This window comes from Vanellus vanellus (assembly GCF_965231255.1).
Source record: "Vanellus vanellus genome assembly, chromosome: 4".
Classification (NCBI taxonomy): domain Eukaryota; kingdom Metazoa; phylum Chordata; class Aves; order Charadriiformes; family Charadriidae; genus Vanellus; species Vanellus vanellus.
In genome coordinates this window covers 68,383,501-68,671,858 of record NC_138909.1, presented here as the reverse complement: position 1 = coordinate 68,671,858, position 288,358 = coordinate 68,383,501, and the positions used below count along the sequence as shown (strand labels likewise).

The window sequence follows — 288,358 nt, the reverse complement described above, 5'->3', positions numbered from 1 at the left end:
AATGCCTATTTTCATCTTCACCTTTCCTCTTTGTTATCACCTCAGCTGGCACAGAAACAGCCTTGGCAGTGATGCAAAGTTTTGTTTCTGACTTTTGAAGCCAGTCTAATGTCCTCAGTCTTACAAGATAACACCCTCAGTCTCTTATATATCTGTACTTCCTGAGAAGTTTGCGCATTTGAATATGAGGGAGTCAAGAGCCTGAGAATGCATGGGATGTTACCGAGTCAGGAGCCTCTTTCACAATATTTCCAGTCTAACCTGAAATGGATGGTACGAGAAATTGCAGAGAAAAGCCTACTCCTAAGGAATTTCTAGGGAGAATTTGCAAACAGTGGAGTTTAATTTGTAGAAGACTGGAAAAGGCATTTTTTTTTGTGCATGCTCTACACTGGAACCCATTTAGATATCCTTGTTATCATTTCAAGACATAACGCTACTGTTCCTTTTGACCTCCTTGTATGTCTCCAGTTCAAAAAAACCACGTACTTCTTGTAGTTGGTATTAGATATTTTTCCATACTGTTCTTGTTCTTCTTGTCCCTTCTGGCAGCGAGCAGAGCTTTGCACTGGCCTGAGAAGGAGTTGTGACTGCTCCTGACCGAGCAGCCCTGGCCTCACACGACCTGGAATGCCATGGGTCTTTGGCGGGATTAGTACCAACACTCCTGCAACTGATTTAGTATCAGCTGAGCAGGTTTTTCTTAAACAGTCCTGGTATTCCGGAAATCTTCACACTCAGCCTTTATCTCACAAAAAATTGCCAAACAAAGAGTGGCCTCTGTACTGCCTGAAGTCAAGCCTGAAGGAATTTAGTACCTGCACCTGTGAGTCACTTCTGACCTTCTTGTGGTGGGATAATGTTGATATCTGGTACCATTTATTCACCCCTCTTGTGAAGTTGCATTTTATAAATATCTGGACTAATTCCCGCTTGTCTATTGGGATGAGCTTCTGTGAGAAGAAAGAAGAATAGTTAGAAAAAAAAAAAAGGAATTAATTGCAATTATTTATGGAAAGAGAGCTGACATTTGGTCCTGCACATAGTAAGATGTATACCTGTTTTTCAAGCACTGACGAACAATGGCTCTAGAGATGAGCACCGGCCTCAGGAAAATTCTGTTTTCCTTTGTCTTATAAACACCATTGACTATAACGTTGTACCTGAGGTGAAGCTTTTAAGGAAGGCACCGATGGCAAAATAGTTAAAATAGCGCACTGTAAGCCTGGGGATGACTGTCAATTCAATGTGGAGTCTTCATAAGAAACAGCATCGACATTATTGTCAACCCATATTTATCAACGGCTGGGCTGGTGTATTGCATCAGCTGGGATTTCTTCACTGTATCAGGTGCAGTATGCTGGGAATCATGACGGGACTGGATGCTATGGTTAAGTCTGGATGGGTTTTTTTAACTGACTAACGGAAACGGCATATTTTCTTGCGGGTGTTCAAATTCCCAGCAGCAAAGGGGAGCTGAGAAGATGCATGCTGTTTTGATGTCTCAACGGCTGTAGCACTATGAAAAGTTCCCTCTTTGTCAAAGACAGGGAGTCGCAGTGCTTCCATGATGACTTACCTAACAGTGAAAAGGCTGAGAATATGTAAGGAATGGGTCGAGAAAGGAAAAGCAAGATTGCCCCACTAAAATACTGTCCTCAATAAAGACATCCTTGTGGCTCTACATAGTCAGGTTTCTACATACATTGGGTTTGAATCTTTTCTATTGAAATGTGTCAAATGCAAAATTATTTTAATGGGAGAAAAAAAAATGTATCCTATTCTATGGATGTTTATTGGTCTGCATAAAGAAAAACCCGAGGGCAGAGTTGATATAAAATGGTGGAAGTCAGTGGTGACGAATCTATTTTCCTGTTCAGTGTTTTTAAGAAGTATTTATAAGAACAGATGGTGGGCAGCAGCAGAACATGTTCAGTTTTATCAAGACATTTGGCTAACAAGCACAGACTGAATTGCATTTCTTTCCTTCTTGACTTAATAATTTTAATTAGAGGCAAAAGGTGTGGTAGTCTCATTGTCTGGAGGCGTATGTGCAATATTGTCTTGGTTGGGCAGGACTAGGTGGGAGAGAATATCGCTGCCTCTAATGAAGGGCGGTGCATATCTGTGCAATCTTGATTTTTTTTTTTTTTTTTATTGTCTGGTAATGTAAAAAAATGCAAATTCCAAATCTGCAATTGCACAACATACATAGAGATACACTGAGGCTATGCTTTCAGTTAGTCAGAGAACAAAAGCATGACTCCAAAATAGCAGAAGTAATACTACGCCACTGGAGAAGAAAGGCTTTTTAACAAATAGTGGGACATACATTTATTATCTTGAGGGGGAATTTTCAAAGCTACCTATGCAACTTGGCGGTCTCTGGAACTCCTTCACTATTTAAATGCTTTTGAAAATCTCACTTATTAACCAGCCATTTTGAACTTCATATACTCTCTCCCTAAGGATATCGAGGTGTTCTGGAAATGGTAATTAAGGATCATATGCTCTAACCAGGTCTAATGGTACTCTCTTCGTTTACCCTACTGATCTCTGGTCACATTCTAGCTTTTTCACGGAGCTGCTTGTGCAGGTGATGATGTGCCTTTTGTCCTTTACCAGCTCACCTAGCCTCGACCCAGAGCTGCTTCTCCTGCCCTTGCATGCCGCAGTGGGAGGTGGGGAGCGTACCAGTATTGGGCTGGTCCCAGAAGGAAGCGTTGAAATGAGATTCGTACCCTGAGCAGCCCTGGCACGACGTTCTTACTGTGTGTTCCTTCTCTCGTGTACGGGTTATGAAAATATTCAAAATGCCTTCATCTCACAAACATGCATTTGTTAAGGGCTGAGTGCTTCCAAGATTTTCTGCGAGAAGCTAACCTGTCTCACACTTTGTCATCACAGTCCTCGTGAAGGTGGCTGTCTGATAGACCCACCACAAAGAAAGGTCATAGTAATTATGTACAGTACTTTCTAACTACAGATCTGCCACTGACTTCAGGGTTTTGTTTCACATGACTGTGGGAAGTTAGGGAAGTAATCATCCCCCTGTACTCGGCACTGGTGAGGCCTCACCTCGAGTACTGTGTTCAGTTTTGGGCCCCTCACTACAAGAAGGACATTGAGGTGTTGGAGCGTGTCCAGAGAAGGGCTACAAAGCTGGTGAAGGGTCTGGAGGACAAACCTTATGAGGAACGACTGAGGGATCTGGGGTTGTTTAGCCTGGAGAAGAGGAGGCTGAGGGGAGACCTTATCACCCTCTACAACTACCTGAAAGGAGGTTTTAGAGAGATGGGAGCTGACCTCTTCTCCCTGATGCCAAGTGATAGGACAAGAGGAAATGGGTTCAAGTTATGTCAGGGCAGGTTTATATTGGATATTAGGAAGCATTTTTTCACTGAAAGGGTTATTAAACATTCGAATAGGCTGCCCAGAGAGGTGGTGGATTCACCATCCCTGGAGGTCTTTAAGAAAAGGGTAGATGAGGTGCTTAGGGACATGGTTTAGAAGTGGTGGTGTTTTTATCAGGGTAGGTTAACGGTTGGACTTGATGATCTTAAAGGTCCCTTCCAACCTCACTAATTCTATGATTCTATGACTGTAGAACTTTAAACCAATAGAAGAATTGAATGTTTTCCCTTACTGACTGAAGTTCGCTTCTTGGGAACTGTTTTAAGGACCGTTATCAGCCTCCTGACTGTAAAAAGGCAACAAATCTCTATCAGTCATTACTTTACAGCCTTTTAGTCACTACTGTTTTGAAGAAAGCTCGATTGACCATGTAAATCTACTGGTATTACGCCTCTTTATGACTAGAAACTTACTTTTGCATCCCTTGTGAGTATGAATGGCTGAGATTTACAAAAAGTGTCAGGCTGCACAGCGCTGTGTTTTGCCACTGCCTGCCAGGGACAGGTGGTCATCAGGGAGGTGCAGGCAGGAAGGTCCATGCTGCCCAGACTCAGCATCTCAGGGCAGGAGCTTGCTTCCCACGCACTGTTTGAGTGGGAGAACTGAGGTTTTGTGCCCTCCCGCAGCCACCAACCTCACACAAGTTGCATCAACCGCTGAGCAGGATTAATGTTTTAGTCCTTATGTTCTGCCAGGTAAATCATATATGGCCTGTGTGGCGTACGGCAATACATGCGTGCCCAATAAAGCATGGTGCTTTGTTACATAATATATAGTTTCAAACTTTAAGTACATAGTTAAGTGTTGGCAAGGGGGACTTATAAAAAGCCTGCTTACCAGATACGTCAGAGTAGCGAAAAAAAAATAAAAATCCAATTTCCATTGCTTTTCCCTTCCATCGCAGTCCTTTACAAGTATTAGATACATGACTGAACCTTGGAAATGCTGGAGGAAGAGGCAGCCACCTTTTGTTGGGGAGACAGAGCTTTGGGAAGTGCAAGTCTTTGATGGCCTGCAGTAAACCAAGGGCAGCAAATAAATCAAGGCCAGCCTCTGAAAAAGATCTGTGCACCATATTCCTAATATTAAGCTGTCTGCATTTACCAAACCATCACAGTACTGGGTTGTTTACCTATGCTGGTTACCTGAGTTGTTAGAAGACCAATGATAACAGAAAGCAACCTGAAGACCGTTCTGGGTCTAATTATTAACAAATAAGAAGGACAGCTCTTTTGAATTATGTGTCTATTGGTTTTATTTGATTGGAAGGACAAGTCAATCTGCTAAAACAATTTATATTTCAATAAAATAACATTTTTTCGTGTTTTAAAAAGTTTAGAGTGCCTACAAGGCAATGGTTTTGGATGAGATGCTGTTTTACAGACAGCATAGTGTATGTTCCATGGTTCTTCTATTTGTACCTGCTTGTAAAACACTGTAATACATAAAATAGTAATTGTAGATATTAATATAGATATCTGAAATCTAGATAAGCAAACCCACATTCAAGTACAATGCATAGCACTTAACTGAGGAAGTGCCGGTGATGTTTTCTGGCCTGTGTTAAGCAAGAGGGCTGAGTAAAAGTTGCTCTTGATGTAAAGACCCCTGGATTCATGATTCCTGACAAGGGCAATTTTTTTTTCTTTTTTTTGCACAATATATTTTATACACATGTTTTGAAGGCCTACTTCTGTAAGCAGATAACTTCAGGTTGCTCCTATAAGCAGGCTGATGCATGTATGGAGGTTTGTAGATCTGATCTGAAACAGCACAGCTGGTGTTCCTTCACTGCCTTGAGAAGAGCTACTTTGGTTTACGTGCGGTGAGATGCTGGCTCTGAGCATCCAGCGTGCTTCACGCTATTGGTCTGAGATGAAAATGTAGATTTTGCTGGCTTACAAAGGTAGGAAGGGTGTATCTCCTATAGGGTGTGTCTGATCAGTTATGTTTCATAGATGTTGTGAACTGTTTTTGAAAAGAGAGATAAATGGTTTACCAGTAACAAACCTGTCTCACCCCATCTAATCACCTGGAGTAAAAGCTGTTGAAAACAAATTTGCTCGTTCCTGTGTGGCAAAGTATCAACATCAAACCTTAACCTTTCCTGAGACTACAGCAGTCTTGTAATCACTTGTTCTTCTTTCTTCTCTTACTGATTGTGGCCAAATATCGGTAAATAAATATCTTCCTGTCCATAAGCTGATCTATGGGTAAATGCGTCAGATTTTGCACGGCCTTCTTCCCTGCCCTTCTGCCCTTAAAATGAGTAATATGCCACTCTGCAAATAGATCCACTGACTTCATACCACCGTTAGGGATGTGTCAGGTCAGCACTTTATGCCTAGCTAGTTCACATGCTGCTATACAAAAGGCAGGGCATTACCTGTAAGTTTATTTTATCTAAGCTGGAATTAACACAGATCAGCTGACTTTGCTTTAGGCAATACAAAAGTAATGCAAGAATGCGAATAAAAAAGCAAAGCACCAAGGTTTTCCCCATTTGTTTACAGAGATGTAGGGATGACCTAGAATGTTTAGTACAGTGGATATTCACACTTTGGGGGGATGTAAATTCTGGACTTTGGCCTTTCTGCTGTTGCCTGGGGCTGACTGGTCACACTGGTGATGGACTCATCACAGCACTGTCAGAGTGGCTGCCTAAAGCGGGCTGGGGAGCACGTTCTGCGAGCTGCTAGCTGTGCCCTGGCTACTGCTTGGAGGGTTTCACAGCAGACTACTCCTTCCACTGCTGCTAAGGAAAAAACAAAGGCTCTCAAGTACCTTTTCTCGATCCACCCGCCTGCATTGGTACTGGGATCTTGAAGTTGCTCTGAGGGAGTCCAGAGCTCCAGCTGTACAAGATACGCTTCCAGAGAGCTTCCCAGCTCAGCCCTGAGAGCAACGACTTGAAACTGAGCTGCTTGTCTCCTTTCCACCCTGTTCATTCCTTCCATACGGGCTGAAAAGAGGGCAAAGTCAGCAGAGGATAGTGCCGAGTAAGCAGTTTTGGAGGTAAAGAATTCCTGTCTGACTGCATGTTGACAAGTATTAGATAAAGTAGTTGTCTGACTTGACAATGAACCCTACATAATGCAGAGAAGGAGGACTTCTGGCATGGGGAATGCTGTTCACTCACCTGACATCATCTTGGAAAGGGTTCAGGAGTGGGATAACAATAAGGCATTATTCCTTTAGGGAAAAGAAAAAGGAAAATGGTGAATGCTGCAAGAAGCCATCAGGGTAGAAACCTAACAAGAGCTATCTGAACACAGTGGCTGGGGATAGTGAAGTGTTTTATTTTTCCTTTTACTGCAGCTGACAGAATTACAGGGAAGAGTAGGGCTGATGTATGGGTGCAGCCAATGAGCTGTGCCTCTCTGAAGAACTGGGCTAGTACCTTCAGGCTTTGAGAGACTGTCTTGCTCACGTTCTCTTTCCCTCTCACTCACCCAGTACTGACTGTCAGAAATTCCTATTCACTGTTCAGCCTCTCTGGCTTCTTTTTTTTTTTTTCTTGTACAATTACTGGAGTTACTTCTAGTGAGCTGTAACTACTAAGTTGGGGCGTAAGTTGTTAATTGTACATGTGGTAGAGATGCTGAACAGGGATAAACTGGAAGAAAATTTCAGTTCCAGTAAGTTCCACGTACCTAATCTGTGTATGTCCATGCAACACATAATGCATGTGCGGCTTCTGCAGCACTGCAGAAATATTTTGTTCTCCTCATATTATGTTTGAGGTGCAGCTTTGCTTCTGGCATCATCTCATGATATTGTGACTTGGAAAAAGAGTGTGCATAGGGCAGGGCGGTTCATTGCGAGCTTAGAGAGGAGAACGCTACAAAATGGGATTAAACTGGCTCTGAAGGATGAACAGTGGAAACCTGGCAGTTAATTTTTGGTGACTGGCATAGCACACCCCTCCACAGAACCTATGCATGCATGTTACCAAAGTGACTCGATAGGCGAAAGCCTAGGTCATACACAAAGCACAGAGCAGACTTTCCACATACAATTCCATTAACTGATTTCATGGTTGATTTGTCAGAGGGAAGTCTATTTACTAAAACGACCTAGGTAAATATGATTGATTGCCCTTGTTGGCATTTGCAATTTCATTTTTTGATGTTGTTGTTTCAGATATCAGAAAGGATAGAAGGAATATAGGAAGGAAGTGACACTTCGACTAAGATTTATGTCTGACGTACAGCAAATAGAATATTTAAGAACCACATTTGGGACTTAAGAGACTAAGGAAACAGTTGTTATATAAAAAAATCCTTCTGTGTTGTAAATTCCTATGTGCCAACTGTTATTTAGCATCCTTATTGTTATGTAATATATGAAAGGCAAGGTGAAGTCATATAAGCAGTGTTTCCCGATTTTTTTACACTCAACTATGTAATGTATGTATGCATTCCACACACCCAAAATATTCATTAAATTATATTAAGTAAACTATATTTTGGGAGGGAGACTTTAACTTGAGTAAAGCATAATAGCCATTAAGTTCATTTGCTGTAATTTAGAAAATACTTCTTTCATAAAACTCTGTTGCTAGTAGCCAAAAAAGAAGTGTAAATTACATTATGACAAGTTGGTTACAAAAGCACTAAACAGTCTATATTCCACCCCCCACCACCCCCCAAGAGGAAAAAGTGCAGGGCTTCTATAGTAAAATAACAGGAACAAATAGCCAAGTTTTGAAACATATCTTATAGGCTGAAAATCTCAAGCTTTATTCATTGAAAAGAAGATAGCCTGCGCTAATCATCAGCCTATGTTAATTTTCTGTCTGCATAACTATCCCCCCTTTCAGTGGTTCTCTGCTCATGTTCCAACCAGGCAGCCATGTCTAAATGAAGGAAATAAAGGACATGGACGATATGGTCTACAAGGTAAAACTGGTATCTTGAATAACATCAGGAATGATTTTGAAGCGTTGGGATTCTGTAGAGCATGTACAAAACACAGTCCACGTGAGACGCTTTTAGAAAAGTTACTAAACAACTCCTGAGCTGAAAACTGTGGTGACGCTGGGAGCGTGGGATCTCTGACTCTTATTAGAAGTCATTGAATGTTACATCCATCTTTAAGCAAGGCAAGAAGGAGGACCTGGGAGGAGGAACTGTAGACAAGTGAGACTCACCTCAGTCCCTGGAAAGATCATGGAGCATGTCCTCTTGGAAATCATTTCCAATCACATAAGGATGGAAAGGGCAAATCCTCCTTGACAAACCTGACTGCAGTCTGTGTTGAAATGACTGCTGTACTGATGAGAGGAGTGTGCTGGACAGAGTATACATTGACTTTAGTGAGGACTTTGACATGTCAGAAACAGGTGAGAAAACCAAACTCTTCTCAGAGGTGGTAGATAATATAAAATGCTGTTATAGCCACAAACTGGAGGCTCAGGTTGGACATTACAAAAGACATTTTCCCTAGGAGTGTAGTGCAGCACTGGAAGAGGTTGCCTGGGAAGGCTGTGGAGTCTCAGACCTTGGATGTTTCCAGGACTCGACCAAAGTCACAGCTGACCGGATCAACCACCGCTGGCAGCAGTCCCGCTTCCAAAGAGAGGTTGGACTCAATGACCTTCACAAGCTTCTTCTGACCAATGTTTCTGGTTTGCCAGTGACCTTCAAGCAGAGCTTCAGCAAAGCGAGTGGTGAGCTACTCCGAGCAGGATACCTTTACACCTTCATGTGACATAGTGCAGCCACACATGTCACGACTCTTGCTCAGACTTAGGCCCTGCTAATGCAATTGTGTCATGCCTGGCTTGAGTTCAGCACCACATTGCGTGGGTGTAAGAACTGTCGAAGATCCTGGCGTTGGACTGCAACGGGAATCCACATGCCAGGTAAGCCAGGAAAGGAGCTTAAGGCTCCCTCTTCCCCCTGACAAGTTATTATCTGCAGTGTCGAAGAGTAAGTGGGCTTTGTCAAGTCATTTCCACCATCAAGTCAGTGCCTTCTCCCGTTGTGTGCAAAAAAGGACAAGGCTGGGTGGAGTGTTGATCCTTGCCCGGTTCCTTCCACCCCCTTCCCTGGCCACAGTGCCTGCACCAGCACGCAGTGTGCCGCACATGCCGCTGCATACAGCCCTCCGTGGCCAAGAGGGAGCCAGGATGTCAAATGAAACTCGGTGTCCAGATGTGCTTTGTGGGTTGTTTTGGACATCATCATTCCCCTTTGCTGGGGAAAAGCTGTGAAGCGACAGTGCAGCAAACAGGAAATGATTCACCAGTTTTCGGCACACATCTCAGGCAATATTGGTGCTACAACAAATACACCGTTCAATTTTGCCCTAGAAAGTGCTTATGAAATTAACAATAAAGTAACACCATGTTGTGTTTTTACCTTTGAAGACATACAAATGTCTATTTTAGATTGCCCAGATATTGCCTGCATTGAGTTGTTTACTGCAACACAGTGTCTTATTCTTCACTGACTAACTTTCCTTACAGAGCCTGCCAAGCACAAATTAGGTCAACCTAAGCGGCAGTACGAAATGTAATTAGCCAAAAACTTTCTTAATTAGTGCTGTTATTCAGGGTGGGGAGAGCTTAGCTCACAGTGAATGAGCGGGGCAGGGCACGCTGGTAGAGAGAGACTCTTCCTAAAGAAAGGTGGATCTAATGCTGGATACCTGCCCAATATCTTTGGAAATTTTGATTGCCGTGTTTTATGGCCACAGCGAGGACTGTAATTTGTGCCTGTAGGGTGCTCTGCGTTGCACTAACAGATTGCAATAAAACAACAAGCAGCAAACTAATCATTCTTATGGACAACACCTTCTTGCAACTAGAATCACTGATTCTAGGTCTTCAGGCACTCTGTGTCAGAGTCACAAAAATGTTGGTAAGAAATTGTCTCCCTCCTGCCAGGGGCACCAACGGTGCCTTGCTGCCTCTGCGCACAGCTGACCAGGGACCGGCATCTTTCACACTGTGACCGTATCTCTGGGGTCCAGTTCAGGATCCCACTTGGCAGGGGATACAAAAAATAGATCAGTACGGCTTCCAGCAGGCAAATACCCATAATGCCGTATTTGATATTATTGGCATCCTAACTGTCAGACAAGCCTGGGACTAAAGGGGCAAGGATAAGTTAGTTTGATACCTCTGAAGATGATAGTCAATTCACGAGAAACTTGAGCTAGTTCTACCCAAGCCATATTTGGATGAAGAGAGTTTTCCACTTCTTGTCATCAGACAACTTTCACATTTTCTCACCTTCTCCCCTTCAGTCAGTATAAAACACTGACCACTTTTGCTTAAATACAAGAAGAAATACTAGCCCAGCTTTTAATTTCTGCTCCTCTGCTCAGTTTTTATTACCCTTATAAACCGTCTCCCAGCTGGAGTGAATAAATTAATTCGGATTCTTACATTTACAAATGTTGGCATGTCTTGATGCAGGACAAGTTACTGATTAATAATTCTGATTAATATCTAATGCGTTGATGAGAATCTTCTGGAGTAAGGGGCTAAATATAGTATTAGTGGCCATAGACTGTAATAAAAGCATACAAGGGCCAATATGGAAAAATATGCATGGAAACAAGCTACAAAACTCCAAAAAGCAACGATTTTTGCACTGGCTGTGCATGAACCTTCTCGTGTCTGAAGGCTGTCTAGCTACCTTCATGCAGTATTGCACTCAAGCTAATAAAATCAGGAGAGAGGTATGATGACAGGGTAATGTATGCAAATTAACATTCCCACCAGGTGAAATCATTACAGGGCAAAGCAGAACCCGGATCTGCACATAAGTCCTTCACTGAGTTTTAAGATATGGTCTAAGTGTGGTATAAACTTTGTGCTGATCAGCCACACAGAGGTTTTTGCATACTGTTATCAGCATGAGAATTGCATTTTAGCAGGAAAATTGACGTCACTTTCAGGACAAATAGCACCCATTTAAGTGCCCTGTACTAAAACCTCATCATCTGGACAGTACAGCAAGTCTCAGGGTTTGCCTTGGTTCTTACCTAGGTCTGATTTACTGAGAAAAAGTGTTATAATATCCTAGGAATTGGACTGCATTCATGATCTTATTCATTCAAAAGCTGAAGAGTTGACTTTTAATACATGGCGTGCAAGAGCAAAGAAAATCTGATTATAAAATGGTTACATCAATGAAGCAGTAAAAATGTTATTCAAGCTCATTACCTAGATGATAACGTATTTAGACTTATTTTAGTTTTGTATAAGGCCTGCAGCCATGGCCACCAGAAGCTTGTCACGAACCGTAAAAGTGTGTGCACGTTTTTAAAGTAGCATCATTTGAATTTATCACTGGTTTATGTGCATCCGGTTAGCAAGAACGAATACGTGCAACTTAGAATTAAATATCTAAGTGCATATTTAAATGGGCAGATTAAAAAGGCCTGATCTTCAGATGCTGTAACAACACATCTCTGAAACAACTGATGCGGAACGGGCCCCTCCATATCTTTCCCAGGTCCCTGTTAAGGTGGGAAAAGGTTGTCTCATGGACTGTCATCATTCATTCATATCTGGAAAAGGAGTGGGATCCTACTGTGTGGTCTGAGTTGAAGCATCATTGTGCCCTGGTAATGAGTTCAGTTCTGTCAATAGAAACCGAAAGGCTTTCAGTGACCTGAACAGTGATTAAACACAGACATTAGAAAGAAATAGTGAAATTGTATTCTGAGAATTTACAAAGAAAAATACACTTAAAGACCTAGTTAAGAGATGCTCAGGAAAAAGCCAATGTTAATAACTAACTTTCAGTGACCTTATTAAAACGCACTTTTCTGGAAACCTGTAAAAAATGTTGATTACTTCTGCAAGATCTAATGGGCATTTTTTTTCAAGTTAATGAAAAATATTTTAAGGAAAGCACTACATAGTTGGGCAAAAGTATGCTGTTTTGTGAGTACTTGCATTAAAAATGCATCCTTACTTCTGATTTTAACATATTTTCATTTTATTGTTTAGACATAAATGCCTCAAAATACACCTAAATTAATATTTCTTCTGTAGTTTTATTTCTGACTTTATTAAGTTAGGTAGATGTGGTACTTAGAGACATGGTTCAGTGGTAAACTTGGCAGTATTAGGTTAATGCTTGGATTTGATGATCTTAAGGGTCTTTTCCAACTGTAATGATTCTATGAGTCTATGATTCTACAGCTGCATTTACAGAAATGCTTAAATGTCCACTGAACAGACCTGTCATTGAACTCCAAGCGCACAAGTGAATGTTTCACAGAACCAAACCCATTTCTACTTTGATCATTGGCTGTGATGCAGTTTTGTGCTCATAGTATATACATTTTCCCCTCTATGTGGATCTACCTATCATTTACATCAAGTCTCTGATAATGCTGCTAAAACAAAGTATATCATACACTTAGAAACAAAGATCTTTAGTGCTTATGTTGACAGCCTTTCTATATGAGTGCAAAAATCAATCCTTCCTCAAACTGAGGATTAGCCAGCCACACAATAATGATCAGTTTTGTAATATGTGAGATGTGTGTCAAATCTAATAACCAAAGTCTGCCTAAATAAAAGAACGTGTTCAAAAAGATTAGTGGATTATTGCAGGCTCACACAGTCTGATGCCACTTTTTATGCTTCTTGGATGGCTTTTAGCACGTCTCAGCTGCTGCCAGTCAACACATGCGCTCTTTAAGCGCGGAAAATAATGCAGGAATTTAGGAGAGCAGGGCTGAAGATTTGAATGAGATGGCTATTCCGTGAGCTGGTGACATAAAAGGCTTTTCTTTTTCATCAGAAGGATTTTCTACAAAGGCCGGAAGAGATCCTGCGCTTCAGTTAATACATACCCAGTTAATACATATCGTCCTCGTACAGCTATCGACCATAGCAGGCTTAACCAGCAGATGATGATTTACCCTCACAGTTTCTTGCCAGTTGCTGTACACGTGGCTCTTCAGACCTGCATGAACAGCCACTGCCGGAGGGATGCAGCTGCTCACCAGGGCCAGCAGCTCACAGCAGCACAGATAATGCTGGTCAGGGTGCACACCCTCAGCCAGGAAAAAAAACGGGTTTGATGTGTGAGGCTGACAAACGCACGGGCCAAATGGTCACAAAATTGATCAAATTTTGCTATTTTGTACTGAAACCCAGTGGAATTATAATGCTCCTGCCTTATGATGTGTGGACTTTGCTATTTCCGCTGCATCTTCCATAGCCTGGTTTTATCTACCCGGAAAAGTGAATCAATAGGCGTCTAAATGATGGAGAGTATCTGCTTGGTGTGATAGCATCACCCACAGCACACTCGGATGCTGAGATAACGATGGTTTTGGAAACAGGCTTTAAAGTTTTGAGCTAAAACGGTACAGTCTGTCCTTGATGATTCATCTGCCTAACTAATTTTGGGAATTCTGTGTGGGAATGTTGTGACTATTCAAAAATTATCGTCATTAAACTTGAATTCTTCTTTGAAACAGGTTTCTGAGAACTAGCGCTCAACACTTTGCAGGAGCTAATGCTTCCTGAGCCGTGAAGCACTTAGCTTTCTCATTGCCAATGCACACACCCCTTTACCTACAACTTTGACTTAATGGGAAGTCTGCCCTCCGTAAACTTCTCATGAAGCATCCAAAACAGTTTCTCAGCTATAATTTTCCCTCTCACTCTGGAATTGCAAGTCAAACACCCTAAAATGCTAATGCTTTCAAAGCCTCTTGGGCTGTTTCAAGAAAAATTCAGGGGTGTTTATCATAAACTACAATACTCGACACTTCTGTTAATCCTGCGAGCCAGTTTCTCAGTTCAAGGGACAGCTCTGTCAGACCACATCTGGTGTCACACACTACTGTTTTACTGGTCATAAACAACATATTGTCTGATTAAGTGCTAAGGCAATTGTTTCTTAGCAGAAGTGACTGCACAGCTGTTGCCAAGAAGGTTGAAACTTGTCCGTGACATTGCAGTGAGTTCCCACTATTCATAGTGCTTCTGTGAAACTGCACCGGGTGGATATCCAACTTGTAAAAATTTCGGTGTATGAGACAAACCCCTGCCATCTCGTGTACGTTATCACTCACAGACAAAATGTGCCCGAAACAGGTACAATCCCACAGAGCCAGATTGGGATCTGTTTTCCTAGTCACCTTTTGCACTCTTTCCATATTCTATGTACTATTGTTGGTACTATTGTAGGTATCTGACATGCAGGGATGTCGTTATTAAAATCTGTTAAAACTTCAGGGTCTCAATGTGTTGCAGAGGACCTGCTCAATGCTTCCAAAAGGCCTTTGCTGCTAATCTAAATCTCAAAACACTACTGTTGCAACTTCAGTTCCAGCTACTGTCTTGCAAACCACTATCGCATCAGGTGATGGTGGGACTATTTTGCCTTCTTTCTGCTCATGAGCCATTTGTCAAACATTAAATCTATTTAAATATTGCTTAAAATTTATTTTAAATATTGCTTTCCACACTGTAATTTATTAAGATCGGATGCGAAATATGGCCACTTCTGCCAGCGCAAAAATGGACAGGTTGTAAGACGGTCTACTCTGATACTATCAAGTTCATGTGAATGACTGAGTGATTGTCAGATTTCATGCTTTCTATAAGCTGCTTTGAAAATTTGACTTCTGAAAATGACTTCTTTGGTTGCCACCATATTTTGGAATCTTGACTTCAATGCTAACTTTTTAAATTTTTCCATCTGTCTCTCATAGATGACTGCAGCTGTGGGCACATTTCTTTCCTTGCGACTACTGCTGTGGGACACTTGAGTCTTCAACAGGTACTGTTGCACAATCTTTCAGTTGTGCGGTGAATGTACAGAATACATTTCTGACACACCCATGCAGCAAAACCTCCACAAACATGCAGCCAAGTTTACATGGTTTAAAACAATGGAGCACTCACAGTCATTCTGCTTTCCATCTCCCTGCTCCAAAATCCTTTAAGAGGAAACAGAACCATTAGTTTTTAACACCAGATACCCTAATCATACTGGCCAGCTAATTACTGATTAGATAGGAAACAGGGCCCTGTTAGACCCATCAAGGTGATCACCTGTTGTCACCTCCCAGACAAATGCTGCTCAGCATAAGTGGGTGCTCTGTTATCAATCACCATCTTTAGTTCTCAGATTCTTTGTAAACCAGTTGCTTTGAGCACTGAGGAGGACAAGAAATCATTAACTATGATGAAATGTTGGCCTTTCCTGTTTTGAAATGGCTGAGGGAAATGCATGAGGAAGGGCAGTACTTGGCTTCTGGGGATGATGAGGCTCCTCTCTTCCAGCAAGCATCTTCAGGCACAGTTGAAGGGGCCACCACCTCCCCCAGACTGCAAGTGTAGTCTCACGATCCCTGTTGAAGGAGCAGCCCCGGGTTTTGGGGAGCCAGCTGTGCACCAGGCAGCACATACTCTTCTCACAGTCACAGAGGAAATTTCGCTGCAGCTGGAAGGACAAATAGAGCAAAAGACAGTCAGTCACCTACTCCTGGCACGGCATCCCATGAGCTCAGTGCTCAGTTCCTGCCGGATTTCCATGGATGTCAGGAAGCAGGCTCCCTGCTGCAGCAAGCGACGGCCAAGCTGGCTGCTCAGTGAGGGGCTGCTGCAGCCCCGTCCCTGCAGGTGCAGTAAGATGTGTTTATGCCTGAGGAGACAGGATCACAGAAGAGGTGGGGACCAGGGGCAAACACGGTACCATTCCAAAGTGCAAGCTGGTCTGTAATTCCAAATAGAAAACACTCACTCCCCAACCGAAAGCTATGAACTTTGCACTTTTTTTTACCTTTTTTTTTTTTTTTTGTGAAATACCTACAATTTTCTGTAGACACTTTTCTATTAAAAGTTTGATTTGTTGAAATACAGTTTTCCATCAGAAGTAATAAATGATGGATACTTCCTTACCAGTCTTTGTTAAAACTGCATAAACCCAAATAAAACATTCCTCGTGGCATTGCAAGGTTAATGCAATAAATTATAAAGGTCATATTTATAAAAGGATGTTCTATACTGCATAGTCTTAGTGTTGGAAAATAGCCCAAGCCAACTCCTGCTACAGTAATCTTTCCTTACCTTTTGTGCTCCCTGACTTCTGCAGTATACTGTCAATAAATAGCCATGTTCCCTCATGTACTGTGCCCAGTGGCACCATACCTGTTGGAAAAGTAACTGCTGTACAAGTCATGCTCTTTGAATTCTATTGATACTGTAGGAAAGACACTATTGAATTCCTTTAGCAGGCAAAACTCTACCTGAACTGACCGATTTTTTTCCTGGCCGTGATCCACATAATCAAGCCATTAATTAGTAGACTCCCAGTGAAGGGAGAGTCAGAACCTAGTTCGCTCAGAAGGCTCCTACAAAGCATAAAGTCAGATTAAAGCAGTATCTTGTGAAAAGTCTTTGACTCTTTCCCTCTCGAACTACAAATCATACTAATTGCAGGAGGGGCAGAGCAAAGAAGTAAAATAATAGCTGTTACCCTAATTACGTGGAGTCTCTATTTGGTGTTGGGATGAAGCTTTAGGTGTGCTTACTATCTGTTTGATTTCATTAATGAGACTTCATAAATTATAAGCTAATAAAGAATGCAGATGGGAATGATTTCAGGCTAAGTATGAGAATTTTATTGCTGGCTATCAAAGGCCTTCTCCTAAAATGCTAATTTTTTAGACATAGTCCTTTGATCACTACAGATAGCGGATGTTAATCAAATAAGACTCTGACATAGTTCTTGCTATTCTAAATGGGAAGTGAAAAGTAGTCTGCCAAATTTTAATTGTTCGTTTGGGCTATACTGTTATCACTTCGCAAATCTCAAAACCTGGTATTAGAGAATATCCTTCTTAAGAAGAATATTACATTGCTGGAGACGTGCCTGAATATCACTGGCCTGAGAGCACGCGCGTTTCTCACTTCTGAGAGCTGAATTAATACTCCCACTGAGAAGTGCAGCAAGTTGCGGTGCTGGATGTATTGTGGGCTTGCAGGAGGCAAGACTGGACACAGTATTTCTAAGTTAGCTGGAAGGTGGGATGACGTGATCTGGCAGGCTCCTCCGACAAGCCCATGGCAGGGCTGCAGCATGGTTCCTCCAGCTTTCACAGTGCTGTCTATGTTGCAGAAGCGAGGTCTTCACAACAACCCATCCCACTAAGCTGTGGCCCCTATGGGCCTTGCGAATGCCTCATTTTGGCACTCAAATCCGGTAGCCATCCAAATTAAGGTTTGCCTGAAAAAAACCCAAATGGTTGGGAGGGAAAGGAAACACCTTTGTTGCCTTCTGCCTAACAATCTTCTGATGGGGGAGCCATTACTTAACACCAAAGTATTAAGAAGCCTTTTTGATTAGGTACTAGGGAAAGAAAAATACCCCGGAGGAAAAACATCACAAGAGAGAAAAATACCACTTTCCCCCCCCCCCCCCTTTTCTTAGAGCCAGGTAATGCATGTTTACTTTGCTCAGGTGTTTATTCTGCTATAACATAAAGTCTCCACTAAAGCTGAAACCATTGTGAGGTAATGTTTGTAGAATGCTTTTTATCATAGACTTTCAGGTATGAATCAAGATACTCTGAGGGAGAAAATGCTCATTCATTTTATAAATCTTTGGGTTTTTTAAGCAACTTTCTGTATAAAGTTCTGATAAAAGACATTTCTGACCATTTTTATGTGCATCTCCTCTCCCTTTTAAACCTCAGTTATAAGTTTCTAACCTCCTTTAGATGGTTTAAGGAGTAAAATCTTTGCAAATACATAAACATGTACAGTTTTGACTCTACATCCATAAATCATCCATAAGTCAGTGTGAAGTTCCTTAAGAAAGGGGCCAAGAGCCACTTCAATGTCTCTGGAGGAGAGGTCCTCTCTGTAAGCAGGTCTGGATGGGGGTGAAGGGCAGACACATGGTGCTTCACCCCTTTAGGTGCTGAGAGTGGCTTTCCCACCCTCCTGGCACCCAAGCATGTATCTGCCTCATGAGTCAGGAATTGCTGTCCCCAGGCAAGTTCTCGCTGCGGGCAGTGGCAGAGAGCAGTGGGGTGGGAGCAGTGCCTTGCCGAGGCAACCGTGCCTGAGCCCAAATGGGGAAGGCAGGGAAATTCCAGAGGGTAAAAGTTATGCTGAGAAGATGTGGGTACACCACAGGGGATCTGTGGAAAAGACTTGGGCATGGCACTCCCAGAGGTTATTATTACTATTATTACTTCAAGGGCAAAGAGCAAAGGCTCTCCTGTGCCTCTCCTGTCACCCCACTGGTAAAGAGCTGCCATAAGCCAAATTAATCTTTAACGAATAATACTTCCTCCTGTTTTTCCTGGGAACTCCATGTCACAGTGATGGCAGTGGCTGGGTCTCCCCTGAAAATGTGCAAAGAGGGAGGCATAAGTCTTTCTTCATGAAGACTAAAGATTGCCAAAATAGCCTTCTGACACAGTGCCTGGCGTGCAATGTGCTAAGAGGAAATGCTCCACTGTCCTGGCGTCCTCCCCTGTGTTTGCAAGAGTTCAGATCTTGCCAGATAAGCACAGGAGGAACTGGTATTTAAATATTTTGTTTCAAAATGGAAGTGTAAAGCCTTTGTAAAGCTTTTAGGTACAAGGCAAAAACTACAGGGGTATCATCAGAAGTGGGCTGTAAATATTTTTCTGTGCAAAGCAGATGGCATGAAGCTCGCCTCCTCAGGGCTCCCCTGAGGTGCTGCTTCTCTGGACACATCGTGGCAGGATTCTTCTCAGACAGAGACTTTTCAGGGTACAACCTGGAGAGGAGATTTTCATTTCTTCAAACACACTGGAAAATTTTATAGTCGGAGTAGGGAGGCTGCTTAAAATAAGATTGGGAAAATCCTGCTTTTGTGTGCAAATTTTGTTCTGCCATACACACATATGCACACACATATCTCCAACCGTGGAACAGCTCATTACTCCAATGAACCAGGACGGCATGTGGACCATGGTCTATCATAATTCTTACATCATATTAAGCATTAACTACACTGGCAGCAATGGAAGTGAACATAGTTCCTCGAAACGCGGACTGCTTGGCACCCATACTGTCCTTGAAGCGTCTTTCGTCAGCAGACACGGGATGGTGGGGCTGATGCATACAGCAGAGAGGGATACCTTTACTGCATTTGGACACGTGCCCTAGAAAGCACCCATGCACCATCAGGGAAGTACCAGTGCTGGCCCTTAGGGCACACTGGAAAGAAAGTGGTCGGGTAGAGGAGAATCCAGGTTTAAGTCAATGCAAATGTGTGCAGTGGTGATCTGATGAGAATACAGCTGAAGATGAGATTACATGGTTTTGCCCTTGGCCAGGTAGATGTCTGTGTGGTCAGATGATGATATTATAGTTCTATGAAGGCCATGCACAAATATTTATGTTAATAAAGATGTAATCTGAATTAGAATGGGAAAACATGTAATAGGAAATCAGATGATAGTTTTCAAGTAAATCTTATCCTGATTTCATGCGCTGCACCTTTCGCTTGCTGCACTGTATTTTATTTAGGCAGTGTTTAAGAGCTCCCGCGATAGACCAGGCATCTCTTTTGCACAAAGACAGACTAACAAGATTCCCTGCCTGGGCTCTGGGTCATTTTTTCTCCTGCTTATTTTCTACTGCAGTCTCCAGGAAGTATACACATGCAGAAAACACTACTTGGTCTGTAACAGTGATAGCATTGCTGAGAGGTAGGATGAAAATTCATGAAAATTTAGGTCTGAGATAATGCTGGGATGTATATGGTCACTATCTACAATGAACTTACAGGTTTGAAGGCAAGAATTATCAGGGTTTATTCCAATTGCACTGCTGGCATGTTAATTAGATTGCATAAATGATGGTAAGCCTAATGCATAGTAGCAGCAAGCACGTAACCTGTGGTAGAAAGTAAAAGATCATAGAATCATAGAATGGTTTAGGTTGGAAAGGACCTTGAATATCATTGAGTTCCAACCCCCGTGCTATAGGCAGGGACACTCACCATAGGCAGAGTGTGATAAAAGCCATTTTTCCGTGATACTGTTTGTGGATAATATCCCACACCCATGACTAGTGCTGAGCAGAAAAAAAAAACATAAATATACATTAAGTTTCTTGATTAATGTACATGCCTTTCTTTTCCTTGTAGATCAAGTTTAAACTGGGTACAATTAGGCTATCTGTGTGAAACTACTTGTAAGTACCATGTGTATATGGCCATCTGAAGGAAGTAAAATACTAAACTTGCTTTTCTTGTGTATTTGTGACAGCAAAACTACTCTAGGCTTAATTACTGATAAAGAACAGTATCATAGGATTGATTTCTTCTAGTCACAGCCATCTCAAAATTAAAATAACAAATTATGAAAAATATCAAAATGATCTCTGCCAAGTAATTTCCACTAAGAATATTTTTGAGAAGATTTACCTTTTGCAATAGCTCTTTTGTGAATGGAGAACAGATTTTTGGGTTACAGTGCTTATAAAATGGGCAAAATTTTGATTTAATTGTTCATTTAGAAATGGTCTTGGAAGCAATTTTCAACCAGCTGTATTTCTCTGGATTATTCCCTCAGTGCTGTTCATGACATACGGTGTTACTAAATGTCACAAATCATCCTGAGACATCACGTATGATACAGTGCAGATTATTTATTTTGCCAAGTCCAGGTTTTTCTTTCTTAGCTTTAGAGTTTGGAAACAATCCCAAAGGTAATAGGGAAGTTTGTGAACCTTCTCTTAAATATGCCTCTTGGCTGGCTCCCTTTCCTGTTTTCTTGGCCTCTCCGGGGACACGTAATCAGTGCAACTCATGTAGTCCTTGTGCAGTTGTGTACAGGCCTCCTCAACTTCTTACATTTCAGCCAAAAAAAAAGAATTGTAAAAGGCTGTATTGAAAACCAGGCTTTTTCTTCACTTCTCAGAGCCTAGCTACTTTACACTGCTGGGTAATGAAGCCACAGGTGACTGCCTCCAACTCTCCCATATCTGCAAAGCGAGGTGCTATAAATCAAATGCAGTAGCTTGCCTTGTTTTGCTGCTAACCGGGTCAACCTCCCCAAAAAAACAAAATTCCAGAAAGCGAATAACCATAACAAGAGGTTACTGCACATAACGTGTCTCTATCATTACACAAAGAACGTCATAATATCCAATTATAAAAAAACCTGGACTGGTTATGCAGGGATTCCGCAACTGCAGGTAAGATAACTTGAGGTATCTCAGTTTGTCTGCACTTGGATGCTCCTTTTAGCTAGTTGCATTTTCTTATGACTTCAGTGCAAAAGGGTTTGTTTTCTGTAGGTCCCTTCATTTACTAAACCAAACTCAGGCCAAAAGGCATCAATGAAGGCCAGAACAAAATTTGGATTAATTTATTTGTTTATAGTCAAGAGGGAGAATGAATGCTGAGTTCCAGCAATAGCTGATTACATGAATTTGAATCTAGCAAAATGAATGCTTGTCTGCCAATTTAAAAATTCGCCTCCCTTAAACCTTATAGGCCTAAAACTTGTTGTCATTAATCTTATTTTATGTATTAACAAATATTATAAAAGAAGAACCTTCATTCTTTCTGTTTCTGGAGGTGTTTGGATTTCAAGGCTCCACCTCAGTGGCTTTTACACCTGAAATATGACCTGTATGTCAGATGATGTCCTCCCGCAGATCCTGCCTTTTGCACCCCTCAACCCCACCAATATCATGCAATAGCAATATTGGAAAGAATTAGATGTGCTTTGAATGAAGCAGAAATCCTCTTAAAAAGTAGTATATGGTCACGTAGCGAAAGCGTTATCCTAGGGGGGATGCTAAAGGGGCTGATTTAAAGACATTTAGGCCTTTTGGTAACTTGTTAGGGATCTCCTAAGCAAAGTTTTGGAGCTTTGATCTTCCCGCCTTGATGGCCTTTTACCATTGTTTAGTCCCATTTTATTAATGTGATAGCAAACCTCACTGAAGACAAGCAAAGCCCACACACACTGTCTGTCATAAAGCAAAAGTACCGGTGTAAGTATTTATTTATTCCTATCTGTGGCCAGATATCACAAGTGCTGTTGTCGCATCCCTCCTGACATCCCAGACTCCTCAGTGCCGGAGTCCTGTCGGCGCTGTCACTGCGAATGCGATGCTCACCATTCTGGATGTGCAGAAATATTACAGACTAACACAAATAATATAAAATGAAAGCCTTGGTACATTTCTGCCAGAAGAGCATCCTTCTGGTGGCATCCTGAGCTGAGAGATGCTGTGATACATGTGACAGTTACTGAGAGGTAGTACAAATAGGGATTTTCTATAGTCCCTGCAGAAGAAGGGTTCTGTATTCCTTTGGAGCTTATTTTGTGCTGTCAAGTGACTCCATAAGGGAAGAAATAATCTCCCTGGAGCTGTGTTGCCAAACCACATTCAGCTCTGACAACAGAGAATGCCAATGAGGAGGGAAAGTCTCAGGTGGTGGGGTGCAGGGGAACACAGAGAGGGGGCTCGGAAGGATGTCCTACACAACCCAGAGAGATGCAGCAGGTCCAGGTAAAACGTTAGCTTTGCCTTGGGAGGGATGTGTTGTCATCCAGGGAAAAGGCCATCAGGCATGAAGTCAGGAGGCCTGGATTACATAGCCTCTGCATTGCTGTCAAGCGCTGCCACTGTCTGAGGATCATAGGATCATCTAGGTTGGAAGGCACCTTTAAGATAAAGTCCAACCATTAACCTAACAGTCCAAAACTACCACTAAGCTATGTCCCTAAGCACCATGTCTACCTGTCTTTTAAATACCTCCAAGGATGGTGACCACACCACTGGGCAGCCTGTTCCAATGCTTTATAACTCTTTTGGTGAAGAAATTGTTCCTACTATCCAACCTAAATCTTCCCTGGCGCAACTGGAGACCATTTCCTCTTGTCCTATGGCTTGTTACTTGGGAGAAGAGACAGACCCCCACCTCGCTACAACCTCCTTTCAGGTAGCTGTAGAGAGCAATAAGGTCTCCCCTCAGCCTCCTTTTCTCCAGGCTAAACAACCCCAGTTCCCTCAGCCACTCCTCATAAGACTTGTGCTCCAGACCCCTCACCAGCTTTGTTGCCCTTCTCTGGACATGCTCCAACACCTCAATGTCTTTCTTGTAGTGAGAGGCCCAAAACTGATCATAGTACTTGAGGTGGGGACTCACCAGTGCTGAGTACAGGGGGATGATCACCTCCTTAGTCCTGCTGGCCACACTATTCTTGATACAAGCCAGGATAATAATGGCCTTCTTGGCCACCTGGGCACACTGCTGGCTCATATTCAGCCGGCTGTCCACCAACAGCCCCAGGTCCTTTTCCACTGGGCAGTTTTCCAGCCACTCTTCCCCAAGCCTGTAGCGCTGCATAGGTTCTTGTGACCCAAGTGCAGGACCTGTCTTATTGTATGTGCCTTTGGGTCACATCTCTGTGTTTCTGCTTCCCATCCCAAAGTCTGACAATCTGATCTGTCTCTTAGGGGCCTCTTTATGCACTGACAGCACTTGCGCAGAGCAGTCCTGACCCCCACCCCCACTTCAACAGCAAATAAGTATAATTAATGTTCTTCTGGAAATTTGAATTCACCTGTGGTAAATGTGGACAAAGGATTTGCAATGCCAAGCTTTTGCTCTGTTTGACCAATTTCTGTTCAGGAATGGAAGTACTTGCCAAACTAATAAAGACTGAAAGCCAAACAAAAAAATATTCATTTTCTAGATTTCTTGCTCACGGTGGAATTCACTGCAATCAGGAGACGCAAGCACAAGATATAATATGTATTATTTTTTTTTTAAGATTTGGAAGCTTTTAAATGATTTATAAGTCTTTTGCTGACTCTGTGTGGTAAGGAAATCTTCAGCCATCCAGGAATTCCTTTGAAGGCCTTAAGCAGTTAGTAAGTGAGTGAACTGGTGAGTTTGTTACACTCAAAATACTATTCATGGGCAAAGTGGAAGCACACCTTATATATAAGCAAAGAAAAAAATTTGGTAGTATAATGAAAAATTTAGCAGTCTAATTCTAGAACCGTTATTAGTCTAGATCTAATTATTACAGAAATAGAAAGAATAATAAAGCTTTTAGAAAAAGTCTCAATGGTAGCAATAATACAATTAAAATTGTAATGTACGCAGTTCTTGGTATCTCTCCCTGTTTTCAGGGTAACGATCACCCTTCCACTGCTCCTTTGGGTCCTGAAGTCAGCAGCTTTGGGCTGCTGGAGATGATAACCATAAGTAACTAGCCTCTGAAGTCCCTCTTTGTGAGGAAGATTGCATTGATGTGGCTGGTTTCTTCTTCCTCCCTCTCGGATCCACTTGGGGCCATTTTATGTTTTCTAACATACTTATGCACCTTTTTTTTCATCCTTGGTCTACACCGCCACATTACGTCAGAATTTAATATGTATGATGACCTCTACGTATGTGAGATACTGTTTTCTTTGTTCGTTTTGTTTGCCTTAAATCCAGTTTAGCGCAGCTCCGGATCTGCATTTATTTAACTGACCACAGGTAAGTTGCTTATAGCCATAGGGTCTCCAGTGCCGGGCCTGTAGCCTGTCCCTTGTTGTCCTGTACCTCTCCTCTGTGCTGCACCCTGTTTCTCAGGGCCTCTGCTATTGTACCAGATCCATATTTCCCTCCATCATTGTATCAGAGTTGTAAACATCTCGTTCTGCATAGAATAACTGCTTATTACTGCCACCTACAAAAAACTGAGTTTATACCATGTAATGATAAACAGAAATAAAACAAATTAGCTGTAGACACCTGGCCAGTTAGAAAAATTGCTGTTACAGCCAAACTAGGTAAAACAAAGCTGCAGGCAGGTGAAGAAGAGAGCGACCCTGACAAGGGTCAGTCCCAAGGTCATGCAAACTCAGAACAAGGCTGAGAAACTGTCCCTAGCAATGGCACGGCCACGTTACATACCTACATGGTTACCAAAGCCCTAAAGCTTTTTCCTCGAAGGCAGTAAGGCTATCTATCTCACTGCAGCAGGTAGTGATCCTTATTCAACAGTTTAGGTCAGAAGGGACCTCTGGACATCATCTGGTCCAATCCTCTGCTTAAAGCAGGGCCAGCTTCAGTGGCCTTCAAAAGACAACAAGGGCTCTGCTCTTCAGGGCTGTTCTTAACAGTGGCTTTTCTTACTGAGAAAAATCCAAGGCGTGGTGCTGCTGTGGTTTAACCCCAGCTGGCAACTGAGCACCACACAGCTGCTCACTCACTCCCCCCTCACCCTGGTGGGATGAGGCAGAGAATCAGAAGGGTAAAAGTGAGAAAAGTCACAGGTTGAGATAAAACAGTTTGATCAACATCATCATCATCATCATCAAAAAACTGTAAGGAAAAGGGGAGGGGGAACAAAGAGAGAGAAAAATCAAACCCAAGAAAGACATTTCATGCACATGAAAATAATTGCTCACCATCAACTGACCGATGCCCAGCCAGTCCCTGAGCAGTGCCTCCCACCCCCAGCCAACCTCCCCCCTGGTTTTATTGCTGAGCACAACATCACATAGTATGGAATATCCCTGTGGTCAGTTGTGGTCATCTGTCCCGGCTGTGTCCCCTCCCAACTTCTTATGCGTCCCCAGCCTACTCACTGGTGGGGTGGTGTGAGGAGCAGAAAAGGCCTTGACTCCGTGTAAGCGCTGCTCAGCAATAACTAAAACATCCCTGTATTATCAGCACTGGTTCCAGCACAAATCCAAAACATACCCTCATACCAGCTACTATGAAGAAAATTAACTCTACCCCAGACAAAACCAGCACAGGTGCCATACTGTAAAGGAAGCTAGAATTAATGGGTTTATTTTCTAAATGAAATAAAATAAACCCCTCAAACATGCCAAAGCTAGCTATGGGAATAGCACTCAAAAATGCATTCTCCTGAATAGTCATGATTTTAAAATAATTGACTTCAGCTCCGTTAATCAACTTTCTCTAAGCACCTTCATTGAGCACGGCTCTCCTGTAGTCTGAGTACTGCCAGAATCAGATATTATTGGTACCATATTATTTTAATTGAGCGAGATGGCGAAATAAGAGCCCGGGCAAGACATTGCTGGCATATCTTTCTAATTCAACCTCATCCAGCAAGGCTGCCGATCAATTAGGAGGCCATTTCACTGATGACTCACAGTGTAATTCTCCATGCTACACATATTCCCGCCGCAGAGCAGTTCCTTGCTGACACTGGGGGTACTGGTATCCCCAGAGGCTGGACCATGTCTGGCTGGGTGAAGCGTGAAGCCCAGCAGCCTGGGGGAGACCAGGGGGAGATGAGCGAGGAAGAGGATGGGATAGCAAGCCTTTGGTCCCTGGGGGCCCTGGGTGAGCTGGGAAAAAAACCTGACAGTGCAAGGTCCTGCACATCCAGGATCATAGAAAGCAGCTATATTTATGTGATTATCTTTGAAGTATGTGTTTTAAAGGAATTTACTCAATGTGTCAATCTACTTAGATGAAAAAAAATGGCAGGGGTGGTTGTGTTTTATTTAAACACTCTCCTTGTTGCATTTCACCAAGATTTATATCCTTAAATAAGTCAAAGAGGGGTTATTTGAGGGAACCAGCCAGTGGCTGATGGCAGAGCTGAACAAGAGCAGAGGCCTCCTGCAACCCTGCATGTCGAGCTGCCACTAGGTCACTGTGACCTTCTTGCTGTCCCAAGGAGAGTACTCTGTATTTCAAAAATGAAAATGAGTTCAGTATGGCAAAAGTAAGATAAAGTACAAAGGCTGTAAGTTGTAGTGGAGCAAATACAGGCTAGAAATTAACTTCCAAGCAGTAATGTCAATTAATCATGGAAGGGCTTTGCACGCTGTGAGCTCTCCATCTCTCATTTCTAAATAAAATTCTCTCCTAAAAAATATGTAGCCATTTGGAAAAGAAGTCATTCAGGCAAGTGCTGTGACCCATCTTGTTTAGAATGTAAATGAAAACTTTCCTGATATACCATCTAGAAATTGATCTATACATTTCGAAACACTGTAGTGGCAAAGTGACAGAGAGTATTTGATCTTAATTTAGTAATTAATTTGATCTTTTATTGACTTGTGGCAAATTTTCTTATAATATATTCCCATAATTGAAATTACCATATTCTGGATTACTATTTGCAATATTCCAGGAAGTGAAATGACTCCATGTCTTGTTCCTTTTTTTTTTTTAAGTAAAATATCAGTTCTACCCACTTCTTGTCTCTGATGACCTTAAATTTTCCTATTTCAGACTTTCTATAAGAAAACCAGTAACAAATAAATATGTCAGCTAACAGTGCTATCAATCTCAGCCTAAATCAAATAAGTGTGTAGATAAAGTCCTGACTGATTTGTGGTAATGCAGAAATTTATCATAACCCCAAATGAAACCCAGTCTTTCTTCTTAATGTAACTCTTTGTTGTCATATCCTTAAATGACCTGCAGGTAAATAATGATATGTTTGCCTGTATAAACAAGATCATGGTAGGTAAGATATTAGCAGTAGACATTTATTTCTCAGCTTTGGTCCTTGTGGAGGCATGCACTGCCTTTAAGAATTTGAGATTTTTATTGAAAATAATGTTGGTATTCTGATATTTGTCCCCAAAGCCCTATCACTCTGACACATGTTTTTTGAAGCAAATAGCTGCACTGGTGTACCTTGCAAAATTCTTTTTCTCACTTTTGACTGGATCGGAACACAAGTAAGTGAGTAATGTTACTTGTGACCATACCAATGGATCGTACGGATATGGGTCGAACAAGTGTGGACTGAATTGAAGGGAAGGAAGAGTTTGTGATGAGGTTTGAACTAGGAAGACCATGAGTTACCTTGACTGGGTTGAAACCAAGAGAGAAAGGGATCGATTTGTGGGTGTTGGTGGAGGGGAATTGTCAGGGTGTAGAAAGATTCAATTGGGCAACGTTAGCTCAATGGATAAGAGCTATGAGCCTCCTCCCTTCCAGCCTTAGCTCCAGATTTGTAAATACTGCTTTGTTCCATCCCCATCATTCTACACATATTCCTGAGAGCCTTTCCTTTATCATTTGAAGTGGTGATATATCACACATTTGACTTGCAAAGGAATCAGCCCCTTCTTTATGCCTGCCTTGCAGGGCTCCTCCAAGAACAAGCTCGGCCATATCTACTGGTGCTCTGTCTGAGGAAAACCTTTCCCAGTCCCTCCCTTCTGGGTATCGATAGGGCAGCAAATTAAAAACACAAAGCCTCTGGCATAGGGGTGGTTGTTTCAGATACAGCAGAAACTGAAGATACCTCCTCCTGTATTACTTTGATGTTAATCAGATATCAAGACATTGGCAGGTTCTTCAGTGCTCTGTCTAAATCAATGATGTCATTTCTACAGGTAGGCTCAAAGCCCTTGGCCACCTGGCCCTGTTTGTTTCTGCAGCCCTTATGAGCTCTGTTATTGCTATTCTGATTGAAATTCAAGGTCTTCAGAAATTCAGTTGATGTTAGAGCCAAACTCAGAACTCTGGAGGTCTCCGTTCCTGGGCATCTCACGGGGCTCAGGAACATGCATACCTCCTGTGCTTGAGCTGGCATGCCTAAACACTGCAGGCAGCAGCTGGCTGATCAGGTACATTTTCTGAAGGGTCAGTTTGTCTTCGGCTACAGCCATAACAATCTCTGTAAGAGATTACACACTAGTCCCAAAGCCCCTTGAATCCACTCTCCATGCCAGCTCATGTATGCACATGAAGAGCTTCTCACTTCATGTGCTGGCCAATGCCACATAACTTTTATCAGGCATATAATTTTATAAATTAACATTTAGCAGTGGATTCGTCATCTCTGTTACCATGACCGGAGACACTAAGGTGAAGAAAATCGCTTCTAATTCATATCTGTTCCGAGACCCAGCTTGTTCTTCAGTGACTCCTTCTGTGCAGCTTTTTTTCATATGTGCTGGCACTTAATTTTATACTATGCTCCCTTGTAGCTAAAATGGAAATGGATTTTCCATTTTCTTTACAGTCTTTTCTTCAGAAGAAACAGTAATTTACTTACAGGCAGCTTTACTGTAACTAGTTGCACAATTCAACTCTCTGATGATATAATAGTTTGCAAATAATCACACACCGTAAACCATACATTCCCCAGAAAACCATGATAGCGGCTCTGTAGGGATGAGGCAAGCAATTCAGACTTGTTGGATGAAAGAAACCCAAACAAGACAGTAATTTGTAACCTGTGCATCATTTAAATTCAATAGTAAACAAATACATGGCTTGCCTCCTTGTCCACATCTGGGCACATAGTGCCATTTAGGAGGTCCCAGGGTGCATGAGACACCCACATATAATCATAGAATCATAGAATGGTTAGAGTTGGAAGGGACCTTGAAGATCATGGAGTTCCAACCCCCTTGGCATGGGCAAGGATACCTCCCACTAGACCAGGTTGCTCAAAGCCCCATCCAACCTGGCCTTGAACACCTCCAGGGACGGGGCAACCACAACTTCTCTGGGCAACCTGTTCCAGTGCATCAGCATCCTCAGAGTGAAAAATTTCTTCCTGATATCTAATCTAAATCTATCCTCTTGACATGCAGCTCACAGATATGACACATGGGAAATCTGTCATGACATATGAATATATGAGAAATCTATAGCTGGGGAAGAGGTGGGTACCCAATAGCATTCTGAGGCAGTACTGGACAACTGTATAGAAACAGCTGAAGTGAGACCTCTATGTGTATACCAACACACGTTTCCAAGATTTTTTTCTAGTTGACATGTGTCAGCTCATGGCTTGCATCCCAATGGTCATTATTATATAAAGCAATTTGCATAAACATTTAAGTCAGGATCAGAATTTCAAAATAAACATTGCTGTTTAGCTGAAGAATTGTTTGTTTGGTTTTTAGTTTGTCTTTTCTTTATCCATCATGGCATCATTAAACTCTTTTTCTTTGCTCATAGGAAACCCGGAAGGTAGGGGGAGAGGTGCTGGCGTTCCTCTCTCAGTGCACAGTCACATGAATTCCCAGTGTGTTCATTGCTCAGAAATGGCAGGCATGGCAGAGGCTTACACACGAGACCAAGATGGAAATAAATGGAAAACTTAACATAGCTATAAATAGGCAGAGCTATTATTTAAGCTTCCACATATAGGAATTAGTTGCCTTAAGGAGGATCTTCGGTATGAAAATTCTCTAAAGAGGATAACTGGAGAGGCCTCAAATAATCTTATTTATGTTTGCCAGTTAACAAAAGCCAGTAGTTTTCTGTTTAAAGGGTATTGGAAAGGACCTGAAAAAAAGAACCATAACATCCTTTTGAGGTCTGATAAACACAAGAAGCTAAGTCAGTTGAGATTATCAAAGATAATAAGGGCAAACCCATCTCTACAGGGAGAGAATGTTTTTCACAGTAGTAGCTACTGAATCTAACAATAAGATACAGTGACGCAAGACTGAAGCTAGAAACATTGTTATTGGAAAAGAGGTACAAAATTTTAATTGTGACGTTGATTAACAACTGGAGGACCTCAGTGAGGGTTGTGATGGATTGTCCACTACCTGAAGTCTTTATATCAAGACTGAATGTCTCTCTGAGACCATTTTGTTATTTTCTCTCGAGACAACTGGACATCATACAGAAATCAATGGGAGAAATTCTGTGGTCTGTATTTTGCAGAAGGTATGAACACAGTCCTTTTTGACCCTAAAAACTATGAAAAAAAATTAGGCATTTTCCTGCTCTATAATAAGAAGCCATTCCATGACAGGTCAGAGGGTATGAAAGATGAAACATGATTAACTTTAACCAAGAAGAAACATGTCACTTTACTTACTTACAAAAGGAAATATCAGACAGTCTTGCCATTGCTGTCAGTCTGTCGCTGGATGATAGAAGATCAAGGGTTGTGTTTATACAGCATCTAGCACAAAAAGAGGCTAACTTCTAAAAAGGTAGGTGCTCTGATAGAAAACTAATAGTCTGAATTAATGAAAACATGCTCCTTGCGATTACTACTGAAGTACAGCTACAGAGGAGATTCCTGAGGCCTTCAGTCTCCAAATCGGCACAAAAGGGCAAGCGGGGTCAAGTTTCTCAAAGCTATGGAGACACTTCACGAGAACACTGACTGCTAGCTTATAACATCAAATTCTATATATTTGATATATACTGATACTTTCAGTCTCTTTGCTATTTTGAAGACCACGGGCAAGCTTAGCTGTTGGTTTCTGCAGAAACAGAATTTGACTCTTCAAATGTGTAGAAATAGGAACCTGAGCTTGATCCTGTTTTCTTTGCCACTCACCTAAGATCAGGACTGTGACTTCAGATTCAGTAGAAATGTTTCCTGGATAAAACAAGTAAAAATCTGGTCCCGTGCTTTAAGTTCAATTCTGAAACAAACATAACAGCAATAAAAGCTGTACCATTTTCTAGGAGATGACAAAGATTAAGAAAACAACCCCCTCCAAAACAAACACTATAACTACAATGGCAGAAAGAGGCACGTGAATAAAGCAAACTGGATCCACCAAATGAAAACGTGATGACGCTGTAACACTACCTTCTTTTACCAAGCTCACCCGGTCTGACGTTCAAATAAATCAGGCAGGGGTGTGCTTGAGAGGGATTTGTTCGCTGAAGGCATCTGACCCCGGGTCAGAAACTGAATGATAAACCGCATGGCTCCAGGCACTCGCCTCGGGACTGAGCAGCAACCTGCACGGATATGCCCTGCTGAAACGCATCCAGATGATCTGGTTCATCAGGTCAAAACGATCCCGGCTTCCCACCCCACCCTGCATCCCACCTGGCTTCTCCGTAAGTGAGGCTTACTGTTCCTCCCCGCCGGTCGGCCCTCTGACAGCCACACGCTCCATTTCACACAAGGCAGCAAAGTAAACACAAACGTGGCGTTTTCAGAAAATCTGCTCTCTAAGTCAACACGAAAATCCCCGCTGACGTCAGCAGACGCAGGCTTAGGTCGGTGCTGAGCGCTTTTAAGACTCATTCACCCACCCTTGTAGGTGGTGAAGCGGGACACCCCGGCACGTACGCAGCCATCAGGTGCTGACACCAGTGTGGAGACAGCAACACAGAGATCAGTGTCAGGCCTCGGGTTTAGCAAGTCTCAGTTCAAACATGAAGCTGAGGAACAAACCAGTCAGGGATCTGCAGAGCTTGCTACTGGGGGAAGGCGACCTCCTGCAAGGTCCTAACAGCCTGGCCACACTGCCTCCCATGGGAGGAGACTCCTCCTGGGAGATGCCTGAGGGAGAAATGCCTCAGCAGCAGCTCAGGACCTGAACACTTAGACAAATAAGGTTGAAGATTCATCTGTCTTGCTTCACATCAGGGAAGTCCATTTTTACCAATAATTCAAATCCATTTTGATATATTTCCTGCCTAAACATAAAAAGTGAGCAGAGCCTTTTTACTGCATGGCATCCCCTTTCATTTTCTCTGCAGCGGGCCAATCCCCCTCCTTTACATAAAAATATTGAGAGGACAGCTGGATCCAGCAGTGACTTTCCATGTGCTTTCTCACAGTGCACAGATAAAAAGCCAAGTATTATCTCTTCACCAGAGCTACCTCGGGCAGTTCAGGATGGAAGTACTCGTTGGGACAAAGACATACACCAGCTCCACCCTGCATTTGTCCCAGGGCAGGCCAGGCTCTCCTGTCTCTCCTCCCCTCACCTTTCTCATGCCCTGGAGAAGCTTCTCCAGTTGCCTCCTCTGCTCCCACACCTCACCTGAATCCTTGCCCTTTTCCCTTGACATTATGCCAGATCCCCCACCCAGCTGTGATCCAGCTGCAGACACCCCAGGCTGGAAGCGTCTCTGCAAGGCAAGCTTAGCTTGAGCTGAATGCTGTAGCAATATCTCACATGAAATCTAATCTTCACATGCGATGCTCCCATGCAGTCACCTCTATATAGGTAGTCCCATGTGTCCAAGAAATGCCTGCCCAGGTGTTTGTGCAAAGAGTTGCCCTTACCCGTGCCGAGACTTGGCTCAGGGAGGCGAATGTGGTGGCTCCCCCAGTAAGACTTTCTCATGCAAGTTCCGATTGTGACCAGGTGTGAAACCAGGTTCTGAGAGGAGCACTTAATGGAACAAAACCCTATGCACTTAAACCTTTCAGGCTTCACAATAAGAGTAGTCACATAAGCTACTGGCATAGATCAGCTCTGGTGATGGTCCCTGGAAATGCCTATGTGTCCAGTTTGTCAGTGGAAAAAACTCAAAGCAATTTGGCATGAAATTTCCCCAAGAGTAAAGAGCAAAAATAAGGAGACTGAGGAGGTGTATTAGCGAATGGATGGGATGTAAGGAAGTTAGCACAATTATATGACACTGGAACATGAGAAGGAATTCTTTTACACAACATTGCAAAAAAATTTCAACAAGGTATATGATCTGTGCCAACTAACATTGCCCCAGAAGCTGTCATTACAGCAGCTGGTACTGGCTGCCTGGCAAGGAGCTCTGTGAGATGTTCCGTTTCTCTAATAATTAAGAGCTTGCTCCTGCCAGCTGCTGAGCTTTCCCATCTTCTGTCCCCTTCAGCTGAAGACAAGGAAAGTCATATCTGCATGACAAGAAGCTTTGGCAGGATGAGAGGCTTTGAAGGCCAAAATGTTCCTCATAGATCATGTTAAACATTTACAGGTTAAAAAAAAATTATCCAGAACCAAAAGACTTTGAAAAATCGGCAGCTCTGTGTGCTAATACTTAAATCTCCTCATTTTCTTGCCTCTCTTCTGATCTGGGTTTTGAAAACATGCTGGATTGTGGAAAGCCATTCCAGCCACGCATAATGAAAACACAGCCTGTGGAAAGGATAAATCCTGGCCGAGCTGTTAAATACAGGGCATTCCGCCTCTACTGCTGCCACAAATTAACTTTTTGGCATAAATCAGACAAGAGAAAAATTGTCACCCCCAAGCGGAAGGAGGTATCTTGATTAAATGCCTGGAGGAGAAAGCTTGTTCCTATATTACGCATGTTCTGGTCAAGAGTATTTCTGGAGAATCTGACACAATCAATGGATTCCTAATTTTGAAATTATCATGTCAAACTCAGAATACAGAAATAGTAATAGGATGGTAAGAACGTGTTAGGGCCATCTACTGTCCAGAGCATCCTGTGGCACTCAAATTGACACATACATTTTATAAACCTTGAGAACGCATTTTATCTGTGGACAGTTGGGACATTTAGAAATTTGTTAATAGCCCAGAACTTTTTTATGCTGCAATTGAGAAAGCAGCTTTTTCGCAGTCATTCAAAGCAGAGACTACTGTGAGATAAGCAGGTTTTCGAACACTCTCTTGCTACTTCTTCCGTTTATTGACTGAGGAATACCATTCACAGGGATATGGTGAACATCAGTCAAAATCCTGGAAGACCTAGATTTCACAGATGATATCTGAATTGTTGACCAGAGGTGACGGCACATGACTGCGAAGACTGACAACGGGAGGAAACTGAAACAAGCACTCTTACAAGGCAGGAAGCTGATAAAGGCAGTGAAGATATAAAGGATACTGAATAATGCGGCAAAACACGCAGGCTGCAAAAGCAGAGCCATTCAGGCTGGAAAATTTGTGAGTTGGTCCTATGATATAAAAGGAGATAAATGTACTGGGACTGGAGGAGAAACGGTAGCTTTTAATGTTTCAAAGTGTTATGGAAATTAAGATTAACGGAGAAACAAATTCTGAACACAAATGTAAAGAGAATTTTACTGAACAGGTCAGAGACACTGGGCACCACAAAGGAACTGATGAGACTATTTCTAAACATTGCCATCTCTCCATGTTTTAATGGATGGTTGGATGGATAACAAATGAGAGCACAGTATAGTACAAGAGAGAGGCATCAAAGCTACTATTAAAGAAAGTGGAAATGGATTAGCCACTGTCTGAGGAAATCAGATATCAGAGCTATCAGACAAGCCCTGGAGTGGAGCCTACAGGGAACAGAGAAAAAAGGAAGACCATAAAGGTCTGGGCTGAAGAAGATACATCTGGCTTGGAAAGACATCAAACAGCACTCTTAAGACAAAATGAGTTAAGGATCATCTCAGAAGCCCTAAGTGTCTCCTAGATAAGTAATATTAGCAGGATACTTGCTCCGGTATGTCTTTACAGAGATAAGTCTCTGTGAATTACACTGGAAAATGGAAATCTGTTAAATAGGATGTTTACATGCGTTCTCGCAAGGGTGATGCTTAACTGTGCATTAAGGATACGCTGGCTACTTAACCATTATCTGGTTGTAATATATGCTATTAAAAAAAAAGAGCACTTTTATTTTTTGCTCTGTACTACTACTACTCTGCTGATGGCTGCTGATGTCACACTTTGTTTCACACCAACCAAACCAGTTCTTTTTCTCAGCCACTCATTTTCCCTTCACCTTAGCCACTGGCTTCCCCCACTGCCTGCACATCAATTTTATTGTGACAAAGCACCAGGGACCACAAGGTTGACTTGAAGTTACATGGAGGAGAGGAACAGACCCGAGATGGGAACAGACGCAACAAGCTAGATCTTCACATGCTTTATGAAAAGGCTGTGGAAAATAGAAGTCACTGTCCTTTATGGAGGGACCAAGCTTCCCTCCTAGCAACCTACAGCAGATATTGCTCTCAGAGGAGAAGCCAGAGAAATATTTTGTATTCCACTTTTTTGCGCAAAGTTAGCTAGTAATGGTGGGGTGAGCTAACCAAACCATCGAAAGAAACTGTATAGACCACACACATAGCTTTCATGTCAAGAACCTTGCAGAGTGATTGCACCATGCCTAGTGCTTATGAGTCTGGGAATAAATTATCCATCTAACCAAAACACGGTCTTTTATCGTGCAGACTACTGGAACTAGACAGATTTGGAATTATTAACCTTTAGAAACTAATTTTCAGAGACAGGCAGCAGCCAACAAATGGGGAACATGTGAGCCAAAGAGATGATTGCAATGTACAAAATAAATAATGCACGTACTGAATTATTAATTAATTAATGGTGTCATAAACAAACTTTTACTGCTTACTTTTTCAAAAAGTGTAAACTCATCTGAGTAAAAGTAACAGTTAACTCAAGCTAAACTGAAGTGAAAATTATTCTGGATATTCACAGAATCACAGAATCTTGAGAGTTGGAAGGGACCTCTAGAGATCATCTAGTCCAACTCCCCTGCCAAAGCAGGATTGCCCAGAGCACATTACTCAGGACTGCATCCAGGCGGGGCTTGAAAATCTCCAGAGAAGGGGACTCCACAACCTCCCTGGGCAGCCTGTGCCAGTGCTCCGTCACCCTCACCGTAAAGAAGTTTTTCCGTGTATTTGAATGGAACTTCCTGTGTTCTAAAGCAAATATTGAAAGCAAAGAAGTAAAAAAATCTTAAAGAACATATTAGCTAAACTTCCCCACCTTTGGGTTCACCTGAGACTCGAACTGCCAAAACACCAATGAAAAATACGGTATCTCCAGAATAACGATGTATCAAAATACTTCACAAAGTTCTTAACATACATGGGTAAGAACACAAATTCCTCGATGTCGTCTCCAAATACAGCTCCTAGTTATCCTCATATTCACTCATCTTTAATTGCCAGTGACTTCACTCATGACTTATTGACAGTTGCTGCCTCAAGAAGCTTTGCCAGCAAATTAGTTGCAACAGAGTTGCAGTGACACAAATATTTGTTCATGCAAACTTTTTTACCTTTAAACACACCATTATTAAAACATGTTTCCATAAGATGTACAATTATCTTACCTCAGAGTTGCATGCAGATAGTTGGGCTGTCTATCTTCTTCTGTTCCAAGTTCAAGGTCTCAGTGATTCCCAACCCAGTCTCAAAGAGAAGTATCCTTCAGCTCAATTTTTGGGATCACAGTTTTTGGCTGAAAATGCTTCAGGGAACTCTCTGTTATAGAAACTCACACAGTAAGGCAGGTGTAGCATTAAAAGCCCTGAAGCGAAGTAAACCCAACCATTCCTTGACCCTGCTAAAAGCAAGCTTGACACATGGAGACGAGCTGTTCTTCCCGTTTCCTTGGCTGCTTCCTAACATATTTTCTGAGGAATAGTGTCTGGTGGAAAATAGTTCCCTCATCCCACAAAACTGCAAAATTTCAGTCTTTCCTATCCTGAGTTGGAAGGAGCCCAAGACCTTTGATGGACTTTGCAAAAACCAGGAGATGCCCCACCAGACTAAGAGCCTGGTGGGACACATCCAGCACTGATTGCCCTTCTCCCTGGGCTAGCAAGCCAGCCATTTGTTCAACCTACCCTAAGGTGAGGGGAACCATTAATAAAAAAAACCCAAAGAGACAATTATTTATGTAAAATGAACAATTTTCTATAACCTGCACAGCAGCTTTCACAGAAACCACTGAAAAACGTTATCACTCCCTAACAGAGAAAACATTCGGGAGGGAAAACAGTGAGTGTTGTTCCTTTGGCCTGGAGCTGGCAGGGGGTGTATCCAGACTTGGGCTCTTTCCACATCCCAGAGGAGGGCTCTAATCACCCCACTACTGGCTGCTTGCGGGAAAGGGACTAACGGAAGGTTATGATCAAATAGCCTGTTTTGTCCTTACCAGCACTCCTCTTTTTTTCTTTCTCTGTCTTAAAAGAAAAAAGAAGAAAAAGAAAGGGAAAATAAAAAAAAAAGGGGGGGGGGGAAGAAGATTTGTTTAATACGCACACATCCTAGTGAAAAATTCTCGAGCCTGATCAGAGCAGGCAATATCTGATGAAAAGCATTTGGTTGCAAAATTCGTGACCAGCTCTAGTCAAAAACTGCTATTCGGAGGTAGCTCTAACCACCGCAGCTCTCGCCGGGCTCCTCCGTGTTTGCTTTTCCATATCCCCAGGTAAATTTGCACAAGGGTTCAAGGTCTTCTGCCGCTGTGTGCGTGCCCTTTGCCAGCCTTGTTTCTATGACATATTCAGGAAGCCTCACAGTGACCTTTACAGTCTGATTTCAGTACCTGCCGCTGCCGGGGGCGAGCCGCAGCCTCCCCCCCCCCCCCCCCATCAAAGGCTGCCTCCCTCCCCACTCACCCTCACCCTGGCCGTAGGAGAGGACGCGGGAAGGCGCCGCCGTTGGGAGCGGGATGGGGGCTGTTGCCAAGTGACTGCCTATTTCATGAAGCAATGCAGCGCTGCTGGGGCTGCCTGACCCGCCGGGACAATTTCTGACGCGCAGCTCCCCGGGGCGGATGTGATTTCTTGGCTTTGCCCCCAGCACACCCTTCCTGCCAATTTTTCCGCCTTTGCATTCTGCTGGTGTTCCCAATGGCAAAGGCGCTGATCCCACAAATACCAGCCACACCTGCCGGTGGGTCGCAGAGGCCCGATTCACAGCGCAAACATCCCGAAACTTCAGCCTTCCCTACCGCACCTTCTGCAGCTGGCTTGGGGGTGTCCTGCGTGGTGCTCTCTCCCAGGAGGATAAGAATTGAGCCTTTTCTGCTTCAGCCCCCTGTTCCCTTTGCCCCTCTGCCCGTGGCACCTTGCACAAGCCAGTGTTTCTAGAAAAAAAAACCCTCTGGAACAGTAATTCTAAAGGCTGTGTTGGTCACTGCTCTAAATGTAAAGGGGACAGCAGAGGAAAAAAAAAAAGACATTCTACTTAATTCACAGATTCTTGACAACAAAAAGCTTTGTAGAGCTTGCAACTGAAATATTAGAGAAAGGTCATCAGCAAATAAGATTGACCTGGATGAACAGGAAGCTCTGCAGAGAAAAAAAAAAAAAAAAAGAAAATTAGAGTGCAGTGAAATCAGACAACTAGAGTGGGGTGAAATCCACAGCGGGATCAGGTGGTTGGCAATGGCTAAATTAAGAAGACATAGCTGAAGGAACACAATATTTTAGGCTTGATTTTCATCAGTAGGTACAAACAAGTATGCATGGAGAGTAATCCAAACTCATTGTGCACCAGCTGCTGTGAGGGAGCGCAGTAAGGACAGCTCAGGCGCTGGTACAAGTTGTACACAGCCCTAAGACACGGTCTGTCCGTGAGCCCCTTCTGCAAGCATTTTTTCACATGCCAAAGGCAATGCAATTGCATGTGTTCTTGCTTTTCTCTCTCTTTTCTCTTATTTTTCTGTTTGTTCTTTCTTTTATTTAACTTCCCAGCATGTAACTTAAAAAAAGGACGACATCACTTAGTGTAATGTAATTAGACTAAAAGAGGGAAACTGAATTTACTAGGAGGAAATCCTGCTTTTGCTTTAATGTTTCCTGCCTTTTCTGGATATTAGGTTCAAAAAGATCAGAGAGAGAGTACCTGTTCCATCATCAGCATATTTTTCCTTAAAATCTCTGGAGATCAAATTTACGCATTTATTTTCCTAATCAGCATCGGTATTTACTCATAGCCTTACTGACTGCTATGTAATGACATCAAAAAGTCAACTCTCAGCACATCACATACACGGTTTAGTTGCTTCCAGATGTTCTGCCGGAGGTTTGCCCCAACTGCCTATACCAGTTCCAGTAGCGCTGTCCTGCTTCATTAGCCCACCTTCTACCTGTACAGGCTTCCTTCCCTCAGTCCTGCTCAAGTTTGACAGCACACAGATGCTACAAGTGAGGTATTCAGCTCATCTTCACCTCTTTTACCTACTGCATAGGGGTCACCTTGCTGAGGAGGCTCCAAGCAAGGATGCGCTGGGGACGGGAACTGAGGGAGCAGTTTTTCAGCATCTTTTGTAGATAAGGGTTGCACTGGGGTGCAGCTTGCAGCTGGCCAGCTGTGCTGCCCCAGTGACCTGTGGAGGCTTGGGATTTATCTATCTCACACACCAACGATGGGAGCTCAAGCAGACATCCCCATGCTTGTTTACGTATGGATAGCAATGCAGAGCAGGAGCACAGAGCGCTGCTCCAGCTGCAAAATCCTCCAGAAACAGGCAGTTAGCCTGTGGGAAGCAAAACCACAAGGTTATGTTAGGCCATGGTTCCTTTTCCAGTCCCATGAACAGACCAAAAAATTTTGTTCATGTCATCCTCTCCCTGGACTCTGCATGGTCCCTTGTACAGAAGCAGCACAGGATCTTGCCGTGTTTGTTCTCAGCAGAGCAAGCTCAGCTCTAGTTGTTTGCGTTTTCCAGAGGAGCTTTCTGTTCCACCTTACTATGAGCTTTGCTCTGCACAGAAAGTTATGGACAGGATCAATCCTGTCGCCCATTCACAGAATCATAGAATGGTTTAGGTTGGAAGGGACCTTAAAGATCACTCAGTTCCAACCCCCCTGCCATGGGCAGGGACACCTCCCACCAGACCAGGTTGCTCAAAGCCCCATCCAACCTGGCCTTGAACACTTCCAGGGATGGGGCATCCACAGCTTCTCTAGGCAGCCAGTGCCTCATCACCCTCACAGTGAAAAATTTCTTCCTGATATCTAATCTAAATCTACCCTCTTCCAGTTTGAAGCCATTACCCCTCATCTTATAGCTACATGTCCTTGGAAAAAGTTCCTCCAGATTTCTTATAAGGCCCCCTTCAGATACTGGAAAGTTACTATAAGGTCTCCCTGGAGTCTTCTCCAGGCTAAACAACCCCAACTCTCAGCCTGTGTGTGCTGTGCTTGAAGGTGGTGTCCCTCCAGGACGCACAGGCAGTGAGACAGGAGAATAATCTAGAAGACTGGACGGTTTAAATCAATTTAAGTGTGTCTTGATGGTGCCCAGCAATGCCCCCATGTCCATACTTTTCCCAAGGCCCCCCTTCTGGTGTTAACAGCACTACTTTCCTCCGGGTCTGCCACCCCTGCGCACACCAAAGGCGAAGCGAGGGAATTTTGCCAGGCGCTGCTCGGTGAAGCAGGGCTCCCACCGCCCCTCATCTTGGTCCTGCCCTTCTCACACATCCCCAACTGGGCCAGTGGCCCCTGCACCAGGCGAGGGCTGTTGGCTGCCCAGGGGTGCCCTGCCCTGCCTCTCTCCTCTCGCTGGTGCTGCATGTAACTATCTCGTTGCACGGGGAAAAAGCTTTAACTTCTGGGTCCTTAGGATGGTTTAGTTTTTTTTGTAGATATACATCAATTTGGACAAAGGAAGTTAATCACCTTTTTGCTGAAAGTAAGCGACAACTGCAGTGCAGATCTAGCAGCAATATAGATTGGGGATCATTTAATTTTAGGGCTCACTCTTGGAAGAACAGCTAAATATTCCAGGTTTTGAGAGGTTAAGATGCATGCTTAATCATGCTCTATTTACAGCATAGAGTTTAGATATCTAATACGTAGCCAAAACCGAAAAGTACTTTTTAAAGACTTTGGCTGCATGCAGATTGCTGCTTATTCATACGTCCCAGCACCACCCACCCACCCCCCAGCCCGGGAACAACTTTCAGTGCTTTCTGCTGCTACAGTTCAGCTTCTCTCGCCTGGCTCAGCGCCACCGCGCTCTGCACTTTGACAAGGAGTCTATACCCAGGAAAGGCAGCACTCTTTAGGGGTTAGAGAGGCTGAGGGGAGGCTAAGGGCTCTCCAGAGGCTGTGCCCCTTGTGCCTCTGCTTTTGCAGAGCAGGATGAGCCCAAACAGGAACATTTAAATTCGTTGTGTTTCCACTCTTGTGCTTATAAAGAGAAAGAAAATGGGATGCCCTCTCTAAAGCACTTGAAAACCTGCAGATTAAAAGCTTTGTAGAAGAGCAGAGAAATTGAATAATGCTTTCTAAGTAGCTGTTTTCTAACAGAGAGCTGTAAAATTGCCGGGGTTTTAATTTGGTTGCTCTGTCAACGGTCAGGCTGGCAGCCGCTCGCATTGGGCAACGTTGGGTGGGCCTCACGAGTTACTGGGCTGTCACTGAGTATGAACAGAAATTGGTTTTGTGTGTTGAAGATGGGTTGCCCAGAGATTTTCCTGATGGTTTGTTCTGCAAAGAGTGTCCGAGAGGCCGCTCTCTTTCTGTGCTCAGATGATCTGCAACGGGAAGAAACTACTTCTCTGCATAGCTCATGATGGTCGCAAAGGTCATAATAATATAATATGAATCTTAAATTATCTTGTTAAGTATCAGAGCAGCTGTTTGTGACAGAGGACTGTGTTAGAATAAAACTATGTGCTGCAGCCTCCAAGTCTTAGTGTGGCAACAGAAGACTGGATAACCAGGATGAGTTCATCCTTCTTCTCAGGCACAGCTGGTCTTTAACCTTCAGTCCCACGCTTGCTTCTTTCTGAATCACAGAATGGTCAGGGTTGGAAGGGACCTCTGGAGATCATCTAGTCCAACTCCCCCGCCAGAGCAGGGTCACCTACAGCAGTTGCACAGGAGGGCGTCCAGGCAGGTTCTGAATTTCTCCAGAGTGGGAGACTCCACAACCTCTTTGAAACCATACTCCAGTGGAAACCAGTGGCAGTTTTGGCTGAGACAGCACCGTTTAGCATCTTTACAGTTAACAACACCTTTGTCTTTTTTAACTAAGGTCTTTCTCGCTGGCGTGCTCGCTGGTCAGCTGGGGACTGAAATAGATACAGCCATGAGAAGGTGTCTTTGGTGGGCAGGTCAGCAAAAGCATTCAGGGTAACCAGTGCAGTACCCAGGGGGTAAAAGCAAATGTGTCTAACCTTCATTCAGTTCTGACTTTGCAGCTTCCTGTCTGGACAGCTGAATACAATCTGAGCCCAAAAGGCCATCAGGTGCGTTAGCACTGATCAAAACTATTACCTCTCATTAAAACTATGGCCTCTCGCTGTCAATTTTACCTCTCTAGGCAAGGCAGGGGCACAGCAAGTGGCAATGGGCAAGTGCCCGCAGAAGGGCCTGCAAAGATTTCCCTGAACGGGAGATTCGTCTCATGTCCCTTGAGAGTGGGATACACCTCTGTTTCTCTGATTTAAAGCAAAAATGATAGTTATGCACATTTCCATCAGGCTGTAGCGTGCAAGGATTACAGAATAGGGAATACTAACCCAAACTCGAAGCAGAAGCATGACATTTTCCTCTTTCAAACCAAAATGTGCCTTTCCATAACTGTATCTACAGCCATAACCATCTCTGTAGCCAAGGCCTGAATAATCCTTTAACAACAATAAATGGAGTCGCGTTACAGAACTATCAAAACCAGGAATCATTACTTTAAATCAAACCTCTATTGAATTATTCTTGGTGGCATCTTTCTTACTCTCTTGTGCAAAGTGAAAGGTGAAAAGTCTTTTTTTAAACTTTGCTTTATTACTAAAAATAAAACTAGCACAGATGAACTTTAGAGTATATGTAATTAAGTCTCATGTGATCAGAGGATCCAGTGTTGGCAGGGACTCTCTTACTTGATGTAAGCTCAGTGATGATGTTCTCAGCCAGTGCTAGTGGGGAGCAAGTTAGTTTGCAAATAGCACAATTCTGCTTTTAATTTGCAACATCACATCTAAGAAAAAAAAAAATCAACAAAAACCAGCTGAGCTAATTTTAGGTTAGTATTTGTAATACTGCAGTTTAGATTTGTCAGCACACTAAGGTAAAATTTAATGTAAAAGAGTCCACTGAAGTTCATGATAAATCCTAGTACAGAAGCTGGAAACCTTGGGTCAAGATCTAAGGGGGAAACCGTATTTAGCCTTAACGCTACGTGCTATTTAAAGACTTATTAAAATATTTTCCAGAGCTGAACTCGTCTGAGATCTTGCCTAGGAGCAAGCCTGCAGCTGTTTGCATGTAGCCCATACAGGAACTGTATTTCTCCTTGTGGGGCATGGTGGCGTTTTTCCATTTCATAGTGGTCATGTTTGCTGAATGCAAACAAAGTAAATTATGTTTCTGTGATAAAGGCCACCCTTTGGTGTCAGCTGCAGCCCACGTTCACTGTGAACAGTAAGGGACTTGTCCCCCGATCTGATTTTTACCCACAGGGGACTAATATTACTAGAAGCTCCATGGCAGTGGTACATGGCATGCTCTCCTGTACCATCGCCCAGCACCACCAGCGCTGCAGGGAGCCGGCAGAGACCTGCGAGTATGGGTGTGACAGAGCCTCCACAGCATGTAGGTTGCGGTTCATATTTATCTGACCATGCCCGCCTGGCCGTGCCAAGCCCCAGGAGGCGGGTGAAGAGAAGCACAGCTGCTGTTTTACCCCAAGGATTACGCCCATGGAGCTAGTGAGGCTTCCTCGTACCATGGCAGCAATGGTCTTTTGCTTCTGTCTCCAGTGCCATAAAAGGAGGAGAAGAGTCGTCTTCTACTTCCCAGCAAAACTGTGCCTAGAAACAACTGAAGGATTTTTGAGACACTCAGCGACAACGATGGGTATCAGATAAGAGCATAAAGCAGAGACCGTTCTGCTTGTGTTTTGCATTCTCTGACAATTAATTCATTGAGTTTAGACATTTTCAAAGTTGTTTCATGAACTAAGACTTCCATGAACTAAGATTTCCATGATCCTAATACATACAGTACATACAAAGTTTTCATCAAAACTTTTTCAAACCGAAAATGATTTTCCAATAAACAGAAAAATTTTTCTTCCCCAAATTATCCAAAGATCAGTTCTTGGGCAAATCTCATGGCTTCCACTTCCTTTTGGAGTTGTTGGCAGAGAAGCTCCTTTCAACACCAATCATCTGAAACAACATTACCATCTAGTGGAGAATTTGATTCACCGCTAACGTGAATTCCTTAATGCAGAAAAACACACTTTGTGACTCTTGCACAAACGCAGAATTAGGAAGTCAATTAAATATTCATTTTGAAAATCAATGTCTGAAGTTAGCTGCCTGCTTTAATTGAAGAGTAAGAATGTCTTTGAGTCGTACTGTAGATCAGCAATACTAAACTTGCAGTAAATGCAGGAAATCAATACAAGAATCTCCAGATAAGTTTTAATTCCCTAACATTTTCAGAAGGAAAAGTTGTTTGACAAAAATCTCTCTCTGAAAAGGAGATAACAAAAACGCAATTACTCTCTATATGCAAATTATGTAAAAATATTAGAGCCTGAATTTAATTGATGCAAATCAAACCCAAACCGTCCTCTTTCAGGTTGGTGTAAATAGAAATCTTGAGGCTGACTCAGCCACCTGGCTGCTTCTGGAAACCTCATGAGGCCCCACCAGCTGTCTTTCACACGCTCATCCCCTTGCGTGCGGGAGGGTGGATGTCTCCGGCGCCGAACGCTCCGCAGCACTTTCGTGTGTGCAGGACAGATGCCGAGGACGAGTCGGCTGGCGGCGGCAGGACAGGGCCACTGGTTACAGGGCTTTCGCTTCCTGAGCCGCCACCATGCCCTTTCTACGGTTTCTCCCTGGCGCTGGGTTTGTCTGTCAGGTGTCTCTAACATGTCCCACCGCTCGCTCCCCCTGCACAACAGCCAGCATTCCTGTGGGGCCTCCACGGGGAAGCACAGCGATGGGAGTGCACGGGATGCATAGCAACCCTCTTAAAGCCGGCTGGTCTCATCTATGTCACCCTTGTCCTTCCGTGCTTTTTTACCCCCCTGATTGCCACATTTCCTTCAGCATTGTAGCTGAAACCGGTTCGCAGTTCTGTACTTGGCCAGCTCACCAAACCCCTGTGGCCTAAAAACCTCTGATTTAGGCAAAAGTTAACTGTTAGGAAAACACACCGTCCTCTGGGGACACTAACTTTATACAGCAGTCAAATGCCAAAGTAGAAAGTTTGATAGAGAAATCAAGGTCAATGAACGCTTTTAAACCCACCCGTGATCAGGGCCACATTTTCACCCGCAGAAGGTGTCTGCTGAAGGGCAACACACACACACACGTGTGAAAAGCCATACCGAGATCTCGGTTCAGCTCCTCTACTCTCCTGGTTTTTCTGTACAACACCCGGTACCATTTAGCAAAAACTCCGTCTCGTGGAAGCTGATGTCCGGAGGAGACAGAAGCATTCTGCGCGGCGCAGCACCCAGCAGCTTGCGCAATGCCAAACAACAGCGTTACAGCACCTCCTTCGCTTAGGGTCACAATCACTGCTTTGCTTTGGAGATTATAGGCTTAGGTTTTAAACTCCAAGGGTAATAAACACATTAAAAAAATAATCCAGCAACGACAAAGGAACCCCTTCCCCGGAGGCAGTTTATCTGAGGCAGGAATAATAAGGGTACCATCCTCTTCCTGTTGGAATCGATGATTCAATTCCCCCCTGGGGATAGATTTGGGTCCTTTAATATCAGGCAGTAAAAGAAATGCAAAACGAAACAACAACAACAGAAAAGTAGTTTAAATCTCTGCCAAAAGTTTTGTGGGTTTTCTTTTTAAAATCTAACTTCTTCCCTTCCTGATAAGATGCAGCAGGGTAATACTTCCCAAGGATGGTGTTTCTTCCCTTACATAGACAGAACCTGCTAGATCTGAGAGACACAAAGTCCTTAAAACTTGTAGTTAAGAAGATAGTTACCACCTGCCCAGTGTAAGCCTATATTATAATCAGCCCGATTTTCGTGATGGGTCTGACAGCTGTTGAATTTTTAAACCTCCTCCAGGAGCAGCAGTAGCTACATAGCCAGGCTAATTGCCTGAAGCTTTGCAATCCTTTTGCAAAAGATGGTTGGGGAGAGCAGGAAAAAGGTCTCTCTTTCACTACAGTCAGAAAATAGGACAAATGGCCAAATTAATTAGGGCAAGGGAATGAGCTTGGCCATTTTTCGCGGAATATGCAGCACATCTTTTCACAATTCCATTTCACCTCCACTGCAACTCGTAACTGCTTTTTTTGCCTCCAAATTAGGCCGGTTTGGTAGCCAGCGAGAACCTTACCATACGCTGAATATCCAGGGGCTTGGCCAATTAACACAGTTGGCAACTTTTGGGTTGCTTACATTTAAAAAATTGCTCCTACCTTTAAAAAGTTCAATTAACAATCCAGTTGAAGCCCGGTGCCTTGCCCACCCATGTAGCAGTGGGGTCTGGAAAGAGGGGAAGCTGGGTGGTCGTGATGTATGTACTTCCAGACTGGCAACTTCAGGGAATTTTGCAGACTTCCACAGGGGGACGAGAAATGCAGTTATAGTTGTTTTTCCCCGCAGATGATCTTTTAGAAGATACAAGCTTAGGAAGGCTTCTGAGTGGTCTTGAGCATTACAGTCCTAAGTAAATCAAATGTTTTAATGCAGTGAAAAGTTACACAATTGGGAATAAATAATCTGTGCCACAGCTACAGAATAAACATCTGGATGATGGAACACAGCCATGACTGAAAAGGCCTTAGGAGCCACGGTCATTGCCAGCAAATTTAACATGAGTTCCCAGGGTGCGCTGAGACAAGATTTAACATCATCTACAAACATGGAAACAAAGGACTAACCAGGGGTATGCAGAAGACCACCAATGGAGCGTCACATACAGTTTCTGTGCCTGTCCTCCAACAGTCATGAAAAATGGAAGTTGGTAGAGAAGCCCGCAACATAAATGGTCAAGGGCTGGAAAAATGCTTCACAGTGGTTGCACGCTCATACCTTAGTCAGGAGGAAGCCTTGAAGCTCACCTGATAATACTCAAAGTATGTCTCCATGGAATGGTGTAGCCTGACGTGAGTGAGCTCCTTCTGTATTCCAAGCTTGCTGGTCACAGGCTAATTCCAAACTGGGAATCACATAACTGCCACCAGGACCACACTGAGCCCAAACTAATAAACTTGGCTAAGAAGCAGAGCAATAAGGTGTGGGTTCTACCCCATTTGGTAGGTTCAGTATATCACAGACAGCTTTTTTCAAATCTACCTCTGAAGAAGTGTGGAGATGTGCCTCGAGAAACTAGGCAAGGATCAGCAACTGAAGGGAGGAACTGGATTTGAAACCATGCATCGGGAATGGGACACGGTTTAACATACATCCTTCGGTCACTGATTGAAAAAGCAAGATCCTGACATGCTTAAAAGCTTTCAGACTGCCCTTGGTACAGGTGAGAGGGCTGGCAGTACCAACACACTGGGTGGAAACCATACTTGTTAACAAAGATAATGTGGGAGAAAACATAAAATCTTTTAAGAACTCTTTATTCCAATGGCTGATCTGCCTGACCAAAAAAAGATGTTTGTTGGCTCTATAGAGTTTTCAGCCCTTCATTCTTGTTTGACCTTCTCACTTTGATCAAACTGTAGTGGCAAGTGGAAGAGTCATCACCTCTTGATGCCTTCAAGATCATACCCTGCTGGTTTTCCAGAAGATACGCTTCAGCAAAATGCACAAGATTGGAGCCGGTACAGAACAAGTGCTTTAGTCCCTCAGTGACGTTAAGTTTTTTCTCTTGACTGTTTGGCTCATCGCAACATAGTGATTAAGTGACAGACAACAGAGCGTGCAGATGTTTTGCCATGTGGCTGTGTTACATGTCTGTCCCATCTTTATGTTGCAAGATAGAGTAGCTGGTGGGGGAGAATACAGAAGGGGCTTTCAAGGGAACGTATACTATAACCTTTTCTCTGAGATCACACTGCAGTGACTAAAAACTCCTGAAATTTGCAGGCCACAGCAGTGAGACATTGCATGTTGTTTGCTGGGACCTCTCTAGAGGTCATACACAGGTTTTGGGTAAATCCCTGCTGTCAGCTCTTTGCTTCTGAAACTCTCATTTCCTCCTCTCACATACACTCATGTTCCTTTAATCACAGAACTTCCTACTTCTTTTTTAAGCAAAAGCTGACAATGGAATTTTTTATCCTTTGTTGAGGCATGAAGCTTTAAAAAAAGGGGAAACAAGAATTTACTGTACTTGGGGCACTCACCCAGCAAACAATGAATAGTGCAGATCCACTCAAAAGTCCAAATATATATTTCTTAATTTGTCCAAAATTTTAAGCAATTGTTGCCTTACTCTGAGCCAATTTAGTAATGTCTTGTAAACATCTCCCCAGTTAAAATAGTGCTCCTTTCTGGAACTGAGATGCTTGGAACAAATTATGAGAGAATCTGAAATGTTGCTTTTTTTAAAAAAAAAAAACAGCTAATAATTTTGGATGCCTAAAGATGTTCTGAGGATAGAACATGATGTTTACGCACGCTTGATTCAGGCTAACACAGACTTATTTTTCCTACCCCATACAGAGTTTGGCAGCTCCCAGCGTATGGATAATGGTTTGCTATAGCACCTTTCAATGCTAGCCTCATACCCCAACTAGCATACACTAACATTAAAGTCAGTAGGTATATAAAACTCCACCACACAATTCCATTAAATCCTGCAGGAGCCAAGTGAGCCACCTCCAGTTTCTGCAGATATAATTCCTGTACAGGTAGGGTAAAACACCTGCATGTGTTGTGTCTCACCATCCTTTTTCCTGTCTTCCTGCAAAGTCAGTGCGTTAAAGCAATCTTTCTACTCTGTCGATGTAGTTTAGTAGCTTAATGCCAAACAATGAAGTTAAGGTCGCAAATTTGACAGTCAAACAGTAAAATCCAAATTTTTGTGAAGAAATACCTTTTTCTTGTTGTTAGAGGTAAGGTAGGTGTCAAGTATCACCAAGAAAAGTTTCAAGCAGGAGCCTTACAATAATAGACCAGCAGTGTGGACTGTCTTCATTTCAGGTCCAGCAAGGTTACATATTGTAAAAGCGTCCATGGCTGGAAGTTGCTACTTGGACTGTTATTTGATTGTTATTTCTAGGTACTATCGAAACTGAAGCTTGTTCTCAGCACCATGAAGACATCAGTGTATCCCAGAGATATGCCAGAGGCTGCTGGAAGATATTTTTGAAGTAAAAAGCCTTCCTTTATTTTCCATTCTAGCAGGAAGCAACCTTTCCTGACCAGATGACTAGGTTATGTGATCAGGTCTTATTTGACTTTCTCCACTGTTTGAAAAGAACAGCGCATTTTCTTCATCAGAGAAACCTTGCTTGCACCGAGGCCTGCCTTTAGGAACTCCATCAGGAACTGCGAAAACCCCTGAAGGTTTCCTGAGGCTTATCCAGATTATTTTGCTATACTCAGATTTGTACTGCCTCTCAGTTCAATGGGTATTTGCACTCACAGCTCTTTACAATATGGCAGACATCCTACTGCAGGTCTTGAAAATGTCATGGCTTTGTCATGGCTGGCCCTACATATTCTCGTCTTGACTGTTTTTTAATAAGCATCTGAGTTTTATCTTCTGTCAAAATGAGCATAGTGTTTATTAACAACTTTCTTGGGAAGTTTACTGCATAGAATGCACTCCAAAGGCTCTATAATTATTCCTTACTTACATGCTATTAATTATATTGCTACTTTGCCAATTGCAAGGTTCACTGCTCTGCTGTATCCGCCTGTTACCTCAGTCTCTAACCACTGAAACCACTATTTGAGATTCCTTACCAAAAAATACTAGACACAATTGTTGTAGCAGACCATTAAATACTAAACAGCAACCACATATCAGGTTTTGTTTAGTTTGTTTTGGGATATCCAAATAATGAGCTGGGGAGACATACATGTACCACTAATCCCATCAAGAATTTACGGTTTCATGAGCTCAAAGTCCCAAGCAGTGGTCGACTCTTCAAGCTACTCAGCTTAGCTTAACTAATACACGAAAGAAACACGCTCTTTGAGTCAACTGTTGCCTTGGCAATTCCTAATCTTTGACACTGCGAGACATTTTGCTATCTACAGAGCCAACATGCTAAGCATCAGCTGTTGGAATCATGGAAAAAGAATCCTTATAGGAGTGTTATAAGTATTCATCCCCTAATGTAAGTTCATCCTATAACATCTTATGAAAAAAATCTGAAACAACAGAACTTTGAAACTTCTTAAATGCTAGTTAAACAATCAACCCCCCCCCCCCCCCCACTTTCAAGAGAAGTAGGGTGAATCAAGTTGCAGCAGGAAGACTTTTTCCTGAGGACCATCTTGATTAGACTGACTTGCAAAGAACTAGTGAGAAATGGAAACTCGCTGTCTCATTAGTAACAGAAGAACAGACAGATACAAAAGTTAATTATCATATTCTGCTTTTAGCTGGAAAATGAAAAAATGTATTTGTATCTCCTTTGTAGACAAGCGGTCTAGCGTGAAATGTTAACAAAAGGAAAGGTATTACAGCAGAGTGCTACACAGTGACAGAAAGAAGTAGGCATCCAGTTGAGCCTTGAACCAATATGACTGTTGTCAGAACACCTTCGTTGGTCACTTTACTCCTAATGAAAAGCAGAATCCTGCTTCCACCTCTTTCTGTAGCAGCAATTTCTACTTGTGAAATACAACACTTTAGAAACGTCAGGAAAATTTCCTAAAATTCTCTTTGGGGTTCTGATACGTTGCATGAGAAAAGTTGGGGATGGGGAGCTGGTACCAGCTTCTCCAGAAACCGTTTTAATCATCTCTGTTGTCTCTGTGAGAGGAGTTTCATCATCTTTTAGCATCTATAGCCCCAAAGCTCTTCTAACACCATGTAAATATACGATACAATTAGACGGAAGAAAAAATCCATTTATACAAAGGAGTAAGTAGAGTCTTCTACATAATGAAGTACTTACTGATTTGCTTTGGGTTACGCTGAAAAGGCCTACTTTGAGGGACTGGATTCTTGCAGCCTCAGGTTTGTTTAGATGAAAGCAATGCTTTCTGGCAGCTGCAGGAGCAAACGAGTACCCAGTGAGCCACCCTAATTTAGGTTATGTAAAACTTAGTGGGTGTAAGCCACACATGTGCCTTCCGAAGGCAGGGCCTGGGTTGCACTCCCGACGGGTAGCTTGGCTGCCAGCCGCCTTCTCCCTCCCACGGACCTGCTCTAGTAAAGCTCTGTTAAAGAAAAATTACTGCACATCACAGGGCGTGACACGGCACAACTACTGTGCAATGATCTAAGGTGCCTCAAGCAATCATGGCATTCATCCAGCTGTAGTCAAAATGTGTTCGTTTTAGGCGTTTTTTTGGTGTCATCAACACAGTATGCAAATACGGTGCACTGTCTGAAGTGGAAAAGAACGCGATCACAGTATTTCGAAACACATGGGAGAGCGGTAAGGGCCCTTTTACACAGCACAACCGTTGTGTCGGAGGTCCCTAAGCAAGCTCTAAGAGAACTGGCTTGCTTGCTGAGTGAAGAGCAGTGGCATGCAGAGACACCTGAACAAGCTCTGACCAGCCCAGCACGGGAATCAGAAGCAATGTAGACGTGTAACTTGAGCTGTGCCATGGGGCTGCGTGTTGGGGAGCAGCAAGGGCAGGCGATGCTCTGAAGGGAAACGCGAGCCAGGAGCTGAGGGTGACAGGCAGGCAGGCAAGGGGAACAACTTACTGACAAGGGGCCCGTCCCACAATAGCCAAAAAGGACAAGCAAGGCAGGTCAAGAGTCCAGGTCACCAGACGAGGCCGTGGTGGTGGGGCAGGTCTGAGGTCAAGCCAGAAAGCCACGTCCGTAGGTCAGGATCAACAAGGGTACACGGCCAGGCGCAAGTGTGGCTGCAACACAGCTCAGGCAGGAACCAAGCACGAGGGCCTCAGCTTAAATGCAGTTCCTAAGAGATGGTGGCAGGGTGGGAAGCACCTAGCTTCTTCCAGCTTTTTGTTGAACAGCTGCAAGGCTAGCCAGCATTGTGGCCAGAGGTGCCTCAAAGCTAGATGCATTACCTAAGTTGCATTCTCTAATTAAGCTGCCTAAACCCCCAGGAGAGAGGGGAATGCACCCAGGACACCGACATTATCCTGGCTGACTTGGCTAGAAGTGGTGGTGTGCTCTGCCATGTTGACATACCAAGGCTGATTCATTATGGTGGAATTGCAGCAGCTATTGTGGTGGACTTGAAGTAAAAAAAACTGGATTCAGCTCTTGGCTCCACTGAATGGTGGAGGAAGGTCCCAAAGGAGAAAAAGCATTAGCTACATTGTCCTCTTTGCTCTGTGTAGATTACTGTCCTTCATTCTGAGTCCTACTAGCTGCAGTTTCATGACTTTGTCCTAAGTAATGGCAACTTTTATCAAAGATTACTATGTTTGAAAAAAATCCCAAGAATACTGGTCGACTGGTGATGCTATACTATAATCCTTGCTACACAGGATTGCTGGCAGTGCACCTACTCCAGTGTATCAAGCCAGAGCTGGAGGGTGCTAGGTACCTGCAGAGGAGGAACTTGGTAAGGAGACAATGTGTTTTAGTAGGACTGAGAGACTTACTGTTGGGAGGGAGGTACAGCTGTCAGGAAAGGACACGGTTCCAGTGACTGCGCTTGCGATTTTACATTGCTTTGGCAGAGCACTGCATGACTACTAAGTACACGTTACAGACCTTCTGGAACAATCTTTCAGACAACCAGCAAGACAGTTTGACCAGGACTTAGAAGATCTAGTGCCAGCAACCGGGGAGAAACTGAAATATTTGCTGCAAGTAATTGAATTTCTTTGTGACTCAATTCTCAGCCTAAATAAGGGAAGACCAGTAATATGCGTCTTTATGAAAGTGCTTTGACCTTCCCACATGATATGCATGGTATCATCATTCTCAGATTCTGTATTAGGTAATGATGTCTGGAAATAGACAACAGGGCAAAATATAAAAGTACATCAAACAACCAGAAGCACAGGGAGTCACAAGTACCCACCACAAACTACCACTTGCACTGGTTGGAAAAAACAAACCAGAACCAGGAGTCTGCAACGTACCACAGCAGGTCCTCCAGCTACACAGTGCTGTTCACTGCTATGATTTCAGAGGAGCCACCTTTTTGTTGTCGCACATGCCAGCCTTAGTTCTTCCCACATTTCAGGCTAACCTGTCTCTGGACTACTGCATCAACGTCATTCACTAGCACATTCAGGCTGCATATTTTGCTGCCTAAGGCATGCACCTTTGGAAGCCTATGCCTAAGTTGCACATACAAGTGAACTCTGTCCTTCCTTCCTTCTTCACTGTTTTTTCTTTTCTTCAAAAACCAAGCATCGCTCCTGGAGATTTTTATCTGTAGAAGTGGGATGGAAAAAATGTTGATTATTTCAACTTGGATTTTCCAGGAGTGGGTCATTCGGGATTCCTGCTGACGGTCAGTGTATGGATTTGCAGGGTTTGTTTTGTTTTTTTTGTTTTGTTTTTTTTTTTTTTTTTTAGAACATTCTCTGAATCAGATATTACTGTTCATACGGAAGACAGTATGTGATAACAATTTCTGGTACTCAGACAACAGGAGATCTAATTTTACGCATTCTTAAGGATGCTCAGCTACAGAGTGTAGTTGGAGAAGGATGCAAGTATCTGGGACTAGCTCTGGGCTCTATTAGTTCTTTCTCCTACTTCTGAAGGGAAAAGCTCCAAGCTTTTCCAAAGTTGGGAACTGGGTAAGTGCAGTTACCTTCCCCCACACTCTTCCACTTTTGCCCCTTGAACTGGAGATGCCTGGTGACAAAAACCAGCACAGGATGGGGAACGACATACAGAAGCAACATACCATGTATCTGCTTCAGTGTAAGCAGCAGAAAGACTTAAATCAAGTATTCCATTCATGTTCAGACCCTGGACCAGTGGATGGCATGTTCTCTCACTTTGCCAGATACTTACATATTAAACAAAATCATACTAATTTGCATATGTACAAATAGAAAATGCATTTGTACCCACAGAAAATTCAACTCCTTGGTACAATGAAACAGTTACATCTATGTAGTCACAAAAGCAAAAAGTTACTTGTTATCTATTTACCACATTTGTGCATTCTGAGAACAGTGACTTTAGTTCTCATTTAAGTGCACTTCTGGAATTACACAAATTCTCAGTAAAAGGCTTTGGACTAGAAGCAGTCCTCCACTTACGCTGGCAGAGAAGCAAAACATCACAATAAGGAATGCATCCTTGGAGTCATGTGCAACATACTTCACCTTAGTCAACGTATGCAGATGCAGGTCCCAAGATGACAACTGGTTCCTTCTCAGACTGTTCCAAACATGCTGACTAAGAGTTTTCATTAATAACCACTGTAGATGGTACTGTACTTTCAGGCAAAGTCTCATCTTACACAGTTCTGAACTGTCACCCCATCAACTATGTTTTTGTTTTTAAATGTCAAAAAATGTACATAGATGTAGGCATAGATTATTATTATTTTTATTGCTCTTGTTAAAAAGTCAGTGGATGAATTATGGCACTATGCTGTAAAAATGCAATATTACTGAGTGCTCTAACAGTATGAGGTCCATTACGACAATATTTTAAACATGAAGCGTAAGCTTCAATATGGATTTCCAAATTAATAAAAAACAAGCCTAAGAGGTAAATGGATTAATAATAACTGATTTATCTGGAATTTCAATACTAAGTGAGTACAGAGTGGATTTGCAAGAATCAGACATATTTCAGACACGACAGAGTTAAACAAAGCTTCTAGAAATTGAAGAGTAAATTCTCTTTTTCTTTTTGACCTACATAGAGGTATTTGCTCTGCACAGTAGATGAAGGTTACAGCTCTCCTGTTAAACTACAGCCACAATGCGTCAGGGGGATTTGCATGAGAAAAGGAAAAAGCAAAACAAAACCTCTTCTACATTGCCAAAAAAGAAAAAACTGTGTGCTTTGAAGTTTTAAAAATAAAAACATCAACTTAAGAAAAAAAAATAAAAAACACATCTCCTGGGTGAATCTCCACCATAACAAAACAGCAATGCCTGTTAACTCTGTTCTTGGGGGACTGAACAAAACTATGGCACTATTGCTAATTCTGAAGCAAACCCAAACAGTTGGATACCCATGGATATTATTGCACTTGTAGCAGTGATGCTTTAAGTGGCCTGAAAACTATTTTCAGTGTATTAAGGAAAGTGAGATTTTTTATTTTTTTTTTTTACTTGTGCAATCTTACTCAAAAGAATCATTGCAAAAAGAATGGTGTCCTAATTTAAACTGCCATACGTTTATAAAACAGTTTAAGCACATCTGGCACAACACGAAGCTGTTCAAATGCCTCCACTGCCCCAGAAAAAGTTTTAAAGAATAACATTTCCCAGAGGATGGGTGGGCACGGAGTACCAAATAAGGGGAAAAACATGACAGTGGGCGTTAGTTTCCCAGCAAAAGGATGTCTTACATCACACAACAGATCAGAAATAAATAAGATGAAAGTTGAAGAGTCTGAATATAAAACCTTGGATGATGCTGCAAGTCACAGGCTTCACCAAAGCAATGTCAGTGTACTTTGTTAAGTATAATGTAGTTACTATATACAGTATGTTTATCAGATAATGCCAACTAACAATACACAAAATTAATGATTGTTAAACAAAAGATGTACTAAAACAACGTACTTATAAAAACAGATGGCAACGCCCCAATTGTGCATAGTTACATACAATGAAGTCCAGCTCCCTGGAGTTCAATGGATTGACACCTTCAAGCATGAGGAAGCAGTTTTCTGAAGCGTAAACAACATAATTAACAGAACCCAGTCAAGCTGTAGGGGAATTACACTGTCAAAAATATCTCGAGTCCAATCACAAAGCTCTCTGTAAATGTTAGCCACGCATTGCTGCAATGGGCAGTCATCCATTGAAAGGTTTTACACTGCCATATTTCTTCAAAGGACCTTCTAAAGGATGAGCTATTTAACATGGTGGTGGTCTACACACAAACAAAATATGTGATGAACACAAGCACTTAGGTTAAGAAGCACTTATGGAAGAATCCATGACATCTTTACAGTGTACTGGGTAGGACTGCACGCACTATTAAGTTTCTCCTGCTTAGTATTATGTGGCATCTTACTGTTCATAGTATTTCTACATACTAAGAAGAAAGAGCCTTCTCCCCGAGAAACCAGCTTCTCTGATACGGGAAGCCACCATGCCTGTGTCTTGCTTTGCTGCAGTAAGGCATGTACAATGAAGGTGACAATGTCAAATCCCCATGGATCATGACAAAAAGACCCAGTTCTTCCCTTTGTTTCTTGCTCAGCTTCTCTACTCCATTACAACTGTCAACATCAGTCAGCATCCATGTGTTGCTGTCTAGTAAGTAGAGGTTTCCCATCTGTATCACCAATCTTTTTCTGCATCTCTTCCACTGCTTTCAGCAAAGCTGCTCGCTCCTGCTCAAGAGTGAGAATGGACTGCTTCAATTTACCTTCATTGGTCAATAAAAGCTCTACTGTGGCTTCAAGGTTTTGGATCTTTCCATTAGCCACCTTTCAAAGTGAGAAGCAGGGAGGAGGGGAAGGAAAAAAAAAAAAAAGGAAATTCATTAACAACTGAAACCACTTTAAACTATTTTTGAGATACATTAAAGCATATAAAATACTTTCCAAATAATGAAAAATTGCAAAGGTAAATACAAGCATGAACATTATTAGGTCTGTTTACTTTAGACTACAACTATGGTTTTGCCTATAACAAGAAACTTCCCTCTCTCAAGTTGATTGCTTTGACTAGTTCAAAATTAAACTATTAATAAATTAAACAATTAATGCAAGGTAATGAAATTAGAAAGCTACTAAATCTGCAGGGTATATGCCAAAGAACTATAGGTTAAGATAAGCCTCTATGGGTCAGTTTGGAGTCAGTTGGCCAGCCACATTTGTTGAATTCGACATGCTCTGCAAAGCAAAGGCAACCCAGCCTGTTAGCTGCATCCTTGTTTCATCTTGACGTTGAGTCCAACAAGTGCCAGATTTGGAGGCAAAGGGGTTGGAGGGGATTTAGTGCAATGTGCAAACGGACAACACATCTTGAAAAATTCCAGAAATTCTCCTTTGAAAGGCTGCATATATGGGCATTCTACTTCATGGCAAAACGAAGTATTAGATCATTCAAATCCATCACACGAAGTCTGTAGCTGAGGTACTTTGACAAAAGCAGAGATCTGTTTGGAAGTTTCAGCACTGGATAACATTTGGAGACAAGAGCACTGGATGATCTTGTCTTTCAGGGAAGTATTTGCCTTTCTGATCAGCTCACTGCCCTTCATGTAATTACGGTGGGTTAAAATGTTCAGCCTTTGGGGGCAAAATTATTGACAAACTATGACCCACACTGATGATGCATTTTCCTCCCATCAACAATGGGCCACCTTTCACCATAGGAAATGAAGGCTGATGAAGGCGTCCTCCAATACGAAGGGATTGCTCCAACAATACAGGCAGTTAAGTTCCCCACTAAGATTTTAGGTGCTGACTTGCCAGCACTCAGGTGGAGATGAACTTTGTAAACAACAGCTTAGGGCTGCAAAGTCTTTAGGGGGAGGAAGAGGTGGAAGATCTCCTGATGCAGGTATCCATAGGACACCACATCTTAAAACTCATCCCAGAAATCCCTCTCCCCCACACTACATTCAACAATTTCCTTGCCCATGTGCCTGAAGCTTTATGAAAATATCTTGCAGAGGAGTATCTCTTCTTCTGAATTCTCTAACCTTAAACAGGTTCAGATCTCATAGGATCAGAATTTACAGCTTAAGCAAATTTTTGTTAGGAGAGGCAATCTAAATCTGCACAGTTGGTTAGCTTTAGTCATGATACAGGACCAATGGCTGAGGAACCTGAAGTCCTTCCTTCACCTATTATCTTACAAAGCCTACGTCTTTAATAATAATCAAGAGGCTTGAAATGACTGCTTCTTACCCTTGAAGTCCCTTTCTCCGTCAAAACAAATGCACAGTCAGAAGTTTTATAACAAATGTCATGTTATAAAGCAGCCATAAGCTGACTTCTTGAACAGCTAAGCAAAGAATAACCCCTACAGAGACAGCTGTACTCCTTCGGAAAAACTTGCAGACTGAACAGGCACTGAGCATACCTTAGAAATTATTATTTCACATATAGTCTAAACAACCTGGATAACAGTTTAAAAAAAATTCTTGTAAGAAAGAGTATGCCTTTACAGACAATGTATCCCATATCTGATGTCTCTCTAAATTGCGACGCTGGCATTAGCTTTCCCATTCATGATAGACTAGTATCCCTGCTGTAATAAAGCACTGACTGAAAACGTAAATATGAAGTTGAGAAACAACTTTTTGTATTTTTAGTCATCTTCTACAGCTATGATTTTAATTACAAGAGAAGAGACAATGCGATGAATCAGCTTATCAGTAATTGCAAGCATATGCTCTTATCCACCCCCCCCTCAGAATTTCTTCTGCATTTAAACTTTAAAGGCCAAACTAAATAAAATTGCAAGTGGCTACGCTTTGAAGTCACTAGACCAAATGCCAGTCTCTCCTGTATCTTAGTGTAGGATGGTCTCTTCTGAAAAGGTGGACAAATTAGAATGTTAATTAAATATGAAATATAAAATGTACCTGCAGTTCTTCGAGGAGATCAAAGTTTTGTTTGCGCAAGCTACTGTTTGCCTTTTCTAATTTATCCAGTCTCTGATTGTCATTTAAAGATGAATCTATAAGCTCATCCTGAAGCACATGGTATTCAACTTCATAAGCTTGCAACTGCTTGGCAATATCCATTTCAAACACCTGTTGTATATAAAAATATTATTAGGTGCTGTGCAGATCAAAAACATATTCATGCAATGCTTTAAAATCTATCAGATCTAGACTTAGATATATAATCACCGCATACAAAAAAAATCACTTAATTTTTGGCATTCACATTTCCTGCTCTGGAAATGGCAAGATTGAAGCAGTAGAGTGCAATAAATTGGTATTGGATCTACTTAAAAACTTTGCTGCTGCTTTGCTACCTGACTTCAGCAAAATCACAATAAAGTTTTCAAAAAGTGTAGACTTTGTAGGGTATTCCCCTTTTTAGATATCAAATTTAATGCATCTCAGTTTGGCACAAACCCTCCTAGACATACTCAGAATTAGATGTCGCTTTAGAAAAGTGTGGTCCGAGCCCATGTGCCACATGTACACGTGTAAGGCTAAGTAGAATGAAAGCTTTAAATGAAAAACAGTAAACATTGCTAGGTTTATTTAGGATTCTACTGTATTCCTAGAGACTGAAAGAAAATGAAAATTTATCCTTACACTAACACACTTTAATGGCAACATTATGTAATGTCAAAGCAGATTTCTATTATTGTTAACTATGAATCATCAAAATGAGTGCTCAGGCTTATACGTGAATATTAAGAAAACCTTTTATTTTAAAAGCAGATAAATTGAGGTGCACAGTGTGACCCAAAAGAAAAAAAAAAAAAAAACCAAACCAAAACCAAAACGCTATTGTATTTTCCTTTTTCTAGGTTTTGGCAAACATCTGCCTTCAAATTATTCAGGAAATATGACTCTAATGTCCCTGACCTAGTTATCTTCTCTGAAAGCAGTAAAGGTGGTAAAATAAAAGGATGAGTGTGCCAATGACAGAACATAGTAGAAACAAAAGTTGATTTTAAAATGCATTTCGAAAATTGCCCAAGAATAGAAGCTCAAGAGTTATTGTACCTTATTCAAATACCAAATCCTATCTTAAATACCTGTTGAAATAACAGTAATTATTTCCTATTTTATTTATCTGCTTTGTCTACAAAGTTTTAACTGTTGGTTATAGTTAAAGAAAACATCAGTTTTGAAAATGTTTTTGACACCTGTTAGATACGCTATAAAAAATCCTCTCACAGTTGCACAGCAGCAGAAACACGCATACTGAGCATCTAACTACAGAAGGCTGAAGTACAATTTTAATTTGAGTTTGGTTACACTCATGGAACTGTCATTTTCTGTGGACGTGAGCATCTCTGGAGAACACACACTGTTGATATTTCAATAAAACAAACGCTGCAGTTCATCGGGGTGGAATGTTAGTCCCTCTCATGACCTCTGCCACTTCTAGTCTCTGCGTTCCTGAGAAGGGAGGGAAATCCCTGCCGTCATACCCAGAGTACCAAATCTGAAAGGGGGGAAACACGAGGCAAATCAAAACCTTGACTTGAGAACTCGCTAACTGAAGGCACGTTAGGGCATGTAAACCGAAGGCCACGCTGCAGCAGGCGTGAGGAGGATGGGGATTAGCCCAGGAGCTGTGTGTGGACAGCAGGGCCGGTCAAACAGCTGCTCCCTTCAAAGGCAGCCCTAATCAAAGCTGAGGAACTGCTCTCCCTTCCACTCACTTCTACCTGCCCACTTTAGGTTTAGAGCTCCCTAACCAGAGTATCTGCCTCTCCTTCTGCTCAAAGCCAATGGTTTTCTGCAGGTCGCCTGGCAGGTAACGTACAATCCCCCTTTGCCCCCTAGAAATCGCCTGCTTTCCTTCCCCTCGCACAGGCTTTCTCACTCTCCCCTCCTTCCTTTGGTACTAAGCACCAGAAGCAATTTTTCTGGTCCTGATTCGAGCCCGCGTCCCCTGGGAGCTTTGCTGTCCGGGATAGGAAGGAAGCCCCTCGCAAGCATTCTGCAGTGTGCCGCGCCACTGCCTGCGTTCTTTACTAAGCCACAGGCTCTGCAGGTCTCCCGCAGCCGTCGGCGAGTGGCAGGCATTTGTGGTACAGCCCCCATGTTCTGGGCCACAAAAGGCCTTCAGAAAAAACAGCCTAAAACCCGTCGTCTCTTTGCCGGCTGCAAATTAGATGTCAAGTGTAACAGTTAAGGTTTCTAAACAGGCAAGCCTTAACCGAAATAATTTGTGATGTTTTCAAATTCCAAAGTTATCATCTGGAGCCTTCTGCTAGCTCAGCAACGTGGCATCATTTTCCTTATCTGCCATTTAAAAAATGTCTATCAAGGACTCCCAGTTTTTGCTGTCTAGAGGCACTGCTCACTGCAAGAGACTGCTCTGCCCCATGTACTCCTGGCAGAAATACAAAGGCACTGTTGTAACATACTGAACCGTCACCATAAAAGCCAGGATAGAAAAAGTCAACACAAGGAAGCTTCTAATTTCATTAAGTAAGGTCAACATTCGTGAGGCTCTTGTAAGTCAAATTTTGCTTCTGAAATGAGACTTGGAGAGCAAGATTCTTTGGAGACAGGAAAACTCAGAAGGCTTTTAGCCCACCTTGCTGCTTTTTTGTGGAATGCACTGTATATAGGCTGTAACATTGCTGCCAGTAACCGAGTGTTGCACACTTCAGAAAAAAAGTAAACTGATTTTCATGAAAGACTTCATGAAGTGACCACAACCAACATATAGATGTATGAATACAGAGGTACTATACAAGTCATATGCTTCCAAAAGTTTTCAACATCTTCAGAAGTACAATAACAATTCTCAGCCTGAAGTAAAACCATTGTGGATTTTCTGTCAAGACCTTGTTAAAAAGAGCATTCCTTTGCATGCTACTCATGTTCAAATTATTTCATACCTGACTAATGGTCTTTTCCATCTGTACCAAACCCAAATTGGGGAGAGTGCTTTTAATAAAATCAACAATAGTTTCTAGGTTCTCATGCTGCAGAATCAAGGGCTTGTGGCTTCCCAAAAGGCTTAAAGCCACTTTAAATATAGCCTCTGAGCCTTGAAGGAAGAGCATGTCTGTGAAAACAAAGAAAAAACAGAGTACATCAAGCAAGCACATCTTTTGACGAGAATATTAAAACAGTAAAATGTCCAAGGACAACAACTTCACGTAGGAGCAATCTGGAGGCTAGATATACTTTGCCAGACGTGCTTTTGTTACGTGGTTATTTTATTATTAATTTGTTTAGTGAGTTTTCATCCAAAAATTCAAATTCAAATTTAAGCTAAGTACACAATAAAACAGGTAGTCAAGCTTGTCAGTGTTGTCACTTTTTTGTGCATGTAATGGTTTTGTAGGCCTTTTTCTTTTGAGATGTTCATGAGTATCTGAATAGAATTCTAATCCCAATGCCATTTAAAAATCCTAATCCTACAGACAAAAACTACACCTGCAGACACAACCAAAGAACTGACATTCTGTTCTTTTTTCATCTGGTGAAGAAAGCTACAAAATCCCAGTTAATACAACATTGAGCACGAGACTAAATGCACACTTTCCAGCAGTCTCAAGTTTCATGTGCATGTGCTTATTTTTAGTGTGTGTCTCAAGCACTTATGTTAATATTCTAATAAGTACATTAATAAGTACCTTGACATTTTAGTAATACAGCTTAAGCGTTAATATTGCAGGTGGCCCTGCAATGACAGCACCTGGCATACGTTCAAGCACACCGAAACCACAGTATATAGTGACCTTTCAATGCAACTTCCTTTCTTTTCTTTTCCTTTACAAATTGCCTATGTCTTTATAGACGAAAGAAATAAAAAAACTGCAATGAAGGCGTCAGACAAGAAACCCATCTTCACAAACCCATCTGTCCACAGTATAAACAGCATTGCTCTGCATTTGACTTTCCTGCTACTATAACTCAGAATCTGCTCCTGGTTTAGTTGAGGGACTCACTACAGGCAAAAGCATCTAACACATGAAAGAATACTAATGGAGGTGGAAAAGGAAAAGAAGATACGGTGGTTTTATTCCACATTTCCTAAATATATTTTTATTTTTAAAGGGCTTCTCTCGTGTTCTTTCCCTTCTTTGTATTCAAGGCTGTGAATGAAGTCACAATCACTTACAAAGCAGCACAATGACACCAAATAAATAGTATGTCTTAATGACAAAAAAAAAGAAAAAAGAAAGAAGAATAAAGAGAGAAAGAAAAGAAATCCACCACACAGTAAGGGAAACAACTACTAGCAAAACCACAGGTATCTCTGATGTAGTAAAGAACACATGAAAACGCTGGCTAACTGCCTTTCTTAGTAAAAGCAACCTCTCTTTCGAAATTTGTATCAGAATGAAATTCCCCCTTGTGCTCTTGCCCATAATGTTGAAGCCATAACTCATTTCGCTTCTTTCTCTCTCTGAGAAAGAAAAGCACAAGTAATAACTAACCATAAACCCTGCACTTTGCTGCCATTTGTCCTAAAAGTGGTGTGCAGTTTTTCCACTGATTCAATGTGACGTCTAAAGGCAGGAATGATTGAAAAGTGGTAACAGAGAAGGCATCTGCCTCAGTTCTCTATTGAAACTGAAAACTATGGGAAAATGCTTTATAGGGAAAGCATTTATTAGGACAGGGAATGCTGAAGAACAGCTAGGAAACACAAAGTGAAAAAAACAGAGCTGAAAATAATGCATATTTATGATTCAGCACCTGCCCCATAAAGACACGTAGATTAACTCAAGGTGACCTATAAGTTGTTCACAAACGTCTGTATGAGCTGAGCTGGTAATATACGCTAAAATCCCTCTCGTTTAAAACAGCAAGTACTTAACAAAGACCTGTTTGTTATCCACTCCCCACACTTCCCGTTACGTGGGCTGCCAGCCAACGACGGTACAGCGAAGGTACCCAAATTAATGTCAGCATGACTGGCAGCATACGGGATTAACAAAAAAAAATACATAATCAAGTTTTATCTACAATCTTGAAACAAAATAAACACTATTCTACCAAGTCTTCTCCATTAATAAGTAAACAGGGGTATTAAAGAACACATCTTTGTTAACGCTGTACTTTTATTAGATCCTGCTCAGGAGAAGTGTTGAAAGTTTAGACAGATAATTATAAAGTTAAAAGGAGCTTTGCTATTTGACTCATAAATCAGTCTTTGGGTTAACCTCTTTCTAGCCCACTTCTTTCACATATTGCTTGTAAGAAGCTTGCAAAAAGTACGCTCTATGGAAATCTAAAGGAAATGGTCCATAACAATGACATTATTAACTAGCAGAGGGGCTTCAAACATCAAGGGTTCAGAGATACCATGTTAGAACACAGCAGTGCGATCTTACACTAGTAACCTATCGATGAGTTACTTCAACATTAAAAGGCAACGTTCTTTCATGCCAAGGGTTCTGATAAGTGAGACATGAAAACGTACATAGAATCTGCAGAAGTGTGTGAACACATGGGTCAGAACTGGTTGGATCCTAACCTGCCATGCTAATGACAGCCGCTCGCAAAGTGACAGTTCTGGCCTTTTTTAGGTTTATAGTTGTGTTTCAGAGTCTTTCGCATGGGGGAAGATGAGATTTTACTTTCTAATGTAAAGGAATGTCCAACATTCTCGGCTTACATAGTTCCAGTAAGTACTGTTTTAAGGAAATCACGAAATACTCTGAAACATTAAAAACTGCAAGTGTTGGTCACGCTGGACTTTCTCTCTAAAAAACATCAGAGATTTTTAAGAGGCGACAGTTTCAGTCACACACGCTTTTCTGTTCTTGACCTAAAATCAGTCATATCAAGATCATGTATTTATGCCTTCTATTCTAATGTAAAATCTTTGCTTTCTAAAGCCCTACAATCCTCCAATGACAGATAAAATACTAATCTGTGTATTAAGGCAGAAATCCAAATATATAGGATACACTTTTATATTCTCTCTGCAGTTCAATTCAAAGACTCTTCTTATGTACAATACTATGAATGATTAAGAATAATTGAAAGATGAACTGATTATACACTCAGTATATGACACTCGCATACAGCAATTCATTTAACTCCTACATACTATTACTGTCAGCTAGATACTTGCCGATGTACGTTAGCCTACTTTGAACTGTTCCAGGAAAATAAAAAAAATAAATGTTGTTTTCCCTGGAGTTAAGATGCTAATCACAGGACATGTAGTTCTACTTAGCTATACACTGTCCTTTTCACCACACTTTCTTCTAGCACTACTTTTGGCATGTCTTTAAACAGAAACAGGACAGGATTTTTGCTGGTTCTTCTTGGAATCTACAGTCATTATTTGCTATTGTGGTAGATAAGACCATAATTTTTTAGGTTAGGAAAGTGTCGATATTAATACCCTAATAAATAATTGCTTCATTACATCTCTTAAGTGAGACTGACTAAGGAAAATGAAAATAGATTATCATTAGAAGATAGGAATAGGGGGGAAAGCTCCAATCTGCCCTGATCATCATGGACAACCCAGTACCACATAGTGAAATTGAAAAATAAACAACTGAAAAGAAAATAAAGCATCTTCTCAAACACCAAACAATTAATCTATGAAATATACATCAGTAAGATAGCGTCAATATAAATTCTTAATTGGAATTTAATTTTAAAAGAGAACTTTACTTCTGTAGATTCTAAAAACTGGTAACAGAAATTACTTCAGAGCCTAAATTCCATATGCTTCCAAACATTTTTGGAAAGTGCGATTATGAGTCAGGCTAAAATTGTAAGGATCAGAAAGACTAGTTTAAAGGCCCTATGTTTCTGCAGGGTAAATCCATGATTAATATGTAAAGGCCGTCTCTGTGTGTTTTAAAAACATAATCCTCAAAATAATTTTTGCTGACACTGTTGGAGGCAATGGTAATGGAGTAAATGGATAAATTTCTCAGATGATGCCTTTGCTACATCTCTCTCCAGCTTGAAACTAATTGTTGGTGTTGAAGTGCCACTGTCATAACACCATGCCTTCATGGCATCAAATTTTACATCCTCTCTACAAGCTGTTACAGGGTGGGAAAAGGTAACAATGAGGAGGAAAAGACAGGACTGTTTGGGACTGTCATATGCTTTCCTCCTCTCTCTTTCCATTTGACTGTAAATACTACATGCTCCATAAGTTGACCCCTGTTGCTGTTCTTCTGTTCATCAATAGTAAAACATTGCTCCTGAGTGTCTGAAACAAGTTGCATAATAAGGCTGTTCCTAATAACAGGATTCCAAATATAAAACCTCAAAAAGAACAGACAGAAGTTTTATGAAGAATTACCAAACACTCTGGCTACAAATCCGAGGGGAAACTGTGAGGCAAACATGGTGAGAAACCAGGGAGCAGCATAGAGGCTGGGGCCAATCTCATGTTCCTCTAGGTGGTTATAGAGATCTCGATGGTAGTCATGAAGAAGTCGAGACAGTTGATACATCTGGATCTGCATGGAACAAGAACAAAGAGACTAAAGATAAACATGTTTTGACACTCATAGTAGCGAAGTCCATGGTTCACACTTTTATTAGTAACAGTGAAAGATAATTGTTAATTGATTTTTGGATGAAATTGTGTGAAGAAATGAAATACTCAGAGGCCACCCAAAAGACAGGCGACCAGGACAAGTCACCTGCGAGCCTACGACAAGCCCATTTGCAGGGTCATTTGAACTTTATGCAACACGTAACAGAATCCTTCCTATTTATGGTTTTCATAGTTTCCCCCATTTTTGAGAACTGAATTTAAGTTCAAGTCCAGATTTTGACAACGCTATCTACATTGCATTATTATGCTTTACCATTAGCATCCTTTTATTAGAAAAATTTAAATCATACCTGTAAAATTGTCATGTCAGGACGATATTGTTTTCTCAGGCCCACGTCAAACATAAGAAACTTCAGCATTTTAAAAGCATCTTCTTCACTCATATGAAGTAGTAAAACTCCTGCTACAAAGCTAAGGCCCTGGCAATAGCCTACTTCCTGGTCCAGAAGCGAATAGGCCTTCAAAATATTGTAGAGTGACAGCTGCCCTGCTCCCAACTGTGCTGAGAAGTATGGATGCGTTGGAAATGTGCGCCCTGTGAAAACAGCTGAAATTAGCAACTTAAACTAAAAATAAAAAAAAACACAAAACAAACAACCACACCACCAACCCTTGCATCTTATAAAATTAAACAGTCTTTCTAAAAGGTAGATTCTTTTGGAAAGTAGATTCTGAGTCAACTCACAGAAAGACCATAAGAAAGTTAACAATAAGTCTTATACTCTACTACTGTTTTGTTACAGTAGTTGCAAAATTAATTTAGAAATTGTCAGGGGGTGGGGACAATCTGTTGTTTGGAACAGGTGAGTAACTGGTTCTTAAGCCTGGCACTTGATCAGTTTGTTAAAGGGCTTATAAGGGCTGGTTGCCTATAATAGCGGGAGACTCAATTCAGTGGCTCGACGAGTCACCCAGTCCTCTTTTCTTGATCAAAAAGTGTGAGCTTTTATCCAACTATTAGGATCCAGGCACAGACCTAGAACATCCAAGCTCTCTGGGCTGGGGCCCTTCCCCTTCTCTTTTCTTCTTGTCTTTTTTTTTTCCCAGTAAAGTGTCTCTTGTCACCTCCCTCCTTGCCTTGGCCCCTCCCAGTTTGATGGGTCCTTCCTCCTTTCCTGCAGCACGAAGCTCACTCTTCCGTGACTTGATCCAGCTCACTAACCTGGCAGAAAAATCTCCTTTTACATGGGGTTAGTTGTTCTGCCCTGTTGCTCAGCTGCGTCAGCTCCAGGAGGCGCCCCGTGAGCACCAGCACAAGCGAAACGTGCATGGGGAGCAGGAGTCAGTCAGTTGTTGGAGCAAAACTTTCTCTTGGTAGCAATGGGCTTTGGATTTATTCCCCACACCTCTTCAAATCCCAGCCTAAGGTAAACTATACTAATTGCAGAGCTGTACGAGCACAACTAAGCCATTTCCAACACTTCAGTTCCAGAACAAGATGATGACTTCCACCCCAGACTGGCTTATCTGTAAACTTTTACAGAGTTGGGACCTATGTGTCCTTAAACCAAACCAATCCAACTAGGTAACTTACACAGTCAGTTTGACCCACAATATTTACTCAGGGAGTAAAAACCCAATTTGTCTGTTTTTCTGTAGCCCTTACAATATCAAGAATTGTGTAGCTATGTATGTGCTATGATATATGCTATAGATGTATTTACTACATGAGAGCGCAGCTAACAGAGGCACCCAACAGACACAGCACTTTGTGCAGCAGTTTCTGGGCTTTGCTTCTCTGAGCTCTTGAGCATCTGGATATTATGTCCGGGACTGCCACGGGACCCCTGGGAACCCAAAGGTACTACTGCTGGCAGGTATGGCTGAGGCTGTGGTAAGGGTAGCCCTGGCAGCTTCTAACCAACCCCTGTCAGCTGCCCTTGATGACAAGGTGCATGTACCCTTTGTTCTAGCTGATCCCTGATTAGAGAGGGTCATTAACGACCTGGAAGATGAGCGCACCCTCAGTAAGTCTGCAGATGATACAAAGCTGGCAGGAGTGGCAGATACATCAGAGGGTCATGCTGCTGTTTTGAGGGACCTCAAAAGGCTGGAGAAATGGGCTGACAGGAACCTCATGAAGTTCAACAAAGGGAAGTGGAAAAATCCTGCACCTGGGAAGGAACAACCCATGCACCAGTACGTTCTGGGGGCCACCCAGCTGGAAAGCAGCTTGCCACAAAAGGACCTGGGAGTCCTGGTGTGACCAAGTTGAATGTGAGCCAGCAACGTGCCCTTGCAGCAGAGGCGGCTAATGGTATCCTGGGCTGCATTAGGCAGAGCATTGCCAGCAAGTTGAGGGAGGTGATCCTTCCCCTCTACTCAGCACTGGTGAGGCCACACTTGGAGTGCTGTGTCCAGTTCTGGGCTCCCCAGTACAAGAGAGATACGGACATACTGCAGAGTCCAGCAAAGGGCCATGAAGATGATGAAGGGACTGGAGCATTTCTCCTATGAAGAAAGGCTTAGAGGCCTGGAACTGTTCAGCCTGGAGAAGAAAAGGCTCAGAGGGATCTAATCAATGTGCACAAATAGCCAGTGGGAGGGAATGAAGAGGAGGGAGAAAGGCTCTTCTCAGTAGTGCCTACTGACAGGACAAGAGGCAATGGGCACAAATTGAAATACAGGAAATTCCACCTAACATAAGAAAATTTTTTTTTTTATTGTAAGGGTGGGCAGACACTGGCAGAGGCTGCCCAGAGAGGTTGCGGAGCCTCCATCTATGGACACATTCAAAATCTGAGCGAACATAGTCCTGGGCAACCTGCTTTATGTGACCCTGTTTCGAGCAGAGGGGTTGGACTAGGTGATCTAAGAGCTCCCCTTCCAACCTCAACCACTCTGTGATTCTGTGAACAAAGACATGAAAGGCTTCACTTCCACAAAATTTTTTTCTAAAACTTTTCCAAAAGGCAACATTTCTAGGAAAAAAACCTTCTACCTATCAGATTTCCTCTGTGAAACACCTCAACGGAGGAGAAATTTGAATACTTTTTTTGTTCTAGTATTAAGTGGAGTTTGCTTTTCAGTTGCCCACTTGTTAAATACCACCCCACCCTTTAGCTTCTGGAATGCCACTGTGCTGCCAGATAATATCGGAGCTCTTGTTTCAAGAAGAAAAAGCCCGGGGCAGAGTCCTTCAGCCATCCGGTAGCTAGCCTGTCACATGGGACACTGGCATTCAGTTCCTGAGCAGGTGTCCCCTGGCCAGGCTGTCACAGAGTTGAACGTTACAGAAGAAATATTTCTAGCTTCCAAATGAGAAGGAGCTTGTGTTCCTTTGCAAAGGAATCCTCTGCCTGAATGACAAGTTATTACAGCACAGTCTAAAGGTAGACCCGCACTGCCTCCTCACTCACATAGCAAGGCGTCTTTCATGTAAGTCATGAAGAAAAGTTACGAGTTGAACAAGAATAAAAATGCAGAGAAGTTCTAAAAAACAACAAATGGAGGAGGAGCAGAACTGCTAAACTCAAGCTGATTTGTTTGAGTGCCCTAGTAATTATTTAACTAAGAATTTGAGCTTTTACTTAGGAGAAAACAACTCTTAGCCCTGCTGAAAAGAGACTCTAAATGAACTGTGATACCTCAAGAGCACCAAAATGAGAAAGTAAGGACCTACTACTTTATTTTTGAAATGTAATAAAACAAAACATAATTTTCTAATGTGTTCAGAAAGCACTCAGTGATGAGTACAGTGGTTTCCTACACCGCCAGCATCCGGAAGTCAGTTTACCCTACACCTTATTGAGACAAGAACTCATTTACTGAACACGACTGGTGTTCACAACCTGAGATCCCCCATGACTGCAGTGGTTGTGCAGGTGGGGCTACAAAAGGAAATACACAGAAAGGCCTTCAGGGAATTGTGGCTTTGTTCTTGTACCTGTATTAAATAGCACTGTGATATGTAAACTGGGCCAGAAAAGTGGCTGCTGTACTTTACCTCTGTGCCTAGATGCACACTGCTGTCCTCATTCTCAGGAAGCACTATTTACACTGAAGATGCATTGATTCAAGTGTGAGCAACACTACTATGGCTGTGGCTCATCCGGTGTTAGCAAGACCTCTAGCTTAATTTGGGAAAGCTTTTTAAATATTATAATAACATGTTGCAAGAATATAGGTTTTTCTCTCACGGGAGATGTGCATGCTTTCAGAAGGATTCTTAAAGATTTAAGAGAAAACACTTCTGATAGCCTGAAGGAACACAAGTCAGAACATGCAAATTCCTCCCAGCTGCCTATCCAGTTATGCTGTCTCTTACCGTGCAACGCTACTCTATTTCAATGTGAATCACTAGGAAACAAGGAAGTCTTCAGCTTCCTAGTTTCATCTTACTGAAATAACAGGGCCCAATCCTTCCCTCAGCTAATGGGCTAGCAAATAGCTCCCTGGCAAAAACAACGCTTTGCATGAAAACCACCATGAAGTTACCGATTTGCCAACACACGCAGTTATTTGTTTCTACAAGCAGAGCACACGGCTAAGATGAGAAAGTATTCATGTGCAGAACCAGGCAGAAAATATGACCAGCAAGCCCCAGTCTGCTGAATGAGCCAACCAAACCCAGACTGACTGGTGCTCCCTACTGTCCAGGAGCTGTCTCACCCCTCTCTCCTCTGCTGAAGGTCTTCAATTCACTAACCCAGCACAAAACTATTCACCCCTTACTGAGGCACTTCGGTGTGACAGAATCCCAACGTTCATTGCCAGGGGTATCAACAGCAGGTATGCTGACTTGACAGTAGGTACTTGCTAGCAAAGACCTTAACAAAACCATCTGGGAGCGGCAGCAATCAAAGGCAGTAACAATGTTTAATACTGATCCACATTTTACAGAGCATACTGACTTTTGATCTTGTTAAACGTCCTTGGGTTTGTCACCATCTTAGTCTAGCAGCGGCAAAAGTCAATCAATGCAAGACAATCTCACACAAGCAAACTAAAAGTGATAAAGGAAGAGGATCAGGAAAATTAAAAGGAAGGGTTAAGAACGGCACAGTTGTTTTGAGCTACATGAAGACTGCTCTTTTACAATTATCTGGAGCAATCTCTTCTGCTCCTACCCTAAAATGATCATTTCATGCCATTTAGATTTCCTTTCTCTTGTCTCCCTCTAATACTAGAAAAACTTTTGCACTCTGAATAATAAACGTGAAGGAAAATGGAAAACTCTACCCAAGAAGACCAAAAGCCTGCCTGAAGCTCACCCACCAGTCACTTCAAATTTAAGAGCCTTGGTTCCCAACCTCTCTCTACTGAACACAAATAACGTATGTGCCGCCACAGACCAAGTCACTATCTCTAAATCAGGAGCCAGCTATTGCTTAAATTTAGGCAGTGAATTAGATGTGAATAACCTGTCTTACAAAGAGCCTTTTTTAATTATTAAAAAGAGCTTCTTTCATAATTGTTTTAATACAAGTAAAAATACCAACTGCTAGCAACTACCCATTTAAAAACAAAACAAAACAAAAAACAAACAAAAAAGCAAAAAGCAAAACTTCATTATTTCAAGCAATAGTGTTTAACAGAGACAGCAAACACTGGACAACATGAATGAATAGCACATGTTATTCAACAGTCTGCACTTAAATATTGACTTCCTTTCTTGACCATTTGTTTTCCACGGGCCTGTGGAATTTACTGTCAATATCTGAAATACAGATCCATTATAATTACATCTAGCAATCGCTTATTGCCACATGTTGCAATGGACCTCTGTGCTTGAAATTCAGATTTTGCATTTTCTTATGGTGTCAAGTAATAGTTTTCACTTATACCAGATTAAAAGCGGTTCTTACAACAACCTATTATTAAATGGTGAGAGGCTTTTTGTGTGTTACCTTCTTTTATTTAATTCTCTTCCAGAGATCAAAGCCCCTTTATTTCAATTTCAGACTACTACTGTACTTACCTAGGTCAATAAGTATTGCATGTTGCTGGGAAGTCAGTTGTTTTAGAAGCTCTTTATAAGGTGTGTCCTTTGGTTGTTGTTTACTTGGAAATTGATGTTTAAGATGGTATTGCTCTGCTAGAAACTTCCAGATCTCCCCACGGTGGTGACGTGGTACTCCTGAGAGAAGTCAGTCGTTAAAACAGTAATTTGTACTCATACTGAAGGTTCAGCTATAGTTGAGCTAACAGGATTGAGGAACTGAAGATCCATATCTGCTAGATATGCAAGCAGATCCCTATCTGCTAGATCCATATCTGCTATCTCCAGTAGACCATAGAAGCAGATCAAACTACAGTGCTTACACTTCCTCAACCAATAAAAAACATCAGCATCTTAACAGGAGAGATTTAAGGTAGAAACCGGGTGAGCTGACTAAGCCTAAGGTTCCCGCTTACATCCAGTCTGAGAAGTACTAGAAAAGGCAGCAAAAATTGCAATACTTGTCTCTGAAAAGTGATGTGATTTTTTTCCCATTTTTCCATGTAAAGTACACAATAAAGCACTGCAATAGAACTATTTAACATTTTTCACTGACATAGCACTGACACTGTTGTTAGGAGTAAGTTTTAGGAAGGTAGGGTGCACACATACCAGAAGTATAAACAAGATGTGATCTAAACAAGATGTGATCTAGAGACTACAACAGCAGGCAAGTAATCAGAAAGCAAGTATTGTATTTCTAGTTTTGCTATTGGTTTGCTGAATGACTGTTAGATGAAAAATGCTTTAAAGCTTGAATTTCTTTCTCTATAGAAAGGGAGGACGCTACTTAACTATTTCACATAGGTAACGGTAGCCTTCGTTTGTACCTATATGCAAAGCTCTGAAAGTAACAGAAAGGGTTATTGTTACATGCATACGTTATTTGGCACAAGACTGGCACTATTAAATTATCTACACAAGAAATCAATATGCTAGTCTTTGGGAACCAGATATTACAGTTTGAAGTAACTTACGGCTTAAAGTTTTTTGGACTGCTTTTTTTTTTTTTTTGTATATATGTAACATGGATGGCAACAAAAATAGGAGAAATCAAAATTAACTCAAGCCTACAATTTATGTGGAAAGATAACAAGACGTATTAGAGCAATTTCACTGACTTTTCTCATATTAGCACAAAAGGATATGAATTTATTTCTGCAATACTTACTTTTACTACACTATCATAATCCAGAGACAATTGCTTGAAAATGAAACGCTAGTGGAAATGTCTAATATTTGAATCCATATCACAAATGTGTTTAAAGAACGTTTCTGTAAATTACTTTAGGGAACTTAAACACAGTTATCTCAAAAGTCTCCAAGACGAAAAAGTGAGGGAAAGTGCTGTTTCAGACACTGAATGAGCCAGGTTCTCCTCTTCAGATACACATCCAAAATCCCATGAGCTTCAGCGAGGTTGAATGTGTCACATAGGGTAGAACTGGCTTAAAAATGCACATTTACAGCTGCAAAATCACAAATTAATTAAAATTCCCTTTAAGGAAGTAGTCCGATATTAAGTTTATCTCTGTATCCTGCATTGTACATATAAAATAAGGCATTTAGTTTACTACTTCCTGAATGAAAGATGTACTATATTTAAATAGCTACTACAGTGTACGTTATAGGTCAACACTATATACTTGTTACCCTAATTTAAGCCCCATGCTTTTTGCAACCTGCATTTCTTACCTGTTTGCCTTGCTTACTCAAGCTCATTTTAATGGTTTTGGTCTAAGCTAGAACTTAACTAAAGTCCATGTAAATGCATTTTTTCATAGGAAATTTGACATCTCTTCACTCTAAGAACTCTGATGCAACTGGGCTCTACAGAGCAGAGCATAATAGCATCAAGAGCTAGGGATGATTTCCCTCTCTACTGACTACGTGTATGTGCTTCTTATTAGCAACCCACTAAGCAGGGCTTTATTTATTTACTTACTTATTTTGCATCACTGCAAGTTTTTAAGCTTTATTTTGAAGTCTAACACAGGCCAGCATCACGGGATTATCAACAGAAACCAACTTTTTCTCATGCTCAGGTATTGACTGGATAGAGCCCTTTACCTACACGAATGGAAGGAAACCTGTTATAGTGGTCTTTCCTTACTCTGCAGAGATTTGTGCTTGGGTAATTTAATGTTAGAAATCTAGACTTACCTAGTCATCTTAAATGGACAATTTGGTTTAACTTGCTTGAATAATCACATACAGACAGGTACGATATTTAAAATATTAAACTTCTGCTAGTGGTGAATTCTTTACACGTTGGAAAGCTTTGTACAGAACTATAAAAAGCTCCCTGGGGTAGCCATCTTCACCATTGGCTACATACAGCACCCAGCCCAGCATAAGGCCTTTGGGTCCAACCATGGCACTGAGTAACACTCAGTTTCTTAGAACAATTAAAAAACATCCTTAGGCCACATTCCTTTTGATGCAGGGGAGGGAGGGGCCAGGTCGCTCAGCCCTGCAGTTGGGAGGAAGACTGTAAATGGTGTTTGCAGGTACAATGCATTCTGAGTTCACTCAGAAAAAAGGCACTTCTACAGAGATATCCATGTATACTGTTTATATACACACATACTACCCAGGCTGGAACTGAGAATTTCCAGATAATAGTGCTGACAGTTTCTTCCATTATTTATGCAGTCATTTCTTTGGCATTATCCAGGCTTTTAATTTATAAAACCAGATTGCAACAATTGTAATACACTGAGGTACTGTACGACTCCTGTAGGGACAAATATTATTCAAAAATGAATATCAAGTACTATAATTCCAGTAATACAATTGCAGCTACCGCTGAAAGGGACTGTTACTTGCATACGCATAGCCATGAAGGTACCGAACATTGTTACTTGTTTAGTCAGCAACCTGAGGAACAGCTCTAGTGGGAATCTGGTTGTAAGGAGTGGTTAACAGGTCACCCCGTTCCTTTTCTAATACAATTTACATGCATTTCAACAACTCAAAATAACAAACTGTGCTTACCTTGCCCAACAGCAGAGTGTATTTTTTCCACATCAAATTTAATCTTTGACCTTCCAGGTGTACTCAACATTTTTTCCCAAATCAAAGTTACATCTTTTAAGCATGGTGTGATTTCTTCATAGTCAAGTTTCAGACGTCTGTTCTGCAAATTGTTTTCTGAAGCTAGGAAGTGATATCATGAATGCACCAGTTAATGTTGCTTAATATTTGTAAAATGGATTAATTTAACTTAAAACTTCATTCTACAATCCACCTAAATTAAGCCCAATTCATTCTGAAACTTTACATCTATATTCCTGCGATTGTGGTGTTTTGGTTGTTATTTTGGTGGGGGTTTGGGGGGTTTGTTTGTTTGTTTCTTGTTTTGTTTGTTTTTTTTTTTTTTTTGTGAGATATTTTATGCAATATTAAATGTGCTTGGCCTGTTAAATGAAGGTCCTTACAGCTAGTCAACTCTTAAATCTGAAGAAACATGAGAGGTAATGACTAATGAAATAACCACAAGATTTTCCTAATAGGATTTTTCAATTTCCCAGCTCTTAAAAAAAAAATTAGTGCAGAAGACCTACACCAAATAAAAATACAAACCCAGTATTTCTTACAGCATACAGCTCCATAACAGTAATGACAAAATAAAAGAATTACTTGAAAGGTGATCATTCACACATCCATTTTTATAGGCCACATAAAAAAAAATTCAGGTATAGAAACTTTCAAAACCTTCAACACAAATAGGACCATAAACACTATATATGTGTAAGGCTCTCTTAAATTCTCCACTGAAGAAATCAGAACAAAGGTCAATGCATAACTCAGTCTTAAATAAGACATTTAGATCATCAGACCTCCTGGGGCAAAGATGCATTGTAGTATTGGTGATTTTCTCAGATTACAATTTATAAGAATATTGTGCTCTTTCATAATCTTTCTATAAGGGATTAAAAAAAAAAATTAATCAATAGCTGGAAGAGGATCAAAGAACCATGGCAAAAAACGAAAATTAATTCTGAAGCTGAGCATTAATTCCAAACTTAAATGGAGCGAGAATTTCAAAGGGACTCCTGGCAAAGCTTTTATGGTTCGTTTCTGCAGGAGATTTTTAGTGCTAGAAAGTACCTGTAAAAAGTGTTTATTAATGGCACTCATATAAACTAAATAATAAAGCATCTTTTGGGACAGTGGGTGAATTCATGGAGGTCACGAGACTGAAAAATCAGAAGAGATCTTTCAGCTCAGGTGGAGAAAAAGGGTGCAGCACAGATGAGATAGAAAGATACCAGACATCTATTCTTAAAAGGCACAAAACGCTCAAAGAAAATGCTGTAAGGAAACTGAGACAAAGCTACAATGAGAAGACTAAGGAGTGTAATAGACTGCGGTAAATTTACTGAGAATTTAACAAAATGGGTATTTCAGTTTTTTAACTGGGCTGTAATGTGGCTGAGGACTCAACATACCCAGTTCCAGGACAAGAGTCCAGGGATATTGGGAGGTGTCCCTGCCTCTGGCAGGGGGATTGGAACTTGATGATCTTCAAGGTCCTTTCCATCCTAAACCATTCTATGATTCTATGATATGGCCAGCAGTTTTCTACTCGCAAAAATGAGCACAGCACTGCGTTCAAGTGGAGTAAATGACTGAAAAGGTTCTATAGTCTTAAACAAAAATTTAAAAATACTGCTCCTCAATAACACCCACTGAACAAGTCACAAATGACATGATTTGGAACCACGTTTATGAAATAGTGTATCATGAAGTCACCATTATTTTTAATTATATTCACAGTATTTCATCATAGTGATGATGCATTTCCGTAATGCTAACAAGATACTCTCAATTTGAGGACATCCTGCCATACATCATAAGCCTACTGCTCCTTTTGATGATTTCACAGTATGAACACACCAAAATCACACTACTACGGGCTACAGACTTGAGACAATCTATGTTAAAAGGACATTATCTTTTGTTAGTTTAACTCTCCATTGTTTGTATGTTCAACTTGTTTATATAAATCTACTAAACAGTTGAAAATCACCTGAAATTTACATGGCCCATGATGATACTAAAATAGCCAATATAACTAAGCTCATGTTGTTCTGAGATCTGTATCTGCAAAAAAGGTTTTTTTAGAATATCAAATTCTGAGAATTGCAAAGGATTAGCTTGTCCTGTACTCCCACTGGCTAAAACAAGATTCTAGATTTTAAAAATGGAAAAAGAGAAGAACTGTTTATATTTGAGGAGTGTCCACCTTCCCTCCCTATCCTGTAGTTGCTTTCACATGTAAATGCTTCCATTCAGTGAGGTTATTCATATGACTTATGATGTTACCTAAGTGTTTTCAAGATCTGGACCTCATAGTATTTCATTTTGACATTTTCTAGTTTAGTTTTTGATTTTCCTCTTCAAAGTAGCGTATTTCATTTTAAGACATGACTTTGGCTGCATGTGTACTGACGCATGTTTTACCCATCCTGATGCAGACAGCTGTAGCTTAATTTGACTCTGCAGGTTTGATTTTATTCCTAGTTTCTTGTTGCTTTTGATTTTTTCCCCTGTAGCTTATATTCCGTGTTTAACCACAGACTCATGTAAATACAAGCACTGACTGTTTGATTGTAGCTGTGCATCCACACTGAAAGTGATTCTGTGTATCTAAACTCTTTGTCAACTTCTTCAAATTTCCTTCAGGTCAAATACAACATATTTCTATATTAGAAGATTAAAAAACCTTAAAACACAGGTGGCATTGTATGAAGATAACTTAAAAATGGCATTTAAATTTCAGCTTATATGAAAACAAACTCAGTGAAATCTTTCAACGTTGCGCCTTTTGCAAACAAGTGTTTTCTGGTGCTTGGTAACTCTTCAGTCTTTAGACTTTTCTGCTTTATTCAGTCTTCTTGTGCCACGCGCACAAATGTGACAGCGGGAGTGACGTACATGGACTGAGGAGAGAATATGCCTTTATCGGCAAGCTTATTTAGATACTGACACTACCCCATTCCCAACATCACACTTAAGCATTATCAGTAAAGATGCAACATACTGTACATTTAATTTTAATATTTTGTTCAGTATTAAACAGTAGTACTCTGAGAGTTATTACTGCCTGGAAAATATTTCTTTTTACTTCCCAGAGACAAAAGCATCAGAACACGTGGCATTACATTACAAAGCTGTGCTCACTGCAGCGTAGTCGTCTGTTTTTTCGAGTCCTGTCTCACCGTGTGAGCTCTTCATGCAGCAGCTACCTAGGACAACTTCCTTACCCCCCGGTGCACTGCACAGCCCGGGTCTTCAGTCATGCCAACACCCATCTCATTCATTCACTAACTAGCTTCAGACATGCTCATCTTAGTGAATTTGTGACAGTTTTGCAATTGTTTCTGTTGGGTAGAAAAAATTGGAGCATCTGACTAAGCTTGTTAAAATTTATTTTTATTGCTATTGATGTCCTGCAGTTACCAAAAACTTGACTGCAGGATGTAGATTCAGCTAGCTTGAATACAAGAGAATTAAAACAAACTCAGGTGTATAAATATACAAAATAGAGGAAATGTATTTCTAAATGCTAGGTCCCATAAAAATTCCAAGTTACAGAACGACTTGATAGAAGCTCCTTTATGAAAGCACTGCTCTAAGCTGAAGGGATTTTACAAATCACTGCTCTCGGTACCTCTTTCTCCAGATGGTCTCGGCCCCTTAGCCAAGGGCATTGTACATTTGGTATCCATTGCCACATTTTATTTTACTGGATTAGCAAGTACATTTGCTGGGAACATGCCTATCACCTGTGGGGTTCTTAGGAAATTCCGGTATCGGGTGTTCTTCAGATATCAGGGTTGAAAAAGAACAGCCACGCTAATAGGCGCAAATAGCCTAGAAGTGGGCTAAGTGTTCTGGGAGGCCATATCCAATGTCCAAGAGAGGTGTTTTCTCCTTCCAGACAGGAGTCTTAACCCAAGTTTAAAGAAGGATTTCCTGTTTGGTACAGTGACCTTTTCAGACAGCTGGGCCTTTTCTCTACACAATTGTTCTTCCTGGAAGACAATCCTTCCTCGAACTTACACAGAGGCAAAGAAGAATTGCCATTTTCGTGCCAGTACCTCACCCCTTGAGAATCCAGGTGCCTACTCCCTTCCTAAACATGTAAAATCAGCCAGATAAACATTTCTGTCCGCATCATTCATACCTTCAAAGGGGCAGCTCTTAAGGGCAATCACTTGTAATTTTGCATGCAGCTGCTACAATAAAATGTATATTCTTAATCAGTTGCATTTTACATGTAAAAATTGCCACCACAACAGATTTGTTGCAGTTACGCATTCAGCCGCAGAAAAATTTTGGTTAAGAACAACTGCAAACTGCAGTTTCTCAAGCTCCTTCTCATCACCCTTCTGACTGATCTAAGTCATTACCACTCCATACAAATCTTGTGTGCACACAGGCAGGCACCCACAGAAGTCCACAACCAGCTCCTTAAGAACTTCAATTCAACTTCAAGACTGGCTAAACAGAACGTTGCAATGACCAATAATTAGACAATGACCTACAGATGCGAATGTAGAAAAGAATCCATTTCATGATAGTGATTGTATTGAATTCCTTGTCAGAGCTTCTAGACACCAGATGAAAAAACCCCAGCCATGGTAAAACTAAAACAGTACCAATTAAGATTAAGTAAACAAATAATATAATGAAGTGATTAAAAAAAAAAAAGTAAATTGTAACCTACACTAATGAGAACTGAGGGAGATGCTGCTAAGCTGATTTACCTGTATGTTCCTAAAATGTTTTGTTAAGGCTTTGTCCAATCCACTGCCAAGGCCACAGAGCAAACCTAAAAGTGAACTTGTATTGCAGTAGGGTGTAATCAAGAACTTCACCAACCTTGTAACTTCTGGTTTTCTTTCTCCATTCTGAGGAGGAGTATCTGCTGAATAATGGCTTTCTTCCACAACTCGCGAAGCTCACGAGGTGTCCGCTTCCTTTCTTCTTTCACTGGCCCAAAGGGGCCATCTTCACACACTGGTTCCAATGGGGATCTTGGTGGAAGTTCTCCCAATTCGGAGTAATCTTTAAAAGAGAGAAGCTGTTGTGAACTACTTAGATTTCATGAACAGGTGAATGAAGGGACACGTTTTCAAAGATTGCATATATATACATACATACCTATACCTATACACACACACACACACCCCTATGGAGGGGGCAGCAATACCAAGTAAGGTTTCCCAAATGACAGGTTCAAGCAGATTTATAAGCTGCTTCTGAATAGAAATTATATGGACCAAAGCCTGGAACTTTTTTTTTTTCTATAAGCTGATAAAAACATTGTATCATACACCAGTTTGACAAACGGCAAAATACCACCTACAGCTGAACCCTGGCATGATTCAAATAGCAGATCAAATCAAATATAGCACCCACATAATTTAAAGAATAATCACTAAACTGTGTTTGACAAAGAAAATACACACCCTTAGCTGCACAAACACACCACCACCTAAGGCCATACAATGGGATGATTACCAGTTCTTAAAGTAAACGTGCAGAAAGGGAGACGGGCAGCTGAGATGTTTGCTCTCACTTTTAACCATGTCACAACCTTCTGCACTTTTTCTTTTGGCTTCAGCTGGTCTACCACAAAACGTACCTTTTTGTCAAGCATGCAAGGTAATTCTAAGATGACTGAAAACATTACAAAAGAAGTGAACATTAAATAAATCCCAGGCATATTGAAAAATCTTTTTAGAGAAAGGGTAAACAATATTGTTTTTAATCAAGTTCTCAAATAAGAAGCATAAGTTCTTATACTTTGTTTTCTTAACATCTGCTGCAGTATTGCCGAATTTTGTTTTATACAGCTTCTCTAAAGGCTCAATAGTCTTTGATATAATCTGTATCTAAGAAGAAAAATTACTCAATTCAAATTCACCACCTTTAAAATGAGTGGTCAAAACCACCCACCTCTTCCCACCAAATCCCATATGGAAAGCCATTGCAACAGAATTTGTCCTTCAGCCCTACAGAATAGCTGTGAAAGATGTCCCCGAGGTCAAGCCAACCAGTTACGCATGCAAGAAAATGCTTTAAAAATGAGTGCAAAGAAACCATTCCCCGGACTCCCCAGCCGAGGACAAGTACCTCTATGCATGCTATTTCAAACACCTCCTGGAGAACTGCTGAACCAATTATTCAGCACTGTAGCTCAGTGGTCCATTTCTTTATCATTGGCTAGCATAGTGATAAAGATTTTGAATTAAACACACACACAAATTACCTCCTCTTTACAAACTAACAAAACCGGAATGTTTTCACCCCTTCAGAATCTGCTCAGAAAGTTACCATATATTGACTCACACGATTCACATGCAGCTATACTTTTCTCGTTTGTTGAACGGCACTGGTACAACTAAGCTCAGATGACTAAGTAAGAATGGAAACGTTCACAGCTGTTGGCTTCTGCTTTTCTAAGTTTTGCCACTGTCAATCTTTTCCTTTTAAAGAGTCAGAGACAAATAAGGTGGGTCCAAACCCACCTGTTGCCTTATACAACATTTATTTGTTTGTTACCACAGTTAAATACAAGGGTTAAAATATACGTATAAAAATAAATGCAACATTTTCAGCTAGCAGCACAAATTAAACCTTTATAAACTCGCACTCTGGAGATAAGCGTGGATGCCCACACTTTGGGTATCTACAGCATTTCAGAGAACACTGAACTTCATGGGAATATGAATTAAGCAAAGAACAAATATTTGACATTTTAATGGCAATCACCATTTGTTGCAAAGAGAAGTAGGAAACAGTGACAGAAGCATTCAAAAATACAGCTGGTTATGAAAAATACCAATACAACAAAAAAATCATATTATAACCCTTAAAAGAAACTGGGAAAGATTTGTTTAATTTTTTTCTTTACGGGTAAACAGAAAGACTTCTGTGGGCTAAGATCTGCAAGAGGTCTATAAAAGAGGTTTAGGTAAATATTATTCAATATATTCATCAATGATTTAGATGAGGGAATTGAGTGTACTATCAGCAAGTTTGCTGATGACACTAAGCTAGGAGGAGTGGCTGACACGCCAGAGGGCTGTGCTGCCATCCAGAGAGACTTGGACAGGCTGGAGATTTGGGCAGGGAATAACTTAATGAAATACAACAAGGGAAAGTGTAGGGTCCTACATCTGGGCAGAAACAACCCCAGGTTCCAGTATAGGATTGGGAGCTGCCTGTTAGAGAGCAGTGTAGAGGAAAGGGACCTGGGGGTCCTGGTGGACAGCAGGATGACCATGAGCCAGCACTGTGCCCTTGTGGCCAAGAAGGCCAATGGCATCCTGGGCTGTATTAGAAGGGGGGTGGTTAGCAGATCGAGAGAGGTCCTCCTTCCCCTCTACTCTGCCCTGGTGAGACCGCATCTGGAATATTGTGTCCAGTTCTGGGCCCCTCAGTTCAAGAGGGACAGAGAGCTGCTGGAGAGAGTCCAGCGTAGGGCAACTAAGATGATTAAGGGAGTGGAGCATCTCCCTTATGAGGAAAGACTGAGGGAGCTGGGTCTCTTTAGTTTGGAGAAGAGGAGACTGAGGGGTGATCTTATTAGCATTTATAAATATATAAAGGGGGAATGTCATGAGGATGGAGCCAGGCTCTTCTCAGTAGCGACCAATGATAGGACAAGGGGTAATGGATTCAAGCTGGAACACAAGAGGTTCCACTTAAATCTGAGAAGAAACTTCTTTTCAGTGAGGGTGACAGAGCACTGGCACAGGCTGCCCAGGGAGGTTGTGGAGTCTCCTTCTCTGGAGACATTCAAAACTCGCCTGGACGCCTTCCTGTGCAACCTCATCTAGGTGTTCCTGCTCCGACAGGGGGATTGGACTAGATGATCTTTTGAGGTCCCTTCCAATCCCTAGCATACTGTGATACTGTAAATGTCATCAGGGAGACAAGGAAGACACACTTGATAATCCTCAACTTGTGTTGACAATTAAAGGAAAATTATTTTGATTTGATTGTTGTTTTTGATGTATGCACTATACTGTCAACAACGTTCTGTACATGTAGTAGCTTTCATGCCCATATTTCTCAGTGCATATTAAAGAACATTATAAGATAAATGCTCTTAAGGATAATGCTAGTAGAAGTGCCTTGATTTGCTTGAATAAAATCATATACTAAAAAAAATAAAAATACCACCTTGAAGGAAAGTTTTTAATTTTCTCTAAGGCTGCATTGCGTGCACAAACTAACATTGCCATAAGAAAGAGGAATTATGAAAATGGTCACCAAACATTAATGCAAAAAGTAAAAGTGATCCAGATAGGTACACCCTTATCCACAGTACACTGTCTGTAGTCTATTCACTTCTTATTACATTCTTATAGCATTCAATATAGAATGCACGTAACAAATCTCTTCTCACCCCACACATCCTTTCAGTAGCTTATGGATCTCCTTTAGAGTCAGATATGCATTCTGGTTTTATGCATGTACATACACATGTATGTGTTAGAAAATATCAGACTATCTACAGAGACTGTTTATGGTTACCCACTTGCAAAAAATAAAAAAATGAAAGGCTGCCAAAGCACATGCAAGGAAATGGATTAAATACATTGTATTCCTAAAGCAAGAATGAACATATCCAAGACCTAAAATTGTTGTTTTTAACATGCGCATTCTACTTTCTCAGTGCAAATTTTGTGGATTGGTCTTCAAGTACCAACTTAAGAAAATATCACCTCCTAATTTATTGGAGGTGTTACTCACTTCTTGTCCTCCAGTGATCAAACTTACTGTGGCAACACTTGAACCACCGCAAAGCATTAATTACTCAAGTCCATGGTCCTGTTCCCATCTAGGCTGAAATTTTCTTGTCTATTACTGACTAACTGATAAGATCCATATTCACTAAAATAAATTTAACTTACAGCGATTCGGGCTATAAAAGAAATCAGAAAGGTTACAAAATTCTATAGGCTGAACAATTATGATTATCAACCCTACCTCTACTTCTTCTGTGGAAGAGTCCTAGGCTTGATTTTGCCTCTCAGATGGCAGCTCCTTTTCTATCCTTTCTTTCTTCTTATCACTTGTGGACATTTAACAGAAAGTCTAAAGTCTCTTCTGATAAAATGCCGCACATTCACAACCTGCTTTCCTTCCCATCTCTCTGCTGGCATGTAGCAGGATGTATAGAAACCAAAATGAACCTGTTTAACTGCTCATGTGGCTTGTCTAAAGTTTACAGAGTTGCATCAGCTGTTTGGCTGGTAAAGGAGGCGGGGGAGGTGGAATGTGCAGGTAATTCCTCAAAGCAAAGTAAAAAACCAGACATTTGGTAAGTCAGCACTAACCCATGTCCATGAATATACAACAAGGTGATGGACAGACGTGCCATCCAGCTTCCAGATCCAGAACAGACAAGAGTAAAAAGACTTAAAGAGAAACAGCGTATTTCATTATTATGCACAAACGATCTGGAGGATAGCAGGGAAAGCAAAGATAAATAACAGAGCAATTCAACTGAACATAACTGGGAGCTCACGTTCCACTGAATCAAACTGGCATGTGCTAAAAGCCAAGTAATGCGCAGCCTTCAAAACCTTTATGAGATTAGGAAGTGCACTTACACAGGATCTGAACACTTCAGCATACACTGAAAGACTACTTCCCTGTTCATCTGCCAACGTCGACAGTTTTTGTTTACTCGTATTCCACATTTGACCTGTACTCTTTTCAAATATACTGCTCCCTTCCCTGCAGCTTCCATATAAAATTCTACTTCCAAACACGGTACTTCTGCAAGCCTACCATACTTCTACTCTTTAAGGTTCAGGATTGGGCAAGTTGACTCCATAATTATTATTATATTTTATCAACACACGCGTTACATTCCATTTGAAGTTCATACTTGGACTACCCTTCAGAATTTACTCTTCTACACAATGCACTTCTACAAGTCTGTGGGTCCAAACTAAGTATTCCTTGACAAACAGTGTACTTCGCTTGGAAAGCCACCAGTTGTGCTTGTGAGAACTCGGCAAGGTAATGAAACTGCTGATGAAATTGCTCTTGAAGCAGATGGATATGTACTAGTGCATCCATACCTACCTCGAAAGCACTGCTCTGATGCTCACACGATTTACACTACCCAAGAAAGGACAAGGCCAACAGTAACAACGGACTGAGATGGAATTTGTACAGCAGATCCATTCACTTACACTCAACTTTGGCTTCATGTGACAGTGCACTTCAATCCTTCAATCCTAAGATGCAGAGTATCCTTATACTCCAAAAAGATCAGTGTCAGACAAGACTCCCAGGGGCAAAGTTGAAGCACAAAACAAAGTACAAAAGATTATGAAGAAAGTATCACAGTATATTGATACCAGGGACCACACTAAAGAAAGTTTGTAAAAGAAAAGCTGGTGAATGACTACAGCAGTAATTAAAACAGACGATATTTGACTGGTAGTGATATAAACAGGAAGTTTCATTAGCTCCAGAAGAAGCTACAATGAATATGGAGCATTTGCTGGGATCTGTGGGAGGACATTGAAGTATTCCAACAGTGAGTTATTAAAATATTGCCTTAAACCTTATTTTTTAGGAAATTTCTTTTGTAATTGACTAGAAAAAAATTACCTCATCAATAGTTTCTTATTCAATCAATCTCACTATTAAACAAGGCTTTCCATAAACAAGAGGAAAAAAAGGAAACTCACTAAGAGAAACCACACACACAAAGTAAAAAACATTAGAAGTGACAAACCCACCTAAAAGCCTGAATTTTAAAAACATTCTTTCAGAAGCACTTAGTCTAACCACCTCAAACACCAAAACCAAGATAACAAGATTCATCTTTGACTAGAAACTGCAACAACTCTTGTAGAAAAGAAGGGCTTGTTTTATTTTTATAGGAAACTAATAGGGAGGAGGCTCAAATATAAAGCATCACCGCCTAATCCTCGCTACGGAGTTGTTCACACACGGCTCTCTTCACAGTCATGTAAGATTAAATTGCCCAAAAGAAAGGACTTTCACAACATCCTTAGTTCTCTTCAGATCTTCCATTCAGGTAGTGCAACACCTTCCTTCATACATGGTAAAAAATTACAGAGGAACTGCAAAGTTCTATAACCAAGGATATAATATTCCTACTATTTTACACAGATGTCTGCAATATTTGACTTCATAACCAAATGTGGTAATGTGACCAGGACCCTTCTGTTACCAGAAAGCTTCGGATATGGAATCACAAGCAGCAACAAGTTCTTCTTGTCTGACATACAACTTAAGGCAATGGCTGAATGAGGAATTCTTGAGAACTTGTGTATTTCAATACAGTTGATAAAATTCGGCTCCGAGAGATGCTTTAGAGTTCGCTTTTTCTTTTAAAGCCAAGAACTTCCTAAAAAGTAATCACTACCGCCACATTCACTCCATTTACTAATATTATCAAGCCCTGAGAAGCAAATGCCCTGATATTTCAATGGACACAGAAGCCATCACACATTATATGTGGTACCTACTGCTTATAGCCACGCTCCTATGCTGCCAGTCAAGATTCTGAGCATATATTTGCTTTGAGAGGGACAGAACTGAGTAATCAGTTCTAACCAACTGGCTTTATTACAGCATTTACAATGCTACTAATGAGTTAATTAATAATCACTTTGTCGCTAAAAAAGAACCACTAAAAAAGTACTAGGGGACGTATTACAAATAATTTACACCACAAACATTTTAATTATAGAATGCTAAAGCAAGAGCTTACAGTACTTGCAACACTACTACAAAATTATTTTTTAAATATTTTTGCTTAAATAATGGGAGAGATATAACCCTCACCACAAAGCAGACAGGCAGGCACTAACTACAACTGGTTTTAAGAATAACAGGTCTTCAAATCCAGACTATTCTTCTGCACTTAGGATTTAATAGTTTGCTACCTCTGTCTGCCAGAGACTGAAACGCAATTAATTTTAATAAATTAATCAAGTTGGGTTTTTTTTTTGCTATACAGAGATACTTGTACTTTCTAAAAGAATCTTTTTCTGCAAGTTAAGTTGTAAAATACTATGTAGTTGTTCTGGCTGAAGTTCCTTTTTTCATCCGAATCTATTTTCTAAGTATTACTAAGCAATACCGAGCATCTCATTCCTCCGAATTGCAATTTCTTTCACTATTCAACATGTAACTCCATCCCACTGCCCACCTTAAAACAAATCATCCATTCCCCAACTGAAAACTGACACAGCTGTTATAAAAATCTTGCTGTCTACTGCCAATACACCTTCTGCAGCAAGAAAGCTCACGACAAGTACCATCACTTTCCCACCGTTTACTTCAGAAACCTATTCACACCCCCTTTAAATCTAGCACTTGACTTTACTCTGCTGGGAGTTTCTGACAATCTGCAAAACAGCTCTTCCACTATGACCAATTCTGAATAGTCAATATGTGAAAATCGTAGTGAAAATAGTGAACAGAGATTTGCAGATGCTGAATAAACGTACGCAAACATCCTGCCGCACTGCAGTGCAAGGTGAAGTTTCACGATGGCTCTGCACTGATCTAAGCTTCCAGACACATGTCCCTGCCTGCCTCCCTGTGCCTGCTCTTGTGCGGGTCTAACACCGTAAGTGGGACTAGAAAACTGATCCAACTGAAAATCAGTCACCTTTTTTTGAGTGACTCCATTCTTCGGCTGGTTCAAAATGATCACCAAGTTGCTCCCTTCACCTTTTTACCAGTGAAGACAGAGAACTAGGAGGTTCTAAACCATTTGCATGGCCACAGAATGTGGCTCTTGTTAGAGAGACTCTACAAAAGTATGACGATGTGGCTGCAACTAGGGTGGGCAGGTATAAAGCTAAACATCAAAGAACTGAAGAAACATTTTTATTACTTTGAATGTTTAAGACAGTGAGTGGAAGAGCCAGAGTGAATTTTGTGTTCTCATATATAGAAAACAGGCCAAAAAAAGTTTACAAAAAGAGATTAATGAAAGCCTTCTTTCAAAAGAAATACAGTATTGTAATGGATCCAAGTGCGATCCATTCTGTAAGTAACCTGTGCTCCTCTTTTTCCATCTCTCCACTTTGCAGGATACAACACTCATTCCACCCCCACAAATAAATAAAAAAGACAAATATCAGAGGACAAGACACTGAGTGTATCTCAAGATGACGGTGTGAAAAATGCTGCCCCAAGTGCTCCACATCACCCACAGCAGCACAAATGCTCCTTGAGAAGTGACAAACAGCAGGAGATGAGGTTGGACGTTTGAACTGTAGCTTGCTACAATAGAACTAGCATAATTCAGCCCTGCAACTTCCAGCTACCAGCTGGAAAGCAATAAAAATCTCTACAGATTATTTCACCCATGCAGAAAGTCTTTTCTAGATCCCCAAACTGGAGACCAGCCTCATCTTCAGGCTCGCCAGAACTCACTGGGCTGTCCTGCCAGGCAGCAAACTGCATAATGCTCCTCTGATGTGCTTCATCGTAGTTACATACAGAAGTAGGGGAAAAGGGGAAAGTAGCAGCACCCACAAGCAGGAGGTAGCTGGAGGAGGGCCTGCACATGGGACATTGCTCCCATACCAACCAAAAGCAATGGTGTCCTGTACCCGAGGCTTTCTGCTGTCTCAAGAGCTTGCACCTTGCCTGAGCGTGGCTGGATTGAGTCTAGTCGTCAGGCAAGGCAGGAATCTTAACTGGCAAGAAAAAAAAATAGCTTTCTAGTGTATCTATTTGCAATATTATTATTATTTTTTAACTCTATTGATTTAGGACTGTTTTTCATTTTACTCCTGAACTAGTAGGAAAGGAACATTGTCCTTCGCATATAAGGCAAATGGTGTTTGCAAAACAAACAGCGTGCTCTCAGCCTGGTAACACATGATGCAACCACCAAAGCACAGCCAGCAATCACTTCTCTCCAGCTGTGCTACACAAAATGAAGGTTTAGCTCAAACTACTTATAAGCACCTCCTAAAGTAAAGGATACCGAAGTGCAAGAGAGTGGGACTCAAAGTGCTGTGCGCTTCATGTGGGAACTCAGGACACTAGACATCTCTCAAGGTCAGAACCTTATAAAATTATGCTTGAAATTTCTGCAAAAGCTACGTACCAGTTGTCTGTGGGGATTTTTGTTGTTTTTTCTTCGTTTGTTTGTTTGTTTTTTTTAAACTTTTAGTAAATATACCTTCATATCCTGATATGTTAACCACACAGAGTGGCAATGAACATGATGCATCTTGAGACTCAGCTCACCACTTGCCTATATAAATGGAATCACAAGTGTCAGGATCTTGATCTTTCTGAGTGTATAAAGCTTAAGGTTGTCTCTGTTTCTTGTGACATCTTACACATGCATATTTACTGATGACCACCCAAAGAAGTTACAGCCACAGAGCAGTTTCATTTTGCTGACAGTGCCTGCCCACACGTGGTTAAAGCAAAGCATAGTTCAGGCATACTGGTGGATTTTATGGTTAATATGAAGTTTAGTAAAGCAGCCTATGCTAAGCTTGAAAAACTTTATCATCTCTGACTCACAGAGATCTGGGTCCCTTGGTTGGCTGACTTACTAGCTTTTAAGAAAATCCCTAGCCTTTTTTCTTACTGCTGTCTGGCAGAGTACTCTGGAGTGGTGTGTGGGCTGTTGCACCTGAATGGAGAAATTGGTCAGTGGAGTCACAACCTATAAAGGGAAACTCATGAATTCACACGTTCCCTTGTTTCCCTCTCTTCGTGCTTACTTCTGCAGGACACAACAAAACACGTTATCTTTAAAACCTTCTTTGCCCTCTGGCCAATTTGGCTGAAATTGATCTTTTGGTGATACATCAGCTGTTCGCATGAATTGTGTTTCCAAAGGAAATCAGTCTGAAAAGAGTGAGAAAGCCTTTAAAACAACAACAACAAAAAACCCAAACAAAAAACAAGGAAGTACAGGTAACTTATCAAATCAATAAACCCCACTGCATGTGCTGCTTCTCCTTGAGAGGAGATGAGAAAAAGAGGAACAAGATGATGAACGATAGCTAGTCACATTCACTTTGAAACTACAGAGGTTCCCAAGATAACTGTGGTGGTGAGTCCAATGTAAGATCATGTACAGCAGCTCTCTTAAAGGCTACAGGTACTGCATCACGAGCGGGTATCCTTTATTGCCAGAAATTATCCAGGAGATGCATGAAAATCCAAATGGAAAAATCCAATACTTGTTATAAATAATAATAAAAAAACAAAACCTAACTCAGCATTTTCTCCCTCTGTTCATAAATTGAATATGTGCGTTGGAACAAAAACAGAAAAAGAAAACAAGAGTGAAGAAAAAGGCCAGATATTTTAAAATGCTCCTGCTATTAATAGCTCTTCCTGTTTTCCATTTTGGCCACACTTGTTTCTCCAACTATTCTGCTTATCCAGCTGTAGGTTGTTAAGATTGTATCTTGCTGCTATTATGTCTCAGAGGAAATGCTTGGATAGGCAATTTAGGGGTTGCTTTTCCCTATTTAATATGGGAAGGTTTTGTGGCTTTCCAAACCAAGACCGACTATTTGTAGTCAGAAAAAAGATGCATCAAACCTGCAAAAAGAGTAGCTTCGCAAAACAGCTGAGATTGAACAGCTTCTTCATATGCCTTGAAGTATAGGACAGTATTTCACGTGTATGTTTACACAACGTGCTCTTGAGATCACTTTGGTTCTAAGTACACTAAACTTGAGAGGCATCTATACCCATATACAGTTTACCCCATGGTCAGTCAAATTACATTGCAAGCAATGCATTAATGACAGAAACACTTTTGTTACCTGTGGTGTCCAGTTAATCCAGGTCTGTCTTCGAGATGCAAGAAAAATGTCTCGGTGACATCAGGATGGTTACTTTTTACTACATTTACTATAACTTCTGTTCGCTTATACTTTTTCTTATTTCTTATACAATGGCCTTAGAGATCAGTCAGAAGGTACAGCTTGCAGAGCTCAAGCTGTGAAATTCAAAGTTTAGTGAGCCAGAGACCATTATCTACAGACACAAGCTTCTCTGAGGCATTCTTGGCCTCAGCATGCGCTGCACTATCTGCCTCACATAAAATGAAATGCATGAAGTGAGGCAACCGCATGCTCACGTGCAGTGATTTTTTTCTAGTCTGTGATCTTTAGCTCTACAGAATTTCAGGAAATAAATATGAGAACAGCGGATAACTATGTCTCAAGTGGCAAAGAATCACAGACTGGAGCAGCATACATGAGGTCAATTCAGTCTGGTATGAAGTACACACTACAGAACTCAACTGAGGTCATAAAAGAAATATCATTACTTCCATAGGCCTGGATTTTTCTAGTCCATAGTTCTATACCCCAGCATGGAAAGATGAAATAGAAGTATCACCTTTTCTTCAGAGCAGTTACTTGGTGATACATTTTTTTCCCAGAACTCATTAAAATTGTACACATGAAAATAAATTTTTCTGTGGTTTGTTAATGTGACACAGTCGGAACCATGTTACATACAGAGCTGAAAAATAAAAACTCAACAGCTAATGAACTTGGCATGACCAAAAAGTAGGTGGGAAACTGCAAAGACAGTACAAACACAGCACTGGGTAAATATGCCCACTCAGTAGACAGACTACATCAACTAACAACATTAATGGGAGCAAATAAACATAGACTTTACCATCATATCGGCTGGGAGAATCACACGCTTTCTGAGGAGTCGCCACTCGCAGGAATATCTGTTGCCTCCACGAATGCCGTCGAGTCCTTACAGGGCTGTCCGCACCGATGGCCTGTTGGCTGTGTTTGGAGTCATAGTCGCTAAAATTGCGGAACACAGAATGGCTTGTGAGTGGGCTGCCTGAATCCGCTAGTAACAGCGACACAGTCTTCAGTGGAAACAGTAACACAGACCATCAGCTAAGGACTGCAGCGTGCTCGGCACATGCTGGGTCAAGCTCTTAGTGAAGCTTGCTTTGTGGCAGCAGGCTTATACAGGGCTGCAAACATCACTTAGGCTCACCAAAAGGGGCTGGCAGCTCTGTGCAATCTGCTTTCTCCAGTTTTTATTGAATTTCAGCTTTCTTTGCAGCCAGTGTATTAAACACAACATATTAAAGACACGCCCACTATAACGTATCTTTATCATTCTTCTGTTTAAATGCCATCCACAAAATGTAGCAATTATTCATAGGAGACACAAAGAACTGCCGATGCCTTTTATAAACACGCATCAAGGAGTTTTATAAACACCAATTAAACTTCCAACCTTCTGTGAACTGGGTATGTAATATATTCCTTCCCAGCACAGCTTTGGAGCAAAACTTTTAACCTTTGTGTTTGCAAGTCACCATCTGAAATAAGCAACAAACTTGGGAACAGTGTCCAGGAACCTTGGATGTTACTCCTTTGATGTAATTCACCAACTACATACAGATGTTTTTATTCAGAATATTAAATGAAATAGTGAACAGCAATGCTGTTTTCCTATTAGAAATCCCACTAATAACTTTCACCCGTTACATCTTTAAACTATTCATTGCTTTATTCCAGCCATTCCAGCTAAATGGTCGCGGAAGTCTTTGTTGAAGCTGAAAGGGATAAGCGAACTTCAAATAGCTCTGGGAGCAACTGGGAGGAGCACTTTACAGGCAATCCTCTCCTTCCAATTTGAGGACACAGACATTGCTTAGGATGAACCACGTATATTCCCTTAACTGAAAATTGCTCATACAGTCCTTTGGCAGGAATAATCACAGAAGTGCATAGATGGAAGTTGCATGACCATTAAACATCAAAACAGCTGAGTTCTGCAGTCTTAATGGGAGAGGAGCCTGGGACAGCTCCATCCTTTCGACAGCAATCACATGCAGAATACATGCAAGTGAACTGTTGCACAAATCAGGGTTTGTGCAAGTGCAAGAAGCATTTGAATTATTTCAGACAAAGCAACCTTTGAAATTACAGTTTTACCACCAGGCTTTAAGAGAGAACCCTACCTTGTTGTGCTCCTAAAGTCAGAGGTGTTATTTTCATCTACAGGAGCCAGAAATTTTAAGAAATTTGGCACAGAAGAGGAAGAATGAAGCTTTTTCCTTAAGGCAGTACGGTAGGAGATGCTGAGAGTGCAGTTGGGAAAAGTATAGTTTAGAACAAAGAAGCATAAATCCACAGAATAAAAATAATACATACTGCTAAGTTTCAAGCAAAAAGCAGCTAAATCCTGAAGGCCTGAATATCAAGGAAACCAAAGTCAAAACTGAAACTGCTAACAAAATGCTACTTGAAATACATATTTGCTTGGGCAAACTAAAATGTTCCAATATAAATAAATGTACTTCCAGTAAAGTTATTATTCTTTGCTATATCCCAAGATTGTTAGTGCATGTTTCAAGTAAATTCCTTTAACCTAATAAGAACTGATGCCAACTTTATCATTGCACATTTACTTAAATACTAGTTTCAATGATTTACTAAGATTGTGGGAAAAAGTTAGGAAAAGCTGACACTGATCGTCATTGTGCTGGCAAATGAAAAATAAGACTTTGACAAAATACGTTTTGTAAAGCATTAACAGAGTTATATTTAGACAAGCTTGGAACTTTTAAATTAAAAGCTGAGCCTTCTGACCGATCACTTAGGATTGTGGCTCTATTTACGCAACAGACAGGAGCACCAATCAAATTTCATCAGTGGTCTTCTAGCCAACGTAATTCTGCTCCTTCTTTTAAAATAACAAACCCCCAACATACTCAGAAGAAGGTTAATAGAAGGAAGTGAGAGCAACTCAGATAATGAGAAGTTTCTGCAGAGCTCGGAGGGTTGTGATCAGTAGCACAGAGTCCAGTTGGAGGCCTGTAACTAGTGGTGTCTCCCTGGGGTCAGTACGGGGTCCAGTATGGTTCAACGTATTCATCAATGACCTCGACGAGGGGACAGTGTACCCTCAGCATGTTTGCTGATGACACAAAACTGGGAGGAGTGGCTGACACACCAGAAGGCTGTGCTGCCATACAGTGAGACCTGGACCTGCTACAGTGTTGGGAGGAGAGGAACCTAACGAAGTTCAAACAAGGGCAAGTGTAGGGTCCTGCACCTGGGGAGGAATAACCCCATGCACCAGTACAGGTTAGGGCTTGACCTGCTGGAAAGCAGCCCTGCAGAGAGCGACCTGGAAGTCCTGGTGGACAACAAGTTGACCATGAGCCAGCAATGTGCCCTTGTGGCTAAGAAGGCCAATGGTATCCTGGGGTGCATTAAAAACTGCGTGGCCAGCAAATCGAGGGAGGTTATCCTCCCCCTCTACTCCGCCCTGGTGAGGCCACACACGTATGGAGTACCAGGTCCAGTTCTTGGCTCCCCAGTTCAAGAAAGACAGGGAACTACTGGGGAAAGTCCAACAGAAGGCTATGAAGATGATCAAGGGAATGGAGCACCTGTCTTGTGAGGAAAGGCTGAGAAACCTGTGTCTGTTTAGCCTGGAGAAGGGAAGACTGAGAGGGGATCTCGTCAATGCTTATAAATATCTAAAGGGCAGGTGTCAAGAGGATGGGGCCAGACTCTTCAGTGGAGCCCAGCGACAGGACAAGGGGCAACGGGCACAAACCAGAACACAGGAAATTCCACCCCAACATGAGGAAAAACTTTACTTTGAGGGTGCCAGAGCACTGGAACAGGCTGCCCAGAGAGGTTGTGGAATCTCCTTCTCTGGAGATATTCAAAACCGGGCTGGAGGCATTCCTGTCCAACCTGCTCTAGGTGAAGCTGCTTTGGCAGGGGGGTTGGACTAGATGATCTCTGAAGGTCCCTTTCAACCCCTACCATTCTGTGAATGAAAACAGAAAATTACTTGACTGGTAATACTAGAAGATCTTTTATCAGAAGAGTACACAAAGACACCTCAGTAGGAGAATTTACTCCCGAAAAACTAAGTTTAAGAAAGAACTGCTTCTGATAAACCATAATGCGTTTAGCGCTGTCTCCTGAAGATGTGAATGGGAGGGGGGATACTCTGGGATAATCACTAGTATGAAATGAAGCTGTTCTTTAGTAGCTGGTTGGTACTGAGCATGAAGAAGATAAGGCTGTAGAACGGTGTGCCCTGCAAACAGGTTTCACTTACAATCAGATTGTAAATCTGTCACAATTACACGGTAATTTCCCTTACAGAATACAATCAACTCAGGCAGTTTGACTTTATAGATTTAAACTCATTAACCCATTTGATATCCCTATCAATTTCTGTTTTCAGTCTTGTTGCTTAGAAATTCAATATGGTATACCCTTAAACAACAGGGAAATGGAAGGAGAAATTGCTACTGTGCATGCAGAATCATTATCAAATCTACTTGGAAAAATCTACTTTTGAGAACTTAACCTTCAGGATTCAAGTAAGTTTTATTAAAGTGAAGAGCGAGGAGGACATTGTAGACTCACATTTCCTCCCCTGAGCTATACCATACTTCTGAGGTGAAGCTAAATTAAGAGATGCTAGCTAGTACTCAGCAAATACAACAGAAGGAACTCCAGGGAGGCTGTGGAGTCCCCTTCTCTGGAGATTTTCAAGCCCCGCCTGGATGCAGTCCTAAGTAATGTCCTCTAGTCAATCCTGCTTTAGCAGGGGAGTTGGCCTAGGTGATCTCTAGGGGTCCCTTCCAACTCTGAAAATCTCATGATCCCATGAACTGATGAAACAAGGTTCTTAGTTGTGTATTTTCTCAGGATGAGAGGAAGCAGCACCTTGGGGAAATATGAAACCTTCACCCAAGAGAATAAATAGCAGCAATAAAAATTGCTTGCCAACGGCCAGTGACTGTTGACAGCGCTTCCAAGGATATATGGTCTCATTAGCCTTTTGGGCTAAAATAAGCAGTTTTAGCTCAAGGGGTTGAGAAGGGGTTTCACAGTTAAGATTTTTAGGGAGCTACTTGTTTCAGGTTCTCAGGGAAATGATGGGTTAATGTCCTTTTCTCAATGTTCTCTATATGTAATTTTGTTCTATGAAAGGAGGTACAGAAAAGTATCATTTGATATTGCTCAAAGTAACCAAGAGAAATACATGAGCTGGTGGGTCGGGGGTTTTTGTTTGTTTGTTTTTGAGGGTTTTGAGGGGAGTTGAGGGATGTGGGTTTCCTTTTTGATTGTGGTTTTTGGTTGGTTGTCTTTTTTTTTTTAATCAGCTCTCCACAGTCCTGCTATTTCTTGCCCCATTTAGTTAACTTAGTCAATTTGCCTTTAATGTCAGGCACAAAAGAATATTAATATGTTTCTGTGTTACCATGAACAAAGCAGAAAAGAACTGAATGATTCATGAGGGACAGAATGAGCTGGATCACAGGTTCTTGGCAACTTACCCCTCATAATTTGAGCAGTGCTCCTGTCTGCTGCATAACAAGTTGCTTTGGAGCAACTGGCTCTAAAGAAAGTCATGTGTACATGTGTCTGAAAGAATCTTATTTATTAAATTAAAAAAATTATGTAAGTAGCAGGTCTACATTCAGTAGCACAGCAGTTAAAGACTTCCATCTCCCATAAAAATCTACCATCTTTGATCTATATTAAATTATTTTAATTATTTGCACTATAGAGCTTCATATTTATGACACAGTAAAACAAACCCTACCCCAAACTATGTACAGGTGCTAGCTCACCTCTTTTGTGCAAAATGCCCACTTTGTTCTCCACTTGAATTATGCCTTAGATATTTAAAAAAGTTGGGCGAAGATGCCGAGGGATTAAGACGAGCTAGAGTAGGAGAACGCACAAGTTGACCAGAAGAACTTTTAGATTCGCCGACAGATGTGTTCAAACCGTATAGTGGGATTGGATTCCAACCAGAGCGATGGAGTTGAGGTAGCACAAAGAACAAAACACAGTAAGAGAGGAAAGGGGGGAGGAGGGGAAGTGAAATCCCTCTCTAATCTTTGAAAGGGACTTGGCACACACAAATGAGCTATTTCCTATTTTTTTCCACAGTTAATGCAGTAACTAAGAGGCTGAACATTTTAACCCAATCAGCAAAGTCCCAAATACACACTTACAGGCTTTAGCAAGGCATTTCAGCATATGACTAAATTTTAAGTCCCAAAAAACTGTCACTGACGCACCCCTTTCTTCTCCCTCATATCTGCTTTCCCTTGGTTTCTACGTTCAAGTTAGGCATATGATCAAAAGTTCTAATGGATGAGAAGTGAAATGCTACATGAAGAACCGAATTTATTTACATTTTGGAAGCAATTTATGAATTGAGGTAAACTGTTCAAAAACACTCATAAAATGTACAAGACTTGTTAAAAGTCTGTCACTCCAGTGATTTTTGAGAACTTTAGGTATACTTTTCTTCTAAGTTTTCAATTTCCCTTGGCTCTATACATTTGTTGTGAAAGGGAAGCAACAGGCATTTCTTTATGGTTTGAGTTATGAGAGGGAGCAGGCACACTCAGGTCTTACTAAAAATTACATGATCAAACCCAAATAGAAATAACCAAGGAAATGAAAATTATACTTAATTTCTAGCTGCCTTCCTATAGTAAGAGAAGAACTCATTGAACAAGCAGCTACAAGAATCAGGGCAACTCTCACCAAGATAACAGACCAACAACACAAGTCCTAAACTGCACTACAAAAATTCCAGTACTTTAGAATTAAAAAGGTTCAAAGAAGGGACAAAAAGGCAAGCCAGGTTATGTTTCCTTTCAAATACTATAATTCTCTTTTTTTCACTGTCATCACCTATTTCAGGCATGTTCGTTTACTGCCCTGCCTCCTGCAGGGAAAAGTGAGCTGGAACACATACAGATTTCCTACTGTCTAACTTGTATAAACGAGCAGTTTTGGCAGCAAAACAGAAGCCTACAGACAGAAATGTTTCCATAGTAATTGGGAAAAGCCAGATAGAGGGAGGGAAGAAAACTGCCATAAAGTTAAGAGGAGACTTTAGTGATGTGGAGGCAGGCTTTTGACGGAGGATAGCTTGAAGAATATTAGCATGAAGTCAAGCAGTAGCTTGTTTTTGTGAGTAAAATCTACATAGGCTCATCGAAAAGCTAGACAGGAGCCTCCCCTCGATCAACAATTAGGCAATTTATGTCAGTCCTGTGTGTTATTTTCAAGTCACACATGAATTCACCTACTATTAAGGTTTTCAGCATCACAAATGCTACTGGATTCTTCTCTATAAATATATAAGAAGTAGCATTTATTTACACTGCTCACAAATCAAAAGAACAAAAATTGCAAACTATAATCTAATCCCTTAGGAGCACTCCTGTGTTATGCTTACACTTAGTTCTGTGGAACTACACATCTCATATTTTCTCTCCCCTGTGGAGCACACAGGGCTAAAAGTGTTTTTAAACAGAATACCTACAAACCTCCAAAGAGCGACACACTGCTAGGATACAGTTCTTATCCATTAAGAGGACATACTGGGTACACAGTTATCATCCCCAAATATGCCCTCAACAAAAGAAATCATAGCCCGCTTTTAATAAGTCTTACTTTCTTTTGTGAGGAGTCTCTGTGCTCACTGAGTGATACCTCATAAGTTTCCTCTGGGGAACAGATGGCGATGTTTCAACAGGTACCAGAGATTCCTGGCTTTCCGTTGGCAAATGACTCAGCGTGTTTGCTCGCCTCCGAAAGCTTTGCTGAGGTAATGTAACAGACTGCTCAATGGGAGAATCATCTGCATCGCTGGAGAGATCACCCACTGATCCACGGGTCTTGACAGCGTTTTCTGTAGGAAGTGTAGGAAGTCTGTCTTTCTCCTTTTCACACAATGGTGGTTCCTAGCAGTGCAAAGAATAAGGTTATTAATATGTGGGTTTAAAATCAATCTTTGAGGTTGCAGTCCCATGTCATTATTCACATCCCATTGAGACCTGCTTCAAACTTGCACATTTTTATCATGATGGCTCACAAAAAGAATCTTTGATGTTTTATGTCTTTGTTATTAATCATTTAGGTCAACAAATCACAGTCTCCATTTTAAAGAGAAAAAGTAATTTTGAGAGCAATTGTATTTTACAGCATGTTGAGTACAGCTCCGTAGGAATGGGGTCAGAACAGAACAGATGGGTCAGGTCTGGGTAACAGTGACAGCAATGAAAAGGGTAGCATTGCAGACTACTGTATAGTTAGCATCCCATCTAACGATATAATATTCCTCTTGTAGGACTTTAGTCCTACGACTAGATGCCTGTTTCAGTCCAAAACCATGCATTTTTCATCATTCTCCACCTCATGTGTTTCTTGCAGAGTCAGCCATACTTTCACAAACAGAAGCAGAAAGGGCAGACTCTTGACTACCTGAAGTCAGGAGTCTGTAGGTGATGAGGCACTGCAGCAGAATCAATAGCTGTATCCAAGACTGCAGAGTGCTAGGCTGCCTCTAAGGAAGAAGGCTCACTTCTATGCTCTTTGTTTATATTGTTTTATTCAGACTAAAAGCTTTCTAACCATGCGAAGGGGGAAATTACTCCACTTCTTGTTTTAGTTTTATGTTTCTTATGAATGCAATCCTGCACTCACATCATGTAGTTTCAGGGCTGAAACCAGCCAGATTAGGACCAGCAGTAATTATTGCATTTGTTCAGCTGCACGTTGTTGCAAGATTCGATGATGTTATGTAATATTTTATTCATATATATAGACTCACATGATAAAATACATACAGACAAAATATATAGTTATATACAGTACATGGTATTTCTAATTCAAATGGAGCCCCAGTTGCGCTGCTCTTTTTTATAGTATGGGGAACAGAACAAAAGGCCTGAAAGCAACTTGAAACTTCTGGAGAACAGAAACATAGATTTACTATGAGTCCCATCTTGTCAAAAAATATGGAAATCTCCAGGGAAAGTCTACAGATAACAGCATCTTATGTGTCACCATTGTATTGACATGTGAATCCTATTTCCTTGCCTGAATCTCTGTTACCAGAGTAAACTGGGAAACTACTTTGTTCAAGTTGTCCCTCAGAGGACTCACACACATTCTAACATATTACATGTGTGAGAAATTATTTGGGTAATCACCCTGCAAATTCTAAAAAATGTAAATATTGCTTCAAGCTGGGAAAAAAAAAAAAAAAAGAAAAATGAAAGGCAGTGTCTGATCCAAGAGGCTGCCTGCAATGAACGCAGCCTCAACACCCCCAGAGGGACTCAACACACAAATAAAGACACACCCTATGGAGTAGCAGCAGGACAGGCAGGTAGGAAGCAAAGGACATGCTTACCCTCCTACTCCATGATACTGTTTTTATCACACTGTTTGGCTGTTCTGAGGTTTATTTGTTTTCACACAAGCAGTTAGCTTGTCTACCCCCAAAAAATAATCAAAACAAAATACAAGATGTTAGAACAGAACAATTATAAGAGCAGTTGGTAACCGCATTTCACATCTGACTAGTTGTTTCAGGGAATATTATCTGAAGTTTCTAAGTATGTGCATTCACCCATTCACCCCAGGCTTTACTTACTTTATTTGTGCTGCTTAAGGTACTGGATGTGGAGCTGTCCAAATCCACAGCACCAGAACTGTCCAGCGGACCTCGGGCTTTACTGCCCTGGAGAGATAAAGCACACCAGCAGTGAAGATTATAATACATAGAATCACAGATTGGAAGGAACCTTGAAGATCACCGAGTTCCAACCCCCCTGCCATGGGCAGGGACACCTCCCACCAGACCAGGTTGCTCAAAGCCCCATCCAGACTGGCCTTGAACACCTCCAGGGATGGGGCCTCCACAACTTCCCTGGGCAACCTGTGCCAGTGCCTCACCACCCTCAGAGTGAAAAATTTCTTCCTAATGCCTAATCTAAATCTACCTTCTTCCAGTTTGAAGCCATTCCCCCTCATCCTATCGCTACCTGCCCTAGTAAAAAGTCCTTCCCCAGCTCTCCTGTAGGCCCCCTTTAGGTACTGGAAGGCCGCAATAAGGTCTACATATGGGGCATATCCAAAAGAGATTTGTGTAGCATGGTCAGAAACTGTAATTTTCAAAGACAGTATCAAATTCAATTTCCTGAAATGCCTAAGAATAGCCTTTGCCCCTGCGAGAAACATAGGCTTCATTCAGGACGGTCACTGACATTTTAAAGGATCCTGTGGAATTAAGGAATTCTCATGGGCAATGGTGTGCTTTCCATGATATGTACATAACCACATATTGCATATATGTACTATAACTATTATTAAAGTACCTTCTGTATTCCAAACAGGACATTTTCACACTAGGTACTTCTTATCAAGATACAAAGAAATGAAAAGGCCGTCTATTACAAAGGACTTAAAACTATATAAATTTAACACATAGCAAATTGTAATTTCTGGTATTATCATTTCAATGCCTAAAAATCAGAAAGCATAAATATTTTTGTATAATCTTTTCAACAATATTTTTTGTATAATTTGACTAATGTTTTTACGTAATCAAGAAAAATATCAAAAAACCTATTGATGGATTCTTATGTGCTAACATAACTACGGAACTTGTATCTTCCTAACCTTAAATGGTATCTTTTATGTTCTGAAGTTAAAGATTACATTCTCTTTGATCTGTTATCCCAGGTAAAATATAAAATGTTATCATTATTCACAGTAGTGACTATTCTCTCCTTGAAGCTCAGACAAATGTTTTGCCTCAGATCTGTTCAAAATCAAGAATTTCCATCAAAACAGCCATGACAATGAATATGCAACCAATATACAGCTGTGCTTAGGTGAAGACAGCTTATGCTAGTCAGGGCAAACTGCCAAAAATTAGAACAGTAACCACTATAGTTAGTGTAACAACATTAACTTTATGTTTCACATCCCGAACACAGCCACAGCAGGATTTTATGAGGCTGAACTTCAGAAATCCTGGCTGGGAAGTAATGAGGGGACATATTCAACTAAAAGTCCTCTCTACATGCATAATTATGACAGGGAGAACGTGTTTTTGCCATCGTTTGTTTCATGGGAACAGGTTGGATAGGATGTCTGAAATGAGCTTTGAAAGCCTAGTTTTGTCGCTACAAGTTGCATGTCTATGAGCTAATAAACTGTACTAGATCTTGCTTCAATGTAGCTGTTTGCTGATGAGAAATGAGAATGCTCAAGTTTTGTTCCTTAATATTTGTTGTTTGGCATTCTGTCACAACTCTTTTTTTTTTTTTTAATGGAGAAGGTATGATTTTTTTAAATCCTTTGTCAAGCATAAGTCTTTCCAAGTCTCCTATTATTTTTGTCAGGCTTTTTCTGTGAGTTGCAAAACAAAGAATATTTGAATGAGAAGGCATTCCGCAGGTTTAAGTAATGCTTAAACTTGACATCTGATTTGTTTTCTTAACTGCTGCTGTACACTTTCAGAAGATATTTTTCAGTCATCTGTTCATGATAAACGTTTTCCCAACATGCCTTCTTGGGGATCACTATCACATAGGACTCCAAGTTTTTCCCACTGACACTTTACAAAGAATTTCACCTGATGTGGTATTGCATAAACGCCTTCATATTCTTAGTGTCCTCTGAAGTTCTTTACGCTCCTCTAGTATTTAGAAGTTCAGATGCCCCATTATTCCCCAGTTCTGTGTCACTAATAAATACTACCTCATTAGGAATGCTCAGTCAGTTCCCTAAAGGTTTCCTTCTACATAAAGACAAGTGAACAATCCATTACTTTTTAAATTTTCTAAATCCAAAAGAGAAATAAAACAATGGTCGCTTTTCATAAGTTCTAATGCCCAACTTCATATTAACTTTCTGAAATGCATATATACGCTACTTCTTATCTAGCAATTAGTTCACTTCTTCCAGGACTTGGTATTCTCTTTACCAAAGCCCTGCTTTGTTTTGTCTCCTCCTAACATAGGCACTCAAATATTTTTGTCACTGTGCCTTTAATAACCACTTGGCTACAACCTGGAAGGATAACAAATATGACTTTTCTATCATTTAAATAAATACAACAATGAAATTCTGTTCAGAGGCAATAAACATGAAGATACTCACACGTGATAAAATACTTTCAAATGATTCCGTCAGAGATCTTTTTGCTTTGTTCTTTAACATATCTAATCTGAATCTCGGAGCACTGCTGGGCACCTCATTTACAGCATTCTCAGCGGGTGGGTGGGAAGCCTGCAAGTGTTTAAAAACATAAATGTGAAATACTCAACAGCCTAGAGCAGAATCTCAGTGAACAGTCAGTCTGAAAACTTCTGTAACCTGAATCAATACTTTCTTCTGGTGTCGTTGGCTTTTCATGTCTTTTTCTCCACTGATACTTATATTGAAGTTTAACAAACTATTCTAACGTAAGACCAGGAAATCTCTTAAAGGGAATGTGTTGAGTTTAGTAGCAAGCTTCAGAAGGATTGCCATTTTGATAGGGATTTGTGTCTGCGTGGGCAATTTTTCTTTAATGCCAAAGTACAACTATAAATTCTAAATGTTTAAGTGTAAAAGATTAGAGATTTCTCATGGATTTACTCTTCCTCAGCCAAGAAATTAATCAAAATTGATGAAGCTCGTAATTAACAAGAACTCTCAAGTGTCTTCATTCTATTAAAATGGGGCTTTCTAAGGGCCAGGAAGATGTATAGCAATCTGACTCCTCTATGTATTTCACCAGTAGAAACACTTCCACTGTAAAGCTAAAGGTCTGTTGAGAGTTTTGCTTTTTAAATAAATATTTCAGTCCATTTTTAGTCCTTGTGAAGACAAATACAAATATGACAAATACAAAAATGACACTACAATGCAAATATTACCATCCAAACCTAACACCTGCAGTAGAAACCAGAGCACAGTTTTCAGCGTTATTTTTGGAGGTTCATCTTGAGGCTGCCAGGCACTATAGCCCTCTCTACCTGGCCCTAATTTCAGAGATCTGAAAGCTTCATCTATGTAACTATTAGTACACGGGCAGCTGAATAGCACATCATCACCATCATCAAATAGTCCTGTCTAGATATAATTTTGAAGCATCCTATTTCCAGTACGACAAAGTTACAGGCTTCTGTATTTTCTTTTTACCTTCACTCATCCTATCCTCAAAGGAGAAATCAGATTCTGCCTGTTACTATGTTCTTATGGAAAGACACTTATTTTGAAGGTCATTTTTGTTAAATGAGATCCGTGTACTAGTATCACATTTAACTTTCTTCCTCCCCCAATTTGAATATTAAAAAAAAAAAAAAGTGATGAAAAACACAAAAGGGAATACCTATGCAGAACCGAAGGGAACATGGACATCAGGATGGCATGGGTTAATGATTGTTGAGACAAATAATGCTGCCAGAGTACATGTTCAAAGGTATCTGCTATTACACAGCTCTGGAGATAGATTAGCATAACATTTTGTATTTACTCTGATAAGACAAATGATGGACCGAGGGCAAGTCAACTCTGTTTTTAGAGCACTGGCATCTTTGCAAGTGTCAGATTAACCAATTTTGGTTCCAGGAACTGAGCAAATAGACTGTAGCAGGCCTGAGGAATTTTCAAATCACACCGAAGATGTATTAAGATATTATCTTGCTTCGTATATCCCTATTTCCAAGCCATTCAGGACTGACAACTACCTGATAATCAGCTGGCATTAGACCAAATAAAAATATTTCAGGTATGATGATAGAGGACCCCAGGCAAAGTTTCCTCCTGTCATGCATAACTACAATGCTTTTTTCTTAAAAACATATTTCTGGTGAAATGCTCAAGACAAGAAATCAGAGAACAAAATATGCAAAGTTTTCTTCCTGCTTCCTCAGGGAGGTCAATAATTAGCCAGTAAGCCATAAAAGGAGAAGAGATTAAACAAAGCAAACAAATAGTATATGAAGACTCCCTGCTATTTCCCTGATTTCCTCAGGGGGCTAAGTACTCTCCATATACATTCATTTGCTAGTTTATATCACAAATGGCCAACAGCAGTCGTCACAATGGAATTACCAGCCAGCAGTGGTGAGACAGCCAAGGCTTTTGAAAGGGTCAAATAATTAGAACTGAAAGTTTCCAGAGAATGGGTACTGATTCTCTTTTAAATACAAACCTCCTCGAGGTGTCTCCAGTTAGTCAGTCACAAACCAAGGCACCCGAAGTCATTAATCCCTTTTGAAAAAAAATCGTAACTGTGCTGTATAAATAGCCAGTTAAACAGCACCGATGCAACCTGATACAGAGGGAAAGGGAGCTCAGCTCTCTGGGAATGGATGGCAGTCCCTGCTGCTGTTTCTGCAGCAATCCTCCTCAGCTACTCCTCCTTGAGGCCACTTCAAATAGTGCTTTGCACACGATAAATAACTTCCAGCTCTCGAGTAAATGTAATGGCCTTTATCAAGGATCAAATCCAATGTGTTGTCAGGACACTGACTCACACAGACAGACAGCGGATGGCAAATGCCACAGATTGGCTGAGAGCAATTACAAATTCATTATATATTCTCTCACATACATTGAATTTTCATTGTAGTGAGAAGAAAGAAACAACCAAATTCGTGGTCTACCTTGTTTGCATCTCTGTCTCCCAGGCCCGAAATCAGACTGTACCGGGTACCTCAAAACCTGAGATATGCTTGTCTTGGCACACAAGAATAGCCTACGAGTCATAAGCACAACCAGTGTTCACCACTGCCTATAGTTTGAAGTTCCAAAATGCCAGTGATGGAAATTTGCCTTTCGAAATATCTAAAATTGGAATGGAAGATTTCTTCCTGGATCTTCCTTACATAAAACTAAAGCTGGATTATTACTTACCTGTTTTGCATCTCCAACATGAACATGGTCCTTCTGTTTTTCTTCATACATGTTTCTCAAAACAGAGATAACCAACTCATTCTCTTTTTGATCATTTCTTGGCCTTAATTTCTTTAATTGAAAACACCACAGTCATTATACATTTGTATAACAGTTAGCAAATATTTACATTTTGTCACTGTCAATACAACGTTAGTGTAAGACCAAGTTTAACTTGGTTAATGCTACCACTCCAGTCCACCAGAGGACACCAGTGTCCCAGGCAAAGCAGCAACACAGCCAGAGACGCTTGTCCTCAGTACATATCAGAACGAAAGATAAAGGACAACTGTAGAGGTATCAAATTGCCACAACCAAATAAAGACTTTAAAAAGTATTTTTGCCAATTTGCTTTTGATGTAAAGAAAACAAAAACACTGAGTTTGTAGCACACATGAAGTACTGTCTTGCAGTTATGATGTGCAACCCATCTCCTAGAAATCCCGCTCATCGAACACATCATTTTTGGCAAAAGACGTAGGTATTTTAAAAATTAGTGCACAAAGTGAACATATTTGTCTCTGCTGCATTCTATTTAGATCTGAATTACTGCAAGAGAAAACGTTTTTAAAACAATTTATTATAGCATTGAATCCCAGAAACCTAACTTTTGAAAAGCATATGCTGTTTTAAGCTTATTGATGCAGAAGATACAGTATGAATTAGCTAAAGCCAGGGTAGCACATCCAATTAATAAAAACATCCTTAGAAAGACGGTTATCTAAAAATGCAAATCATGGTTACAACACATGGAGCTGTACAAATGTGACAACTAAAATTTCAGGTAGTCCAACTCAAAAAATCAGCTGAACAAGATAGGCAGGAGATACGTACTTTACCCTTGGTTTTCCCAAGTTGAAAGTTTGCAGACTCTCACCAGAAGCAATTAACAGTTTCCTGTGACTACTGGAAGCTTTGGACTGTTAAATGTGTGCAGAATACTAAAAGGCAATATTGCCAGCTAGCTGCTGTACACTAAGAAACGACTTAGCTCCTGGAATCGCTCCCACAGAGTAACTTCCAAATTTGGTACTGAATGATAAACTGCCACATGGAAACACACAAAGAGACTGAAATGACTCAATAGAGGAAGGAAACACTATTTAAAAAAAAAAAAAATCTGAAATTTCCTAATCTTCAATAGAGTGCCAAGCCCAATGACATTTCCTACAATATTCACCATCTGTCTTAAATTGAGCTATGCTTTCCTCTGAGCTAAAATGGATTTCATTCAGAAGACAGAAAGTTAAACTTTTATAGTTAGTTTGACAAGTATTAAGATCTAGGATAAATTTTAGGCAGGAAATTTTCTGATCTGGGAATGTTACAGTAATTTTTTTGGTCAAAGTAACAGTTGAATGTTCTCACAGTACAAGTTACTGCCTCGACCCACAAAAAAAATGTGCAGTTTTACTCAGTGAGAAGTCAAAATTTTCATGGAAAACAAGTAGTAATAGGGGAATAAAAATGGGTAAAATAAGCCATTTTCATCAAAAGACAAGCTTTTCACAGCTCTGGAAAAATAATGATATTGAAATTAAAACACAAGGTGATTAACAGTCTACTAAATAAAGACAATGAATAATAAAAAATCCCCACAACTTTTGGTGCTTCACACTGATGTTAGCAAAAAACATCAACTGCTTTAAAATCTTGTAGGAAACAAAGAGCTTACCTTAACCTCTTCAAAAACAGAGGCCTGCTCCTGGTTATTTAGTGTTGTTAGATGCTTTTGTAGTTCTATTTTAGTCTTAGAAGGGTGTAACCCTACCAAGAAGAACAAAAAAGAACACATCAGAGGATCAAATTTGTCAGAATTAATCAATCACATAAATATGCACACAATGTAAGCCAAAGCTCGTCAGTTATTTGAGCTGACCCATTGCGTTGATTTCATAACAGGGCATTAGAAAGAACTCTAGGTTAATTTAAAGCCACTACTGAACTCATGTCTTTAAAATGAGGGACATGAACTCTGCAACGAGGAGATTTACTGAGCACAGACCAGGATTATACTCTTAGCTGAAGATTCCATTATCACACAAGATAAAACGAACCCACAATCTACTGCATGTTAGCAGACTGCTATGTCGGTGTTTTATGCAGTACTGCTTGGATTTTGCTTGCGGTATAAATATGATTTCCATTGCTTTTCTCCAATTTTTATGCCTTGGCCTCTTCTGAAAAAGAGTATATTTATTGCCTGTTAGTGAAGTTCTTGTTTTGCCTCTTGCTGAAAACATTTACTGACAGTCTAAAGCAGACGACCCTCTCATTCAGATTATGTATTCAGATTATTTTTTTCTTTTCTCATCCTGGATTAAATTCTTTTCCTCTATTTTCTACGGAAAAACAGCAAAACCATGAACAGTATTTTGTATTTCAGTTTCTGATCATGGCATTTCTCCTTCAGAAGCAAACAACACGATTAACCAGATGGCACAATAGAGGCATTAAGAAATCATTTGCCTTTAAGAAATTTCTCAAAAATCATAGCTAGCTGAAGAGCAAAATAGAGTGAAAAGTAGTTTTGGAAGTTCTCCAGTTTCATCAGATTAATACTAGATAGGTTTTAGTCCAACAAGCTACTGTCACGTGATCTGACAAGCTGCTGTTGCCCTTTATTCACCCCAGACATTGCTTAAATGAACAAAACCTAACTGTGAAATTTGCTGAAATGCAAAACGTTTTTTTTGGTCTTGAACTTGTTTTCTGGGAAACGGCTACAATTCCAACTGCTGCATTTTCATGAAGGAGCACAGACCAACACCACAAACATGCATATTAAAAGCTCACTGTTTGGTTCGTGTTTGGTGGTAGCACAATGCCAGTATCTAAGTGGATTCAATTGGACAGCAGGTCATAGCTATCGCAGCATATATTCTTGAGAAGTTCCTTATCGACAGTCCTCTGCATTTATACAGCTAATAGAGCCAAGCTAGCGGCAATTCAGTAATATTTAGACTCTTAATTAGTTTTCAAAAATTCAACTAAAATACAAGAAAGGAGCTTTGCTTTTGTTAGAAAATTCTTATTACAGAAAACTTTACATTGCAGTCCTTTAAATAAAAAGACTGACTTTCAACCCTCCACCCTAAATCCCAAGCTCTTTCTAAGTATTCATTTCCTTAGGAGTTTCACATGCTAGATTGTCCCCCAGTAAAATTGTTAGAAAAAAAATATTCAACCAGAAAGTTCTTTAAACCTCACCTTCTATCTTTTCACAGAGTTTATGCAAGCTTTGCATAGGACATCCTTCACAGAGCTGGGGCTGTGCCTTGGAAGTTTGCTGCACAGCAGCTACGGTGAAAGCCTGTTTCAATGTCATCATGATTTCATCAACCTGAAAAGAACAGAGTGCAAAAGAACAGAATTTCACTCTTCCACTGAGCTTCTGTTTTTCTTAACACAAACACAATAGGCTTTTAGAATGATACTGCCACTTGTTTAGGAATGTGCTTATGATTAAAAAGAAAAGCTGTTCCCATGCCATTCCTGCGCACAAGCAAAACAAGACTCATCATGAGGTCATATCTCTTCCAGGCCACCCAATTTTATTACTGCAGTCTATCAAAAGACACCACCTCTATCTAGAAACCTTTTCTTGTGTGGGATAAGAAAAGCTTGCTGCAGTTGTGACACACTGACCTAGAGCACAGTAGCGTAGCCCTGATTTTCTTAACAGGTACACTGTGAAAAAACCCTCTTCCAAAAAAGAGGCATACAGTCTAATTTAGTTCATGCAGTGAAAGGAAGTAGTATTGGATTTTAAAGGCGATTGTAACTTCTGCTTTCAAAACAAATTAAAAGTTCCTTTGCAGACTGCTACGTTAGCTACATTTTTGAAATAATTGTATTTTTGAGTGACATGCAGCAAAATACAGAGCAATAGAAAACTTTCAGGGCCTAATATTCTATTAGGCTCTTTTTTTCTTTTACTTACCAGCGCTTCATCTGTGCACTGAAACACGTAGCAAACAAAGTGGAAGCCTCCATTTTCTGAAGACTCTCTGCAGATGAACCCAAAGTGATCCACATGTCTAATTCCCTAGCACAAAAACAACAGTAATGAAGCAGTCATATTTACTTTCAATGCTTTGTACCTGTACTTTTTCCAGCAACAAAAGCAGGAAAGGCCCAACGGCATCACACATAGGTCACGTATCTCTAGTCTACTGCATTAGTCATCCAGCCATTAAAAATCTATTCTGTTGTAGAACATATTACTTCATGAATCTTTTAAATTTCACTTAAGTCAGAGGTTGTTTGTTGGGGTTTTGAACTGCTTTTTTTTTAATGACCAAATTATAATAGATCCATTGGAAAACACAGGGATGAAGAAATACTATTCAAGATATATTTTACTCAATATCGGAAATAGCAGGGGGGAAAAAGCTTGCTCTGTTTTCTCTTTTGCTTAAGCAGTCAACAATTGCTTTACATTTGTAAGAGCACATCAAAGCAATACTGAAAAAAGGATAAACAATTTTTTTTCCCATCTAAAGAGAAGCTTTGCTAGTTTAAAAATGAAAATGGTTAAATATCTTACTTAAAGATCACTCATGGAAGTATTTATTTCTCCTAAAAGGCATGCAAATTCAGGCACAATCTACTTGCAGAAGCAGATAAACAGTACTTCCTGGTAAAATGCTAAGAAGGATTTTTAATTGCTGGGAATTTTTTTCTTTTATGAAAAGACTTTCAGATGAGTAGAATTAGATGATCCCAGAGCACGTCTCCTCTGTGCATCATTCTTTGTTAAAAAAAAAAAACAAAAACAAAACAGCAAAACCAAACATATGATGATGAATTACATGCACAGTGGTAGAGCCTGTTTGTAAAAATTCAATTACACAATGAAGAAAACATTTTTTAAAAAAAGCATTTAAAAACATAAAAAGTGAATAGTTCTGTAAACCAGAATGGCCCGGTGTCCCAACAAAGAACATGCTATTAGCATCGGATATCCTTAAGCAATTCGAACAACGTTGTCTTATCATTTGAAATAAACCTTCAGAGCATGCCAGCTGAATGAAGGAAAATACTTTAAGGTATATGGAGATACCTGGGTTGTTGAGGTGTGACAATTACACACAGATAACAAAGGCTTTATTACACAAACATCAGGCACTAATACGTCATGAGAACAAAACGATCAGAAGGACATTCAGATGACGTAAAGCCTGCAGCTTCTCCAACTCCAGCTCCATTAGTTGTCCAGTCTAAGCATGTAAGGAGGCAGCTATGTGATAAAGCAAGGCTGATGCAACCCACAGACTCTCTCCCTCCATCATCCACATCAGAGACATGTACAGAACGTGCTAAGCCCCTCTCTGTAAACCCCCAGCCCATGCTTCTTCTGAAAGCCCATTTCTTCTCCTGAAAACCCAACTGCTATGGTGGAGAGAGCCCAGCTGGGCTCCTGCCCGCGAAACTGCAAGGTACAGGGAGCTGGCAAACCCTCTTAGCTGTTTCAGGTTAGCTAATTCAGATACTGCCCCAGGACCACATACTTCTTTCTGCCATGACTGACTGGGCATCCTGAAAACTACGTACTGATTCTGATCTCCCTTATAATTTAACTCTAGCGCTTTCAAGAAAAGATTATTAAAGTTCTTGTGTGATCAAGATGAGTCCATAACATTGTTCTGTCAAGTCTTCTGAAAGGTGCATACTTAGGGGAAAGCTCTCTGTACCCCAATACCAACATTTGCCCAATTGATATAACATTCGCCCAGCAACACATTCCTCAGACAGGAGGGGAGAATTCAATGAGAATCTCACTTCTACTGAGACCTGACCTCCAGGGCAAGTCACAAAGTCTACCTAACTAGCTCCTGCCTAAGGAGATGGCCTAAGGGAATACGGGGATAAAAATTTTTCTGTGATGTGGGAGTTCCCTTCAAAGCTCTTAATCTGACAGCATGCAAACTACTTACTGTTTACTCTAAAATTTTCAGAATAGGTACCTGTATGTTTAGTGATGAAAGCTATCCTCATCAAATTAAAACCCAAAGTAATTAATGACAAAAAGAATCCCCCAAAGCTGTAAGCAAATAACAGCAAATCATATTCCCTATATTTAAAAATGGGTAAATAAACCTACTGCAAAAAAATTTAAAAAAAGTTTTGCCCGACATCATTAAGACCAGAGCCTGCGATGCACTGAGTAGACCTGTGTTATGCAAGTATGCCAAGTGAAAAATAGTTCCTAGTGCAAGAAAGAGAGGCAAAATTCACATGCTGCTATACTAGGTCTTATTGCCACCCACTTATTCCCCACAGCACAAACAAGCATTGCACTGGTTTAATTCAAGGTGAATTTTTAGTTAAACTAGCAGGAACATCCATTTCTCAATAAATGTAAGTTTATTTATATAATTACAGTTCAGGTTAATTTCTCAGAGGTTTAAGTTAAAATGATACATAACAGGTTTTAAAGGAATTAAGTGCTCTCTAAGGACTCTACCCTAGTTTAATGAATTAAATTCAATTTCCCCATTCACTGAAACTGAATCAAATCTGGTACACAGACAAACTAAATACAAATAATGCCCTGCAGGACAAAATCGCTAGGGAAAGACAAATCTCTGCATGATGACACTGGTTAGTTAATAAAAGCAACCGGTCTATGTAATGTCTTGATGAACAGTTGTTTCAGCCTGCAGATAGATATTTGGGCAACTCTCAAAGGAGAGTCCTCTGCTCCCGTACGCAGGACCCGCGGGCAGTTAGTGCAGCTGCTTACACAGCAGTGCTGTAATTGCCTGAGCAGTCCCATGTCCTTGACGTGACGGTGACTACTGTGCCCTCAGACCGCTGAGCCACTGTGGTAGCTGAGTGTGACTCACACGCCCACGTAACCTGCGTGACACCATTACTGCATCTTCACGTGTGTAAACTGCATCTCTTTCAAAACATCAACACTTGAAATAAGTCATTACATAAATTGCACCCTCACATAAGCCATGCAAAATCAAAGTCAGAGCCACAAACAAGAGAAGGGAAGCAAACTCTGTGGCATAAGGTAAGGAACGGGGATTAATAGCGAAAGAGGAGGCTTGGAAACACGCTTGCCCTCAGAGCATCACATGCACTACCTCTGCGTGGCAGAGGGTTGTCTTCTCTTACACACATGAAACTTACACTCTTGAAAAAAATGTATTTTTGAAGTATTTTTCAGATAACTCTTACATATTGTTTTTCTTCTTTCACTATCACTTCTTGAAAAACATGGCTCAGAGAATCCCAGATTTGCACAACTGTGAATCACGCCCGCTGAAATCTCAAACCAGAGCTGACCAGGGTGTTCAAAGAAATTCTTTACTCTGAGGGTGGTGAGACTCTGGGCAACCTGTTCCAGAGAAGCTGTGGATGCCCCATCCCTGGGAATGTTCAAGGCCAGGCTGGATGGGGCTTTGAGCAGCCTGGTCTAGTGGGAGGTGTCCTTGCCCGTGGCAGGGGGGGTGGAACTCGGTGATCTTCAAGATCCCTTCCAACTCTAACCATTTTATGACTCTAGCTCATATTATTCATCCACCACAGACAGAAGTGAGTCTTTATCTCAGAAATTACAATGCAAAGCATGAGAAAAGAATGACTGTTTTACAAAATTACTGATTAACCAGCAACTTGTCAATAGCAATTACTGAAACTGCTGGGGTGAGTATCCATTTGAAATGCTAGGAGAGGAGTACATGAGCATTCACAAGTGGAGAATGTTTAAACAACAAAAAAAAGGAGAGACAGAATACACCGAAGTCTTACCTGAGAACAAAAGGATATTTCTTTAAAGCTTTTTTCAATAGCTACTTTTTTTGTGTCAGGACTGATAAGGTAAACTTCAGACTGGCCAATCTAAAAAGAGCAAAATAAATAGCAAGATGATAACAAGTAACATTACACTTTCTTTTGTCTCGTTATAGAAATGTTTCCTGAACATAAATCTCACTATTTTTTTTCTATCTGTATTTTTAGACCAATTAGTGTATTATTACCAGAGAAAGAGAGAATACTGGAACAACATTGATTTGGCATTCAGAGCTCTGCACATTACTGCACTGAGATTTAGTTTCAAATATGAGACAAGAGACTGAGAATAACATTTAATTAGATGAGAGTAATATCATACCACGAGTAACTTACTTTGCACTGAGAAAATATACTTACACTCCCTTTTCTTATTTTCTGCAGGCTTGGCACATACCACATTCCCAAAAGCTACTTAATTAAATTGTCCTAAAATTTAAATCCAAGAGCGTGTCTCTTCCTGTATTCCACCTAATTATTTTTTAGGGATTTATTTAAGACACACATAGCATTTCATTTAAAGACCTAAACTCAAACTATAAAAATGAGTTTAGTGGAGTGTATTTTCTAACTTAATTTAATCTGTAGGCCTTTTGTACAGCTGTGATCCAAAAGCTAACGCTAACTTTTGATGGGCAAAGGGCATTTTTAAGGTGAAACTATTGTTTTCAATTTTTCAGCTTCTGGCGACATCTTTGCAACACTTCAACAACTATAATTTAAATTCCTCATAGTTTCTAGCACACCAGAAAGTCTACTAAGGACAAGTCTCATATCAGATTTTAGGGAAGATGGGTGGAATCTGAAGCCATTCACGAGCATGACATAGACAAACCTGCTGAAGCTTAAACCACTACCAAATCCCACAAGACCCACATAAAAACATCATCAGCACCAATATATCTGTAATTTCTTAAGGGGGAAATCCTGCACGTGAATGGACTGAGACGTGCCACCTCTGCATGTCTAAAAATGGTCCTGTGCATTCACCTTCCACCTCTTCTTTCACTTCAACCAGTCACAATGATTTTCCCCAACTCCCTGCTGGTTTCCTTGTATTGTCCCCGGGGCTGACCTCACACATGTTCATGAGGCTATTCCTTCCAACACCTACTCAGCAGCCTCCTCCTGCTCTCTGCTGCCTTCCCCTCCCTGCAGGGAGGGCTCCTTCTTAGCTCAGCCCCACGTACCCCTTTCTCACTTGGTCCCAGGGCAGCAGGGATCATTTGAAGCCAACTGAGCAAGGACAAAAAAACCCCAACAACACACCCCTCTCCTCCCCACAAAATACAGCCAGGAGAAAAGCTTAAAAATAAAACCCCCCAAATACTAAGAAATTGGCTAGGAAAGCAGTTCTTCTGGAAGAGATACCAAAAGCAGGACTGTCTGAACCAGGTCCGGAGAGTCAGCAGATAATTCACCTGAACATTTTTCACACCTTATACACCAACCAACCTCTGCTGCAGCGCTGCAGAAAATCCAAGCAAGGACTTTTAACTGGGAAAATACAAACAGATTTTCTCCTCTGGATATAAAGTTTCTTTTAAGCGTTTCATATGTAGCCACACACAAACCAATGAGCGAAGGTGAAGGCTTTGCTGCACGCACACCATGACTCGTACCTGCTGCACACAGGGGGCGGCTAATCAACAAACTCAGCTCTGCCACCAGCTCGTGGATACTGGAGGCACAAACCACAGTTACTTCAATTCCTTATATTCAGCCGAATTTAGACTGGCTGAATGGCAAAAGAATACAACTAAACAACACTAAACAATATTTTCCCAGGCAAAAAGCAACCCAAGACAGAAAGCCAGATCAGCAGAGCCCCACAATTTGGAAATGAGCTTGTCAGCAGATGACTGACATTCTATTCAGGCTGACAGTGCACGTGTCTTTGAGAACTGTTGCATCTATTTAATATAAATTAAAAATGCACTCACTGCAGTAAGAGCATCTGGACCTAAGCAGTCCATCTATAATCTCCCTGTCTCTAAAGTATGTCATGAATTAATAATGAAGTCGGGTTCTGTTCAAAAACTTGGCATTATCATAAAGTGCATCTATATTTGCTGTGTGAAATAAGTGCTCGGGGAAGCAGGTAAACATGGAATTATTTTTCCTGGAGCACAAAAGTTCTCTCGACCTTCTTCCACTTCTCTCCCTGATGCCAGCCTGCCAGAACTCAACAGAAGTTTTAAATCAGGTATAGCTAACTACACCTCTTTCTGTGTGTTACTTTTTACAGACTTAACGCTTTGGCAATCCTTCTTAAAGCAGCCCTTCTCTTTCCCCCCTCCAAAAAACCTGCTGCAACTGCACCCACTCCACTCTGTTACTGTCCTTAAAAACTCCCAGCCCCAACAGCAGCTCAAGGTCATCCAAGATGACCTTATGACAGCCAGCCATTGCAATACCAGCTCCAGCTTTGCATTATGTTCATAAAATACAAGATACATAAAATATGTTCTATAACTTATCCATCATGAGGATTGTAAGAGGAGCAAGTAACACATTCCTTACTTGTTTCTCAGGTCTTGAAAGATACTTTTGCTGCTTACCTATCAAGGCTAGGACATTGCTAGCCACAAAAAAGCAGGACAAGAGTACAGGCAGGCGTGGAGTGGCCTAGGAAGTTAATACACTACTCTGTCATTACAGCGACATGTTGGCTGCAGGCATACCTTCATGAATTACACTGCTTATCATGGGACATAAAGTCTACTCGCCCCCAGTCATGGTTCTGTCCTTCTGCTCAAGTTACAGGTAACCCATTCACCTGGAAATTTATTTCTGCTGTTCTTGCTAGTGTAATTGTACGTACCATTTTGCAATTGTATAACTACCTACTAACTTGCTGCAGCTTTCTAAAAGCTGTCTTTAGAAGCCCAGTGTTTCAGGTAGTGCTGTTTTAAACTATTTATTATAAACCTATTTTGACTACATAAAACAATTTACACTCTAGAGAAACAGGCAAGTTTAAATTAAGCTCTGGTAATTGCAATTAAGTTATTAAAGAAGTTAACTGTGATCTTTCAGAACATCTGCTTTGGTGTTTGTCAGTCCAAACTCCAAGATGTGAAAACGCCACCAAGGGCTGCAAATCTTGCTTTACCGTAAACAACATCGTCCGGTTTTCTGCAATGTCTGTTGGTTGCACAACACTGTGTCCATAGATAAGTTGACTTTTTAGGTTCAGTGAAATTGCATCTTCTTCAAAAGACCTGACAAAGCTGTTACTCCTCTGGCTCCCCTCTTGCAAATCCTTCTTAAAAGCAAAGGAACGAAGCCCAGGCTGAGAAAAAGATTTCCTAATTGGCCTTTTCTCCTCCTCTTCACCAACCAAGGGCTGGAAGACAGACCGAAACTTGTTGCTGAAAGAGAAGCCTCCGAAGTTATTGGCAGTTTCATGTTGTTGGGACGATGAGTGGAAATCTGCTTTTTTTATACAACTTGCACGATTAAATTTCTCAATGCATTCATCTATGAGTGCCGGAGGTGCGTTTTTATGCGCTACTGTCACCCGTCCACAGAACAGCACCTCAAATTTTTTGGCAAAAGGGTCTTCAACATCTGAGAGATTATTCTGAAACTCTTCTTGACGAGCAATTTTTCCAGCTTGTCGAATAGAGCTTATAATCTCAGGCACCTACAGGAGGGGAAAAAAAAAATACACGACATTAGCATCTAGTGCTTTATGACAAACAAGTTGCAACTCTAAGAGGTGCTCCCTGCTGTTATTTTTCTGGAACGGCTAGTTTGGTTTTGTTCTGTGAAAGCCCAGTTGAAATGATCTTGTATTTGTCCAACAGACACATTATAAAAGTTAAACACTGACTAGATGAATTGCTCATTTGTCCCCCTGCCAGTTCACCATCAGCACTTTGTCAAAAGAGCTTCGTCTCTCGTAATGCTGTGTGTTTTCAGTAAAACTTTTGCACCTGAAGAAGCCAGTATAACATGACAAGTTCAAATTCAAAATGAAAGATAAAAATACTTCAGAAAGCATAAGAGAAGCCACAGACTAATTAATTGGGAAAGTTATTTAATCTCTGTTATTTTTCACTCTCTTCTCTTACTCAAGCATTCATGTCATGTAGATTACGAGTCTCTTGCAAATTTGCTTTCAGCTTCATAACAGCATTATCACATTGTTATGGCAGTTTGGTGTTTAAAGTGGGGGTTTTTAACTGTAAGTAGCTGTGTTTTTTAAAGAAATCTATTCATTATTTTAGATGTTCATTTTTATTCTACTATCCTACTTGACACTCTCAAATAATCTTACTTCCACATACAGTATCACTTGCAGGGCATCTCTATAACAAAGCAGTCTGCTATAGCCCACAGATGTTGTAATTATAAGTAAAACCCAAACTGCCATCTGATATATTTTAAGCAACAGTAAACAGTGACAGTTGCTGATATGGTTACAAGGTAGGAACATGCATAAGTTATATGGTAAACTGCTGCCAGGCCAATGCTGGGTTACATGCCCCTGCTTTGACTGGCCTAGAAGATTAAGGTGCTTCTGCAGCATGTGCTGCTGCCCTAACAACAAATGCAGGGCCACCATCTATGATTACTACAACAGATAATTCTGCCAACTTTTTAATTCCCCCAAATTACTTTCAGAAAAATCCATGCTAAGCATGCCAGTTTCCTGACAAAATAAATTTCCTTCGTCAAACATCGACTGAAGCTTGCTTACAAGTATTTGGTTGCGGATAGTACAAAAGGAAGTCTGGGAGCAGCAGACGAACAGCAGCCCAGAAGAACCATCTCCCGTATGAGAAAAGGCATCCCTAAACCTAAAGAATGCTTCGGAGACACGACCTCTGTCTTTTCCAGACATTTGTATGGTTATCTAACGCCTGATGCAATAACATATGTAAACCAACACAAGAAACAGCAAAAGACTTAAGAGAAAAAAAAAGGTTGACCAGTGAAAACTGAATTTCACTATTCTGAGTGCTCAGTAGGACTCTTCTTTTAGACAAGAAAACACAGATATATAGATATGGATAGACAGACAGATACACACATGCACATAGCTAGTGGATTTAGGACAATAAGTAACAGATTACAAAATAAATAAATAAGACAACTCAGGAAGCATTACCTCACCCTTGAGCATAAGGCATGAGTCATCAGCTAATCACCAGCACAGACCATGGGGAGAGGTAAGAAAAGCAGGGTCATGACTTCAGAACTCTGTTCTCGGCTATGTCACAAACCAGCCAGAAAGCCCTGGGCTCGTGCAGCGTCGTGCCTAACTTTTTAATCATACACAAGGAGAATGTAATTGTATAATGAATTTTTATTACCTCAAATGATACATATTTGGTCCACAGTGAGCTCAAGGTTCACCTCGGTTTCATTTACTTAACGGTCCTTCAAAGAACCAATCTTTAGTCACATAACATATCAGGATGACAGTGAAATATAAAACTTTGTTCTACCTATATTTCAAACTGCAAATGCTTTAGCGTTTTCTAATAAACACATTTCACTCTTGTGGGAGTGTCCGCACTCACCAGCAATAAGCAATTTTACTCCTGAGTTGCCCAGAATATACGCAGAGATCTGCGATCCCATCTCTGCTTTTGCCAAGACTGCAGAGGGGACAGCGAAGGAATAAGGTGTTTTCTGGAAAACGCTCATGTCGTCAGGGCCAGGAACATCAGCCCTCACCCAGGCAGAGTGTCACCATCTCCGGCAGGGTTAAGGTCCCCCAGCACCACCCATGCCAACAACTATAAGGAGAGTTTCCAGTAGCGCAGGTGCTGCAAGGGATACAGCTCAGTTAAAGCCCAGACACAGCATTCGGGATCCATCACAGATGCACAGTTATTGAATTGGATTTCTTCAATGTTTTTTGTTATCAAACACCTTAGAAATTGACAAAATTGCTATTCAGCAGTGGCTAGACTTTACATACGGGACAGTAGTTAGAGAAAGACACGACATCTCACAGAACGACTTTGCAATAGGTAATAACTTCATGTTTGAGGAGACCTAGCGGGCCTGTCGATGAGAACCAAGGGGAGTATTTATTTATTTATTTTCACACATGCTAAGGCTTGAATTATGTCATTTATAAGTAATAGCTGGCTTCCCTGCCACGCTTACTGAAAAACACTGACTCTTCTGTTTCTGCTTATTAACCTAAAAAAAATTCACAGCCTGTTAATATCATTTTATTAATTCTGATTAGGCACTTGATGCAGTATTGCTCTACCAGAAGCAGCAAATCACCACCTCAGTCTCCTGTGACCCTTATGTATGTTAAACATTAATATCTTTTCATGAGGAAAGACAAGATGCCATGACGAATGCAGAAAAAAAAATAAAACAAAATACATCTTTCCCTGGAACTGTTCTTGGTCTGATCAAGATCTGTGCTCTTTTCATCTACCTGTACCCTTCCAGGCCTTTTACGCAAGTATCTGGAAACAAGGAATCCTCACGCTCCTGCGTGTTCTTTGACCCTGGCTACCTCAGCAAACAGAAACCTGGATGATGAGTCGATGAAGATAAAGTAAACATAGTTAAAAAAAAAAAAGACAGAAAGAAAAATAAAATTTATGAAATGTAAATAAATATATAAATATATTATAATTATTTCAAATTACTAAAATAAACAATGTAGGCTCTATCCTGGCAAATGTTTATTAACCACAGCTGGATTTTTTTTTCCAGTTAAGCAGCATGCCACTGGGCAAACAGCAACCACATTTCTTGCAAACCTTCAGCAATTAATTAAGGTGTAAACTGAATCAGGTTTTATGGCTCCTCAATTTGTATCAAAAAGCAGCAAGGATCGAGTTGCTGCTGAATTAAGTTAATGTTGCTTGGAGTTTTTTTTAAAGGTTGTGGGGTTCTTTCTGAACATAGGAAAAAGTCTTTTTTATCGTAAGAGCGGCCACATGCTGGCACAGGTTGCCCAGAGAGGTTGCCGAGTCTCCATCCTTGTAGACATACAAGCTCTCACTGGACGTGGCCCTGAGCAATCTGCTTTAAGTGACCCTGCTTTGAGCAGGGGCCTGAACTAGGTGACCTGCAGAGGTCCCATCCTATCTCAGCTTGGTGACTTAGATACCAACATCTCCTATACAGACCTATAGGTAATCGTGTCTACTAATCTGAACGTCCTAAGAGAGCGGGGGAGGACTGTTGCACACATGCATGATTTCTTCCTGCCACATAATTTGTCTTTTCTAGCATACTTCTATTCTTAAGTGTTTTCTGACTTGTTTCTCAGTATAAATACATAATTAGTGGATAAAGATTATTTCTGTAATCAGAAAAACAACTGCAGATGACCTAAAATTATTTCCCTAAAACCGCAAAACTAAGTCTAGAACAACAGTGTAAGCAACCATGAAACTTTACTAAACGCAGAACTCTACCTTCTCATCACTCACTGGGCCAAACGGACCGGTGAACAGAAGACACAACTGAAATGTATTAGGAAAAGGTTTTGCATTTAGAGTGTCTGAATTAGATACATCTTCTTTTTCTGTATCTATAACCATTAAAACTAACACTGGACTGTTGTGATTTTTTTTTTTTTTTTAAAGTATACCATGTTATTTCTGCTATGATGAGAATGTTTACTTTGCGGAGACAAAGCAGGGAATTGAAATGCTGAGTATTCTTGTGAATTGACTGTTGGGTAATCACGCAAAACACAAACCAACACCTAGAACTTCCTAACGTAAGTTAGTCCGCTACCAGACAAACAGCTACAACTTCTACACCACGCACAAAATGAGAAGGCAATTAATTTTTAAACACGCACAGGTTTGCTGCACCTGAGGAAATGCAGTTGCATTTTTTCCCCACGCAACAAGAAGTCATCCTGTCTTACTGCATGCTTATATGTAAACTTATGTCAATGTCTGTAGCCTGGCAGCGGATTTGAGAAAGACTGAGAAACTACTTTAATGAAAAAAGCCCAGTAACAGCTGAATGCAACAGCTGCCTTTTGGTAAACAAGACCAGACTAAAAAAATTTCCCCGTTTCTTTAAAACATAGTAGGTAGGAAAGCAAAGCGTGCCACAGAAGAGGAACTGTTGACATATCAACTGGCCAGGACTGGGGAGGGAATGATTTAAGATTTTAGACGCTATGCAGTGTTTATACTTGTTTATACTTACAGTACAAACCTACCAGTTTATACCTACCAGTCCTTTCATAAGGTTTCAGGTCAATGAAAGCTTAACTATTTTAAGAGAATAGGTGGATTTGTTTCCTGTAAGACAGACTTGTGTTGTCAGGAGCTGGTTGTATACAATAGACTCCATAAATTCTTGGAGACTGAAAACCCTAAGATCTTGAGTTGAACCTCAGAAGGTCTCATACCACCCTGTCTGGAATAGAGCCTTAAAAATCCTTCACAAAGTTCTTGAAACAAGTACATGTTTTGACTGAGTTTTGCCTGCCTACTCAGGTATGAGAGGACATCTGAATTGTTTTTAAGTGGTTTTACTTGCCTTTTTTTCTGACCATAGCAGGCTCAATAAAATGCGTCAAGAAGTCTAATATACTGTTTGCTGTTAATACCTTTCCTTCTCTATTTTATTACAGAGTGCTGCCACACAAAAAATAGGGTCTACAGCTGTATATCTTGGGAGAAGCCATCTAGTTGTATCAGGACAGACAGTGATATTTTTGTCACCCATAAGGCATTTATAATCATGGAATACTTTGTCAAAGTAGTAGAAAAGAAGAAAGGAAAACCATTTTTGAGACACACACAACATATATAAAAGATGATACAGCAAAGTACTTATTTTCATTTTTAAATGGCTGCATTGAATCTTTGATTTTGGTAGTTTGATATGTACTAAAAAGCAGTTGGTTTTGGCACAGTTCTAGAAAAAAAGCTGTGCAATAATAAAATAAAGAACAACGCTTCCTGTCCTTATCACTCCCTAAACCCACACTAGTGGTCAACTAACTTTTTTGAACAATTTTCTCCACTCAATGGATTCAAAGTTTGGTATTTTTAGATGTAAAGCATTTCAATTTATAGATTTTGATGGGATTGTTTTGTTGTTGTTTTTATTTTTTTTTGAAATCGAGATACTGCACGATTTTTCCTTTCAGAATCACAGAATAATTTAATTTGGAAGCAACATCTGACAGTGCAGGCCCCCACATAAAGCAAGGCAAACTTTCAAGTTAGATCCAACTTCAAACGTATGAGATGCTGGGGGTCACATCCAGCTGAGTTCCAAGTAATCCCAACCCCGGGGACCACACCACCTCCTCTTCCCAGGAAACCTACAACTGCCAGAAAGAAAATGACAAGATACAATCAGCTGAGACTTCTTTTGTGAGAAGTCTTGCCCAATAGTTTAACCAAAGAACAAACCAGAAACTTCTAGCGCAAAACCACAGTCTTTAGTCTCTCACTGAAATAAAAAAAAAGAAGTTTTAGAAGTGATTTCCTTATTGCTTGGCATTAGTAGAAATTCAAGGCAGAAGAAAGTAACAAACTTTTAAATTTAATTTTGATTTCAGTTAAAGGCCTTTTATATTCAGGTCTTATCTCAAGTGTCCTCACAGGTTTTTTTCTGCTATTATCTTGCTTGGAGACTGCTCTATAGCCTCCTACACCTCGCTGACTTTTTCCAGTCATAAACCAATTCTCATTTTCCAAATTTTCACTCCTTGACTCCTAATCAACGGTCCTTTGGAGTACTTTCGTTATTTCTTCTTTTGCTATTTTTTTTACTTTTATTCTTCCCACAAAGCCACTTCCAAAACAAGATTCAATTCAGAAAGAGAGGCAGAAAGTTCATAGTTCTTCCAGCCCCTGGATGATGACAATATTTTGCAAGCTCCTGTCAGTTTGCTCTGTTTTTCTATGCATAATGATTGCACCACGGGTAGAGCCAAAGTGAGATTCTTACCACCAGCACCCTAAGTACTTGAGACTGGTGGATCCATGGAGAGAAAGTTCACTTTACTCCATGACTTCATGCCTCGATGCATATGATCCAAAACTTTGCTGCTCATAAAAGAACTATGAACTGTGCCACTCTCAGCAGCTTCACCATCCGCACATGTTGGTGTAGCTCATTTCTCTCTCTAGTACCTAAAACGCACTAGGCGTCTCATCTAACTGGGGAAATGGTGGGTATCTTTTGAGAAAGGAGAACAAGTCAGAGCACAACCAGAGGGCTGGGAGGGGTAGGTGGGCTAGCAGCCAGGGGGCTAACCACACCGCAGGTGTGCTGCTCAGGAAGGATGGTGAAACCAGACCTGCAAAAGCAAGACAGAGATGTCATTACAACCATGAGAAGGGAGAGCTCAATTGCTGAATAATGTCACCACAAACCTATGAAAGGAAAAGCGATCGTATGCATGTCTACTTGTGGGCACGGTTTGCTTAGTTAGGTTTGAATGGGTGTTATACAGAGAATGGGGTCAGTGATGGTGATGGGGCTCAGACTCAAATTTTGCAGGGGTGTATGCAAGAAGCTGATGAACAAGAGTGCGCTGAAAAATCAAAGGATATTCTGTGCAGGGCAGAAGAGAGTCATCTGTTAAAATCCAGTTCTTTTTGACTTGGAGAATGGTGTGTGAGTGACCAGTGCCCTCTGAGACGACTCTGACACAGTAAGCACCGAGAGCAGAGCTCCATGTAGTCAACACACAATCTTCCAGTTTACACGTTATCAAATGCCATAAAGGTGACTAGACTTCCCATGTACATTGAGTGCCGCCTCCAGAAGACTGCCAAGTAATGCAGACTGATGCCACGAGTACTGTATGCCACTTCCACAGTATCACATTCCTTTTAATATTACAGACAAATCTCAGCTCGAGAACCTTCCTCATGACTCCTCAGCTAGATGGAAAAGGTTACACTTTTTGCAAAGTTATGTGAGTTGCAGAGCACTCCATGCAATTTAGAGAGGCACAAAAAGGTTCTTTCCAAAAAAACAATATTTGCAGAATCTGTTTATAGATTATTGTAAACAAACTCAGAAATAGAACGTAATTGTACTTGGTGTTCTAGTGAAGTTGGACTGCCCTATTTTGTGGTGGTGCTTCCTCCCCAAAAGAGATGCATCACGCTGCTGATACACTTTAAGGTTTTCTTTCACATGCCCTCAAGACATACCTTACTTGAAGCCTAAAATACAACAAAACCTGGCTACTCTCCATAAATAAACGGCTGCGTCCCAGATTGTTGCTTACTTTTGGACCCCTCCCCAAGAAAATGCATGAACCAAAACCAAACTGCAGCTGATGGAAGGCCTCCACCACAGGCTTTTAGTGCAGCTCTAAATGCAGTGGCACCTGACTGGCTCTGAAGGGGGTATTCCTACAAAATCTACTTTGGGGAAGCCTATTAGTGTACTCTGCTTTATACTTGGAGCACTTATCATACGGTGTTCATTAATTCATTTTTCCCCAGCCCCCTTCTGTCCCAGCAATACAAACTATTTCTTTTCATCTTGTACTGCTTCATCAGCTCCTCCACTCAGTACCATAAACTTTTATGCCATAAACGTGAAATAAAGCAAGTCAACAGGTATTTCAAAAGCACATTAACATCTTCATAGTGTTATCTTCTCCATCCTTTGTTTCAAAGTTTTCTTTTCACACTATTTCACAAATGAAAACAGCACTTCAAGACATAACAGTGGTTCCTGGTCATACTTGCCAGATTCCTGGCAACATTTTACCAGGCGACTATCGAACAAGGAGGCAATACCTGTTGTAAAGTAATAGCTAGAAACAACTCTGTTCATTCATTATCAACAGAGATTAAATCTTTTTTTTTGGGAGGGAGGGGGGGGGGGGGGAGTGGCGCAAGGGGAGGAGGGTGGTATTGCAAGCAGCTCCCTTCACATGGTTGAGACAGGCCTGGGGCCGAGTTGGAGGCTAGGGGTGGGAAAGAGGAGGAATCCTATTCTTAGATAGTTATAAATGGAAAGAGACAGCAACAGTATTTGAAAGCTTTCGGTACAAGGTTTTTTCTCTGGTTTTGGTGTTTTGTTTTGTGTTTTTTTTTGGGGGGGGGGGGGGAGTTTGTTGCTTTGTTGTTGCTTTTTTTCTTTTAAACTGAAAGGCAATAAAGGCATTTAAAATAGGAAATTAGTTACTAAGAACATTTGGGAAAAAAAAGGGTATTCATGAAATTAAATTCCAGTTGTACAATAGGTGACAGGCTCTCTCCCAATCTCCTTTGCTCTCAAGCTTCTGTGACAGTTATCAAAATTGGTGCAACCGGCAAAATAGCAGCTAGCTAGACAGAAGTAAAGCCTCAAATTTTTCTGTCCTTTTTAGCAATATCCAACTGCAACCAAGAAGGGAGGAAAGCTCCAGTTGAAATGTGCGTCCCCATTACAACTGAAATTGTTTCTGATACAACCTTCTTAGACAGCTGATCCAAACGTGTCAAAATCCCCCTTCCTCCTAAATGTAAAGTTTTCATAGAGGGGAAATCATCCTATGATTGACATGATGTATAAGTTAGCTCTACCTGCCATAGCATAAAACACAATCTCTCTTACTCTGACAACACTATAAGTCTTCCTGAAGCAAGGGACAACCCCACGGTCCTTCTCCCTAGAAATGCTTCTTGGGGGGATGGACAGATAGATGACATCTTTCATGGGAAGAATCTTACTCAAACATTAAGCTTATAAAGGCCCCAAGGGAACCGGAGTGCAGAGGCTGATCAGCTTTTTCCAGCATTCTGCCTGACTGGTATAAAATACCGATGAACCAATTCACTTGTGGATGAGTACCTATTTGCTGCTTTGTCATGTAGTAGAGGATTTCAGCTGCCTCACATCAACTGACAGAAGACCAGGATGGCAAAGTAATGGTTAAACATCCCATTAAAACTACCCTGACTTCCACTTAAGAAAAGCAGTTAGAATTTAGTTCACCAGTTTCACTCCCTTTTGGATGTAAAACAAATGGTTACTCATGTCTAAGGGCTTTTAGGATTCTGGTGGGTTTTTTGTAAGATATGCCTTCTAGTGATGGCTTCTCATCAGAAGGTCTAATGGGACTATTCAAACTTGTCAATTAACTACATGCTTCTATGGAATTCACACCTATGGTTGATACTAGTTGTTTATATTCAATTTTTTTTTTCCTAAAATACATTGTTAACCACCCAAAATAACAATGTATTCATTTATGAAAATTAACTTCCTTCGAACACAAGGTGTTTGCCCACCTTCGATTCCTACATCAATGGTCTTCCTAGGATTATCTACACATTTTATAGTACTGACAAAGGTTAATTTAAATTTTAATAAATTCATAGTTCAATGCTAGTGATTTTTACCAGGCATTCATTAGGAATGATGTACAGTGCATTTGATCCAATGGAAGAGAAGGAAGAACAATACAAAGAATACAAAACTTAAATAGCCCATAGCTTCTAGCAAGACTCTTATTACATAAGAAGCATCTAGACAAATTGTTAACAACCTACAGAATTAGACTGTATTTTGAAACAAACGATTCACAGAAAGCTTATTGACCTCCCATGATTCACGAAAGACTATTTACACTAGAATATTTATCATGTAATTTGAATGAAAAACAGTCAGCTGTTTGTGAAGAAGTTTAGCTACAACGTGATAGGTCATGTTTTAACTCTCTTGAAATAGTTGTTTTCAAGGACAGTCCAAAACACACTGCTTTCCTAAGGATATTTTGCATTTACTGGAAGCTATCAACGCGATGTTATTGGGAGCAAAGGGAAGATCAAGCTGTTTACTCAAGGTCCCCTCCACTAAGATAGAGACAGATGACATTAAGAAAGTCTACCAATTTTTCCTCTAGTCAAGGATCATTCTCCTAAAAACTCAGTCCTTCCAATCCCTGCTGATGATAGACAAATCAGACCCTGCTTCCCTCCTGCTAAAATATAAAGCTGTCTTAAAATTTTACAGTAGGTGAAAAGTTCAACTTCTCTGTATTCCATTCTTCCTCTCAGATCCAGATTTGACAAAAATCTGGCACGGAAAAAAAAAAAAAAAAAGAGTTGGAAAAAGATGCTTCTGTATAGTGGTCATTCCATAAATCTTTACATCGGGTGCCTCTGAAAGTCACTGTAAGAGATCCGGTACATCTGCATTAAGTACATAAGTGTGCTAGAAAAACGAAGAGAGAAAGGAAAAACAGATGGGATACTAGATATCTGAAAAAAAGTTATTTAACAATGTATTCAGAGGAAGATGATCAGTGTGGAAAATGTGCTGTTCACTTACAGACTGCCTGCAAGACAGCGTTTCACTGCAAACGCCATCATGGATGGCAGGAATGCATCAGCTGCAGAGCAGGGTTATAGACTAACTATGCTACTTCTGGCAGTCCTGCAATACCTTCCTATGCAGCACTACTTCACTTTTTTGTGCTTTTAATCATCTTCATCAGATTTCATTTCTTCATTTAAATGTTGGCACCTTCATTGACGGTTCTCTCGTCACTTTAACTGCTACAGGGCAGCCAGCACGCTCCTTGGGTTAACAGTCAATAGTGAATTTGCATGTCCCAACACAAAACCCAGGATGTCACTGTCCTTTTTAGATAAAGCTGCACATTCAGCCCTAACTGGAGAAGAGTTGTGAAAACATAGACAAAAGTTGCCATCAAGACAAATGGAGCTATGGGATCACTCCTAAAAGCCATCCCAGAGCCAAGCCAAGGTGCCACCCCAGCAATACCCAAGAATGAGAAGCCAGAAGAGAAGTTTTAGCAGTGCCTCCAGATTATGAAATTGCCACGATAGTTCTCCCTGCTGACAGAAATTCTCATGTTTATGCCCCGTCCCAAATTCACTACAGACCTACAATGGCAGATCTCTTGATCTGCAGCCTGCACCAACAACTTTATTTTGGTCATCTCAGTTCAGCACTATTACCTGGCCTATGCAGGTGCTGCTAATTGATCTCAGAAGCAGCGCTTATCTAGGAAAACCCTAGTAACTAAAGAGTAAGGACTGAAATTCACCCTTCTCTTCCCTTCCCATTAGCCATACTACAGTATTATCAACAATTCTCTAAAGCTGCAGTCAGATCATTTGCCTGTATCATCTGGTTTATTTAAATAAATGCCAGAATAACACCAACCAGTATCCCAGTCCTACATGATGCCTGACAGGAGTTTGGAATTACTAAGGATGCAACTGATGAATAACAAGAGAGGAAATTCAGGGAACTTCATTAATTTGAGTCTCTATCTCAAAATTCTCCTTATTCCTATGTAAGAAAACAATGCAGGGGGGGAAAAAAATATCACATAATGGAAAAGACAGTGACAGATTGAAAATGGAAGATACTTTCAAGATTCTCAAGATATTTGCTAAAATAGTAATGACACTCTTCCATCACTACAGTCAGAGCAAGCCAGCTGTACTGAGGGGAAACAAAAAATTAGAAATCACCAAACAGACCATGCCTCAGTGCATTCCCAAACAAAGTGTCTGCATGATAGTGCAATATATGGAGAACTGGAACCAATAAAAAAGATACCAGTAAGAGTGTATACAAAGACTTTCAATAACACATGTTGGCCCACAAAATCAAATTTGATCCACACTGTACTTTATTCAGCCACAAATTATAACAATACACACACAAAAATTCAGAATCTGTTCTCTTTTTAGGGTTATGAAATTGCTATTTTAAGCCTACTCAGTCTCTTCCAACAGAAAATTTTCCATCATTCCTTTTTGTTCTTCCACTCTTCCCACAAGTTAAGGCTGGGTTTCTTCAGAAAATGGTAAATCAGAGAATTGCCAAAAACTGAAATGCAGCTAAGCTGGACAGTTCACACTGTCACACCCCTTTCAGAGTGACTGAATTCTGACCTTCACAATATTTCCGAAGTATTCTATATTTAAACACTTACCTACTGAGGAAACCCGAAAGGGAGTGGTAAGTATTCAACATTTCTAAAACACAGAAGTCAGAGACTTTTGGGATCTCCACAAGAAGGTAGAGGGGGATACAAAGATGATGCTCTATCACACAGACTAACAGACTAGCTGAAGGAAAGCAGTAAGAAGGGAAGGAAAAAAAGATTTCAAGGAAAGGCTCCTTTTAATGCCAACTTCTTCCCCCCCAAAATTATGTCAGCACTAAGGACTGCCAGTATGTCAGCCACACCTAATATATAAGCAGACTGGGCCTTTTTGTGTTGTTTTTTAAACATACATGAAAGCATTATTGAATCTTTAGAAATACCAGAGAAAAAATGCTGCCTGAATTGTAACAACCAACAATAAATAATTTTTATATGATTCTGCACTTTATAAACAAAACTTAGCATGAGCTCCATGAACTGCGTTTGCATGTAAAATAACATTTTTCTTAAGTCTATAAAAGTCAGCCTCTGACAACTGTATGTCAAATGGAAATGTCAATTGCTTCCACAGAATACTAAATCCTACAGGTTATATTCCAGCTGGACTTACCCAAAATCTGAAATTCCAGCACGTATTTTTGGTTCAGATTCTGGGTAACTACCATGAGAGTTTTAAAGACGGGCCTCTTGTACATAATCGTCTAAAACTCCAAAGCACTTCTACAAATCTGCTTTTCCCTGGCTTGCATTTGAGGAGATTGGAAGCTATAAAAAGGTCCAAAGAAACAAAACCAGCATGAAATATTTTGTGTTAACCATCCAAATTTCCATGACAACGGCTTCAGTGAGCTCACCTCATTGGTACTACAGCAGCAGACCAACGGTCCAGTAAATGCAGAGAGGCAACTGTTAAGATCTAATAAAAGTAAGATATTTGGTTACAGAGCTCCTTGAAATAAACACACCAAACCCCCAAAATGTTTGACTGAAAAAGAAAGGGGCTGTTTCGTTTAGCTCAGATTTGCCATTTTCAGTAGCTGGGAGTGCGCCTGTGTAACTATGCACAAGTAGCCTCTTCTCCTCCAACCTGCAGTTTCACGGGATATCTGTACCTGAAAATCCTGTTTGGTTACTGCATATCAAAGGTTCCCCCTGGAAAAAACATGTGTTTTTGATTACAGTGATGATGCTGTAAAGACACAAAGAGAAGTATTCAAATGTCCAAAGCCAGCAACTTTTCTGTTGGGAAGAAGCATCCAGATATTTCAGCCAAGATGAATTTTTGGGTTGTTTTTTAAATGCGACCATCAACATGTGTGCTTACATGCACGCTGCCCTGAGAATGAAAGGCAATACATATTTTCACTCTGTCTTCAAAGTGCTTCAGTTAGTGACAGAGAGAAGTGTAGCTCACGGAAACTCTGGACAACCTCTTCAGGCCTGAAATGGTCACAAAGCAGTAGCCAAAATGTCAACATCCCAATAAAACAAAAATTCTCTGATCGTCCCCCATTCCTTGTATTAGGACCGGCTAATGGAAAGTCACACATATGCTGTTTGTCCAGCAAACAACTGGATGCTCAAGTATTATATAAGTGCGACTACTTCACTATTTTAATTTGGACCAAGAATCTGTTTGAGAGTGGATTATTCCAATCCACTTGTGCAACAGACTGCATCGGGGAGCTGTCTCAAAGCGCGTGAACCGATGTCCGTTTAAATAGAACTAAACCTTCTTTTTGTGACGTGTTTCACTGCAAACAGGCATTCGGTTCCCAGCACCAAATTAGGGCTGGTCCAAAGCAAAACCCACCTCCCTGAACCAGGTACGCAACCTGTCCTCAGCACCAGCAGCTTCCCTTGAACAATCTGTTGCTTCCTGCTACTTACTAATGTAGACCCAACCTACAGGTGATTTCATCCAGGCTAATAACCGCAGCTTTCAGACACCTGGCCAGCTTTCCTTTCGGGAACTTGCAGACACAAGAGAAAAAAGGTAGCAGAAGCCCAGTTGTTAAGCTCTAGTCCACCTTGACGGGGTAAAGGTGCTCTTGCTTCTCAGTAAGCAAACCGTGCCTTTCAGAATGATTTTACTTTAAATCGTTCCTATTAAAAAATTGCATTTATGCATTAATTCATTTCAGGATTTGTTATTGTAACTGATTTAAAATGTAAGAATAACTGAAAACAATTCGGATACAACTCAGTACAAGTAACTTGGTGACAAAACCAATACACAGTGGTTAATGTCATTCCCTGCCTCAGCTTCTGTTTTCCAAGTTTCAGGTGCTCTTCCCAGCTCTACTGCCTCACCTCCCCATACAAATTAGTAAGCAAGCTCCTATTTGGGCAAGTTTTTTTGACATATTTTGTCTAGCTTTACTGATATGTAAAATACTAATAAAACCGAGACTGAGATTTTTTTTTCCTCAGTCATTGCCATCCATGAGTATTTCCGCTTGAACAGTTAAGCTATAAAGGCTTCTAATTTAAAAAAAAAAAAATATAGCCAAGCTGTAATTCAATTGACAGTGTTTCTACTGAACATTTACTTGCTAAGTCAACAGTCAACCTCTGTACACCATACACAACCTCAGCTCCTTCAACTTTAAGAAGTCTTTTAAATCATTTTATTTTTAAATCTTAAGTATTAGTTGGCACCATAAAAATGTTCCAACATCCCCTTAAAGCAGAGGTTTCTCAGAAATGCTGCAGCTTCTATATTGAGGATGATGGGAAATTACAAATCGGAATTGTCTTGCAGCTCTCTGAGCTGATCTCTGAAGAAAGAGGTGCTTTGCCGACTCTTCCCTTAAGGATATTTCTACCTGGGGAATCCAGAGCCAAACTGCTGCTTTTGTGTTCTCAGAAACACCTCCAGTGCACATAAAAGACTGTTTCATTATAGTAGCCTTTCAAAAAAGCAGACTGTGCTGTGAAATAGTATTTTAGATCATCAAATGTAAAGCAAACAAAGTTAAACTGCAGTGCCCTATAGGTATATATGGCAAAACCCCAAACAAACACTTAGTTGTACCGTCCATATCTGATAAAACCTGGAGTTTTCCCCTGCAAGATTTACTAATATTTTTGCTATTGGTTTGGCCCAAAACGCATTAACCACATGAAGACAGCTAATAGCCCCAATTTCCAGAGAGCTTTTCAGCAAAGGAAAGCAAACAGGTTTTGACTGGAGCCTCAAAGTTCTGTTTTGAATTGCAGAGGGGAGGACATGTACAGAACAGCAAGCTCAGCTACCTCGTCGGGCTTGGCCTGTTGTTAAATCTGAAGGTCGACACCGAACCAGAAAGTAGATACTCATAAGAAATTAATTCAGAAAGGCATAAATGATTCAAAAGAAAAACCTTAGTAAGCTGCAATCTACACGGCCAGGAATTTCACTATGGAAAGCCCTGCTCCTTACTAAGCACCTGTAATGCACCTTACAAATGCAGAGGACACTGCCCTACTGCATCTGCCCAACCACATAAAAGCCGCGGGAGCCAGGCTGTGTTCTGGCCCTCTCCCATCGAAACGGGGATGTCTCAGCAGAGCGGGTGTGCAGAAAAGGAAATGGAAGGGCGAAGGATAAAAGCAAACAGCTCCAAAAGGAACATAAGTGCTGAGTAACAGAGGAGTTTCACCACAGGACTGCCTTCATTTCAAATGCTGAGCGCATATTCCTCGGTCATCGCCCAGACCCCCGCAGGGGAAGGTGGGGAGTGACTGGCATACAGAAAACAGCCCGCTTCAACCGCTCGGCAGCTTGTGATACTCCGCATTTATCTCAAAGCTGTCAATTGGTAATGAGGTTTTTTTTCCCTGAACAAAAATTAACCTGGAGAAACACACCGAGCAGCAACGTAGTGCTCTCTGATAGGGGTGTTGTGCGAACTTGGGTACCGAAACCCAGCTCTGGCAGAAATTGGAACCTTCTCTTTGCTGCGTTGCCGGCATCCGGCTGGAGAGACAAGCGAGGGTCTGTCCCTCCAGCCCTGCCCGCAGCCTCTGTGGCTTCAAGGAGATTTGTCTACAAGCAAAACCGCCGCATTTGAGCCTTCACTCCCCAATGATGCCCAATTCTTCCCTGACACTAGTTCTTTATTAACTCCCTGATTCTTGATACAGTATCCCAGTATTCAAATTAATTTACATAAAGGGTTATTGGGAGTAAATGCACTAGCACAAACAAGGGTTGTACACCATAGGATACCACCATAGTTTATTCACCTCCCTAAGTAATCTACCATCTTAGAAGTAAGATGGGCTTAGAAGTAAGGCAGGCTTAATAAACTTCAAGGTTTATTGAGCTTTAGACGGCGTTAAAATGCCTGGTTATGAGAGTTCCTTGAGAGACCAAATCCCGATTCATTTGGCCAAAATGCAAGTTATTCACTGAGGGATTAAAGATGCCCAAAGGACTTTGCTGGAAGCTGTGAGGAATAAAGGAAAGAGGCAAATCAGTACAGCTAGAACAAAACATCCTCATAAATGAGTGAGATACACCCTAAAACAGACAAGGAAAAAAGCCAAGATCGCCCTTTCAGAACACTCTTAAAAAGGGAAAAAAAAAAAAAAAAAAAAAAAAGAGGGGGGGATTTCTCGGGCTTCCTGATTTTCAGTCTCTCATTCCTTATCATTCTCTTCCAGAAGGCAAATTAATTTCATTTGTAGCTTCTGACCTAAACTAAGTAGATAGTTACTCCAATGCATTCTGCCCCAGATGGCTACTAGGCACTCTATTATTTAGACCATAGTGGAAATAACGGCAAAGCATCAGCAAGATCAATTCTAACACAGCATATTAAGTTATATTAGGATTCCAAGAAAAATAAGTGGCATTTCCAACATTATTAAAATTACTACTTCAGTAATGTTTCATGGGCCAAACCAAGTAACCAAGCTTTGCTGCACTGAACAGCACAGAAACTTTGTTTTTTGATGCCTTGAGAGCTTCCCAAACTGAAGAAAGCTCGTGGGCAATTCTGACTCCGCGGTCCCTGAAAAAAAACAACCAACGAACCAACCTAGTTCTTTCTCTGCTTTTGGCAATTTCAGAGCACCTATTGTGATTGTACCCTAAAACCTGATCTTCAGAGCAGAAGAAATCCAGATGATCAGCTTCTCAGTCCAAGATTAGCCAAGCCAGCCAGGGACAGCTACATGTAAACCCACCTGTTTCTGCCAGTGCTGGTGGCCCATTCTCGGAGGTTCCTCGGGCTGCCGTGAGAAACCCTGCTGCTCCCCTCAGGAGGGAACTGAGAGCATCCCCTTCCAACCTGCTGTCCTGCAGGTTGGGGGCAGCTGACTAGGGTTGATTGGTCCATAACAGCAAAATCATTATAGAAGAACTCCTTATTTAAATAATGTAACCTTGCTTTGCATTTTACCTTAGTTATTTTCTTTACCTGTTCCTTGTTGGTTTACAATCCTTTAGACAAAATAAGCTAAACATAGCTTTCATATTATATATAGTACTCTTTTTTTTTGTAACTAGAAAGACACACTATATATAAATTGCTTAACTAGATGAGAATCTGAGGACACATTTACTCAAATTCTCTATTTATACAATTTATTACACTAAGAACTGTTTCTTACTTTCTATTTCTTCAGCAATCAATTCTTTAATTCTGGTTTCTGTCAACTGAACAGAAACTTGCATCATTAAACGTTGCTGTAGACAGCTAACACTAAATTTTTTTTTACTTAAACTAAAGTTGTATGAAATATGATGGAAGTAGAAATAAAATTACTCTTAACTATCACTGTACTGTTACTGGTGTGCAAGTACACCATAAATCAGTAAAAATCTGCATTTCTATCTATTTTTTTTTTACTTACAGACTGAGAGCTTTGATGTTTTTTGACGCCAAATGATTTCTTCACATTTAGTAACGGCTGTTGCAGTGAAATAAACTGAATATAGATTAAAATATCTCTGGGTACCTACAGAAGTGACTGCACTGTCTACTCAGATGTCATGGTTTGGGCACAACAGTGCAAAGTTACTTTATGCTTTTAACAAACTATGTTTTAAGGAGCTTAGTCAAAAGTTTCCCTGAAGTCTGTTGTCTGACTTTGTATAAAACCATGCAGGAAAAACAGGTACACCTATTCTTTTTTATTTAAATAATGTTAGGAGACTAAAAGAAGTCAGTACTTAAGAATTCATTATCCACCAAGTCATCATTCAAGTGGTTTAGCCAGCATCCATACGGGCAACGTGGGCAACCCCAACCCACATAAGACTCAAGCAGGGCTTTATCCTCCAGCCCAGAATGGGCCCCAGGACCCGGCCTGGCAGCACCGCAAAACTCAGCCCCAAGGAGCCTGTGTGTAGGTAGGAGACAAGCTGGGTAAAACAGCACGTAAAAATCTGTAATGAAGACATATTAAGAAGCAAAGTTTATACAAACACTAGGGACTGATTTTATAGCATATGGGAGTAAATTACTTCACTTGTAAGTATCCGCAGGCCTGGGGACTTACACGGTGACACTAAGCAGTCATGTTACTGGATGAGGGGGTTATTAATTTTTAAGTAATAGATGCAGAAGGACAGCTTTGTTTCGAGGGGGGGCAGTTCCCCCCATACACACCCTACAGTCCTTCCTTGTTCTGAAACAGACCACCATCTTATAAAAACTGCATTAGCATTGAAAGCCTACAGCAGTAGTTCCTACATTTTTACTGTTGAGATTTTGGCAGGCAGGAAAGCTTTCTCTGTTAACAAGCCTCATTTTATATTTCTAAATACACTGCTTTGCTTTCCCTCCCAAATTAGTGCTGATGATTAACGGCCGTTAAAAGAATAAAACTAAACACTTGCAAGGAATCAGCATTGCAATAATTAGTTCTGAAAGCAGAGTTGGAAGTGTGTTTCTGCAAAAGCTTCTGTTACTCTCTCTAGAAATGTGGCCAAGTCTGCGTGCTACAAGTTCTGCCTTGTACCTCCTCCAAGACTAACTCCTCTCTGACTAGCTGCTTTGTCCAGCCGACAAGTGAGCAACGAGGGGGGGAAAGGGGCAACCCCTCAGTGGCATCCTGAAGTATTTACTCAACAGTACAACTCATTTTTTACAGCAGCCACCTGTACAGAAGATTGGCACGTATGTGGGAGATCGCATGGAAATCAGCTGGTATCATTTCCCTGGATAACATAGTAAATCAGGCCTTACAACACTCTCGACATAGCCACAGTGGTGACAGGAGAGGAACTACTTTAAACAAGAGCCCCACCTGGTAGCAATTTAAACAGAGAAAAAAAAAAAGGCAAGGTGGGAAGAGCAAAGGATAAATTTCTGTTTTTCAGGGCATGGCTAAAATTAAGCAGGCTCATTTTAAGACATAACAGAGCAAATCCTTCTATCTGAGAATCTGAACAAAGGTAACACAGTCACACATCAAGCACTTCCCTCTTACCATCTTCCCAGGGCAAGTATTTCACCTGTTATATATTAGGGAGAGGGATTCATAACAGTGATTGGCATTTACACCTGGCAGAACAGAAGGGAATGCTAGGCTTTTTGTGGTCTGCCTAGTAGACCAGACTGCCTGTTAGCTTACTTTCAAAATACAGTCGTCTTTTTTTTTTTTCCACAGCTAATTCCTCCAAGGAACCCCTCCCTGATTCTTGCTTGTCATACAGCTCTGCTTCAGCCACTTGTCCTCTCCTGCACTTTCTACTGTGCCTCATGATAGAATATCATATACAGGTCATTTTAAATTTAGAATAACTGTTAGTTTGGGGAAAAATATTTTTTTCTTTTGAAACATCAGCTCAAAACTATATTCCAGGTTTCTTTAAGCATCACTACTGCTTTGCATCCACATGTAGGTTTACAGGTACAGTGCGAGATCCTATTGAAGCCCTAGACACACAGACGCAGAAGCCAGCAGGACACACACGTTGTCATACTCAAGCATGTAAGCCCCCCATTAAATGCTAGCTTATTGCTCTTCATCAATTCAGAGCATGGCAAAAAACAGGAAAAAAGTCCAAAGGAAACAGTGGGAGTGCTGTTACACATTCTCCAGAGCACCCAAGCGTTAGACCCGAGCAGGCAGTAAGACCACCTCTTCTGTGCAGTTCCAGTTCCAGCTCTCCCCTTCCACAGCTCCGCACCGAGGAGGTTTTTAACCCCCCCAAGCCCTGAGTTATATCAGTTTTCCTTCACCGTTCGCTTTGAGTGCTTCTCCTTTTCCCCCGGCTGAACAACACAGCGCAGCTCTGCTCCCTTCCCAGAGACGGTCCACTCGCCTTGCAATTAATTACACGCGGACATCTGCAAACTCTTAGGCTGGACTTTTATTTCCCGAGAGCGGAGGACGGCGGGCGCGGCACCGCCTACCTTAGCCACCCAGCTGAACAATGGGGACATCCTACGAGCTTCGGCGGCGATCCCCGGCTCCGGCCGCTCCTCTCCGCCTCTCCCCGCCGCCTCATGCGCCGGGAGGGCAGCGCAGCGCTGCCCAGCCCGCCCGCCCGGTCTCCCAAAGTCTCCCCGCAGTCGTCTCCGGGCGCCGGGAACCAGCCGGCGGGACCCTGAGCTGACCGTGCCGGGGAGGCTCACCCGCGGCGGCTGCGGGGCGGGAAAGGAAAGGAAAGGAAGGGCCGGGGTGGGGGCCGGGGCCGGGGCCGCGTCCCGCCTACGCCGCGCTCCGCCTCCGCCCAGCGCCCCGCTCCGGGCCGCGGCCGCCCGGCCCCGGGAAGGCGGGAAGGGAATGGGCTGGCCCTCCGGCAGCTCGGCCGAAAACGCAGACGGCCGCCTGCTACCTCATCGCCTTGCCCTTTTGCGTAGATCAGCGCAAAAGACGGGATTCGCAACTATTTTAGGGGGAAAAAAAAAAAAAAAAAAAACCAAAACCAAAACCCAAACAAACAAAAAACCCAAACCAAACAATCCCACGAGGTCCATGTAACTTTCTGGGAATATGCTGGTGTTTACCGGATCTAGCAAAAAATCATCTGTTTGAAACCACTGGCAAATGTTACACTTCCAGGTAGGCTCACTGTTCATGTCAGCTAACAGCTTTTGACAGCACACACTAGCAGCTCTACTTCCAGAAATTAGCTGTTGAAGAAGAGAATTTAAAAAACAGTATGGCAGAATTCACTAGTATCATAGAATGGATAGAGTTGGAAGGGACCTTAAAGATCATCAAGTTCCACCCCCCCTGCCACGGGCAGGGACACCTCCCACCAGACCAGGTTGCTGAAAGCCCCATCCAGCCTGGCCTTGAACACCTCCAGGGATGGGGCTTCCACAACTTCTCTGGGCAACCTGTTCCAGTGCCTCACAACCCTCACAGTAAAGAATTTCTTCCTAATATCTAATCTAAATCCACCCTCTTCCAGTTTAAAACCGCTACCCCTCATCCTATCGCTTCACTCCCTGATAAAGAGTCCCTCTCCAGCTTTCCTGTTTCCTTAGTCTCCCCAGAGCTTTCTCCACACTGAACAACCCCAACTCTCTCAGCCTGTCTTCATGCACGTTTCTGGCAGGTCAAGGAATGTTACCTGCTACCCAGACAGGAAAGGTGTTCATTCCTGTTGTTGCTCCAGCTGGATTGCCTGTGAACACACTCCCCTACTCAGTGCCTGTAGGGCTGCCTGAAAACAACTCATTTTCCTCAGTTTGAAGGAAGGGCACAGAATAATGGGGGGTGGGGTGGGGGAGTGGGGGGTGGAGGCTTGGATTTCACAGGAAATAATCCATTGGGCCCAAAACAAAAAGCCCCTTATTTTCCATCATCTCATAAAAACAAAGTAAAGAACTGGATTTGCCAAATCGTTACAGGAAAGCATAGGGATCTGTCCTGCACTTCTCCCCAGTAAAATTCAACTGCTCAAAGTTAGATGTCGAAGTGCCAAATTCAGCTCTTTGCTTTGCCCAAAGACACTCTCACTGAGGCAGTCATCCCACTGGAAGAGTGTCCTGCATGTGCTTGCACTTGCATGCTCAGGGCTGAAGGAATAATTTCCAAGTTTAGAGCCAACGCTGTCCCACTCGTCTAAGTTACCAAATATCCGCTGAAGGACACCCACACACAGGGGCTGGGGAGAAGCAGAGCCAATTTCACAGCTGACTGAGGCAGATAAGGGGCAGTTTCAGCCCCTGCCCCAGACCACATGATCCTGCAGCCCTCTGGGTTTGGTTCACACAAAGCCAAGGAGGCAGCTGCCGAGAGAGCTGGGCCACCTCCTAACACTGCGCTGGAAAGCACCGTAGTGCTAGCTGTGTGTGTGGGCCACGGCGGGCTGAGGGGGCAACACAAAAGCAGTTCTTCTCAGGTCGTACCTGTGGCATCTGCAGTACCTAAGCATGACAATGCCATCTATTTCCTCCTGAGGAACACAGAATCGCAAAACAACAAACCAGAATGCTGATGCAGAACAGTAACACCTACCCAGAACAGGTGGCCCGAAACACAGGATTGTGCCAGTGAAGTGTGATGTCTCTGTCACGGCCAACGCATCGCTGACAGTCTGAGAATGGAGGAATCCAACTGTAGTGGATGCATAAGCTGGTGCATGGCAGCACTGTGACCTAGCTGAGCTGGTGGTGGTGGGACTGGGGCAATCTGCTGCCACTGGACGTTAGCACTCTCTAGCTAAATACTAGTTTACCCACCTGTAAAATTAAGTCTCGACAAGTTTCATTGACTTGCTCAAAGACACATAGCTAATCAGGGGAAGAAATTTGATGTGGGAATTTTAGATCCTTTTCCTGAGCAACATTTGCCAGGCAGCCACAAAATACTACCCAATATGAGCTAATAAACCAGTGTGGAACTTACGGTGACCTTGTTATGGTTGGAGAGCCCTGTCTGGAGAGCCCAGCCTGCCTGGACCCGGTTTTTAATCAACTTACAAACTATGCTACAGTTTCTGGAATTAAAACCACAACAAATGAATTTCCTTTTTTCATAAAAGGAGAGTAGAGATCCATTTTCTAATAGTTCTACAGGTTAAAGTACAGACGATTCACCTCTGGATGGCCAACAACTCATTCTGTCTTTATGGTAGTGGCCATGGGCACTTTGATTGCACAGATGTTCTTAGCCATAAGCCAAATAAATGACTACATATGACCGACACTCACTCTGGTGGTGGTCTCTAAAGATTTATTGGCATGACAGAGGGAGAAATTTTCACTGCTGCTACTGTTCATGATGTATAGAGCACATACATGAATAAATGACACCTGTTCTCAGGGCTTTAAATTAGGCACCTTATAAGAACACTAGAAATATTACCATCTGAAGTACAGAACTGGGTCTGCTGTTATTTCGCAGAGCAACTGAGGGCAAGAGCAAGGCAGAATGTTCTTCCTTATATGCTGCTTACAGTTGTACAGCATATCCACTATTTGGTGGTAGCACTAGAGTTGCAGTTCTCTAACACTGAGCGTGAACAACATTATTTGTAAGTAGTTATTTCTTCTCCTTTCTCTGAGGAGATCCTGCCTGTTTGAGAGTTTTTCCAGCTCCCCCTTCCTGACTGGCACCCTTCCACAGTTTTAAACTAACAATTACACACATGTCCTCTGACTCCACATTAAACGTGGATGTTAGTCAGGAGATCTGGCTTCTCGCCCTCACTGCAACTGGCTCAAAGAGCCATCCCCAGTGTGTCACTTTACACTACTTAGCTTCTAAACCTGTTGCATGCAATTGTTCTAGTGATGTTTGGATGATTTTAAACGCACTCTGAAACCTTCTACATGGTTCTATAGGACTTGGAGGAAGAGTGGTCTTGTGGTGAAGACACTGAATTAGGAGACACAATAACAGTGAATGAATTCCAGCTTCAGCTGTTAACATGACTTTCAGGCATGCTACATCACCACACTCTCTGCTTTAGTTAAACGGAGATGTAGCTGCCAGCCTCGAAGGAAGAAGAAGTGGGCGCTCTTAGCCATTTGGGAAACAGCTGGCAGCTAGGCTTAAGTGTTCAGCTATAAAAACATTTGGTAATGCATGAAATTCTTCAGTGTAAATGAAAAGGTCACTGTGTTGCTCACCTTCCAAAAAAGATAGATTTAGTAACGTGGTAGGAACAATAACTACATTCATTTTTCAGGATGTTCAACTTTCTAAAAACGGAACCTCTGTATTTTTCTATTTTAAGTTTGGCTTGTGCAAATAACTGTCTCTCCAAAAACACTATATATCCATTTTGGGTAAATGGAAAAATTCAGGGCGAGGGAATAACATCTGTATTGCATAAACAGTAAGTAGCACTTGACACCATCTTATCTAAGTGGATGATCTTTAAAAAAACAAAACAAAACAAAACAAAATCCTAATTCCTGTGAATTGTTCCATGTTATCATGGAAAATATTAGCAGGATATTTGTGGCTGTTTTTAAAATAGTAGCAATTAAAATACTTCAAAGCCACAACTGAAAGCTTACATTGTCAGAAAGATGATCTTTCAGTTTTATAGATGTCCTTCATAAATTTACACATACACAAATACCCCCATTAGTTCTCCTCCAACAAAACTCTCTCCATTAAAAAAACCCAAACATTTGGAGGTAAGGAAAGAGATGTGAGATATAAGGAAATATTAAGAAGAAAGGAGGCTGCAGTCAACCTTTTAACTCAAAAGAAGAATATTTTCTGACTCTTGATTTCAGCTTTCTTTTTGTTTAATGGTTTTAGATATGTTTGAGAGTCTTCACAGTATGTCACTGCTGAATGACATCTCACAAGAAGCTGCATTAAGGGTATAGCCACAACTCTATTAACTGAGAACTGGCTTCTCCTGCTGCTTTTGTGTTAACTCTGGTGGTGGTTTTACAGCAGATCCCATTCCCTTTTGAAGCTTTTTCCTCTGAATTGTACTTAAACAAGTTTCGGCAGCTATTCTTCTCATGAATATCCCCTCTGCCCACATTCACTGTTACAAGTTTCATTTCTCTCTTCTTTCCCTGTACACAAGAAGGTCTTCATAAATTCAGTTGAAAAAATGCAAGAAAAGAATACGCCTGCCAGTAATTGCCAGTATCCATTATTTGGCCTTTGTTTAAAAACATCCACAATTTTTATCCTTTATTACTTAGTTTTCACCCTTCATTAGGATTTCCTTGAGTCTTGTCTCATCCCTTCCCATTCCAAGGTTTCTACTTTATCGGAGGAAAAAGACAGAAAGAAGGTGAGAGTCCAGTTTGTCATGTGAATTCAAAATGTAATCATGTTTTGGTTCTTAGATATAGCTGTATTAAAAGATACCAAAATACAGGTGTCTGTTTAAGGACACCCCAGACTTTTATAGCACCTCCATACGATGCAAGATGCAACAAATGATTCACGTGGATCCACTGAAGGAAAAAAGTAATGAATCCTCTGGATATCATCCTATCCAAAGACTCAGTCAAGCCTGACCAGCTGGCTTCTGAAAAGATACTGCAGTGAAGAAAAGAGTAAGCTTTGTTATTACTTTTGGCTACATTATAACCAAACTCCTTTTTTCTCAATACAAAATAAAATAAAAGATTAATCACAGAACCAAATTACCTTACCAAACAACATCTGCATCAGCCTCCCGATGAGAGACAACAGCAAGACTTGACAGGTAACCACCGTCTGGCAGTGGCTGTCCCCATAACGCAAAGTGCATAGGAGCCCACTGCCCTGAGCTGCATGTCCACACTCTCGAATAAAATGGGGTGACTTCCTTGATGGTTTCCAGAAACTCAGTGCAAACAGAAATTACAATGCTTTGGGTAATCTTCTTTGTACTGTTAGGGTGTTCAGAGCACAGACTGAAGCATTTGGGCTATCTGCTAACCAGTAGCAAATATGAAAAATGCAAGACATTGGGCCAGTGCCCAGAGATAACATGCAATTCAGTCTCTGTGTGGCAGACAGAAGACAACAATTCCTCACCAGAGCACTGGGCACTGACTCAGCAGTTGAGCCCTTCCCAACCTCTCCTGTAGGTTATAGCTTATACATGACTCTCTTTTCAGCCACAAATTTTCTAACTGCTAAAATGCTTTGATTCAAGTGACATTAGTATTTCCCACTCAGGAATGAAAAGCAGCATTGGTGATGGGTTATCCATCCTCTCTCCAACGGAGTGTCAGAGCATAAGAGGGTCACCATGTGCTGAGGCTCATCTGGGATCCTGCATCTCAGCAAGAGGACTAAAGGAAGGAGGGATCTGTGAAGCAAAAGATGATTCTACACCATGTAGGAGAAAAGCACAAGAGCCCATGGGCCATGTTGCTCAGCAGGCAGAGGAATGAAGTCCTCCTTGTGCAAGTGCTGTCCTGCAGGCAAGGTCAGATCAACTAGAGTGAGGTCATGAGAGTATTAGATGATAAAATGCATCATGAGGTTGAACTAGCTTTCCTAGCTGCTACCATTACCTTAAGGTTCTTCCCTGTGGGTCTGTTTTGGTCAAAGAAGTGTTCAGACATTCTTTTTCCCTTGGAAAAGGTATATCTAGAGAAAATGGATTGTTTTCTTATGCCCTATTATAAGGCAGTTCTGGGCAACAGCAGATGCTGGGCTGACCAGTCAGATATCTTGAATGCATATCTCTTAGCATTTGATTCAGAAAGTTCAGAGTAGAAAGGTTTTGGTGAAGTCCTTAATCAAACAACGGACTGGAGAAAATACTACTTGTGGGATGTGGAACCCATCATCCTGTAAGAGACCTCTCTTTGCATGAGGATGGGTGTTACAGAAAACATAACACCAGAGAAAAGTAGCTTTACCTTTAACACCTGAAGTGGGCTACAGGACAAGAAGCTGGTAAGAAGACACCTTTAGATGCACGGTATCTGACAAAAAAACATGATGCACGCCAAAGGTATCCACAAAATGCAGGTACAGTGGGAAAGTAGCACACAGAGAAAGAAAGAGAGGTAACCAAAGCTATACATAACCAGTGTAACAACAAACGCAATCTAGCTTTAGGGTCCTGGTACCCATTCATAAACATTAAGGCCGTCTGGACTGAAATAATACTGCCACTTCAAACACTTCCTAAAAAACTGATGAGTAAACCTTGGATTGGCAAGCTTTATGCTGGATTGAGTATTTTCTGTCTTCCCACAGACAGAAAAAAAAAAAAAAAAAAAGCTTAAAGCTGTCAGGAACTTTGCCATGGGTTCTGAGTAATTCCGCTCAAGCATGATCATATGTCTGCGTTTCACCAAGATCAAATGTGCACTGCTGAGTGATCCAATTGTGATCAACCGATGAGATCTCTACAAATGAGTGAAAAACCACAGCCTGAATCTGCAGATAAGTCCAGGCAAAGAGATTACTTTGATCTGAATAGCTGGATGGAAAAAACCCACAAGGACAATGTGGCAAATGAGCAACAGGAGAAACTCAGCACATAGGGAGGAATTGCCACACAGACATCAGAGGTTCCACACATTTATTTTGTTTTGTGACAGAGGGTCTTCTGGCAGCTGTGAAACTGGAGCAGGAAGAGTGGAGCACAGGCAGAGCCAACTGCAGAAGCAGATTAGAGAGCTCAAAACAAATGGGGATGCTCCAAGTGTGCAGTGACAAAGACACAGGTCGAGACCCTGAGATCACCAACTAGGTCTTGACTGTGGCTGAAGCAGTTGGAAACCTCCCGTTTTCTCCCTGCAGGGCACTATTTTTTGGTCTTGGTGTCACCAAGCTGAGGGACAACTAGCTGAGCTCTCCAGGCTGCTGAGGTGGCTCTGGGGGAGAAAGCAGCAGCCACTACAGGGATGACACACACCTGCACACACATCCTGACACAACTGCATAAAACATAAAATATTAATGATGCAGGACTGCTTATTTTAAAAATGCCCCTGAGAATGGGACATGAAGGATGTGAGAATTAAATAGGGATTAAAGTCCCCTGGCACTAGATATATATGGCTGTGGAAGGACCTTTCACCCTTTTCCTCCAGCCTCCTGCTGCTTCCTTGTGGCAAACACTAAAAGGTCTCAGAAGAAAAAATAAATGTCAAAGTTTAAGGAGTATTTTCTGAAATGCAATTAATTAAAGGTTATACTTAAAGTGTTCCTTTACTTAGATGTTACTCAGATGGGAAGAAAGACACTTCATTTGAAAATATGTCTCGTTTCCTTTGCGGAGAAGCACCACCCCACAAATGAAAAAAAAAAATAAATTAAATACTAAGCACTTCCACTTCCAATAATGGGTAAGTTATGTAGTAAAAAAAGTCTAGAAAGTGTTAAGGAAAACCAGATTGTGAACAGAAAATGACAACTCTCACTTGACTGGTTAAAAATCAAAACATAATTATAAAATTTATTGATTCCCCATGCACTATGGGAGATACGTATACTATGAATGCCTAGTTCCATTACATGGGACCTTATGTTAGTTAAAATGTCCATATTCACTTTATCATTTTAGAACACTCCAGTAATGAATAATATAAAACAAGCAATTTTGTATGCATAATTTTACAGCATTTTACCCTAGCTCTTTGTTCACATAATTAACTATAAACACAAAAATAGTCCCACCACCCTAAGCATATTATTTTGTGTACTTCAGTTGCAACAGTAGGAGACTAGGAAAGTTCCATGGTATGGAGAGCCATGAAAAGTAGTCAGTCTTCTCAGTTCCCCACAATTTACTTAATAACTTAATAAATCTATTTCTAACAGCACTGATTTCTCATAATTGTATTCAGATGCAATCCCCATAGACAGTACACAGATTCTACTGGACTTTTAGTGTAGTTCAGATACTCTAAAGCAACACCCATTTCAGTAAACTGAAAAAAATCAACAGTTATAATAAGTGTTAACCATTCCACCCCCAACCCATAACATTCTTGGTTTTGCTGGAAAGACCTTAACAAAAAAAATATCTGTTCAGGTTTACCTCTCAGCAGGTGTAGGGTCCAGAACTTACAGTCAATGGAGCTATATTGCAATTTACATATGATGAGAATCTGGGTGTAAAAGCTATTCATCTGAGAAGGATCCAATCCTGCCCCCACTAAAATCACAGACCAGTTGCTATTATATCCTTACGCATCTTAAATGTAGTTAACAGAAAGAGAAAACAAATACCATATTGTCCTGTTCTTTTCCAGTATCAAGCTGAAGAAATTTTAATTTCTGTAACGTTGCCCTCATATCATAAGCCTCCCTGCTCTGGTGCTCTTGGACGAAGCCCCAGTGGGAGAACTGCAGCAGCCTGCTGAGAACTACAGCAGCCCCTCGCAACCGATTAAGAAGCGCACTCAGCAACCCGCCCGGCCCTCGCTCCGCACCGCTGCTCATCACCAGCCTTCCGTTTGATTACAAGCTGCAGCGCAGTCCTTCCCTAGGTATTTCCTGTGTAACGTGGAATTGAGAATACCACTGCAACCTACTCATATCACAATTTGCATGTACGGTAATTTTGTATGGTGCACATAAATCCACTTTTTTATTAAATTATCTGTGATTTTTATTTTGCTGTGTTGTGCTGTTGATTGTTTTCCTTCTCAGCTGTCTTGAAAATGGCAAATTTTATCAGCAATGTTCCCTTGCACACATTTTAACTTACTGTTTCTTATCTCTCCTTTTCCTACCCTCTTCTCAGGGCTTATTAACCCATCGAGTCTATGTTTGGCAATGATATGAACTCTCTTGCTCTTGAGATTTTACATATTTTTGGCTTAGTCATACCATTTTTCAATTACAGCAAAAGCCACAAAATGGCAACAAACCATCTTTAAAACCAAGATTCAAATATTGTCTGAAAAACACTTTCCCCATGATTCAGTTAGCTTTCCATTCAGAAGTTTGCAGCTGCTGGTTTCATTACAAACAACCTTCCACATTTAGTTATTTTAAGCCAATTCCTTTTTGACTCCTAAAAAACACCCAGCAAAACATTTGCGAAATATAACACATAGTACAGAGACTTTTAAAACACAGCAACAGGATTTGTCCTTACGGCTCTTTTGCGGTTTTGATGAAGCTGCATCGCTTCAAAGGGCTCAGGATATATTACTGTAAGACACCACTGCACATTTCGGCCACATGTGCTGACTGCGCTTCCGCTCCTCTGCCAGAACAATGGAAGCCTTCGCGCGCCGAGTCAGCTATCCCACAACTACAGATCCACACAGACCAAATGCGTTCCATTGCTACAGGTTTCTTTAACCATGTCTTATCACTGAGAATGCTAGACAGCTGTGTCATTTCCCGCAGTAACTCCTGGAGCAGGTAAAATTTCGGAAATGCGTACACATTTTCAGGAATAAAGCCCAAAGTATCATTTGACATGTGGTACACTACTGAAATAAATAAATAAACGAACAAACAAGCAAACAATAAAATAATCATAGGCTGATTCTGCCATTTCCTCCCTCCCAGGTATTCCCAGTACCAACAGAGAATTCTGGCATTCCAGGAGAAACCTGCACACAGCTGGGTGGATGGGCTGGACAGCTGAACTCTTCACTCAAGTGATCTGGTAGGTTCAGATACCACTGCAACTTGTGAGTCTGAGCTCACATATCTGAATGTGTTCACAGTCACAAAGACCCAAACGAATAAGTGAACCTCAGAAGTTAGCGGAGCAGGGTCTTTTACCCCAGGACATAATAAATTCTCAAGTCTCCTGTTGGTTTCAATCATAATTTATGAGTAGAATGTAGGCCAGCTTTAATTAATTTTCCCAGTTTGTTTCCAATATGCAAAAAGCTATATTATACAACCAAACAGCAAGAGCTTAAAAAAATAAGAAACAAGTATTACATTCTCTCATTGTAGATCCATAACGTCATCCCCATACACGTGCTTTTATTTCACTCACAACCCAGTTGGGACTGAACTTCAGTTAAGGCTACAGCCTGGAAGTCCAACTCAGCTGGTGTCTTAAGCTGGCATCAAGACTTCCAGAACAGACTGACACACCTGTGCATGTATGTGTATAAAAGTCAGGTCACTGAGGGTTATCCAGGTAAGGAAAATTTGTCACATACGTAGTTTTTATATGGCTTTATAGCTTGTTGCAAATGCACAGTCTCAGCTTGTGTGAAAGTATTTATCCCAAGACCTTGACAGTTTGCATTCTGTAACTTTAACAAGAAATGTACCTATAAACCAGAAACCTATGTTTTGTTTGTTTGAGGTTCCTGGGAACTTTTCTGACTCTTGGAATCCTAGCTTGCATATGGACAGTCTATTAAAAAACAAAATCTGAAATATAGGGGGGAGGGGGGGAAAAGACTTAATTTTAAGGAAAAGCTTGAAGCGTGCCTTCTGCAGTACACAACCTACCCACAGTATGCCCACCGAAAACCTCCTCCCAGTAAAAAGGGGAGCCTGCACACAAGCAATGCACGCACTCTGACGTTTGTTGTCCCCTGGATGTATTGAGTTCATTATGGAGTTAGTAACATACATGTAATGAATATTCTGAAGTCCTGCAAGTTTCTAGAGGAGAAACTCTGGTCCTTATCCAGGTACAAGCATATTATATCAAGCTCAGAACATTAATGAGAACTGATGTTTTCAAATCTATCAGATATTCTGCAGAGGGGAACGGAGACATGCCAGAACATCAGCTAATGCCAAACACTAACCCCAGTTAAGCACGTGTCTTGTTTTGTGAATTTTAATACCTAAGAATAAACTCCAGGAACACAAGTATTTCAGTTCTAGAGACAGCACCTTCACTTACTGCTGGTTCTTGTGCCAGCTAACTGCATGGTAAAATATCAACTCATTAAAATACTTTTACAGGCATTTATTGAAAAAAAAAAAAACAAACAACCAAACAAAAGAACATGAGAACCCAAACAGAACTTCAAAAGGACAGCTTGGGGGAAAAAAAAAAAAGAAAAAAAAAAAGAAAAATGGGAATGATGGTACCGAAATTCTTATGAAAAGCCTGCCAGGGTCTTTTAATTTATTTCAACCAGCCTTGGACTAAGCCTTCACTATCTCTAAAATAAGGTGAGGAATTCCCCTGCTGGTGGAAAGCAACAACAGGAGAGGTGAAAACTGTCGCTTTCGCAGTATCTGACATTTGCTCTGGACAGCCACTAAGTGGCACTTAAACACCTCATCTTAAACCCCGGTGAATCCGCAAACTGTTGTTAAGGGGGGGGGGGGGTGGGGGGGCGCGGGAGGAGTTTTGCACTCTGGGGACTAATCCCTGTTGAGAACAGTGAAGTTCACTTCCTGCAATTAGAGAAACTTTCTAAGGGCCTGATTGTCTATGAAAATGTTACTGGCAGAAATGCTGCAAAGTGCTGCACGGAAGCAGCAACACTGCACAGAGCTGTGCAAAAGTGACTACTTCCTCGCCAAAATCCGGGTCCTGCTTCGGGAATCAGAGGGCCTCATTCCAGTACATCATTACCCACTATTGTGCCGTTTTGAAATATGCGCTTAAACCAGGAAAATGAAAGTGTCTCATCGCTGCTGGACTGCAGGTCAAGCCAAAGCAGCCCGAACGTCTTAACACCACTTCTAGAAATGCCTCTGAGTTGAGTTTCAACTACAGATCTCCGCAGGGACCAATGCTATTCCTACTTGCAGATGCACGTTCAAACAGGGTTTTAGTAGTCAGCAGAGAATCAAAAGCAATGAACGGCGCTTTGCTGTTCTTAAGACTTTAGTACATTACTGCTTCCTAGACATATGCCATACTTTCATTTGCATTTTTAATCAAAGAAAGAAGCCAAATTTTCTGTTGAATCAACTATATCAATTATGCTGAATATGTTAATGCGTTATAGTTATCATTTTTCTTTTTACCTCTTTTTAAAAGTGCTTCTGTTTCATTAAAAATCTTTCTAAATGAATTAGCTACAGGAATTGGAAACTATCTTTTCCTATATGAACATAACTATCATTGAGAAAAAATTGAAGATAAAAACAAGCAGAATAATACATTAGGTATTTTAGGTGCTAACCAAGCAAGTGTCTACAAGCATGTTCAATGTCATTATTGCAAGCGTTTCTGTTGTCTTCAGTGGAACTAGTCTGAACTTAAAGTGCATACAGGTTTTCAGCGTCAAAGACTTGGAAGTAGGATTTATGTACAACTTGATTTTTACTCTCAAAGAAACATGTCCATTTCAGTTAGCCACAGGTTTAGATGTAAAATACACCACTAGATATTAGCTGCAAGCTCTATTTTTCACCTTTGTGCTGAATAGGGCCACCAGAAAGCTCAAATTCAAACACTTATGAATTTAATCTTTTATTCTCTCTTCCTGTAAAAGTTCTTTACATTATGATCAGAAGCACAGCATATAAGCAAAAAAAGCAACTCAGCAAGTCACAATACATCATGATTACTAAGAATACGATTTTTAAGCACGTTCTGCATGTGTTAAACTAGTTTTGTGGTGTTCTTTCAAAGGCTGAAACAAGAAGCGTGCAAATTAAAAGCATTCAATCAGTTACGTAGAAGGATCAAACTTAACCCAATGCAAGAGGAATCACCAGCAGTGAAGCTGTTTTTATGGCCAGCAATAAAACTCAATTACTGTCACCCTGGGAAATGTTGAGGGAGGGTGGGAAAGAAAGAACTCCCCATCAAGCAGCAGTTTCATACAATGGACAAATCAAGTATAAACTGGCATTATCCACTCAATCCTTGTATCAGATCCTTGATAACCAACCTTTAGGGCAGACACGCATATCCATTTAAGCCTGTATTTGTCCAGTCACACAAATCATTCTTTAGGAAAATATTTCCCACAGCCCTTCCCGTAACTTGACGTCCACGGAGAGGGTAAAAAAACAGAAATATAGAACAACTGTGCCTACACCAGGCAAGGGAAAACACTGATTTTACAACAGTGATTTGTTAATATTATTCACTTTGACATATAACAGGATGGGAGATTGTGCTGCTAAAGTAAATACAGCAGTTAAATATTCCTCCTCTGCTTTGGTTTTCTGCTCTACTACAGCCAGAGAGCCCACATCTGATGACCTCGAGGGCACAGCATAAATGTCAGCCCAATGCATGCAAAACTCTAAATGAAAAACCCATTGCATGGAAAAATAAGGAGCTATTTCAGGAAGGTGATTTACTCGATATCATAATTTATGAATTGGCATCTTCATATTTTAATGTGGATGGCTTGAATTTGTCCATTAGGACCATTTTAGAATCTAAAAAAAAAAAGGAAAATACAATTTCCTGAACATGAACGTCCATGTTTAAGTAGCTCCAAGTGAGCTAAAGCTCAAGCTTTTCACTGAAATTTGTGAAGCAGAGAAAATAGAAAGGTCTTGAGGAAAGGCCACTGGTGTAGGACCCAATCCTATAATCTGATTCATGCCAGGACCACTCTGAGTCTGTCTGGAGAGATTGTACTAACCTACATGACAGACACAGCCTTTGTTTATTTGAAAAAAGCTATCTTCCCACATGTTTAAAAACAGATTGTACACGCTTTGAATGTTCTCTTTCACTAACTAAATTATACTGTCATCAATATGTTATTGTACTGAGTACCATGAAAACTAACATTGTATTAGGTAAGACTAATTTTTTATAAAAACTGTTCTTTTTCAAAGCAGGGTTTTTCCCCCCCTCTAAAATATACTTTCTGGCTTTAAATTGCATACAACTATCACTGCACCATGTACCCACAAAATTAATTTAGAAACATCACAACTGTGCATACTTTATATTGCTTAAGATCATTAATTAAATGACAAATAAAAACCATCTACTGAATCTAGATTAGACTTTCTGACTTGTGTTTGGAGGTCAATAAGGCAGCATTCTTCCAAATACCCTCTAGTCTTAAATTAACTTCAGCAAGCCACAGCAGTGGGTAGCTGCAGGAAATACACCGAAGTTCCTTTATAATTACTTATTCCTCTTAGCAGTATCATACATTCAGCTTAATATTCAACGTTGCTATAAATCAGACAGGGCAACTAAGATGATTAAAGGATTGCAGCATCTCCCTTATGAGGAAAGGCTGAGAGAGCTGGGACTCTAGCCTGGAGAAGAGAAGGCTGAGGGGAGACCTTATTATGGCGTACAAGTATCTAAAGGGTGGGTTGAAGGAGGATGGAGCCAGGCTCTTTTCAATGGTTCCCAGTGACAGGACGAGGGGCAATGGGCACAAGTTAGAACACAGGAAGTTCCGTTCAAATACACGGAAAAACTTCTTTACAGTGAGGGTGACAGAGCACTGGCACAGGCTGCCCAGGGAGGTTGTGGAGTCCCCTTCTCTGGAGATTTTCAAGCCCCGCCTGGATGCAGTTCTGAGTAATGTGCTCTGGGCAATCCTGCTTTGGCAGGGGAGTTGGACTAGATGATCTCTAGAGGTCCCTTCCAACTCTGAAAATTCCGTGATTCCGTTATTTTCTGAACTCTTAATTATGTATATGTAACCTGCGTTTCTTGACTCATTCTCTTTCTCACTCAGAACTCTTCCACAGGCGGAACTCATACTTTTTTTTTCCCCTCCAGAATTTCCTACTGGCTGTGAGTTGCTTTGAAGCTGTAGGTCTGACTAGGCTGCAAGGCAACGATGAGACCCATTCACTTACTTTCTATGTATTGCATCCAACACCTTTGCAGAAAGCAGACTTTACTACATTACAATAAGGTGAGCTGAATAACTTTGCTGTTACCTATTTTGTTACTGTTACCACTTATGAAGCTGGGGAATTTAACATGTTTCCTCCTGGGGTAAAGCACAGATAAACACAGCCTCTCAAGTGAAGACCTATATTGTACTTTGAGAACTGTGTGGATTCAACAAGTTCTCAAATTCTCACATTCATCTTCCACACAAAGTTATCTTCAAGCTTTTCAATCAAATTTGAAGACTACATCATCACCAAACTCTTGCAAAGTTTAGGAAGTTGTTCACAGAGAGTTATCTTGTTTCTTGGTGAGGCTATTGCTTAGCAAAGCAGAAAGAAATTATTCCAGCTGAGAAAAATGAAATAAATAAAGCACAGAATAAATACCAGAAAGTTAGTGCCAGAGTGAGGTTGAAGCCACAAAAATGAAGAAATTGGCACATGACAGTATTTCACAACATATTCAACCCCCCAGGGGCAGGTTCAATAGTAAGTTTAAGACAATTAGGTGTAAATCATGGAAATGTACTAAAAGCCTTCCATTCCCATCACCATAACAGTAACAAACATAAGACTGTAGGAAGATATTTACCAGCATGCAGACTGTTCTTGTGTTGTTTATGTCATCTTAGAGCACGGCTACTCCATCTTTGGACTCACTGGGCAGGTACGCAGTAATTTCTTCTCACACAGTGCTAGCAAGACAGACTTCAAAGTCTGTGACACTTTGTCTAGGTGGCTCTGTGGACAGAGGCTAAGTAAGCCTGCAAGTCTCCCTGTGCACCTCCATCCTCATAACCCTACTTTTAGGATCTATGTCACCGTACAAAGAAACATCAGGTTTCCTGCTGCACAATCCAATCCCTATGGACTACCTCTGGTGCTCCACTCTCCTCCTACCATCTGCTTGTGAAAGCACCAGGAAAAATTTGTCCCAAATTACTTTACGTTCTCACTAGTTTCCAAGTTTATGTCAACTTGGAAGTTGACAAAACATCTAAGATGACCTAGCAAGGTGCACTGAATTGGTTTGGAGCAAAACACAGTTCATTTTTTTTACCTTAGTCCCTAAAGCAGCTCAACACAGAGCTGAACAAACATCAACGCCAGCACAAGGGAAAGCACTGAGAATGTATGTCAAGGGATGGGCCAGAAGAGAAAAGGATAACATAACTGCCTCTTTTGACAGAGGACAGCTATTAGAACTCCTCACTGTATCATCAGATATCATACTCGAACTAAAACCCTGTGGCAGTTTAAGACTGACTGAATCAGGGGTCTGAGGTCCAGCCTTCTCCCAGTCTTTAGGTAGTGTGGCCTTGCTTCTCCTTGACTCTCACAAAGGTGCTCATGAAACTGTTCTGTGACCAGATTAAGATGCTAATTTAATTGAAACTGTATCACTTTTCCTTTTGGAATACTTAAATTGCTCTGAACTGCCTCACTGAGTGATACCACAGCATAATACGAGAAAGTCAGCAAGTACAGGAGTGCAAGGCCACCAAAAGCTGGACTCAGACTAGGATAAGATGTTAAGAGCGAGCTTCTTTTTGGAGATACATAAGGAAGCTCTTCTCTATGTGAGGAGGAATTTTCTGAAGGAAACTCTACCGTAATTCTGGAGGATGCTTGCATATTATGGCTCCAATTACCTGCACTGGACTTCACAGGCCACAAGCATCAGACCTTGTAAGACAAAAGGAATGGTTAGTAGTTAGATGAGAAGTCATCACAAATCCACTAATTATGCTTTAGCCTCAGTTCCACTGTTTTGTATTTCTACTACAATCCCCAACAGAAAAAGTGAAGGAACAATAGATAATCTTGGCATGAAGCCTGGCTCTAAAATGAAGTGACCATGACAGCACAAGTAACCCACAGCTATTTTCAATATTGTTAGGGTATTTTTCAACTTAAATAATGTCATCTGATACAGAACACTATACTGTTGAAGTCACAGTAAGAGTTCCTATCAGTCATTCTGTAGCCAAAATTTCTGTATGACTTAGGAGACCGAAGAAATCACAAGAAATTTTTTATGTTGCTGCTGCTGTAAGAGTGGGAATAGACATCTCTTTTTATAAACCACATGATTAATTTCACCTTCCTTGGTAAGACATTATCTCTGACTTTAAGTCAGGAAATGGCACTGGTATTGCACAAATGACTTCCTCCATGTGGCAATCACACATGAGGTTGAGGGAAATCAAACAATATTTCTTATAAAATGAGGGTGAATACAGGAGCACTTAGCTGAGCCAGGATGTCATAAAGTCACTCTAGGGTCTGACAAGAGACCCATAAAGGCTTGGGATAATGCTGCTAGGGACAGGGTCATTGACCACTAAAGCTCCCTGAAATAAGTGTTCGCATACATGAAGCCTTTGAACAGATCCCAGGCTAGAGCTGGTGTAGTCGCAGTTATGCTCTAGGCTCAGGATGAGCATAAAGCCTGATTAATTGTGAGAGTGTCCGAAGCATAGTGAGCTGTTTGCATTACATAGGACACACTATTAAGATTTACACAACTAAACTTTGACCTACTTTATATATCGGACTATATACATGCACAAGTACGTATTTGACTTTTCATTTGTTTTGTTGGCTTTTTTCCTTCTTTTTTTCACATTAATTTCTCCAGTTAGCACTTGGGAGACAGGAGAGACTTCTTAAACCAAAAAGCAGTGCTAGCAGTTTGCACTTACATAGATTCCATCAAAAAAAAAAAAAAAAAAAAAAGCATATGAATAGGAGGCAGAAAACAGCCAAATTAAGCTCTCAGTTGCACCGAAATAAGTCCAGTTACCTCATTTTGCTTCAGTATTTTATGCTTTTTGCAAAAGAAGAACCACGTTTTAATCTCCCTCCTCTCTCTCCTCATCAAGCAGTAAAATACAGTAGAAAAAGATCACTTCTAGCTTTAAAATTATCTTGCCTGAACTCTTTTAAGAAAGGGAAATGGTGCTAGTAAAAATGAGATACTTAGTGAGGCCATATCTTAGACTCTAATGTAAAAACAAGTTGTGTAAGAATCCTCAGTCATGAAGTTAAGCCTCACAACAACTGCTTTGGAGTTCACTGGGCCTCTGCCATTCCTTTTATAGATGAATAATGTGAAGTTCACTCACAACATCAGCTCTGTGCAGCCTCACAGAGCTAAGTGTTGATTATCTGAAACCAGCTTCTCCAGCACATAATCAGATCACAAATAACATGTAACAGAGAGTACTGCATTCCAGGTAATACAGCATGATCTACTTAAGTGCATAAGCTACTGTAACTCATAAAAGTAGGTGAAGGTTGTTTAAAAACGTAGTAACTGTTAAAGTGGACCAAAAAAAAATTAAGACCTCTGACAAAAGGAGAGATCACTGCTGTAACCAAAAAGCTCAACAACAGGGCAAGTGTTACATTTTAAAAAGTTCCTCAGTGTAAAGAGAAGGGGATTATCTATGTCTGCTATAGGGCAGATTTGGCACAAGCAAAGTCAATGAGCAGGCTCAGGTCTCGAGCAGGTGTCCCAGTCCTCTGCAACCATACAGGCACTGCAACTCTCATGGCAACATTCCTGCAGCTGCCAGAAGACCAGTTCCTGGGCCAAAGGCTCTCCCTGATTTATAAGGCTACAGAACAAAGATTCAGAAGAAGCAAGCAGACTTGGGCATGTCTTGTGCAGCTGTGATCCTGCTTAAATCACGAGCAATATTTCTCGATAAAATAGAAAAGCACAGTTCTATCCAGTGTTTTGTCATTGCAGCACTAAGAGCTCTGGTAAACACAAGCATATATTACAGGCTGTTATGACAACTTGTGTCCAGACTCTTGGGGGAAAAAAAAAAAAAAAAAAAACACACACCAAACCACAAACTAAACTTAACCCTTTCAAAATCTGAACTGAACTTTTTACATTTCTGCATATGCTAGTTCTGCATCAATCATTGATCATGTCACAGAAATATTTCTCCTTACAAGACATCAGGCTCAAGTTTCTAGGCTCTCCTGCAAATCCTCTAAACCTCCAGTTCATATCACAGAAAAAAAGGAGAAACTTTAAAACATTCTGAGCACCTGCTTTACTAAAAAAAAAAAAAGGTGACAGGGCTGTCTGCTGACTTTTACTCCGTGTACAGGAATTTATTTTACCCTGTGACCATGAAAAACAGATGGATGAGGCACTCTACAGACAGCTAGAAGTAGCCTCACATTTGCAGACCATGGTCCTGATGGGGGACTTCAACCACCCAGGTATCTGCTGGAAGAACAACACAGCAAAGCACAATCAATTCAGCAAGTTCCTGGAAAGCATCGATGACAACTTGCCAACCCAAGTGATAGAAGAGGTCATGAGGAGAGGTGCTCTGATGGACCTCATACTTACCAACATGGAAGGGCTTGCTGGGGATATGAAGGTCAAAGGCAGCCTTGGCTGCAGTGACCATGAGATGGGTAGCGTTCAGGATCCTGAGAAGCAGGGCAAAAAGCAAGATCACAACCCTGGACTTCAGAAGAGCTGATTTTAGCCTCTTCAGGAATCTACTTGAAAAAGTACCATGGAATAAAGGCCCTGGAGGGAAGAGGGTCCAAGAAATCTGGTTGTTGTTCAAAGACCACCTCCTTCAAGCTCAAGAGCAGTCTATCCAATGACCAGGAAGTCAGGTAAAAATGCTTGCATGGATGAGCTCCTGGCAAAACTCAAACACAAAAAGGGAGAACACAGAGGGTGGAAGCAGGGACAGATAACCCAGGAAGAATATATAGACACTGTCTCAGTGTGCAGAGACATGGTTAGGAAAAAAGCCCACCTGGAGTTGAATCCAAAAAGGGATGTCAAAGATGACAAGAGGGGCTTCTATAACTACATAAATGACAAAAGGAAGACTAGGGAAATTGTGGGCCTGCTGCTGCATGGAGCACAGGACATGGAAAAGGCTGAGGTACTGAATGTCCTCTTTGACTCAGACTTCTGGGAAACCACTATGTTTAGAACTGTTATTCTTTATTTGCAATAAATATAAAAGTATAATAAAGGACAGATCAACCTTAACCTGCCTTAAATCTAAACTGGCTCAGGGCATTATCAGATAAACTAGTGACCAGTATTCCATTCGCCAGCCAAAACATCCATCAAATAAGATTAAACATACGTAAGTAAAACAAACCATTTGATCCACCAAAGAAAAATCAACATAATGGCACATGGAATTACTTTTCCAAACTGAAAATAAAAACAGAAATTACTCTTCCTCTGTAATGTTTTGGCTACTTTTTATCTGCTGGAGAGGGACATCCTGTGACAGTACACTGTGAGCATCTCATTATCTACTCTTTCATTCTTTGGAGTGAACCACACGCTAAAGCAAGGTGTCCTACAGGAGACCGGTGCTATGTTTGCAGAGAATGAGTTCATAAAGGAAGCAGCACACGTCACCTACAGTTCCAAACACTTTTGAACTACCATATCTCAAGCGTAGGACAAGAACACCAATAATTTTTAACGTGTACGGTTTTCAACAACAATGATGTCAATAGCATTAGATTTCTGTAGAACATAAGCAGGTGTCAGACCAGAGGCAGCTGGAAAGATATGTAGGCTGGTAGCATGTATGTTTTCATTTAAGCCATCACACTCCTACAGTACCTAAGGACTCTGGCCAAGCTGTTCAACAAGGCTGCATTCTTACGATGAAGGTACTATCGTGCAAGCACAGATTTACCAGAGAGTCAATTTTTCCTCAGCTTCCACCACCATTACTCAACACAGTATGCATAATCCCCATCTATGACCTATCAGTAGTCTTCATAAGCTCCCCGCAGGCAATGTAATTGAATCCAGATCCATTCCTGAGGACCTACAAAGAATATGCATAAATACTTCAGCCCCACCCTTAGGCAGAAATTACTCAATCACGAAGCCCCACCAGAACATCCACAGAATGAGGGTGAAGGGATAAGAAATTCCAGTATCTGTAACTAGTGGAACCTTACTAAGGTTATACACGAAGAAGGAAGGAAGGCTCCAGATCCCACATCTGACAGATCTGCTTAGAAAAGGAAATCTAATCCCTAAGAAAAGCTCCCCTAGGCAGTGTAAACCTGTCCTTTTAGTACTAAGTGGAGTGAAATGATCTCTATATGCACGTGTTTGTTTTCAAGTAATGTGCCAAGGAGCTGTTTGCCAGGAAAGCTTCTTTCATCCTTCCATACTTACTGCTACACCAGCAGGGAAAGTGACCCGTATACTGCCATGATGATGCAATGGAAATAATTATACAAGATCCTACAGAATGAAGACAAAGACCACAATAGGGCACTGCCTTTTCTTTCACTTCTAAAGAGAAGCAGAACAAAGAATTCCTTGCAAAGAATCCCAACGTTATTTAGTATTAATTACCTGTCTACTGATTTCTTCTCTAAAGTGGATATGTTGGCAATGGAGCAACAATGAACTTAACAGCCCCGTATTCCTACCCAGGAAAAGCATTGCATGTGTTGCCCCACCCTCATCAATTCTAGATTTTGGCTAAATATCACCCAGTGAAAAATCACCTCCTATTAACAAAATGCTTTCGTATTAAACAGCAAGTTTATCCATAGTAATCAAGTATATGTTCTCACTTAATTTGTGTATATGAAGAAGTACAACTACAGTTAATGGACTGCAGTCTATCTGCAATGATGATGCTAAAAGCATAATCATTCTTGGTTTTCTGTACTTTCTACCACCTCCAGTGCTATTCCTCTGCCTGCATGAAGTTTAAGTTTCTTGTTCTCTTTTTCAAAGACCTTCACTGTCTAGTCTTCTACTCACCTACTTTCATTTTAACATACTAATCTTCCTAGTCTGCTCCCACAGACATCCTCCTGCCCTCTTTTATTTTACTTATCCTAAGGTGGGGATATACTCAGAACTTATTTGCAAAGCCATATAGTACCTTCTACTGCAAATCCTCAGTCAGACCTGAGCTAATCGGAGAACTCTTTGTCCAATATAGCCCTACTACAGATTTATCTATGCAGATACAAATAACTGTAGCTCTTGCAGTTTACAATATTATTGCAATTAGTAAACAGGGGGGAGAGAGGGGGTGTCAAATAAAAATAGAGGAAGTGCAAATTATCACAAAAGCTTTGGATGTCCAAGATTGCTGGGTAAAGAGGTGTTTTAATTAACATGTAAAATCTGTGATTAAACCTACCTGGACTACTGTGTCTCTTTTACAGGGCTGAAGCAAATAGAAAAAAAAGTCCTCAGGAGCAAGAATGTCAGCACAGGAGTCTGCTGAGTCACACAGGCTGCAAAGGTCCAGTTTGACTAACCTGATCTTCTACGACAAGGTGACCCACTTAGTGGATGAGGAAAAGGCTGTAGATGTTGCCTACCTAGACTTCAGTAAAACCTTTAACACTATTTCCCACAGCATTCTCCTGAAGAAACTGGCTGCTCATGTCTTGGACAGGTGTACTCTTCACTGGGTAAAAAACTGGCTGGAAGGCCGGGCCCAAAGAGTTGTGGTGAATGGAGTTAAATCCCATTGGTGGCCAGTCACAAGTGGTGTTCCCCAAGGCTCAGTATTGGGGCCAGTTTTGTTCAATGTCTTTATCAATGACCTGGATGAGGGGATGGAGCGCACCCTCAGTATGTTTGCAGACAACAACAAGTTGGGCGGGAGTGCTGACCTGCTTGATGGTAGGATGGCTCTATGGAGGGATCTGGACAGGCTGGATTGATGGGCCAAAGCCAATGGTATGAGGTTCAACAAGGCCAAGTGCCGGGTCCTGCACTTGGGTCAAAACAACCCCATGCAGTGCTACAGGCTTGGGGAAGAGTGGCTAGAAAGATGCTCAGCAGAAAAGGACCTGGGGGTACTGGTCAACAGCCAGCTGAATATGAGCCAGAGGTGTGCCCAGGTGGCCAAGAAGGCCAGCAGCATCCTGGCCTGTATCAGGAATAGTGTGGCCAGCAGGACTAGGGAAGTGATCGTCCCCCTGTACTCGGCACTGGTGAGGCCCCACCTCGAGTACCGCATTCAGTTTTGAGCCCCTCACTACAAGAAAGACAGAGGTGCTGGAGCAGGTCCAGAGAAGGGCAATGAGGCTGGTGAGGGGTCTGGAGCACAAGGAGCGGCTGAGGGAACTGGGGTTGTTTAGTCTGGAGAAAAAGGAGGCTGAGGGGAGACCTTATTGCTCTCTGCAACTACCTGAAAGGAGGCTGTAGCGAGGTGGGGGTCTGTCTCTTCTCCCAAGTAACAAGTGATAGGACAAGAGGAAACAGCCTCAAGTTGCACCTGGGAAGGTTTAGATTGGATATTAGGAAAAAATTCTTCAGTGAAAGGGTTGTTGAGCATTGGAACAGGCTGCCCAGGGAAGTGGTGGAATTGCCATCCCTGGCGGTATTTAAAAGACATGTAGATGTAGTGCTGAGGGACATGGTTTAGCGGTGGACTTGGCAGTGCTAGGTTAACACCTGTACTTGATGAAATTAAAGGTGTTTTCCAACCTAAATGATTCTATGATTATATTATATAATTAATTTATTCTAACGTGGACATAAGCTGCAGCAACATAGTGCTAAATTCTTCATCCCAACTTACTCGCTTTCAACAAGCGGCTCCCACAGTCTGTAACAAAGGTATACAGTACACTCCTATGCTTTCAAGCTGGGTATCTGCAAAACAAGTAATGGTTCACTCCTCTTGATAAATATACCAACACCAATTAGCTACAAGGCATTGTATGACAATATCGAGGGCAGAGTACCAGCACCCTATAAAGCATAAGGGACCTATTTAAAAGGTAGATTAATCAGCAATCACACTGAATTTCAGTAAAACAGGCAGGGTTTAACTTTAAAAGATAAGAACACTTGGCATTTCCATTATCTTTTTGTTAAAACCTAGGTCCACAAATGCTGATTAGATGTCTACCTCCTAATTAGGAACCTAGCTTGTGAAAAAGTCAAGGGAAACAACGCTTGCAATCAAAGCAAGTCAAGAGACAAGAATTCCATTTCCTTTTTAGGTGGAGGGTAGTTTTTGAAAGGACAGTTAGCTGTGTGAATCTGGGGTTAAGCAGCTAAAACAGGCATACAGAAATTCTGGGCATTGTCTCCAAAAACAAGTAGACACAGCTGCAAATTTAACTAGAAACTTATTTTGTTCTCTTTCATTTCAAACGTGCCTAGGAATTAGATCAAACACAAGGAAAAAGTACTTCAATCTTTTGTTGCAAAACAAAATGTACTGGAGGTGATCAATGTTGCACACTAACCATAATCCTGTAAAATCACAAGCCACAAAAATAAGTGCATAAGCAAACTGCATTTACCAGCTTCTATTCAATGCCAAGTCCTGAAACATCTATTCCTTATTTCTGCTCCCTTACATATATTAATTATCTACATTTTAACTTGACAGGATTTCTCACTTGAATGCTTATGATTTACAACGTATTTGCCTTCTAATTTACCAGAACTGGCTTTTTATCTGGGGGGGATTTAACTAAAGCTGTTTCCATATGTTTTGAGCTCTAAGCTTGAGACCATGGATTTGGAACTGTACAATGTTTTGTTATTGGGCAGGCTGGCATAAATCCCACGTGCAGTGTATATTCACATAATAACTCCAAGGTGCTTCAGCAGGATACCTCCTATGAGTCAAGCAAGCAGCATGTATCAAGATGCTATTTTCCAACATTATAACTAGAGTCTACACTCAAGAGCTGAAGGATATGTCACTGTTTTGTCCCCAGTAGATAACAATAGCTTTGTGCCAAATCCTACTCACCTTACTCGTTCATGAGAGTTATCGTCTCACGTTACTTTCAAACAAAAGAAGAGATCAACTATTTTTAATGCTTCCACCTTTTCAGCAAGGACACAGCTTGCTCCTAAGAAACACAGACTGAGCCAGATCTTACCCACAGTGTGAGATGCGCACACCCCAGTTCCTGCCTCACACCATGCAGCAGCAAGCCTGCATGTCACAGAGTTGCAGCACTGCGCTGTGGTCTCTTTCCCTTTCTCCAACATCACCTGCCAGGCTGTGTGGATTACAGAGCTTGGAAAAGGTTTCTACAGTGTCCTGTGGTTGAAGGTATGCTACATATGGAGGCTCTACCCTACCCCCTCCTCCTTCTCAGAAAGGAGGTATCTCTATTTCCCAGCCACGTAGGTCTCAACTCGGGAAAATAGAAATTTGAGAGGTCTGACCGTAGGATTAGATAAAGTTCACAGTGAGTCAAGGGTGAAATCCTAGCCCTAGTGACATCAACAGAAAAGCTCTCACTGACTTGAGGGCCAAGATTTCAGTCCATATCCCAAACTAAAGTATTTTTTAAGCCGATGAAATTCAGGCTCTGATCCTGTAGGAGATTTACACACCTTTCACTTCACATACTGAGCAGTTCAGAAAGTTGTAGTGAGATCTAGTCTGTAATTGTAAATAAAAACCTAAGATCTTACACCATAGTGAAAAGTTTCAAACAGCACAAAACCAACTCCATTTTAAAAGAAGTAGCATCAGCTCTTCCACATTTTTCATCATAATCTATAAAATACATAACAGTAGAAGAACAAATTCTCCAGTATGATTCTGAGGGCTGCTTGCTTTGGGTTTTCTTTCTTTTTACTTACTTTTGTCTGATCATCAGCTTTAAATACATAGCAGATACTTTGCTGATTTGCTGCTCCATCCTTTATCAGACAAGCAAAGTAGCTTGGATCATGGCTGTTGTGAATCAGTTTGTGGACGTGCTGTGGTTTGTATTCAAACAAACTTGAACAAATCAAAGGATCCCACTGCTGGATTTTCCCTGTGTCTCGTTCACATCGCAAACTTGCTGGTGAAACATAAAGTCGTATTTGGCTGATGCTAGGTTCTTCTTTGGAAGACTTTGTACTGAGCCACCGTATCTCTGCCACAATCCAAGGCAGCATCGACATGGTGGTCAGGGAATGCACTGGCAGAGAACCAATGAGCTGGAGACGAAAACTTGCTGAGAAATCACTAGGTGTTTGATACTTTTTAACTTTGAATGTTATTGGCTCCATTTTACAGTCCTTTAGGGAACCTGGACTAATTCACCAATATTTCAGTTCCATGGAACGATGATATCTGGATGGTTCTTTTGATCAAGGAACAGAAGAGTTCTGAAAGGAAAAGAAATAGTTATGTAGGCGCTGGAACCCTATTAAAAATGAACTGTCAGTAACACAAATATTTAATAGCTTAACAGCAGAAGAGACATACTGATAATCTACCATGACCTACCTACCAGGTTTCCCCTACATTGGGCCTTACTATTTCAGGTCCAACAAACATTATAGAACTAAATACATTGCTTAGAAAAAAGTCAGTCCAGATTTACAAGTTGCTTTACGACCCTTGCTAAACCACCTAATGAGTAACTAAACTCAAAAATGCACATTTTTTCTAGCCTGTGTCTCTTTCACGGGCAGGCACGCGTGGATCACACTGGCTATTTCAATCCTATTATCACAGAAAGAACTCAGCTGAGCTATTGTGACTTTCATGACAGTTGAAGTCAGGGCTTGCTGAGACACCTTCACATTTGGGAAAAAAAAAAAAAAAAAAAAAGGTCATCTTTCTTGTTCAGAGGTGGACGATTTTGAACTTGGCTACTAACACGGAGTTGTGTCCTTGGGTATAGTCTGCCAAGTGATCACGGGCTGTTACCAACCAGACTTTTTCATTAAATAACACCCCAGAAATTGTTGTCATCTGAAAAAGCTAGCAGCAGTCAAGCGACTGATCGCTGATAAACCTGTCAGATAGCAGAGATGAGCAACAATCCTTATAGCATCCCACTAAAAAACAGATGATGATACACAATTCATGATTGCATTTTAAGACCTGTCAGCCAGCCAGCAATACTTAATGTTTGCCACATTGATATTGTATCATTTTCATTTCTTAAAATATCAAATGGAACCAAGTTACGCACAACCTCTTATAACCCTGTTATACCCAGCATCTACTACCACTAGTTACTACACATTAGTAGTTTTAGTAACAAAATCCAACAAATGCATTTATCTATCAATTTCGTTTTGTAAAATACAGTCTATGAAAACACAGATTGACATTTGTTATGCTACCATGTTTTAACTCCTCATTAATTGAACCTGGTTTCAGCTGTTACATTATTTTTTGTGAGACTGATGAGAGGCTGACAGGCCTATAATTGCCTGTGTTTAAATACCAGGACACTAGTTTACCCTCAGCCTTCTGAGAGTTTCCCATGAAAAGGCCTATTAAAAACAACATGAGCAGTCCCAAGAACTCCTTACAAAGCATTTTTAATTATATTTGAACAAGTATTTAATAAATGGCATCTGTTTACTGTGGCAACAGTATTTCTTGTCTTTGTTCATCTACAAACATAATCAAAAATAGCAGTATTTTTCTCATGAGTTTTCATTAAACTTTGTCCTTTATCTGTCCTTGTAAAAGTATTTTGAAACTGAGTTTCTAACAGTGCTTCACCTTGTTGAAAATGAAGTGAAATTTTACTATTAAAAAAACTTTAAAAAAAATTCAATATGGAAATTCATTTCAAATTAAACAAGGTTTAAAATACAACCAATTTTTACATCTCCAAGTGGGGAAAAATGTTTCTGCAGTAACTGGCAAACTGTAAAAACAAGAGAACTGTAGAAACTACTTGTTTGCCGACATTTACTTTTTGGGAACTTTTGCATCTTTTGACAAATGAACTCTGTGGCAACGTTACCAGTTCCAAGGATGCCAAATTTGGCAAGAGAATCCAGTAATGCAGGTTTTAAAGACAATATGTGAAGAAATCATCATAAGCAGCATTCTAGATGTGTAGAACAATTTTTTTTAAAAAAAAGCCTTTTTATAAACCTCTGTGTGTCTGTGCGTGGGAGGTGTGGGGAGAAGGGCTATGAAAATCGAGAATTTGCATGCCTCATTTCAATTATATGACAACTCCTTTTCAATTATTTTTTGTTTCACAAACAAGCAAGAAAACAACTGTCTAAGATGACCATAAATGCATTGCATTGTATGAGACAGAAGCTTCAGGAAGCATTTTTCCACCTTATCAATACAGACTCCTAAACACATTATCATTATAGTTTTGTATCTGTCAGGAACCAAAATGGTCTCCTCTTCTTTGACAAACCATGGCAAATTTTTTCTCCTTAACTGCAACAATGAAAAATAGTTCAGCAACTGCAGTGATGATTGGATCCATTCATAATACCATGGTGTGTAACCCGAAAACACATAAAAATTGAGTTTTTAGCTTTTAGTGTTCTTGTCATTTAGTGGCATACATAATAATTTCAGGATAAGAAAGCCTAAGAAAACTCCATTCTTAGTTTGAAACAGGTGAACTGAGCTACTACACGGACATTGACCTATTAGCCACATACTTTTTGTAACCATATTTCTCAATTGTGTTTTCTCAGAACTCTTTTTAAAAAAACGTAATTCAATAAGATGCATGTAAAAATACAAGTAATCCTCATTTAAATCAACTTTTCAAGGAAGAGAAGCTTCATTTGGATTACCAGCATTACTCTTTTGCCCCAGACCTTCAAGGCACTACAGCTTCAAGCAGGAATAAATATCATAGCATAATACATTACTTTGTATGCTTACTCTAAGGACGGAACAGTATTTGAAAAAAACAGGTTGATACTCTGTCATACTTCAACAAACACTGTTCTGCTGGAATGCCTTTAATATAAATGCAAAGTTTCTTGGAATTCATCTCTTTTTAACAAAATAAACACCTTACAAAGTCAACAGCATAAATACTCCAATGTCTGCATTTATTTCTAAAGAAAAACAGTTAATACTAAATCCAAACAGTTAACTACAAGTCAGAATGCTAGGTTTTTTTCCCTAATATTAAGGGGGGCTGAAAGTACAGTTTCTCAGAGCACTAATTTAGCAGCATCAGAAGGTCTCCTTAACTAACCCGTATTGTTCTGTACGTTCCCGTTCTGCATGCTTCATCTCCCTTTTCCAGCCATTCTTTGTTTCCTCCTCCTATCATCCTTATCTAAATTTACACACAAATCCCACCAGAAATTATACCAATTTCATGCTGCTGGCATTAATGTCCTTTAAGTTTACATCAAGGACTAAGTTTTACTTCAAGACCATGAAGTATTTATGTACTTGCTTAATTTAGACCTAAAAATAGTTCTGTTCATCTCAACAGGCCTATTCCTAGCCAGAAAATTAAGCACACATTACAATCAGAGTGTCCGTGCTCTGAGCCCGTCTCTCTCTGCCCTGACTCCACCACTCGGAATTTTGGCACCTTCACCCATCTCTGGTTGCCACCACTCAGTTCATCCTCTCCAAAACTTGGCTCTGTGGGCACTGTACCAGTTTACCATCCACATTAGTATGGTAGGCTTGAACAAGCTTCCTCTTCTTCCCAAGTGCCTGACTGATTAACTCACAAACAACTTCTTCAAAGCAAATGCTTGTTTTACCTTTAATCCAAGAGAGAATAGAAAAGGTATAAAAATAAAGCCACCCACTTGTTTCCTTCCACCTAAACTTTGATCTTCCCTTGACAGCTCTAAGTGGCACTCAGCTTTGTTACTCTGGGCTGGGAGAAGGCTGCCAGGCTTTGCTCCGCACACAGGCTGAATGCCTCCAGTTGTTCTCCCAGTGCTCACGGACATAACTGGGACAGCTCCTCTTCCTCCCCTCCGTTGGCATCTTCCGAAGGATCTCTGTTGCCCTTGCACTCAGAGCTGAGAAGAGCTTGAGCAGCACACTCTTCAGCTAACAGCTTTGCTGCCCTCTGAAAAATGTTAACATTCTCCAAACAGTATCTTAATGTTGCCACTGTTTAACCTGCTCTGAGTTAGCTGTATTCGCTCCATCAGCATAAAAACAGCCAGGCAAACTGTAGCACAGCCAGTATTTACACAAACCACACTAATAAATCTAACCCCATCTTCTATGCTAGGAGACCCCAGACTGACTCGCTAATGTGAAAGATACACATGGGAACACACGCACGCTCTTTGTCCTCAACTTCTCTTTCACTGTGATCAACCCAGCTGCTTCTCACAAGCAGGGAGAGGGCTTAGAAAGCATGCAACGCTACAGCGATAGCCCTGTTCCAGCAAAATCTGATACTGTGTTCTAAAAAAACATATCTACATATGTATATCAGGCTCTTGTTCTCTCAAATTAAGTTGTGTTCTCATCTTTTTATGTCACCAGAAACTAAAAGAGATGCCTTCAGAGACAAGTCAGGGCAATGGCAGGACAGCACGAAAGGCACAGCTACACAAATTAGCACTTCCGCCAAACCAGACCCCAGGTTCTCCCTGCATGAAGGTACATGTCTAAGCAGCTGTGCATCATGTGGGACAGCATTCCTCAAAACTCACCTCCTCTCAAGAGAGCAAAGACTTTATCATGAGGACAAGGTACAGGCTCTGGGTGCTGCTCGGTTGGATGGGGCCAGGTCAGCTTTGAGGTTAGGAAGGAGAATCTTGTGGGGTACAGAGAACAGACTGGGTTATTAACCTGGGAGGGTGGGGCACTGGAAATCAGGTTTTGGCAGCTGGGGGAAAAGCAGGCAGATTTGGGACAGACTGAAACTAATACAGAAAAAAAAGCAAAGGAGAGGGAGAGAGTGTCCTAAATCAAAAGAACACATAAAAATTAAAAAAAAAAAAAAGCTGAAATTAAAACAGTGGTGAAGAGTTATCCTTCTTCTGTTGTTTCTTCTGGACTGGACTAAATTCAATACAGACATGCAGCCAAAAGTTTCAGACTCTGGTTCAGAACATATGTAACTTGAGCTAAGCAATCCTCCACTCTCCTCCAGATCTTCCCCTGGTTTGGTAGCAATTGGAGTGCTGGGACCCACAGCAGAACTGACGAGTTTAGAAGATGCTTCAAGCAAGGAAGCAATTAGAGCTTCCACACATCAATGATTAAATGAGAGTTTGACCTGAGAATTGCTGAACAGAAAGACCCCAGCTTCCTCAACCTTTGCAGTTCATCTGAGAGACAGCTGTGCAGTTACTCTGCATCAGGCTGCTGACATGACAGCAGTTTTTTTTTTTTAAGTCAGTTTTCATTCTCCCCTCCAAGAAGCTAAGCAAAACTTCCAACCATACAGCAAGGTTTTGTGAAAAACAGCTGGTCTTAAAGAGCACTAATTTGTTCAGCTCTTCTCTGCACGGCATTAGTGCTGAACCCTACTGACGAACGGAACCAGAGGCACTGGTACTGACTGCACTTCACCGCTGATGATTTTAGCAGAAATATCATACTACTTAAGGATTATGAGGAGTCCTGGCCTGCAGCCAGAGCTCTGGAACACAAGCCAGAACTAAATACCACTCATCTCCCTCTCTGTCTGATCCTGGACTGAGATTTACATTGTCTTCACTCACGCTGACAGATTTCTCTATCCACCTAGCAGGCTATATAGAAAAACACAAATGGGAATATGTATTAGGTATGTCATGATATAGTCCCTGCTGAGAACAGGTCCTTTTATGTTTCCATCAATATGTATGAAATCACTCTCTTCTCTGGTATCACAACACAGTATCCATTAGATCATTCTATGGGGCAGCCTTTTCTTTTTTCTTGAAGCTTCAAACAACATTTCTTGCCTGTTTTCTATAGCTAAATAAGATTGTTTGGATATCATACCACAGGCTGCTCTCAGTTTTCAAATAATTCTAGTCTCAAACTGGCACTTGGAATCACGACGCACCCTTCTGTTGCAAGGATGTTCTTTTTATCTCATAGCTATTCACTATCTGCTGTTTCTTTCCGGAGCTATGGCTTGCTGTGGGCAACAGCATGTGCAGGTCCGGAAGCCAATTAGCCTCAGAAATTATTTTTAATTTCTATTCTTTTTTCATACACATGCATTAAATTCTGACTTTTAAAAGACTCTTTTCAATCCCATCAGCAGCTTCAGATACAGCCCCGAATAATATTCCACCATGTACTCTGAGCAAATCATTTGGTTTTGTGGTAATAATCACACCTAAAATATTTACCAATACAGCCAGCATTTATATCACTCCTCAAATAGGTTAAAAAAATTAAATGGACTATTAATAAAAAATATTCCAGCAAAACAGGATTATGTTCTTGATTATAAACTTGTACGTTTACTATCAAATGAAGAAAACAGCGTGTTGTTCCTGCCCTTGACACCTGTTACTATTTCCTTAATGAAGTCCACAGAAATTAATATTGAGGCTAGAACTTGGATGCTTCTGAGTCAGCCTCATATGGACCTGAACAGAACACTGGGTTGTTCTACCCCTGCAATGCACTAAAAAAAAATCTTTGTAAAAGAAAGCTTGCTAGGTAAGCAAGGTATTCAATTGCATATGCACAGCCAAAATACTTGCATCCAACTTCTCAGTTAATCAAATTATAAAGTGAAAAAAGTGTCAAGTCATTCACATATCACTGAAAGTGTTTCACATTACTTCCAGCCTGTCATTTTTCTCACCTGCAAGCATTTATTATTTTGCCTATTACCCAAGACTTTTCAGCATTTCTAAAAAAAAAAAAGCCGTGATGAATTTCTATTTCAGCACTTACAAGCATTAGAAGTATAATCATATTCATCAGCTCAGACGTATTTGCTATTCAGGAGATGTATATTTCTAATAATTTTGACCCACGATGTTCCATTCAATCTCTGGGCTTAGCAGCAGGCGCAAATCCCACCATCTGCACTACTAAAGGTCCCTACAGCAGACCTGCCATGTTAGCCTCTCTCCCAAACACAACACAGCATACAAAGGTCTCAATCTTTGCAAACTGCACTATAAATAACCGCATTTGTTTCATACCTCTCATGAACGCGGTTTCAAGAGATCACTCCCTTGTTAACTTAGTAACGCGAATTTAAAGGGCCATAAAAATACTGCGCCGGGGGGGGGATTTTAAGCTTAAACTCTCAAGTGTGCTGCTGTAGGAAAGGTTCGATTTTCCCCTATGCGAAGAGTGGTTGTGTTGCTCTAAGAAGGTTCTGGGAGGAGTTCCACCGAGCGATTTTGCATTGATGAGTGCGGAAGGCGCAGGCAAGAGCGAGAAGAGAAGAAAAAATAAAATAAAATAAAATAAATAATAAAAAAAAAGAACTAACCGCAGCCCGTGGCACATCACCTCAACCTCCCAATAAACTCAAGCAAGTCTTCTGCTTGTTCTGACGGGGAGCCAGCGCTCCCACCGCCCCGCCAGCCGAGAAGCGCCCCGCCGCAATACTCTCCCCGGCGCCCGTGCTGCCACTTCACCAGGGGCTCCGTCACGACCGACACAGACGCCACAGACCGCCGGGAGAAGGGGACACACGGACGGGGCAGCCCGCCCTACCCACGCCGCGGGCACGGAGCGGGGCCGCGGGCCGGTCCGCCCTGCCGCCCGCCTCACAAGCCCTTCCCTCTCGGCTTGTGCCAACCTCAGAGCCCGGGAACCAGCCCCGCCGGCGCCCAATTTCTCGCCTCAACTCTTTCACTTCCTCAAAGCTAAAAAAACCCGACTCTGCCTCTTTCCCTCCCTCCCTCCCTCCCTCCAAAAACGCAGCTCGGCCCCTCCAGCGCCGCTCCCCCCGGGGCTCCCTCCGCACGGCGGCCCCCAACGCCGCCACCCCGCCAGGCCCGGAGCTGGGGGCCGGGGGTGTTTTGACCGGCCACCGCTTACCGCCGCCCCGCCGCCGCAGGATGTGCTCGCTTGCGAGGAAGTGCCTTCGGCAGAGCAGCGGCCGCCGCCGCCGGCTGTGGGGCGCCGCCTCCCGCTGAGGGGAGAGGGGCTGAGAGCCGCTAACGGCCGCCGGGCCGGGGGAAGGGGAGGCCGCACCTCAGGGCACCGCGGGGGGGGGGGGGGGGGGGGGCTGCTCGCCGCCTCCCGTCGCTGTCCGCCCCGCCTTGGGCCGCCCGCACCGCCCCTACCTGCCGGCGGGGGAGGCCGGGCCGCACAGCCCGCCGCCGCCGCTGCCGCTCACCGCCTCCCTCCTCCCGCCGCGGCCGAGGCGGGCGAAAATAGCAACAGGCGGCGGGCCCGGCGGGGGCGGAGAGGGGACAGGCGCCCGCCGGAGGCGGGCAGCCGGCCACAGGCGGGGGGCCCATGTCGCGACAGAGGGCAGCTGAGCCCCCTCCCCCGGCCCGTTTCGCCCCTCTCGAGGAGGGTTCCGGCGCCGCTGCCCCGTGTGTCTCTCACAGCCGCTCATCTCCCGCAGAAAACATGTCAGTGTCGCCGTGCCGTCGCGACGCCCGGCTGGAGGTGAGCTGAAGCTGCGGGCGCGGGAGGTAAAGGCGGGAACCGCTTTCCGAGGGGAGTTTGCTCACAAAAACGGGAAGTAGCCCGGCAGCTACTGAGACCCCCTCAGGTGTTGGGGGGGGTCTCACCTCCTGCTCCCAGTCACCGTCCTGCCTTCCTCCCACTGCTTCCATACACCAGAAGCCACACATGTGTGTGTATATATATATATATATATATAATCACTGTAGGAGTTGGCACTAGTTGGTCTTTCAGTTGCCAGGGATGATAAGGAATGAATGGATCTGGAGACTTCATTATACTCCTCTGCAAGGGCTCTTTCCAGATGATCAAGGCACCCTGCGTTCCCGCTCTGCAAAACCACTTTTGCACTCAATTAATTTGAAGACTTCTTGGCAGTAAGACCACTGACTGATTTCCTTACTTTTAAGTCTGTGCACATTTGTAGAATCCGGCCTTTCTCAAGGGAATTTGCTGTGCTGCTGCCACACGTGCCACACTGTGAGGGAAACAGTCGAGTAAGCTGTCAAACGCAAACACAGTGTTGCCCCAGATTATGAAAAACAAGTCACATTTTGGTATGTAAGCACATCCCGTACTTGCAAAGTGTAAGGTGGTTGTTTCTACATGGCTTTTGCTCCCTAGGTGTACTTTTATAGGGTCATTGACATGAGAATCAAAGTATGAAAGCAGCACTTCCCTCAGACCGCTTGTTCCCAGTCTGTACTCAGTTCATGTTTTGCTGCTTCTCCTTCAAACGTGGGATTAGGTATGAGTGCCTCATGTTTTCAGTGACATCCTTTGCATTCCTTGGGAATAGGAATGCCACCTCTCTGCAAATCATGCCTGATTTGCGTCTTTAAACCATCACTGCTAAGGACAATGCTCTTCACCCGCCAGCCTCAGTATCTGGGACAGATGTGTCCTTTTGCTCGTTTTAAGCCGGCTGCCTGAGCATTGCATGCCTCTAGTAATCATCTTACGGAAGACGGTGAACCGCAGTCTCCACCCAGCCAGACAGCCCCACAACTTCAGCCAAGGCTCCTGCATTCCCAAATTACCAGCCAATGATCTTAGGAAGACTTTTTTTACTGCTTCACTGTTGCCTTTCAGAAGGTGACAATGAAACAGATAAGGATCCTACAAGACTATCTCTTGCTACTTTGAAAATCCCAGAACAACAGAAGTCAATACTAGAGCATCACAAATACAAATCCTTTCTTCCTTCTCCTCTTTCATAGCTGGGAAAGAAGTTGGACTGTACTTGAACTCGTTCATGAGGCCCTCTATTATTTTTCCTGTTTTCTCTGGCTCATATGTTTTAGTTCTTTGCCTAGCAGAGTTTTTGTCAAATTACTCATGTTCGGATACAATATTTTATACGCAAAGTGAAACACCTTGGTTAAGAACTACACTTACATTGGTTTAATAGTTCCATTTGCTCTGATTTTGAAAAAAGTCCCCCTTTTTCATTCAAGTAGACATAACATATTTCCTTACAGTTAATAGGAGACAAAACAAAGCTGAAGTGTTTATAACTTGACTTAAACACCTTGAAAAACTATTCAGGAACAGTACTCATTATCTGTTTAATCCCGTCAATCTTCTATAACGCTTATTGGTAAGATGTAGTAAAAATATAGTATCTGAGTGCCTCAAAAAGAAAGGAAACTTTAGTATAACATTTGCAACATTTTGTGATAATTTTATTTTAGAATATTTTGGGTTTTTATTAAAACTCACTAAAAAATCCAAGCGATAAAAATAGAGGACCTGTCAATGGTTTTAGGAGGTGTTAGTATGATGTCTGTTACCAGCTCAACAACAGATGAAAATGTTATAATAAGAACAACTTATTATTAATGAGGTAGAGTGGAGAAATGCACAGTAAGCGTCTGGAGCAAACTCCACCATGTTCAGTGGAGTACATGTAAGTGACCATTCATTTCAGTGCTGGTAATACAGACTTCAAACACTTCTATGACAGAAATCAAATTGTTTGCAGAGAGGGTTTAAGAACAACTCACGAGAAAGAGTTTAAAGCTGTATCAGATGCAACAAAACATTTAGATATGAACACACTTTGGTGTCACTAGTGATAAGAAGGGAAAAAAAAACAACTCTCGGGACAAAAGAGTGCTTCTGAATAGCCACGTGGTAAAACTGCAACTGTTCTTCTACCGTTGCAGTAGAAGGGTATTTTAATGTTACGTAGCTCATGAGCTACATAAGGTGATATGGAAATCTAGAAGCTGGGATTGTGCATAAAATAACCTTCTCTAGCTCCTATCGGGTTTGCAAGATGTGGTCCTCCAGTCTCATGATTCAACATCCACACTTTCCTGAAGATAGGTATTTAGGTGCTTTATTTGAAGAACAAAAAGGTCACTCTGTCTTAATATCTGTTTATCCAGGAAGACCTTTTTTTTTTTTTTTCCCTACTCAGCCTGAGAGTGTTTAGCCTGTCTCTTTCCTACTCATCAGCCTCCTGGCTACATTGGACAGCATTCCTTCTCTCTGCTTCCTGATGAAACTGCTGCTTATGTAAGGGAAAAAAAAAAAAAAGTTAATTTATGAAAACAAGAAAACCAGAATGGGGGTCATATGTCCCAGTCCTTAAAAAGTAAACACTTCCATGTGTTCCAGGGACTGGAATCCCTGTATTCAGGTGAAAGCCCTGAGCACCAGACTTCCTAATAACGTTTAGTTTTCTGAAACAGTAAATCTGTTCTTTTTTCCTTTGCAGGCTAGTTTTTCTTTACAGTAGCCTATTAACTAAAACATACTACCATCTGTCGTGGTTTGGCCTCAGCCAGCAACAGAGAACCACGCAGCCGCTCGCTCGACTCCCACAGCCGTGGGAAAAAGCGGCAGAAAAAGGCAAAACTCGTAGGTTATAGTGTAATTTAACAGAACAGCCAAAGGGAAGAAGAAAGACAAACAGTAACACCGATAAAGGAGTATAAGGACGCGATTACAGTACCGCCGCGCAGCGCACCGACCGGACCCGACCCGCCCCGCCGCAGCCCACCCCCGGGTGGCGACTGCCCCCCCGCCCCCGGCTCGCGCCTCTTATAGCCCGGGCATGGGTCACGTGGGAGGGAACGCCCGCCTCCCCTGCCGGCTCCTGGGGGGGGGGGGTTAACCCCATCCCTGCCGGAGCCAGGACACCATCACATTAACTTCTTCAGACTGAGGAGGAAAATCAGCCTGGGCTTTCCCCATCCTGCAAACATGACCTATAAAAGAACACCAGTTTAACCATTCTCTCCTTGTCCAGTCTCACTTTAAAAAAATGCAAAGACAGCCCCACCACTGCCTTTTGTACAGAACCTGAATATACAGGCGCGTATGAGGCACGCTCTGAGAACGTGTAGACAATGAAGCTTGTAGGCTAAGGAGAAGCATCTACTCTCTTGAGTCCAGTTGGGGTAGGATTGTAGATCAGTACAAATTTAGGCTGACTGTGTCTGGCCATGGGTGAGGGCAGAACTTGGGGCTGCTGTGACTGTGGAGTCACCCTTTGAAGTACCACAAGGCAAACAGGAAGTTTTAAGTTTCCACCCAAGATGCTTTCAGAGTTCAAGTTGCTCCACAGTTGGGCAGCAGCTGAGCAGTAACATCTTGGATTGTGAATCTGAATGTGGGCACCTACATTGTGCTTCAGTTGCATTGTAAGCCTCTGTGCTTTTCCCTCTGGATTACCCATAATGGTGAATTTCTACTGCTATTATATAAAACAGTCTAATTCTTTATTCGTGATTTGTTTCATATAACTCTGTTTAGTACCTTATTAAGGGCATGATACTCACTGTTTTGTGGTCCTTTGACTTAAACAAGCTCTGGATGAAGTACTGCATTCTTATCCAATGACACTGTATCTCCAGATGCTATTTATATATAGTTCCAGACATTCCATAACCAAAATTTCAATTATAACTGTTATTATCGCACGTTTGCTTATTTCATATGCTGTAGGAATGCATGCCAGCAACATTAGTTAGTGATTATCTTCATGGACAAGAGGCTTTCTGTTATCACTGATCATGATTAAAGAGGCAGGAAAGAGTTGAGCTACTGTTACAGATCCTGCCTGCTGCCTCTGTGTTTTTGCGCATTTCAGATGTCATGATTAATCCTCCCTCCCCTTCATTCCCATAACTGCATTTGAAAATTACTTACCAGTGATTGTGCGAGTATTTTAAGCTTTTCCTTTTGTTTGGAAGCTGCTGTTGCTATGCCATCATTTATATTGCATTTTATTTGGTTGGCTGTTAGGATATGATTGGACAGTTTAATAGGCTCATCCCTTTAAGCACCGTGTTCTGATGGTGCATGACCTCATTTCAGTTACCTGGCAATCGCTATACAAAAGAGAAATGTTGGCTTCCACTTGGAAGTGAGCAGAAATACTATCCTTGATGAATCTGTGTGCTTACATAGTGCAAAGAAATATTGTGAAGGAAAGCAATTCAGCTCAGTTTAATTACCTTCAATTACTTTTGTACTTACGGGCAGAGAACAGTTTCTGTTGGTCATTATTTTTATTTACAATTAATTTTTGGATTTTACTTATGTATGGCATCCAGGTGCCTTCAGCCATGGAATCCAAAAAGTCCCCAATCTTGAAAAGACTTATGCTGGTGCTTCAGTAACAAATGTTAATTTAACATCATTTTAATGTTGCTATTCACAGTGACTGTTAAACAAAGATGTAAGGTTTGCTTATTGTTGGTGTGTCAAAATAAAACACACAACCACCAGAACTTTGAAAAGCAACAGTAAGCAGAAACTTCATTTATAGAAACTTTGTAGGTGAATTAGTTAGAGATTTAAAGACATACTTGTACAATATGAAAATAATTGATTATATATTAAATACTATTTTATAGTGAATTCCAGTTATCCTTTTATGATTTGTTGTTATATAGCAAAAGTCTCAAATGAATACTCTGCAACTCAAGTACAGTACTTGTATTTTTCGTAATATGCTGTGGACTAAGTTCACAGCCTGTAAGGAAGATGAAATGTATTTATTTCCTTCCAGCCAAACTGTTGCATAAAGTTTACTGAAAAAAAATAATGCAGGGGTGGATTTAAATTGTGACTAGTAAACAAATTAATAACCTTAAAGTGAAGTCCATCAGTCTAGTCTTAAAGCATTACTATGCTTTTATTTTTTGGCAGAGTTTTTAGTACTATGCTAATTTCTCCGCAGTCTAGAGGACTTTCCCTGCTAGCCCCACAGGCATTCCCTGAAGGATCAAATGTTTACAGCTTTCATTGGAATTATGAGTATTCATGTTATAAAAATAGGCTCGTTTTACATGGGTTTGGTAACTTCAGGATGTTTCTTTCTCAAGGAGTGGCCAGGGATTCCCTTACATTTGGGTTCAGTCTGGGCTGGGAGTATTCTTTATTCTAGTTGTGACAGTTGCCATTTCTGAATAAAATATTAGTGCCTGTGCTCCCAGTTCAAGGCCAGTTACTCACAAATTAAATTTGTCTGCTGTTTGTTTTTTTTTTACTGTCCGTCCTGGGACTAATCATTTCTAAATTGGCTTCATTGTCTTACACAACACTGGTGGAGGAATTAGACCAGCTGTGAAGAAGCTATAGCTTAGCACCCATTGCAACTCGCAATAACTGCTCTCCAGTTTGCAAATACTACTACTGCCTTTGTTTCAGTTCTTTATCTCAGTTCTAGATCCTCTTTCTGTGATGCAAGACAAGGTTAGTAAAAACTCTAGCAACAACAAGTTTCATCCTGTAATTCTGTAGTTTGTTGTAATTGTTCCATCAGCTTGATAAACCAGTGGGGGAGGGTGTGTGGTGTGTTTGTCCCATCCTGTCCCGTCCCATCCGTGTCCCCGTTCCCCCCCCGAGGTTGTGAACTTCCTTTGGAACACAGCACGGAATAGAGCAAGGAAATTCCTTGTTTGTGGGAAGACAGAATGATACAGATTTGGCCATCATCTTGATCGTATCTGTACTGTTTCTGAGGATGCTCTAAAGCCATCTTAGAGGCAGTCTCAGTATATATCAGCTCATTGCGGGCGCTGCTGCCAGGCTTCTAAAACACTTGCAGAGTTCTTCCAAGTACATCCGCTCAGTATACAGCACGCAACCTCTCATAGGCCCTTGTGGGATGGCTATAAAGGCCCTTCTGTCTTGCCTTATACCATATTCACCTGCTCCATAAGACCTTCTGTATAGCATTAAAAAAAACAGGTTCTCAGCCTGATGACAATCACGGTCTTGCTGTACCAGCACCTGGTAGAGGTAACCAGTTCAGGAGATTAGTTAGGTGGAAGATGAGAGAAGGATGAGGAGGTTCCCTCTAAAGACATAAACAAGGTGAATGGTGAAGACAGTAGCAATAGGGGCAGTGACATCATCATGGCTCTACTATCAGCATGTTAGCAGAACCAGCAGGCACCCATCCACCCTGGCACTACCAGGGACTGCCTGCTCCTAGGAGAGACGATGTCCCTAGGAGACCTCCAGGCAAGACAGAAGTAGGAATTAATGCACGTAGATGATGCACAAATAATGGCAACAGCTCAGCAGAAACCCAGCCTGTCACAGGAACCTGAGGGATAGACCAAACCATCTGGTTCTCTTTAGCATCCCTCAGGAGTGAAGCACCTTGACAGACTCTGGTCAAGGCTACACACAGATGGCTTTCCTAGAGAGAGGAAACATTAGCAAAATCCAGACCCAGGCTTGGTATGTAGAGGCAGATGTAAAATAAACATGCCTCTCTAGCCCGTGGAGACATTCAGATAAATACAGAAAACAAAAAAATTCAGGACCTGTAAACCTACTATCTTCAGACCTTCCCCATGAATTCAGTAAATCATCCTTTACCACATTCTGTAACAAAAGAAATGCAAGACCTCCCACGCTACAAATGAAAATAAAAAGAATTATGGAATGGTTTGGGTTAGAAGGGACCTTTTAAAAATTAATCAGTCCAACTCCCCTGCCATGGGCAGGGACACTTCCCACTACACCAGGTTGCTCAAAGCCCCATCCAACTTGGCCTTGAACATTTCCAGGGATGGGGCATCTACAACTTCTCTGGGCAACCTGTGTCAGCATCTCACCACCCTCACAGTGAAAATTTTTTTTCTAATATCTAATCTAAATCTCCCCTCTTCCAGTTTGAAGACGGATTCCATTTGCCCCAACAAGCTTCATCCTTCTACCTGTTCTGCCAGAACTGATGGTGCAGCTGAACATGACACCCTACATCAACCGTGAACCCACACACCCAAAAGACAGCACTCCTTCAAGGGATGATGTTCCACATAGAAAGGCTCTTACTGGGAATGGAAGGGTGAACAAATTAAGGATAAATTAGGAGAATCAGGTGCCCCAGTCTTCCATTCTGTTTCTCATCCTCCTGCTCTTTTCTTTTAATCTATGTGTAAAGAGAACAATAGCACAATAGCTTTGTTTTCCTACTTGAGTACACGAGTACACGATCTCCCCACGCTATTTCAATTTAATCTTCCCCTTAGCTTCTTCTCTTCACATCTCACTACTGCCTCTTCATAAATGAAAGAACAGAGGGCCTTGTCCGCTGAGGGCCACACGAATGAGAAAAGAGGAACCTTTGCAATAGCAGGGTTAGGGAGCAGTGAGTAATGTTCCTGCTTGATTTCTCTTCTCAGATCTTGCCACACTGAAACCTCAAAGACCTGGGTGCATGCTTTCTTTGTGATGTGTCAGCACCATTTCATACTCTGGTCTCACAAATTTGTACCACACACTTATTAGTCCAGGTCTCGGGCAGCTGGGCACCTAGCACACAAGCACGGAGGAAGCAGAGGAAATGAACAGGGTAACATCTACTATGGAAAAATACTTCAGATTTGGGCTATGTCAAAAGCTAAAGTTCTTATTGTCATTTTAATTCCTTAAGAATAGATCCTTGTTTTCATGCCCCCTTATGGATGGTCTTAAAAAAATCCCTCCCCATCTCAGTTCTAGATGATAAGGTACGAGTTGGACTTGGAACTCTCAACATACTTCCAGGGACAAAACCAAGATGACAAAGCCCACAATTTTAAGAGACTGGTAATACTGCCTTCAGATTTACTGAACAAAAAGTTTCTTTAATCAGAAAAAGACAGATTAATAGACTTTTCTGCCACAAGGTTAGGTGGAAATGGACTGGTGATCAATTAATCTACCAATGAGTGTCATTGTCTTAAGATGTTCTACCTTCCTTTTGAGAATCAGTTCAGATTTATAACATGGCAAATGCACTGGTTTAGCACACTTAACATGCATGAAAAAAGTCTAATATACTATATATTTACTATATATTTATTTTAAGGCTTTAATTTTCAGAAGGAAAGGATAGTAGGAGTTGATATGTATAGAATTTTCATGCAACGTGACAAAGCTGATTGCATGGAAGTCAATATTGAGATTCCCTTTACAGTTATTACTACATTCAGTAGCACTTAGGGTCCTATTTAGGAGTATGGACTGCGTTATTCAAGGCACCAAATAAACATGTATCAATAAAAACTCATCTCATCTTTGGTTAATATAAGAGAAATGGAAACAGAAAAGTAGAAGGTGTGAACAAGCACTTTCCGCAAAAACTAATAACCTATCTTTTTAGCTTTCTACTGTAAAGGGCTAGGATTTGATCAACGGCATACTCTGTTTCCTCAGTACCCTTCTTACTTTATTTTAAAATTAATTTTCTATGCCACACAGATTGACCTCAATATGAATGATTCAGATGCTGTCTTTAACTCTGAACAGCCAAGAAAAACTGACATGAGAGCCACAGAATGCAGGGACTACTCCTTTCCCTGTGTCCCTGGTGATAACTCTGAAGTCTAAGGTAAAAGCAGGCATCCAGTGCTCTTTGCTTACCACGTTGGTTAACAAGGTAAGCTAGTATTTCCTGGGGATGGAATGGCAAGTTTGGTCCTTTATGAATAATTTGCTAAATTTGGTCTGTGCTTGGTCTGGCAACTAGTCATTCTCCACAGGATACCAGGAGTAATTTTGGCAAAGAAGTTTCTCTACCCAAGAAGTACTGGGGCCGTTAGAACGACACTGATACCCAAAACAAGCACTGAAAATGCAGAAAACCCTTGTACTAAAGTCAACTAGTAACCTCCAAACAACCCTCTCGGGCTCTGCAAGTGCAGACAGCAGCATGCAATATAATGGAAACTTCTGCTGTAAATTGGACATGCAGAGTTACGCACAGAGTCATGGTAGCATACAGTATGACAGGCTGAGATTGGGGTATGCATTGAACTAATTATGCTTAGTTCAATAAGGGAACAGAAAGGTGCTGTATGTAGATATAGTATCTTAATGTGTTCATGGTATTGAAAGGCAATTTAGTACACTTAGTATCTCTAACCTGGAATATGATGTATAGTCCCACAGCAAATAGCTCTCCAGCAAATTCACTGTGACTTTCCCGTGTATTTGGGCCAAAAATCCCCATGAAAAATCACTACTTCTGAAACATTTGCCCCGGGTTTGTTAAAGTCTCACGACAGGCTTTCAGTACTTCTTGTTAACAGAACTTGCTCTGCAAGTCTAAACATATATAAAGTTGCATGGTATTATGAGATTACACACACACAAAAGAAATAGAAGTCCCCACAAAACAGGCTGCTTTTTCAAAAATTAGGATATTACTTACAATATTTAATTAAAACAAGTTTTGATTGAAATACATTTGCAGTCAACTTTTAGTTCATAAAGCATTTAGTTCAACTGATTGTGGTTTTTTGGTCCTTTAAGGGTAAAGGTAATTTCCTTCCAAAATAAGATACTAGATCCAGGAGCACCCAGAATAACTCTTAATAAAATCAGAGTTCTCAGATGTTTGGTCCTAAAACTTCTTACTTCTTAAATAATGCACTTCTAATGCTGCAAAAACCAATTAAGGTAGTAATTCTGCTATTTCACTCAGTCTTTCGTTGAAGATTATTTCTTTCTGGTTGAAAGAAGTGTTTTTCAAGAGCATTGACCAATTCATCTAGTTCCTTCTTCAGCTGCTCAACATCACTGAGAAACAAAAAACATACAAATACAGGAAACAGCGTCACAGCGGAGAAGCTAAAAAGCACATTTTCAGTCTGAGGAATTTTAAGGCTGTTGCATTGTTTTAGACAAACATTTCCTATTAATGCTAAAAGTATATACACTTGATTTCTTATAGCAATGTACTGATGTTTGTTTCCAACTGATGTGCATGAATGCACTTACGACTATGGAGAAGCATAAACCCACAGTATAATCTAAAATAGAATAGCCAGTTTGAGTTCAGAAAATCTTCTCTTACTAAATGTATATGGTTAGAAATGTAACTTTTATACTTGTAATAGTATTTTCAGATGAATTTTCATCTGTGAGAAAGCATCATTTTCATTATGTAAGTTAATAATTGCTTATCTTTAAGACTGTATGATTTCCAAGGGTATCAGTCAAGGATATAATTACCAAACATAAAAGGGTCTAAAGTATATTAGAACACTCACGGAATCACGGAATTTTCAGAGTTGGAAGGGACCTCTAGAGATCATCTAGTCCAACTCCCCTGCCAAAGCAGGATTGCCCAGAGCACATTACTCAGGACTGCATCCAGGCGGGGCATGAAAATCTCCAGAGAAGTGGACTCCACAACCTCCCTGGGCAGCCTGTGCCGGTGCTCTGTCACCCTCACTGTAAAGAAGTTTTTCCGTGTATTTGAACGGAACTTCCTGTGTTCTAACTTGTGCCCATTGCCCCTCGTCCTGTCACTGGGAACCATTGAAAAGAGTCTGGCTCCATCCTCCTTCAACCCACCCTTTAGATACTTGTAAGTATTACACTCTTCCCTATGCGGCCCAGGATTCCATTGGCCTTTTTGGCAACAAGGGCACATTGCTGGGTCATGAACAATTTACTGTCTACTAGAACCCCCAGATCCTTCTCCTCAGAACTACTTCCCAGCAGGTCTGCACCTAACCTATACTGGTGCTTTGCATTCTTCCTCCCCAGGTGCAGGACCTTGCACTTGCTTTTGTTGAACCTCATTAGGTTCTTCTCTGCCCAGCTCTCCAGCCTGTCCAGGTCACGCTGGATGGCAGGAACTGTATATAAACTTATATACAGTTATATAAGTTTAAAGCAACTATGTATGTAAAAAGAGATTGAATATATCTACTTTCGTTTGAGGCACCATGGGGTTTTTTATATTGTTTTCTACTGAATGTGAAACCAAGTTCAAAGGAATTTCAGAGACAACAAGAACGTATCAACAAATTTCGCAGAATTGAAGCTTTATACAAATACATTTGCTAAAATAATAACTGTAGTAATATTATTTGATCATGGAGAGCTCCTTCCCCACCAAAACAATACCAGAAAGCCACACAGCCCCTATTACGCTGCTGTAAGTGACAATACCTGTTTCCAGGAGGTGCACAAAGTTCAGAATAGTATTTGATCTTTGGTTCTGTCCCACTGGTTCTCATTGTGGCCACTCCTCCATTAGCAAAAGTGAACGTTATCATTTGGCTACTTTTACTCGTGGGAAGTATCTAGAAATAATAAGAATAATTTTTTAGAAGCTTTGAAAGTGGTATATACAATGAATTCAAGACAAAACCCATGACTTCATGTAATATAATAAAACTAAAGGATCAGTTAAATTAAGCTTTGTTCTATTTTCTTCATCGTGGTGGTCCTGAGACCCCAACAGGCAAATAACAGCCTTACCCTCAACCTAGAATCTGGTAGCAGAACATTACTGCTACGTATGTCATTTCAAGTATAGTCAACATTTTTACGGCAAACAGAAATTGCCCTGTGATGGCATTTCCAGGAGAAAAAGAAACACGGATTGTGGAAAACTAAAGAAGCCAAAGCCACATCTCAGCAGACAGTTTAACTTACAACAAGGCAATGCAAGACTGCTGTAGCAAGAGAGCGAGAGCCTCCTACCTCTCTTTACAGACTGTCATCTTGAAGAGAAAAAACACCACAAAACCAAATAAAAGATCCCAACCCTCTCCCCCTTCCCCAACCTTCATTTCCTCCCAGCAAGGCAAAACAATCATCCCCAATCTAACTTACTTTAAGACTCAGGATGTAACATAATGTTTAGAGTGTTTCTCCATAGAATTTTGTATATATGTGTATATACATACTGGTATGATTTATATGTAATTTTAAAAATATACTTACAGCCTTTTGATCTGGCTGGCTGCTGTCATACCCAGTAGTTAGATCCCTTATTCCAGAAACTTTAAATCTACCGCAAGTTTTTGGATATGTGTTTTTTCCATCAAAATTTCTAAGGTTGTCAAAAAGCTGTTGAATAACTTTAGGATCATGGCAGATGAAATATGAAGCTTTGGTAATATGGAAGCCATATCTGTGAAGACAAAATATTAATGAATTGAAAAAGCAATGTTCTTCTTAGAGTTGTACACCATACACATTATACAACCTTCTACAAAGCAAGAACCTATACTCATTGTCACCCAACTGTACCATCAGTTCACCTCTTTACAGTTTTAAAAAGGCTTCAACAGCTTAATTGTCCTATTTTACATACTTAAAGAAACTTCTGTGCAGACACCTTTTCTTTTTAATGATTAAAAATAAGAAAGTTTACTGCTAAACCAGAAGAAAAAAAGATGTCATTATTGCTTTGAAGAGATTTAACCACCACAGGAAGAGTACAGACTACGTCTAAATAGCTTCCCTGACTGGATTCCAGCTGACTTTTTCTGAGTAAAAACAACTCCAGACTGTTTTTTCCAATCACGCTTTAGAAGCCGCTCTCCCATTAAAGTGTTTCTACTAAATCAAACTGTTCTGAACATTATCTCTTTACCTCATCTGTTTGCTGCCAGGTAATACGATGCAGAATCTGCAAAGACAAATGACCTGCTGACACTGACTTTTCAAAACAGCATATTGTTGAAAAGCATACAAGCCTGAACAGCTTGTTTAAGTGAGCTCTTACTAAAGATCAACACTTGATGAGTATCTTTGATGCCAGGGAAAATCTGAAGGGCAGAATCTTTCATTAGTACTAGGATGTTCATGCTAGAAACCTGAAAGGTTCCTTAAATTGGGTCATGTTTATACCAAAATGGATATCTTGGAAGGTCAACAGCTGTTAAATCAGTCTTAAGAATCCAGCAAGCGAATTTGCAAAACCTATCCTGTATTTACAAGAAGTGATGAGCCTGCTAGGACTGTGTCCTTTTCCTGACCTGTGTTTACTTCTTTGAGAACAGATTCTCCTTCTATACCTCCAAAATAGAGAGTAGAGTTTCTTCTGCTTCAACAGCAACTCACAAGACAAATCTGACACAGAATAAAGTAGTAAGTAGAAAACCGCAACTTCGTACTAGCCCCAAGCAAACAAAAATCAAACACACACAAATGACCCACCAAAACAGAACAAGAACCTCCTCCCTCCAGTTCTAGTTATCAAGCATCAGTTTAATAAGGCAGATTTGTATCCTGCTCCATATCTGTAGTGTTTCCACAGTGACTATGTGCAGTGACATCTTTGAGGTGCATCTACAGACTGTTTTGAAAGTCAGAGCTTATTAAGTGTAAGAGTCCTCTTCCGTGGCTATGTACACAGCAGCCCTGTGGCACAGATAAGTTCCACTCAGTTAAATATTCTGTTTCTGAGGGCAATCTGGAGCAGGTGTTTACTCAATGAGTATTAAAGAAAAAAACACAAGTCAGAGAAGGATAATTCTTTGAATATACACTTCCAGCTACTAGTAATTAAGGGAATTCTCACATCAGATGTTATATTTGCAGCTCTAGGCATTAATTTCTCCTCCATGCATTTATATTACTGTTTCTTGAACCCACCTAAACTTCTGCCATGTACAATAGCTGATAAAGTCCACAATTTATTTATAAGCAAGTGTTAGCAAGTCTTTGTCATTTGAGTCCTTCTTAAGCAGTGGGCGAAACAAGCATGGCTAGCGCTGCATGCAAATGAGAGATCCGAGGACTGGAAAACAAGAAATACCACAGCTAGAGTTTTCTACCTCTCTTTGCAGGTTCCACCACTCCTTTGTTAGTGTGTATGAGATGATGAGGTGGAAAGTATCTGCCAGCCTGTGCTGCTACCTCCTTTAAAACAACCCAAAACCCCCACAAAAAACATGCCCTGCCCCATGAAATCCAATAACCATCTTTGCTATTGATTTCTGTAGATCTTTGAACATATTAAGCAAGAACAAAAGAAAAGCAGTGCCTCATATTAAAAGCTCTCAGAGGGATACCCAGTTGTATACAGCCAATAGTTATGGCCAAACAGTTATAGCACTTCTGCATAATCAGCTCCAATCTCAGTATTCAGGAGCCGAAAGAACAATCAACATATAGTATCCATCAAAAAAAGACAGAGTAATATAATAAAAAGTCTAACTTTAGAGCCAAGTAGAATTAATTTCATAACAAGTAGCCCTGCAAGCGGGACAGAAGCAAGCTGGCTTCTACGAGTAGCATAAATACACCAGAGCTACTTAGATCCATTCTGCCATCATAGTTTTTGTGAGTGTGGCACATTTAAGCAGCAAGAGGCACTATGATCTCTACAACGCAGCAATACTGCTGACCAAAACCCAGACCAATCTTCTGTAAAAGGACCGAAGAGCAGAACTTCCCAAAAGGGAGAAACCTTTCAGACAAGCAAACAAAAATAACTCAAAAATCTCATTAACTAATACAGAATTAGTAAGGCAATATTATTATTTTTAAAATACCTTAAAATCACACAAAACAAAGTCATAAATACATTCATGCCCATTAAGCAGGTGCGCTTTCTAGAAGATTACTATTAACACAGTATTGTCTTAATGGTACAATACCCCAATTTTTATTTCTTCATATACTATTGGTTGCAATTGAGTCCCTATTAACCCCAGTGTGTGGAATGGAGAAAATCTGAAAATTAAACAATTATAATCGAACTCACTCATCATAGACAGCTTTCAGCTGCTGAGACAAAGACAAATTCCTGGTTGCCAAATAGCTGGCCATCTCCGCAGTTATAACAGCAGCGCTGACACCATCTTTGTCCAGAACAGCAGGACAGCACATATACCCTAAACAAAGAAAATTATATGTATTTGGTAGATTTTTATGAGGAAATAAGATAAAATGGGAGGGAAGTTAAGCAAACCAACATCTTTTAAAGGAGGAATGCACATTACCGTAGTATAGACATTGTAAGAGTTAAACCGTAGGTGGAAAAATTTTGTCTTCTAATCAGAGCTAATTTTGATAAGTAAGGTATTTAATGGAATTTCAAGATAGAGACAGATTTATATCATATCAGTGCCAGATGCTCCCGAGTACTTTTGGAGCTCTCATGAAAGAGAAATGCCACACTGCAGGAACAATGCAAGTATAGCACTTTGTTTCAAATGTGATTACCCTTACATGGTAGCATATGGTAACACTGGTAATTATCCATAAAATTAGTCACATTTTCTCCGGTTTTCAGATACTGAGATACTCACAAAGTAGCATTACAGCTTTATAGTTTCTTTCTCAAGAATGCATCACTTTTATTCATGGCTTTCCAGTTTACAAGTATAATTTTGGGAAGTTTTTACTTCATTTTATTCACATTTAAACTTAGCTTAAAACTGTCAGCTAAACATACTTCAACTTGAAGTCTGAAAAATGTGTTTGTTTGGTCTTTTAAAATAATCTGTGCAGAATTTGCAGTCCAAGTCTACACAGCTATGCTACTTAAGATATATACACCTAGCTTACATCATCATACTCTGTGCTAGGCAGAGATACAAACGATTAGAACTAGTGTATCAATCATCCAAATGGATGGTATCGATTACTCACTGCAGATACATACGCTGTGTTGAGGGTACCTTTACAATGCCATTTTTTGCAGTAGTCCTACTTTCACTATTTTACAGGATACTGGAACATAATATTCTGTTTCTTACCTATAGCCTCCTCAAATGCAAAAAGAACAGCTTTTCCCTGGTCCATGAGCTGTTTGGCACGGTTGCCCATCCACTTGAAACCTGTCAGCGTCTCCTACAGCAGTGAGGAGAAAAAAAGGCATTAAAAATAAAAGCAATGTTTTACAAAGATATGATACTGTGTAGGTAAGCAAATAAAAGAACATGGAATAACATGTACCTCAAAGTGAAAACCTTCCTTTAGTGCAATTGCTCTCAGGATTTTGGAAGAAACAGTACTGGATAACATGTAGACATCTTTAATAGCACAAGTATCCCTATTGTTATTTTTCCAGCAAGTGAAGATCCACCAGCCTAAAAGAGCTCCCAGCTCATTTCCAGAAAACACTTTCCATTCACCACTGGATGGGGAAAAGAAAAAAAAGGAGAAAAAAAAAAAGAAAGTATATGAATTCAAAGGATAATACTGGAGGGAAAAAAAAAAAATCTTCTGGTTCTTCCATACATGAATACTAGAAAATAAAACCACTGCATCTGAGTTCCAACTAACAGTAACAAGATACCATGTGTTCATTAAGAACAAACAAAAAATTCCTCCCCTAAAGAATTCTGAAGCGGTTACCCTCCTCCTCCATCATACGCACCAGCTTTTGAGTTTATCCAAAAATGAAACAGTGATATTTCCAGCATATTTTCAGTAAAACAAAAATATTCAGCAGAAAAATTATAAAATCAATTATTAAGACAAGCACAGAGACACAAAAATACAACTCTCAAATGATCAGTATTTTTAGTTGACTCAGTGACAAATACCTTTTATTTAATCACAAATACATCAATTGGTCATTGAGGAAGATTGGAGAAAAACTCAAGCAGGCAAAAAAGATTAACATTGTTGTGTTGCTAGAATAAGAAGAATTGAAGGAAAAAGGGAAAGACAGATGTCAAAATTGCCCCAAAAAATCTCAGTCACAGAAGGGAACAAAGACACTGCCAGACTGACAAAAATCGAGACCTACAGAAACAGTACCTGTTGTGAAAGAGAAGCAGACTCAGTCTCCTGCATTTATTGATGCCAACAGGCACAAAGCAATGCACAGCAACAACTTAGTGTAAGAGCGCTGAGAGAGTGTGCTCTAGCAGGAGTTTCTGTCAAAGAAGAAGTACAGATACTGTAGAAGCCTATATTAATATTCGATTAGTGTATGAACAGCTACAGCAGAAGTCTGAGAGGAAGACGCAGGACTGAAAATTAGGAGACAACTAAGACTGGCTAAACAATTAGCAAAGAGGTAACAGAATGAGAGCAGCATGCTCTCAATGGCGATAAATACAATAAACTAACACCCCCTTCTTCAAGTAGCTGTAAGCTTTTAGACAAAAACCAGAAGTGATTTTGCATTCTTGTTTTAACCCATCATAACTAGCACAAATAAAAGTTTTTTATGCTTTTCCCTCAACGCTGAATTGCCAACTGAGGCTCCCACAGGCCAAAAACATTAAAACAAGGGTACTCCAGCTAACACTGCCAAAGATACAGCAGAGTGCCAATTAGCCTGTTCTTCTAAAGGCAGAGAAGCCTCCTTAGTTCATGCTGTGAGAATAATGAGTTTAAAAAAGCCCCCCCAAAAAACAAATAAAACACTGCCACATTTGAAGCTGCTGCAAGACCAAAAGAGGTTATCTGGTAACCAAAATGGATATTTGCACCATCTTCTTTTACAGAGTTTTTGGAATTTGCATAACTAATTCAGGTTCAAATACTTGTGTCATCCACAATCACTGAGGACATCTAACAGATCTTCTCATCCCTTACGTACCAAGGACTGTTGCTGTGATTTTATATCCCTCTTCTGGCTCTTAGGCACAGGGAATTCATTTACTCTATTTCTGCTCCTGGCCCAGCAGCAGATTTTTGTTCTGCTCCTCTCTGAGCTGAAAACCTTGACGTTTACTTTTATAAAAGATTTATGGTTTCTAACTGCTTAGACTAGTTTCTGCTGTATCAAGGTAGATAAAAGAGAAACACCACTATTTGTAGACATTATACCAAGTGCAGTACTTCAGCTTATTTTCATTCATCAAATATAACCACAATACAGAAATGCAAACAATTGTAGAAGTACAGGATATCAGAGGGCATGAAATAAGGGGATGGCAATATTGGGTCAGAACTATAGGTTACATGTTCCATACATGTGAAAAAATTATGAGAAGCCCCGGCTTGAGCAAGTTTACCTTTTGTGATCCCATTGACAGGATATACATAGAAAAATAACGTATGTATAGCTGGTCCTTAAAGGAGAGAGTACAAATGACTATACTGAGAAGTACCAAACACTGACAAAGCTTAAGGTGAAATGGAGGTACGTAACATTATGCATACAGGTGGGAAACAGAGCAAGAAAGGCCCAAATCATCTAATGATTAGTAAAATGTCTGGTCTAGCAGTATTTGAGAAAGAAGGAACTCATATTGAAGAACAGGAATGTTCCCTATTCCCGAGATTATTATCCAGTTATTATTTAATAGACACAGTATGAAAGAATGTTTATCAGTCTTCCGTTAAAAATTTCTAACTGAAACCCTACCTTTAAAAAGGTATAGCACAATCACAACAATTCCCATGCTTCTGTGCATATCTCAAGTACAGCAAGCGTCAAGTATTTATTCAGGCTTCTGTACAGTGCTGAATATTAATCACTATTTCATTTACTGTCTCCACTGTGGTCTGCTTCATACAGTCCTCTCACATTTCTCTGTGTTTTCAGTCCAAAACCGACTACTGTGACTATTCTATCTTCCTCTGCAACACAGATTGCAAGAATCCCCCAAATAAGCCTAGCCTTTAAGTAAAAACTGTAAATGGTTTGTATTTCTTTATTACCATACCTCTCTTGTTTCTCTGCTACTGCAAGTCGATCAGCATCAGGATCATTTGCTAAAATGATTTTTGCCCCATCTTTGTCAGCCAAAGCAAAAGACAATGTCTGGAAAAGTGGTAAGCAAAACCAGATGAGTGTTAATGCTCCCAAATAATATTTTCACTTTCTTTATAGGTTTTAAATAATTTTCCCAATTAATTTAATCTCAAAGACCCAAAATCATGATGTGTCTCTACAAAAAATAAACTTCAAGCCTGGCAGCAATAGAGCACAGTCACGATATTTAACTTCACCTACATCATTCTGCTTCTGCAGCCTGAGCCAAAAAGCTACTTAGAGTCAACAGGCTCCTCCAATAACAAAATGTATCAGAAATATTTGTAGCAGAAATTCTAGCCACCTGTCACGACTTCCCCTTTAGTTATTATTTTATTTTATTTTTTCAAAAGGAACTGTATCACTTTGTTGTATGTGCAAATGGTGCCCATTGTTAGAGCACAGAGCAAAGTAGTTTAAAGTTATAGCTAATTACTATCTGACTGGTTCAAAAAGAGTTATAAATGTCAATGAAAGGATACTAGCTAACTCTTCACTAAATGTAAGGCTATGAAAACAGAAACAGATCTTCAATCAATATTTATAGCCATGACTGCTGGCAGAAAGGAAACTCTGTTTGAAAGACATTGCAACTATTAAAAAAAAAAAAAAGTCTATTTACCAGAACACCTTTGCCTTCTTCAGGATTTGGATACTTCACTGTGGGAAATTCTGGATCAGGATCCTTCTGCTCCGGAACGGCAAAAGGAGGGCTAAGGTCAAATGCTTTGAAGGCCAACTGCACAAATTTATGACCTACACCATGCACAGAAGTATGAACAAATTTCAAGTTTGTTTCCTTGTTTATTTTCCTGAAATAAAACAGATTAACAGTAAACTTGGATATGGAAGAATATTCTGCACAAAATTGACTATGTTCTACTATACTATACTACAGATATGACTCAGTATTCTATATCATTGTTAAAATTATAAATTAAAGGAGGTTAGATTTTAAGGGTAATGGCTTGAAAATTGCCTTAGACTCATTTTTCAGCAATATGAGTCACTCTTGGTATCTAGTGTCCCGGTACGTGCAAATCAGTGGAATAAGAAAGATAATACACTCTATGCACCCCAAAGGAGGCGAGTGGAAAATAAATACAACTGACTAATAAGACTTTTCATCCCCAACTCTCCCATTTAAAGCACCTCCAAAGACTGTGAAAACAGTGAACCAACAGCAGCATGCCTCATTTGAGCACACTCATTTTTATGGAGTACATTGCTGAAAGCATAGAACATACCTAAAGGCATCAAAACTCCTAAGGAGACATTTGACTCCCAGTCTGAAAAAGCAGCGTAATTTCTCACATAGCCCCGACTTTCTAGTAGTTCTGACTTTGTTTTTAGCAAGAGTAAGAACATGGTTACTGGTGGTTAAAATTATGATGTAAATAAGCAGATCTAACAGGTTGCTGCCTATCTAATCCATAAACTAATTCTACTTGTTAATCACAAAGAGAAACATCCACTTGATTTTGTTAAGTAAAGTTTTTACTGAGCAAGTCATAGGCTTGTGCAAGGCGCCCAAGGCCACCAGGAGGTGGCTTCACCTTCTTAGAAGCCCAATTTAAGGCTGTTGAACCATTGGTGTCAGCTCACCCCCAGCTGCACAAGAGAGCCCCAGTTTTGCTGTAGTATTTGGTTAATGCATGGTCATGCGAATACAGGGAGATGATATAATCAGAAACTCATCGCTCACTTTGCTGGGTTAGACTTGTGCCAGACCAGCTTTACGAACTGGCCTACTACGTCACCACAGAGCTGCCAGTCCTACCACAAAAGATGTCAAGAAGGCACAGACAGAACTGGATCATGGCAGGATCATGGCCGCCCTGACTTCCATCAATTTAAACTGCCTCGATGACATACAGGATGGAAAAATCCTGTATTCTTAACAGAGTTAATGGCAGTTACCTGTGAAAACACTGCTTCTGTATGTCTTTAAAATACTCCTTATTGACCGTGGCATATGGATCATGAAGTAGCAGGCTGCTGTCAATCAGTTTGTCATCCCAAGCCTGAGGCCACGGCTCCTGGTTCTCCTCAATAGCCTGAGAAATTCCTTTGTCATGAGGGGAAATGATCTGAGCACCGTTTTCCCAGTAAACCTAAATAATAAATAGGGTAAGTGAGTATTTGGTCATTAATATTGTAGGATAGCTTTGTTATTTTTTTGTGGGCTAAGGTGCACTGCATTCGGTAGAGTATTACAGTAGATTAGGCTTAAGTATACCCAGAGTATTCCCCTGTTCATATTCTCAGTGTTTCCTCTCACAGCCCATTTTTGTTTTATAAAAAGAGCTGTTTAATTTTATCAGAAAATACCAAAATCCGTAGTAAAACACAAAGCAAGACCCAGCTCATTCATTGAGAAGATTCAAGTTTCAGCCTATCTGCCAGCTTTGGGATTCATAACTTGCCCATGCTATTTCATACAATTTCTTCCAGATTTTTACGTATAATCATTCTATATTGAAGATTTCTTAAAAAGAAAAAAGTGTGCAAAACTGAAACACATTTACCACAAAAAAAAAAATCAAGGAGAAAGGCACAAAACCTTTGCAGCTGCCTACAGAAGAACAAGCACAAATTCAACTAAGTTTCAAGATCTTCTTTACTTGTAGTCTTCTCCTTTTTGTTGATTGTTTACACATCCAGGAAGAGGTGTACTACTTATGTTTAAATTTTTGACAGTTGTTTGCACACGTCCTTCTACTGATGGTTTACACACCATAAATTTTAGGAAAGGTACTGTTAGGTATCTGGGCCATGGACATAGGTCGGCCAAACAATAAAACATTAAGAAAAAATGAAGTTGATTAAAAAAGTAATTGATAAAACATCCAAACAAGCTATCAAGATCAATACATGAAATATTAAAAAAGTAATTTTAAACAGACGTGACTTTCTGGAGGGAGAGACAGCAAGAAATCATCCCTGCTAATGCCTTGTTTTTCTATTAAAAAGTCAAAAAAGATCTCCCAACTTCCATTTTTGTATTGTGGAGACAGTCTGTACATGACTAGTCCAGCTATGGGATGATTGGCAGACAGGCAGCTCAGCCATGTTTTTTTTCAGTGGAAATTAGATTTCTGTCATAGAAAAAAGTCACACTAATAACTGTGTCACTTAGCAAAAGACAAATATACTCCAAGAAAACAATGGAATTTATTCAAAATGTTTTGTACAAGCAGCTCATTAGGTTTCACATATTTTTAATTCTCTGGGTTTGTTAAACTAAGGAGATCTTTTAAAATCATGAACTGGAGAAATGATTAATGCTTTTGAAAAGAGGTCAGTTAATATTTTAAAGCGTTCCAAACTATGCAATGGTATTACTTATCTTCCTGCTTTTCAGAGCTAAGATTTTAATTATCTTGTTAGTATAACTAGCTTTAAATACATACATCTAGAAGAGATCAAACTGTCAATTAATTTGGTCTATAACATGATAGGAACTATACACAATAGTATTAGTCTCTCTGCATAGAAAACAATGTTTGAAAAAGCCAGAAAATAAATCGCATAGGAATACCTTGTAACCATTATCTTGTTTTGGATTATGGGACGCTGTAACCATAATTCCAGCACAAAGCTTCAGATGAGTTACTGTGTATGGCTGTAACAAGACAAAGTTATCTGAAGTAGAATGTGCAACATATTATATATAATTTACTCTCATGTATGTGCAGTACTTCCATACTGCTGAACAAAAAGAAATCCAGGATGTGATTCCTACAGACTGACTCTCTAACACAGAAGCTGAGTAGTACTTGCTCCACTAGACCTCACCTGGCCCTCGCTTTTTCTTGCGCATTTTCCCATTTATATATTCTTAGTGTTGTTTCAGACACTTTATGGATCTCTAGAGTAATGTTTTCATAGAAAGAAAGTGAATGTATGTGTTGCCTGTTGCAGAATGACTTGAGATACCCGAGGTCTTTAAGGGTGCGAAGTCTGTCGGGGTAATGGCAGAAGTCAGAGGTAGAATGGCAGAAGGTAGAGAATTACAACTGGAGCTGCCTCACCCATACAATCTTTTGAGAGCAGCCCATGGAGCAACTACTCTATTGTGGTTCAGAAGAGAATTGTTTTGGAGAGAGCTCTTATAAATTAGTCCAAAACAGATAGAATTAATTAAAAATAAAGCATTATTTGTAATCACAGGTCCAGTTTGAGTTTACTCCTGGCTTTTTATTTAATAGCGAATGCAATCAACTGCAGTTCTTGCAACACCGCTTTAAGCTGCACTACAAAGAATTTCACCCTAAATCTACCAAAATTTGTATCAGTACAGGAACACTACAAACAAAGTCTTCATCCCACTATGTTCTGTTTGCAACACTCACGGGAGGAACTGGTATCCGGGGCAACTATTGCTTTTAGTGCAAAGGCAGGGGTTTTCGTTATTGCTCTGGAGCACTGACACCTAGTGATCCGATGGTGAAAACGCAGACAAATTCAACAACCCTCCTGGCATAACGTCGCTGCCCTCCCAACAACCTATTAAAAAAGGCTACTTTGGATTCAAAACCCCCAAAAGAAAAAAAAAATTAAAAATTCAACCAAACCAACCAACCATCACAAAACTAAATGTGTGTGTATGTTTCAGACTCCACAGCAATTTAGAAATGATGAGATGTCTTCTACAAGAAAACTGCCTGAAAGCAGGAATGAATAGAAAGACATCCCACTGTCACTGAAACTCCACTAAGCTTCTTCCTTCTCTTGCTGTGAATGTTGTAAACTAAATATAGCTAAATAAGCACAAGACTAACAGCAGGTAGAGCTTAAAAAGTTAAAAGCAGTTTGTCTAGTTTTCCTTAATGTAAGTAATGCAAGATGTCTGACAGAATTTGTGTGTATATGAAAATACATAATAGAGAAACCTACCACAAAAGGAGTTGGTGTTATATCAGAGAACAGATAAACTGGAACTCCTTGACTGATGAAAGTATTAGCAGCAAGTCTTGCAAACCTAAACAGGAAGAAAAGATGCCTAAGTACTACATTCATTTTCTCACCAATTAATTACCTAGAATTCATAGTCATCGTCATCCCCCAATTAAAAAAAAAAAAAAAACCAAAAAAACAAAACACATACATAAACCTCAAATTATTATACAAACTCAATTTAAATGTCTTCCCTCACTATTCCCAGCAAACAAAGCACAACTATTAAGAACTGCTTTGGCATTAATAGAATATAAAAATACTATAAATCCCTCACCTTAATTCACTTTACAGAAAGAGAAAATACTGTTGAAGCAGATATAAAACCATAATGGACCATATAAGGCATATACAAAATAATTAAAGCCTTAAAATTACCTTTTGCTACTACCTCCGCTGGAAATATGGGCACGAGCATCAAAACCAATCACAACTCCTCTCTTTTTCAGGTCACTGAAATTCTTCTCAAGGTATCTGCAAAATCCCTGAAGACAACAAATCCATCTCATTAACCCAATGCAATGATAAATTAAATATTAAGATGATTGCTAAGATGCTGATGTCTTAGAAAGGTGAGCACGCATAACATCTCACTGAACTGGATTGGGATTCAGTTTGTCTAGGACCAATAAACACCAAGAAATATCAGAAAACTTCCAATCAATATAGTGAAGCTGGACAGCATTTAAGTACCTTGCCAAAAATCAGAACCAACTCCAGAAATAAATAGTTAACACGATTAGTCTGAATTGCAGGTTTTGAGAAATTATTTAGCTGTGTTAGGTCTCAGATGAGGAAGAGAAAATGGCCAACATTTCTTTTTTTTTTAAACTGAAATCTCTCTGTTTTTTAACTGAATCTCACCCTTAAGAGTGACACCTGTTTAGGACATGATACACCACCACTCCAGGCTGCAGTAATTTAAGGTTTTGGGTGTTTTTGAACTCTCCCCAAGCAGATCTACTTTAGGATCTACATGTGTTTATGTAGCTTCACTGCATTTATGTAAATTTATGTCCAACATACACAAAGCTTAACCAAATGCTAGCTACCTCTGGCTTTTTTTTGTAGTTGTTACATCAGCGGTAACTGATCCACTTGAGCTTAACTGTAGCTGTATATAAATTCAATTGCAAATCAAATATGGAAAAGAACTTATTTTAATGGCTTAATAGCTTTCCTCTCCCTTTTTTTTTTCCAGAGATCAGCACTCCGCTAATTATGATTTAAATTACTTCTGAAAACTGAAGTAGTAGTAAAAAACTTGTACTTCCATAGAATACCTGTTTGCTTGTCATAAAAGAGGCTCTTCCATTCACATATACAAGCAGTTTAAGTGAGATAAAGTGCTGACCACAGTACCTGGGTTGTCTGGATAATAGTCAAGTCATTCATGTGGGAAATCCCTGCTCCCATGGCAGCTCTGAGCCCTGCTGTGCCAAACTCCATCCGCGAGCCAAAGTATTTCTGCAGTTCTCCGGCATTTCCTTCAGCAACCAGTTGCTTCACTATTGCAGAAGTTTTTGGATTCTGTAGACACAAAATTCAGATATTCTAGAAAAGTGTTGGCTTGGTTTTAATAGCCTGAAGCTTCTTAATAGACCTGACTTTCTTTTCCACTCTCAGTGCTGGGTTATTTCAGTATCAAAACATCGCACATCACTTCAAGAGCACCAGAACTTCTACATCTTCCTGATTTTAAGTCAGTAAAATCTCAAGTATTACTTGTTTTAGATTTATCTCAAGTGAACATGCTGCCTTGACAGTAGTGTATATATCGCATTTTGGGAAGTGAAAAGATTTCCAAGATGTCTATTTTAGTATTTTCTTGTTTAAAAAACAAACCAAAAACAAATAGAAAAGCACCTTTACAGTTCAGAGAATTTTTGCCATCACAACAGAACTACTCTAAACATAGAAGAAAGTAAGTTAAGCTGATGACTAAGAAATACTTGTTATTTCCATAGTGCTACAAGTAGAGTTTAAAAAAAAAAAATAAAATCATAACCTTGTCCCAAGACTGTCTAACACCAGAGGCAGCAGCAAAACTAAGCAGACTGCTCAGAAGATAAAGATGACAATTTGCAATATATTTGCAGGTAATGCTTGTAAAAATAAGCACAACCCTCAGGATGAAAGCTTAGCAACTACACCCGAATTCTTAAATAAAATGACTGTGCAGAGTGGCAGTGGAAAGGCCACGCCAGACTGCTCATGAACAGTGAGAAGTTTCTAGGTCTCACTGCTTTTCCTGGTCTATTACTTATATCGACTCATTACTGTTATCAACTGTCTTTGTTTCCAAGCTTAGGAACTCATAAAGTCCTGTATGCCCTGACAACTCAATCTCAGTAACATGGCATTTGTGAAGTTTAATATTTGATTTCTTGAAAACTGATGAGCCAAGAGGACAGATGGCACACTCCAGCCACTAGGCAACAGGGTTATGTGGAGAGGCGGCATACTCCGCAGGTTAGTCACCGCATGATTACACACACTTTACACCACAGTACAAAGATTATAATTTCCAAAAGGACATAAGCTTTGATTTCTGGTTGATCAAACGACCTCATAAAAGTCACAGGCTTCAGTATTCCTCGGATGACCTAGGTATGCTTACAGCAAGGGACGGCATATCATCCTAGGCAAAAAAAAAAATTAAAAAAAAATGTATTTTCTGCAGCTCCATAACATGCACAAGAGTAGGCACACGAGTGAGTTGCCTTCAAAGGTGCAAGCCTTCTCGAAACCAAACTGAGACCAGGGTCTGGATGCCCTAGTCATTGATCTGTGCACCTGCTGCTGCAGGACAAACACCATAGTTTAAATAAACACTCAAAAAAAATAGAGAGCCTTTGGTGCTAATGAGTAAACTATATAATGCAGAATAAGCTGGAATCATTAAATAAATAAAAAACAAAATCAGGTTTCCTGGCTGCAGTAACCAATTAGGTACACCTGAATTACTGATTTCCAGTGTAAGAATTACCAATTTACCAGTCCAAGAACGCTGTAACTGCCACTTCCTTGAAGGAGGCTCAACATAATTCTGTATGATTACAGAATAAATATAATTCTATGTTATTGTAGAATAATATAGGTCAGCATAACTATTTTGAGCTTAGGCTGTTTAAAAGTTGACCTGAACTTTTTGCTGCAGTATCAGGCCTATGCCTCATAACTAAAGCCTGAATGCCTCCTTTTGTGTCAGCCGTTGTACACTGCCCAGTCACCTTTTCGTTTTTTCCCCCCCTGCACGAGCTTTGTGGACAGGAGTTCTCTCTTACCATTGAAACAGGCATCTCTTTAGGTAGATGCTGCACACATCTGTATAGATGTTGGACAGACCAGAAGCTGTAATGCCAATAAAGAAGGGCAGCTGGACGCTAGGATTGTACTGTAGCTCTCACAAACAAGGAGAGTTTTGGTTGTTAGAGGAATTTCCCAGGTTTGTTATTTACTGTGAAACTAAAAGGATCCTCCTGTTTTTCATGCCTGGTCAAATGATCATACTTATCCAGGGGGCTGCCTGAGTCTCAGAGTTTCAGTCCACATCATATGCTACATAAAACCTGACTACATGGATTTAGTTGTTTGGGCTGTTCCCCCTGCCACCACACACCCACACACTCTAAAAAGTAATGCCAAAAAGCCAAGTCCAAGTCTGTTTAATATAGCAGAAGTATTTTTCCAGAATTACTGTTATAATTGTTTATGGCTATATACTCCTAAGAACATGCCTTTTTTTTTTTTTTTTTTTTTTTTTACTGTACAGATGACTGGTCCCATTTTGTTTCAATTTTAGGAATGTTATGATGCCATTGTATACAGCAAAGCAAAAAAAAAAAACAAAACAAAACAAAAATAAGCTCTTTTTTAAGCAGAAGAAAATGGCAAAACCAAATCCTCACGGCACCTGTATTTAAGAAGGACCCTATTGTATCTGAAGGATGGAGTGCTGCTTTGTTCCTTCCTCGCTGGTTCTCTCAGGTTACGCTTTTTCTACTCTCCAACAAAACTGGACGTGAGCATGAGAGTACTGATTTCTGTGAATACAGTGGCAGGTATTTTAATACAGGGTTAATAAGCAGTAGTGCAGTTTGCTTTAACATCATCTGTTACATGCGAGCTATTTGCCTTAATCTAAAGGAAGGCCCCAAAGAGGTTTCATCAGTGCAGGAGTCCCCACAATTTTTTAAAGTAGAAGGACAGCTACTGACTAAACAGGTTGTATTTTTAATAAAAACAGAAGCTGCTTTCTATACATAATTTTATGATCAATAATAGGAAGAATGAAAGATATGGTACTTCTGTAATGAATACAGTGACAAAAATAGACTGCTAATGAGTTCAGTAATTGTTATCTAGGTAAAAACTTCCTGTTAAGTCAGCAGGACAGTCTTCAGGCATACAGGCTTGCTCTTGCAAACTATTATTTTGCAAGAAACGCACAGCTTATCATCATTAAATATTAACCGATCTCTACACATCAAAAAGGAACTTTTTTTTTTAATATCAGAGTAAATGGACAAGGGTTATATCGGATTTTTCTGTTACTCAATACAAACATGTAAGAGCTCCCTGAGAAATGAAAATACCTCATTGTTTTTGAGCAATCAGCAATGGGTATTGCACACCGGTGAATTATTACTGAGTCAGACGCAATTGTTAACACAGAATTAACCTTTCAAAAGCAAATATACTATAAGGGATGCTGCGTTAGATTTCCAGAGGGTTTCACAAAATAGTTGGAATAACCAGTTGAAAATGAAATCATTACACAGAAGACAGGAATATAACTAACATCAGTCAAGGAAGCTACAGAAATAAGAGGCCCTTTAAAACCAGACTCTTTTCTCAAAATTGATTAAATTGGGGGAAAACAAAAAAAGGCACAAAAGGTTATTGTTCTTTGATGTGATACAGTAGCATTTCTTCAAGAAGGCCTGGCTTGGCACTGCATTATCATTAATAAAAATAGAACTGGCTAACTGGTCAGTTAACCAGTGGAACAGTCTTTAATGAAGAATCACAACAAACTTGAGGTACTTCTCATGGTGTCCTTTAGAACCTGGAAAGAATACTAAAAAAGAATTACACTATGTTTTCATTGACAATCTTGAAATAAGCAGAAAACCTTTTACTAAACTAATATGTAGGCTGCACAAAACCCAGAGGGGATTGTATGGTGCTGGGCCCGGGGCACTCATTAAAGTGACTGAAGGAGGGCAATGGCCAGTGCGTGCTCCAGTACAGCTAAATGAACCAAATTTCATGCAGAGGGACCATAAAAAAATAAATGCAAAGCACATATACTGAGTATGGGCCCACACCTCGGTGGGAACTGCAGCAGCAAGAAGCTATATAAGCACTTCCAGACCACCACTATGGCAGGACATTTCTTTAGGCGTGTGGAATATAGAAATACACAGAGGATTTTACCTCTGCTTATAGTGCTGTCAAAACCAAACCTGAAGGACGCAAAGATAAGTCTTAAGATGATTAAGCACCTTGACAGGAGAGGAAATAACGCATGCTGAAGTGTTCCTGAGCAACAGCAGGAAAAGGGGAGGAAAACCCCGAAACCAGACAATATTGAAGACTGAGGAGCTGTTTTACGCACAGTGAGGGTCACTGAGCACTGGACGACACTGGGGAACACCAGAAACAGAGAGAGGGCGGATTCCACATTTCCCACGTATCTTCTGGAAACAGTATTTTAGTAAACAAAAATACGGAGATCCCTAGAGGTTTTTAGCACCGGGAGACGGACAACCCGGCAACCTATTCCTGCCTTTAGCGGCTTAAGCCTATCAGCTGCCCCTACTGCGAAAAACACAGCCCCTTTTAAACAAGAAATTCAACACGCTGGAAGCGACGACAGAGCCCGGCTAGAGGGGTTCCGAGCCGGAGAAGGGGCTGCCGTGACAGCGGTGACAGCGCGGCGGGGGCCGCCGGCCCCGGGAGGTGACCGACTGGACCCTCGCCCCGCTTTGCCAGGGGGCTTCGGCAGCGGAGGGAAAGGAGCCCGCAAGCGGCTTTACCGCCCCGGGCGCTGACACGGTTTAAAAGCCTCCCGACACCCCACAGACCTGTTACCCCGCCGCCACCTCCCTGCGTGACCAGGAAGCCCCTCCCGCCCCGCCACCCGCACTCCCGGTGGGCATGGAGGACCCAGGCCCCGCCGCCCCCCTCACCTTATCCCAGAGCAACCACTGCTCGGCCGCGCGGCGCAGTGCCGCATCCCCGCCCGAGCTCCGCGCCGCCATCGCCCCGCTCCTTCCTTTCCCTCTTCCGGAGCGCGCCCGCTCCGAGCCGCGCCGCGCCGCGCCGCGCCGCACCGCGCCGCTCCGCCCGCCTGGGCTGGGCTGGGCCGGGCCGGGCCGCACCGCCCCACCTCCGCTCCGCTCCGCCCCGCCCCGCCCCGCCTCAGCCCGCCAGGCCCGGGGCAGGGTGAGCGTGAGTGTCGGGTGCCCCACCTCCGCCCCGCCTCGCCTCGGCCGCCGGGCCTGTGCCCGGGGCAGGGTGAGGGTGAGGGTCGAGCCGCACCACGGCCGCCCCGCCTCGCCCGGGCGGCCCAGGCCTAGGCCCAGGATGAAGGTGAGGGCCAGGCCGTCCCACAGCCGCCCCGGCGGGCCCGGGTCAGAGCCGAGGGTGAGGGTGAGGGTGAGGGTGAGGGTGAGGGTGAGGGTGAGGGCCGGGCCGCCCCACCTCCGACCCTCCCGCCGGGTGTGTGTGTGGGGGGGGTGTCTGCGGAAAAATGGGGGTTTTAATGCCTCGACACTGGAGTAGGGCTACTTCTGTTTCTTTTTAAGACAATAAAAATGAGGGGTGATCTCTGCAGAACCCTATTTCATAAGCAACATGAAGTCACCTGCTTAAAGGATTAGACGTGCATGTGGTATCTCTACTTACTTTTTACTGTCTGTGCTGTGATAGCACAGAAGGGACAAAGGACCCAAGAAAAGTTTTTAGCTGTGTCTGGTTTTGGACATCCTAACAACTGTGTAGCCAGTCCTTCCCATAGTGAAAATATGCACAGATTGCATTCACAAATTGCGGGCAAAGAGGGAAGCAGCCTGGGGAAATTCCAGCTCCAGCTTTCCATTTTTGCTCTGTCCCATACACTCCAGAACAAGCCGGAATTCTGCTCAAGCCACACAGCATGCAAGGGGGAATATCTCAGTGTATTGATCTATAACTGGGATTATTTTTTTTTTAGTGTTTTGTCACAAACTTCAGGACTTCATATGACTTCTGTTTCTTTTTTAATTGCCAACCAGTCAACCATAGGAAGCTCTTTATGGAAGTCGCAATTGCAGCGTTCTACTTCTGCTAATTCTGAGCCTGCACACAGCAGCCTGACCTCACATCACAGCCCCTTCCCGCAGAGCTCACAGGCGACTCCTGGGTGACTGCTATTCAGTGCTGTGAGAAGTTGGCTAGTTCCATTCCCACCAAATGGCCAAAAAGCCCGTTCCTAAAAAGAGCTTGTTCAGTATTGTGAATACATTATTCATGTTGAAGAATGCTTTTTACTTATTTGTGAATAAATTTTCTGTACATTACACCCTTTCAAATTGGAGCTGCTCATTGTTACCAGCTGAAACGTATTATTTCTATGTTGTCATTTATACACTAAACCACACATTAATGGCATGTATGACTGATGAGAATAATGAGTACTAACTGGGTAAATTTTCACAGAAATAATGACTTGTACAGATATTTAGAAACCTTTCAAGGTCCATTAGTATGTTAGCAGAATGCATGTGAACAAGAGAAATGCTACACATCACTTGCAAAGATGTTAATGAATATCCTTCTGCACTATTGATCAGTAAAACTAACAGTGAAGACACCCTTCTGGAAAAACTCTGAGGTGAAAGATCAGTGGAACCGAAGAGTAAGGAGAGCAAACAAAAATATTTTATTTGGAGACTTTTGGAATCATCTGTCTTCTCTCCTCTAGTGTTTTGGCAATGATCCTTCAGCAGGAGCTCCTCTGGCCTCTGCATCTCTCTGGGTGGACACAGATCTGCCCTCAGCTGCAAAATTAGGGGGAGGGGGAACAATTTCATTCAGGAAGATTGACTGTATCCCTCTTGTCAGAATTAAAGACTAGTTAATACTGCATTGATTGAATAATTATTATAGCTTATAGCATAGTTTCTTCAAGAGAAGCCTAACTTGCCAAGCTGTGGCTCTGTCTAAACAGTTCCTATAACTTAGTTGGGTTTTGGCTGGAATCCCCTGAAGATGTCATAATAAGCCCCTTCGGCCAGTTTGATTTCTTCCAACATTTTGGGCAGAAGTATAGTGCAGAGAACGCCGAACTCGCTTTCTTGCATAACAAGATACCTGACATCAGCCTGCCAAAGTGTGAAGGGAAACAGTGGTTTGATCGCTCTGGAGTTTCAGGGACAAGGCGTTCGCTCTTCAGGAGCTTTTCCCTACATTTTGTTGACCTCTGTCTGAAGCTGAGCTAGTCCAGGTGCTGCATAACTGCAGAGAGAGCTACAAGGAGTGATTGGGATTTCCTTGCTCAACTCTGCAGTACAGGTGAGGTCAGGGGAAAACCCCTGGGTATGGTACACAGGCAGAGAATGTATCACAGGGCGCACTGAGGCTGCTGAGCTATGCGAGCTCACTGTGAAGGTGGCGTACAGGAGGACCAGCAACAGACACCCTGGAGCCAGCAGAGTAACTTCCAGTGTTCCCAAGTCCTGAACCTGAACTCCCATGAGGGATATAGCTATCCCAGCACTTTCCAACAGTGTTTCAATGGGAACAGTCCGAGCATCCCTTTTGTCCCATATTTAAAGGATGACACAAGTGAGGAAGGGGCTGCCCTTGAGGAAATGTCACTGAACTTCTGCCATGCTTCTCAAAGGCAGGAGAGAAGTAACCACAGAAAAAAACTCCAGCATTTGTGGAAGTGAAGAATGATGCAGCCACTAAGACGCTGACTTTGCAAAGCACCCTGACAAAGTATCACTGTTGACTCAATGGAAGGAGCTGTGGCAGGCAGGAACAGGTCCGTGGAGCATCTCCTCTTTCTCCTGAGTGCCTCAGGTTGACTATAAATCAAACAGGTTTTCTTCAAGATGGAGGAAAATGGTCATCAGTATCCATCCCATAGCATAGCCTCAGCTATGTCAGTGAAAACCTGTTTCAAAGTCCTCATCTAATACCTCTGGGGCTGCTCTGAACAGAGCAGTCTAAACCATGCAAGTGCCACAGTCCTGAAAACTTCATGATCTAATAAGACTAAAAGAAGCTGAAAAAGGAAGAACAGCCAATTGCTGCCTGCAGTTGCTCCTGTGATTAACATAATTTTCATGCAAACAATACAATGCAAATAATTTCAAAATGCCAGATAATCTAACAATTAGATTCTTCCTACTGGCTCTTCCAGAAAGCAAATTTCCAAGAAAGAGTTAGAAAACCAATGGTATTTCATGAGAAGGCTGAGATATTGGGTTACTGGGGAAAAGTTATACTTGTTTGACCGCAGATAAAAAGAAGCAGATAAAACTGAGTCATAAAGGATGGAGTCCTTTTCCTTTCTTTTCTCCAGCTGTTACCTAAACCAACTGAAGTTAGCAAAATAAAAAAATAAAAATAAAAAACAGCCAATAAAACAAGTCAATTTGCTGTCTTTATACTCCTTCTGGGAACTTCAAATACTGTAGCTAATTTTACTTGAGTCTTCTTCAAAATATGAGGAACCATTACTAAGTTCAAATTAATGCTAGAATTGCAGAGTGCGGTACTTCAAGCATCCCTCTTCACTTAATGAAGCCAAAAGCTTCAAATGACTGATGAATGTTGTAGCTTCGGCTCTGTATGGTTGCAGCTGCTCAGGCTTTTCACACCATGTATGAACTAAATGGCATTTGCTTGTAACTGTGTTATTTCTTTAGCTGTAACACCACAGCAGTAAACTGCTTTAACTTGTAGGTAGGAAGAAAAATGAGTAACATGATCACAATGGTGCTGATTAGTATTTTCTAGCAAGTTTTGAATTTTATGTTATTGTGTTTTTATTAAGGACTTGATATGACTCTGAGAGAACCAATCTCCATATGTGGTGGTTAAATAATGTATAATTTCTTATAGAGTAGTTTGGGTTAGACGGGACCTTTAAAGGTCATCCAGTCCAACCTCCCCTGCAATGAGCTGAGACTTCTTCAACTAGATCAGGTTGCTCAGAGCCATGTCCAACCTGACCTCAAATGTTTCCAGGGATGGGGTATCTCTGGGCAACCTGTTCCAGTGTTTCACCATTCTCATTGTAAAAAATGTCTTCCTTCTATCTAGCCTAGATCTACCCTCTTTTAGTTTAAAACCATTACCCTTTGTCCTATTGCAACAGGCCCTGCTAAAATGTTTGTCCCCATCTTTCCTGTAGGTCCCCGTGAAGTACTGAAAGGCCACAAGAAGGTCTCCCTGGAGCCTTCTCTTCTCCAAGCTAAACAACCCCAACCTTCTCAAAGCATGGCAGTCTGTGAACACTCCTGGTCTCTGAAATGAAAAAAAAAAAACAACACAACAATACAACAACAAAATGACCGTAAAGCTCCAAAATCACTCATGGCTCCAAGTCAGCCACAACACAGGACATCTTTAGATAGCGTCATACTGTCTAAATTGTATTTCACAGAGTGACTACTGTGTTGAGTGAAGTGTTTTCTCTTTCAGCAAAGTAGAGTGTAGAGACAGTCTTACTTGTCAGTCAGAAGGCTAAGAATCAGTTTGCACCCTTTTGGAGAATTTTTAAGCCTACAGGTCTTACGCTGGTGCAGCAGCTGTTACTACTACAGCTTGCTCTGTAAGAGCAATATAACTACAACAAAAAAAGAGACAGTTTGAAAGAAATATGAAGAAGTTTAAATTTCAACTCTGTCTAAGGTCACAAACAAGATCATTCCCCAGTCAAAACAGCATGTGATTTCTGTAATTGTCAATATACATGGGACTTTGAGAAATGATTTATTTGATGCTATTTTTCTGGCTGATGAAAGTGGTTTATCTAATATATCTGTTATATGTTTTTTGGTTGTCATTTGGCTGTAAGTTGCAAGGAAGGCTATTTTTTGCACTTTGTAAGGTGTTTCTTCAGTCCAGCTTTCACACTGAAGAGCATGCCGTCACTGGAAGGAAATCCAAGGAAGAAAATATAGGGAAGAAAATACAGGGAAGAAAAGAGAAACGAGCATGGGGCAGCAGCAGATACTTGTTTTGTCTTCTTCTGGTGGGTGCTTAACGAGGCGTGAGCAAGGCTTTGCACTTGCTGTCACATGCAGCTGGCCAGCCATAGGAATAGGGGCACTGCAGACATACCAGATGAGACAAGCAGTTAATGGTTTGATGTAGAGACATTTTCTCCCTTTTTGTCAGTGCCCACACACCGATTTGTCAGATCCAATGTTTCTGTTAACATCTGAAATACAAATAACAACAGCAAGTCAGTGGCAGCAATGTCTCGCATTTAAACGCATCAGGGAAGTTTAGCACTAATTGTTAGCACAAGTAATTACATATTAGTCGTGATTCTTTAGGTAATAGACGAGTTTGCCGTGTGAGAGAATAGAAGGCACATTTATTAAGGAAAGTGGTATAAACTGATGAGATCTGCCAAAGAGCTCACAAAAATCTGAAGCTGTTTAAGTCATGGACTACTTGGCCATTCCTTAATTACATTAAATGAGACATTTCCCAGGTGTCACAAAAAGACATTTCCTAGGGAATCTTTTGATATAGCATACTATCTGGCACGTGCTGGAACAACATGAGAGATTACCAATTAACTGCTATCAATAAGGATTTTTTAAAAATCCAGTTATCTAAAACTATAGGTTGTACAGGGGGATTTTATCAATGTGTATAGATACCTGAAGGGAACGTGCAATGGGGGTGATGGAGCCAGGCTCTTTTCAGTGGTGCCCAGTGACAGGACCAGAGGCAACAGGCACACCTTGAAACACAGGAGGTTCCCTCTGAACACCAGGAAACACTTTTTCACTGTGAAAGTGACCAAGCACTAGCACAGGTTGCCCAGGGAGGTTGTGGAGTCTCCATCCTTGCAGATATTTAAAAGCCATCTGGACATGTTCCTGGGCAACCAGCTCTATGTGGCCCTGCTTGAGCTGGGGGGATGGACCAGATGCCCTTCAGAGGTCTCCTCCAACCTCAACCATTCTGTGATTCTGTGATAGGTGAGGTGTCTTACGTTCTAGCAACGAACCTAAATTTTTCATTGCTGAATTTCACATTAACGTGATACGGCCATACAGAAAATTTGTGAAACGCTCACAGAAAGTGAACATCACAACCAGTGATATTTTCCTGTTATATATGCAGATATTACATTTAAACTATTCTACCCAGTTCCCCCATTTTCAGTATTCTTTTAGTGCACAACCATTCTCCATTTACTGCCAATTGGGACATTGATATTTGTGGTACCTACAGAAATAAAGAGGAGGACTAAGGATTATAGGATATTACTGCTAACATGTTAAAGTCAGCTGTAGGTTCTCAGAGCTTAAAGAGCAGAAAAGTGTTAGCTCTACTACTTTGTGCAGTCTGAAAACGTCAAGGTATTTTATTAGTTTTCACTTTCATCACTAGCTTGGAATACCAGTGGGAGGCAGAAGAGAAGAAAGCTTCGATCCTATAGCATAGGTTGACTGGCAAACTGTGGCACACGTCGCACATTTCAGAAAGCACATGTAGCACTCACAAGAGGATGTTGTCTTAAATAAAGAATTGTTCTTGTAACCTGATGAGAGGGGTGGGGGAAGCAGGGGAAGAGAAGGAAGGATGTAGCAGAGATTGTATTGCTAGCTTGAATTTTAGTATTTGTTCTCCACTTCTGTTGTCTACCAGCTAACTCAAGGATGTGTCTGGTTCTTTTACATTTCCTCTTGGAAAAATTTTCTCCATTGTTTATTGTAAGCCTCTTGTTCATGACTGGAAGTCTTTTCTAATTTCCACTGTTTGGCAGAAACTCCTGACCCCTGGCAGGCAGGCAGATCTCGGATCCTGTGGCAGCTGAGCTACTAAAACGTGCTTTTTCTGTCTTGTCCTAGACAGCACCTAGTTTCCAGGTTCAAGGACGAATTAACTTACGTTTGTTCAACAGACAGGACAAAGTTACAGCTAATGCCAGTTCTTTTCAAGTATATTTTGGATTGCTGCCCTTCTCTTAGATGTTGCTTCACTTTTAAAGCCCCAAAATGCAAGTTTAAATTAAAAAATAAAATTAGTCCGGCTAATAAATACATGATCTTGAACTCACCCCCTATGTAAATGATTCAAATTATGCTGTGACAAAAATGAAGTATTTAAGTATTTAATGTTTTGGTTTCACGGAATGAAAGAGTAATATGCACAGATTATTTTGGCCCAATTCCTTTATGAAAGAAGTGAGTGAGCTACACTATTCTTATATATGTTTTTCAGTTCTGTTGTAACTGTAATTAAAGTTTCTTCCTTCATTAGGTAAATTTCTGGATACCTAGGTAGATTTACTAGGCCTGCAACTTGATTTGGACAACACAGAGCTGTCTTACAGAAATTGGGTTGAGAGTGATTCTGTCAGTTCTCTCGCCCCAGGTTATGGAAAAGTTTCCTTAACCAGTATTAGTTATCCAGAGTAGAAGTAAAAAAAATCTGAAGCGGTCGCAACATAAATACACTGGATAGATATTTGCATTAACAACAATCAGTTGTGAGGATTATAGACAAGTTTCCCAAAAATGTTAAGCTTCTAAATCCAACTTCAGACTTCTAAGTAAGCTGTTTCTCAAAAGTGCTGAACCTGCAGCAGTTCCCATTGAATGCTCAGGCTGGTAAATGCATGACTGAGAGGCACGATGGCAATATCAAAGGGGAAGGGTGGTTGCTTTAAAAAAACTGGCATAGTATGCTTTTATAATATGCAGCTACACTCCACAGTTTACACCACCAAAGTTGAAATATTTGTTTTACAGCCAACAAAACTGAGCTCACATGCGAAAGATTTATCTGATGTTCCACTGATGCAGGAAATAGTATCTAAAATATGGGAAGTTAGTAGCCAGAAAGCTGCTCGAGGAAGGAGGTAACACTAAATGCCCTACCTTGCTTTTCCTAAATAAATAAAAAAAATCTGCAAATAAGAAACTGATTTAAAAGAGGTAGACTCTTACTAATGCAGATTATTTACTCTTGATAGAGGAGATAAAGCATATCTTACTGAAACCGTACAAGCACTAAATGAAAGGCCATATAGAGAAATTTGTATAGCAGGTCTTAAAATGGCCCCAAACCAACTGGAGATTGAACTACAGTCTGCTTTTTAAAGAGTCGCATTTTCAAACTTCAAAAAGTTTTAGTTAAAATGTAACAGAATAGTTTAAAAAATTAACTAGGTTCCTCAAAAGCTTTTATCATTTCGGTATTCATGTCATGATTTGCTAGGGAAAGGATGCCCTCTCTCGGTCATAGCAGGAATAATTACAGAGAGAATCTGTTGCTGTAATAGTTGAGACAGAACTGCATTCCCAGTGTCCTGCCTTGTCAAAACTCCCCACGTTTCTGCCAGATAGCAATTGTTTGATATTTTAGTGCTAGTCTTCCTGTAATTTGGGGGCAGGAATTTCCTCTGCTTGTCTTTGGTAGAATTGTGCAATAGAAAACAAATGCCAGTGAATAAAAAATATCTGCACTGTTCCTCACGCTGCTACAAGGCTCCTGTTCCCATGATATTCCATTATCAAGCAGTGAAAAGAAATAGTGAGAACATAACAGGAGTTCCATGCATTTGGCAAACTACCATCTTCCCCATACCTCATTTTGCATAAAACTTTCAGTTGAAGTTGTATTCAACCACATTTTACTTTCTGAAGTCCTATTGTCAATATATAGAAAACTTACTTAAGTTATCACAGTAATACACTTTAGTAAAGACTCTGAAATTTCACTATGGGCCCACGGGGGTTGGTTTTGCTTTCTACCTTCCGTGACCAAATTGCTGAAAGGAATTACTGTCGCCACCTCTGAGAACAATTTGCTTCTGTAACCATTCCCATATTAATAATTTTTTCCAGGGTCATGTGCTTGCTTGGAAAACGCAAATATCTCACTAGGTATTTGGCTCCATGCCTTCACTGCTTTAAAAATTGTTTGGAGCTTAGTTTTCTGATTAGCACAATTATGCTCATTTTTATTCTTGGTTCACTTGCCAAATGCTCAGACTCAAAGCTACTTCCTGCTTGTTCATATTGCGGAGGCGACAGGCTAGTTATAGGCTGCCTGTTTATCACGGCAAGATTGCAATGATACATGATCAAAAGAAGTAGTAGTATAACATCTTGTGATTCTACCCCATGTCCTGGAATGAGAACACCCTGAAAAGGTTTGAACATGTTTGATTTAAACCATAGTTTCTTTCTTATATAACAAGAACAGCTTCATAAGTTCACAAATAGTAATTAACATTGTGCACACATGCTAAAAGTGGTTCATAATATTTGCCTCCTCCAGCACAATTACCCAATTGTGTAAGAGACATTTCTGCCTTGTCCAGGGATGTGTGACCACCATTCAGAGTTTGAAGTATAATTAGGTCTATATTAGGAATTGATAGTTCATTGAGTAGTGCTTTGGATCATATGGTAACCAAACCTTAAAAAAAAACCCAAACAGACTGGCAAAAAAATAAAAAAAGTTTGAAAAAGCTTTACTCTTGAGGAAGGAAAGCACTCCATACACAAAAAAGTTACTTGCAGATAGAGATGGGTAACAGGAAAAGAAGCAGCCTGGGTCACGCTTATTAGGAAGCTTGAAGTCTGTTTGAAACTTCTTCGGAAAATATGATGTGGCACAAAACCAGCACTGTAGAATCCCTTCAGTACAAGCTCTGCAAAGGGGGCGTTACTATAAGTTCTGAAGGACTATCTTTCCATTCCTATCTCTGTTAAAATCAGATTTACCCTTAGAATATCTGCCTGGATCTGAAGCAGCATTAACTTCCCATTTAGCAGATGTATCACTCTGAAAAAAGGGAAAAGTTTTATTAAAGTGAGAAGGCTGTTAGTAGGGAAGAGACAGAATCACAGTATTAAGTAACATATAAAAACAAGTTAAGTAATATATAGTTTACACTTATAGGCACAAATTTAAAGCTTCCAAGGGCAAATCATGCTTGACAATCCTGATCACCTTCTATGACAAAGTAACCTGCTCAGTTGACGTGGGGCGAGCAGTGGACATTGTCTACCTGGATTTCTCCAAGGCTTTTGACATGGTTCCCCACAGCCTCCTCCTAGAGAAACTGATGTGTTACAGTCTAGACAAGTGGTCTGTGCGGTGGGTGGGGGACTGGCCAACAGGCTGCCCCCAGAGGGTGGTGGTAAATAGCTCCTTTTCAAACTGTCAGCCTGTAACAAGTGGGGTCCCCCGGGGATTGATATGGGGCTCAACACTGTTTAATATCTTCATAAGTGATCTGGATGATGGGATCAAGTATACCCTGATGAAGTTTGCTGATGACACCAAGCTGGGTGGGCAAGTGGACACTTTGGAAGGGAGAGCCACCCTGCAGTAAGACCTGGATAGGCTGGAAGAGTGGGCTAACAAGAGCCTTATGAAGCTCAACAAGGACAAGAGTAAGGTCCTGCATGTGGGAAAACATAATCCAGGAGCTCAGCAGAAGCTGGGATCTACCTGGCTGGGGAGCAGCTCTGTGGAAAGGGACCTGGGGGTCCTGGTGGACAACAAGTTCAATATGAGCGGACAGTGCACCACTGCGGCAAAGAAAGCCATCAGGATGCTGGGTCACATCAACAAGGGCATGACCAGCAGGGATAAAGAAGTCATTATCCCACCCAGTGCTTGTCAGACCACACCTGGAACACTGTGGACAGATATGGACAGGCTGGAGAGGGGCGAGAGAAAGGCCACCAAGATGATCAAAGTACAGGGAAGCCTGCCATATGAGGAAAGGCTGAGAGAACCAGGTTTGTTCAGCCTTGAGAACAGAAGGCTTAGGGGAGACCTTATCACCATGTTCCAGTATTTAAAGGGAGGCTACATAGAAGATGGAGACTCCCTTTTTACAAGGAGAGACATGGAAAAGACAAGGGGTAAGGGGCACAAGTTACTCCTGAGGAGGTCCCAATGGGGCACAAGAGGAAAATTTTTCCCAATGAGAACAATCAGCCATTGGAATAATCTCCCCAAGGAAGTGGTGGATTCCCCAACATTGGACATTTAAGATTCAGCTGGACAGGGTGCTGGGCCATCTTGTCTAGACTGTGCTTTTGCCAAGAAAGGTTGGACCAGATGATCCTTGAGGTCCCTTCCAACCTGGTATTCTAGGATTCTATTTGTCCACAAACAAGCACCAGATAGCCCAAGACAGCTCTACTTGAGGAGGCATTTATTGCCATGTCTGTGGTCAGCAAAGATGCCAGGATGGCTTGCTGGCTCTACAGCATGCTCACTCTGTTGACATGGAAGACACCAAATCTGGTGACCATGTGGACAGTCTAGAGCTGCCATTCCAACCCTCTTTAGTGAATGAACTATAGGTATCCTGCACAGATGACAAAGAGAGAGAACAAAGTTTCTGTAGATGCCAGCAGATGAAAGGACTATATTGAATGATGTTAGTAGGGAAGACAAATAAATAAAAGAAAGTAAAAAAAAAAAGTTTTAACACTACATTCTGAAACCTGTTCTTCATTACAGCACTCCACCATTAATTTGTTGTACATACTGCTGGTGTATTATAATACAATATTATTGTAGAGGAAACTGTACAATTTCCTCTACAGTTGTAAATATCTGCTGGAACAAAGTCTTCCTGACAAAAAGACCATTAAAGAGTTCTTAGGCAATTCAGTGTCAATAAGATGAGATAATATTTTTCTATTTGAAGACTGGCTTTAAAGCAATAATCTGTCTTATAAAAGAAAAAATTACTAAGTATGAAGCAAACTGGAAGACTAAGCCCCCTACATAGCAAACACATACCTACTCATATCAGCAGCGCGGGCAAGCATGCCGTGCAGGCACAGGCAATCATTCACATCTTTATATTCACAAAGCAGCAGCATGTGAGCTCAGTCACATACCAGATAAACTGTCAGCAAGAAGACTTACTGAATACGCTATTCTAAATTCTTAGTTGAAATCATTAAACACAGCATTCAGCTCATGCTCTAAAACCAAAGCAGATAAGTACACACACAGACACAAATCACTCAGTTCCCTGTGCTAAAAATTTTGAATCATGCTGTAGCTGCAGTTTTCTTAGCGCATCCCAGAACGTGTGGCACAAATTTTGGGTCATATCCTCTTATTTTCTCCTCCTCCCTATATCGTGTGAGAAAATTCTACTACTGTTAGCATACATTGCAGCAAATTTAAACAGCACCAAAAGTTTTATATGCAGCAATCTAACAGTAAAAAGTTTGGGTATTTCAATATTTTTTAAAACTAGGTTAGCAATCTTTTATACAAGAGATGTGTCTGTCTTCAAAGAATTTTCTCAGCTTCCCTGTTAAATATTGCAGTTTTATGAATCATGAGTTTTTGGGGATTTAAGTATTAAAAAAAAAAAGGTGTCAGCTTTGGTATCTTAACAGGAAATATGATAAATATCTGTAGCAAAAGTGGGAAATGAAAACTGCAAGGAAAAAAATACTTTTCTTTCTGTGCTTCTAGAAGATGAGTGTTCTCCATCCGGGTAACGGGCTTCTCCCAAGCCAAGGGGTGCTCGTGGGTCCTCCCACCTCCGTCTCCCACCTCTGCCTGGTGTATAACCCCTCCACAAGCTGCTCAGGAAGCCAGCAGGACACACGGCCACCAGGCACAGAGCTGAAAGTTTCCACCCATCCCATGAGCTGATCTAGTGCTCTAATGGGCTGAGAAAATGCCAGAAGTCATGAGGAAGAAGGCTTTTTATTAAAAGAACCCCAACCTTTAGATGGACTCTGCTGATGGCAAGCGGGAGAGGAGAAGACTTTCTAAGTGAGGGAGAAGCTTCTTCCTGTCCCTGCTCCTGGTGGTGTCACCTCCCACCCTGCGATCTTGTGCACAGTCCCTGTCCTCCTCCACCGTGATCTTTTCCAGTGCAAGAGCTAGGACATGTTAAATAAAAGACAATGAATCTTCTTCGTGCAAGATGTAAATTTGCAGAATTCTTTGCTAAGGATGCTAAAAATCCGCATGGTTCACAGAGCAATTAGAAGCTCGAGGAACAGAAATTCAGGAAGGGCTCCTGAATATGTAGGCATCACTTCTAACCATGCGTGCAGGGGTGCAGATTGTCTGAGGCTGTGCAGATAGTCGGCAGGAGTAGCCTTGTCCCATAGTCTGTTTGGTCTGGCTAAACACTTACGGTCCTCAACTGTGGATCATCTCGCAGTTAGAAATGTATTTAAGGGGAAACCTTGTTTATTCATACAGAAGCAAAGCTTCCCCCCTCAAAAAAAAGTAACATAATTACATGCTGGATTGGAGCAGCTGCTCTAACTGCAGCATGACTAACCCATCGCTCTTCTTGCCAACCACTTCTTCCTTCCTTGGAGATCTGCATCCTCTGATTTATTTTGCTGCCTGTCAGCTCTTAAAGTCAATACACTTAAAAAATAGTTACTGCGTGAAATACAGCACTTCAAAGCGATCCTGATTCTGAGGTAAAGCTCATTGCTCACGTTGCTTATTTTAATTCAGGACTGTAAATATTAGCAGCTCTGATGTACATATTGATGCTTATTGTGTCCCAGGATGCTTCTCATGGAGACCTTTCTCTGTTCTACTGGGCCAGAAGCAGACATTTACACCTGCGCATTCTTCAGGGCACAGTTTTAGCAAAACCATCTTGTAATTACTAGTATTACTACTTCCTCACTTCTTTCCATTTTTAAGTCTTGTTTTATTTTAAAAAGCAGACTGCACCCTGCTTCTCCCCTTTCCCCAGAAAGACATTTTGGGACAGTGATAATACGAAGATGCTGCCTTGTTACCAACGTTAAAGGTAACACACCATGAGATTGCAGACAGGACAACACAGTCTTGAAGCGGTAAAAAATAATCATGTAACCCACTGCTGAGTACAAAGGTGTAGTGCTTTTGTAAGGTGCTGTAGGACAGGACAGACAAGGAGCACAAACCAGCACCGTAAGTCTGCAGCACAGCTAACATTCTGTAATAAGTAAAAGAGTCATCACTACATACAAGTTTCATCTGCATTTCTCCAGGCCATAATTAAGAGTTTTGACTTCCAGGACTTCTGAGCAATTTTAAATTTTAGTATAATATTGCAGGTTATCATATTTCATGAAACTTGTACCATCATAGCTATTATAAAAATCTTTTTTAACTGGTCTTAGTATCAGTAACATCACTGAAAAAATACAAATAGGACAAGCAGCATTTTTCTGTGGGAACCAATCTTTAGGAAAAATTCCAGAAGTTACCAAAACTTTTTTTCTAGAGGGTAACACCCCCCCGCCCAACATTTCAGAAAACACGATCACCTAATTCTGAGGATTTGGTTATGGGAGTGATACACTACCATGGAGTGACTTAAGAGAGTTCCTTAAAGTACTACTAATTTCTTGACAAAATAGCATTTTTTAATCTTATATCTGTAGAGAACAGACTAGCAACCACTGACAATTAAAACAATTTAAAACCAATGCAGTTACTCAGATTTACTTTCTGTGCCACTGAAAAAAAAATTGGCACTCTCCATTCTCAAAAGCAAAACCCATCTTACATAAAAAATAATGGAATAATGTGAAGAACATCAGTTGTCCCACTTCATCCATTAACGTTCTTGTGTACTGAAAAAAAGGATCAGTGTAACATTTTTGGATCGCATTTTTCTGACATAAAGGTGGAGATTTTTCTTGATTGGTCCTTTTTCTAGGTAAGGCTACAATTTACATTCAAGACAAAATTCAATTTTACTTTAGCTGACAGTCACCACACTTCTGAAGATACCTGAAATAGCTTCATTTTGTTGTCTAATCATTACAGTAAAATTTTAATTGGAACTCTAGTCAAGCTAATTTAATGTGGCACCTCTTGATTCTTTTGGCTTAGAAGCTTATTCTGATGTGAGCTTGATGCCAATCTTGAAGACAGCAAACCACACGTATTTGAGGTGCTGTGAGAATTGTAATGACAATTAACTAAGTTTGCAGGGTGGTGATAGATAAAAGAGAGGCTTTCAAACATAAAGTGCCTTCTTTACTCCCTGACTCAGAAGTGACTTGTTAGAGATTAAATTTTGCCTTATGTTGCCTACACTTCCAGGACCTAAAGCTTACCAGCTAAGTTCTAATGAAGTGACTTATTTTTAGCTGACAGACGCTTGCCAGAGAAACAGTGAGCCATGATTTCCATTTCATGTTTACTGTAAGCCTTACGAGCTATTTAGGATCCTTCTGGGTTGCTGTGATGGCTTCGAGGTTCCTGGCAGGTCAGCCACCACTGAGGCACCAAATACAATGTCAACATCGCTACTAAACACATGGAGAAATTGTAGTTGTCAAAGAAAAGAAGATGCATTGACCATAGCACAAACAAGCAAACAAAAAAACCCCTCTCCATCATTATTTGGGATAGTCACAGGTATAGCCATTTGACCAGACGGACTGATACAAACCTACAAAAGTCAGAAAATAGAAAAAAGAGTTGGAAGAAAGAGAGAAGGAATGAGTGAGACGAAATCCCAGGTGTCAATAGGGTAGTTCTCCACAGAATTATTCACTGTGGATGGATTTTCTATTACTCACCCAGGGGAAGTATTACCACCCCTTGAACCCAGAAACAGTCAGCAATATAGCTTTACTTATCTGTATAAGAGGGGGGAGGGGGACCAAGAATGCACAAGGGAGCAAAAGTAATCCCTTTCCCCACCGTATTCACCACCCTAAGTTAACCTGAAAACACTATTATCCCTTACTTGAAACAGCTGGTAAGCAGCTATCTGTGTGACAGGCAAGAATCACATGCCAATGTTTCCTCAGCTGATTAAACCAGCAGCTCTTGGCATGACTCTATATTGGAGCTGGTAACCTTTTCAGCTGCTAAAATAGATCGGAGTTGCTATTTTAAGGTGCAGAGCTCCTTGCTCTGCAATGCTCAGCTGAACCGATCTTGACACCTACCCTTATTTACGTGTTGCCCACCTTAGGAAGCAGCTGTGGATTTGGTGACTAGAAAGCGCATCGGTCAGATGTCCTGCAAGAGTCAGAGCTTTGCCAGGCTCTTTCAACAGTCACAACCTAAACCGGTTAGCAATTTTATGAAGAGACAAACATGCAGTCAGCATCTCCCCTCCTTCGCTGAAGCAGAATGTGCTCCTTCAGCAAACCCCTTTTTTCACTTGATCACTCCCAAGTGTTGTTCTCATCCATTCTCATGGGTTCCCTCAAACACCGTAATGTTCTTTCCACATCAGCTTTAGCAATGATGACCACTGACAGTGTGATAATTAATCTGCTCTTGTTCCCTTTCCTGTTACTCTGATTACATCTCTGCGTTTTTTTCCAGCTTTATACTATCAGTGGCCCCACAAGGAACAGCAAAATTTATCTGTGTAATTTGTCTCCTAACAGCAGTGTAATTCAAATTATTGCTTACTCTTCTGCTAGATTTCAGCTGCTTTTCAACTATAAATTGCATGAAAGGCAGAGTAAAAACCTGTGTTGCTTTTAACCACGAATCTGAATCTATAGCAAATGCCAACTTCACTAGCATCTCTTGGACACCGATGCTCCGGTTACTGCGAGCTGCCCAAGGGGCCGGTCCTCCCCCGCATCCGAGCCCTCCTGCCGCCCATGACAACCAGTCTGGCAAAAAGGCAGGAGGAAGAGCTGGGAGGGAAGCAGCATAAAGTACTAACGCTAAGTTTGCAGACTGTTACTACTTGACGATATTTTCTCTCGAGAGAACTTGCCCCGCTTTTGGAGGTTGTTTTTTCTTTTGAAAAAAGGGTATTTCATAATTTAAAGGGGAAACAAAAAAATCCTCTTGTCAGAGTTCCTTGCAGTGGAAAATTAAGAGGAGGATCTGACCTTATACAGCAGGACTGTTTTGCTTTGGCTTCCACTCTGTTGTTACTGTGGTGTAGGGACAAACACCACTGGAAAAAAATGCCTTTGCTTTTTTTCAGTCAAAATATTTTGAACTGAAGGAATGTGAAAATATTCAGCAGGTCCTCCTTACCTTTACCATAGGACCTCAGTAGCTGAGACAAGATTACATTTCATAAACATGAGGTGGAAATCCTGATTATGGCTTCTATTTGTAGTGTGCTATCACCAGAAGCAAACATTTGGAGATACAAGGCCTTCTGTGGACTTAACACTCTTGAGGGATTCTATGGAATAATTTGGGTGTTTACTTTAGGAGGCTGAATAAAGGTCAAATGAATCCTTAGAAAAAATCTCTAGTACCATATACTACGTATATGTTCCCTGTGAAGTGATTGAAGAATCTAGGATTTTACCTCACATAATTCTAGGCGATAATATTTCTCTGTAATATATTATATATTAGACATATGATAGAGACATACATCATATATTATACAGATATTATAGAGAGATATAATATATCTATCTAGGCACTGATATAATTCTAGGCAATGACTTTCCTGAGGAAGGCTGGGTTAACTATTGTTCTTGCAATAATCACAATTAAGAATATTATTATTGCAGATTATTATTTGGCGTACGTAGTGATTCATACAAAAAATATCCTTTATAAGTCTGTCCTCATCTTAATGTATTAATATTATATGCACAATTCTGAGATAATGCTTTGCAAGTCTAGGCTGGTTATAAAGCAATTTTGCTTGTATGTTTTCGCTCCTGCCCCCGTTTCCATTAGAAAATACTCTGTCAGGAAGAAACTGAAGCTGGGGTTTTCCTGAAAACAAAAGGCAAAAACACTTTATCAGAAACATTTGACTTAACAGAAAGTTAAATATTTCTTTGAAACTATTAGTAAGGAAAAATGAATGACAAGCTATGTGGGAGTTTCTTTCCTTCTTTCCCAGTAGTCCAGCATTTGCTACACTCTCCCAAAGTACTGAAACTACATATTCTGGCAGTGTGTTAAATCATCAAAAACTGCAATGTTTTGAGACTTAGACGGTGGTTTAAGTATAAAAAATCTTCAAATAATCATTGAGGTAGCAGGAAAGAAAGACAATTCCTCTATATCCTTGTCATTAGGACACAAGGTACTGCTGTCTAGTTTCTGCTGCTCTGAAGATTTGGCTGGCTGTATGAAGCAGAACAGCATCCACAACTGAGAAAAAAGAGCAGCCAGCCTCTGTTTCCACAACCCTTTGATTAAGGCTCTGATTAACAAAGCAGGACCTATGGATTTAAGTCATTTCAGATCCAGCAGGAAATCAAACAACTGGTCCACATCTGGAAGGCAGGCTAACACACTGGGCTTTCTGATTTAAAAATGTCTCCTCCCTCTGCAAACGCGTGAACCTCATCCCACCTTTTCTAGTATGTTTTCTCTGTCATCACGCTTCAACAAGTTTAGCTGCATTTAACAAACAGTTTGGGAATATCTGAAATCTTATATTTTAATGAATATACTGCTCATCCCTGCCCTTCCCCCCCCGTCACCCTAGCCAAAAGAAACTAACTTGCTATGACTTGATACGTATGGGCATGTCCTAACCAAAAAACCAATTCAACTGCAAGTTGTTTTTCATATTAATTTATTTATCACATGCCTATTAAAATCCTGTAAAAGATATTTATCTCAAATTCTCTGGTGAGGGTAGGTGACACAGAGGGTAACCAGGACAATTAACATGACCATGTGCTCTGCACAAAACAGAGGAGCAGCTCCTTTATCTACCACTGTTTGAGAACACAACCTGCTTGTTTCTTTTTTTAAAAAAAAAAGCACACTGCCTTCTGGTAACAGAACGATTGTTTAAGCAGAATTTGTATCGAAGTTAACCACTACGGTTTTTGGAAGTATGACACTATAGGTAAGCTCTACAATGGTCTTAATTTAACCAGGGCAGGCCCAGGTTTGTGACATTCAGTGAAGGGCACCAGGATCTTTCTTCACACTACAAGATCCTCTTCAAAAAACAGAGCACCAGAGCCCGTTTTGTTTGCCGAGCCTTCTCCTTTTCCCCCAGAGTGACTCTCAGCACTCCTGCCAGCCTTTGGCACTAGTTGTTTTCTGATGACACTTTTTTGTATCCCCAGTGAAAATTCTAATTATTTTAAAGCAAACAAAATATACAGAAAATACATTTTTGGGGGAAAAAAAAAATTGGACTTCTCAGAATTACATATTTTACCTTTTTAAAGCTGTCACAAACACTGACTGTTCATGAGCTGTTAAACTGAAAAATATTCTGACTTACGCTTCAGATCACAGCTTTGTCCTGATACAAAAAAGAAAATCTGTCAAAACCTTGTAAGTCCTCATAGCCAGGGGACACTATTTTCTGACCAGCTCTAGGAAGCTGCTCCTTCCGTTGAGAAGTTTTCCCTGGACTCTCAGCCACTCTCCTCTCCTCCCTCCATCCATCCCTTGATTCCCTCTCAGTCTTCAAAACTGAATCAACTCCTGAATCAACTGTGCTTCAGATCCACATTCCCAGGTAGCTGATCCATCAAGGTCTTGTCAGTACAATGAAAACTTTGGGCATCAGAAAGCAGCTAGGATTTCACTAGCTCTCCTCATTTCAATCCTTGTCAATAAATTATTCTGTGTCTTCCAGAGAAAAAGAGTTACTGCAAGATGCTACCTTGGTCTGAAGATTACTGCACAGCTAGGCTTATCGAAGGCAAGATAAGGAGTTGCAGGAATTCCCAACACTCATATTATTTTAGGAAATCCAAACATTTTCTGCCAGAAAAGAACCAAAATAATACCTAGCATGTTACATTTAATAAGCATCCACACAGCCACGTCCACTGTATATCTTAATGAATTCCAGCTTTTACATTTTTCTAACTTTATTTGTGTACAACTGCTTTTAAGCCTTCTCTGGCTCTAAATGAATGGTGACCTACCAAGGGTTATACATATAAATAGAAATATTCTTGTGAATACAATGGACTGGAATTCAAATAAAATCTTTTCCATCTCCCTACAGCTTTTCAGTCTGTGTGTGGCTTCTTATCTGAAGAGTTTCGTATAAAAAACCCAGTGGAAATAAACAGGTCCAACAAGATTTGAACTTTATCTCGATGGATCTGTTCTTGACTGAGTTTTAAACAGAGCTCCTTGCATGCAAACTTGGCAAGTCCCATTTGCATAAAGCAGAGCGTGCTTCTGAAATCTTGGAGGAAATAAAGGCTGTCCTCTACATACTAAGACTTTATATTGTAATTTAGTGGTTACTTACTTTGCTCTGGGCTTTTACCCACATTATATATTCAAGCTTAAGGGGATTAAATGTGGTACCTAATAGTTCAGTCAACCAAGATGAGAAGTCTAACCATATCATGCTAATAGATCACTTTCCAGATTTTCATCCTATGAAAGTGTATGAGGAACTGTTACCACAGTAGTGTGACTCGTATTTTTCTTTAATAATTCCTCAGCATTACTTTGAAGGACTGCGCTATTCCACCTGCGCAGCCAGCGTGCTCAAACCAAAGCAGGGTTTTTTATGAGTAAGCAAACCTCTAAGCTAATAATTGAAGCACTTCAGGCCTTTGCTAGAGGTGTCTTGGAGGTTTACATCATTTTTTCTTCCAGGAAATTAAGTTCATAATTCCTAGAATTAGATTCAGAATTTTCTGGAAAATATTATTTACAAGTGATTAAGAACTGAGAAAGCAGCTTCTGAGCTGAGGATTGAGAAATCCTCAAAAGTGGCTAGGCAGCATGCAGCTAAGGGTAAATGTTGCTGACAGGCCAGGACCATAAATCTCAAGATGTGAATGCCAAACAGATAAATTTATGCTGTATCTTCTTACTAGTTTACCGGCATTGTATTCCATAACCTTGTTTGTGTTATTAATACAGCCTTCAGCAGGTTATTTTTTTGTGTTCCACAATAAAGCTGTATGCGGCATAACCTGTACAAATTACTGCTATTTGGCTACCGTTTTTACTCTCCTGTCAGATCAGTGTGGAAAAAAAATAATGAAAATGCAATTGGTTTCACATTGGCTCTTTATACATTTTACAAAAAGAAAAAAAAAGACTTTCATGAAATCATAAGGGATCAAATGCATTACAAAGCTACTTTTTGAAGAGTCCATGGTAGCATATTTGCCATTACTAATCACTTCTTATAGGGCTTTAACTGCTATCTCTCATATGGCTCTGGAGACAGAAGACTGCTTTAGAAAGGATTGGTCTATAAAAAAGCCAGAAAAAGGGAAGAGCCAAGCAGTCCATTTCTACTGAAGAGCAAATCTCTTTGTCGAATTTGGGCAAAGTCACTCCTGAATTATCTATTATATGGAATGTTGATTAATATTTATACTTTAAAAAATACTTTATTACTCTCCTTTTCAAATAACTTTAGTACTATCATATTACAGGACAGGCAGTTTGTTATTTATGATCAACATTCAGAAGCTAGGGAGACTTACTTCAAATATTATCTGAAGTTTTGAGCATTAAAAATAATTTAACCTGAAAGAAATCCAGCTTTCAGTTATGCGGTTTTCCTAATAGATAGAGATAGTATAGTCTTCCCTATCCTAATAGGGATAGAGAAGACGAGGATAACAAGTATCTTCAAACTGGCTAGATAAAACGAATCAATAGAATTTGGTTAATTAGAATATCCAGGCTTTTTAATTTGTACCAGTCTTCTTACTAGCTCTGGGAATTGGAAAACAGCTGCAATGCAACACATGCTGCAAGTCTGCCCTAGGCAGGAGCTGGGGAGGGACCCCGCTGTCCCCCTTTACACAGGCAGAACCGAGAAGCAGTTCCAGGTTTCCACGCACGTGTGTCCGTGCATCCTTCCTGCTTCCCCGGTTGCTGAAATGCAAAAGTGACCTTCCGCAGTTACTTTGCTACTTTCATTTACGGATGCTGCCAAAATGATCAGAGATGAATCAAAACATTAATAGAATATTTACACTTCTAAATTTCTGTTTGCATCTACATATATAGCTTTAGGCATGCAGGGCTGTGAACGTGCTATTTGTAATAAGGCCATTCGTGAAGCCAATTCTGTCATGCTTAGTGACTTCACACAATAGTACTGGGCTTTCTCAGTTTTCCATCCACCAGTACTGTAATTGAATTCCCCAATGAGTACTTGCCCAGCTGTGGCAAATTCAAACTCCATCAGATTAATTCATAATAATGTATGAATGGGGAGGTGGAGCCAGTGGATTTCGGTTTCATTACCGTAGACCTTTGCTTCACTTTTAATTTACTTAAGATGAGCATTGCAACATAAAACCTCAATATAGTATTTACATGCTGATTTTTACTTACTAAGTATTGTGCAAAAAAATCCTTAACAGCTGTGCCAGCATAAAGCCCAGGAAAAAGCTGCCATCTGTAGGGACTTGGTCTACTTTGTGCCACTTCAGTTTCTGCCTCCACCACACACCAAGCAAGCCACACTATACATTGTATATTCATAATATGGTTCTCCACAACATTCAAAATCACTAGTCTTCTTTCACAACTCCTTTCAGCGTAGGATGGACTTTGTTTTCCTGTAGTCCTCTTGTCAAGCTCAGAAGCTGCTTTGGTACTTGCTCAAGATCCTTGCTTTTCCCTATGCTCCAAGACGCTGATCTAATAACATGCAACTCCTTATGTTCCACCAAAGCCCAAAGCTGGTGATTAACTTAGGAAGCACCTGAGATTCCTGGGAGCCATACCATAGCCTTTAAAGTTTCCCAGGCATTGATGGCACATCTGTTTTGATGCTTAGAACCTAGCTAATACCAAATCATGCCTAAACCCGATCAGAGTCCAGAACATCAACATCCCTTTCCTTCAGTCCCGAGGAGAGCTCTACCTACCAGGCATTCTCGGGGAACACCTACCGAGTATCACCAGGATATGGCATCTCAGGAAACGTAACCACAACAGTTTGAAGAATTAAAGCTAATTGCACCACTTCCCTCTGGATTTCCTACCACGACTGCTGTAATATTAAGGGCTGGCAAGCTGGAGGGATGTGATGGGCTCCGGTTCTTCTTTTCAATGAATTTTTTCAATCCATATGCAGATGATTTTAAAGTTTTGGCTCTGTCTTTGGGACAGCGTCTATAACCTTACTCTCTTCTTCTCAGGCAACTAGCTTAGCTACTTGGCTCCAGAATCAAGTCCGGGTTTTTTTATTCCAAAGAAACAGATTTTCTCCTCATCGGCATGACCCATCCCAAACGAAGGGGAGACAGTCCTGACCAAACCAAAAATCTAGTGGTTAAACTATTTCCTTGAAAGGACAGCCACAACCCTGATCTTACATAGGGACAAATAAAATTGAAATAGAATTCCCGCTTACAAAGGAAGTCCTGTGACCTAGCGGATTATTGCATTAGAGGAGCAGTGTCATGAAAGAGGCAGGGAGAGAAAGAGGAGAGAGAGATTGCATCTAGAAAACCTCTACGCTTATAGCTTAGTTTCTTTACTGATATTCTCTCAACCCTCTCAACCTGACAGGCTGAAATATTGTAAAAATGGGCAATTTTTCAGGTATGAAGTTGAGAGTTTTAAAGCAGAACTGGGTTTTCTTTACAGCTCTGGTAGGCTTTCTTTTTCCAGGAAAGGCAATATCTTTCATAAATACATTTACTTTCATCACCGGAAACAGCTGCATACTGGGCAAAGTGGAAAGTAATAATTAGGAGTTTAGCTTTTAAATTGTTTTCTGGGAGTGTTCCTTACAACTTTTTCTTGACTAAGAGTTTGATGAATATAGCTGCTCTGAGTTAGAGGTATCGTTTCCAAGTGTTGTGGTTGAACTCCAGTAGGCAGCTAAGCACCACGCAGCCAAAACCAACACACCAAGGTAGGTTATACTGTCTGGGTCCATGTATTTGTTTTATTTTTTAATACAGAATTTGCCGTAAACAAATATACAAGGTTTCCTAATCTTCAGATTGAAGATACACATACTAAGAAGTGGTCTCGGTCCTACAGAGATTTGTAATAGCTGTTTTATGAATGAGGAATTGAGCTTGTGAATGCATAAAGAAAAAAAAGTCTGTCAGAAAACCAATAATTAAACTTGAGTTTTATAAGTACCTAATTTCTTACTCATCAAATTATTTTGCTTCTTCCTCATCATCCCAGCTCCTGAAGTTAATAGTTCTTTCACACTTCTACCTTCTTATTTTGCTCATTCTGATCTGTAAAGTAAACCCCTGTCAGATGAGTTGCTGCTACCAAAGAGTGCTGCTGTGATGTATAGGAGTGTTTTAAACACTGCTGGTATTTGGATGCAGCTTTAAAATGTTTTGGAAGTATCCTTGCCTTGAATTCTTGCCTAGATAATACATACAAGCAACTGTTTTAGAAAGAACCCTTAGAAAACAAAGAAGCCCTTGTCTTAAGTGTGATTCTAGTAATAAACAAAACTGAGCAACGAAATGGTGTGGGAATATGTACCCTTTTAATTTCAAAGGGAATTTCATGTGTTCAACCTTTACCAGCATTAGTGTTGGGCAGCTTTACACTGAAATATTTGTGTATACATGTAGTAGTTTTTATATGTATGACCAATTGCAGAATTAGTATCCTGCTCAATGATTTTCAAGTTCTGTATAAAGAATCTTGTTAAGTCACATAAAAGGGCCTCATGACGTGACATTTCTAGTGTCAAAATTAGACACTTTCTTCATTTTGAAGCTCAAGACTATGTCGCTTAAGATGTGAAAGCGATGGGTTCTCTGTCTTCTACTTACTGCTGCCAATGTTTTTTCTTTCCATAACTTTTACAAATGAGGATGGCTAGTTGTCTGGCCTGTTCTGATATTCCTATAAAGAAATAAAGAAATAGTAATAAAGAAATGAAGATAGTCAACAATGAAACAACAAATGAAAAATTAGGTAAATTAATTAACAGGACATCCTCTGAATAATATGTAAGTTAATGTGTGACTAAAATTAAAATAACAAAGAAATACCAAGCAAAACCTACTTGCCTCTTAGTTATAAAGGTTAAGAAAAGGCATGTATTTTCCAGATTTCCAATAACAGTAGTGAGGACTTCCGAGGGAAATGGAGAAATACGTAATAATACATATAAAAAGAGGCAAAACCTAAACTCTTCAAAGTGCATGCACAAACTAAGTACAAACTAACATAATTAAATCTGGTTTTGAGATAAAGTGTCAAGAATTAGTAGTGGGTAAAGCCAAAGGCAACTTAAAGAAGAAACTTCCTCGACTGCTTTGCAATAGAAAACTACTTAGAACTTTCCCAACTCACTGCATTCTCTAGTAATACGAACAAACTGAAGATATATTTTAGAAATGTTGAGGAAACAACTGACATACACTGGGTCAATTAAACCTTATTGCAACTTAGGTTTTGAGTGTGCTAAGGAAACTTTACGTTTTCTAGTGTTTTGAATGAAGTTAATTCTCCATCAAAGCTGGCAGGTGGTTTCACAGATCTTCTAGTGGCAAAGCTGGTTTGAGTTCCCCTGTGCCCAGGGGTGCTTGTTCCAGCAGGTGAAGAAGGGCAGGAAGTTACCGCCTCAGAAATTGTGCCGATTCACTACTTGTGGGCTGTGTTGTAAACCCAGGTTAGTTCTCTAATCTTTTTTTTTTTTCAAGAAAAAAAGGTACAATCTTTCTGAAGTCAGAGGGACACCCTGAAATAAAGACTACCTCTGGAGAGCTTGTTTCATGGAGTCAGATTTGGTTCAGAAATCCTGCTGAATTTTGCAGTTACCTGAGAGTTGGGAACCGCAGTTCTACACTTAACCAAAGAGAAAAGAAGGATTCTCCCTCTTCCCCGAGTCTGTCTCCTTTATGACACTGAATGCAGTTGACACAGAACCACACTCCCAAAACAAAAAGAACAACTCGAAATTTAAGAGACAGAGCAGAGGCAACTCGAGTGAGCAGCAGTACTTTCTGTAGGAAACCCGAGAGGAAGAAAGACTTGTTTTTATAAGTGCAAAGAACCCCGTCTCCTGCTGGTTGACTTCCTCTTCTGTTGAAAGGGACAGTTCTGCTCATTCCTTGTTAGTTTTCTTTGTTAATAAATACATAACTCTCCCACCAATTCTTCAACTAAAAAGAATGCTGAGATTTCATGTTCTTGGTTATGTACTTGACTGAAAGAGGCATTTCTAATAATAAACATTATATTCATTAACTTCCTGAACTCCTTCAGGCTGAGCATTTGATTTGATACACAGGTTAAACTTGCCAAAAAAAATTAATAATCAGCAATCCGTACTTATTCTGCTTAAGTACTCTATTCTGTAGCTTTAGGGTTTTTTTTAGTGGGCCTTAACATTTTATTTTTATTATCTATGTCATAACTGTTCCTGATGGCTTACATTGTCTATTCTTAGGACTGCTGTACTGCCTTTCCTATTTGGACGCTGCTGATGAGCAAATAGTGGTTAAACTCAGCTAAAGTGTTTCAGAATTTGCTTCTATCAGGACTCTGAATTGTGAAAGGAATTGTAAAATCATGGTACTAATAGATGCTAAAAATGGAAACGTGAACAAGTATCTAAACAATCAATAGTACTCTGTCACTAGACTCAGAAAATGCTTATTCTCTGGCAAGGCCTTTTTCCCTTGTGCCCAAAAGGACAAAAGAAAGCTTTTTTGCTTGTCAATGTGTTTATCTCAGATATTAAATTATCCTGATCTTTTCCTACATGTATCTCTGAAAAAATAATTTCATTAAAAATAGTGGCTGGTTTGTAACATGAACAGAGCTGACAGTGAAGCACAGAGGAAAGGGGTTAAAACTTTGGTTATATCCAGAGCTGCAGTTTCCAGAGTGTTTTATCTTTCTCAAGTGCACAAATGGTACTGATGCACTATTTTTAAGGACATCATTTTCTGCATATTTTCTTTACCGAAGAAGAAGACTGTTGGGGGACATGTCAGATGGGCTGATTGTCCTAAACAAGAAGGTGGCAGTCTGGTATACTGAGTCTAGCAGTGGATAGCTCTAGTCAGTGGCTGATAAGGATATTTCTGCATGCATTGCTGGTACTAGATGAAAAAAATCATTCAAGAATGTATCTGCCTTTATGATTATTGCAATATTGTTTCTTAAATAAATGGTGTTTTTTGCTTGGGCATTTAAAATGAGTAAAAGCAAGTAAATAATTTAGATTAGAATATTTTAAAGTAATATATTTGGACTGACAGGGAAGCTATAATTGCCTCTGCCTTGATAGAAGAATATGACTTAGTTTAATGCCATGTCAGTAGAAAAGTCTGCTTGCAGATGCTGAAATACAAAGAGGGCCAAGGCCTAAGCACGAGAGTTAGTTTACCAGAGTGCCAATCTAAGCTGGAGTTTAGCTGTGAAGAATTAAGGAATAAAGCATTAATTTGAGGCCTCATGGATGGGAAGAGGTATTAGGGGGTGTGTGAGCAACGTCCCCACACGCTGACAGCTAATGCAGTGTCATAATTAAGTTTCCCAACACTTGCGGGTCTCCTCTGAGGACAGGCTGAGAGAGTTGGGGTTGTTCAGCCTGGAGAAGAGAAGGCTCCGAGGAGACCTTATAGCCCCTTCCAGTACCTAAATGGGGCCTGAAGGAAAGAGACTCTTTATCAGGGAGCATAGTGATAGGATGAGGGGTAATGGTTTTAAACTGGAAGAAGGTTGATTTAGATTAGATATTACGAAGAAATTTTTCACTCTGAGGGTGGTGAGACACTGGCACAGGCTGCCCAGGGAAACTGTGGATGCCCCATCCCTGGAGGTGTTCAAGGCCAGGCTGGATGGGGCTTTGGGCACCCTGGTCTAGTGGGAGGTGTCCCTGCCTATGGCAGGGGGGTTGGAACTAAATGATCTTCAAGGTCCTTTCCAACCTATATTCTATGAAGGTTGCAGCCGTGGCGGCAGCTTCCACAAGGCCCTGCGGCCCCCCGGTAGCGGCCGAGGAATCAGCTCAGCCTGCCCCGTCTCCATCTTGCCCCCCCCGCTGCACCCCCGCCTCGCGCTCCCCGGGCCGAGGGGGCGGGGGCCCGGCCGGCTCAGAAGACCGTGTCTGGGAGCTGCGATATTAAACCGCTTCTGATGGTTTCCCGCAGCCTCCCGGCCTCAGTTTCCCCCTCACCACAGCAGCCCCCACAGCAACCAGCACCTCCCGCCTCACGGAAGGCGGGACGGTTGGGCGCAGCACCGCCCCGGGCCAGCGGCTCCGCGCAGGCGTCGTGCGGGCAGGGCGCGCCCCGCCGCCGGTGGGCCGGGCCGGGTCGGGCCGGGCCGGGCGGCGGCAGCGCGGCTGCCAACACGGAGGCAGCGCGGACGAGGTGCTGGGTATGGCTCCGCCAGCCATGGGTGTGATCCCGCCGACTGCTCCTTCGCTGGGCCCCACGGCTGCCTGGCTGGGCAACCGCTCCGCTCTCGGTGGGTCGCTGCTGCCTTTGCTGCGGGTGGGAGCGCCGTCGGAGGGAAAGCTTTCAAGCCGGGACCCTCTTCCTCCCCTCCGGCGGCTCCTTGAGCCTCCCCGCGGGCTCCCGCCGCCGGCTGTGACCTCGGCGGGGGGGTGCGAGCCGCCGGGCCCCGCCGGCCTCACCCGCTCGGGTGCTCTGGCTGACCGCGCTGCCCCGGGAGCCTCCTTCCCCCACTCCCCCCCCGCCATCCCCATCCCTCACACACGCGGCCGCGGCGGGTAGCTCGGGGGTACCGGGCGTTTTGAGTCCCTGCGCCACCGCCCGAAGGAGAATAGCCGGAGAGGGCATGTGCGACCCCTCCGCCCTGCCCCCCCTGGGCAGCCCGGGGGCAGCGGGCGGGGAGGAGGTGGTCGAGGCTCCGCGGCGGCGGCACTGGGGGGGTGGGCAGCGGCGGGTGTCGGGTCCCGCTCGGGCGGGATTGGAGGGGGGGGGAAGAGGCTGTCCCTGTTCCCGTGCCGGTGCTTCCAGCGATAAAACGGTTCTGGATGTCGCGACAGCCACCCCCCTCCCAGCCCCGGACTGTTAATTTAGTCAGGTATGGGGGGAAAAATAAAAAAAAAAAAAAACAACAAACCCGTGATGAACTATACAAACTCGAGTCTGGCAACTCCTCCGTAGCTGATTTCACTTCAGGCTGGAATCGGATGGCTCCCAGGGTAGAAATGCATCAAAGAGTCGCTTCTACTTCACTGTCTGCTGTGAGATTAAACTTGGGTTATTGCTTGGGTTTAGGAAATTCACTCCTGGAGACTCCACACGTACAAGCGCCAGAGGAAGTTAGTTTTAAATGACATTTTCATTGTTTATATTTAACCCCAAATGTTATGGTACTAATAATCTCAAAGTGAAACTGATTTTGTTGCCTGTGTCGTCTGCAGTGCTCTTTTGTGTGTTGTCTGTGCTTCTCAAACATCTGTGTTTAGGCTGATGCTCATCCTTACCTGGTGTGGATTTCAACTTGATCAGCTTTATTACTTTTGGGTCATATTTAACTGGTAAGAGTGTACTAGCTTGTTTGCATTTGGTAGAAACAGTTAGCATGAGCATACATATTAATATTAGGCACAAAATGTTTCTAATCTTTCTATACTTTTGTACATCTGTAATTGTTACTTGGTGCAGGCCAGCTTGGACAGAAGTGATTGAGATATCTACCAGCTGCTGTTTGTTTCCTGAAAGCGAAAGGAATGGAAGGCTTGTTATCCAGTCCATCCCTCTTTTCAGGAGAGCAGAAGGAAATAAGTACTGCTAGGCACAACTAGGGACAGTAAAATGGTGCTAAAGATACTAGCATTATCAGATTATTTTTTTTTTTCCTTCCAGCTAATCGATTTCACTGAAAGTTTAAGCATCTTGAATTTCAAATTTGTGTTGACTGGTAGTTGGTGTTCTCCCAGGCCCTAGTTCTTATTTCTGTCAGGTTTTGTATACAGAGGTAAGAGGAGGAGAGGAATTATGGATTTTTCTTTTCTTGATCGTGATAACCTTCCCTCCCCCTTCAGTTGCTTTGGTGTAAAATATTTTTTTAACAGATAAAAATTAATTTCCTCTTTGATGGTTGTTACTTTGGCATATTATTGCATGTTTCTACGTGTTGAGATTATTATACAGTTTACGTACTACTGGCATCTTGAAGTCAGTGTAACAGATGTTTTAGTAAACCAAAGGCTGTGTATATGTAGGCTTATAGTGACTTTTTACAAATGTTTATACTCAGGATTGCTTTATTGAGCTTGAAGGCATTTATGCTGGAGGACTGTTTGTATGCCATGTGATTAGTAGGATTTAATAATGACAGCAATAATTTAGTCTGGTATATCTAGATGATTAGGACTGTACTTATGAAATCTAAAAGTTGACAAGTCTAGCAGGAAATGCGAAAGCTGTGAAAGAATTTTCTCCTTCCTTTGAGTTTGCCAAATGCTTTATGTCAGTTTATCTGCTGTATCTTCACAAGGGAGGTATACTGCTTTTGGCTAAAACTGATTTTTGACTTATCTAAACTAGTGTGGATGTTAGTTTGCATAAATGCATTGATATGATGTGTTTGGTAGTATTGATTTAATGCTGCTCACTAGATGCTACTTGCACTTGTAAATTTACCTGTGATATGGAATACTTAAAAGTATCTGGTGTGTCCAGGAAGGATTTTCTTTTTTTTTAAACAGCCAAACTGGTGAAGTGTACTTCATTAAATGCATGTAGTAGCTGTGTGCAGTGCATATTTTATTTGAAAACTGAAATTTGAGAGAAAATTTTCCGACAGAAATGCAAAGCATCATTTTTATGTATTTTTGTAGTAGGAGCTATGTGCTGCGCAAGTACTGACCAAAGCAATTACACCATAAGCACTGTGATTTTTAACACTGGTAGGCACTGAAGCATGAGCTTTTTGTCTCAGTGTGTGTTTCCACAGCATTACCAACTGCACACAAGGAATGGACTGAGCCTCTGTTACTGGCCTTTATATTGCGATTTTTTCCCTTTCTCAACAGCACAAAACTGCTCTAGATAGTCATCTTTTTCTCATTGAATTCTTAGTAATGTCAGATGCCTTCCTGGTGTGATTGTTTGGACTGACTGGGTGATAGGACAAGATTATTTATTAAGTTTGGTCTTCTTTTTTGGTTCCTAACAAACTCTATCTGGGAGTGTAGAGATTGCAATGGTTTAAAATTGTTCAGGATTACGTGCATTATACAGTAGTGCTTTTAGCTACAGTTTGTTTGCTGTTAATAGGGCCTATCCTCACATAGGAGGCATCAGACTTTCAGGGAAGCCCACCTGAAACTTTTTGCGGACAGCTTACTTAGTAATTCAGAAATAAAAAGGTATTAGGAAAGAACTCAACAGGGCAGAAACTTATCTCTCAGAATTCAGAGTAGGAAGCTCTCTTTCCAGACCTACTGCAAAATTTGGCCAAAATCACAATTTTTGTGGTGACTTCAGTGAGCCAAAGACTTGGTCTCTAATTTAAGGACTCTTAGCAGGCTTCTGCTTGAGGTACTATGAAAGGTTTGCTGTCTTACGGTTTTGAATACGCTGTTGGGTTGTAAGCCTGCTGTTGGGTACTATGTTCAGGTAGGTCATCCCTGAGACTTGCTGCATGCTTCTTACTATTAGCATTCTCAAAGTAGGTGCAGTTAGAACGATTTTTAAAGAACCATAGTTGATCCTTCTGGTCGCTTTTCTGAGATGCTGCTTTTGACAAATCTAATGAAGGTTTTGAGGTCTGTTTTTAACAGGAAACCTTAAACAACCTTGCTTAACCTCTAAGGCAATTGGCAGTACTGTTACTAGTTGTCAGTATGTTATTTCATCATGTGACTTCCTTTTTCTCATCAGACTTCCTGCTTATTTCACTTCTGGTAGTAGGTTCTGATTACTACAAGGAAGCTAGAAGTTAATCAGAATTCACAAACTTGTTGAATGTTCCTTTTTGATGATAGGCGTTTTTTCTCTGTTATTTAGTTTATGCGTATTCCCTAAAGTACAATTTTCTTGAACAATAGACAAACAAATGGTAGGCAATAGTTTTCTTCACTTAAGAGTGTATTCCTCTAGAAAATAGAGGTTTTTTTTTTAACCTGTTCTTTGGTGCCTTTTCTAGTTTGTCTGGTCTTTTCTGTAGCTACCACCTTACTAGTAAGGCAGAGAAGCCCAGACATTGCCTAAATATCTTTTGTGTGTGTCTGTTTTGGGCAGTGATATATTTTGACTTGTGATTGAAATTGCTTGCTATTTCATCTGCTTAGCTACGCAAAGGCAATTTGGCAGTTGTGTCCGGAATAGATAAATACTGTTTAAATCAGGTAACTCTTAAAATGTGTATTTAATTTGAAGTCGCAGCAAACTGTTCTGGCTAAATTTACTATCATTAAAATAACTAAAAACCTGTATTAAATCAGTATATAATTACCATCAGAGTTCTGAACAAACTCACTGCTAAGCACTTGAATTAATCTAAAAAATGAAATTACTTTGATAACAGAAACTTCTACTGCAGCTCTAGTAGAATGCTTTATTTTACATCTAAATAAGTTGAACGTACTGAATAAAAGTGAATAGCTGATTTAGACCTTCTTTCTTTTAAGAAAATATATACCAATATTGGTGGATATGCCAATGGATCTAAAGTCGCCAATTTTGGCATTTAATTAATTTCACTAAAACACTATTAATTTTTTTAATAAAACCTTAGTTTTCTTAAGTTCTTGAGAGTGAGGTATTTAGTGTGTATTTAGGAAATTGAGGCCATAAACAATTTTTTATTATTATTTTTATACCTGAATTTAGAAGTGTGTAATTTAAAATCAAAAAAAGTTTACTTTAAATGGTACTTAAAATGAATGCTTTAAATCAAAGCATATATCCATCCACCTTAGATGTTCAGCCTGGAGGTAGGAAGTGTCATTATAGTTTAGTGCAGCTCAAAGCCTACTTCCCCTAGAGCCAGGAGAGGATGAGGCACTGGATATGATCATCAGGTGCCGTTTCCTTGCGGGGTGAATGGAGGGCACAGCTGCCTGACCATTCCTCCTTGCGCTGTTGCCAACAACAAACCCCAAACTAAAAAAGAATCAAAAACCCACCCAAGCAAACCATCGTCTGTCTAAATTATTTTGAACCTTAAGTGATTGCACTTTTTCCACAGATGGGTGAACTGGCACATTAATGGTGAGGTGGGGAAGAAATGCATAAGCTGATGTTGCTACTGAGACTTGTTTCTCAGCTATGCTTAGCTGAGATGTTTGAGCACATCATGTGCCATTTCTGAATATGTCATTTGTCTTGTACTTAAATATGATTGATGTACAACCTATTTAATTTCTTTAAATATTAATTAAGGCCAACAATGCTTTGTTTCTGTATACTGTGAGATTGATAGCTACATTTCGTTTTCATGCCTGAAAGCAGGAAATACAAAATACTTGTAACTCCTTGAACTTTATTGAGAAGAATATAGTGAACACGTATGTACTTATTTCTAATACACATATACTTACTTCTAGTACATGTATGTACTTATTTTTAGCAGGTAGATTGCTAGAACAATCAAATTCATAAAATGTAAACAAAGTTCTTTAAAAGGCATGCTATAAGAAATAAATGGCATGGGTGTAATTGGCTAAATTCAGAGTAACCAAATAGGATTCTTTATCAGCAGAGCAGGGAGAAGATTACATCATTGTTTATGGGCTACTTTCTGTAAAATAAACAGTACAAAAACAACTGGAATGTGCTTGAAGTAATCAGCTAGATGTAGGTTATGCTTAAGTTCAGTATAGGAGATTCAGAAAAGTAAATATAATGTGTTATTTTAATGATGAGTTTTATATTGCATATGTAACAACTAAACAAGTTTGATCTTTGTTATAAAAAGGATTTATTTTTCAAGAATCTGGGTTGTTCTTTAAGCAATATTAAATATTTCTAGAGATTTCACCTGTGCTTTATGAAAAGTTTGAGAATTGTCTGATTAGATCAATACTAAAGGCAAAGCTTTAAGATAAGTGGGGCGCATATTGGGGAGGTCCTAGTGATCATGCCAAGTATGAAATCTTTTCAAGTACATCCAGCTAAAATGAAGGAAAGAGTAATTCTGTAACTCAGTGCAAGCAGAATCTGATATTGTGGTAGTAGATACTAAGGGAGGAATTGTTCTGACCCTCTGTTTGCAGTGAGAAGAAAATAGGTGTGGAGAGCAAGCTATTACCTTTGCAGGAGATTTAGACGTGCTTGGCAGATAGTTGTCTAGGTACAGTTAATCCTGCTTTTTGGCAGTGGGATGAAGTGGAATCACCTCTGTAAGGTGCTCCCATTCCTCTTTTCTGTGAGTTTATAAAACCTTAAGGGTAAAGAAAGTTTGTTACAAAGCAATGCTTTTGCTTACAGGGCTAGCTCCAGCTTTGTTCTTATCGCAGTCTTCAAGATGCTGTAGTCTTGGAATATTTTTTGGTCAAACATTATTTTATATGGAGGGAATACAGTGTTTAACTAGAATGTTAATAGATATGTCTAGGCCATGCAAAAACTGCAATTTAATGAAGGATGAAATAGCTTTATTCCTCCTATATTCTGTTTCCTAAAGGTGCTGTAAAATTTTTTTGAGCCATTGCTGAATTGGAAGAACACTATTTTGTGTCAGAGTAGTAACAATTAGAACCAATGTAAAAGACTTGTCTGGGGTTGACTGTCCTTGTATTTTACTTTTTAGGTAAGGATTAAGTAAAGACAGACAATATTAAAGTTCAATACTTAACATGTATTCATTTTTCAGCAAATGAGTATGTGGGATCTGAATTAGTAGCAATCTGTGTTTGATAGCTTAAGCATCACTTTAAATGTGCTGAATATTGCTCTAAAACCTTTTTATTTAGATCACATCTTCAAGTAATTTTGATACGTAGACTGGTATACGATGACAGATATATAAAAATGCCAAGACAGCAAAACACCAAAGCAAATGAATTTCTATATGAATTTACTTCAGTCAAGCAATATTGCTATGACCTGAACTTGTCATAAAAAAAACACTGTGAAGCAACATCATACATCATGAGAATGAGGTGGAGACTATCAACAGGCTGTTAATAAGCATAATATGCCTCTGGGGAAGAAGAATAGCAACATACAATGAATGATGTAGCTATGATTTGGGACATAAAATATATTGCGCATTAGCTAGGCAAGCCTTGTTTTTGCATTATGTCATAGCTGCTGTGATTTTTGAGGGCAGACTTCTTAGTATGTGTAGGGTGTTTGATAATGAAAGCTGAGTGCTTAGCTCTGCCTGTAAGGTTACATAGCACTGAGTATTTGATCCAGGTAATTTCTTCTAGGATATTTTTGGTTTGCCTTTGGTGAATTTTTACATCTCTGAATGTAAAATGAACGGCATCAAGCCATTGATGGACTTTGTATAAATTCTGTATTTATATCTAAATATTGATTTGTTTTTTTATTAGTTATAAGCAAAATACCTTGCAAAGTTGTTTGTATCTTGTTGAATTTTAGTGGGAGAATTGGATTTTTAGGTATCTAAGGACAACTGAAGAAAAATCACATGGGCTTATCTATATAGGCTGATATGTTAGAGTATGTTTGTTAATGCATTTTTAAATGGAAAAAAAGTACTTTGTTTTCCTGCCTAGTTCAAAAGCTCTTTAAATCTCAGTCCAATTAGTGGGCTAATCTATGCTACAGAGCATTTACTTGATAAATTATGAGGTTTTCAACATCCATCAGGAATAAAAGTGCCAATATAGGCACAGTTCTGGCATTTGTTTATTTTTTTATTTTCTTTTACTTGTACAGGTTGCATCTATCCTTTGATAATTTGTCTAGATTGTCATCACCTTTTGACAGCAGATTAGACTGTAGCTGATGAGGTTTTCTCATTGGTATTTCAGGTGGCAGTCTATGAGCAAAAGTACTAAACTAAATCACGAAACAGATTATGTAGGTAGAAAAAGAAACAGAAAACAAAGAAACCTAAACCATGGTTCTTAGCACACAAGCATTCATGGGTGATATATATATTAGGTAGGTTGGGAATATCAACCTGGGTGGTTTCTGATGGTTTGCTTTTTTGGAGGGTGGGGATGGTATTCAGTGATTTCTCAGCAATGATCTGTCCTTCTGAAAATGCGCTGTTGCTGGAGTTGCTTGTGAACTTCAAATTGCCTCAGATTTGTATAGATTTTTTTTTCTTGTTTGCTGTCAACAGTTAATAGTATTTGGGATGCATTTTCCCATATCCTTTGTATAATTGTTCTCTTCTGTTGATTGTATGCAGCATTGTGAACCAGCTTTGTATTTTAAATTGTATGTATGTTTTCAGTGGCTGTGTCAAGTTGATGGGGTTTCAAGTTGATGATTTTAAAAATTATGTAGGACATTATACTTTTTTTTAATATACTGTGTCAGGAGCACAGCCAGTGGGGTAGCAGAGGACTGAAGGGGAAGGGACCTTGTAGAGCCACTTTGCGTGTGGAAAAACTGTAATGAACCACAACCTGGAGAGTCTGAAGCAGGGGCCTTTAGCCATCCGATAAGGCCCACTCACTCTCTAGGTTTGAAGTGGGAATTGTCTACCATGTTTATAGAGAAATGTCAAGAGATGTTATTTGTTTGAGCAGCGCGTGCCACTCTTGCCACAAGGAGAGGCAGAAAACCTAAAAAGTCGATTCGGAGATTCATCTTGTGGTCCTCCTGATTTGTCTTTCCACCCATTAGCTTGACTAGTAAGAGGCTGCTGATGGCTTAGAAATAGCGTCATAGGTCTTTACCATTCATTCTTAAAATGAATCACGTCAAGCAAAGTCCAAAGCATCTCCCTATTTTTTTCTTGTATTTGAACATGAAGGATGCTTATTTATTAGTACCTATCTGAGCTTGTGATGTATACTATTTAAGTTGGATTTCTTAGATTTTGAGATGTTATATTCATCAAAATAACACTTCTCTGGTGTGGTGGCTTTTCTTGGGCCTGGGAAGTAAATTAAGCTATTTTGCGGGATTAAGCAGGGGACTTGTAGCTGTTGCTACCTAGTGGTTTAGCCTAATAATAATAATAAAAAAATTATTTTGGTATATTAAAACATGAATTATAAATTCTTAGAAAGCAAATAAACTGCATTTAAAATGAACCTTCTCTGTTACATGATTGTCGGTTAACCTTTCCTGTCTTTTGTTTCCTTGTAGTGCAAAACAGTTGCAGTCTTAAAGTGTTAAATTGTATATATTGGTCAGTTGTCCTACTCAGGCTTAAGTTAAAGCTTCTAAAGGTTACTTATCTATTAAAATCTGCATACAACTATCTGTAGGATTGCTGGGCTTTCTTAAAAGCGAATAGCTTTCTCTTTTGGTTTTGGGAGCAAGCTAGATCATCCGGCTTTGTCCAAAGCAAACATCCTGAGATTTTATTTTAGCATTTAGCCTCGTGATCTATTCAGTGGTTTGTTTGCGTTTCTTTCTATTTTCCTGTATTTCTGCTATTGCCTAGAAAAGTAGTTTAGAGAAATGCTTAACGCTTGTTTTTTTTTTTTTTTTTCTTTTTGCTAATGGGGATTATTTCAAAGAAGTTTTAGTGTTTTTTCACTTTGAGCAAGTCTTGTGTATTACTTAGTCCTGAAAAGTATTTCTGAATTTTAAAAATAAAAGGTTTAGTGTTTCATGTAAAGAAAACTAAGGCAAATGTCTAACTACGGTTTTACAAATCTCTTTTTAGCTATCTGTCACCTTACTAGTATTTTTCAAATACAACTTAGTTATACAGCCAGTGCAGTAGAGGTGTTTGTGGAATAATGGTCTTTCGGCAATTTGCTGGAGGCTTACATATTTTTATTTTTTTTTAAAGGGAGGGATTTAATTGTTCTACACATATATGTTGTGAGAGTGTCACTGTCATGTAAATCGTTTTCTGATGTGTCTTCATTCCTTCAACCGGTTTGATTAATGGAAAGATTGTGAATTGCCTGGTCCATTTTAGTACAAGTAGGTGGAAAAAAAAAATCTTGAAATAGTGCTAGTTTTTTTTATTATTGGTCTTTTTTTGTTGTCATTCTTTCATACTGCAAAAAGATTTCTTCAGCTGAAGTGAAGAATAGAGGGTAGAAATGCAGGTGTATTCTTGCATGTTGGAAGAGTAATATTTAAATCTTTATTTTATGAGGTGGGGAGTGTGTACAAACTCTAGAGGCTCAGAAGGAATTTTCGATACACAAATGTGTAATCTTGGATTTATCTGAAAAGTTGAACTTGTATGCTTTTACTGAGATTTGAATTTATCTGTGTATATTGGCCATAATTATGGACAAATATTGGAACGGGTTGCCCAGAAATGTTGTGCAAAGTCCGTCCTTCAGATGGAGCTTACCTGAGCAACCTGATCTAATTAGAGCCACTCTTAGCAGTGTTTAGACTAATGAACTTCAGAGGTCCTTTCTAATGTAAATAGCTTGTACTTTTGGTAGTTCAAAAGGCCAGTCTATAGCATGGATTATACATCTGTTAAATTCAGAGCTTAATTGAAACAAAAATACTTAATTGTGGGTATAAAGTTAGGGTGTGCCTATGCTGCAACTTAAATTCTTTGCGAACAAAAAAAAAAAGCCCCTTTCCCATCCTGTTTCAAGTTTAAATACAGAATGGCTTACAATTCTCAGACAAGTGAAGAATAAGCCGCCCTTATGCTGATGAGTAGAGGGTAAATGTTCATTCTTTTCTGCTGTGAAATCCCGCTGTTAAGAAAAATCAAGGCTATTTCTCTCAAACATGATACTTTTTCTTTGCAAGGGTCAATACTACATCCTGTACTTGCTCTCATATTAGGGAAGGATCCACATTTTTTTAGCAATTTTGCATGAACTTAGGACCAGAGGAATTGTATGGCATTTTCCTCATCGGTGGGAACAAGGAGCGATGGTGGTGTCATTCCTCAGTGAAATATGTGAGCCTTCTTTTTGAGATTACAAGCCTAGGCTAGAATATAATTTGATCTGCACTGTTATGTTGAAGAAATATCATGCGGGTTTTTTGTCTGTTAGAAGTTTTGTAATTGTTTTATGAATAGGGTATATCTACTGTTATGGGTGTGAATTATCAGCCAGTAGAGTATGGGTTACCTATTCAGGTCATGACAGAAGTACATCATATTGATGCTATGGGGATTTGGACATGCTTGTCAATTTCTAAATGCTTTGAAGTTATTTACAGTGTATAGTAATAACTGTGTTTATTCGTTTACGTAGATAATGGAGAGTTTCTCCAGGTTTTGGCAAGCTATGGCTTACAGACAACTACTTTGACAACTAAAACTGATGGCAATGATGGCAAGGCTGAACACCTAGAGTATATTGCCTTTGCATTGGTTCCCGTTTTCTTCATCATGGGTCTCTTGGGGATCCTCATCTGTCATGTCCTTAAGAAAAAAGGATATCGTTGTACAACAGAGGCTGAACAAGTAGAAGAAGAAAAACTTGATGAAAAAATAGGTAATCAACAAGTCTAATAAACAACTTCTGTATGTTGCAACTACTATGGAATAACTTATTGTGAGACTTCTGTCATTTCTCTGTCTATATTTGACATCAAAACAATGTTAAGAAAAATATTTTTATTACCATTATATGTGTGTTGGGTTTTGATCTTTGCCAGTCAAAACTAGGAGTGTTCCAATTTCCCACGCAAGTCCTCAATTAAAGGCTTGCAGAGAGATCAAAGTATCCAGTATATTCGTTTGCAACTGTACACTGTAACTGGAGTCACCAGATTGCTTTTGTGCATTCCACGTGCTGTTAGCAACAAAATATTATTATCCATAATTCTATCTGAGGAGTGACAAAAAGCTGCCTTTTAAAGCCTACAATCTTAATTTTATGTTTAGCGATCTTAATTTGTTCCTGTTGTACTGTCATTCTCATCTCTTCTCTCATAAAACCTAGCCTTTGGACAGACTGCCTACCGTTCTGTTTTACGCAATGCGCGTTGATTATAAATTTTTCTTAACAATACCTTTGCTTTTGTTCTAATGTTTGTTCGTTTGTGCTCTTGTGTTTATGGTTCCTTGTTCCCATCTTCTCGTACTTGAAAAAAAGGACAAAGAAGAGAGTGTTATCACTTGAGGAGGGCTTTAGTAACCTAGGATAGCATTTGGCTAAGTAAATACAAGGGCCAAGTCACTTGTAAATATGTTGGGCCTCTTGCTTTCTCCCAATTAATTACTGTCAGTGGGTTCATAATAAGCGCAAATTACAGTGGCTCCCTGGTAATGGTAGAGCCATGGGGTGCAGTAATGATGTGTCAGTACGTTCTTAAGCAATTACTGCCTGGGGCATGTATGCAGTGAGTGGGACTGTCTGATCTGTTAGTTCACCTGCATTGTAACGGCAAGGTGAGCGGTAATGAAAGGGGGGCAACTTTTAGGTCTTTATTTGGGGTAGTAGCTGTGTCTAAGTTGCAGTGCAAAGTTGCAGGTATGAGGATGAAGATGAAGGGTGGGTAGGTAGGTGGGGAAGCCCCTAAATTACCACTTAGACAAATTTAGGGTCTTTCCTATCAAACTTGCCTCAATCCTGTGATTTTTTTTTTTTTTTTTAAATAAAGCTAGTCATAACAATTAGGAAAGGGCAGAGCTGTGCCTCTTAGTGTCCTATTTTTCTCCCTGATCTTTCTCTGCTTTCTGAGGTTATTCTGGGGAAGCTTCCAGTATTGTTAATGGGTGCGATCGATTCCAACAGTGTTAAGTATATCTTTTCTTAAATCCCTTGCTCCTGTAGTCATAGGGGATTTTTTTTTTTTTTAATTAAAAAATCAAACATTATGTCCTTGTAGCTGTGGTGAAAAGTGTAAACTGAATCCCTCTTATACTAGAAGCCGGTAATACCTATTTTAAAATAGTGACTTGAGACGGTTTAATGAATTTTTGGTTTTTTCCTCCCTGTGGTTAGCATTGGAAATACTGCTCTCTTGTTTCTTTATGAGCTAGAGAAGGAATTTTGGTGTATGCTTGTGAAAATATTGAGTTTATTCAACTCTTAGATTAATACGTTAGAGCCAATGTGTAGATTCGATAAACTTGTATTTATATTTTTTCCTGCATAAGGGCTCAAAAGTCTCATCTAAGCTTTCTCTCCAAATTGACAATAGATCATGTCTTTTTTTATGTAAGTTTCTCTGGTGTGTGTTTGTTTTTTGTTTTGGCTTGGTTTTTTGTTTGTTTTTACTTTGTTTTAAAATAAATCAGTTCTTGATTTGGAAGGCCAAGATATTGACAACATATTTATTTCCTTGCACAGAAATGAATGAAACTATACATGAGAATAGCGACACTGTGGGACAAATTGTTAACTACATTATGAAAAATGAAGGTATAGTATTGTGATATCGAAGTTACAAGCCTTTGTGATGGTGTTCTATAACAAATACATTTTTTTCAGATATTCTGAATTATGGTATGTTCATGTGTTTTCATTTAATAACCATTTTGTACATACATAACTCTTTGAGATTGGCTTCAGAATGCAGTAACTTCAAATAAAATAGGAAAATTTTTCATTACCTGAAAATTATTTTGTATGGTAAGTTTGGTTCATGCACTTCTCGATATTTTAACTATTTGGGTGTTTGATTTTTTTTTTTTGTTCATGTTTTTGTTTGTTTGTGAAGTAAAGAAAGCAACCTTTAGCTTTAATGGCAGTGTTTAAAGCATGTGAAATATTTGTTTTGACCGGATTAAACTTGTTGTCTTGAAATGATTCCTGCAGCTGTTGTCTGATGAAGGGTTTGTGCATAACTGAGGCAATAGGGTAGACTAGTGCTAATGTTGAATTTTGAATGTGGTGTCTTCATGCATTGTGTGTGCAAAGTAAAGGATGAAGAAGATACGGCTGAAAAAATAAAATCACACAAGTAGCCTATGGAGTGGTTGGTTAGTTCAGAACATGTTTCTTCTACTGGGCAAATATTTAGGAGGCTGCATGTTTTTATAGTACACGAACCTTTAGCCTTTTAATATACCATTTGTATAAATTGAAGTTCTAAGTGTTGAACTTGCTTTGAGTTACTTCTGAATGAAGACTAATCGTTTGGAAGAGCTGCGTTTTTGGGTTGGGTTTGTTGTGTGGGTGTTTTGGTGTTTTTTTGGTTTTTTTTTCCCTCTCAATAACTGTAAGGGCTTTGAGCTTGTGTATTTTTCCTCATGGTTGGGATTAGGTACCCTATGTGGTTTGTTTGGTTGTGTTGGTTTTTGTTTGTTTGTTTGTTTTAGAATATGTGAACAGTCGGTAGTTCTTGGCTGATAACTAATTTGTGTTTTGTAAGGCTCACGTAAACTGGTGGTTTTAATCTCAAGTTACTTTGTACATGTGAGGTGATGACACTCCTGTGGTCAAATGGATGTTTTAAATTTTTCAGAGATCTTGTTTGGGGCTGTTGTGCAGATGGCTATGTTATATGGCTTGTATTGGGGCAGAGCTTTGAGTGCAATATGTAATTTTAGTAGCTCACATTAAGAAAATCCCATAGAATTATATTAACATTTTTTGTCTAATTTTGTCATGCCTTTTTGGAGATATACATAATGCAGTCATATTTCTTTTAGATGAAATTTCTTTGAGGACCTTTAATTTTGCTGTTTGTTTTTTCTAAAGTTAGAGTTGTACACTTGTAAAGAATTCTATTTATTCTCATTGCAGCAAATGCGGATGTGTTAAAGGCCATGGTAGCAGATAGCAGTGTCTTTGAACCTGAAAGGTAATTACTCATCTTTTTAATGCACGCTTCCTGAGGCAACTAAAATTGTACCCTCTAAAGGGTTTTATTTCCTGAGTTACCAGCTAAGAGGATGTTACTTTGATTTGCTTGTGGTGTCTCTGAGTTGCTAAATTTTAATGTATGCTCTGAGTTAGTAATTGGCTCTTCTGGATATGTGTTCTAGCTTTGTAACATAGACTTACTGCTTTTGGGGCTAAAGATTTACAGAGGCTGCAAATACTTGTTTGCTTTAGGGTGAAGTTACTTACAAGTTGGCTTAGTCCAAAGCTACTCTGACTTGAAAAAACAAGAAGTATTCATTTCATTTGTATGGATGCTAACTTAAAATAGACAACTCTTTCTGTGTCTCCTTCTGGTTTACTTTTTTTCTTTCTAATTGTTGTAATAATATACGTTGGCTGACCTACATTTTTTTTTTTTTTTTTTTTGAGAATTATGTAGAGAAAGTAGTTTAGCCCTTGAGTTGCAGATGCATCATTTGTGTAAAAGTACTTATATCTGTACATAAATATCTTTAAACTATATCTTTACTTCTCTAAATACTCTTCATATGTAGTCCTGTGTTCATATTCAAGGCAGAGAAGATGAAGGTTCAAGTAGTACTGTGTCACTAATAAAAGAAGTGGGAGTGTATAGTTTTAGCAAAACAAATATTGAGTATGCAACTGCTTATCTCCTGTTTTAATGGTGAGAGGTTTGGTTATTGAACTCCTTTTGTAAGTTCATTTTTTTTCTTCTCAAGTATAGGAATTATTTTTAAAATTTTATGGTGCAGCAGAAATACTTGTTTCAGTTTTAACTCAATCTTTTTGTGTAGGGTTGTGTGGTGTTATTTTGGGGGTTTTAGACTATTGTTTCAGTGATGAATTGAAATACAAGAAGTGAGGGGAAAGGAAAAATGATTGTTTGGTCTTACATCATTTCTTGTCAAATACTCCTAAAGCTTTAGTAACTCAAGCGCAAATCTACTGTATTTCTTAGTAAGTCTGGTGCACAATGAAATGCTTTCTAACAATAGAAATAGTAATGGCTAAGTAAAATCTGCACTTCTGCCACTTAAAGCCATCAGTTCCTGTCTTTGCATCAGATGTTGAACGGATTTTATTTCTCTTATAGCATTCTCTTATTTATTTGAAGACCATTAAATGTCTCCTGTCCATATTTTTGTTTTAAAAATAAGCATCCAAGTAACTCCAATCTCTTAATGGCGTTTTTTATTTCTTTAATTTGTTCTTTCTGTTCTCCTTTGGAGTCTCTTCAGTTTGTTAGTATTTTTCTTGAAATAATATTTCTAAAACTGGATGGAATGTTTAGCTGAGGCATGATTAATGCTGAGTAATGTAACTTTAGGTTCACAGGTTATACTCCCGTTATTTCCACTGTGAAATTTGTCCTTTTTAAGCAACAACTTTGTAATGATTCGTGTACGGCTTGTGGTCTTGACCATTTCCTGAAGAATGATAATCTGGCTAGTTGCTTTTTAATATGGGTTTATAAAATTTTTCTGCTAAAGCACTGTAATTGGTGTTGTCCTTACTACAATACATCCAGTATTTTTGGTATGTGTGAATGTGTCTTTTGCATACATGCTCTCCTCTGATCATCCTAATTTCTCATCTTGTCCTCTACAACTTACTATGGATGACTCAAATTAATGGGTACTTTAGCTGTTCTTCTATTCCATTACCCAAGGAACTATTTAAAACACTTAGTATCATCAGGATCAGAACAACCACATTTAGTATGTCTTCCCAGTTTCATTGTAAGCTACTGATATGTAACTTTCTGGTATGTCTTTTTCTTTTTTTTTTTTTTTTTTTTTTTGCTTTAACAAGGTGTGCTACCTTATGCTACAGTAATTTCACCCTTAATGCACTGAGTTTTAACTTGCTTTAGGAGAATGTGTTGCAAGACAGTGTCAAAATTGATGCTGAAGTCCAAAAAAGTGCATCTGCTTTCTATCTATGCTATCAGCTTTTCTGTTTTAGAATAAAGTTAGATTGAGTTGATTAGATGTTCTCAACAAATGCCTTTTGGTGGTCGTACTGCTTTTTCTTTCTTTTTACGTACTTAAAGCATTTTTCTGAAGCTTAAGATGAATGATCTGTTGATTCCTTTTCAGGGTAGACATTTTAGTTTTGCCTCTGCAGTATCATGGGACTATGCTCTTCTTCTGTGACTTCTTAAAGATACTGTAACAATTCTGAAATATTTTCCCTAGTTCTCCAAGTGTGAATTTAATCAGCTAATTAGGTGTTTTCATCAGTATAAGTCCATGTAACATGTTCTCTTCTATTTTAGCCTGACTTTTTTTTTTTTTTTTCGTTTCCTTGCTCTTTCTGTTAGTTACCTTAACCGCATGACTGCAGCTGAATTAATTTATGGAAGTGATTTTAACTGCAAAAATATGATACCGGAGGGAACCTTACATTGGACATCCTCACAAATAAATGGTCCCTGAAAAAAATAGCTATTCACTAGGCATAACTGAAGGTTATATTTTTCCTTTTTAAGAAATAAGATTTTGTAGTAAACACTAAATTTCATTTATAATTTTCTTGCAGCCCTTTATCTCCTACCTCTCCTGGGAGTCCGACGAGTCCAGGGTCTCCTTTGTCACCTGGTGCTGTTCCATTTAAACACAGCTGCAAAGGCCATCACTTCCATACTGTGGGAGGAGCAGTAGAAAAGGATGTTTGTACTCGTTGTAGCCACAAACGATGGCACCTTATAAAGCCAGCTCATAAATCTAAAGAGCACAGAAGGAGTCGTCTTGGTGAAGTTACAGTCCTCTCTGTGGGAAGGTAAGACTTAGGTCATTTCGTTTTATACCTTTCTTAGGGATGCTACAGTGGCCCATGTTGCATCAGATATCCATTGAGTCTACTCTGTTTATAGCATCAGCAATCGTTTCTTGTAACCCTGTTACTATTAGACTGAAGTTCTTTCTGGAAGAAGTAAATGTGACCCTTTTTTTTTTTCTTTTTTTTTAGAACTATAAATAGATGGGGCTTTACTGTGTGTGTAAATCCAAAGCTATTGTTCTATTAATACTGGCTAAAAAGAAACAAGGATTGCATACTAATAAATTCCTCTGTTTCAGAATTTTATATTTCTCAAGTAAGTGTTGGCTATAGAAACCACTTCATTCTGTTTCATTTTTTTTAATTCCTAGCTTATGTCGTAATTGCCTTAGAAAATTACTGTTCGAAGAAGTAGTGTGCAATCTGTGGATTCTGCTTTAAAACACAATTCCCTGAGAAAGTGTGATTCAGCAGTAGTGATTATTAAAAGTACATGTAGGTAATAAGAAGGAAGATTGCTCTGAGGTGAAGCTGGGTCTGTGTGGATGTCTGCTCTGATGTCTGGGTCTTGGGACCTGAAAACGTGTTCCTGTCCCTGCACTGGGTACTGAGAATGATCTAACAAATCTCTGGGGAAATGCAACTGAATCTTTCTTTTGCTTACCTCAGATTTAGAGTCACAAAAGTGGAGCACAAATCAAATTCCAAAGAACGGAAAAGCCTGATGTCTGTTACTGGCGTGGAAAGTGTCAATGGTGATATGCCTGCAACACCTGTGAAACAGGAAGAGATTGAAGCATCTGCTGCACCTGGGAAACAGGAGATGCAAGAGAGGAGAAGCTCAGAGTAAACTGCAGGTATCAAACATTGGGAACTAATACTGAAAGTGGTATGTTGTGAAGTAAGTGAAGATAACCAGTAAAGATAAATGAAGTTGAAAATGTATCAGTTCTGTGTGAAAACTCATTTTTCAATTTCAAAAGTTTCTACAGAAATCTGCAAAAACTGTATTTGATCCCTCAGTTAACGATATATTGGTAAAGGTTAAGTTATCCACAGAATTCTTATTTAATTGTTTATTTAGACTTTGTAATTAAGAGTAGATGTTGAAATAAGAACTACTGAGTGGAGGTGACATCAATGGTCCAAGAAAAAAAAACTGTATATTAACTTTTGGCAATAAATGATGGTTCAGACTTGCTGGCAATGTGCTTATTACCCAAAAGAAACAAATGTTGCTGACAGCTGCATCACTAGAATAACTACAGTGCTTCCTTATGCTTGCTGCCTTGTACTGCGTGCCTGTATAAGGTGGCTGCTTACTAGATGCTTCTCTGATAGATCAGTGGAGCTTTGGCTAATATGAATAGAGGCACATCAAAATGCTTATATCACAGGGATCTATGGTAGGTCACTAAGGCAGGAGGCTGAGGTTTTCTTGTGAGTCAGTGAACTAAAGTGAATTGCTTCAGGTACCCCATTAAGCATGTCAAAAACGTGTCTGGTATGGTTTTGGAATGCACCCCTAAATACTTAGAAAGGGATTCTGGGGTGGCAAAATAAAGGCACTGGATTTGATGAAAGTGAACAAAGTGCACAGTGCCAAACTCTCTGTATGCTGAGAGAGGAAAAAGTCATGTTGTGTCAGCTCAGTCCAGTTTCAATCTCTCAGTAACTTCAAACATAAAAGGGAAATGCATAAGTGGAAATTGGGTAAGTTTAAAAACGTAACAAGACCCAAAACACCTCGAGTGCCTTGAGGTTAAATGCTGAAAGGCCAAGGTGCAAGATGTGGCCTTTTTGTTATATCCGGATGCTTATTCCTTAAGAAAACTTTCTGTCATTGTATCGATTTAGAAAGGAAGAAAAAATAGAGAGGTGGTATGCAATGGGATACTTCCTCCCAACCTTTACTGGCAGCACAGGTATGACTATTGAACCAAGTTGATGTATTTGTCTGGACTCTGTGCCTCATCATTAAATTATACCAAATTTTTTGGAACCATTGCCTTAGAGGAAGAAAGACTTGGAGATGTGGTACACTTCCAAATGTTTAAAAAGCTGTGGAAGGTAATGAAGTAAGTTGTTCTTTTTGCTCGGTGGGTAAGAAGGTAAATAGACTAATTTGCAAGTAGGTGGAGTTCAGGTTTCAAAAATTAAGTAGTTGGAAAAAGCTGTTGTATCTTCATTGCTGGACATTTGTAAGGCCAGACTGGACAAATGCTTGTCAAAGCCAGTGTAAATACAGCTTGCCCTGCCTTAGAGGTAGGTGATGGGTTGTAAGGATGGTTGGTTTTTTTGTTTTGCTTTTTGTTCTGTGGCAAATTTTGGCAAGTCATAGCTGTCTAGCTGCAGCTGTCTCACTGCTGGTCTGTAATCTGTGAAGGATTTACAGATGTCAGTGAAAGACAAACTTTTATTTTCTGTTTCAGAATTATGTCCTGATGCTCGGAGATTTTTTTTTTGTTGTTGATGTGGTTTCTTTTTTCCTTGCTTCCCTTTTAAAAAATCTGTATTAGCTAAAGGCAATAGGAGATAACCTCTTCACTGGCTGCGCTGGCATTTTCATGTTTTGTTACTCCTGTGACTTTTTTTTTCTTTTCTATATGTCTAATGGTAGTATGATCAGATTGTTTGTAATACGATTTTTGACTTAAAGGCAGACTAGTTATCTCTTCTTTAAGCATTAGAAATAAAAATAAAAGGTTATATATGAAAATAAAGTTAATTCCAGTGCACTTTGATTTAAAAAAAAAAGGAAAAAAAGCATCTCTCGAAATAATTCTAAAAAAATTTTGTAGTCCAGTTTTCTTTCCAATTTGTTTTTCCTCTCCCAAATAAAAAAAGCTGTTCCCTGTAATTACCTAAAAGTTGTTCTCTAAATTTAAACCATTACTACTTTAATCTAAAAATAAGCTGTCCTCTAGAGAGATATGGTAGTATAGCTATAAAAAATTTAAATGTCCATCTATGGCAGTTTTTTATTGTGGAACTTCTCTTGGGATTAAAGTATTGCCCTTTCTGAAAACAAATGTTCTAATAGCAGAAGAAGTCTCCAGAATCTGTTGTAAAGGTCTCTCCAGTCCAACAGAACTGTTTTGTAAATCATCTGGGAAACTAGCCAGGCCTGTTTGATGTGCACTACAAAAAATAAACAGATCTTGCTATGATACTGTTCCCTGGCATGGCTCTAGATGAGTTTTTGTCCAACACGATGAAATGCTGTTCACATATAAACAGGTAGTAGTTAGACCTTTACTTCAATTACTTATTTCAAACTTCTAATAAATTATTATAGCTTAATTTACTGAAACTGAACAGGTAAGTGGCATTTAAGACTGCTGTACCTCCAGCCAAGAAATTTATGATGAAAAGCATGTAGTTTTGGTAAATTTGCCTCAGATCTTTAGATGCAGAGGAAGAAGGCAGACACAAGTGTGTGTTTAACTGCTGCCAGAAAAGGTTTGTTCCAGCATTTGGAGGCGGTAGACTTGTGCTTTGTGGCCTGACTTTAACCGTTGTTACTGAGAGTTCCTGTATGAGATGGAATTCCTGAGTTGGGCAGTACCTGAATGACATAATATTGCTGGTTGCTTGTGTTCACTGCTACTCTAGAGTTCAGGGCTTTTTCTCCACTATGCTGATGTGCTCTTAGTACTTTCTTGAAGTGACCTCAACAGTGTTTCAGCTTATCCTAGTGTCTTCTTGGCTGCATCATTTGAAGTTGTAGCATGTCTTCTCCATGTCTCCAAGGTCCATGTGTTCTCAGTAGACTGCTTTTCATCAGTTAAGTTTATTTAAAATATGCTTAGTGGCACGTAAAAAAGTAGTTGATATAGAGCTAATAATTGAAGTCAAAATTTTGAGTTGAGCTCTTGAACATCCATTGTTAGCTACTGGGTAAATAAAAACTTAAGGTACTGGTGCACTGAAGCTACGTAACATTTTCCATTCCTAGTATCCTTCTTAAAGTTGTGTGTGCTTTGCACTGTGATGGGATTTGTCAGTTTGTCCGTGTGTTCATCCATCCTTTTCATGAGTACCAGCTGAATTCTTAGTTCCTCCCCTTTAGGATTTCACATGCTAAACTTGAAATGCACAACCACCACTTCATGCAATTGTGGCATTATTTTCCATTTCAGAGCATCTGCTAACTTTTTAACTGGCATGTTCATCCTAAAACTAATTTTGCTATTTAGGCTTATTTTTAGAATTGTTTTCTTCTCTTGCAGGTGGAACTTCTAGAAGAATCTTGTCTGCTAGCACTTTGGAGAAAACTGAAAACTCCCAAGAGATGCATACTATTTAAGGAAATGTATTTATGGCACTGTAGCATTTTACAAGTTCTGTGACGGCATCCATGCAAGGTTAAACACTTAGTGTTTTTTCACCAGTAAAATCAGTAAGATTTAGATACTTAAATGCTGTTGAGCTGTGTGGACCTCATACCAAATGCTGGGCTTCGTCTTGGAAAGAAAAATTATATACAAGGTTTTGGACAGGAAAGGTAAAAGCCTTATCAAATAACCTTAATTTTTTTTGTACTTAGTCAAGCATTTTTAATGAGCACAATACTATGAGTAATATGATTACTCTATGGATAGACTGTGTTCACCCCTCTGGTCTATCTATATATTTTTCTGGTCTATCTATATATTTTTCTCCTCTGTTCTTCCCCTCCAGAATTTACAAGTGTTTGCTGAAGATAAAAGCCAGCCTTTGGAAGATGAAAATATACTTTTAATCTAACTGCTAGTAGCCAAGCAAAACATACAAGGAAATAATTATATTAATCAAAATCTGCATGTGTGCCTTTAGTACATGAGCCCTCAGACTCTGTGAAGGGTACTTCATAGTACAGAGTGGTTCAGCTATATGCAGATGTTAAATTGCGCTCTTCTCTCCCTTACACTGAACGTAGGCTGAGGAGCGTCTTTTTCTATGCAATTGGGTGAGCTCTTGGGAAGGTTACTTTCCTCAAGGCCACTTGTTCTCTTGCCTTCTTGTAACTACTTACTCGTATTTGAGGAATGCCTGATAGTTTTGCCTTTCTCTTTTGTTTTTACCCGCAGGTTCTTTATTAAGCTGAGGCAACATATTTCAGCCATTAGATAAGGATATGGAATATTTGGCATTAAAAATTTATGGAGTAAATACTAAAGTACTTCAGAGTGGCTTTATTGGACTGAGGGTAGCCATTTTCAGTGGCACCAAATCTTAAGCCGGTGGTGCTCCCTTCATATTTTAGGAGTGACTTACTGCTAAAAATATCAGTGATGGTTTTGTGATGTTAATTCTTTGTGTCTACTTATGATCTCTGCTTTGTCCTGTTACTTGTTTTTGGGAGGGAAATCTTTGCAGTACTTCAGCAAATTTTGCTGTGTAATAGAAACTGAAAAATAACTTTTGTTCTCAGTGCCTAAGAATACAAGTTCTAATGTAATGCATTTTAGTAGAGATTGCACTATATTCTGAGAATGAACTCAATGCAAATCAGTGTTTGTTTTGGAATTGATTTGTTTTTAATTAATACTTTCAATACTTATTTCAATACTTTCAATAGTCCAAGTGCTCTAAACTGTGTTTCTCCTTCATATCTGAGAATCTGGTTTCTTCATCAGTTTATGCACTGTTAACAATCAATGTGTACAAAGGTAAACATTGATCTTCTTGCTTATGTGTTAGACAGTCCCACATCTTGTCAGGAAACATTGAGTTTATTTGACTCTTGCTGAAAGTATGTGCTGCTGATGGTCTTCCTTCTGTTTGTGTCCATGAGCTACTGACTGGACCTATCAATATATACTTTTCTCTAATGCTGTATTTGCCAAAAAAACCCAACCCCACCACCCACCAAAGCTCTGAAAAGAATAAACGGTTTGTTGCTTTTAAAATGGATATTGTTAGAGATAATTGTCCATCCATGAGAACCCAAAATAACTGTTTGGCCAGGATTGGAACTTGAGTGTTTAGCATCCTTGCTTCCATTAATTTAAACCTGGCTTATGAAATCCCTTCAATATTTAGGTATAACATAAACACCAAGCTCACACTGCAGGCATACTATTAATGTTCTTGAAATTTTCTCTTCTTCAAGCTTCACTTGATTATTTGTATGAAGAGCTAATGTTTCTAGAAGAATTTAATTGGTATTGGTTATAGTAGTCAGCTTTCAGTTTCCAAGAGATTGAGAGCTATGAGTATAAAATACTACTGGAAAAAGGGAGTATTGGATAAAACCAAACAGTTTCAAATAATTTTCAGAAAGGAGATACACAGTTATAGACTGGCCCAAAAGCGCATTTTTTTTTTTAAAGAAAAAGTTTTATTTTGATAACATTGTGTTTTGATACATGATGGGTTAGTACTGCAAGTAAATTTGCCAAAAGAATGGAAGAAAGTTTAAACAGAAATATGTATTTTTTTACTTAATTTAAAAGTAGTTTCTATTTTGATTCCATTGGAAGAATGTAGAATAAAAGAAATGAAAATGTCTTGGATATGTAAACCATTGTTTACCTGTATAAAATACTTACATAAGGTGTTATAAAACCCGATATGTGCAAGAATTTAACTTGTGAATTGCTACTTCAGAAAGAGGATTTAGAAACTGTGCCTGTTTCATTGCATTTAACACTACACCCTGCTAATTTGTAGGGGTATGGATATTGCCATATTAGTCAGCCTTTCTTAAATTTGAGTATCAGATGTATTTTTAACAAAATAGTTTATATACTTTTGTACTACCAAGCAGTAAATAATAAATAAAATTGATTCTTAAGCTTGCTTGTGACTTCCTTAAGCTTGCATCCATTGTGTGAAATGGAACCTTTGCACAGTTGTATAATGCAATCTCTGCATCTTAAGTTTTTCTTTATGGAGCTAGTGAGAAGATTAGGTTGTTGTGTGATGTACTTCAGAGCAGTTTTATTTTCTTGAGAAAGAACAATTGCAAATGTTACTTTAGTTCCATATTTTATATGGGAAAGAAGAAAAATCTATGCTTTAATCCAAGCTGGTATCTGATTAGATTGAGGACATTTTACCTTTAAAGTATCAAGACTTTTAACTTGTTATTATATTTGACATTGAGCTTTTAAAAAATACACAACATTCCTTTTATTCTCAATTGTTTTCACAAGGTATGGAATGAAAAATTACAAATGACAGGAAGCTCTTTGCAGTTGTTTCCTCTCAGACTGTGTCCCTCTGTGATGCTACAATGCTTAATTTGTTCCATTAAGTTCTCAAAGATGACTGCGATCTGTAAATGATATTAAAAAATGAGTTTTGTTGTATGAATAGAGTGAAGGAGGCTCAAAGCAATTTGTTGTGGTTAGCTGAGCTGTAATTATCCGTGTACCATCCTGTTTGCAGGTTTTTGTTCTTTATTTCAGTGTACCTAGGTGCAACACACAAGGTCTGTTTTGAGGTCTGTATTTGAACTTTAGATGTTTATATTCAGAATTAAAAAAAAAAAAAAGAAAAGAAAAAAATCCCTCAGGCCTTAATTTTTTAAAGAGAACTGAAACACTGCTGATAGTGAAGCTTCTGGAAATGGAACACACTTTGATTCTCATTTTCAGGGATGTTTTTTGTTCCTTTTTTCTTCTACCTTACAAAGTAACCTGAAAGTAATATATCTTACTACTTGTTCCCTTAGCATGTTTCCCCCCCTGCCCCCTTTTCCTTGACTTTCTAATGCATTCAGTGACGGTTTTAGGTTATATTGAAATTAAAACTGAATGAAAATATAACCATATCAACAAACTTTGATGCCAGAAAACATAAGGATGACTGTAATTTTACATAAAACACATTTTTTACTAGATAATATGTGCATATGTTGAAATACAATAGGATTGCTGTATTAAAGTTGAAGAAATTCTCTTATGACTGGACTGACATAGGGAAGTCCTCAAAATAAATGTGAATATTTTTTCCAGATGGATTTTTTTTTTTTGCATGGATAATACTTCTGTTATTTTTCCCCAATACAAGACACTTTATTCCAAAATTCAGGATTCTACCTCATGCTGCTGTAGCCAAACAAATGAGGGAGCTGCTTCTACTTTAGTAAAATCTGATTGTACTTGTAAAGAGCACAGAGCACATGTGCAATGTACTTTGAAACACTATAAGGATTAAAGTATTTCTTCTCTTATTTCTGAATCTTTTTATAAACAACCTCATTTGGAAAGCATGCCATAATGTACTTGGTAGCTCGTTGCCATTTTCTTTCTGAACTGTCTCCCTATTTTTCACAGGTACAGAAACCTTGACAAAATTGGTACCTTATATGATCCCTGTACTCACAACTGTTTCATGTGTTGCTTGTGGAAAGTGTCATTTCAGCCAGCTGCTGTCATTTAAAGGAGGGAGGAAAAAAAAAAAAAGCTACAGCACAGGTGCTTTCTGTGTTACTTGAAGTGTGTCAGTCGATGTTGCAGGTATGCACTCTCTGCAGAAATGATCCCAGGCCATTCCAGCACTCCTGAAGTGTGTGTGTGTGCACAGCTTGGAGCGGGAGCATCGCTTGAGCCCGCTGGAGAGAGGCGGCTGTTGGTGGTACTGGGTGGCAGAGGAAACTGAAAGGCGCAGAAGGGGGGAGATGGGCACTAAAAGCATAACAGGAAATGACGGGGGTTGGAAAAAGGGTGTCTGGTAAGTTTGTTTGGGTTTGTGTTTTGGTTGTGGTTTTGGTTGTGTTTTTTTCCCCCACAAATGAATTGAGTTTGTACTTACTGCATACTAATACAAAACGATGTGGGTTAGAAAGTGCCTTTTTCTGAGATTATTCCTCTCAATGAGAGGAGGACATATGGTCTATTCTAGTTGGGTAACGCTGAAAGTGCTTACAGGGTTGGAACATGAGAATGTCTCTCTGAAGGAATTAAGTTTCCTGGATGTTTAATGGATGTTGAGTACTCCCATCTGTGCCCTGGATGTGGTTTCCAGTGCTAACCAATTTGTACCTGTGAGACTAGGGTTTCTGTGCACGTTAGGCCTGTTCTTTCCTTTTTCCTGCTAAGCGTGTAATACTACTGCTAATGGATAAACAAGGCAACAGACTGGTTAAGCCTTAGCTATCTAATGTGAATTAACAAGGTGTAAGACTTGGCCAGATAAAGATGGATTTATATATTTTTTTTTTTCCTCAGTGTTTTGTGAAGTTCTGTTATTTGGGAATTTTGTTTGAGGGGAGTTTCCACTTAGGCCCAAAGTACTGGCAGACGCTGCGTGCGATTTATTTTTCACTCTCATTTTCTGTATCCTTGTTGATTTTTTTTTTTTTATTATTATTATTATTTTTTTTCTTCCTCTCCAGTTGTAGATGCTGCTGGTCTGTTTACTCTTGCCATGATTTGATTGTATCTTTTGCTCTGGGTGCACCGTTTCATCCCCTTTCTGCACCACCTGTGGCAGGGCTGGCTGATTTTTTTTTTTTTCTTTTTTTTTTGAACTACCACTCCGCAGAGCTGCAAGGCACACAGTCATTTTCAGAGCTGCGTTCCTGGCAGGTTAAGATCATCTGGTGAGGCAAAACTAGTAAAAGGATGTGTAAGGCTGGATGGAGATGAGGAAAGGGAAGGTACCAAGTCACCTGTGACATGGATGGGCCTTAGTCCAGAGCCTGTTGTGTGGGTCATCTGCTTCTGGACGCACAGACAGGCTTGCTTTGTTTTGGTCTGTGTTTGAGTCTCTGCAGAGCAGACCTGTTGTATCTTAGCTGAAACACCTCCTCTTAAATTCTATCTGTGCAGCCCCTAGTGCTGTAGAGATGCAACGGCATCAAGTTTAGCTGCAGCGTAGCTGCCTTGTACAAAGGAGGATATAATGGCAAATGTATTTTTCTATCAATGTAGCCCCTCGCTTTTATATGTATAAACCCTCTGTTTCCCCCCCCCCCCCCCCCCCCAGCTTCCCTTGCCTATTTTCAGTTAGTCATCCCAGTCTTATTTCTTGTGGCTGCAGAGTTAAGTATGCAGCAGTGGTGGACGGGAAGCACTCGTGCTTGTCCTGCGAGGTTGTGTTGATGGTCTTGAAATGGTGGTCCTGGGGTGACAGTCAAGGTAGCAAGAGTTTGAGCCAAGCTCTTGTCTCTTACTGCCCTAAAAAATGCCATTGCTGCATGGGTGTCACTATATATCCAGCTAGATAACCAGGTATTATGGTGTGATTTTTGCACTGAGTAGATAGTATTTTGAAATTATCATATTAAAATAGTGAGTATTTAACTGCTGGCCTTAAGTATTTTGATTTAAAGTCAAAATAATTATTCTTTAAAAGCAGCAGTCTTAGGAGAGTGTTAAATTAAAATACCCATAGTATTTCCTAAATCTTATTTTTCAAAGATTCTACATACCTCTCTGTGTATATGCATGTGCACACATGTACATGCATAGAGAGAGAGACAGGAATGTGACATTTTCTGTCAGCTGTGAGCAGGTGTGGCATTGAGCAGTTGAAATACATATTTGCTGGCAGCAGAGGGAGCTATTGAAGCTTTTATCGATCACTCAAAAAACTTTTGACTGTATGTTAGTGTAAAAAAAAAATAAATATGTATTTAAAAGCCCTAATTTCATTTAATCAGAGATTTGAGGTGCCTCACTGTTTCTCTGCAATTGCATTTGCTGCCCTGGGGGTGAGTGGCCACATCTCCTGTGCCCCAGGAAAGGAAAGGGTGAGGTAGGCACAAAGGCAGCAGCCTGGAAGTAGCTGCTGCAGTTATTAAAAGGAACAATGTAAACTGCTCCCTAAGCCAAATTTTTAATCAAAGCAATGAGGAAGAACAGGATCTTTGTGGCGTATGTCAAAACAATAGCGGTGTGCGTCGGCTGGTAATTAATGCTCATGTATGGCTCTGGAAAAGTAATTCCCAGGCAAGATGGAATATGTGTATTATTTTGTAGGGCTTTTGATATTTTGTCTTGATTTTGATTAATGTTAGTACAACTCTTTTTTGCAGATGCTAACTGGATGAGTTTCGTATGCAAGTCTGCATAAACAGGAGATTAATCATTAAAAACTAACAATAACTAAAATCAGACAACAGCATTGTTCTGGCAAAATAGTGTTGTATACTTGTTAGATTAATCCCTGTGTCACTTTTATCTACCAAATTGAAATTTCTCGGGATAAAAATCTGTAATATTTCCTCAGTTGTGGAACTGGATTCTGGAGAAACTTGTACCACTTCTGACCACAGCAAAGTCTCTTAATATACCACATCTTTATTGGAAATAGGGAAATTTGCATGGATCTTTATTTTTTTCTGAAGATTGTTGGGAAAAACTAATCTGAGGAATGTCTGTAAGTTCATTTGGTATCATCTTGTTTCTGGAAGAAGTTCTCAAATGAGAACTAAAGGACAGTAAAGCTTTATTTAGATACCAACCTTTAGAGAGGAGATAGAAACAACCTAGGTTATTCATTCTTGGCCAGATCCCAACAGCTTGTCCTCAAATACTTAAACGGTGTTTTAATCTCATTCATACATTCATTTTGATCTCTAGTTGTCTTGCCTTTGTCACTTACCTTCCTTTCATTTTGTGTAAGTCTAGGTAAGTTACTTGCTATTGCCTGTTACAGCTCCAAGTGTTCAAAGCAGGGGGATACCACATGTGATCATAGATTATTGAAAAATCTGGCCATGCTTGAGGTTAAAAGTGAATAGCTGAGGGTGTTGCCTTGCTCCATTCTGCTTCTGTACCTTCATAAAAATCAAGCTACTCTGTAGCTCAGAGTAAATAGAAGGAAGCTCAATGAGCAAACAAGTTAAACTGTAGTCTTCATGTGACATGGTTTTATTGTGGGGTTGGTTCAGTACTTAAGTAATCTGCAACCTGACATAGTATTGGTATGGTGTATTTCCTGAAAGACGGGTTTTTTTCTGTGTCACTACAGAATAAAATGTTTTTCAGTTGGTTCGAGTGCACCCTCAGTAAGTTTGCAGATGATGTGTTAGGTGGGAGTGTCGACCTGCTTGAGGGTAGGAAGGTTCTACAGAGGGATCTGGACAGGCTGGATTGGCGCCAAGGCCAATGGTATGAGGTTCAACAAGGCAAAGTGCCGGGTCCTGCACTTGGTTCACAACAACCCCATGCAGCGCTACAGGCTTGGAAAAGCTGGAAAGCTGCCTGGCAGAAAAGGACCTGGGGGTGTTGGTAGGCTGCAATAAGATCTCCCCGGAGCTTTCTCTTCTCCAGGCTGAACAGCCCCAACTCTTTCAGCCTCTCCTCATAGGGGAGGTGCTCTAGCCCTCAGATCATCCTCGTGGCTCTCCTGTGGACACACTCCAGCAGGTCCATGTCCTTCTTATGTTGGGGACTCCAGAGCTGGATGCAGTACTCCAGGTGGGGTCTCACGAGAGTGGAGTAGAGGGGCAGAATCTCCTCCTTTGACCTGCTGGCCACACTTCTGATGCAGCCCAGGATACAGTTGGCCTCTGGGCTGTGATCGCACATTGCTGGCTTGTGTTGAGCTTCTTGTCAGTTGGCACCCCAGGTCCTTCTCCTCAGGGCTGCTCTCCAGCCATTCCCCGCTGAGCCTGTATTTGTGCTTGGGATTTCCCCGACCCAGATGTAAGACCTTGCACTTGGCCTTGTTGAACTGCATGAGGTTGGCTTGGGCCCACCTCTCCAGCCTGTCCAGGTCCCTCTGGATGGCATGCCTCCCCTCCAGCGTGTCTACCTCGCCAAAGAGCTTGGTATCATCGGCAAACTTGCTGAGGGTGCACTCGACCCCACTGTCCATGTCAACCAACAAAGATGTTGAACAGTACATGCCCAGTACTGATCCCTGAGGAACGCCATTCGTCACTGCTCTCCACTTGGACATCAAGCCGTTGACCACAACTCTTTGTGTGCGACCATCCAGACAGTTCTTTATCCACCGAGTGTTCCATTTTTCAAATCCATGTCTCTTCAATTTAGACACCAGGATATCGTGTGGGACAGTGTCAAACACTTTGCACAAGTCCAGGTAGATGATGTCAGTTGGTCTTCCCTTGTCCACTGCCACTGTAACCCCTTCGTAGAAGGCCACCAAATTTGTCAGGCATGACTTGCCCTTGGTGAAGCCATGCTGGCTGTCACCAATCAGCTCCTTGTTTTCTTTGTGCCTCGGCAGAGTCTCCTAGAAGAAGTTCTAATATATTTAATTTTGAAGTGATGCTCTTGCGCAATTTAGAGGGATTCTATTTTCCATCTACATGCAAGGAGAGATATCGCAATTCAAGATAAATAATCTATTAAGATTATTTCAATGTACCTAAAATGTACAATGCAGGCGTTTGAATAAAAATATGAAATACCATATATACAGACCTTAATAAATGTTGAGATATTCTATTCTTATTTAGTGAAATGTGATGCATCAGCAAGAATTAATCTTTTGGAAAATTAAATCACATTTAGGAAATTGAAACTACAAATACAGCGTAAGGTCAAGATCCATTTTTTTATTTTTAAGTCAGTGTTTCTTGTTTCATGATTTAAATTATGATAAAAATTGGTAATTTTTAGATTAAAGCAATCAAATCTGAAGTGTCTTTCAGAAAATAATAGACTTTCTATTTCTGGATTTTAATTTTTAATGCAAGGTCTCTATAGCAACACTTGCCCAGCCAATTTGCCTTTGTTCTTTAAAAGGAAAAAAAAAAAATCTGTGTGGAATTTATCTATTTCCACATTCCTGCTTTCTTGTTAGGGTTTTGTTTGCTCAACTGAAGAATTCTGCAGTATCAAATTTCAGGTTATTCTGTTGCTCTGTAAACAGACTTCCCCCGTAACGTTTTCTCTAGGAAATTATTAACTTCCTTGAGTTGGGTGGACTGGGTTGTCTTCCACTCCTGGTGCCATATCTGGAATCTCTGCAGTGATCTGAAACTTTTTTCATAATCCAGTGGTGACCCACTGCTAAATGAGAAGGTGCTAAACTTACTTTTAGTCAATGACTCTTTGTTTATAAACAGAAAGGTTACAAATTCCCTTTAAGCTGTATTAACTAGCTTTGGAGAATAACGAGTAAAACATGAGCTTCCGAGATGAAAAATCTTTCATAGAAATACCAGCTCTTATAATAGTTTCCCATCCTGTTGCCTGTTTTTTATTGCTACATGTGTGTTCACAGTCACCTATATAGCATTACATCAAATACAGAAACAAAAATAGGTATTGGCCAACCAACTCGCTCATGAAGTCCTTTTGTACTGAAAAAAAGCTGAAACATTTAAGTTTTACTTCATAAGTGAGACCTCTGAATATAGGAAATATAACTGATTGGTATCTGAAGTTATGGTGTTTGGAGTAAAGAGGAGGAGGTGTCTTAAAACCTGTGTAGTTTTTGAGAGAAGTCTTAAAATACACAGTTTACTCTTGATTCTAGTAACTTTTTCCTGTGACTTGATCTGCTTTCTCAAGGTATTAAATTTTATTCTCAGAATTGTCTGAGCAGAATGGATTGTTCAAGGCAGTGTTTGTGTTTCTTTGCATCAACATCTGAGGGAACTGAAGAAGATTTGGTTCTCACATAATTATTTAATAGCTGAATATTATGGAGGAAATTGTGTGTGGTATTTAAAAATGATTTCTGAAATAATCGTCTTTCACATTTATTATGAAAAGTGTACTGCAGTGTTAGAAATGGCTAAGAATTCTTGACACTCAGTGGAGCTGAAGGAAGATAAACATATGTAAGTATAAAAACCATAAATATTTAAAAAAAAAAACAAGCCACCACCACCAGAAAAAAAAAAAATCAAAACCAAACCAAAACCGGCACAGGGCACTTTTAGATATCAGATAAGAGATGTCTGAATGTGGGAAGCTTTCTATATCCTGCAGGTTTGAGGTGTGCATATGCCTGATATTGAAAAAATGTGTATATTTTGTTGCATTTCTTTAACTTGTTTGTTTGTTTGTTTTACTTGCATCATTTTTCATGGTTCAGAGTGCAGCAGGGGCTGGTGGCTCCTTGGGGCTGGGACATGGAGTGGCGGAGGCTCCCCTACCCAGGGCATGGCAGGGCTGGGCCTTGCAGCTGGGGCCTCTCTCTCTACCCCAGCCTGGGAGTGGGGCGGGTCTGGGGGCACTGAGGCAACCCCAGCCCAGGCCATCAGGCATCTCCAGGGTGGGGCCAGGCCAAGGCTGGACTGGGCTGTCAGCCTGCAGGTAGGCCTAGCTCGGTGGAGCCTATGGCCAGGCTAGGCAGGGCTGTGGGGAGCACTGACAGTCAGGCCTTGTGATGCCCTCAGGGCCCTCACAATATGAAAGCAGATGTATGCTACCAGAACATCTTCATTAATGACATGGACAGGGGGATTGAGTGCACCCTCAGCAATTTTATGGACACCAAGCTGAGTGGAGCAGTTGACATGCCTGATGGACTGGATGGCATCCAGAGGGACCTGGACAAGCTCAACAAGTGGGCCCATGTGAACCTCATGAGGTTCAATGAGGCTGAGTGCAGGGTCCTGCACCTGGGTTGGGGCAGCCCCTGGTATCACTACAGGCTGGGGGATGATGGGATTGAGAGCAGCCCTGACAATAAGGACTTGGGGATACTGGTGGATGAAAAGCTGGACATGAGCCGACAATGTGCACCCAGAAAGCTAACCATATCCTGGGCTGCATCAAAAGAAACATGGCCAGCAGGTTGAGGGAGGTCATTCTGCCCCTCTACTCCATTCTCATGAGACCCCACCTGGAGTACTGCATTCAGCTCTGGGGCCCTCAACACAGGAAAGACATGGACCTGTTGGAGCACGTCCAGAGGAGGGCCACAAAGATGATCAGAGGAATAGAACACCTCTCCTGCGAAGTAAGGCTGAGAGAGTTGGGGTTGTTCAGACTGGAGAAGAGAAGGCTCCAGGGAGACTTTACTGGGGCCTTTCAGTACATAAAGGGGGCCTACAAGAAAGATGGGGACAAGTTTTTTAGCAGGGCCTATTGTGATAGGACAAGGGGTAATGGCTTTAAACTAAGAAAAGGTAGATTCAGACTAGATGGAAGAAATTTGTTAAGATGAGAGTAGTGAAACACTGGCCCAGGTTGCCCAGAGAGGTGGTAGATGCCCCATCCCTGGAAACATTCCAGGTCAGGTTGGACGGGGCTCTGAGCGACCTTATCTAGTTGAAGATGTCCCCGCTCATTGCAGGGGTTTGAACTAGATGACCTTTACAGGCCCCTTCCAACCCAAACTATTCCATGATTCTATGTCCTGCCATAACCATAACTAGTAATATGCAACTTGCAAGTAGTCTTCCACTGTCACTCAGTATTATAGCAATCTTTGATACAAAAATGTGCATGTAAAACTTGTATGCACTTATGAAAATGCTTAGAAAGGCCTACTAAAGTAGGAAAGTATCATTTGATTTCTCTACTAAACAGTACTGTGATACTTTAAAAACATCTAAAGCTTTTTTTATTTTACAGATACAATGTGGTGACTCATAGCTGAATTTAGTTCTGTTGAAGATGACTAGGTTTTTTTAATTGCTTTTATTGATATCAATAATATTTTGAGAAAATGAAATCTTGATTTGGTCTTCCAGTGTTTGGAGGAAAAGAAGGAATCTACATTTAAACAGAAATAATTTGAATATCTACACATAACTTAAAACCCACCTCCTAATATTCTGATCCTTATGTGTGTTAATGGTTAGACTAGGATTCGGCATATACTGTTGGCAAATATATAGTCGGTGCTTTCCATATATCTAATGAAGGATATATCTTAGTACTTATTTTTATGCAACTGTTATATAATCAGAAAATGCATAAAGCACAAAAGCCACAAGTTGATTTTTCATAAGATGAAAAAATTTATTTAGAGTTTATAACAGACTCAGAAACCACAAAATTTCAATATAAAATGTCAAGCATTTTCTATTTCAACCATTAAGATCCCACTTCTGATGCAATGGCAGCACAAAGTTGAGCTCTCTCTCCTTTGCTTCCCACAAGAAAGGTTAACATACTGGTCTGAAGATGAAAGGATTGGTAAACATTCCGGGAAGGCAGCTCTGATATTTTCAGATCTTACACTTAATTCAACTTGGAAGCTCGATTCCTTTCCTCCTCTAAGTTTAAGGACTGCAGCAGAGCCAGGGGCGGGTCCATGCTGGCTGTTGCTGTTTGTATATAAGCAAAACACGTCTTGCTGGGGAAGTTTGAGATGCAATCTGTTTGCAAACTGTATTGTTAAGACAAGTGACGTGTGCCTGGAAAACTTAGAAGAGTTGAGAAGTCTCAGGCTGTAGATTCACAACAGTTTTAATCTATCCAAGCTTGTAGGACTGAGTTTTGATCCCTCTCCAACACCTCTGATAGTGTGTATGCAATTCTTATGTGAGCTACTTCAGCTCATTAAACCAACAGGAAGTTACCCGCTGTCTTGGATTTAGCAAGGCTTCTGCTGTTTTAATGACCTGAAGCAGGTCACTTGGGGTATCAAAGTCCAGGGGAGGTGTAAGGGAAGAGAGAAGGTTATCATCCTAACGCTAGCTGTACATGAATAGATTTAGGCTTAACCTGGAATGGAACTGTAATCGCAGTAAAGTGCAAGCCAAGCTGCCTTCCCTATTTCATACTTCATTAGATCATAGAACTTTGAGTCAGTTTTATTTTTTCATGCTAACATTATGAAAATCTGTGGTTTCTAACTCCATGGCTTCTATAGTTCTGTTTTAAATAATGGAAGTTTTTTGAACCTGGAACGTGCAGTGTGTGCAGACCCTCTCGAGGGTCAAAACCAAAGGAAATGTTTGCACAAGTCCAGGTATGGTGGGTATACAGCAAAATATCCTGCATGGAAGAAATGATGCTGTGCCCTCTGGGTTGGCCCCATAGAAAAGAGTGTTAGTATTAACATCAGCCAAGGGAGCACTTCTGTACCTCAGGCAGGCAGCGGAAATTAAAAGGCTGTATAAAACAGCTGAAGGGACAGAGGTTTAGTCCCAACTCCTTTTATATATGCTGTTCATAACAGCTGTCCACATGTACTGTACATGTGTTCATATAGATACAGATCCATAATCTGGATCTTACCCAGTGTATTAGAAAGAAACCTTCATCTAGTACTCATCGTCATCTTCCACATCTTCCCCCGCAGTTGCAGCTTCCAGTGCAGCCAGAGCTGCTGCCACTTCTGCATCTTCCTCCTCAGTTTCTCCGTTGATGTCTGTGTGGTTGGGGTGTGTGGGTGCCTGTACTACTTTGGTAACAGCCACAGCAGTGATACCACCAGGAATGCCCTCACTCAAACTTGTGGAGTCAGTTTTAAAAGGTTCAATACTGCTTTCCTTCATAGGCGAAGGCAGAGTTACACAAAGGTCCTGGTCCTGTATTGGTGAAGGCCCAGTGGTTTTGTCTGAATGTGCACAATGGACTGAAAAGCTATCTTTTTCAACATAGTTCCTGGTTTGATTGACATTATGGGGATAATCAATATCTGGCAGTTGTATGGCATTGTTTTGTGTCTCCAATATTGTACTTCCTTTGAGAAAGATGCTATCTTCTGCAGACCGGGAGTTCCCATCCTGAATACTGTTTGGCTCATTGCAGGCTGCCTTCCTCTGTCTGCCTGCCTCTAGTTCAAGTTCTTGGCCAGACCTATTTGGTTTGGTGTAAAAGTCTCTAATGCTGGCTGAAGAAGACTCTGCTGACTGGCTGGATGTTCCCTGTTCGCTGGCTTCTTTCACTGGGTTTGTGTTGGGATTGAGCATGGTATGCACTCCAGCACAGGAGTTGCCACCATTGACCGCAACATCAAGCTTTGCAATGCATTTCACAACACCATCCTCTTGAAAATCATTGCCTCCATGGTTCCAGAGAGTTTCTTTTGTGCTGTTTCCCTGATTTTTATTTTCTGTTCTGTTTAGCTCATCTTTATGGAGTTCAATTTTATGTTCTTGAATTTCACTATTCTCTTTGAATTTGGATTTATTGCTGCCTTGCTCATTGTGTTTGTAGCTATTTACTTCAGGAATACATCCAGGTGATTGTACTTCTTCTGGATCAAAAATATAGCTGGAGTAATGAAAAAATGTAGAGGAAATGTTAATGACAGTTAATATAATTAGAAAAAGAATTAAGCTTAATTTTTTAAACTGGAGAGCTTGAGGAATCAGTGTCACTAAATTCTACCTGGGGTCCTGAGAATGAGCTAAAATCGAATGGAAATGCTGAACTGTGCTGTGGTCTGCTGTCTCCCGGGGCTGACCCTAACTAACTCCTGTACTGAGATTCACCAGGAGCAAGGAGAACCTTGTGCTGGTTGTTGCATGTTTCCAGCTTTATTTTTTATTTTCTCTGAGGGTTTTAGTAGCCAATGAGTAGTCATCACACAAGTTGTTAATATGTCCTCGTGTAGTTGCTAAAATCTCTTTTTTTTTTTTTTCCTGGTGTTCTTCTTTTCAAATCTTATGTCATTGTCCTTTTCTTTTTTTTTATTTATTTTATTTTATTTTTGTCCCCTTCTTTTTCCTGTCTTAATTTTTCCTCTCGCTCCTAACTTTTCCTTGACTTATTTCTTCCAGAGTCTCTCTCTTTTCTTTATATCCCCTCTTTCTCTCATAGCACCAGTTTTCTTTCCCACTTCCGTACCTGTTCTAGAGATGTGCCTGAGTGAAGCAGTAACTGTCAAGTGGGACTGAAACATTGTCTTTCTAAAACTCCAGGGAGTCTTTTAATGTGGGAATTGTCCCCACAACTAGCTAAATTTAAAAGCTATGATGGAAACATTTTGATTGCTTAGGAGGAGAGGGAGGATCTGACAAAGTCTGTGCTCCTCATTCTACTAAACTGAGCAAAGCTCATGCTACCTAAAAGAGGAAAAAGCTTTGCTAAAGGTGAGTCCAATGCCACACAATTATTCTGTGGGATAGGAATTATAGAAATGGACCTCACTTGCAGTAAATCAAAAGGATATTCACAGGAAATCAGAATGCCTGTGCTCTGGAATGACTTTAAAGATACTGTAAACTTCAGGAAAACTCCAACCTTGTAAAAAGGCTTAATTTAAGCAACGGGTGTAGGGAAGCACTGACATACGCTTTAATGCATTTGTTTTATTCACTCTAAGGAACTCTTGTTCTGCTGTACCTTTGTATCATTTTGCAGCACCTGCACCCCATCTGGATTTTCTTTAATCTGAAAAGAGAGAGAGGGAAGGCAAGGGAGAGGGGAAATGAGTGAAGCATTATGAAATTAATGTATGGGCAATTGCATTGAAAATGTTGCTCATGTTTAGAAGGGTTTTGTTAGCTAAAAAGAAAGATGTCTACACAAGAATGGATGTAGTGCAGTTCAGGGTCTTTCGAGATTGCTGTCTTGCATTGACAGCGGCCTTTATTTGGGGAAAAAATCTAGGGAAGAAATTAACAGTTCTTAAACAGGTAGTGGTGTTCTCCCAGAATATTTTCCTACGCAATTTTATGATTGGAGTCAGAGAGTAGTGCTGGGCTCTTTTTTTTTTTTCTTGGGGGGGGGAGGGGGAGGGTGTGTGTTTTTTTATTATTATTATTTTTTATTTGGCAGCTATTGATGGACTTCTCTTCCATGAATTTGTCCTGTTGTTTTCTGAACTCCAGTAAACTGCCAGCATCTACAGCATCCTTTACTCGGGAGTTTCACAGCCCAGCCTTACCTGTGTGAAGCAGCACCTGCTTTTGGTTGAGTTGAACCTGGTTCTTACTAGCAATATTTGATGCCTTCTTGTTTTAGGATAGATGGTGAGCGTCATGTCCTATTGTCGCTATAGTACAGGTCCTGTACTGCCCCTTCAGTTCTGATATGCCATCTGAAGAATCCTCATCTTTTTAAGTATTACCTGTACTGACATTGTTTCATGCCTATAGATTGTCCTTGTGGTGGTTCTCTGGGTCTTTTGCATTTCAACATTCTTCTCAGATGAGGTGTGGGAACCACAAATGTAGAGTTCTCAAGGTGTGGGGAACCACAGATTTATTCATTCCTAATAATTCCTGTTCCCACTTAGTTGGCTCTGTGAGAGCTACTGAGCATTGAGGTGACATTTTTGTGAAAATATCTCTTAGTTAGACACAGACATATTGCTGGGACTGGCACTTTATTATATGCAGTGTCTTGCGCCTGCGTTTTGCTACGCTAAATTCTTCAGGGCTTGACTGAAGCTGTGTCCTGGTTTCAGCTGGGATTTTCTTTCTAGTAGTGGCAGAGTTTCGGATTTAGTAGGAGAAAAATGTCAATAACACATATTTTTTTAGTTCTTGCTAAGTAATGTTTACACTAGTCAAGGACTTTTTCAGCTTCCCATAGAAGCTGAGAGGGAGCATAGACAGGACAAGAGAGCCAAAGGACTATTCCATACCATAGACGACAAGCTCAGTATATAGATGGGTGTCGGCTGGGGGGCAGGAATCCAGGATCACTGTTAAGGATGGGCTGGGCAATCGATCATTGGGTGGTGAGAGCTATTTGTGTTGTGTCACTTTATTTTGTATATTCCTTTACCATTGTTGTTGTTTTCCTCTTCTGTAACTGTTCTTTTAAACTGTCTTTATCTCAACCCAGGAGTTTTTTCCCTTTCCCCTCCTTTTCTCCCTCTTCTCCCTACCCTACTGGGGGCAGGGCAGAGGAGGGGTGAGCAAGCAGCTGCGTGGTCCTAGTTTCTGGCTGAGGTTAAACCATGAGGAGCTAGCAGAGTGGTTGCATTTTGCTGCATCTCTGTATATTGCAAGCTTTCTGTGTATGTGTGTCATTGCCTGACCCAGTGAGATGCCAATAGCTATCCATTACATGGTTCATATGCCAAAGTCTTTTATTATGGGAAGAAATAATTTGCTAATTTGGCCCTTTGAGAACTTTTATGTTCTGAACCTGAAGTGAAGGTGCAGATCTGAACATCCCATTATTCTTTATGGGTTGGGGCTATCTTATTTCAAATTAATCAAGTCAGGACAGGTTGTTAATATGTTTTGTCCATTGCTATTCAGGCTCTTTGTTTTTCTCTTGAGATGTTCTACAACCTCACAGAGTTTTGCCATTGCCTAAGGACAGCAGCTCACTTCCCATAAAACAGAAACTGATGATGCAAGGTCAGGGTATTTTCGAGAGTTATTTATTCACAAAACACAAAAGGAAAGTAGTAGTGATTTAGTCTTACCAGGCATGGCCTGAACTGCACACCAGTTATTATGCTAGCAGAAATTACAATCAAAACTCTCTGTTGTATGGGATAATTGTCTCACTTCTTCCCCCCCGTTCCCCCCCCAAATCTGTCTTCTTCTGGTGTTAGCACTGAACAAAATGCCTGATGTTAAGCCCCTCATTCCTGGAGCCTCTAAGGGCCTGCAGTCATTGAGCAGCTGGTTTTAGCTGGGGTATAGCTGCTCCTACCTATGATTTTTGTCTTTGTCTGCATGTGAACTGTTTTGGAGTAGAAACTTCTATCCGTAGTAGCCAGCTTGCTGTAGCTTGGTGCCCATTGGGATGGCTTGCAAGCCACCTGCTTTGCTTCCTCTGTCTTAGTGCTGCTTCTCTCTCTTCCTTAAATGCATTCTCTTCCACATTTTGCTCATCTCGTGCTGCATGTCATTGTCCCCCACCCCTCAATAACATCATAGCAGGAATTCTGATTTTTCATCTGAAGAGGATGCAATAACTGGTGAGGTGGTCATTTGTGCCGACCCTCCATATGTGCAGTTGCTCTACAGTACAAAGGCATTTGGACAGGTTTGACTAGATATGGGGCTTATTTGAGTTGGCTGGCATAGCCATCTTTTCCAGCCAAAAAAGAATTCTTAATACAATTTACTTTGACCACCTTAAAAGCTGAATTAGCTATAGCCCTTCCTTAGGTTAAGACTGATTTGAAGCTAATTCAGTTGAGCTAAGCCCTATGTGGACATGATTTTGGATTTGACTGACATCTTTAGTTTTCGCTTAAACCTGCTTCTAAACTGAAAGAACAGAAACTGCATAAAGTTGACCAGCTGTTGATAGACTCAACCTTCAAGTCTCAGTGGGTGGCAGGTTACCACATGTTAGATAGGTCACCATGTGATCTCTGTTCAGGGGAAAAGCAATGTAGTTTGGCTTATGTTAAGCTTCTTTCTATACAGACTCTTACCATCCCTCATGCTTGCCATGGGCTAAGAATATACAAATATTATTTCAGCTCTGATAAATCATGATAACGTAATATGCTGTCACTGCTATGTGAGCCCACTGACATGCCCACACCATGTTTGGCTTGGCTTTAAAATAGGTTTGGTGAAACCAGTCCTGGTTTGTATGCAGACCAGTTCTGAGAACACATACTGCTTCTAGCTGGGTGTGGGCACTTCAGGCCAGGCTGCTACTGTTTAAACTTTTATCTGACAATTTTCCCACTCAGTGCTTTTATTTATAATTTTTTGTGATTTTTAAATCACAAAATCTTGCTCATATGTTTTAACCATCGGGAAGTGCTAATTGCTGTCCTTTATTCTGTTACAAATATGCTTGTGGTTGTCATAGAAGGCAATTATAAATGGAAATTGTTGTTTTCCTAGGAACTACTTCCATGGTGGTTGGTTTTAGCTTGGTTGTTTGTTTTTTTTTTTTTTTTTAATACAGTAACTGTTCAAATTATCTCTGTAGCTACTGCGTTAAGCTTTTCCACTGATTAGTTACAACTATATCTGTCCTTTGGCATGAATAAACTATTACATATGGAAAATACTTTATAAGTTATTTCATATCCCTGAAACAGGAACTAGTTTCCCCCCCTCAAAAAAAGGCTGCCTGTCTAAAATGGTAGTAAGATGCTTGGCCTTAATATTTAGATCTTCAGAATTCGGACCAAACTGCCATTAATCCTAGACATCATTCTTTCTCAATCATGAAATTTCTGAAGGCCTGTAAATTTCTGTCACTGGGTACGATGCAGTCACTAACACATGATCTGGCATTAAAGCTCTACTAAGATGTTAATTAAAGTTTTTTGGTTGTTTTTTTTAGACATGCACTGGAACATATGGAACACTTACAGGAAGGAGATGGAGCTGTTCAGGTCAGAGGATTGAGGGGGGCCTAGAATTATTTTTTTTTTTACTCTGCTTAATTTTGAACTTTCACTTTCCAGCTTTGAGTAGCTGCTGAATCTTCTAAAGTTTGCCCCTGAGGTTCAGCTTGTACCAGTTTCTACAAAATAATCAGATTCTTGCAGCGTGAGAGTAGGATAGCCTTGCGGTTTGCCTATTCAGTGTCAGTGCTTGCTTCAGTTACGGTTGTGATACTTTTCTTCAGTGAAAGAGATGGAAGAGGCCCAACTCTGTGTTTTCCCCAGCCACCCCAGCAGACTTTGGTTGACAGTGCAAAAAATAGTCTAGGTATAATGTCCTTGCAATGTATTAAATGAGTGTTCACAGAGACTAGGAAGACCTGATGTTATGAAAGAGTGACTTTCTTCCTTTAAAAGAAAATGATACAGAAGAGCAACTATTTTAAAATCAGTTGGGGAAAAAATCCTGCTATGGTTATTAAAGAGGTAGTAAGTAGACTTGATTTGAGGAGAGCAGAACACCAATCCCATCAGTAAAACAAATGCTGAAAAAGGGGAGGCTGTTAAATATTTTTATGGTGACATCTGAGAAGAGAATGAAATGGGACTTTTCTTAAAGTGTGAGACCTTGCTGAGGATAAGAAGAATAGTATCTGACTCCAAAAACGTAACCTTGCATTACAAGTCACAATGTACTTTAAGAGAAGTCTGCTTTGCTTTATCAGATTTGAGAAACACAACGTATCTGATTTTAAATTATGTAATAACATAGCTTCTATTGTCTATTTAAACTGTAGCTGTGTTATGAATAAACAAAAGGCAAACGAAAGATAATGCTATGAAAAGGGAAGGAGAAATATTTTGGAGAAATAAAAATAGTTTGACAGCCTTTCTCGATATTCCTGGAAGTTTACATAGAAACAGAAAAAGGCCAATCTTATTTTTGTTCATGGTGTGTTTTGTCTACTGTCTTGATTTTTTTTTTTTTTTTTTTTATTTTATTTCTTAAAACTCCTCCAAGAGCAGAGGCAGAAAGGTGAGGGGAGAGCATATTAAAATAGCTTTTCTAGTAGGTCTCAAATTGATAAACTCTGGCTTGGTGACTTTTGATTTGAGTCATTCTTTTTAAGCCAGTTGTTTCGGGGTTTGGATTTTTTCCTGCCCCACACCCTGCTGCTTTATGAGCTTTTGCTGTTTTTTTGGCTTTTCACTCTCCTCCATCCCGTCCCACTCCAGATTACAAAGTAAGGTGTTTTGTTTCCACGTGTGGAAAGATCTGCTGAGCCTGGGCTGCTAAGCCTGAATGATGCATCTCCCAGGGGCCTGGGGCAGGCATCTCTTCCTGCTCACTTTTTCCAGTGGAGGCACATTTCAGTCTAGATCCTGCTGGTGTCTTCCCCGTCAGTCTGCTGTGTTTTGCACTCCTCAGTGAAACCTGCCCGTTCTCAGGGTACCGGCCTGAGCTGCCAGTCTCTTTGCAATGGATGCAAACTGCCGCTCACCAAAATTAAGCCTGGCTGCCTCATTGCTAACACAAACACAATTTACTTAGTGGGGGTTTTTTTGCTAGCAAGGTCTCATATAGATGCCAAATGCTAACCAGCTAGGAGATATATTCACAAAAGCAAATGTGGGAAGAGAAACTGTCTGCAGAGAAATATGTACAGAGGGAATATAAAGAATTTTGGGTGGGAATAACCTTAGAGAGCTCTAGCACTTGGCAAGCTTCTCCTAGTGGGAGGTGCAGTTTGCCTTCTGTGCTGAGTAGGCATTCACACCTCTCGGAAGATTTCAGAGGCTGTCCTCAGCATGTGCCAAGGTCTGAGAAATGGTCAGGTGTGTCTAGGTTGGAGGAGGGAAGTGAAATGTGTTACTGAGGGGTGGAGGCAGAGGAACAATTGATCTGGATGACAGATAATATCAAAGAAGCATGGAAAGATTGTAGGACAGATGGTAGAGCTAAGAAGAAGAACTATATTTAGAAATTTAGAAAACTAGTAAACATACAGTAGAAAAAAAATCACCAGCCTGTAGTAGAGAGAGGATAACGGGGAAAAAGGTGGTAAAGGAAGAAAGAGCAGGAAAGTAACTTCATAAGCCATGAACTGTGCAGGCTAATCACTACTATTGGATGAATATAATCTGTAAGAATTATTTCACTTTGCTTAGAATAGAGAGAACACTTCACATCTTGTGGTTTTGTTTCCTGACCTTAGTAACTATTATGAGGCCAGAGTGCCTCCATAGACAGAGAGGGAAAAATAAACCAACATCCTGGGCCCAGAATCCTTTCCTGCTAATGCTCTATGGAGACTAACAACACTGAGAAAACCTTTGTAGCTCACAGATAAATGTCTTCTGAAAACTTTACTACAAAACTCCGGATCAGTTCTCCTGTACCTGAAAGTTACAGCCTGATTTGGCTGGAACAGTCACATTTAGCATGTAGGTGACAACGAAAAAAATTGTGAAAATAAAAGTGGCATAGAATGCCTGATCTCTTTCATGGAGTCTCTAGAGTCTGTGGCAACTCTCAACTTAGTGTAATTGTTAGGGAGGCAATAATTTCATAACAAGTCTGTGCTTAACACTGCATTGAGGACTAGTACTTAAAGCTGGACTGAAATCTGCCTACATTCCTTTTTTTCTGATTGATTCTTAGTCTGAAAATTTGGTTTAAATGTTCTTCAGGGAACAACTGAATTGTCATATAATCTAAAATAAATGAACTAACCTGAGGAAATAGCGTAATATGTTCCCCTGTAGGAAGTGGGTCCTACCTCATGGGCTCTTTTTGTCTGTTTTTCTGTAGCTGAAATGACTGTAGTCTCTTTGTTCACACTTTATCTTAAAGTGCAGCACTGAAGTGTCATTTCCATGCTTCAGCCATCATGCAGTCCAGCCCTAGTGAGAATACCTGGCCATCCCATCCTGCTGACGGAGTATGACCTGGGGATTGACTCCACAGTCACCCCGCAGTGCCTGCTGTCTGCATTGCTCTGCAAGAAAAGGGAACTGTGCAAGTGTTTTCCCTGGTGCAGCTTGGTTAGTCCTCCTGTTTTGAGAGAGGCAGGGTCTATATTTGGGAGTAAGGAATGACAGTGTGTCTGCCAAAAAGAGCCTTGTGCTATCCTGCCAGCACAAGGTCATGGCCAAGGTTATCACTGCCTGTCCTTCCCCTTGTTACTCCTCCCCCCCAAATGTGCTCTTTCCGTTTGCTGTACAAACAAAGCTAGGGAGCTGCACAGGTATATCAGCCACTTTTATTGTCCATTGAGGCCTTATTTGCCCACTGAACAGTTTGTATGCATCTCTAGTACAGCTAACTGTGAAGGTAAGAGAAGTTGACACAGAGGGACCCATCAAAGACTTGGACAAAACTTCTTCAGCCCCAGCCTAACTGCAGTGGTGACTTAAGGCAGTCAGCTTTGGCTGTTTGACCCCCATTGCCACTCTCTGCTTGTTCCTTTTCAGATCAAATCCCCTGTTTTTCATAGATAAATGTCATCATTGCATGAATGCCAGTAATCCTTCTTACACTATCTTCAGCTGTTAAGAAGAATATTTATGTATTTTTTTCAAAGATGATTCTTTCTCTTATTTTTCTCCCTGGCCAGGCTGAATTGAGCCCATGGATTGTATGTTGTTTGAGGCAGTGGCCTGATGCTTTATTTGTTTCTGTGACTGAAGTGTCAAACTTCTGGGTGATATTACACACTGGCACTGTGTACAGACAATGGCTGTTTGTTTCAGTGAGGGAAGAATTTGATGTATTCTGTATGCTATTCAAGGCATGAATTTTGGTGTTGGTTTTGTGTGTAGGGATTTAGGGGTAGAATTTATGCTTCTTCCCAATGAAGCCATGAAACTGATTTAGACTGGTAGTTTTTTCAAGAAAGAAAAGTGACTTTAAACAGGGCAGATATCAAAAACTGGCTATTCTCATTCCTCAGAAACATGTGTTGCTTGTTATCTGGGAATTTATAGGACTCACTCAGTTATTGCTTCATAAATGTTGATGCTTTGTATTCTGACATAGAGTAGTTCTTTTGTTACCAAGGAAGTAGCTCTGCTATCACAACATGTTTTTCTTTCATCAAGGTAGTACGTGACAGGATAACAGAACCCTTAAATGACAAAGGTATGAGAGCAGTCATAGCAAAGAGAAAAGCAAACCAAGTGACACTTAAAGAGAATTGTTTCCAATTAGCTGAATCCCACACTTCTCAGGCAATTACAGAGCAAAGTGATTTAATATCAAACACCCAAACAACAAACACTATGCGTGTCCTATGAACCATCAATGCAGCATCAGAAGCATGGCTAGCAGGTCGAGGGAGGTCATTCTGCCCCTTTTCTCTGCTCTGGTGAGACCCCACCTGAAGTACTGCTTCCAGCTCTGGGGCCCTCAACACAGGAAAGACATGGACCTGTTGGAGCACATCCAGAGGAGGGCCACAAAAATGAGGGATGGAACACCTCTCCTGTGAGGATGGGCTGAGAGAGTTGGGATTGTTCAGCCGGAGAAGAGAAGGCTCTGGGGAGACCTTATTGTGGCCTTTCAGTACTTAAAGGTGGCCTAGAGAAAAGATGAGGAAAAACTTTTCAGTGGGGTCTGTTGTGATAAGACAAGGGGTAATGGTTTTAAACTAAAAAAAAGCAGATTCAGACTAGACAGAAGGAAGAAATTTTTTACGACAGGAGTGGTGAAACACTGGTGCAGGTTGCTCGGAGAGGTGGTAGATACCCCATCCCTGAAAACATTCCAGGTCAGATTGGACGGGGCTCTGAGCAATGTGATGTAGTTGAAGATGTCCCTGCTCATTGCAGGGGTTTGAACTAGATAACCTTTAAAGGTGCCTTCCAACCCAAACTGTTCTATGATTAGCTAACCATTGAACTATGGCCTACTAGCCAAATAACCAGTGCAAGTAATGTTTTCATGATTTTAACTTCTATCTGCATGGCGTCGTCTGAAAATGTATGTGTGTATCAAGTGTTTATCCACGAAATTAGCAATAATAATAATAATTGTCAAAAATTTGCACTTACTGTGCTCTTTGTCCCAGAATCACAGCATTAGCAGTCAACACTAATTACTATGTACATGAAATATTACAAACCGCATATTATATCTTTGGATTATTCATAACAGCACCCAAGGGAGAGTGCAGTCTCCTAGCTGAGAGGTATAACTTCTGTGCAGGAGTCAATTATGTCCTCTAATTGTGGGTTTGTGCTGTGGCATTTCTCAACGCTGGGAAAAAGCATCCTGCCAGCGTGATGTCTGGCTACAATCTGAAGAGCCTCTGGCAGGCAGGATGCTCAGAGTAATGGAAATTTCTGCTTACATTCATATTCTCACTCAAAGAGCTGAGAAAAGGTCAGATTTAGCCTGCTTCTGCTGATATTAGAAAAATATGTTATCTTACATATGTGTAGTTGTAATACCAAGAAACTATACTAGTATAGCTGGCAATGGCAATAACTCCCAGTTGTTACATGCCAGTGCAAATACTTTACCTAGAAAGCGGAGCATCTGAGTTGATGCAAATGCAACATCAGAATCTGCTCCCCTTCTTTACAGCTGCTCTCTCCCCATGTCCCCAGGCATTTAGCTATGTTTTTATCAGATCCTTATGGTATTTCTGCTCCCACCTTGCCCCTTCACCTTCTTGCTTTGTCATGCAGCTGTTTTGCACCAAACTAAGGTGCAGTGGTGGGCAGGTCTCCAGGCAGAGAAGCTTGAGTGTTGCCAGTTCAGCCTGAGCACACCTGCACTTGTTGTTTGCAGGTGCGCTGGCGGAAGAGGAAGGTAATGAAAAGTAGATGCTATCAGTTTTACAAAAGGTGTTTTGTTTTGAGTTGTAACTGTTGGTTATTGCCTAAGCTGATCTTCCAAAAAATGCTATAATATGCATAGCTATGTTAAGTCCTGCTAGCTCCTCCTCAAAATGTCCTTTCCAAACTAGTAAGGTCAGCCACTTAACCTTAGTGGTTCCCTGACAGTATTAGCATATGAAGTCACATATTTTATTCTCATCATAGATTCCTATTTCCACTTCCAATATTTTTTATTTTAAAGTCATTCTTTTTACTACTTCACATACTATTTAATTCACTGGCTAATCTCTCTGGTAGCTGTAGGCTTTTTTGCAAGCACCTCTGAGAATGTAAGGCCAGCTCACAGGAAAGGTGGACCTTTTTGTGAGGCCTGTATTACTGCAGTACAGTGCCCCAGAGGGCACATGGGCTACAACTTGGAGGTGATCTGAAGGCGTCCTTTTTTCCTGTTACGCTCTTTGCAATTGATTTTAAATATTTATAAGATATTTAAGAGGAAATGCATTCTCTCTGACTAATTCCTCATCACTCACAGTACTAGGTCACAGAACATTTCCCAACCCCCATTATTTACCATACAAAACGTTTGTTTTATTTTTTTGATGATTAAAAGAGAGTGGGGCAAAGGGTAAAACTCTCACAATCATTAGCAGCTTTGCTCAAAGGAAAAACAAATATAGCTTGTAGCATAAAAACACTCTTTTCCTCTTCAGCCAAGCTTATTCCCTACATCTGGTCTTCCCAAACTTACATCACTGTCTGGTGTTTAAGTTACTGACGTTTATATTTCCTGTCTTTTAAAATTGTTAATTCTCTAAAATATAATAGCTTATACTCTAGTGGGGCATAAAACCCCGAATCATGTTTAAGGTCATATTGTGCAGAGGCAAACATAGAAATGTACTCCTTCCCAAGGGATGCATGGTCTAAATGTGTGACAAAGCAAAAAAAAAAAAAAAAAGGGTATGATAAGCAGATGGTCATGTATGTGTGAAAGAAGCAATCAGCAGAGAAACTATATTTGATTCAGTAATTATGTTAGGCTAGGCACAAGTGGGGACCTGTGTTTGGGAACACAGCTGGAGCCTCAAAATAGCTATAGCAATTTTTTGTGTAACAAAGAGGGACTGTATCTGAAATCTCATCTCTCTTGGGAGGTTAAAGTGTCTCATTGCAAGCCTGTGCAACTTTGCACTTTGGAGAATGGATTCTTGGGTTCCAGCTCTTGGTCTGAATAACCTTGGTTATATTATAATCCAATTTCTAGAAAGAGCCTTAGAGTTAGGGGCTGAGATAGTGCTGCCATGGGGCTACAATTCACAGGTTCCTTTGTTTACGCTTTGCCTGGAACAGCTCCCTTCCCAGTGGCAGGCTTCAGCAGCCTTCTGCACAGCATGCCATCAAGGACGTGACTTGATAGCTGCAAGACATGGCTTTGAGGCTGAGGGTCAAACTGAACCAGGGCACCTAACTTGGCTCATAGAGAATACAAGGTAATTCTCTAACCCTTTAAATACTATGTAAAATTGTCACCGCCTCTCCGGGGGTTTTGACTGGGAGTTGCTGTGGGTGCTGTGTTTTAGATTGGACATTGTGCTCTAAGTCTATATGAGATGCGGCCTTAATGCACCTGTCAGGCTTTGGAGCCTCAGCAACACAATGCAGTTTCAGGCCACAGGAAATCTGGTAGTCACACCCTAGGGCAAGGGGCTTCATGAGCTCTCAGCAGGGTATCCAGATTGGCTGGGTATCCAGATGAAGTGCCTTGTCCCTCCTGGCTTAGATGCACGTGGATATTTGATTATAAATCCTGGCTCTTAACTTAGAGTCCCTGTTCTATAATGTATTTGGCTGGATAACCTTTCCTGATTTCTAATACAAATAGTCTGCTTATTTTACAATTCCCAGATGAGTTTGGCAAGAGATATTTTGGTGAGACCTGTCAAGATGGTAGGAGCACTGGTTAGTCCATCAAAACAGCTTTAGTCAGCTAGACACCTTGGTGGAAATGCAGTGTCTGTGGACTTCCAGAGAGTGCTGTGGATTTCTGTTTTGGGCTTGAGCACTTAAAATTCACCGAAGTGTCACCAGGATGCTAAAAGTAGTAGAGTGAACACAATTAATAATGGAATTGGAATAAGAAATCCTTTAAAATGCCCTATTTTCCTGACTGTACTTAAAAGGCTCTATCCTGACCAGATGATGTACATCCATGGGATATACAGTAGATGGGCCTGGGCTTAGAGAAATGAAAGCTTGAATAGGGTCTGAGGACAGGTTGTCCATGTGGATAACTTCTTTTTCTGCTAGCTAGGCATTACAACACAGAGAATCTGAGTCCCACTGGCCTAGCAGTAGTACAGGTAGAAACTGAGCACTGGCAGCTGACTTGTGACTTTCCTCCCTCCCTGAGGACAGTGGAGAGTTCCTGTGCGTTGTATATATGATACATATGATGCGGTGAATCTTTTAAAGAGAAATACATGACTCTTTTGCCTCATTTGCCCAGTCTTGCAGGCCAGCTCAGATTCAGCTAGAAGAAGTGGCCTGTCATTTTTATGCCATAACCTTTGTGATAAGGAAATGACATGGCAGGTTAGGTTGCAAGGTTGTACTTCTATATACATGTACCTCTCCTTAGGTGTCATACGCATATATGTATAGGTAAATAAAAAGGTCTTAGGTCCATGGTAGTCCAAGGAGTTTTCTCTTTCTGTTGGTAAAATTGCCTCATTGTTTGCTCCCGAGCTTTGGAAACACAACTACTGAAGTTCTGGTTATGGATTTCAAAGGGTCGTTGGCCTTATGCGTCAGGGACTTCTCAAGGGAATAGTAGGAAGACATCATACAGAGAACTTGTTTGATTTGGTTGCATGAGGCTGCTGAAGGAAAAGTGCATGCTGATTGAGGAATGCCATAAATGTCCAAGTTCAATTTTTTTATGTTTATTTTAGAATAGGAGGTAACTTATAAATATGTTGCAGTAAAAATAAAAGCTATAACTTGGAAATTCTGTTCCATGTTCACATCATTTTAGTGTAGCTGTTAAAAGCTATTATTTGCTCCTAATAATTTCTGAAATATTTGAGTATTCCAAAATACTACCCTGCTCCCTGACTTCTTATATAGTTCCTATTATGTACCTTCACAAGAGACTGCTTCCTGGTTCTTGCTAGAAACTTCTGTACCTTGAGGTGTTACCTAATGCCTGTCCTAAGTATTTCCTCTTGTTATATTAGCTGGAGGATCAAACCTAAATTTGAACTGCTCTATCCTGATTCACTGATATACTGTAATTTCACCCCTGTTCAGTGTCCTGGTCTGAGCATGCTGAAGACCACAAGCCTTTTACAATGCGGATATCCATATTCTGTGGGCCTACTTGAGAAACAGTCATACACTGAAATGAGTGGAGACATTTCAGTTTACTTAAAAAAAAAAAAAAAAAAAAAAAAAAAATCTTGGTAAGTCCCTCCATTGACTAATTTCTGACTAATTTTCTATTTCACTGGAAACACTGAGGTTTTTATATGTATATTATTGTTCTTTATGCTTTCTTTTTTTTCCTGATCATCAAACCATTTGTTCTGGAATAAAAACTACATGCAATTCAAAATCTGGTGATTTTTTTTGTTTCCCCCAGTAGGCGTCTCAGACCTATCTTTAAAATATTAAGGAAATAAGAAAAACTAAAGGTCTTTCGATAGCTTTCTTACAGGTGCTTCTAGTTCTGTCTACAGGGCTAGCTGAAGAAGTGAGATTTCAACAGTCGGATGCAAGATGAGGTAACAAAGAAGGACTTAATAACTTTACAGGACTCAATAAATTTACATCTCAGGAGTATAAAGAGAGGTTAGAAGCATGCTGCTTGATCCATCGATATATTAAAGGCTTTGGTAAATTTTTGAAGGCTGAGAAAATTCAGCAGTTGATGAGAGGTCAAAGACATCTGTTAATGATAGCAATAGTTGAAAGATGTTGCTGTCCCTGGTGAAAGATCAGATTGAAATTTCAGCTGAACTTGAGGAAGGGCAGATGTTGAGGTCAGAAAGGTACATTTGAAGAAAACATCAACATGTCAGGGTCTGCAGTTGTATCTAGCCCTTGACAGATTGACTTTTGGCTATGTCCCTTTTTGGCTGCGTATGAGATGCTGCTGAGCAAACTGATGAATTAGAGTGCCTAATGAGGCATAGCTGGGGGATCTCAATACCTATGTGTGACTTAAACATGAAGTAGCACTAATCTCAGCTGCTGAGCTAAGAATCAGGGTATCGCTGGTCACTCAGGTCACTGGTTTGAACTGGTATGGCAGTCCCTAATGTCCTGTAGCAATGCAGGATCCACATGGCAATGTGAATACAAAACAGATTATCTCCTGGCCATGATGTGGCCTTAGTTTCCTGCACCCTCACCAGAGGGGACAGGAGAATGCAAATAAGGACAGAATCTGCCTTTCAGAATATTTATTACTCTGGGGCTGAACGAGCTAGAAACTGCACAGTTCGATTTTCTTTGCAGCACTGACAGGAAAGCAAACAAATCCTTTGACTTGAATTTTATGTCAGCATAACTTGCTGTGGAGCTTCTTATTTTCTGTCTTCTGCCTCAGAAGTCACTCTTCCTTAGACTTCCATTTGCAGAATCAGCTGAAGACTATGAGCCTGCTTAAATATATTAGTATTTTCTAGAAGTGTATTGTTTCTCAACTGAATGTGTACTTTTCTATGTATAATATGTATATATATATATAAAGGCTATTTTTGTAGCCTCCTGGAATAATTTCATTTTTATAGTATCAGTTTTATGGATGCTGATATCGATGAGAAATCCTACTTGGGACATTAGGAAAACAGAAAATATCAGACTGAGCATGAAGGCTACAGCCTACTGCCACAGGATATAGTCTGTGAGGGAAAACTTGGCAAGCCAGACTGGTTCCCAGCTATGTTATGTGATTATGCCATGTACAGTGTCACATAGCTGCCGCTAGCTTGCAGCATAGCAGCACACTGTACACTGCTATGAAATCAAGCTCTTCATCGATCCGTCATCTGGTGGAAGCTGTTGCCTCTTGCATTTGCCTGTGAGTTCTGTGCAGCAGTGAAAACCCAGAAACAATTTATTTGCAGCAATTTGGCAGCTATAGATAGCAAAATCTTTAAAAAATGCTATTGAAAGATCTTGACTCTTTGTGATCTGGGAAATGCTTTGTGAACAGAGCAAGATGGCAAAGGAGAGAAGGTAGAAACCACATTTTAGATGTTGTAAGACTCTTGTAAGTTAAAACAAGAAAATAATAAAACCTATGAAAAAAAACAATTAAGTGTAAGTACACTTAAATGTTACAAATTAACTCATGTAATTTTGGCATTCTAGCTTATTGAAAACATTTTTTGTTTGCACATCAGTTTTGTGGATAGGCTCAGTACTTCATTGGTTGGTTGGTTTCTTTTTCCCCTGTTGAGTTTTTTGAAGTGGGCATGAAGAGACACTGCTGGAGTTTAGCAGGACTTTGTCCTTTAAGTATGCCATACATTTTTACTTAAGGGAGCAAGATTCTGAAAGTAGGCTCAGATGTCTATGGAGATTGCTTCAATCAGGTATTGGAGTTTTTTGCATATATGCCTTTAGGCAGGATTGAGGCCAGGTAGGATATGTGATCTCAGCTGTGGTATTCAATTGTAGCTTTGTGTCCCCAAAAATCATCTTGCCCTGAATATTTCAAATGCTTCTGATTTGTTTGTATCATCCAAAATATTGCTGGTGGCAGGTATTGTGGTGGTGTTTTACAGGTCAGAACATCAGCCTCTCTTAATACAATGAAAAATGGATAAAGCTGTAAGCAGTTAGTATGAGTCAATGATTCTATTCTGTAAGGAAAAAAAACAACCAAACAAAAAATGGATCAAGGAGCTTTCTTAAAATTGTCCGGATATTGCGTTTGACCATTTAATGGAATAACCTGCAGCTCTTCATAGGGAACTGTTGGAAGTAAGCATGCTCTCCCTCTCCAGCCAGATCAATCCTTAAGTTTTCCAATTTGTTCTCCTTCCCCAAATCCCTCTCTGTCTTTCTGTCCTTGCTGTAGCTTGTTCGTCCCATACCATTTGCCTTCATTTCCACATTTTTCTCCTTCCATTTTTCACCTATGTTAATGGACTTCGAATGAGTCATCTTTGTATTCCTGTATTTGTTCTTTACAGTATCTTTTCCTAAACTTCGAAGTGGAAACTGGCAAGATTTTATTTGTTAGAACAGAAATATTAGGGGCTGGAAAGAAACACAGTTCATAACCTGTTCTTTTACCAGTGCTAATAGCAGCAAAGCATCATCATTAGAAAATATGGTGGAGTACCGCAGGGAGAAAAATAATCCTGTAATGTTCTCTGTTGTAGAGTGCTGAAGTTACAATAGCGAATGGCCAGTAAGTTTTAAACTTACACAAGGAGAATTAAAAAAAGTAATAATCCTACCTTTCAGATTGTACTCCATCGAATGCTTGAAAGGTTTGGTTTAAATATCTTGATCCTGAAATAGTAAAACAACAGTGTGTGAGTGGTTTCTCCACGTGCCCGCACAAGGTGTAGACTGTCTACTGCAAACAGAGTGGAAATATAACTACCTCCTTTTTGTGCCATTGGGAATTTTTAATTTAGACAATGATCAAACAAATCCTTGAGTAGTATGCTCATCCCCTTGAGCTGAACTGGAATGCTAACCTGCTTAAAGTGAGCATGAGCTTGCCTGCTACAGTGGATTAGGACTCATGTGAAGTGTTTGTACTTTAAACAACAATAATAAAATTAGAAATTTTTTCAATACACAGTATTATGGGATTTCTTTTTTTCTTTCATAGGAGCCAGCATATTTATAGTATCAGCTGAAACTTTACCTCTACTGTATCATAGAATAGTTTGGGTTGGAAGGGACCTTTAAAGGTCATCTAGTCCCAACTCCCCTGCAATGATCAGGGGACATCATCTTCAACTAGATCAGGTTGCTCAGAGCCCCATCTGAGCCCCCGTCGGTATGCTTGTCAGAACTTTCTCCTCCAGATTTTCACAAACTTTGAAACTTAATGCCTCTGGTATTGTAGTAATATTTTAGGTATTGGTAAAGCTATTGTTCTTTCAGATAGATATGTGTGCTCCGGGCTAAATGGAAAATTCAGCAAAATGTTTTCTGTTAAGAATTTACAGAGAGACAGATAAATTCATGAGATAATGATAGAATTAGAATGAGGAAAAAAAATGCTGATGCTTTTCATCCTTTACAAATATTAATATTTTCTGTGTTTCTTGTAGTGAGTGGAAAGTGGTCGTATGCCCATGTGGATCTGTGTGTGCATGCAAACCTGTAATGAATATTAATCACCAAGTTGAGCTCATTTCTGTGAAATGGGCACTGTATTTTGCTGTGGATTTTAGAGTTTGGGCCATGTGCTTTCTTTCATTCTTGGCATCTCTCTGCTTGAGTGACAATAACTTAAGAAGTCTTGGTGCTGCTTACATTACAAGCCCCAAATCCAGGCAGAGTTGTGCTTGCACCATTCTTGAAACCTGCAAGGCTTTTCTTGTAAGAGAGGGAGGTTTTTACTGGCCCTGAGATCCCTTTCAGCAGAACTCTCCTAGGATCTAAGCCTTGGCAGTTCATTCCTGAATTCAGCATCCATAGGTAATGGGGCTGGGGAAAGACAGTACAAGGCAATTTCATGGTCATTGCTGTTGCTGCCGGTTTTGCAATACTATCCTTGCATACATATTCCTTGCAATTATACTTTTCAGAATTTAAAACTCTGAAAAGTTCTTATAAAATTTCACTGCTAGCTTTCAGGTTGGAAAGTACCCGTGGCTGTATAGGTAGTTTCATGGTTGCTGTTGGCCTACAAAGCGAAGAAGAAAACAATGCATAGTGTCTGACCCATAGGTGATATTTAGAAAATTTTCTATTAAAAGCCTGAAATATGACTGAAAACTAAATGCAAATTGAGGTGGCCCAGATATCTGATATGACTCATAGCAAAGGAGAGCCTGGGAACCCTTGATTCATTGTGTTGCTCTGTTGCCCTACAGCAAGTCACTTAACTTGTCTTGTATACTACCATTTCATATCCTTCTCATAGCTTAATGCTTGTGCAGCGCTTTGGAGATTTATAGCCCTATTCAATCTTATTATACTGTTGCAAAGAGTTGAGAATGTTTCTGTGCATCTGTTAAAAGGTGCTGTCAGTACTTTAGGTGGAGTAAATAATAAGGCTTATGTAGAATGAGTCATTGTGTTTCCCTATTTTTAGGCAAACTTTTACTGGGGTTGTCTTGTGTTTCTTTTTACATTAATTCTGTTCTTATTTGATATATTTATTAATTGCCAAGGAGATTCTTCCATTTAATTTTTGTTCCAATCTCTACTTAATCTTACAGTGTAATTCTGTCTTGATGTCCTTATCTGTTTTGTATAAGCCATGGCCTAAACATTTATGCGTACAATGAAAGTAAAATGAAAAATAAAATCCATGGCCTCTTGCCACATGTTGAAAGGATGCAGATTTTATTTTACAACTGCAAAAGATGTAGCCTGCTTAACTAAACTTTACAGTGCATTCTTATCTCCTGCAAATTGCTTTTGTCTGTTTAACAAATTTTGTGGTAGTAGGTTAGCTGTAGGGTTTTCTTTTAATTTATAATTGGGTTTTGTTTGTTGATTTTAAATCTTCTAGGAAATATGTTTCTATACTAGGAAATATGTTTCTATAATTCCCTGGAATTTTAAAATGAAAATGTCAAAAAGGAGAGCCGATGGGAGTCATAGCTGTTGGTAAGTTGTAAGCTTACCCATTATATCATGTGAAATGATAATTGATTTCCCTGTGAACTTCTCTGATGCACATGACTGACTTTTGAACCAAAAGTAGGGTGTATTTTTTCTTTAAGGAAAAGGAAAAGGAAAAGCAATGAATTAGTGAAATGGTCTGCCTGTAATGTTAAAACAAGTGCCAAAAACTCATTCTCAAACACTGGATATTTAATAGAAGAATATGTGCCGGAGGTGGCTTTCAGTTGAACCAATAGTTCATTTTCTCTGTGTCAGACAGATCAGGCATAAACCATTCTATATTTGTACTTAAACTAGATTTTAAAATATCCCTTTTTCACTGTATTTGGAGCTTTTTTCTCAGCTACTTGGTGATAGTTTGGAACATGGCTGTTAGTCCTGCAAATTACACTCAGACATCTTAATTAAATATTCTTCTTGCCATCATCTTTGCTTAGCAACATCCCTTTTGAGATATTCTGGGAAACTTAATACTTGTCTGGTGTGTAAAACAGTGTTCATAAACCAAGGAATGTTGCCACATCCTGCTTGCTTGTATTGTTTAATATTTTTTATATTAGGATTTTTGAGACAGAAACATGAAGCCTTACACACCCAGTCACTCCAACTTATTGCATGACACAACTACA

At 40.5% G+C, this 288,358-nt stretch overlaps 4 protein-coding genes across 4 annotated transcripts; 1 reads left to right on the top strand and 3 right to left on the bottom strand.

Annotated features, from left to right (window-relative positions):
* Positions 1-55,355: 55,355 nt before the first annotated feature.
* TBC1D1 (TBC1 domain family member 1) lies at positions 55,356-165,230 on the bottom strand. The gene is made up of 21 exons (XM_082483018.1): positions 164,766-165,230; positions 117,839-118,372; positions 114,682-114,771; positions 110,858-110,962; positions 110,125-110,257; positions 108,590-108,681; positions 106,876-106,986; positions 104,131-104,259; positions 101,615-101,701; positions 99,667-99,917; positions 97,779-97,907; positions 94,128-94,247; positions 92,810-92,949; positions 80,996-81,181; positions 76,100-76,261; positions 73,082-73,240; positions 67,452-67,696; positions 66,901-67,060; positions 62,504-62,673; positions 59,544-59,714; positions 55,356-57,432 (listed from the first exon to the last, which is right to left on the bottom strand). Exons 1-21 carry the CDS (start codon positions 165,180-165,182, stop codon positions 57,232-57,234), a joined length of 3,792 nt encoding a protein of 1,263 aa, XP_082339144.1. The 5' UTR covers positions 165,183-165,230; the 3' UTR covers positions 55,356-57,231.
* Positions 165,231-183,117: 17,887 nt separating this feature from the next.
* Positions 183,118-203,598, bottom strand: PGM2 (phosphoglucomutase 2; the record flags this gene model as incomplete). The annotated part of the gene is made up of 14 exons (XM_082483098.1): positions 183,118-183,477; positions 184,861-184,994; positions 185,641-185,830; positions 188,414-188,543; positions 189,411-189,504; positions 189,610-189,790; positions 192,282-192,379; positions 192,993-193,182; positions 194,291-194,484; positions 195,912-195,995; positions 197,270-197,354; positions 197,708-197,814; positions 198,692-198,859; positions 203,527-203,598. 14 exons carry the CDS (start codon positions 203,596-203,598, stop codon positions 183,375-183,377), a joined length of 1,830 nt encoding a protein of 609 aa, XP_082339224.1. The 3' UTR covers positions 183,118-183,374.
* A 28,123-nt stretch (positions 203,599-231,721) lies between these two features.
* Positions 231,722-255,803, top strand: RELL1 (RELT like 1). The gene is made up of 7 exons (XM_082482970.1): positions 231,722-231,889; positions 242,691-242,933; positions 244,737-244,808; positions 246,135-246,192; positions 248,778-249,017; positions 249,687-249,874; positions 253,250-255,803. Exons 1-6 carry the CDS (start codon positions 231,802-231,804, stop codon positions 249,865-249,867), a joined length of 882 nt encoding a protein of 293 aa, XP_082339096.1. The 5' UTR covers positions 231,722-231,801; the 3' UTR covers positions 249,868-249,874; positions 253,250-255,803.
* Positions 255,804-267,003: 11,200 nt separating this feature from the next.
* PGCKA1 (PDCD10 and GCKIII kinases associated 1) lies at positions 267,004-285,384 on the bottom strand. Its single transcript, XM_082483141.1, has 3 exons — positions 285,371-285,384; positions 269,129-269,176; positions 267,004-268,054 (listed from the first exon to the last, which is right to left on the bottom strand). Exons 2-3 carry the CDS (start codon positions 269,158-269,160, stop codon positions 267,100-267,102), a joined length of 987 nt encoding a protein of 328 aa, XP_082339267.1. The 5' UTR covers positions 269,161-269,176; positions 285,371-285,384; the 3' UTR covers positions 267,004-267,099.
* Positions 285,385-288,358: the final 2,974 nt, after the last annotated feature.

Bases quoted from the DNA above. Each gene is read 5' to 3' on its own strand.
- TBC1D1 (XM_082483018.1), bottom strand. From the start codon at position 165,182: ATGGAGCCAATAACATTCAAAGTTAAAAAGTATCAAACACCTAGTGAT. The intron at 118,373-164,765 runs GTAAGTAAAAAG...CCCCTCCTGTAG, and splicing joins AAGCTGATGATCAGACAAAA to GTGCCTGAGATTATAAGCTC. The intron at 110,963-114,681 runs GTAAGACTTCGG...TTTTTGTGCTAG, and splicing joins AAATATCCTTTTGTTCTCAG to GGAATTAGACATGTGGATCA.
- RELL1 (XM_082482970.1), top strand. From the start codon at position 231,802: ATGGCTCCGCCAGCCATGGGTGTGATCCCGCCGACTGCTCCTTCGCTG. The intron at 246,193-248,777 runs GTAATTACTCAT...ATTTTCTTGCAG, and splicing joins AGTGTCTTTGAACCTGAAAG to CCCTTTATCTCCTACCTCTC. The intron at 249,018-249,686 runs GTAAGACTTAGG...TGCTTACCTCAG, and splicing joins ACAGTCCTCTCTGTGGGAAG to ATTTAGAGTCACAAAAGTGG.
- PGCKA1 (XM_082483141.1), bottom strand. From the start codon at position 269,160: ATGGGGTGCAGGTGCTGCAAAATGATACAAAG. The intron at 268,055-269,128 runs GTACAGCAGAAC...TCATTACTCCAG, and splicing joins TGCTGCAAAATGATACAAAG to CTATATTTTTGATCCAGAAG.